The 274,719-nt window shown below is 43.6% G+C and overlaps 2 protein-coding genes, 2 long non-coding RNA genes and 2 pseudogenes across 16 annotated transcripts; 4 read left to right on the plus strand and 2 right to left on the minus strand.

The window, feature by feature from the left end:
• Window positions 1–17,698: 17,698 nt before the first annotated feature.
• LOC112665230 (uncharacterized) lies at window positions 17,699–20,972 on the plus strand. The gene is made up of 3 exons (XR_007402800.1): window positions 17,699–19,133; window positions 19,513–19,668; window positions 19,790–20,972. It is a non-coding gene; the product is annotated as an uncharacterized LOC112665230 (long non-coding RNA).
• Window positions 20,973–38,982: 18,010 nt separating this feature from the next.
• LOC112650285 (uncharacterized) lies at window positions 38,983–67,238 on the minus strand. Of its 2 annotated transcripts, XR_007402673.1 has the most exons (5): window positions 66,957–67,238; window positions 66,799–66,869; window positions 65,954–66,597; window positions 44,869–44,997; window positions 38,983–39,109 (listed from the first exon to the last, which is right to left on the minus strand). It is a non-coding gene; the product is annotated as an uncharacterized LOC112650285 (long non-coding RNA). The 2 variants fall into 2 exon arrangements; XR_003130077.3 differs by lacking the exons at window positions 38,983–39,109; window positions 44,869–44,997 and adding an exon at window positions 63,958–65,868 and having other exon boundaries at window positions 66,957–67,237.
• LOC112650929 (aldo-keto reductase family 1 member D1) lies at window positions 67,025–195,066 on the plus strand. Of its 12 annotated transcripts, none has more exons than XM_049094985.1 (16): window positions 67,056–67,408; window positions 71,341–71,399; window positions 73,277–73,320; window positions 74,297–74,372; window positions 105,756–105,831; window positions 106,372–106,484; window positions 119,888–120,046; window positions 137,487–137,662; window positions 148,651–148,818; window positions 160,291–160,407; window positions 167,267–167,344; window positions 171,997–172,119; window positions 180,376–180,485; window positions 181,203–181,368; window positions 190,793–190,875; window positions 192,831–195,066. In XM_049094985.1, exons 8-16 carry the CDS (start codon window positions 137,570–137,572, stop codon window positions 192,871–192,873), a joined length of 981 nt encoding a protein of 326 aa, XP_048950942.1. In that variant the 5' UTR covers window positions 67,056–67,408; window positions 71,341–71,399; window positions 73,277–73,320; window positions 74,297–74,372; window positions 105,756–105,831; window positions 106,372–106,484; window positions 119,888–120,046; window positions 137,487–137,569; the 3' UTR covers window positions 192,874–195,066. The 12 variants fall into 12 exon arrangements, with proteins under 12 accessions (XP_048950946.1, XP_048950947.1, XP_048950948.1 ...); XM_049094986.1 differs by having other exon boundaries at window positions 67,058–67,408; window positions 137,569–137,662; XM_049094989.1 differs by lacking the exon at window positions 73,277–73,320 and having other exon boundaries at window positions 67,025–67,408.
• LOC112665266 (sal-like protein 4) lies at window positions 96,722–99,707 on the minus strand (annotated as a pseudogene).
• Window positions 140,206–144,154, plus strand: LOC112642377 (synaptotagmin-17-like). Its single transcript, XM_049095034.1, is given in 5 exon segments — window positions 140,206–140,274; window positions 142,421–142,576; window positions 143,003–143,483; window positions 143,486–143,947; window positions 143,950–144,154. Coding segments are annotated over 5 exon segments (1,362 nt in total). The 3' UTR covers window positions 144,144–144,154.
• Window positions 195,067–264,140: 69,074 nt separating the features above from the next.
• LOC112651027 (60S ribosomal protein L7a-like) lies at window positions 264,141–264,939 on the plus strand (annotated as a pseudogene).
• Window positions 264,940–274,719: the final 9,780 nt, after the last annotated feature.

The raw sequence follows: 274,719 nt of genomic DNA on the forward strand, positions 1-274,719 counted from the left end.
AGAATTAGGTTAGTCCTCGCCGGGCCATGCCCCCCGGACGGCCTCCCCCGGGGGCGGGTGACATAGCCCTGTGCCCGAGCACGGGCCTGTCCTCGAGCTCCCTGCTCTGCCCTGGGTCCCCAGGCTCACACCGGCTCCCATGCAGGCCTGCAGGGTTCCCCATTTCCCTCCTCGCCCTTCGCCCCAGGACTCGCACTGGCTCGAAGGAATCAGAGGCTTTCACTCGTCCACTGAGAAACCCCGAAGGCGCCGGCCAGTCCGGCAGATGACCGTGCACTGTGTGTGCCTGCCCGGTGTAGACCGAAGACGAAGAATCCAGATACGAGGATCACCAGGGAAAGGACAGTGTTGTCCCTTCGAATCCTTGCCCCGTTCTTCTACAGGGTTATGGTGTTTCCCCCAAACTAGTTGGTGACAGCTCCATGGGCCACAGACCCCGAGTGTGGCCATGGACAGGAGCACTGCTGGCACCACACGCCAACACTTCCTGTCCATCACCATGATCGATGTCCATCACCATGTTCATCACCCACCACCGCGGTCACCCTCCATCACCGTGGTCACCACACATCACCATGTTCACCATCCATCACTGACCGTGTTCACTGTGGTCACCCTCCATCACCGTGTTCACCCTCCATCACCGTGTCCACCATCCACCACCATGTTTGTCATCCACAACTGTGGTCACCCTCTGTCACCGTGTCCATCATCCATCACCGTGTTCACTGTCCATCACCACGTTCATGTCCTCCACAATCCAGGGAATAAGGGCTATTATCTACACCTTGCAGAAGCTTTTCCCAATCAGCTTTCCTCCCTCTGACCTCAGATCTTTTTAATAACACTACAATTTAACATTTTTGTGCTAAAAATCTAATTTTTCCTCTGCAATTTCTCCATTGCTTCAGAGCTGAGGAAATTGTCTTCCATGATAATATAATTTTATGCTTTCTGCTAGTTCTTAAAATCTTATTTCTTTCATGTAATTCTTTATTCTAAATTTAGCTGAATCTAATTTCAGTGATAGAAGGTACGGATCCAATATGCTCCCTCCCGGGGCTGCAACCACTTGTTCTGAGAACAGTCACTAACGTGTCCTTCCTTGGAAACCCCACCTCAGGGCTTCACCCGGGCCTGCCTCCTTGCCCTGCCTTTGATCCGCGCGCCTCTCCCTGTTTGTACCTATTCTTCTGCACGTTTTAACGTGGCGGCTCCAGCTTACGGACCTTGAGCTCCTGATCGTATCTGTTTTGCCTCAGAAGCTTTGATGGCCTCGCACGTATGTTTTCCCCGTATCTTCAGGCTTTTTCCTTCAATATTTCATTCATTCACAAATGCTTTGAAGACATCGAAAGCGTTAGCTTTGCATTAAACCCACAGATTACTTTGGAGCGCGCCATCACGTCTTGCAGCATCCCGCCTGCTTGTCAGCGAAGCCGCCCCGGGTTCCGTGTCCGCCGACGTGCCCTGAGAGGGGATGGTGGCCAGGACAGCTCCCATTAATCCTGCCATTTCAGGCTTTCTGTGGTTTTTGTTTCTAGTCCCAACCGGATGCCTTTTCTCATCACGCCCTGACAGGTGTTCCTGGGACGTGGGTGCTTCTTATTTAGCATATTTGCCATCAAGCTACTCTTTTCACTAAGCCCTTGTACAGAGCCCGATGGTTTTTGTAGGAACTGTGCTCGGCATGTGCCACATGGCGCCCTGGCACGGAGGAGCTCTGGCGCCCTGGCCATGGCCACACCAGCCCCGGGGGCTGTGCAGCTGGGGAGGGGTGAACCCAGGCCCGGCTTTGCGCCCTCAGCCCCTGCCCCCTGGCAGGCCTAGGAAGGCCCACCTTCTCGGAGGCACCAAGCCATCCCAGCCTGACAAGAGGGCAAGGATCTGAAGCTCAGCCGACCTCATTGTCACACCTTCTATTAGGAGAGTGAGGGCAGGTGCTATGACCCACTCATGCCCCAAGTCCGGGTGGCCGGGCACCCCGTATATACACGACACAGTCATATTTGGTGGCTGGGCCCTACATCCTCAACTGCCTTTCTCAGAGCACCCAAATGCCCCATGTTCCATTTTTTCAATACACTACAGAAATTCTGCAGTTAGAACTATTTTGCCAACACCACACTTGAGTCTTGAATCACGTAAGTGACTCAAAAAGCCAGACCTCCGCCGGTGAGGGTCCAGCCGAGCCTCGGGGCCTGTCCTGTGGGTGGGACCCGGGGGGCCGGGGGCTGAGTGGAAATCACTCGCTGCTCCTATTCCACAGGAAAGGCTGCAGTGTGGCCCAAGCCCCAGGCCCCAGACACGTCGCCACGGACACGCCACCAGGTCTGCCTCCAGCAGGAGCCCCCCTCAGCCCAGTCCTCACTCTCTGACCTGAACCCCTGCCCCAGGCCCCGCTTCTGGAAGCAAGCCGGCCAGCGATGCTGGGCCTCGGGGGGGGGTTGGCACAGAGGATAGCCCCTCACCCTGACCGCCGTGCCGGCCCCGTCCCGCCACCAGTCCCCAGCCCCGGGGCTGCTCCAGGCCACTGGGCCCGCAGCCGTGACGTGATTCCACACGGTCTTGTCCATCCTGGCTGTGCCTCCTGTTGTCTGTAGTTCGCATGTGTATCTGGGCCCCAGGCACCCAAACACAAGTGCAAATACCAAATACCATTTTGACTATTTTTTTTTTGAAAAGCGGACGTTCACTAAGCAGAAAAAAATTCTTTGAAGCTCCTTGTTCAGGACTTGGTGGCCCATCCCCCATGGCAATGGGACCAGTCGGACGTAAGTCATCGCAGGCAGGCAGTTAAGCCCAGCCCTGCATGATTTCCTCAACGGTACTGAAGAGAGGAGTAAAATAACTTTTGGGGGGTTTGTTTGTTTGTTTGTTTAACAGAAATTGACACGAAGAAGACCTAATGCCCCTCAGCTGTTGAGCGTCTGCCTTGGGCCCAGGGTGTGACCCCGGGGTCCCGGGATCGAGTCCCACATCGGGCTCCTGCAGGGCGGCTGCTTCTCCCTCTGCCTGGGTCTCTGCGTCTCTCTCTGTGTGTCTATCATGAATAAATAAATAATTTAAAAAAAGAGTGTCACGGTGGCTCTGGCTCACCCCTAACGGCACAACCGCACACACAGCACATGACAAAGGATTGTCTCCCCTTTGCTTGTGTAGTATTTTCTCTCCCAAAAAACCTTGCTTAAAAAGCTGTTGTGGGGGCAGCCCTGGTGGCACAGCAGTTGGGCACTGCCTGCAGCCTGGGGTGTGATCCTGGGGACCCGGGATCAAGTCCCACATCGGGCTCCCTGCATGGAGCCTGCTTCTCCCTCTGCCTGTGTCTCTGCCTCTCTCTCTCTGTGTCTATGAATAAATAAATAAAATCTTTAAATAAAAAAGCTGTTGTGAGTAAAAGTTCTTTCAGAGGTGACTCAAGAAGTCATAGTGAATTTCTGCAAGTTGTGTCATTGAGTTAGGGGTTCATGGGAAAAATTGCCCTGCTTTTGGTGAAGAGAAGGCAAATACAAGTTTGACAGGAATTCGCATAAAGGTGCAAACAACAGGTGTTTCTGTCGGGACTGTTGGTGGGGTGCGTGGCCGTGCTTCCCGGGTTCCATGGGATCCCGCTCAGGAGGCATCTGCGTGTTTCCCCCCGACACCCACGCCATCGTCATGCAGTGGCCCTCTTTCAACCCAGCTAGGAAAGGACTTCGGTGACCTTGTTGCCATTTCTTGTTCCCTTCTGACCTTCAGAAGTGGCGGGTTGTCCGGATGCAGTTGAAAACACGCTCACTCTATTTGAGGCTCTGAAATCATACTTCCATTTGAAGAAAAATCCCAGAATTCGTGTTGATTTTATAAATAATTTACTGAGTGCAGCCTACTTATTTCTAGTTCAGAGTTTTCAATATCCCTTTAGCAACAGGATTATGCAAATTGACAGAAGCGCCAACAGCACCATTGCAATGCTCCACTGCTTAAAGGGACTCGCTGAATACCTTAGAGAAATAATGGAAGGAATATTTATTCCTTTAAGTGTCAAGGCTGTTCTTTGAAGAAACAACATTAATTATGAGCAGAAAAGGAAATTCTGGCTTGAAATGAATCATTATTACAGCATTCGCCATGACTGTGATTGAAATGAATTTCCCCCCTTTGATGATTCCCCCTTGTGCGGAGGTCGCCAGGTACCCCTCCCCCGCGGGCCGAGGAGAGCGTACTGTAGCAAGAAGGGGAAGGGGAAAGATTGACTGCAGTGCCCACTTTCCTGTGTGTCTGTGAACAGCATTTTAGGATGTCACGGAGGGGTGCCTGTGTGGCTCAGTTTGTTAAGCATCTGCCTTTGGCTCAGGGCATGACCCCACTCAGCGTCCTGGGACCGAGCCCCACATCAGGCTCCCCGCTCACGAGGGAGGCTGCTTCTCCCTCAGGCCCTCCCCTGGCTCACACTCTCTCTCACTCTTAAATAAATAAGTGAAATCTTTGAAAACAAATATAAAGTCACAGAACAGGAGATGCAACGCGATCCTGAAGAACAGAGAAGCGAGTTACTCCGTCGGGGGGACGGCGTGCACCTGCAGAAACCCAACCCGGGGCCAGCGTCAGAGCTGCCCGCGTGACGCCAGGACGTGTGCAGTAGACCAGCTCCAGAGCTGATGCTGAGCGTGTTTCCTCGGCAGCGCCAGGTCATGGGGCACAGGGAGGAAACCAGGGGCGTGTGACCTCGCAGCAGGTGCGCGACCCTGGAAGCGGAAAATACAATGTAGCTGCAAGGAAATCTGTGAGCTCAGAGCAGGAACGAGCGGGCGTGATTAAAAAGGCATGAAACTCAGACGCTCACAATCTGGGTCAGATGAGCAACGAGTAAGCTCGTCTAGGCCCGTCCTTCGCGATGCTGCTCTCTGGTCGCGCCTGGGCGATTAGAGAGCATTCCTGGTGTCACACTGGCAGGTGTCTCCCCGCCCCCGATGGACTCAGCGCCCCCAGCACCTTGGGGAGAAAGCCCAGAACCAGGCAGGACAGGGCCGGGCCAGGTCTCTGCGGCCGCAGGGGCAGGCGGCGTGGCCAGACAGCATGTGGGTGGAAGTCGCCGTCTCTGAAGCTGGCCCCAGGGGCCCCAGGACGGACAGGTGGGTGGGCGAGCACCACAGCCTCCGGATCAGGCCGGGCAGGGCTTTCTTCTTTCTCTTGCTTTCCGCTTGCGCTTTTATCGTGACAAGGACAGTTAGCAGAAGGCCCACCTCTGGACAGATATTTCTGTGTGGGAGTCAGTAGCGCTGGCCGAGATCCCGGCCGCCTCCCTGGCTCTGGCCTGGCCCCCTCGCTCAGCCGCCCTGTGTCTGTGGGTCACACAGAGGTGGGACTGCACGCTCTGTCCCTCGGTGACGGGCTTACACACGAGCATCATGCCCTCCGGGAGCGTCCACGCTGCAGCAGGTGCCAGGAGTCCCTCCCTTTCTAGGGCCGATGACAGTGCACTGTGTGGCTGGACCGTGGTTCCTGGTTCGTGGGGGTGAGCTGAGGCTCCTGGTCGAGGTAAAGGAGGCTCTGACACTCTGTGTAGACAAAGCCACTCTCAGGTAAAGTCTGTGCCGTCTCTTACTTTTTCCCTGATTTTACTCAAAAAAGTAGTCAGATGTTTTCTGTGATCTGTGCATTGTCCATAAGTCCTGGCTTCACTAAAGCCTTAGGAACCTCCCAGAACCTTCCAGACCTTCCCCTTCTCCCTGCCCCAGGTTAGGGATTGCAGGGGCTCATCGCCTGGAGGCCCCGGGTACCGACTACCCAGGGCTTGTGCTCCCTGCTTCTCCCCTGACGCCGTGTGCTCTAGAGGCAGGATGGTCTTGATACGGAAAAAATAAAATAGTAGCTAAACCTCACCTTACACATGACTTGTTGACCAACTTCATAAATTGTGAGCAGAAGTTATTCCTAATGTCTCCAATTTAGGGAAAATGAAAAAAAATTTGACAGATTTTCCCCTGAGATTTTTTCCTTCTCCATTTTTTTCCCTTTAGAGCATTTTAGGATGGTTTTTATATTATATATGCATACATACATATATATATATATATCATTTTTTTCCTAAACAATTAAAAGGTCAAATGGTTCACTGCTTTTTACTAAACTGGCCCCCCTTCCCTGAAGGGTGCTGGGAGGTGAGCAGAGTGCACCCTCCAGGTGCATTCCTGCCTGGAGGGTGACGTGATGGCTGGAGCAAAAGAAGCCACTCTGCGGCTTCAAGGAGCAGGCCAGGCGCTCACTAGGACCACCACGCCAACACGGGTGAGCTGTCGAGCCGAGTTCCAACTTCTTGATTTACCCAGGGCACCGACACCCCAGAGCCTATGAGCTAATGATGGGTGTTACAGGTCCAGGCAACGGCGACACCTGACCGTCCTGCCGGGGGATACAGACCCAGGGCATGAATAAGCAGCCAGAGAGTAAAGACCTCGAGAGCTCAGGCTAAACTCTGCATGGACTGGAGTCCTGGAAAACACACACCATTTTTTTATTTAAAAAAAAAACTATATTTGTCTGAAAAGAAAACAACCATGGTTTAAAATATGCTTGAATCCATTTTGTGTTCAACTTCGGGAACCTTAAACTGACATGAAATAGGAGCTGAGGGGAGGCTGCATGACTGCGTCTGTCGAGGCAAATGTGCAGAGCTCTGCCGGGCCAGGCCCCAGAACACCCACACCCTGATGTGGCTAAATGCAGCCCCCGTGCGCTTTCCGCCCTCCACCTGCCCAAGCAATGGGCATAGTTTGGCGAATGAGGTGAAATGACCAACTTCCTAATCCTCTTTGTGACGCCGTTGCGACCTTTAGCAGGGGACCCGCTGCCCCGGGAGCGCAGGGACTCATGTCCCAGGCGGTGAGAAGAAAGCACGGCCACCAGCTCCCAGCCGCAGGCAGCACGGAGCCACCGGGAGGGCCGCTGACCACAGCGTGCGGGACCCCGCATGCCGCGTGCGTGGCGGACTTCAGTGCGGGTGCTGCCGGTGCATGTCGCAGAAACAGCCCCCTGCATCCTGGGGCCGGGGGACGACCACAGACAGAACTCCCTGCGCAGCGGCCCCCATGGTCCCGCGGGCCCCGGTGCTGCAAGGTGCTCAGAGCGGGTGGCAGGTGCGGGCCCGGGCGTCCTCTCCTGGAAGTGGAGGATGAGGCTCAGGGCTGGGACACGGTGAGTCCCCCGCTGGCACGTCCACTGCCTTCCTGCTCCTGCCTCTTCGCAGTCCCTGTCACATGAGGTCACTGCGACGCTGCACACAGGCAGCCCCGCTTCGGGCCGGTCCCACGGTGGGCCACACACCTAAGCCATTGCTCTCAGGGGACATGAGGGTGACTCTGGCGTGACACACAGGCTTTGAGTCACCCAGACCCCCTCCCTGCAGCTCCTCCTGAGGGCCAGGGGGTGACCATCCAGCCCACAGGGAAATCTTATGCTCCGCGACGCTGAAGGCAAATGGTGCCACGGACCGGTATGGGCGCGTGGACGTGTGTCCTCTCCACGCGTGGGGCTGCCAGCAAGCAGTTTGCTGTGCTTGCCAGGTGCCGCGGGCTGGCAAGTGTGGGGGCTGGGCCTGCGCCCACCCCAGGCCTCTGACACTGCCTCACCGGCCTCAGACGACGGATCAGGTCCGACTGAAATAAATGCAAAGTCTTCACATTTGTTCCCAAAGAATATCTGACATGACAAATCCCACATTAGGATGAAGGATGACGGAGTGAGCTTCACAGGGATCCCACTGAGCAACATGGGGACGGCCAGGGCATCAGCAAGAAAAATGACTAGTTGACTCAGACACATGTCGTCTGTAAAAATCCATGAGTCCCTAATAACTCCCAGAGAGAGAGCACCAGCGAGCGAGTGAAAGCCACCCTAATTGGTCTCTGCTGGAAGCAAGGGCCATAGGAGCCGTTCCCCTGGAAATGAGGGGCTCCCTGCAAACCATGAGGCGCCCCCCCGCCCGCCCAGCAGATCAAAACCCCTTCCTATGGAGGGAGGCCAGATGACAGCCAGAGGCGGCAGTGAGAGGATCCCCCTCGCGCCCCTGGTGGGCACCTGACCCAGGCGAGGCTCATCCAGGGAGGCCGAGGCAGGGGGCACCCCGGCTTCCAGATGCACCCGCATGGCTCAGCTCCCAGTCCCGAGGGCTGCATCGGCGACAGCGTCCCAGGGCCAGAGCCGCCCCAGGGCCGTGGGAGCCTCTCCCAGTCCACGGGGCCAGGACGGTGCGCCCCGGGGGGCCAACCAGCCTGCCAACAAGTCAAGGTGGTGAAGGACGTCAGGAACACGAAATCAAAACTGCCGTCTTCGATTCGCACCAACCGCGTGTTAAACACGCCTTGGCGACAATGGGGGACATTTGATCTTCAACTTGGGATTTGACATAAGATAATAGGGAAAGGCCATTGCTAACTTTCTCTGATGTGACAATGGGATTGGGATCCTAAGGAATGTCTTTAATTCTTAGGGGAGAATGCCAAAGCGACACAGGCTGGCTGCCCCCACGTGTGACGCATGTCCCCGCACAGGAGCAGAGAACCACACACTGACAAAGGAATCCACGTGGTGAGGGTATGAGGAGCCACTTAATATTCAGTCAACATCGATGCACATCTGAGCGATTCCATACTGAAAAGTGAAAACAAAGGTGAGAATAAGGGACACACTTCACAGGAGCCGTCAGCGGAGGCGAGGTAGCTCTGTGTCCTGAAGGTGGGGTGGCTGTGCGCCACGAAGCAGCAGGCCCCCGCACACCCAGAGTAGGTGTCCTCACCTCTGAGATGGAAGGGGCGCAGGGAAGGGCCCATGCGACAATGCCCAGATGGAAGTGGCGGCCCCACCCAGCACCTCCCTGGACGGTGCTCAGGTCAGTGGGAGCACTTGACCTACAGGTGGGTGACCCCTCCTGTGTTCCTCAAATCCGGGTTGGGACAGGTTAGGGAGTTGAGGTTAGTCTCAACCCAGCAGATTTAACAAGAAAGGAGTCCGGGTTTGGAATTGGTGTGGAGTTGATGTGCCCCTGGTGACGTGTGAATACGCATGAGGAGGCCAGGTTGTTCATGAGGCTTCTGCACATCCCGGGCCCAGCCTGGAGGACACAGCCCATCCCTCCAGCTCCGGTGCAACAGAGAAGAGCCTGGTCCTTCCAAACAGAACCTCCACGTGGTGGGAAGGGGAGATGCCAGAGGACCGCAAGGAACCCCAGCTCTTGGAAGGCCAGAGGAGAGCAGGATGTGCAAGGGTCTGTGTGCACACGTGTGTATATGTGGGGTGTGAGTGCTGGTGTCTGTGGGGGGGGTATGGGTTGTGTGTGCATGTGTTGGGGGAGTGGAGGGTGTGGGTATATGCATGTGGGTCTACTGAGGCATGGGTGTGTAGGCATGCATGTGTGAGCATGAGTGGTTGTGGGTGTGCACATGAGTGTGCATATGTGTATGTGGGTGTGGGTGTGCACATGCATGCATGTGGTCGTGTGTGTGCATGTGTGTGGTTGGGGGTGTGCGCATGTGTGTGCACGCATGTGGGTGGGTGTGCCTGCGTGCATGTGGGGGGTGTGCACATGCGTGTATGTGGTTGTGGGTGTGCATTGTGTTTGTGGGGGATGCCTTCCCTGTTGCTTTTATAGTTTTCATTTCACTGATTTCTGTTCTTGTCTTTTCTACCTCCTGCTTGCTCTCGGGTCATTTTGCTCTTCAGTTGTAGGTTCTTGAGCTTAGGTCCTGTGGCTCAGATTATCGATTTAAGACTTCTCTTCTATACGAAAAATCTCCCAGTAAGCACTGTTCTCACTGCTTCCAACAAATTTTCATTTTCATTTGGTTTGAAATATTCTGCAGTTTCTCTGGAGTCTTCTTTGATTTATGGATTATTGAAAGCACGTTCCTTACTCTCCATATATTTGGGGATTTTTCCATCCATCTCCCTGTTATTCACTTCACGTTTAATTTCTCTGTTGTCTGAGCACCTACTTGGTATCATTTCTAGTCTTTTAAATCAGCTAAGGTGTGTTGTATGGCCCAGAATGTGGTCTGTTGTGCTGAGCGCTCCGCATGTTCTGCTGTTGGGTGGAGAACTCCGTAGGTGTAGGTCAGACCCAGGTGGTCACTGCTCTGCAGGCCTCTGCACTGGACACACCCTGGCCCGACTGCTGCATCACTGACTGACAGAGGGCATTGGGTCTCCATCCGCAGGTGTGGGCCTGCACACCTCTCCACATGGTTCTGTTTGCCTTATGTATTTTGATGTACTTTTCACAGATTGTTGGGTGCATGTGTTTAGTGCTACTGTGGCTTCTGGGAGGATCAGCCCCTTTATCCTTATGTTGCTCTTCATCCTTGATCCTTTTTCTTGTTCAAAAGTCAATATGGTCCAAAATTAATAGAGTTCCCCCAGCTTTCTTTCAATCAGTGTCTGATGAGCAGGATGGCAGTTCTTTCTCCATGTCTTTCTTTAAATCAATCTAAATATCTACTTTAATAAGGATCTCCCACAGACAACATACAGTTGGGTTCCGGCATACTGTACATACAGTACAGTTCACTCTGTGAGTCTCTGTCTCCTAATTGTCTCAATCAAAATGATTATCAAAAAAAAAAAAGATTATCAACATGATTGGATCGATATCTACTATCTTCATGACAGTTTTTTATTCATACTATTGCTTATGTCCTGTTTCCCCCCTTCATATTGTGCCTTTTGTGGTTTTGCGAGCATTTTATAGGGTTGGTTGTTATATTTTCTTATCATTGCATTTATACTTCTTTTTATAATTTGAGTTGTTGCCTTAGAGATTACACTGTGCAGTTTTAACTAATCCTAGCTCACCTTCAAAGTGATACCCTACAGCTCCACGGGCACAGAGGCGCTGCCTGTCTCTAAATTGTGCCTTTGCCTTGATATCATTTCTTTCACTTAGTCACCCTACATATTGTTGCTATTGGTTTGAAAAACAATTAGTCTTCAGATCAACTAAGAACAACGCCTTGAGCTACAGCCTGTCCAGCAGCCTTCTGGTCACAACGAGGAGGCGAGGATCTGATGATCTCCTACTTGGAGGATCCCTTCTAACATTGTCCTGCCATGGCTGGTGGCAATGGGTTCCCTCCACTTTGTCTTAGAAATTACCTATTTGTCCTTCCATTTTAGAGGATTACTCCTCCAGGTACGGAATTCTGCGTTTGGTGGTCCAGGCACACACATATCACACATTTGACGCAGTCCAGCGGTTCTGCCTCTTTCTTCCTCCATCGTTTCCCTTTGCAGCTCAGTGAGCTTTCCTTGATGTATTCATCACGGTTCTCCAGAGAAGCAGAACTAACAGGATGTCGGCAGCTAGAGAGAGATTTTCAGGAATTGGCTCCTGTGAGTGTGGCACCACCCAAGTCCGCACAGTGGGTCAGTGAGCTGGAACCTCAGGCAGGGCTTCTTCTGCTGCAGGAGACCTAGGTCTGTGCTCTGAGGGCCTTCACCTCACTGGACCAGGCCCTCCCACATTGAGGACGGCTCTTTGCTCTACTCAGGGGCAGAGTGCATGATGTACGTGTCAGCCACATCTCAAAAATATCTTCACAGCAAATTTTTTTTTTTTTTTTTTACCAAAAACGGCATCATAGCCTAGCCAAGCTACATAAAATTAACCCTCACCACTGGGCACCTGTACACGTCTCCTTAATCCTCAACTTAAGACAGTAGCAGCTGTACTACAGCAATTAGCCCTTGAGTGGGGGCAGGGCTAGAAGTTATCATCCATTAGAGTTTTATGGGACTGGAATGAACATATATGTGGAGAAGAAAACATTTACGGATGGTAGCAGAGGGCAAGAAGCTGGGGTCATTGTTCCTGGGTTCCCGGATGATCCACCGAGATTGACTGCTCCCCTCGTAGCAGAGAAAGGCTGATGACAATTCCCAAGCAAGAAAGTGACCTAAGGTGTTTTTTTTTCTTTTTTTTTTTTTCAATGACCTAAGGTGTTTTAAGAGTAGAATCAGCTGTGCACTAGTAAAAGCTTCACAATCACCTCTAGGAAAAAATAACAGGGATAAAATAATATACATAGCGCCTTTGTAGAGCATGCTCGCCGTACAGATGCAATTGCCGCAGAAATACCCTCAAGAAAATAGTAAGAAGTGATAACGTAATTAGAAAGTGATGAAGTTTGAGGGTCTGTTGACTTTGCTGTTTTTTTTCCAGCTTTATTGAAGTATAATTGACAAAATTGTAATCTATTTAAAGTGTATGCTGTGATGATTTGATAGACTTACATGCTGAAATAATCACAACAAGCAGGGTAATTAACACATCACTTCACAGCGTCACCTTCTTTTTTTCTCTTGGTGAGAACGTCCCTGATCCACTTCCTCTACCCATTTCCAGGGTGTAGCACACACTGCTGGCCGTGGTCACCGTGCTGCACGGTCTCCCCCACATGCTGACTTTGTGACTGGAAGTTTGGCCGACACCCCCCTTCTACCACCCCCAGCCCGAGGCAACCACGATTATACTGCCTCTGTGAGTTCAACCTGTTTATCTAGATTCTACGTGTAAGTGACACGAGGCAGGATTTACCCTTCTCTGGCTTCCTACGCTGAGGATAATACCCCTGGGTTCATCCACGTTGTTGCAAACCGTAGGATTTCCTTCTTTATATGGGTGAATACATCCCATCATATATGTGTTTTCTATCATACTTAGTAGTACATGGACCAGTTTCCTTATCCATTCACCCATCAACGGGCGCTCAGGATGTTTCCATATCTTGGCGATTGTGGACAAACCTACAGCAAACGTGGGGTGTATCACATATAAAAATCAATTCAAAATGGATTAAAGACTTGAACATGAAACCTGAAACCACAAAAATCATAGAAGAACATATCGGGAAAAACTCCTCGACATCGGTCTTGGCAGTGATTTCTTGGATCTGACACCAAAAGCAAAGGCAATGAAAGCAAAAATAAACAAGTGGGACTATATCACACGAGAAAGCTTCTGCACGGCGCAGGCAACAGAACGAAAAGGCAGCCGGTGGAAGGGGAGAAAATATTTGCAAAGCATACATTTAATAACAGGATAATATCTGGAATAAATAAGGAAATTATATAATTTAATAGCAAACAAACAAAAAGCATTTAAAAATGGGCAAGGTACCTAGAAAGAAGACAGCCAATCCAGATGGCCCATGGGCCCGTGAAAAGACGCTCAACATCACTCACCACCAGGGAAACGCAAATCAAACGCACAGATGTCCCTTCACACGTGTCAGGATGGCCGGCCTCTAGAAGGTCGCCAGGTTGGTGCTGGCGGAAATGCAGAGACAGGGGCAGCCCGGTGCTTGCTGGGAGTGCCACCCTGGGACACAGTGTGCAGGGGCCCCAGAGACCAGAGGTAGGACAATCACATGGCTTGCCATCCTGAGCTCAGCCGGCCCGGCCGCCCCCTGCGAGGCACCACATGCTGCTTTTACAGGAGAAACGAGGATCCCTCATTTGCAGGCTCTGGAGACAGACCCTTCTGAAGCCAAGTTCTCCTCACACAGACAACATTCCCTTACGCTGAACAAAATTGGAAAGGAAGGCAACTCATTCACTCAGAAGGAGTTTCCTCAAGGAGTTCAAAACTTTGTCCCCTGAGACAAGTGCCGAGCTCCCAATAGGAAGGGGACCCAAGTAAACTCCCAGTCTCGAGACCCAGCATCACCCCAGACCCCGCTTCTGCCCACCGGGGAGGGGCAGGGCTGGCGCCAAAGCCTCCCTCCTGGGCAGCAAACCCACAAGCCCTCAGAGGTCAGCTTTCCTGTTTTCCTGGTGGGGACCCCAAGGCTCCTGCTGGCAGGGACCCCCCTGAGGTCACACAGCAAGACAACGAGGGGTCGGGGCCAGAATCCTCCCTGGGCCTTGGCATGTTCCGATGCTCGCTGAGGCCAGTGCAGCACGGGGCCGCCACGACAAAGGCAGAGCAGGTGTGCGAGGCTCCGGGAGCCAGAGCCACCGGCCAGGTAAGCCGAGGTCCTGTTCCCTCTAATCGTGTGGGCCAGCAGCATCCCCTCCCACCCCAAGCTGGGGGACATATGTCCTGAGGACCTGACAGGCTCTCAGTTACAAAACTTCATGAGTCACCAGCCTGCTACTGTTTTAGGGAAGATTGGGGAAATCTGCTCCAAGGGGCACCATAGCCCTGTGATGATTCAGCAGCAGCAAATATTGATGCCAAGCGCTCCGGGGGAAGGGGGACCGTGTTGCCAGGTTCTACAGGCCTGGCTCCTGAGCCACAAGCACCCCGACCGCAGCCCTTGCTCTGATGGTCACCAGCTCTGGGGACGGGGACCCGGATACCCTGTGTCCCTTACATCACCCCTTTAGGGACTCTTTCCAGATACCTGCAGACAGGTAGAAGGCACACATTGCACACTAAATCCCAGGAGGCTCCTACACAGGCATGGGGGGCTGGATCGTGTCTCCTCTCTACCTCCCAGGACCTCAGAACAGGTCTCTACGTGGAGAGGGGTCCTTAAAGAGGTGATGAGGCAAACGAGGTCACTAGAGTGGGCCCTGCTCCAGTGTGACTGTGTCCTCATTAGAAGAGGACATCAGGATGCAGACCCGCACCGAGGGACGACCCCGGGAGGACCCGGGAAGGACATGGCTGTCCGCTCACCCAGAGGAGGCCTCAGGAGGGACCCCTCCCACCTGGATCTCGGATGTCCAGCGCCAGGGGAGGACGGATGCTGTTCCAGCTCCTGGCCCCCGGTGCCTGGTCACGGGGCCCGAGCTGCCAGATGCCGGGGCCGCCTCGTTGGATCGGCCCGGTAACTGGGAGGGAGGTGGTGCAAACCCACTTGACACTCAGGATGACAACGCTCGCAGGTGGACTCTTAGGGCAGAAAGCTGACCATCGTGCTGCGGTGACATCGGGAGTACTTTAGGCCGTTGGGCTTTCTGGACATAGTTCTGTTTGCTTGTAGAGAACAACTGAAGGAGTCGGAGCAGCTTTCAAAGCTCCGCTGGGCAGACACGTAGCTGGTTCATGTAGCCGGCCTACATGCAGTCACACAGAAGGCCGTCAAGTGGCTTTCCCGAGAAGCAGGTTGGCTCCACCTGATTCTTACAGATACAAAAACATCAAGTTCAAGTCACAGTAATTCCAGGGAGCACAGGCCATTGTCCCCAGGGAATCTGGACGCCCCCAGGACCGATCTGGCTTCCGTCCTACTCTGTGGAGGTGGGAGGAGGCCAGGTGGGGCTCTCAAAATGGTGTGTGGGAGACGTTCGGGTTAAGTTCAAGGGGATCCGTGAACGGCTTTGGGGTCCTGGCTGAGGCGCAAATAAGGCAGGGACTGGTCAGGACGCAGTTGTCACCACGGGTTTACTCTCCTTCATATTCCTAAGTCACACCACGAACAGCATTGGTGGCAAATAAGGGGAGAGGGGTGAACGGCTTTTTACATGTAAAGAGCTCGTACGAGTCAAGAAAATCACGAAGCCAGAGTGCAAAGCGTCCTATCCCAAGGGGATACAGGTGACCAGCACAGATGGGAAGCAAAGTGAGCCAAGACATGTAAACTGGAGCCCCGAGGAGATGCTGTTTTGTCATCCGTACTCGAGGCAGCAAAGGCCAACATGCCTTCACCTTCATTCCTCTGGGGACGGTGCCACCTCGCCCCCCGGATGCACAGCAAAGAGAACACACCCAGCAAAGAGGGAAGGAAAGGTGCGCCCAGGCGAGTGGGTGACCTGAGGTGAGCTGACGGGTGCGTGTGCACAGGGACAGAGCGAGGCAAGTCACAGCAAGAGCATCTGGAGGTCTGCCCAGGCCACGGAGGTCAAGGTGGGCACGCAGAGGTCAAGGTGAGCACGTGGAGGTCAAGGTGGGAACTCTGAGGTCAAGGTGGGCACGCAGAGGTCAAGGTGAGCACACAGAGGTCAAGGTCAGTGCAAATACTGAGGCCAGGCATGGGGTGGAACAAACACCCAGCAGCGGCACCAGCAACCACGCCTTCAGGCCCCTGAAGCTAGGAAGCTAGGCCTGTGCTCTCATGGACCGAAAGAGGCCACTCAGGGCTCAGGAGAGACCCGGGGGAGAGCCCACAGCAGAGGGTGAGGCCAGGAGAGACCCCCCTCCACGGCTCGGCAACATAAGAGCTCTTCCCAAAGTATCTTTGAGTTTGTGCTTTCAGAGCTATTCAGGAAGAGGAACAGACATAAAAACCAGATACCAGACAAAGGGACACTCGGAGACTGAGAGTGACCTTTTGGGAAAGAAACCAAGTGTTCGGGTAAAAACGGGTCTGAGAGCTGGCCGAGAAAGTATGAGAGGAGAGGCTAAAACCAGACAGAGCGTCGGGGCAGGATGGCCTCCGCTGCACAGGGGGGTTCTGGTCAGTCCCTGGGGTAACATGGAGAAGCTGCTGTCCCGGAGGCCACCAGGAGGTGACGGCACTGATGGGAACAGACCCACAGAGTCCACCTCTTGTGTAACTGCCTGGGAGATGCCAAGGATAAAGGCAGGATTCTAGGAGCTTCCACGAAAACACGCAGGGAGACGTTCGGGTTAAGTTCAAGGGGATCCGTGAATGGCTTTGGGGTCCTGGCTGAGGCGCAAATAAGGCAGGGACTGGTCAGGTCCCTCACCAGCAGAGGGACTAGACCAGCAGAGGGACTAGACCAGTCCCTCACCAGCAGAGGGACTAGACCTGAGTAGACATCTGAAGGGTCCCTGGAAATTCTAGACTCCCAGGGAGGCCCAGGTGGAGCTCTGCACCCAGGCAGGAGCCATACTGCGGGTCCGCCGAGGACCGCCAGACACACAGAAGCTTCCAGAAGCATCTGGGTTTGTACCTTTCTTGGAAGTTATTTGAAAATGTGCTGCAGCAACAGAAGAAAAAGCCAACAGAGAAAGCAAGAACCCGAGGCCCTCGGCTGCCCTTGGCTGGGTCCCCAGGCATCCCGCTGGCTCCAGGCTGGTCTCTCGGGCCTCTCATGGGCCCGTCTCTTCCCTGTGTCCCCACGTGGCTGTCCTCTCTGCTGGTCTGTGTCCTGATGTCCCCTTCCCACGAGGATGCCAGTCCTATGGGATTAGAGCCCACCCCAGTGGCCTCATTGTACCTCCATCACTGACCCCATCTGCAAACCGTCATGCCTGAGGTCCGGGGGTTCGGGCTTCCCGGGTGGGTCCTGGGGGGACACGGTTCAGCCCCTTGCATGTACTAACATGTTACCCCTGGAAAGAACAGAATGCACAACGCAGATTGCAACACGGTCCGATTTTGCACAACCGATGGAGTGTGAGGAAAGAGAGCCCACCTGGCCGCCGCACCCCGCAGGCCTGTGTTTTACAGCACCCGCTGCCGCATTGGTGCGGGTGGGTCCCTTCACATGGCCCAGAGCTTGGGTTTTCAGGCACGGTTGGTGAGGGCGGGTATTTTTCTCTCTCTCCTCCTGTGAACACCTGCCCTCAGCCACCTCCACCAGCCCACGTGGGGATCTCGGGGTTCTGGCCGTCGGTCGGTCCCCTCGGCCCTCGCAACCTGGTGACGTGGTGCAGCCCCTCTTGCCCGGAGCCTGCGCAGGGGGAGGCCGAGGCCCAGCCCGCACGGGCCTGCCCCCTGGCGCCCAGCGACCCCCGGGCCCAGCAGTCACTAGAAATGCCCCCCAGCGGGCTCTCTTCTTGTCCCCAGAGACACACACCTGTCGTGTGGAGGCTTGTTCCATCTCGCTCTCCCTCTTGCACGTCGTAGTTCTTCTGTCCCGGGAACAGAGGATTTTAAAGCACAAATTTGCTTTGCCATGTTGACCTACAGGTCCTCGCTTACTGGTTTTTAAATGTCATGACCTATTAGAAATAAGGCAGCCTGCAACTCAGTTACAGGAACGACTGTGACGTGACCGACCGAGACCCTGTACAGGTGACAGAGCGGCGTTACGTCCCGAGACGCGGGGGGAGGCAGGCACAGGAGGCACCGGGCAGGTTAGCAGCCAGGATCGGATCTGCACTGTTCTCCCGAACTTCAGGAGCAGCCCGGGTGTAGGGTGCGCGATGTGAGTGACCCAAGCCCCAGCGTTACGTCAGCATCACTGGGGTCACGTCACTGTCTACACGGGATGACCTCTCGGACAGAGGGGAGGCGGAGTTTTGGCATTGGGACAGGACCACAGAACAGCTCAGTCCCCAGCTGTCTCTGCAGAGCAGGGTCATGTGCATCCTGTTCTGCGACTCATTTTGGCTCACTCATACACTCCTGCACGCACTCGCATGCACATGCTCACATGCACCCACTCACCACTCATGCCTATGCTCATGTGTATGCACATTCCTGTGCGCACACTCACACACGCAATGTTCTTGCACATGTGCACTCACCTGAACACACATGCACATGCTCACACCCACTCACCACTCATGCATATGCTCACGTGCATGCACATTCCTGTGCACACACACACACAACGTTCTCGCAGATGTGCACTCACCTGTTCACACATGCACATGCTCACATGCACCCACTCACCACTCATGCATATGCTCACATGCATGCATATACCTGTGCACACACTCACACACGCAACATTCTTGCACATGTGCACTCACCTGTACACATGCACATGCTCACATGCACCACTCACCAATCATACATATGCTCACGTGCATGCACATACCTGTGCACACACACAATGCTCTCACACATGGGTACACACTCACCCACATCCACGTGTACATGCTTGCATGCACATGCTTACATGCATGCACACAATGCATGCAGTCACATGCTTGCACACACATGCTTACCTGCATGTGCTCACACGCATATCCTCACACACCCAAATGCACACATGTGCATGCACACTCGTGCACATGCTCATATGTATGCACTTGTGCACATGTTCACACATGCACACACAGATGCACACATGCACAAGCTCTCACATGTGCATGTGCACACACATTCATGAACACAAACTCGCACTCAGGAGCTCACACTCACATACACATGCTTTCACACACGCAGGTGCCGATGTTCAACGCTGGTGATTCAAACCAGAAGAGACCTCCACGCCTGTTTGGAGGAGACACCTGGTATTTCCTTCATGGGAAGCAAGCGCCAAATGGAAAAGAGTTTTGCCCTCAGCTTTGACAGGTAATCCCGCTTCTGGGAGTTTATTTGAGGAGAAAGTGAAAGTGAGAGGAAACGTTTCTGTAGGAGGAAGTTCTCACAAGTGTGAATTGTAGGAATAGAATTCAACGATGTAAATGCCCATCAACAGATGGGTGTGCAAAGACACTGTGTCACACTGGCCATGCATGCTGTGCAGTCAGTGACATTATCCTTTAAAGCAGGCTTTAATATGTGAAAATTCTACATGCTACATAAAATTTTTGAAAAGCAGGAAAAACACAAAACTGGTAACTATGGTTATCTCTGGGTGGAAGTATCATTGGCAACTTAAATGTTCCTTAGATTTTTTTTTTGCTTTATTTTCTATTCTTATAATCAGAAGGATATGTGCATTTTCCAGACGTGCATCCTGCCCCGTGGCTCGTCCAGCCCCAGCCCCAAGACATTCTGGGAGCCCCGAGAACTGCACGGGGCCCGTTGGTGCAGAAACAGCACTCCTCATCTCCCCACGCCGTCCCTCCTGCATGTGGACAGGCTCCCGTCACCCTGGCTCCAGGTACCACCTGTTGCCGTTGCCCTTGGCATAGGACTGACACTCACTAGTCACCCAGTAACAAGCTGGCAGCGTGGCTGCCACTCCCCTGAGACCAGTAACCACGTCTCATTTATCTTTGCAGTTCCCATCAGGCCTGGCAAGTCACCTGGACGCTAATGAAGCTCCACACACATCCACACAGTTTGATTTGATTTCAATTAGTTCAGTATTTATCATCCACCAAGAAAAAGCTGATCAAACTGTCTGAGCTCTGCAGACGTGAGTCTGAGCTGTGTCTCACTTGCCGGTAGAGGCCCGGCCGCAGAAAGCAAATAACTCAGTGCGTCTTGCCGGGCAGCCACCGTTGTCCACACACCCTGGGGTCTGCCCAGGTGTCCACCTGCACAGCGAGGACCCGGAGGGAGCCGGGAGCTGAGGCAGGGCCTTCTGGGGGTGGGGGGGAGCTTGGCGGTTGGCTGCACTTGGCCTGGTTCATCGCACTGGGATTTGATGGGGAAGGACGCGGGCAGGGAGCAAGGACACGGGCCAGCATGGGGGACAGGGAAGGGCCGGAGAGTGGCGGGCCATGGGACGCCCTCAGGGACCCTGCAAGGAGACCCAAACTGTGTCCCGGGTGGGGAGGGTGATGCTGGAGCCCCGCTGCAGCTGGGTGGGCAGGCGAGGGATTTAATGAGCACCAGAGTAGACCCTCGGTGCCTCGAGAAGCCAGGTTTTCCTGCCGCAGTGTGGAGGAAGATTCTAGAACACAAACGCTGTGAGGGCAGAGATGTTTGTGTGCTTCACCAATCTGTGCCCCTAGGGTGGGCAATAGGAGGCACCCATTAAGGTCTGTTGAACGCGAAACAGAGCAAGCACTGGAACGAGATGGCTGGCGGCTCCTTCTGGTGCCGGGGACAGGGGACAGGGGTCATCTGCTTCCGAGGCCCAGTCACTGGCTGCCGCAGCTCTGGGCATCGCTGCAGGAGGAGGGGCCCTGCCTGCCGCCCAGGGGCCTGGGGTCACCTGGGAAGCGGGCCCAGAAGCACCCAATGGGGGCAGACCCTACCGGCTGGCGGGGGAGCATCGCCCTTCTGTCCTGCGTCACGGCTTTCTAAGATCCTGAGAACGTGGAAGCCTGTGTCATCGAGGACTGCTGGCTGGGGGATAGCGGGCCTCTGAGGAGAGGTCAAGAGCCAGGTACACGCCGAGCCCCACAGGAGACGAGGTGGCCCCGGTGTCACTGAGCCCCCAGGCCCCCTGCTTTGCTCCACAGGCTGCACGGCTGCGTCAGGCGCGGCCCAGTGGGGTGTGAGCAGGCTCCTGCGGGGGGCCGGGCCCCCCTCTGACCCCCCTAGAGGTGGGCGGGGGCGGGGGTCAGCGCAGGACAGGCCCGGCCGAGCCCACCACCGTCTTGCCGCGCAGCCCGGGGATGAAGAGCGTCTCCACGGCTTTAGAAGGTTGAAGAGAATCCACAGAGAAGACTGCTTCCTGGAGCGTGAGCACCGCGTGGGATGCGGATCCCGTGAACCTGAACCAAGTTTTATTGGCGCAGAGACGCGGGGGCCTTGGCGCTCGCCGCTGACTTCCGGCTGTGGCGCAGTGGCAAGTGGTGACAGGAGCGTGTGGCTCTCGGAGCAGGAGCCACTCGCCCCCAGCCCTTCGGGGTCTGCAGGCGCTGCCCGCGGCGGGGAGCAAGGGCTGCACACCAGCACCCCCGCTCAGGGCCGAGGCTGGCTGTCCGCGCGCTGGGGACGTCCTCTGAGGCCCCAGAGGTCCTGTCCCGGCGGGAGAACAGCAGGTCGCGGGCCACACGCTCATTAGCCCCGCTGCCCAGGGAGCCTCATGCCCCCAGGCCTCCCGCACCGTGTACCCCGCACGCAGTAAATGCACGTGTACCCGGACCAGTGGACGGTCCCCGTAGGCCCCGTGCTGGGGGTGGTCAGAGGGAGCCAAGCCGGGGTGACCAGGTGGGGGAGCAGGCTGTGGAAGCCAGAAGGAGCTCCCCGAGGTGCCCCAGGGCCCAGGTCGGGTGGCGGCGGGCAGGCTGGCGGGCGGCCCTGGGCAGGTCGGGACAGGGACAGCTCTGAGCTGGGAAGGAACTAGCACATCTGGCCTGGGTTGGCTGCGTGGGGGCAAGGGGCACGGCCCGGTGTCCACAGGCCCGCAATGGGCCGGAGGCCAATAGGCAACATCTCCCAGCGGCCAGATGGGAGGAAGCACATCCAAGCTGGGGCCTGGGCGGCGGCAGGGAGCCCGCGGGGCATCTTGTGTCCGAAGCAGAGCTGCGGGGGGCAGCACCAGCCTGGGCCCGAGGCCCTGGAGGGGTGAGGAGGGGCTGCTGGGCCCTGCAGCCACCACCTCCCCTGCCACCTCCACCACTCCCACCTGCCTCTGGGTTGCACGACCGCCCCGGGAAGTGCCTGAGGTCGGGGGAGCACCTTCCCCACCACCCACGCAGTCCTGGAGCCTCTGGTGTCCTCCAGGAATGAGAACCTGGCCCGTGAGCCCTCCATCTGCAAGGGGGCCCTAGCCGCCCCATCTTCACCCCCGTGAGTCACTCGGGTCGCCTCTGACTATGGGGAACCCCAGGTCCCACCTGACGGGCCTGTGGCCAGTCTGTGGGCAGATCTCAGGGTGGGGGGGGGGGCGTGAAAGCCAGGTGTCTCGAGCCCTGAGGATGTGATCTCTGCAGCCCTGGGTCCCCACCCCAGCCGCTCTTGTGGCAGCGGAGATGGAACTAATGAGCCTGAGGGGTCACCACCCGATCTTCATATTAGCACCCGTCTTTCCTGCGTCTTCAAGGACTCGGGACAGAACGTTTGTCCAGGGCCGTATTATAGTAAAACCCCAGCCGCGTCGATTCTGCTGTTTATCATGATGCTTATCATCACTTGTATTTTATCGGCCAGACGTCTGGGGCAATTTTCTTTTCATTCGCATGAGACTCTATTATTCTGCAATCACAGCAGAGAAAGGGGGATGTTTATTTGAAGGAGATGCAGTTTCTCTTTACAGAATTTATGTAGAATGTCTCCTAATGCATTTTTAAACTGAAATCCGAGAAGCAATTTTCATGCCAGCTACTATCCTGCAGAGACACGAGAATTTGGCGATTGGCATAAAAAGAAAAAACACATGTAACTTTATCAGTTAGGGAAAAAAAAATGTGAATGATAAAATTGTCCTTCTTTTCCAGAAAGCAGCACATGTAAATTTTTTTAAATAAAATCTTTAAAAAGTAGAAAGTCTTACTTAGGTGGCGAATCCTGAAATACATGGGAAAGAGAAAGGAAGGTAAGTCACCTGGAACCCGACCAGCTGGAGAGAAGTGGTCCTGACAGTGCAAACTTGCTCCCCGGCTTTATTCTGTGCAGCAAACACACTTACTAGCTGGGCAACGTCGCTCTCGTGGCTTCCCCCAGCAGGGGGACCAACCCAGGGTGATATATGAACAATGATTTCCCTTTTGTCATTGACCCAGGGGCCATTATTTAATTTATTTATTCCTGAGAGACACGGAGAGAGGCAGAGACCCAGGCAGAGGGAGAAGCAGGCTCCATGCAGGGAGCCCGATGTGGGACTCGATCCCGGGACCCCAGGGTCACGCCGTGGGCTGAAGGCAAGTGCTAAACCACTGAGCCACCTAGGGATCCCCTGTACCGGAATTTAAATAAAAACTTTAAAAGGAAGAAAGAAAAAGAAAGAAAGAAAGAAAGAAAGAAAGAAAGAAAGAAAGAAAGAAAGAAAGAAAGAAAGAAAGAAGAAAGAAAGAAAGAAAGAAAGAAAGAAAGAAAGAAAGAAAGAAAGAAAGAAAGAAAGAAAGAAAGAAAGAAAGAAAGAAAAAGAAGGGAGGAAGGCAGGCAGGCAGGCGATGGCGAGCCTACTTTAGGTACAAGAACCCCACAGAGAGCTGCAGGTGTTGCCCCAACACTCCTGCTACCAGGAGGACGTGGAACCTGCAGTCAGAAGTTGACAAAAGGAGAAAAAATAAGTGGGAAATATCAGAAAGGGAGACAAAACATGAAAGACTCCTTTTTTTATTAATAAATTTATTTTTTATTGGTGTTCAATTTGTCAACATACAGAATAACACCCAGTGCTCATCCCGTCAAGTGCCCCCCTCAGTGCCCGTCACCCAGTCACCCCCACTCCCAGCCCTCCTCCCCTTCCATCACCCCTACTTCATTTCCCAGAGTTGAGAGTCTTTATGTTCTATCTCCCTTTCTGATATTTCCTACCCATTTCTTCTCCCTTCCCTTATATTCCCTTTCACTATTATTTATATTCCCCAAATGAATGAGACCATATAATGTTTGTCCTTCTCCGATTGACTTACTTCACTCAGCATCATACCCTCCAGTTCCATCCACGTTGAACCAGATGGTGGGTATTTGTCATTTCTAACGGCTGAGGAATATTTCATTGTATACAGAGACCACATCTTCTTTATCCATTCATCTGTCGATGGACACCGAGGCTCCTACAGGAGAGACTCCTAACTCTGGGAAATGAACTAGGGGTGGTGGAAGGGGAAGGGACCTGGGGGTGGGGAGGACTGGGTGGTGGGCACTGACGGGGGCACTTGACGGGATGAGCACTGGGTGTTATTCTGTACGTTGACAAATTGAACACCAATAAAAAGTAAATTTATTTATTTTTTTTTAAAAAGAAAAGCTTGGGAAGGAGCCGCCAGGAGATGTATTTGAAAGAAGTAGACAGTTTCTTTTTCTTTTTTTTTTTTAATATTTTATTTATTTATTCATGAGAGATACAGAGAGAGAGAGAAGCAGAGACATAGGCAGAGGGAGAAGCAGGCTCCATGCAGGGAGCCTGATGTGGGACTCGATCCCCGGACTCCAGGATCACGCTCTGGGCCAAAGGCAGGTGCTAAACCGCTGCGCCACCCAGGGATCCCTAGACGGTTTCTCCCACAGAACATGGAGCGTCTATCATTCTGCTGGGACCTACATTTTCTTTACCATCATCCCTTACTGGGAGGCGGATTTCACCACCGTGGCGTCTCTTGTGCGCCCGAACATCGCGCACCCAGGCGTGACATGGAGGCCTGCAGTGCTGTCCCCGCGGAAACCAGAAACGGGAGGACAGGAGCAGACCACGCCTTGGGGACGCCTCGACGGCGCGCCGGGCCCTGCCACCGGGCAGGAGGAGGCTGCGCGCACGCGGCTGTCCCAGGAGCAGGCGGGCCAGGCGTGGGCGCTGGTGGCCCTGTGGCCGGTGCCCTGGACGTGTGGGCTCACGGCCTGCCTCCCCCAGGGGCCTGCATCGGCGGACGAGCCCTGACCCTCAGTCTACACCTTGCGCTTGGTTAAATCACAGATTTGCTTAGGAACTTCCCGTTTGAAACTTGATCATATTTTAAAAACTCTTCATTTAGCATTTGGCCAAAAATAAATAAATAAAGGAAAATTCGTACACGTCCACATTCTTCAGTGTGGCGCTTCCCTGGGACCCAACCCGGGGAATGTGTGGGAAAGGTAAGCGAAGCCGCCCGCGAACAGGCTGCTGTTCCTCGCCCCCGCAGCAGGGAGCGCTCTCACTGACATGCCGCTCCGAGGAACCCTTAAGGACCAAGGAAAGGTGCGGAGCTCATTGGATTCTGTAATTTCTTGAGATATGTTTTTTTGACTGACAGGTCGGCTTCAACATGATGGGCTTGTAAAAGAGTCTCGGCCAGAGTCCCGGAAAACAACAAGATCGTTACCCTCCAGCCACACGTCTGCGTGTTCCGTGTTAGGGACCACCCTGCAGCGTGCAATGCACAGCCGTCCCTACTTCCCGCAGCACACCTTGACTTAACAGCATCCGCCCCGGAAAACCCTCGGGCCTCCTGGCTTCTGTGGGTGCATATTCCACTTTAAAATACCATCATCCCCAAACGCGGTGTTGACAGTTTTGCCTTTAATATTACTTCGACTTTATCTATTTTTAAAGAGTTTTATTTATTTATTCATGAGACCCAGAGAGAGAGGCAGAGACACAAGCGGAGGGAGAAGCAGGCTCCATGCAGGGAGCCCGACGCGGGACTCGATCCCAGGACCCCAGGGTCACGCACCCACACCCTCTGCGAGTCTGTGCTCAGAGACTCGGTTTCCTGGACTGTGGGTCACAGGCTCCCGCATCTTCACATTTCCAGTAAGAACATTCCAGGCTGTGGTCTCTTCAGTCCATACAAGCACTACTCCTCCACGGCCTGCGCTTGGCGAGAGCGTGCTTATGTTAGCACCACAGACAACTCATTTAATCTTCAACATCCACTTTGAGACTAAACTTACGGTAGCGTCCAGATCACGTCAGATATGTCACTGTCCGTGAGACAAACCTCTGAAAGCTTCCTGCTGACCCCAAGAATTGAATGAAGACCTTGACACAATTTTACTTGACTTATTTTCTACTTTAAAGGATCTAATGACTCCCACAAAAACTGATGTTATTCAACTGATCTTGAAGTTCTATTTTTGGGTGTGGAGGCCACATATTAACAGATACGGCTTTCCTTTTTGATACATGCAGAAAATCCAGAAATAAAAGCGAAAAAAAACTAATGAACAATGACAGCCATTTGATCCGAAAAGTCATGCCTCTCAAAGCAATTGCTAAATGCAGCCTCTGACATTGTACATCTTAATTCCTCACCTTTGCGAATTATGTTCTTAAAATAGCTGCTAACTTTTGAAGCACAAGCTGACGGCTTCTCAGCAAACTTTTGCCCCTGGAGATTGGCGGTCTGTGCTGTGTGCCAGGCCAAGCGCCCATCCATGGACTTTATCCTGTGTCCACGGACATGGACTATATCCTGTGTCCTGCAGAGCACGCAGCAAGTCTGGCAGGCGCCCCAGAGTCCCCCGGTCCCCAGCAGGGTGCCCCAGGCCTTTTGCAGGCCACGCGGTTCCGGGACAGGCTGCCCACATTCACCAGTACTGGCCTGGCAACTCTGTGTTTTCGGACCCTCTTGACGGTCTTACGAAGTGAAGATGCCCCCAGAGGACACAAGAACAAGGAGACCCGGCCCCGTTATAAACCCAAGCCACGGATCCCAAGTCAAAAGTAAATTGAGAAAACATATTTGTATTTGGAGTTTTTTTTTAAGACTTTTTATTTTGGAGTATTCTCTCCGCCCAACATGGGGTTCAAGCTTACAGCCCTGAGATCAAGAGTCCCTGGCTCCACAGGCTGAGCTCACCAGGCTCCGGGCTTTGCGTTTAGGGGTGCTCAAAGTGTTCGCAAGTAGCAGGCGGTCTTCAGGACTGAAACCCCAGGCGGGCCCAGCCCTGTCCACGGCTACCTTGGCGGAAAGCTCTGGTCCTCCCACAGGAGGCTTCACCCAGGCCCTGCCGCTGCCTGCGGCGCCCTAGTGAGGCAGGGTCCCATCCCTGCAGGTGCGCCCCACGATGCCAGTGGATGCTCCTTCTAGAACAGCTCACCCAACACGTGCCTTTGGCTTTTCCATGTTTTTTCAATGTATCTCTGCCTCTTCCCTGCAAGATTTCTCTTGTTCTAGAGATGAGATTGTACACCGAGCGGAAAGGGGTGGATCTGGTGGGACCTGAGGGCACCCCACCCCCATGTGCCTCACCCTGCCTTCTGCACACCCCTCTGTGAGCAGGACCAGAGCTGCGGGCGCTGGGGTTCCCAAGTCTGTGCGTCCATCCCGAGACCTATTCTGCAAAAGGGGGATTGTGATCGCCTCCCCCAGCTTCAGGCTGCTGTCCCCTGGCCAGCTAGTGAGGGTAGAGAGCTGAGCGGTCATTCTGAACCAGGGCGGTGGCAGCAGGCAGGTCCCCGTGTGTGACATGCGGGCCGGGGCCTCGTCACCTTTCAGCCAAGTCCCCGGCGGCGGAGGCCTCCAGACGGCTCAGAGGCAGCCGGCCCTGCAGGACAGCCCACCATCTCCCGGGCTCCCTGAGCCCCCGGTCCCTGTGGGGTCCTCCCCACCCACCCTCCCTGCAGGGCATCCCCCACTGCCCTGCAGGGCCCCGGCACTGAGCCAGCCTCACACAACCCTACCGTCTGGGTACAGACCCCTGCCCCAGCCCCATGGGTGGGTGAGGGTGACCCTGGAGTGTGGAGGGGCTAAGTCCTCCTTCACTAGCATTTCCTCAGGATACAGAGCCACCTGGTGACATGTGTGCCTCAGTGCGTTGTCCCGACGAGGCCACATCGCAGACAGACCCGCGCGGTGACAGTGTTTGAAGCATAAGGGATCATCATTCAAATAGTCCCATTTCCGGACCCGTGAGTCATCACGTTGGGAACACGCGGTGGCTGGCCGTGACCACGGGTGGGGACCTGGTTTAAAACCGGGTGACCTCGTTTACTTTCCCAGCCTCTGTTAGTGAAAACAGGTCAGCTGAACCCACTTGTGCACGGAGCTGAGGTGGAGCTGGCCGCCAGGTGCTGGGTCCTCCCGGGGGTGGGGGGAAGCCTGGGAGCCCCCTGGACTTCGGCGCCTGAGGGACTCTGAGCTTGGCTACAGCCACGGACCCCTTCCGCAGTGGGCCCGGGAGGGGCCGGGCGGAGGAGGCCGTCCCGCCGTCTACACTGTCCTGTGGGGACAGTGTAGGCTGAGGACTGGGGGTCAGGCAGACGTGTAGGGATCTCAGGGAGCCCCCCAAGGCAGCAATCCTGGGGTGTGAGCGGGGCTGGGTGGCCCCCACACCTGTCTTCCCAGAGCCTGTAATCCTTAGATCACCTGCCATCGGTGCACCTTGTGAGCAGAAGGCAATGGACGGCCACTGCACCGTGTGTCCCCAGTGAGGGCCGAGCTGGCCACACCCAGACTGGCCCCAGGGCTCTGTCCTTCCTCCTGTCACCTTTAACACAACCCCCCCGAGTCCTTGGAGCCCTGGTGTGGCCTGTCCATCCTCCGCACACTCGGCCATCCGCTCCTGCCCCCGACCCCGAGGCAGAGGTGGCGAGGTGGGCGGCCGAGGCCTGCCCAGCCCTGGAGCCCAGGGGGCCGTCTTGCTTCGGGAACATAGGCTACAGGGACATTGTCCAGCTACACAGCAGACGTGTGGGGTCTTCCCTATTTCTCGGTTCTCAAATGAAGGTGGAAAGTGCTTTCTGGGATCCGGGAGGGCCCGAGGGACCACTCGGGGCGTGCTTGCTGCCCGTAAGTAATTGAAACGCTTGTGAATTAGGCCAGAATGTCTGAAATAGTTCGTGCTTTTAGTAACACGTTCACCGCAGACCCCATGCTGGGACCAGCCTCTCTGCAGACCTGCTCTCGGCTGCGTCCCCCCCCAGCTCTGGGCTGGGCCCCTCTGCACCGCCCGCGGGGGGATCCCTCAGAGCGTCTTTCAAAACAAGGACAGTAATGGGCAATCACAGAGCCGCTGGTCGCAGGCATCACGTGGCCACATGAGGCCTGCGGGCTCCTTGCCTCCGGCTCAGGGCCCCAGGGAGGCCGCCTGCCACCTCCTCCCCACCTGCTTCCTCCCTCCACCTCCCCCAGGCCCCCAGGCAGGGAGAGGAAGCCCAGACGCAGCCTCTCTTGGCCCATCTGCAAAGTGCAAACCATGCTCCTGCCCTGCCCCCAAGAGGCAGCCTGAGCGTGGGGCGGGGGGGGGGGGGGGGGGGGGGGGGGGAGGCGGGGGTCTTAGGGTCCTACAGTGCAGTGGGAGGCAGGACGGCCCAGGGCAGAGCACCTCTGGGCTGGGCCCCCTCACAGGTGGGAGGTGCTGGGGGTCCTGACTTGGCCTGCTCTCAGCCGGTCCGGAGGGTCCTTCTGGTGTCAGGAGGGGACTTGTAACGAGCCCCCTCCCTCGGGCCCGGAAGAGTGACACATGGGTGCTGTCCATTGCCCTCACTAGTGTAGCCTCTGCTCCCTGCCCCGGGCTCTCAGGGACAAGGAGCACCGGGAGGAGGAAGGTGGCCTCACTGTGTGTGTGCTGACCCCCGGCGGCTGCCAGTGACCGCCCGCCCTGACAGCTTCACCCCGCTTGGCTCCCCTGAGGGTGTCCCAGGACCCCCATCCTGGAAGCCAGTCGAGCCAGCAGCCAAGGACCCGCCGGGCTGCATCTCCCCACACAGAGACGAGGACACTCCCCTCTCCCCCATCGTGACCCTGGACACAGGGGTGGGCTCCCCACGGATCCGCCGCCGGCCGTGGTGGCCCTGGCTGGCTGCCAGACTCGGCCGTCTCAGCGTCTCAGCGGGGCGACCAGCCGCAGGAGCCCGGGGTGGAGGGAGCCCTTCCAGGCTCAGGTCAGCCGCAGCGCACTGGTTCTCACGACATTAAAGTGCTCCGAGGAATAACCCAATAAAAAGTTAAGGCACCTACTGGCTGGAGCCGCCCGCTGCCACTGCGGGGAGGCGATGGTGCTTCCCGGGGCCTCCGGTCCCACCCCGGGTGCGTGGCCCCCGCCTCCTCCCAGCCCAGCCACGCATCGGGCGCCAGCTCGGAGCTGCTGGTCCTGACTCCTGCGCACCGAGCGCCTGAGACACGCAGGGGCGCCCCGGGCCTCCTCCTCCCTCCTGGCGGCAGGTGCAAGTCGCGCTGGCCGGGCCTGGGAGACCTCGGCCCCATCCCCTCCCGGGGTGCGCGCCAGGCCGCACCTCAGTTCCTGCCTCCGAGAGCCGCTCTCTCCCTGTCTTCATCAAACACAAATTCCAGGAAAAGTATTTCCCCCGGGATGCTCAGCGGGAGGAGGGAGGTGGCCGCGGGGCACAGCCCCCAGGCCCGGAGCACGGAGAGCGGGTCGCCCGCAACCACCTGCGGAGGAAGGCGGGGTCCCTTCCCTTAGCAGCCCTTCCCTGAGCGGGGCTCCGGGGTGTCGGGGCCAAGCGGGCCGTGGAGCGGCCGCCCCGGAGGCAGCGGACACTGACCCTCGGCTCCCACCCCCCGCGGGCCGAGTCCTCCCTGAGTCCTCAGGGAAAGTCGCAGGAGGCCAGAGGAAAGACACGTGTGCGCGGGGACAGGGCGGCTTGCAGAGTCCGCGTGTCCAGGGCCCCCTGTCTCCTCGGCGACTCACAAGATACCTGAGTCGCCTGCCCCGAGCGGCCCTCCTGTCGTCCCCGGGGCGAGTCGCTGAGGACCGCTCGGAGTCCCACGTGGATCCGGCCGTTCTCTCAGAGGCTGCAGTAGCAAGAACCGGGTGATGTGCAGACATCACCGCCAGCGAAGCCAGGGCCGTCGCGCCCTTTGACACGGGGGAGCTGGGGTCAGTGTCCTCCCCTGCCGTCACGGCGTCAGCTCCCCTGGACAAGACGTGCCTTGGCAAGACCCGTCCACTCATTCTTCACTCATTTGCGCGTTCAGCGCACAGAGCCTCGTGCTGGAAGCAGGGAGCTGGACCCCGCGAGGCCCCACCATCCCGCCCTTCAGTACCCCAAGGACAGTGGGTCTGGGAGGGCTGAGGCGTGACCCTGCAGGCCCAGGCTCTGCAGAAGGGAGGGGTGTGCGAGGAGCTACGAGAGCTGGGGAGGCGGGCCCGGAAGGCTCAGCGGACAGAGGCCAAGCGCCTGAGTGGTCCGTGGATGGGGCTCAGTACGCCCCACGGGGCGCAGGTGCGGCCGCTCACCGAGCGCCCGGAACAAGCCGGGGCACCAGACCTGGAACTAGCACAGGCCTCCCCGGGCTGGCACAGATGCTCGTGGAAACAGCTCCCCCTGGACCACAGCCACGCAGGAGGCGGTCGCTGCTCGGCCCAACAGCGCGCTGTCCATGCGGCGCTGTCCTCCAGAGCGGCCGATCCCCAGACGGAGGACAAGGCCGCAACTGCCGGGCGCAGACAGCGCTGGGCCGCGTATGTCTTTCCAGCGGTGGCTCCTCGTCACCCTGAGCAGCTGTGAGCGACCCACATCCACCTGCATAGGTCATTGCAGAAGGAGCAGCGCGGCGGTGGACAGCGTGTCCACCCTCCCCGTGGGCGCCAGCGGACTCTGCTCCGCCAGCAGCTGGGAGCAAGCCTGGCAGCTAATTGTGTGAACCGTGAGGCTCACCCACGTGTGTGCAACCTGGAGCATGACCTGTGCGTCAGCCCCCCCCCCCTCCCCGCAGGCCCCCCACAGGCTCGGGACGTCCGGAGTCCGTTCCCGCCTCCGTCCCGCTCCGGGAACAGCAGGCGTCCAGAGCGGTGACCAGGGATGAGGCTCCGCCTCTTGGTTAGGTGAGCCGCCGCCTGCACCCCATTCCTCTGACCCACCCCCTGAAGTCAGCGCCCAGCCCTCCCCAGATCCTGACTCTCCCACCTTCAGCCGCAGCAGCCTGTGCGCTGTCTACACTGCAAGTGTGAAACACACCGTGGATGTGGATGCTCATCCGTGTGGATCTCAGCCCTCCACGCCCACCCCCTGCAGACATGCTCACCCCCAAAGGGCAGCTCAGCAGGGGCCTCGGGGTCAGAGCTGCATAGAGGAACGTGGCACCCCGTTTATTCACACCCGACGTGTGATGTGCCAGCAAGCCACGTGTGCCTGCAGTGCACCCGCTGCAGCACTCAAGTGCTCCTGCAGTCCAGCCGCCCACTTGCCAGCTCCCCGGGACCCCGTGGTTCCTGCGCCCCAAACCCTGCAGCGGCTCCAGCTCAGTCTGCAGATCAGCCCCGCCTGACCTGAGCTCCCTGCGCCTGCCCTGTGGCCCCCCCACCCTCCCTGCAGGCCGAGCGGCGGGGATACGGCCTTCTGGGGTTCTGCTGGCCCCGGACCGCCCTCTCTTTCTGCCCCTTCTCCCTCTCCGGCTCCTGCCTGCCGTCATCTTATCCTGCTCTGCCTACTGCCATGTCGGGCACCTGACACCACGTGCCTCTGGCGTCTCCCTCTGCCCTTTAGAACGTGCAATCCGTGGAACAGGGGTCGGCCTGCCCCCATCCAGCACCGTGCCTGCCACACGGCCCTGTGCAATGCAGGCTCACTGAGTGGATGAAGGAATGATGGACGGTGACGCCCCCTGTGTCCAGGAGCCGCAGTGTCCGTGCCGGGGACTGTCTGCCACCAGGGGTGTCTGAGAGTCTGAGACCGATGGGAGGGGGTGCCTGGCCAGCACCAGGCCTCACACCCGCTCCCGTCCTGGGGTCTGAGTCCCCACTTCCAGGTGCACAGGGAAGTCATCCATGGGAGGGTCCTCTGGGAGGACCAGGACTCTGCACCCCCCACCCTCCGACTCGGGGATGGAATCCATGGTGGGAACGGGAAACGTTGTCAGGAGCAGAGGGGACAGCAGCACAGGGACCCCCGTAGACACCCCCATCCCGGGAAGCGGGTCGATAAGGGACCTTCAGGACCGCTGTGAGCTCCACCCGCTGTCTCGCAGACATGCCCAGCCGGCCTTCAAGGGCGCGGCCCTGTGCAGCACACGGCAGCCAAAATGCACGGGGCACGTGCTCTGCACCTGGCGCCTTCCTAAGCACCTGTTGTCCTGATGGCAACAGCGTGGCCCACGTGACGGGGGTCCGGAGACATGGGCGGGGAAGGACATTGCTGCGCCAGCGCCGATGAGTGGCAGGAGGTGTGCACAGCTCGGGGCGTGGGGCTCAGATCTGAGCCTGAACCGCCAGCCCCGTGGACCCCGGCTGCGACCCTACTATCCATCCCCTCTGAAAGGACGGGCCGTGTGGTCGTGCAAGGGTCCAAGGGTCAGCCCTGGAAGCTCAGAACAAGGGAAGTCACAGAGGTCACCCGGGCAGGGAGGCCGGCCTTGGTTACCTGCCCCGCTGGTGAAGCCTGCCCCTCCCGACGGGCAGCACCCTGGCATGGCCCCATCACGGGAGTGCAGACTGTCACACTGATGGCCCCATGGGCCCCTGGTGACCTCCCATTGTCCTGGTGCCCACACGGGTCTGCCCCTGTGAGGACGGCACGAGGTCATGTGGCTGGAACGTTCCAGTCTGCCAAAATGATGCCCATGACCTGACTGCTCTGTACTTCAGGGCAGGTCAGCGAGGTCATCAGCTTCCGGGCCAGGTCAGCGGCGGGTGTGGACGTGACCAGGTCCTGCTTGCAAGGGGCCCGACTCAGGCTGACTGAGTCACTCCTGGTGGCCGGGCGACAACCAGCCTCTGGCTCGCTGCCCTCCGGCTTCCTCCTGCGCACTCTCCACGCCAGCAGGCCCCCGCCCACAGATCCAGATGGTGAGAAGTGGGAGCGTCCACCGGGTCAGCCCGGGGGCTCGATCCTGCCCAGGGGGGTCATCACCCCGCTCCCCGACCTGTCCTTCGGGGCTGGGGTCTTAGCTGCTGGCAGCCGACAGAGACGGTCCCTGTCCCCAGACACCCCCGGACATTTGTTGGGATGGAGAACCCTCCTGGAAGGGAAGGGATTGAATCCTGCTCTGACCCAACCCCGTCCCTGGACCCCAGGGAAACCGTGCGCAGGAGCTTCCATGGCCCCGGCCCGAGCTCTCTGCAGGGCAGCCACTGCGGGCTGGGCGGCCGGGGCGCCTCTCGGCAGCGTGGGCTGGTGAGGCCTACGGGCGGGTCAGAGACGGGGGAGCCCCCAGGTGCTGACCCTGCCCCTTCTCAGCTTCCCGGGACGTGCCTGACCCTCGGGACCTGCCCACAGAGGTGCACCCAGAGCAGCTGGGGCTGGGGGCCGCGGCTCAGCGACCTGGGGTGCTGCAGGCACACAGAGTAGGGGTCTCCGGGGATGGATCCCAGGTGGGAAGAGCCAAAGCACCTGCCCACTGGGATTTCCCCGGTGCACCCCGCACCTGGGCTTAGGAGGGACAAGCCATCGTCCCAGCTTCGCCTGCACCTCAGTTCCCGCCCCCACTCCCCTTGTGCCCATGTCCCGGCCCTAAGCCACTGTTGCCTTACCTCCACGGTGTCTGCCGTGGACACAGTGACCTGGCACGCCACGTGCCCCCCAGCTTGGCCCAGGCCTGCCGTCCTCTGCTTCGGGAGCGGGGGGACTGTCACACGGCCCCGCGCCCACACCACGTGCCGTTCAGAGCCACCAGCTCGAGGCGGAGAAGGGAGGTGGCCCCGCCTCTGCCTGGGCTGTTCATGCGTCCTGCGGCCCAGAGTCCGCGCAGGCCCCTGCAGCAGCTGGAGGCCGGGCCACAGGGCCATGGGTGTATGACGCTGCATCACGGCTCGGGTGTGCTTTCCCCGGGACGGAGAGCAGGACAGGACCGCAGACGTCACCTCGATGCCATCGGGGCAGGCGCAGGCCCCCACCGAGAGAGCCCCGGGAGCCGCGGAGTCTGCGGGACTCCAGGAGGGAAGCACTGGCCGCTGCGCTCCGCTCAGCCACGCTGTCCTCAGGCTCGGTGGGACAGGTCCGAAGGTACCGCGCATCTTTGCGGAACACGTGCCACCGAGTGAGCCACGTGTCAGGGAAGCCGAGGAGACAGCGCGAACTGCATGGTCCCGGATAGAAGCTGGAGGCTTAATTACACGCCTGCGTGAGCTCTGTGATGACTAGGCGGACGCATGGGTGAGGGCGCCCCGGCTTCACAGCCCCCTCGCCGAGAAGACCTGGGGGCAGCTGCACCCCTGCAGCCGGGAGCGAACCCCACACCCAGACCTGGGCCCGGAGGCAGTCTCATTCTGGGACGGGGGCCGGAGTGAGAACGACAGTCCAGCGGATCTCGCACCCTAAAGCACAGGGAATGAGGGTGGTCTCACCCATGTGACACGGGAGCCACCCGGAGGGGCTCCAGAAACCGGACTAGTGCGGTCAGCCCGGTCCATTCCGTAGGATAAGACCTTACACACTGTCCACATAAATATGATGTGAGTGCCCCCAAGTCCTTGCTGGGGTCTGATTGGATGATGAGGGGGCGGGAGAGACAGGACAGGTGTCCCCACGGGGAGCCCGTCCCCCAGGCACTGAAACAGCACCGCCCACCCCGGGAGGCGCGAATGCACCGGTGCCTTCCTTCTCGGAGCACAGGCTGGGCGGGGCGGGCGACAGTCCCTTCTCGGGGAGATGCTGGCAAGCACCACCCCAGCCAGGTGATCATGGCCACAGTCCCACTGGGGAGCCTTGGGGGCAGCTGACACCCTTGGCACCACGTGACGACGGCGACACTTCTCTCGTGCTCCTTCCTCCCCGCGCGTGAAGTTGCAGGACAGACGTGCAATGCAGGACACTGCGGATGTCCAGGTCGCCGCACACGGGCAAGACCTGAGAAACCATCTCACCCAGAGACACAGGAGGAGGAAGAGGCGGCGGCGGGGTGGCTGAGTGTCCTGTGCTTGCCCGGGGCTCAAGCCTGGGACAGAAAAGGGCCACGAGCGAACACCCGGGGATGGAAATGAAGCCCGGGCCTTGCCCGGCGGCGAGGATGGCTCAGCGCTGGCTTCTCGGCTGTAGTGGGGGCAGCGGCGCTGTCGGCCCCGGGGAGGTGGCCGCGGGGACGGGGCCCCCTGCCACCTGCTCCCGGCCTCCCTGTGAATTTACGGCCACCCCAATCAAGGCTCCCCTACACAAAACTAAACCAAACATCCTGACGTCGGCACTCGACCCACCAACCCCGCCAGGAACGAGGGGATGAAAACCGGGCCTCTCAGGGTGCTTCTCACCTGGATTTCCCTGGCAATGGACGGGGTGGGCAGTGTCCTCACAGCCACGTGCCGTCCTTCTGCGGCCGATCCCACACATGTTTTCCCCGGTTTTTATTGAGCTGTTTCTTTTCATATCATGGAATTTGGAGACTTCGTCTATGGGCTGGACGCACTTTCCTCGACAAACACGGGCTTCGGAAACACGTCACCAGTGACTGGCTGGTCTTTTCCCACTGGAAACAACACCTTCCATTGATCCGAAGGCTTCCGTTTAGGCGGAGTCGAGGGGGGGCTTCATGGATCTTTAGGCAAAGTCCTGGGGGGCGGGCATCCCGGATCATATGGCTGAACTGGATTAATACACGGTGTCCGGCTCCCGCTCGGTTTGGGGACGGAGCTCCTCTCCTCAGACCCAAGGCCGGAACCCGCGTGGTGGGTCGTACCCCATCAGGTGACTCTCCTTTATTCTGACAACTGTTCTTGAGCTTCCCGCTGGCACGTGGCAAAATTAATCGGAAACGGTGTGATTATTTTCTGATTCCGCCTTGAGGACTCACACGGCGAGACCAGAGTCCTGTTTGGGCTCAGATGCGTCATCGCTTCCACTGTGTCCGTGATGACTTCTTGATGTGAACTTTTTAAAATGTAAAGCAAATAAGATCAAAACCTATATTTGTTACACATGGACGGTGGCTGTGAGGTGGCGGTTAGGACGTTATTCTCCATGCTTTTCAGTAGGTTGGAAACGTTTCCTTGGAAGGGAGGGAGGGACAGAGGAAGGGCAGTGGGGCGGGCGGGGGCGGGGGCGTCCCTCAAACTGGAAACTCCGGGGAAGCTCACACTGGGCTGAGGGGCCCGGCTCCTATTCCTCCTTAGTTAGGTCCTGGCAGCAGACGAGGACAGGGCGTCATTCCTCCCAAGTGTGCACAGACCACACACGTGCACGGCCCTCTGTCCTCTCCTTGGGGCCGGGAGGGCCTCCATCTCCCAGGAGCTGCCCGCTGTGGGCAGATGCTTCAGGAGTCCAGAGATGGCCAGGACCCTCCTCTCTCCCACTCTGCCGCACCAGGTCCCTGACGTCAGGGGGAGCCTGGCAGCTCTGGTCTCATGGACCGGTGACCTCGGTGACACAGGCTAGAGGAGTGGGAGGCACTGGGGTCAGCTCCCAAGCCTGCCCTGTCCTGACTCTTCAGAAACCCCGGGAGATCCCCCACCTTGCTCAGCACGGCACCCCTCTGTCCTCTTGCAGCTCAGCCGGGCACAGCCCCTATAGCAAAGCCTGCATTGGGGTTCCCTCCTCTTGACGCATCTCAATTTTGCGGTCTGGTCCCAGCACCCGGCCCCAGCACCCCAAAGACCACAGACTCTCCGCCGTCCAGGTCTGTCCTGCCCAGAGGATGGATCCCTGTCTAAGGGGGAGCCCTGGAAGATGGGCAAGCACTGCCCCCACCTGCACAGCAGACAGCAGGTGCTTCCTGCCCCGGCTTGCACCGTGCTGTTCCCTAACACAGCATCCCGGCCCGGGAGGAGTTTGCAGCCCCTCCTCCTCCCCTGGCCTCGACCTCTGTGTCCGCACGAGGCCAGCCATGCACCCACCCGTCCTCACCTGCACACACCACAAAGCCTCCTGATGTTGTCTTCGCAGGACGGGGAGCAAGGCCCCTGCCTCCCCTCCGATGAGCCCCGGGGCACAGCTCGGGGGAAGGACGTGCAGGCAGAGTCAGGTGGCACCACTCCACTGTGCAGTGAAGCCCATGGGCCAAGCAGAGCACTGATGCTTTGCTGGAAAAGCCTCCAGGCTGGAGCCCGGGGCCTGGTAAGAGGCTTTGGCTCCCTTCCTCGTTAGCTGAGACACCAGGCAAAAGACAGGACGCTGGCAGGCAGGTGCCCTGAGACGGGCTGCCCGGAAGGAAAAAGGTGATGCTCCAGGAAAGCAGGAGGGGCCGGGGCACGTGGGGGGATAAGAGGGCGATGGCAGCCTAGACAGAGGACCCAGGGCCAGACACAGGAGGCGGGCCCAGGGGAGGGGAGGCCCGAGGGAGGCTGAGGAGGGCCCCCCAAGGCCAAGCACGGTCTGCAAACCCTCGTGGGGGCAGAGGTCCACACCCCTGGCCAGCTCCTCCAACTCCGGCAAGGCGGGCGCATCGTGGGACACGGCCTAAGGACATCAGTCCTGCCCGTGGCCAGTCCTAGGAAGTGAGTGGACTCTGCCTCCGGAAAAGAAGCCAGCAACACGGGGACCGGGCGGGATCCAGGCAGTGGGGGCGAGGGGGTCCTGGGCAGCAAACAGCCTGTTTCTCCCGGGTTGATTTAATCCAAAGAACCGAGGGGGAAAGACCTTGCAGACGAGGACGTTCACAGGAGCCTGACACGGTGGCGAGAAGCATCAGACGTGGAGATGCCAGGCCCCCCTCTGCTTTGAGGTCTGGGTGCTGTGAACTCGTTCTACAAAAATTACCCCAAACCACGAAGAAGCCCACGACTCGTGACCCCTAGGCAGCGGCACCGGGAATCCTTCAGGTGCCCACGGAGGAGGGCGACGGGCGGCCGTCCAGCCACACGATGGCCAGCGACCCGAGGTGGTGCCCGATGGCTGCGCGGGGGTGTCGAAGGCGTTCACGCCGTGGCCACGGGCGGAGTCCCCACGCTCGCGGACCGTGTCCAATGTGCACCTGCCCCCGGGAGGCTGGAGCGGGACAAAGGGACGCACCACGCACCTGAGCCCGGAGCTCGGCACATGGGCCGCTGCTCATATCGCTGCTCGGCCAGGAATCTGGTCTTCGGAAACCCGAGGGCACGTGGCTGACGCGTCTGTGGCCGCTCGTGGGAGGGTCCCCCACGGAAGGTGGCCCAGGGCGATGGCTCTCGGGGGCGTGTGGAATTCCTTACCTTGTGGCCCCGACTTAATTGACAATGCGAAGTGTTGGTTGTGTAGACATCCGGTTCCATTAGTTGCAGTGGTAATTTGGGTCAACAGTAGCTATTCCAAAGCTCTGCGGTGTGAGATTAAGCGTGTTGGTTAATTAATTGGAAGAATGTAGACACTTCATTCTGCTTAGAGATTGTGCCTTTGAAATTAGTGATCTGTAAAATTACAGAACAGCAGTGTCGGAACAATAGGATAAATAAACCCATCAGCTGAGCAAGCAGTGAGCACGGAGTTTCTTGCAACCCGGTTACCAGAGAATTCACGCACGCCGTATTCCTGAGAGGATGCTCGTGTTTTAATAACCAAGTCCTCACTCATTGCTTCGGGGTCCCCATTTTCCGCCTGGACAATTTATCTTATTTTTGGCGAAACACCGAGCTGGAGAGCTTCCCCCTAATGACCACTCAAAGCAGAGAGCTGCGTTCTCGCCAAGGTTCATGACGTTACATCAATATTTTCTGTTAGCTTGTTAAAAATCCCCCAAATGATAAAATGGAATCCTCTAGAACGAGGACATTTTAAACGGTTGACTCCAGAAGATAATCACCACCATATGTCTGACCTTCAGTTGTGGGCCTGAAACACTACCAATTACAATAATGAGATGCTATTTCTTTCACTATTGAATTGGCGAGGATTAAAAGCGTGGATAATCCCAGTGCGAGAGCAGCTGACACGCGCTTTGAGGAGCGGAAACTGATACAAAATTCATGACAGCAATTTGATATCAAAATTGTGTCAGGAAAGTACCAAGAGTCTTTGTACAGCAGCTCCGAAGAGAGTCCGGATCTGGAAATGTGTCCCTCAGGGGCAATCGTGGGTGTGTTTGGAAGTGTGCACTTGAAGATTTCCGTCAGATAATGAAATATCCCACCTGAAGAATTTCTCATCAATTCTGAACAATACGGTATTGATTAAATGAACTATATGCAACGTCCATTCGACGGGATGATGGTGCAGAAATTGGAAATTATGCGTTTGGAGCCACTCAGAGTGCAGTCCCCGCATTGGGCTGTCCTCTGGCCTGGGACCGACGTGTCCTGGTGGCCTGTCACCGGGGGAGTCCTCATCTTCTGGGGAGCTCCTTTCAGAGGGAGCCTCGGACCCTGTGCCTTAAAATAAGAGGTAGACCAGATGTTGGAGGAGCTGTCTGTGAAAATAGAAACTGATAAATCTTTTACAGAGTTTGACAAAAATGGTTGAATTTATGAAGGAAGCTTTGAACACAAGCAGGCAGAGGAATAAATCTCTCTCTCAGAGAGTGTCCAAGCTAAAAGATTTGCTCTCAATATGTGAAGAAGGAAATCAAAGACGGAAAAATCTGCTGTGTCGGCTGGTGTCACAGAAGGATTCAGTTTAAAGAAGGCCTTTCTGGAAAGCCGGGCCTCCCGCGATGCCACATGAGACGGAGGGGGGGATACGCCAGGCAGAGGTGCTCCCGCCTGGAGGGGCAGGTGGAGGCTTTTTGAGAACAGGCCAAGCAGTGGGGTCAGAGGCAGGCTCAGATCCGCAAGCTAGGGAGCTTCTCAAGCACCAAGTTTGCTGGAAGCTTCTGCCTTCCAGGCAATGACTTCAAAGGGGTGATGTACCCATAAGTACCCACCCAGGAGGGCATGGAAGGGAGCTGAGGTGGAGTGGAGGGTCACCCCACGGAATGAGTTTCAGGATTTACATGAGTTTTAAATAAATACTTTAAAATTAAAAAATATCTGGCATGGGGTCACCATACACCCTGCCCCAAGGGCCAGCCCAGGGGATGACAGGACCCAGGGGACAAACCTCTCGGTGCAGGGCGTTGGGCAGAGACAGTATCCTCTGGACCCCATGCAAGTGCAGGAACTTCGGGCATGGCTTCCCACCCTACCCCCCATTATGTCCACCGCTGACCACCGAGGTGCTGGGGACGGAGGCAGAAGCTCGGGGCAGGGGGAGGGGGGCAGGAGCTCCAGTCGGAGAGGGCAGGAAATGAGTTTCCTTCCAGAGGCTGCACCTGCATTAGGACCAGGCAGTTTCATCACCAACTTGAGACCCAGTGCGTGGCTGGCACAGACCCCGGGGAGGCCCGGCCCTGCCCAGCGGTGCAAGGAAGCGACGCCTGAGTGTGGCAGCTGGAACCAGGCAGGCCCCGTGAGGCCCCCGGCATGAGGACACACTGAGTCTGGGCATTCATAGCCCAGGGGGTGTGAGCCACTGAACTAAGGCACAGAAGCAGATAGAATGCTTTTCCCCTGGGCCTTCTTTTTCACTTGAGGAAAATTAAAATAGGGCTTGTTGACTGCAGCTATTCCACAAAAAGCTTGAATTTAAATGGGTTTGTACAAGAGCAGAGCAGAGAAGAGCCCAGTGAGGGAGGGAGCTTAAGGCAGAGAGGCTGCAGAGCCCCGCACTGGAGCCTGTGGCGCCTGGCCACGCGTTCCCAGGCCCAGGGGTGCTGGGTGTGGCCTGGGGTGACATTCGTCCCCTGCTGACAAGGACAGTCCCGGGAGACCCTGGTTCCTTGGTCCCTAGCTCCGCTGTCTGTGGAGGAGAGAGGAGCGCACGGCCCAGTGCTCCCAGCAGCATCCCGGGGGTGGCTGTGATGGCCCTGCCATGGGTCACGATTCATCCCTCCGCCGGCCGCTGTGGCCAAGGAGCCTGGTACTCTCACTGGCCAGCCCCAAGGCGTGCGCCCAACTCCAGGCTGACATCGGCAAACGGAGCACATGTTGGGGTGGGGAAGGACGGTGACCCCAAAGAAATGATGGCCAGGCAATAAAAGAAGTGACTAATGAAGTCGCTTAGGCCCCCCGGGCCGCAGGGCTGCTGTCTCCCTCCGGAGTCCTTGGTGAAGGAGGACACGATGCAGAGCGATGGGGACAGAGTCCATAAATGCACACCAGTTTCCATGATTTGACGAGAATCAACCATGGCCTAATAAGGAGCCCAGTTCCGGCCGGTCGGATGGGGTGGGCACCGGGATGGCCCAGCCTGCAGCTCGAGAGGGCCCCTCCCGACCAGGTCCACCTTCCTGGCTTCTGAGCGCCCAGGGACGTGGGTGAGACGTTGGGCGCAGTAGACTTGGGGGAGCCCCGCAAAGCGGCCTCAGCGTGGGCCGCACCCCCACAGCCGGGAAAGGCCCGGAGTGGGAACAGCCCGGAGCACCTTGAAGCATGAAGGCTGTGACTCCCCGATGGACACGCAGAGAGGGGCCGCCAACTCCAGCAGGTACAGGCAGTGGGGGCGGAGACCCCGACAGGCCCACGAGGGGGCTGCGCCCGGGTAGGCCCCCGCCGGGTGGGGCTAGGCAGGAGGATAAATCCACACCCAAAGTGGAAGGGAGGGTGGAGGGCCCGGGAGGGATGAGGAGCCGGTGGGGGCCCCAGAGCCGGGGGAAGCCCCCAGGCACAGCCCCCATCTAGTTCTCTGTTCCGAGCCCCTCCTCCTCGGGAAATCTTGAAAATCTTCCAGGACTTTGTCCTCTCCTCTTGGAACCGAGCAAGCCCAGGGAGTGCGGGGCCCGCCTCCCCATCTGCCTGAACCCCCAGTGAAGACCCCCTCGGCCTCCCGCGGCATTCTCAGTCCTTCTGAAAGGCCTGTATTCCCTGAGCCATTAGGACCCTGCGGGCGGAGAGCACCCCATCTGCGCGCCCCCCAGGAGCAGCCCTGCCGCGGCCGGTGAGTCCGCACCGGATACAGGATGGAACACGGGGAAGGGGGGCCTGGATGCCCTGGGGCACCAGCACCGTCCGGGAGTTCTGGCTGTAGGCGGGTGTTCTGTCGCGCAGCTTCTGCACCTGGGGACCACAGGGCACACGTTGTTCATTTACTTGGAGACTTGGACGTGGTGGCTTGTCCTGCCCACTCCCGGTGCCACCGCCCAGACGCTTTTGCTCCTCAAGCGCCATCCGTGTCCCGGTGTGAACCAGAGGACTTCTTGTTTCCCTTCCCGGCCCGATGTCACCTCCGACCCCACAGGCCCTGTCTCCTCGCCCGTCGAGCTCTGCCTTCCACCAGCACAGGCCTGTGGGGACTGTGTTCCCAGAAGCACTTCTGCCCCCACCAAACCTGTTCATTTTACAAAAGCAACCTGTGTTCCCTGGAGAACCTCAGAAGGCCGCCGCCCCCGCCCACCGGGGATCAGTCCCCTCTCTGGGGCAGCCCCCCTCGTAGACTCAAAGACACGCAGGAAACACAGATTCCCAAACCATCAGAGGGCTGTCGCCTGCTGATCTCACCAGGATTGTGCCGGCAAACACTGCCCCCGTCCTCACCCCTAAGGATCACAGGACTTTGGCTTGTTGGCATTTTCATGATTTAACCAGCCTTCCCTTGAGAGCTCATGCTTTCCGAACTGCAGAAAATGCTGCAGTGAACATCCTCACGCGGTCGAGTTCCTCCAGTCTCACTGGGAATCCCCAGGATAATTTCCTAGTGGTGAGATTGCTGCATCCAGGAGAATGCAGTCCTAAGGGATCTGTAGGAACAGCCAAGTAGAGGAGCAGGGGAGGGGGAGAAGAAGGAGAGAGGGGAGGGGAAGAGGTAGAGAGGGGGAGAGGGAGAGAGGGGGAGAGACCAGAGGAGGGGAGGAGGGGAGGGGAGGGAGGAAGAGGGAAGGAAGAGAAGTGGGGAGGAGGGAAGGGGAGGGAGGAAGAGGGAAGGAAGAGAAGTGGGGAGGAGGGAAGGGAGGAGGAGGAGCAAGGAGGAGGAGGATGAGGAGAAGGGGAGGGAGGAAGGAGGAGGGGAGGAAGGAGTGGGGAGGGATGGCAGAAAACAAGAGAAGGGAGGGGGAGGAAAGTCTGGGCAGGTGGTTCATCCAGGCCTTGGGAGGGCTGTGGAGCCTGCCCAGGGGGAGGGTGAAACTGGGCCACTCACAAAAATTAACTTGAAACGGATTAAAGACTTAAACATAACACTTAAACCTGTAAAATTCCTAAAAGAAAAATATAGGGGGAAAGCTCCTTGGCATTGGTCTTGGCAATGATTGTTTGCATATGACACTAAAAACACAAGGAATGAGAGCAAAATTCACTAAGTGGGAGGACATCGAATTAAAGGGCTCCGCCCAGCAGAGAAACCATGGACACAGTGAAAAGGCAAATACAGCAAAGGAAAAAGATTTGCGAACCACAAACATGGTAAGGGGTTGGTATTCAAAATATATAAGGAACTCACACAGCTCAAGAGCAAAAAACTAATAATAATCCAATTAAAAAGTGGATGTTTTTTTAAAAAATGACATTATCCCAAAGTAGACCTACAAATAATTAACAGGTGCATGAAAAGATGCTCCACATCACTAGTCATCGGGGAAATGCAAATCAAAGTCACGATGAGATGTCACCTCACCTGTGTTAGAAAGGCTGTTATCAGAAGGACAGCAGAGAACAAATGTCGGTGAGGACTGGGAGAGAAGGGAGCCCTCGTGCACAGTTGGTGGGACTGTAAGTTGGTGCAACCACTATAGGAAACACTACAGAGGGTTCTCAAAAAATCAGAAGTAGAAATACCATTTTTGCAGCAATCCCACTTCTGGGTGTATATCCAATTTAAGCAGGCTCCTTGCCCAGCATGCAGCCTAATGCAGGGCTCGAACTCATGACCCTGAGATCAAGACCTGAGCTGAGATCAAGAGTCAGACGCTCAACCAACTGAGCCATCCAGACACCCCTGAAATCACTATCTTGAAGAGATATTGACACCTCCATGTTTATTGCAGCATTATTTACAGTAGCCAAGATATGGAAACAGCCCAAGTATCTTTCGGTGGACGAATGGATTAAAAGTGTAATACATACACACTCGGGCTAAAATATTGTTCAGCCATTAAAAAGAAGAGAATCCTACCTTTCTGACAGCATGGATGGACCTTAGGGACATGATGCTCAGTGAGAGAAGTTTACTTCTTCCTTTCCACTTTGGAAGCTGTTTATTTCCTTTTCTTGCCTGATTGCTGTGGCCACGACTTCCAGTACTCTGCTGAACAGAAGCGGCAAGAGTGGGCATCCTTGTCCTGTTCCTGATCTTAGAGGAAAAGCTTTCAGCTTCTCACCATTGAGTATAATATTGACTGTGAGCTTGTCATTATGTCTTTACTAGGTTGAGGAATGTTCCCTCTAAACCCCGTTCACTGAGTTTTTATCATGACTGGAATTACATTTTGTCAAACGCCTCTTCTACATCTACTGAGATCACATTGGCTGATTTGCAGAAGTTGAACCATCTTCGCATCCCTGGAATAGATCTCATTTGATCGTGGTGTATGATTCCTTTAATGTGCCATAAAAATATGTTTGTTTTGATACATGACAGCTGGAAGCATGTTTAACCCGCTGGCATCTTATGTGTGGAGGAAGCAGATACGCTATGATTAGTGCTTCTACAGTGCTGGGCATATGTAAGTGTGCAGACCCCACGGGGGCACACCTGGGTGCCTTTTCCATGTCTGCAAGAGCCATGCCGAGTCTAGGGCTGTGTGAGGATCCAGTGAGCTTGCTTAGGCCAAGCCCCTAGAACAGGCAAGCGCATATCGGGGGCGCGGTTCACATTACCTTGGAGCTCTCAAATATGTGGGACAGTCCAAGTCAACCATTTACAAATTTGAAAACTGGGTAACCTGCCCCTGAGGACAGATGGACTTCCGAACACAACAGGACAAAGCAAGGACAGCCCACACAAGTGATCTTCCAGGAGTCACCAGACAAGCAGAGAGCCTCTTTCACAATCAATTTGGTGAAAACCCTCCCACTGAGGGTGAAAGAGAAGAAAGTGCAAGGAAACCGAGGTAGGACAGAGGCAGAGGGTTAAAGATCACAGAGTGCAGCCACCTTGCTGTCCATGAGTTGGAGAGTCCCTGGGCACTCCCAGGAAACCAAGCAGAGTGAGAAGTGGCTGGCAGAGGGAGACAGCCGTGCACAGAGACACGGGCGCAGTGTTGTCGCAGCTCCGTGCCGCACACACTCGTTTTCAGAGCGCTGAGCTTTCGGGGTTTAATTTTCTAATTAAGAAGGAAAAAAATTGCCAGAATCCTTGGTATTCAAATGGGAAATAAAATGTGTGCAAAATCAATATTTTAAAGATCAATTTGCTTTTTAGCTCTGGCTCTTCCTTCTTTTCTATTTATGTTTATTGTAAAAAAAAAAAAAACCACTCATAAGACAAACCCAAGTCACTTGCACTGATTTATCAGATAGGATGGGGTGAATCTGGAATTACTCAGTAACCTAACAGAAATAGAAGGAATTAAAAACCATCTAGGTGATCAACCACTTTGTGTGTTTTACTAAATTCGAACACAAAATACTTTAGAAAGAGGGGACCCAGAGGTATTAAGCAATGCGATATTAACATTCCCCAAGAGATCATGATAAATATACTTTTATCCAGATGTGAAATTGTGCCAAAATGCCCTGAGTGTTTAGTGGAGACAATGTTTCCTCACATACGCAATATAAATAAGAGGTTGTAACTATTCACAAATAGAAAGCCCCTATTGATTTGGGTCCCCTTTAAACCTTTTTAAACTGCTGAAACCTTAATTCCCACCAATCAAAATAATCCTTAGGGATTCACCATGTTCATTTATAAAACAAGAGCCTAAAATCTCCTCCTCATCAGGTAATCACTGAGTCCTTTGGAGGTTACAAAAAGTGATTTGATTTCAATTTATTAACTAAAAATAGGAAGTCAAAGGAGCAATCTATAACTGTATTGTGGTTTTGTAAACAAACATTCATTTCTCTCCATTCAGTGAAACATGGATTACTAATATTGAATAACAAACAAGACTGATTTGATTAATTTAATAATCTGAGGGGTTTCTATTTTTGGAGACTATTATTACAAAAGGAGATCATTTTTAAAGACTTTTTATTCTAGAATAGTGTTAGATTTACAGAAAAGTGTGAAGATGGCACAGTTCTCATATACCCTACACCACATGCAATACGATTATATTATTTATTGACCTATATGTGGTGTGTATCATTAAATTAGAGCCCACACCTTATCTTAGTATGGTTCCGCTGATCAATCAATATCGACAGATCATTATCAATTAACGTTGATCAAGTTTTGTATTACTGTCCTTTCTGCTCCAGGTCCCCTCTCCCCCCGCCCCCCGACACTATATGACATTCAGTTGCCACGTGTCCCTAGACTCTCCTTGGCTGTAACCATTTCTCAAACTTTCTCTTGTTTTGGATGATTTTTACAGTTCTGAGAAATCTTTTTACAGTTCTGAGAAATCTGCAAACTTGGGAGTGTTTGATGTTCTCCCGCGATTACACTGGGGTTATGGGCTCTCAAGAGGAAGACCACAGAGGAAGAGTGCCCCTGGCCATCAGAGCCAGGGCACGTGCCACCAGCAGGACTCCTTTCCTGGCCACCGGGATCACAGGGCTGAGGTCGTGTCTGCGAGGTTTCTCCCCTTTGCATGCTGGGCGCTCGGAGAGAAGGCGCTGTGCACAGCCCACATTTGAGGGATGGGGAGCTGTGTTCCATCTCCTTGAATTCTTCTGTGTGAGAGATTTGTCTAGTCTTCCATTTATTTATAGCACATTCATGTATATTTATTTTATTCTATGGGTTGTAAACCAATTGCTACCTTATTTCATGTGTTGCCATACCTGCCCCAGCTTTGGCCACGGGCCGTCTTTTGTGCGGCTCCTCTGTCTCCACGGCATCGTCCTGTTTCTTCAGACACCTCCTGTCCTGGTGCCACCAGGTGCTCCACGCTCACCTCCTGTGTTCTCTGATGGGCCCAGAACCAGCCAGTCCTCCCAGCAGCCGTGGGGCCCTTTCCCAGAGGAGGGGAGAATCAAGTGCTGAGCACACGTCGTGATGAGGCCTCCAGGCCCCCGGCTCTCTCTCTTTGGCCTCTTCCAGAATGTCCTATCAATTGAATCAACACCACGTAGCCTCTCACTTCTCAATATCCAGCTCAGACCCATGCCGGTAGGGTCGCTCACTCCTTTTCATCACCGAGTGGCATCCCACCATACTAAGGACCAGTTGGTGGATCCATTCACCTACCAAAGCCCAGCGTCATGGCTTCCCACTGGGGTGACTGTGAATAAGGGTGCTTCATATGCAGCTCTTTGTATGGATATCATTTTTTAAATCTGTTGAAAACTACCCAGAAGCACAATTCCTGGATCATTCAGTAAGGCTGTTTAGTGTTATCCGAGACTTTGAATGGTCTTCCAAGGCGGCTGTGCCATTTCGCATTCCCACCCGCAGTGAATGAGAGCTCCTGCTGCTCCACATCCTCGCCAGAAATTGGTATAAAACCATTTTCCCATTTCAGTCATTCTTTTTTTAAAAAGGATTTTATTTATTTGAAACAGAGAGTATGCACGAGCAAGAGAGAGTATGAGGGGCAGGGGCAGAGGGAGAGGGAGAAGCAGAGTCCCTCTGAACTGGGAGCCCCATGAGGGACTTGATCCAGGACCCTGCCATCATGACCTGAGCCAAAGGCAGATGCTCAACCAACTGAGCCACCCAGGTGCCCCCATTCCAGTCGTTCTGACAAGCTCTGGTCACACCTCAATGCCATGGCCCCGTATAGTGACAGGTGATGTCTGGAATCCGTGCAGCCTCACTCAAGGTCTGTGTATTGCTTTTAGAGCAGCATCCAACCAGATCCATCGTCTATTTTTTAATCAAGCGGCTTGCTCTTTATTATTGAGTTGTAAGAGTTCTTTGTATATTCTGGATGTACGGCCTTTACCAGGAAGGTGATTTACAAATATTTTTTCCACATCTGTGGCTAGAGATTGCTCAATTTTACTGATTTTCCAAGGACCTACTTTTTCATTTTGTTGATTTTATTTATTTATTGTGTACCTGTTTTCAATGTTGTTGGCTTCTGGCCAAATTGTTATGATGTACTCCGTCCCGCTTGCACGAGCCCTAAATTGTTCATCTTACTCCATTTCCCACAGCAGAAGTTCAGATGACCAGCTTTAGATCCTCCTTGTCTTCTCATATGTGCATTTCCATGCCGTACATTCCCCTTCACCAACTGCAATAGCTGCATTTCACAAATTTTGAAAGTTGAATTTTCCAGAGCTTTAGCCCCCAAAAAGGAAGCAGACACACTTCCTAGCACTACTCCAATACCCAATACCAAAGCCAGGTAAGATAAGTTCTTGGGTGGAGGGCAACGCCCCCCAGCACACACACACACACACACACCTGCTGGAATTGGCCCAGAACCTTTTCCACTCGGTGAGCAGAAGTGTGCCGGGTCCCAGGACCACCATTGGATGCGTTCCCCAGGCCCCAGAGCTCTGCGCTGGTCCCAGATGAGGCTGTGGGGTCAGGGTCACAGGCCCCTCCTCGCTCGTTCTGGCCTCAGGCCGCTGTTTGCAGGCCTCAGGGGCCCGGGCTCCCCTCTGCTCCCCCGCCACCGCCCCCCCCCCCCCCCCCCCCCCGCCTCTGCGTGCCCAGAAGCTTCCAGGGAAGAAGCGGGCCCCATCGTCTGGGAAACGGGACCGATTTCCGTGCTGACCTGAGAGCTCCCTGGGGCAGCCCCTGTGTCCCCCGCTAACCTCCCATGGGAACCGCACGTGACACCTCACCCCGACCCCAGAAGGCTGGGTAAACCGAGGCCTCGGTGTCTGTCACGAGGGAAGCCAGGAGTGGCCAGGATGGCGTGAGAGGGGCACGTAGGGTGCAGAGGAGTGCGGCTCGGCCCCCAGCTCGCCCCCTCCAGCCGGAGGCTCACCTTCCTCTAGACTCTCCACGGAAAGAGAGGAGCCCCGCGGGGCTGGTCACCTGTTCCCCAGCCGAGGTCGTCGCGGGGGAATCTGGAGCTTCAGCCACAGCTGCAGGAGCCCACAGGGCCCAGGCCCCCACCCGGTGGCAGGTGGCAGGTGCCCGGAGCCCGCGCGAGCCGCCACCAGGAAGGGCCTGGACACCAGGGGCCCCAGGTTTGCTGCTTCTGCTGCGTGGGGGGTTAGTTCTGGGCGATCCTGTTCTGTGCGATTCCGTGGGTTCCTGCGGTGCCCCCCACGGGCAGGACCAGACCATCCATCCCAGCAGGTCCCGCCCCCTCCCGGCCCCTCGCCCCCCACTGCGGGCACCAACATTCTGCTCCACATTTCCAAGCTTTTGTCACTTCACCAATGTGCTGCAGATGGAACCCCGCAGTGACCCGGCGACAGCGTGAGCCTCGGGGACATCGCCACGTCGTGTGTAGCAAAAACTCGTTCACTTTAGGGGCTGAGAGCTGCTCCCGGGGGATGGGCCCAGCCCGCGGGACCACTGCCCACTGCAGGGCACCCGGGCTGCTCCCAGGTCAGGGGCTCTTACTGATAAAACTGCTTTGACTATTCATGGACAGGTTTCCAGGGAAAATAATTCCATTTCTCTGGGATGCATGCCCAGAGGTGCAGTTTCTAGGTCACACTGTAGCTGCACATTTAGTTTAAAAAAAAAAAAGAAGATTCTATTTAGTCATGAGAGACAGAGAGAGAGACAGAGAGAGACAGAAACCAGGCAGAGGGAGAAGCAGGCTCCATGCAGGGAGCCCGATGCGGGACTCGATCCCGGGACCCCGGGGTCACGCCGTGGGCTGCAGGCAGGTGCTTAACCGCGGAGCCACCCAGGGTTCCCTGTACGTTTAATTTTGAAGAAGCCAGCAGACTGGTCTCCCAGAGCCTGTGCCATCTAACCACGGCCAGCCGTGGAGGAGAGATCCAGGTCCCCCCGATGTTTGGTGGCTGCAGGAGGAGCTCAGAGAGGGGTGATGGCTGCTGGACCCATGAGGCCATCAGCTGGCAGGGGCTGCCCATCCCCTCCCGCCCTTGGGTCGCAGCTCTGCCTGCTGCTCCCACGGGGCGCAGCTGCCAGATGGCGCGTGCAGCTGGGCCACCTGGATGGCGCGTGTGATGGAACTCGTCAGGCTCACTCCTTAACTCGCAAGATTCCAGTGGGCAGGGGCGGAGATGCACTGGTCACACAGCCACCCACGACAAGCCTGGCAAGTACGTTCCTTTGCTTATTCAACCTGCCACCCACCAGGCAGGAGTGGCCTCCTGTGTCTTGGATCTCGCCGCCCTCCGCGAGTGCAGGGGCCCATGTCCAACTGACAGAGAGGTCACTTGTTACCGTTCTGAGAGGTGTGCAGTGAGGTCCCACTGTGGTTTCCATAGCCCGTCCCTGATGGCTGTGTTGCTGGGCATCTCCTCCTGTGCTTCGCTGCCATCCCTACCTCCTTGTCAAGAGACTGACTGCCGTCTCTGCCCATTTTGTGATTGGATCGCTCGTTACTGTTAACTTGTAAGGTTTTATCTATTCTGGATACTAGTTCTCTTTGGAACATATGGTTTGCGAATTTTTTCTCCCAGCCTGTAATCTTTTCAGCCTGGTCACGTGGTCCTGCACAGAGCACGAGTTTGAGTTTTTGATTCCGCTGAGGTCCAATTTATCCATCTTCCTTTTATGGATCGTGCTTTTGGTGTCAAGAATAAGGACTCTGGCCCTAGACCCTGAAGAGCTTCCCTTTTTTCCCAAAAGTTGTTGTTTTACACTTTACACTTAAGTGCAGGACCTACTTAGAGTTATTTCAAGGTGTAAAGTGTAGGTCAGGTTTCGTTTTCCGAGTGTGCCTGTGGATGTCCAACGGCTGCAGCACAACTTGTTGTTAGAGCTGCCTTCCTCCACTTAAGTGCTCTTGCACGTTTGTTGAAAGTTGGTTGGGCTCCTTTGTGTGGGTCCATGTCCAGATTCTCTGTTTTGTTCATCAGTCTGTGTCTATCATCCCCCGATGCCACACTGTCCTGGTTACAGTAGCTACCTAAGGCTTACCACAGCCTACAGAGCAAGACCCACTCCCCAGTGTCGCCGAGACAAGGAAAGGAACCTCAATCCCACCATGACAACATGTGACCCGGGGTAGGACTCTTTCTACCAGAGCCAGCCAGCTGGTCGTTGTCTAGGGTGGGGAAGGAGTCTAGGATCTAGCAGGAAAGGGACGACCTCACCACCAGCCACTCGTCACTGAATGGGGTCCCTGGTCAGTCACTCCCGTGGATGTTTCTTTCCACTGCTTTGATGGAGACTCCCTTGTCTCCTGTTGCCAGCCTCAGGGCCTGGACCACCTCCCTCTGTTGGGTCGGGGAGTGTAAGATCCCCACCACGGATTGCTGTTCATCCCTCGGGTCCCACGGTAGCCTACCCTCCTCCTTCCTCTCGCTGCCTCTTGCTTTATTTCCAGGGCAAAGAGGAATATGGAGAGGCAGGTCTACTCTACTATGTCCGGGCTGGAGGCCTCACTGTATTATTTTTATGTAGCAGATCTTTGGTTCAAACTCACGTCTTTCACCCTCATTCTCCCTCTGCATCTTTTGTGCTATAATGACTCTCAAAGACAAGTTTTAAGCAAATGAACAGCATGACTATTCAGATCGTTAAGGGACTCCAACACCATCAGCCCCGGGTGTTGTTTCAGGGCTTTCAGATGTGATACGTGATACGCGAATGAGCTTCAATCCTCACAACATACCAATTGTCCATGTAGACCAGCCCACATTGTTGCAAAATTCAAAAAACATCAAAAATCTGTCTTCTTTCAAGAAATGATGGAAGCCTAGAAAAGCTGTGACTTGAAACCCTTGACACATATTCATTATGTAAATCTATTGTCACACCAAGTGTAGAAATAAAATAAAAAAAAAGAACTCAAGTAAATCCCACATAGACCAGAATCGTAACCATGACTCCAGTGCTCCAGGCTCCCCCAGAGAGCACTATAATTAGTGTTCTAATCCTGCTACACTCCCACAACCAAATGCTCAGTTTTCATCGTGTGGTTAGAGAGGCAGCACTTTGTAGATGGGACACCAGGAGTATGGAGCTGGTGGCAGCACATCATGAAACCCCTAGTGGTGTGTGAACAGCTATTGAACACCTCAACCCCCAGGTCCCTCCTGCCAGACACATTCCCCAGAAAGTCTGGCACCTCGCTTTCCTCAAAATCTCCTGGAACAGAGTTTCTAAAAGGTCAGAGACTTGGGGTTAGTAGGACCTGAAGCTATGGACGAAATGATAAACTGAAGACTTGAAGAACAGCAGCACACAGCTCATTCACCTGGTCCTTCTCTCACTAATTCAGCAATCCTTGAGTAGTGACTTTGAGCCACACAGAATATCAGAGGCTCTCATGGAGCCTTAGGATCCACAGAAAGACCCAAACTGGAGAAGTACTAAACATAATTAAACAATAGAAAACACTAGAGGGACAACTTCCCAGTGCAAAGGAAACCTATGTGAGGGTCCCATGTAGGCCTGGGGAGTTAGAGAAACCCACACTAAGAAGGGGAATCTGGACAAGACAGAGACTGAGAGTGATAGGCTGCCCTAAAGCACCTGTGACTTCCCTGCTCTCAGCCATGGCATCATCTGAGACAGCCACCCAGAGCCAACCTCCTCAAAGTTCCTCCAGGACTATCCAGAGCAGCCTTCCCAAACCCAGTCCTCCCATAACCATCCAGACTCACTTTCCTAAAAGTTATATTACAAAAGTATAATCTCTTATATTAAAGAGGCTCATTGAACCCCAATCACGAGAATCATGACAAAAACTACATGTTGTACCATTTTGCCCAAAACCACGAACAAAGAGAAAATCTTAAAAGCAGCAGAGAAACAAAACAACTACATAGAGAAGGATGAAGGTAAGGGCGAGTGCTAATTTCTCATGAAGTCTTCTCAATGAAGACAATGAAGAAACTTCTTTACCATTTGAATAAAAATAACTGTAAACCTAGAATTCTTTACCCAAAAAGAATATCTTTCAAAAAATGAAAGTAAAATAAAATATTTTCCATCCATACTATAGCCAGAAGAACTTACTTCCAGCAAACAGAAGAAAAATTACACCAGATGGAAATCTGGACCAACGTAAAGGAATGCAGAGCATCAGAAATGATAACTAGATGGGAAATTATGAAGACTTAAAAATGAATTAACCTTTATAAAACATAGCTGAATGTTTAGAGCAATAATGACAGAACTATATTGTGGAATGTATAACATATGTAAAAGTAAAATACGTTACAATAATAGCACAAAGAACAGAAAGGAAGAAGTAGGAGCATATTGTAAGTTGCATTTACTATATGGGAAGGGGCACGATCTTGCTCAAAGGCAGATCAATTAAAGATGTATATCATAAACTCTAAAAAACTAAATAAACCACTAAAGTATCACATCAAAAAAATAGCCAATAATGTAGCAACATAAATGATATGGAATTATAAAAAAGAAATAGTCAATGAATCCAAGAGAAAGTAGAGAAACAAGAAAAAGAGAACAAACGGGACAGTAGAAAACAAGTAGCAAGTGGATAGAATTAGACTCAACCATGTCCATAATCACACTCAGTGTAAATGGTCCAAAACCCACTTAAAAGTTAGAGATTGTCAAATCCAATGAAAAACCACAGCCGAAGCACATAATACCCACCAGAAAAATGACTTTATTTCTTTTAAGGTTTTATTTATTTATTTGAGAGAGAGATAGAGAGAGAACAAGCAGGGAGAGCAGTGGAGGGAGAAGGAGAAGCTGAGCCGGGAGCCTGACTCGGGACTCCATCCCAGGACTCCAAGACCATGACCCAAGCCAAAGGCAGACACCCATCCCACTGAGCCACCCAGGCGCCCCGAGAAAGTGACTTTAAATGCAAAGACAAATAAGTTAAATGTAAAGGATGCAAAAAGATATTCCATACTAATCAAAAGCAAGTAGTCGCATGTTAATGTCTGACAAGGTTGATTTCAGACCCAGACTGTTACAGGGGAGAAACAGAACTGTCGTGAAGAAATAGATGTCCGATCATCAAGAGGACATGACAAAAGTCCTAAGTGCTTATGTACCTAACAGAGCTTCAGGATACATGAAGCAAACATGATAAAGACAAGGAGGTAGAAACAGAGTCACGGATTTCAATATCCCTCTCAGTAAATGGATGGCGGATGTAGACAGCCCATCAGTTACAACACCGAGGACCTGACGTGAGGGACATTCCAGAAGAACATGATACTTGGCAGCAGCAGAACATACATTTTTTCCAAGTACAAATGGAATATTTGTCAAGATAATCCATAGTCTGGGCTATGAAACAAATCTTAACAAATCGTGAAGGATTTCAGTCATAAAGATATGTTCTCCCATCACAAAATGAAACTAGGTTGTGAATCAATACTAGAAACATGTCTAGAAAATCTTTGAATGTTTAGTAACTAAATAAAATGTTTCCAAATAAGACATTGAACAAAGAAGAAACTTTAAGAAGAAATTAGAAAGGGTTTTGAGCTGAGTGACAATGAAATGCACTGTATCAACACGTGCAGGCTGCTGCTGGAGCAGCGTCTGGAGGGAAACACATACCACTTAGCACCTACCTAGAAAAGTTTGTTTAAAACCAACAATTCCAAGTTCCATCTTAGGAAACTGGGGGAAAAAAAGCTAATAAAAATCAACATAGTACGAGAAGGAAAAAAAAAATCATACAGATGAGAATGGAAATCCATGAAAAAAAAAAAAGCAAAACAACAGCAAAAATCAATGAAACAGAAAGCTGGTTCCTTCAGAAAACTGATGTAATGAATAAGTCTTTGGCTAGATTGACCAAGAAAAGCAAGAGAACAAAAAAGTCACGGACAGCAGGAGTGAGAAGTGGCAGCCCTTCAGGTGATATAGATATTAAGAGCATATTAAGGGACTATTGTGGACAGACGCATGCCAATAATTCTGACAACTAAGACAAAGTGGGCAAGGTCCTTGGATGACAAACTACCGAAGCTCACTCAAGAAAAGAAGACAAACAGCCTTATGTCTGTTAACAAAATTGAATTTGTAGTAAAAACCAAGGTACAGATAAAATTCCAGGCCCAGGGAGCTCCACTGGGGGAATCCACCAAATATTTAAGAAATAAAATGGGGCACCTGGGTACCTCAGTCGGTGATGCAACTGCCATCAGTTCAGGTCATGATCTCAGGGTCGTGGATTGGACCCTCACGTTGGGCTCCCTGCTCAGCGGGGAGTCCGCTTCTCCTTCTGCCCCTGCCCCTCCCCCCATGCATGCACTTACTCGCTCTTGCTCTCTCAACTCACTCAAATAAATAAATAAAATCAAGAAAAAAAAAGAAACAGAAATCAAACCAATTCTAGACAAAGGCAGAGAAGTGGACGAGGGCCTGCCCACAAGTGGCTGGAAGTCTCTGCTACCAAAACCAGACACAGACATTCCTCCAAAATAAAATAAAATAACATATAATATCTATCACAAGCATGGGTGTAAACATTTTCAACATAATGTTAATAAATTGAAGCTAACAATATTTAAAAAGATAAATCACAACCAACTGGGGTTCAATGCAAGGTTGGTTTAAAATTAAACTATTGGGGACACCTGGGCAGCTCAGTAGTTGAGCGTCTGCCTTCAGCTCAGGTCATGATCCCAGAGTTCCAGGATCGAGTCCTGCGTCGTGGTCCCTGCAGGAAGCCTGCTTCTCGCTCTGCCTCTGTCTCTGCCTCTCTCCATGTGTGTCTTTCATGAATAAATGAATAAAATCTTTTTAAAATAATCAAATTAAATTAAAATATCAACTAGTATAATCCACCATATTAATATGCAGAAAGGAAAATGCACATGTCACCTCAATGCAGAAAAAGCAGCATCCATTCCCAGCAAATTAAAAACAGAAGGGAACTTTTTCAAACTGATTAAAGTCGTGTACAAAAACGCCATAGCTAACATCACATTGACAGAAGAGCAGCAGACACTTTCCCTCTGAGATCAGTGACAGGACAAGGCCTCCAGTTTTCACTGTTCTGTGTGACATTCATATGCGGTTCCAGCCACTTCAGTAAGACAAGAAAAAGAAATAAAAGGGAGCAGAGAAAGAAAAGTCTTTCAGCAAATCTGTGCTGAAACAGCTAGAGATAGATAAATACCAAAAAAGGAACGAGAAGAAGAAAGAAAAGAAAGAAAAGGAAAGAAAGAAAGAAAGAAAGAAAGAAAGAAAGAAAGAAAGAAAGAAGAAAGAAATTGATAGATTGCATCATATACAAAAATAAAGCTAACCACGGTCCTAAATGTACAGCCTGAAACATCACACTTCCACAAGAAAATATAAGAAAATGTCTTTTTATTTTATGTTGGACTAAGATTTCTCAGATACAACATAAGTATGATCCATAAACACAAAAAATGATGAATTAATCTTCATGAAAATGTACAAGTTCTGCTCTTATAAAGAATAAAAAGACAAGCCACAGATGGAAAGACAATATTTTCAAAATACGTCTCAGCAAAGCACCAAAACTGAGGAAGCAAACCAAGAAAGAAAGAAAAAGACAGGAGTTCCACCAGTCAGAGAGCAGACAGGAGAGGGGTGAAGAATTTCCCAAGACCTTGAAAGGGGCTTGTCTGTCCGCCGAGCAGGAGAGATGCCTGCGAGACCGGTGTTCGCCACAACAGCTGCTGTGTGGTGAGTGTATTAAGAGGAGATTTTTCCACTCGAGGATGAATTTCTGATGGTGAGATGGTTAATCTGATGTGTCAGGTCGCCTGGAGTGTGGTCTCAGAGAGCCGGTCAAACACTTTTCTGGCTGTTCCTCTGAGGCTGGCTTTGGATGAGATCAACTTTTAAATCAGGCAATTTTGCGCAAAGCAAGTCACCCTCCATAATGTGGGTGGGCCCCGTCCAATCGGGTGAAGGCCTGCCTAGAGCAGAGGCTGAGTCCCCCGAGCAAGGGAGAAGTCTGCTCTTCCTGGGCCTCCAGCTGCCGGCCTCCCCCCGGCAGATTTTGGAGTCACCAAGCCTCCACCATCGTGTGAGCCGACTCCTTAAAGTAGATCTACTTACACACTTACCTCCAGTTGGTTCTGTTTCTCCCTGACTCACACGGCTGGCTTTCCAGACCGCGAGGGGTCTGTTGGCCACCGACACCCGGACTGTTAAGCCAGAGTCAGGCGGGGACCACGTTGATTAGGCCTCATCCTGCTTCACGAACCATAATCGGCAGAAATGAAAACTTGTGCGAGCCTGGAAATGGCAAGAGAGCCTCCCAGGTTCCCGAGCTGCACCTGGTGCTTCCGTGTTAGGAAACACCCTCGCTGGCCATCGGTCGGGTTCTGCGGCAGAGCCGCGTCTGCACCGCGGGTGGGAGGAGGCGTGAGTTTGTGTGTGGGGAGGCATGCGAGGGGGCGCCAATCTGTCCCTTCCACGCAGGAACGCGGACAGCACCCGAGCCTGGAAACCAAGAAGTTGCAGCAGATACTCATTCTTCAGATACAAGGACGCGGAGAACAGACAAGCATCTCAAAGGGTCCAGAGTGGCTGCTTCTGGGGACAAAGAGTTTGGGGTGGGCAGGGACCGAGCAGTGATCACGGCTTCCCTTCAAAGTCCAGAGCTTTTGTCCTACAAATTATAAAGTTACAGCTTATAACCTCTTGGTGTCAGTTTATTAAAAAAAAAAAAAATCAGTCGATCGGATATCTGAAACCGTGCCCCATGGAAGACACTGTGCTGGGCTCAGCGGTAGACAGGCAGAGGCAAGAAGAGAATTAATGTCCTCAAAAAGCTTCAGAAGATTTAGGCATTTTCAACCAGAGCAGTCAAATATCTGAACCATGTAATAAACAGTATCAAACAACTGAAAACAATAAAAGTGATACAAAAAAAAAGAATGTGTAACTGGATTGTCTCTGGTCTTCCCAAGACACCACAAACTTAACAAATGCATTTAGGTTTTACTAAAAAGCAAAGCAAAATCACCTAAGTCCAGAAAACACTTTTCGTTTCATTTCTTTTCTTTTCTGTTGTCTTCATCAATTTATATGAACCAAATCCATTGTGAAATGAGAGTAGCAAGTATCTCAGAGGAAATAGTTGCTTAACTGTTGGAGGTTAATGTGTGTGAAATTAATCTGGACCTGAATTTTGATGTGATATTTGTATGGAAAGGAGAGTTATTTTTTAAGGTGTTGGAGCCTAGAGCTGTACTGGGTAAACTATCATATGAATAAAATGAAAGCATATATATACCTGCTGAAAAAAAAAACAATACAAAAAAACGCAAAAGTGCATTGTTTGTTAGAATTTTAGGCTCATTAGGAGAAAAGATAACAATGCTTCAGACTGGAACGTTGCCCTCCATTTTGCATCCATCCACCGGACTACCTGAACACAGCTACAACCTCGTGTGACACATCTCTGCTAGAGAGGAAAGTGTAGCTTGGTATCTCGATCACACAGATATTAAAACAAGTGTATTTTCCTCTCTTTAAACTGATGATGACCTATGCCTAATCCCCAAGCCTATTTCACTGGGTGACAAAACTAAAACCCTCTCAGTCATGCATGAACAGCTATTTATTTTGTTTAAAGCCAGTCAAGTATTAAAGATATGAAACACAATAATACATCTAGATTTCTTCAGTCTAGAAAGATATATCACTATTTGGATGACAGTTCTAGCATACTCGGTAAGCACAAAGGCTTTCTCTAGAATGGATAAAATTAACAAATAACCATAAGGAAATTAAGATTATTTTCAAAAAGAAAATAACACACAGCAGTAAACAGAAAGAGGAAAACTCACTTAGATAGAAGATGTGCTGCTACTTAAGACCAAAATGACAAGTTGTTTCAGAAAAGCACAGCCTTTCCTGGAATTAAGACCAGGGAGAACCGGCCCCTGGATCTCACAGGAAGATCTGACCTATTTGCCGGAGCGGCAACCTGAGCACTATCTTAATAACACAGATATGCATTTTATAAGGTCACTTCTTTGAACATCCTTAAGTGCACGTCACTACCACAAACACTGGGAAGTCCATTCCGCCTTAGAAAACAAAAGCAAGGCAGAGAGGGCAAGGGGCTCTCCTGCGAGGTGCTAAGGCAAGGGGGAGTGGAAGCACACGAGGAAGGGAAGGCAAGGAACGTGCGCTCAGGCCGGCAGGGCAACCGCTGCACAGAGGCCCAGAGGCCGGAGCCGCCCTGCAGCTCCTGAGCACTGGGCCGCAGGAGGAGCAGGGCCGCCACTGCTCCAGGGAGGCTGTGGAGCCAGAGGCAGGCGGGAGCCGGAGAGAGGGATTTCCATCCCCTTGCGGATGAGCCCCGAGAATGAACTCTAACGAGGTCCAAATCCCTTGCCAAGAAAGTAAGGTGGAAACTTCAGCCAACACACGAGGATCCGAGAACCCGACCTTCTGGACCACTGACACCTCTGTTCACTTCCACCAGGAACATTCATCAAGTCGCAGTTAGAAAACACCCATTTCAGTAAGAAAACACTGGTCAGGAAGCAACCAAAGAACATTGAAATTACCCACTTAATTGAGAAAGATTTCCTAGACACTGACAAGATAGCTTTCGTGGAAGATATATGCTTATCTCTGTAGGCACCTGAATAAGTTGTGAGTTTAAATCAGTAACATATAAAGGGAAATTTTCTAGAAATCATAAATAACCTTGGTTTTAGATGAATTGATGTGACTTCTATCTTTCCACAGAGAAGTGATCACTAAGCAGGGCTATATGTCTGTTCGATCCTACTTGTTCACAATTAAACCGTGGCAAATGATCACAAGATATTAATTCTATTCTACCCTGGATACTGTCTGCAGATGGAGAAATGGGAAAAGACAGAAGAGACAGAGTCCTGAGCTCAGGCAACACTGAGGCAATAACATCGGACAACCTCTCACTCCTTAACATAAGCAAGCCGAGGTGTAAAGAAGATATGTTTTCCTCCATTTTGGCTCAAGAGTTATTTCTGGTATAAATATATATATATATATATTTTGCAACAGAAAAGAGCCTATAAACATGTTTCTTCAAATGGGCCATCATTTAAAAAAAAGATAGAAAGGGAAAAAATACTGCTAACCATTGGGGTAAGAGAAGAAATGAGAGGGGAAGACCAAGAAGCAGTGGGCGAGTCATGGTGACAGGGAGCCTGAGGTCAGCAGGCATAAAGTGACCAAGTTTTACCAAGAACACTCCACAGACATCACACGATGGTCACTCAACACAGAGGAAAATATCTGAATGCATCCATGAGAATAAGGTACCCATTTCAGTGGTAGAACAGAAAACGGTATTTACCCTACAGACATTCATAAGGAATAAACACTGAGGAAGATGACGAACCTTTTTTGTAGATAAGTAGACTCCATGTCCAGCACCCAGCATGGAGCCCAATGTGGGGCTTGAACTCAAGACCCTGAGATCAAGAGCAGAAAGCAAGAGTCTGAGGCTTCATCCAGTGAGCCCCCCAGACACCCTGATGATGATCTTTTAATACAGAAAATGAAAGTAATGATGACAACTTAGCCAAAGGAACACAGTTCTTTCTAACGGACAATCAAGTGACAATTCCAGGAGTTAAGCTCATACTCTTCTGATAGGAAAATTTTGAATCTCTTTAGATAAACGTAATTCAGAATATTTATAAACTGTATTATCCTCTCATTTAAAGGTAACCTAAGGTTTTGGGGGTGCCTGGGTGGCTCAGTCAGTGAAGTGTCTCCCTTCAGCTCAGGTCATGATCCCAGGGTCCTGGGATCCAGCCCCACTTTGAGCTCCCTGCTCAGCGGGGAGCTTGCTTCTCCCTCTCCCTCTCCCTCTGCCCCTCTTCCCTGGTATACTCTCTCTCTCTCTCTGGTAACAAAATATTTCAATAAATAAATGTCAGTGAAGTATCTTTTTTTTTCGTTTTATTTTTTCATTTTATTTATTTATTTTTTAATGATAAATTTATTTTTTATTGGTGTTCAATTTGCCAACATACAGAATAACACCCAGTGCTCATCCCGTCAAGTGCCCCCCTCAGTGCCCGTCACCCAGTCACCCCCCCCCGCCCTCCTCCCCTTCTACCACCCCTAGTTCGTTTCCCAGAGCTAGGAGTCTTTATGTTCTGTCCCCCTTTCTGATATTTCCCACACATTTCTTCTCCCTTCCCCTCTATTCCCTTTCACTATTATTTATATTCCCTGAAATGATGAGACCATATAATGTTTGTCCTTCTCCGATTGACTAACTTCACTCAGCATAAGACCCTCCAGTTCCATCCACGTCAAAGCAGATGGTGGGTATTTGTCGTTTCTAATGGCTGAGGAATATCCCATTGTATACATAGACCACATCTTCTTTATCCATTCATCTTTCGATGGACACCGAGGCTCCTTCCACAGTTTGGCTATTGTGGACATTGTTGCTAGAAACATCGGGGTGCAGGCGTCCCGGCGTTTCATTGCATCCGTAAATTTGGGGAAAATCCCCGACAGTCAGTGAAGTTTCTAATCAACCCAAATTACTGTTAGCAAAGTTGCAAAGACAACTGCATGTGCACATTGGTATGCTTTTTCTCTGGGAATGTTTAGGTTTGGGATACTTTCATGTTTTCAGAAAGAGTTATGTTTCCATCTAAACCAAAAAGCAAGGAACAATGATGCTTTCATAAAATTTTAACATTGCAATACAAGCATTTCTGAAAAAGGAGAAAAAGGAAAGGAGACAAGCAAGACCCCGAAACCTTATAGGGTATCACGTCTTGTCGTCTGGGCCGAACGGTTTACAGTAAACCAGAACCAAGTAGCAGAGCTGCCAGTACTTCTATTGCACAGGGGTCTAGGTAATACCTGGTATGGACAAAAATGGGGGGGGGGGGCAAGATTTTACTTATCAATAAGATCAAAGATACTATGACAAGGAAGATGATGAATCACAAATCCCAAGTGTCCGGTAAAAAGGAGATAGAGCCAGCATCCACGAAAAGAGCTCGGGGATCTGAAACAGGCCTAGGGAAAACCCATTCACCTGAACAAAAGCCCTGACCAATCCTGGGCTCGCCCTGGGGCCTAAAGACTCCCTATGTCAACCACCACACACTCTCTGAGTTTTACAACCTGACTCGATGCCTCCCAAATTGCTTCACTAAGGAAATACTAAGGTTTTTATCGAGGTATTCATTAATTAACAACTTGAAAGAAACAGGTACATTTCCCATGTTATGAAATTATTTAGGTCTTAGACGCTCTGACACGTGGATCCAATTTAAAATCTTCTAGTGGAAAAAGGGGTTGGGGCATAAAAGCCCCCCTGAGACGCTGTCAGGGCAGAGAACTTTGCTGGCCCCTGGACACCACAAACTCGGATTCCCAGTGAGCCTTTTCCCCTCCTGCTATTTACAGTCACTCAGAGCCCAGCTGACCTCCACACAGGGAACTAGGAATGCCATCTCCTTCTATGAGAATATGCACCTGACTCCCACGCGAGAAAAACTTAGCAGGGCTGTTTCAGCGGTGGTCATTGTGCAGAGGCTCATTTTCTCGATTCCTATGAGCAAACTCAGTCATGAAGGTACTTTGGCTTACTATATTACAAACAGAATTACTCCTTGAAAATAAGAAAGACTTTAGAATGAACTTGCAAATTAATCGGAGTCTATTATTTTGGAATGTGAATTGAATGTGTTATGTTTAGTTCTTTATATTTAAGTGTACAAGACTTCAGAAATACAGGAGTGTTCTTAGTACCTTTTAAGTAAGTTCATACAAATTTAGGGACAAAAAAAACCCAAAAACATGTTCTTCCGCGAGCCGTCATTTCAGGTATTCTTGAAGTCAAACATATACATTTGAAATGATCTGACTTTGTGCTTAATGACAGTCATGCAGACAAAATTTACCGGTTCATCAAACTATAGTGCAAGTATATGAATTTATTTGTAATAAATTATCATTTTTGCATATATCAGTCAAAGCACAAGGCCTAAACACTTGCAACCAAAATGAATTATTAATTTAATTGTCACAAAACATGAGAGACACCTAAGTCTGGGAAATGAACAAGGGGTAGTGGAAGGGGAGGTGGGTGGGGGGTTGGGGTGACTGGGTGACGGGCACTGAGGGGGGCACTTGGTGGGATGAGCACTGGGTGTTATGCTATATGTTGGCAAATTGAACTCCAAGAAAAAAATTTAATTGTCACAGCCTATTTGGCGAAGTTCTATTACTATTTGCTATAATATGCAATGCATAAGGGGGAGAATCAAATTGAAAACCTAAAAAAGTAAGCCGATTATTTTGTCCTGGAGAAATTAAAATACAGCAAGCTGACAAAATCAGAGCCAAGGCATTCATGTTTTAAATAGGTAAAAACAAAACAAACAAACAAACAAACAAAAACAATGTTTACCTTAACTTAAAGAACAGTTGTGCCCAAAGGGAAGGTTCAACCTGCTGATAAAGAGTTCTTTTGTTTCCAGAAACCATGAAAAGGCCTCAATTCCCTCTCCAAGGTAGGAAGGAGGGTGGAATGGGAGCTCTTTGGCACTGGCTTTGCTACTTGACTGTGACTCTCCCCAGCTAAGCAGGTCTACTGGGAGAGGACACTGCTGTGGGGCTCCGGGCCTTCTGACTTGGTATTTTTGTGCAGAGAGAGGGAGCACCCCAGAAACAGGTGTCCTAAACCAGAAGGCTTCTGAAACACAGAGGTCTTTGGAATAACAATTCAATGGAAGATGCTCAGTTGAGAGGAACTCAACAGCCTGGACTACATGGGGGTCAGGACCCAGAAGACGGTGTATTTTCCCTCTTGAGGTTCCTTTCTTGATTTAGAAGCAAAACCGGATTAATGCCAGGGAAAAGGCTTAGCACCTCTCAAAGGGTAGAAAGACATGCCATGTTTCTCTTGCCTCAGTGTGGCCTCCCTCTACGTGTCAAGGGAGGAAATGAGCGGACACCAGCAAGTGTCCCTGGAGGATACGGAAAAGGTCATGGGAACCAAACAGTACATGTGGGCTCTTCCCCCTCCTGTCATAATACACAAGAGGTGTCTACTGTATTTAAGTCCTTGGAGGATAAAAATATGTATCAGGTAATGAATTTTTCATTGTACGAAATGATGTGAAAACTTATTTAACGTTTTTAAATTCCTAAATAAAAAGCAAAATGATACATTTGAGTTCAAAACATATACTAGTTACACAGGAGGGGAAGGATTTTCTTTTCAGTAATCATCTGATCTGTTTTCATTCAAAATTTATTTGGGGAACAAAATATACGAAGTACCTATATGTGAAGATTCTCAAGGGGAGATAATTAGTACAAGAAAGGACAATGGGATTAGAGTCAGAAAAGTAACAATTCTAATATTGAGTAATAAAAACAACAACACTGAGTAAGTTACTACACATTCCTCAATCTCAGTCCTTTGATCTAAAAACCTGGAATAATGCTGCGCTGCTAATAACAACTCAGAGTGATTACTGAGATCATGCATGTGGAAGCAACAAAAACACGGCATTACAAATGTTTTGCTTCCACTTCCTTATAGACTCATGAAACAAAACTTTGACAAGTTCCAAATTAGAATTTAAGTGATGAAGAATTTGTAGAATTTGAAGAATAATGCGTTCAGGATATGTTAAATACACAGAGTTTGGCTCAAATTAAATATAATGCTGCAAAGAGAAGTACCAGACATCAAAATACAAGGAGTAGGCATACATTACGCTCAGTACTTTGACAAATAGTCACGTCCAAACTAACGTGCTAAAGAAAATACTAGGCCTGCAATAGAAGAGTCAAGCTAAACTGCTTGTAAACACAGAAAATATTGGTAAGAGCATTTTACATTTTTTAAAAAGGCAGTGGAACATTTGTAAATAAGGAAGAGGTCCTTGGAGGTCCTAAGCTGCAGACTTGTACAACAAACTGCATCATTACTGACAACTTAAAAAAGTACTAAAAACCTAAATTTCCAGGAGTGTCTACAGAGTTTCAGATGCCATCCCAGCGGATCCGGGGGTAAATATCCTCTGTCTTTGAAAGAAAGAGAGAGGGATTTTCACTAGCTCTGGGTTGTACATTTTGCAGATTCAAAAAGTTTAGAAGTAGCCATACTCACCTGAGAGCTGACACTGCTCTATCTCTGCTCAGCTAATGGAATTCAGTCCATGTGGTGAAGCTGCTTATGATACGGTAGCAGGAGAGGAAAGAAAAAAGCCTGGCAGTTGAGGACATAATCACTGTGGTGTTATTTCTCATGACACGGCAACCATAGTATTATTTGGGGGAAGACACAAGATGTATTTCTTTTTTAGTGTCAGCAATGTTTAATTCTACACTGAGAATCTGAAAATACTGTTTAAAAACTCAAAATAAGAATACAGGAAGAAATAGACGAAGTTTACTTTTTCATCATTATTTTAACTCAAACACATGCGCAGAGGTCAATCCCCTCCGAATAAACTTTTCTACTGTTTCAACTTTATTTCACAATTTCACAAATTCAAAGTCCTTCAAATTGTTGCAAATATTTTTAGATCAGAATTTTCAGAATTCAAAGGACATTAAATGTTTGTGGCAGAGTGGTATGAAATGTCCTATTCAAGGACGGAGCACCACAAACGCAAAACATGATGAACCGGGCAGCTCCGGGGGCTCAGTGGTTTAGCGCCACCTGCAGCCCAGGGCCTGATCCTGGAGACCCGGGATGGAGTCCCGCGTGCTTTTCCCTCTGCCTGGGTCTCCGCCTCTCTCTCTCTGGGTCTATCATGAATAAATGAATAAAATAAAAAAACATGATGATCTGATTTGATAAACATTCTAGATGTCACATCATTAAACGAGGCCTAAAATGCAAATATAATTGTTTTTGTTACATTTTTAAAATGAGCGAAAATTCTGTGACTATCATAAATAAATAAAATTCAAAAAAAAAAAGCTATTTAAAAAATGAGCGAAAATTACCTTTCTTTTGGGGTGCCAACTGCATGATTGCCTAGTACAGGTGTAAGTGCTGATTCATTACAAAGGCAACGCTAAAGAAAGAAATAAGCAGTCATAGAACTAAAACATGACTCTCTGCTAAAAACCTGTGCATGAAGTATTTAAAAACAGGCATTTACATGTGGCTTTGACACGAAAATGCACATTGCAGGGGTGCTCCTGGTGAACAAGAAGCTTGTCTATAGATCCAAGGCCCTGTCACACCTAAAAAAGAATGTAGTAGTGACAGCAGTCGCTTCAGCCCGCTCAAGGCCGGACTTCCCTACAGTCCTCTAGTTTCCTGTAATCAAAAAAACCCCACAGCCCAGGGGAGGAGCGGCGGTTAAAGCCCAAAGTGGCCAAGCAGCAGCGCGCGCCCCAGGCTCCCCGGGCCCCGCCGCCCCGCCCAGGCCAGGCCCCCGCGGCGGCGCCTCCGGGCTCCAACGGCCTCAACGGAAGGCGGCGCGGGGGGCAGAGGCGCATCAGTCTGGGGGGGACCCGGGCGGGGGGCGTTGGGGAAGCCGCGGCCTGGACCGGGACCCACAGCGGCGGCTCCACCTGGGGCAGGGCTCTGACCCGCACTCGGCCTGCGGTAAGCAGCGCCCCACTGCGCGATGGGGGCTGAGGGCGGCCCCGGGAGGGACCCGGAGCGGGGAGGGCGGGACCTGAGGCCGGCGGGGTCGCGGGGGGCGGGCAGGGGCCCGGGATGCTGGGGGGTCGGGAGGGACCCCGAGCGGGGAGGGCGGGACCTGAGGCCGGCGGGGTCGCGGGGGGCGGGCAGGGGCCCGGGATGCTGGGGGGTCGGGAGAGGGGAGCGTGGGCCAAGGACCCTGGGGCGTCGGGAGGGACCCCGAGCGGGGAGGGCGGGACCTGAGGCCGGCGGGGTCGCGGGGGGCGGGCAGGGGCCCGGGATGCTGGGGGGTCGGGAGGGACCCCGAGCGGGGAGGGCGGGACCTGAGGCCGGCGGCGTCGCGGGGGGCGGGCAGGGGCCCGGGATGCTGGGGGGTCGGGAGGGACCCCGAGCGGGGAGGGCGGGACCTGAGGCCGGCGGGGGTCGCGGGGGCGGGGCGCGGCGGGGAAGGCCCCGGGTCGCCCCTGGGCTGCATGGGGACTTGGCCAAGCCTGGCTCCCCGCTCGCCCCCCCGCTGCTCTGTGCCCCGCTGTCCAGGTCCCGAGGTACCGCCCTAAGGAACGTGCTAAGGCCCCTGTTTTTACCCGAACCCTCATGGACTCTCTGATTGTGGCCACAAAATTAAAATTCTTTCCATTTTCTAAATTTCTGCAAGTTTAGCAGACAATGGCGAGAATTTTTATAAGACATACGAATTGTAGATTTAAAAAGCTGTGAGTATAACCTGGATTATTTATAGGATAAGTTATAATTTGCGTAATTTCATCTGAATAAGTTCTAAGGAATTAACTTACATAACTTAAAAGACACTTGCTTTAATATTTGTAATATGGAATATGATGGGTTTGAGCTTGTACCTTGTGAAAGATTTAAGAATTAAGCATAAACTCTTATCACTTGAGTATTGTTATTTTCAAAGTGCATTGATCAGCGACTGAACCACAAAACATATAGGTTAAAATAAGTGGTTTTATTCTCCGTAGGTTACCTATCTACACATCATAGTTGATAATGTTTTCTTATTAGCATGGTGTTAGACAAGATAATGATTTGAGGGTCCTTGTAGCTTGAAGAACAGGTAATCTGGTCTGTGTATTCTTACTGTCTATAGTGTAAGGAAGAATTATATTTATTTTTAAGTTATCACTGGTATTAAAATATGTATTTTTTGGACAAACAAATCAAAATAGAATTTAATTTTTTTAAATAATAAATTTATTTTTTATTGGTGTTCAATTTGCCAACATACAGAATACCACCCAGTGCTCATCCCGTCAAGTGCCCCCGTCAGTGCCCGCCACACAGTCACCCCCCCCACCCTCCTCCCCTTCCACCACCCCTAGTTCATTTCCCAGAGTCAGGAGTCTCCCATGTTCCGTCTCCCTTTCTAACATTTCCTACCCACGTCTTCTCCCTTCCCCTCTATTCCCTTTTCACTATTATTTATATTTCCCAAAGGAATGAGACCATACAATGTTTCTCCTTCTCCGATTGACTTACTTCACTCAGCATCATGCCCTCCAGATATTTGTCATTTCTAATGGCTGAGGAATATTCCATTGTATCCATAGACCACAGCTTCTTTATCCATCGTCTTTCGATGGACACCGAGGCCCCTTCCACAGTGTGGCTATTGTGGACATTGCTGCTAGAAACATCGGGGTGCAGGTGTCCCGGCGTTTCGCTGCATGTGTATCTTCGGGGTAAATCCCCAGCAGTGCAATTGCTGGGTCGTAGGGCAGATCTCAAAATAGAATTTTAAGCCTTCCGGTGGAATTTATGTAACATATTCAAATAAAATAAAATCACAGGTTCTGGGGAGTGTTTTTCATCCCTCTAAACCTCAGTCCCCTAACTCTGTTCCTTCACTTCTGGCTTCTGGTTCTGGAACATATAAAGCTAGCATAATTGGTAGGGTGGAGAAAAGAGACAAATACTCTTTTTGTGAATCAGAGGTGGTTCATAAGAAGTATGTCGTCTTTACAACTGGTTATGGGCAGTGACTATTGAAACGGTTTATAGTAATCTCAATCTTAGTTAAAAATTACAAGAGAAAAAGTCTCAACACTGAAATGGCTCTCAAAGCCTTCTCATCTCTTGCATATACAGAGACTAAGAGACTTGTGCACACAGAAATGTCATCTCATAAATTTTCTCAAGTGATATTTTTGCTTCTCATTTTAATCATAAACAACCATTCCCTTTCCTACTACTGATTAGTTATAAAATACTATACTTACACCATGTAGCTCAAATGCTATTATAACTTCTTATCGCCTCCACGATAAATCCAAAATTAATAGCATAGATATCAAGTCCTTGCTGACAAGGACTGTGAGGAATACCAATAAATTGCAACCTTATTTCCTACATAAATTCTAAAAAAAATGGAAAATTGAAAAGATGTTAGTGGCAGCAGGCTAAAGTAGTACTTTTCTTAAAGATAAAGATTAAATTGTAAGACACAGGTTACTCAGTATGAGAACCAAATGGTTAACTGATTGAGAGAATCAAGCAGACCTACCAAATGTGACGTGGGATATTTGGGAAGAGCATATCCCGTATCTATTCAAAATAAATACATAAGGAAATAAATATGTAAATTAATAAGTAAATCTTTTTTTAAGCCTTAGAACACACACAGATCATGTCTTGTGTTTCTTGTCACTCTAAGAAGTCCTGATTTTCACAGGAAATTGCCATGTTACACATATTTTCAAATTAATGATCAGTTATTATTTCAGTGAAGGTTTAAGTGGTGAAGAGCTTCAAAGCATTATATACTAGGCTTTATGGGGAAACTTGGTATAGGTTTTGGTATTCTCCTAAAGCATTTTCCCAAAGTTCAGAAACTAGTGGGCCAGATGAACACATAAACAACACCAAACGATAACACAAAACCTTTGGGATGACACTAAATAAGAGAAATACTGTTATAGGTGAATGATGTGCTATGATGGTAGGAGGGAAGAAAAGTTAATTTTCTATCCAGCAACTGATTCTAGTTAAAGGAAAACTTAATAAATAAATCAGAATTAAGAAAATGCTTGTTTCTGTATTAATCTTGATAAACCTAACATGAAAGATAATGTACACTGTACAGTAACATTATAAAATTACTGAACTATCTCCAGAAATATTCTGATATTTGAGCCTTTAGTACTCATTCCATGAAGACTCTTCCTTCTCACATAATGCAGTACTCCTAGTCTTCATTAAATATGGCTAATGCAATAAGTATTAGGCTCTGAAAATTTCTTCAGAATTACATTTTTGTTAAGAAAAGATTTAAGGATCTTAGCAAAAATAGGTGTTTTTTTTCTTGACATTTATAAGAGAATTGGATAGGATCATAAAAGTCTGTTTGGGTTAGTATAGAGAATCTAGTCAGTACTGTTTTACAAAACTCTTTGCTGTGATGGATATGTTGTAAAATTCTCACTGTCCAATGCAGTGGCCATTAGCCCCATGTGAATCTTGAGTCCTGGAAGTGTGGCTGTTGCAACTGAGGAACTAAATTTTTATTTTATTTCAATGAATTTAAATTAAAACAACCACATCTGGCTAGTGGCTGCCGTATTGTATAACCAGCTCTAGAATGAATATATGAAAATTGGTTGGGGCACTCTTGGTTAATTGATGGGGTAAGGAAACCAGAGCTGACAAACCAAGGTAACCGGTGGAGCCTCTGCTAGTCCCTGAAGCCCACGCATTCCTCATTTTCCTCTTCAGTGCATACAACTAATGTGGCAGGTCTGCCGCTTGATCCTAAAGGAGCAGGTGATCCTGACCATAAAAGTATGATAAATGATGCATCTAAGAGGTGGCAAAGTGTAGCCACCTCCTCCTTCAGGAGAGCTACCTCTAATGAATTTCATCGTTTCCTTTCCAAGGTGTGCACGTCTAGTAGGAGACAATCACTAATTGCCTGCTGACTAGATCGTCAAACAAAGTGAGTAAGCTATACAATTGGAAAGGAGTAGATAAATAGAAAAGATTGTGAATGTGGAATGTATAGTATTTGAGATTTTCATTGCATTTGTTTTGAACTTATAGATCAAGTTGGGAATAATTGGTATTTTACCAGTATTGAGTCTATGAATCCATAAAAATAGAATATTTCCTATTCTTTTACATCCAATTTGTCTCATCCAAGTTTTATAATTTTCCACATATAGGTTTCATACACATTGGTTTTTAGTTTTGTTACATTGTGGTCTGAAAACATACTTGTATGTTTTTTATTATCTTAATTTTTTTATGCTGTGATCTGTGGTGTCTCTGAATATGGTATCTTGTGGAGTCCGCCGAGTGAGCTTGCAAAGGCTGTGTATTTTTCTCTCATTAGGAGTATTCGCCACCTACTGTCAATGTCGGTTAGATCAAGTTGATTCATAGGGTTCTATATTCTACCGATTTCAGGTTCAGCTCATCTATATCCTTACTGATTTTCAGCCTGCTAGGTCAACCAGTTCTTGAAAGAGAGGTGTTGATATTTCTAGTCATACATACAGTTTAAACTAATCTAAGTATACTTTGAAATGATGCTATACCACTTCACATAGAGTACAGGTATCTTTTAATAGAGTATTACCAATTCGTCCATCGTAAGCCTTAGGAAAATTCTTTCATTCATTTCACTTGGCTATATGCTATATCAGCTAGTAACATCATTATTACTGTTTTAGATAAACAGGTATTGGTCAACTGATTTTATTTTTATTTTTTAAAAGATTTTTTGATTTATTTTAATAGAGAGCAGTAGGAGAGAGAATGTACTCAATGTGCTCATAGCTGATTTAACATAGCCAGGGAAAGAAATAGCAAACTTGAACATAGGGTAGCAATAATTACCCAAACGGAAGCGCAAGGATACAAAAGTATAAATCACATTCCTACCATCAATGCCTGACAGACCCAGTTGCTCTCCATCTGTGCACTGCTACATATTGTCATCCATTCTGATTTGGTCCTAAAGATGATATGTAGTAATATCTCATTATAGGCTTTTTTGAAGGATAACAATATTTTATTTAATAGTTTTCTATACATTTATACCTTGTAAATATTTAGACATAGGAGATAGTACCTACCCTTCCCATCTTGATCCCCATCAGACAAATGTTTGGAGGCGAGCCTGTGCTGAGGCATTGTAGGGCAGTAACAGGGAAACAGTTACTTTCAATCCCCGACACCATTCTAGAGTGGACTTTACAGAAACACACCATGGGCTGCCTGGGTGCCTCAGGTCATCATCTCATGGGGTGTGATATGAAGCCAGGGTCGGGCTCCACGCTCAGCACGGAGTCTGCTTGAGGAGTCCCTTCCACTGCCCCCCTCCCCACTGCCTGCTAACGTTCTCTCTCTCACACACACAAATACATCTTTTTTAAAAAAGAAATAAACTCTGTTAACACAGCAGGAATTCCTTCTCTAGGTTGACAGTATAGATGCTGACCTATGTATTTCCATGTGTCAGTTAATCATGCTCCCATTTCTAATCTATTTTTTATCTCAGAAGTTTCTAAGGATGTCCCATCTATTTCTCTTGGTCCTTACTCATAACAACAGATCTTTTCTTGCATTTTTTGTCCGGTACACTTTATTTCTTTATGTAAATCCAAGGTTTTGACATGTTATCTTGCTCCTTTAAAAGAACTTTCAAAATGCCTTATAGTACAGTCTGCAAACAATAAATTTTTCTTAATTTTTAAGAAAATGCTTATTTCATTAATTGAACAGTTTCATCTGATGTAGAATTCTACACAGGTAGTTTTTTTTCTTTTTCATACTTTCATAGTTTGACTGCTCTCTCTTCTCTTTGCATAGATTCTGATGAGCAGCTGGCTCTAATTATTGTCATTCCTTTGCAGGTAAGGTTCCTCCCCTCTGGCTGCCTTAAAGGTTTCTATTTGTCTTTTGTTTTCTGCACTTTCAATATGAATTGCCTAGGTGTGTGCTTTTGATATTTATCCCACTTGTGTTTTCTGAGCTCCTGGGATCTGTGATTTGAGGAAATAAATCATTGTGTCTTCAAATATTTCATCTGCTCATTTCCCATTCTTCTCCTTCTGTTATCCCAATTACTTAAATGTCGTACTTTTTACTTTGTCCCAGTCTTGGGTGTTGTGTTTTGTTTGCCTGTTATTGCCCTACAATGCCTCAGCACAGGCTCGCCTCCAAACATTTGTCAGATGGAGATCAAGATAGGAAGGGTAGGTACTATCCCCTATGTTTAAATAGTTACAAGGTATAAATGTTTAGAAAACTATTAAATAAAATATTGTTATCCTTCAAAAAAGGCTATAATGAGATATTACTACATATCATCTTTAGGACCAAATCAGAATGGATGACAATATCTAGCAGTGCACAGATTGAGAGCAACTGGGTCTGTCAGGCATTGATGATAGGAATGTGATTTAGAGGAAAATTTGCAATCTCTTATGAATTTAAAAATATACTTCCCATACCATCCAGCAATTACTTTCTAGGTATTTACTCAGGAGAAATGACTACTGATATATTCAATAGTATGGATGATGATAATAAACAGTGTGCACCCCGTATACTTGTTATGCAGATTAAATGACTTAATATATGTAACAAATTTAGAACAGTGCATAACACATGAACACAATTTAAGTACTAGTTGTTTGCTTTTTTTATTGTTTTTATTGGACATTAGCACAAGTTTTCATTGGAAACTTTCTAGTAGTACTTATAAGAATGAATAACATGGAAGGAAATGGAAACTTTTGGTGGGCAGAGCAGAACCAGAGAATGTATATTATAAGATGTAAGAAGCACTAGAGTAAGAATGTTTTTCTCTCTTGTTCACTGATATAGGCCAAGTATCCCAAATAGAGTCTGGCATAGAGAAGTCAATAGATGCTTGTGGAATTGAATCAGCATGGACATGAAGGTACAATTCCCGCATGTCCAACACTTATGAAAATTAAACATTCCATTACATGTGAACATCTACAGCTCAACATGTAATGCACATGGGAATAGAATTTGAAATTGTTTCATGAACTACTGTCCCAAACTTGAAAAATGAAATCTGCATGAAGTAGATAATTTGCAGGTAGGAAAAAAGGCTACAAAGGGCCTTGGTGATAAGTCAAAGGCATCTGATAGGACTAAAAGAAGATGGCAATAATTTACATTAGCTGAGGGAAAAAATGGGAGGAAATGGAAAAACTCTAAGGAAACAAGTTTTTGTTGATCAGGGAATTCCTTACTTCTTCTCTATGAGGAACGTATCACACTGAACCTTGCACAGTTAAACTTGACAAAATTTGGTTTCATCTTCCTCCCTTCCTTTTTGCTAGTCTATATGGTTAAGAGATGACCAATATGAATGGAAGTTCACAAAATGATTATCATGAAAACTAAACTTTTAATTCTGCCTTGGACGTCCATATACAGCTTGCTTTAAAGTCTTAGGAACACCTTTTTACATGAGCAGAATGGCTTTACATAATGGCCCCAGATGCTTCATTACAAAAGAGATAATGTACCTTCTTCAACACCTCAAGCTGAGCATCCCTGACTGCTCTTCAGTGAGTGAGCCAATTATGTCAGTTAGTTGGCAAGGGACTAGAGCAAGTTGCTACTATCATGTGATTCTGTTTACTTTCCTGTGATACTTCCTATGAAAAGGAACTTTACAGCATTGTTCTATCTTTTCTATTCTCCCATTAGTCTGTTTTTCCTGAGACACATATTCTTACGCTTTAGGTTATCATGAACTATTGGTGAGACCATGGCTGATTTGCAAGATTGACTTGCACACTGAACTCAACTTGATTTTGTAAACAGCTAATGCAAAGAGAGATACTCTGGGTCTAAGCAATTCTCTATTCAAAGTCTTGTGCATTCAGGCAAAACTGAATTCCCAATCTTGATATGTTGTGAGTCTATAATTTTAGAAGAGATGCAGGGGTGTGGGTCTTGATGAATGCAAGTTAATATGGCCACGCATATTACCTGTCCAGAGTCAGTCTTTTCACCCAACTGATCTCTCATTGGAGAGTGCATGAAATAGGACAGTACATTGGAAAAACGGGGCCAGAGTGAAGAAACGGAGCTGAAGGAAACAATGTCTATGAGTGAAATGTGAAATCTCTAAAAAGTGAAATGCTTTTGCTATGCTGTAATGGAAGATGAACTAAAATTTTATCAATAAGCAGTCTTAAAGGCCACTTCTAAAAGAACACTCCTCTTATATTAGTTCAGTGATACAGAAGAGTAAATATAAAATAACTGTGAAAATATAAGAATATAATGATAGATATTAAATTAGTTGTCCCTTCCCAGTAGCATGAATAAAGAGCTATCAACCATAAATTTCAATGGAATTACCTATTGGATGACAAAACCCCTAATATAAAGAGATTTTAGATCCAGTTCCTAAACTGACTACTAGTAATTATTCCTATAGAAAAACAGATTTATTCCTAAACATTGGCAGTGAACTATGTCAGAGTAAACTACTTTTTTCTTCAGGTTAAAATAAATTTTAAAAAATACCTCAAAGGGTTCATAGTTATCTGGAAAATCAAATTTAAGTGCATAATCTCAATATCAATAAATTTAACCTATTGTGATAGGTTTATGTAGTACACAATTTAAATTAGCAATGCATACTTCATGAAAATTAAACTGTTTCATATGTAGTTATAAAAAGGTGAAGATGAAATCATCAAATACGAAAGAAAATACTAGTATCAATAGATATTTTATTTTTATTTTTTAAAGATATTTTAAATATTCCACAAAAAGTCTATATATTGGCATGTCTACGTGTGTGTTTATACAATTTTTTTGCGTAAGCATAAGCATACATCTGTGTATATATGTGCATATATATACTTATTATATAAACAGGTAGAATGTTAAGGATTTTAAGAGGAAACTGTAAAGAAGAAGAAAGAAAGCATTGCTTATCCTCAGACTCGAGAGACTGTTATTTTACATAGGTTCACACTAATTTAATCTGTAGCTCGTCTAGGTGAGTAAGTATCCACAATATGCCTTTAACCTTATGATGTAACCAAAAGTCCCTTTAAAAAACAAAACAAATAAAAACAAGGCTTAGATAATAAAAGCCAGGGTCTACTTGACAATATTTCATGTAGTTCTGATGAATTTTAAGAAAGATTATGTTCATTTAGACAGGTACCTTGCTAAAAGTTGAGCATCTTGATTTCTATGACTTTTAAATATTAGAATTATCATGTATATTTGGCACAGACGGTAAATGTTTACTAAGTGAGTATTGACTTAGGTCTTGGGTATTTTAAATGGTTGAGTTTCTGAGTTGATAAGCAGGACAACTGAGTTAATAAGTTGTCCTTATTAAAAAGGAAAAAGGTGTGTGTGTATATGGATTTCTGAAATTTTAATGACATTTATACTATTCAGCTAACATTCAATTTATTTTTTGACTATTAATATGAAATCTTCCTTTATTGAAGCACATTATTAATTTCCTGGTTGCTTTTATTATTGCCCAAAGGTAGTAGAAAATTCAAATTCAGTTAAGTTAAAGTTAAGCAATAAAATTTATAATAACTATGAATAAATACAAAGATTAACATACCTTTTTCCATGAAATGTGACAATGTTATGATCACAATGCACATCTACCACTTGAACCTAATCCGTATTTTTGACCTAAGAAATCCTATCCATTAACTTTTCCTTTTTCTTGATATTATACCATTAAGAATAATCAGTAGGAGAGTCAACCCCATGTACAGCACTGTGAGGTGAATACCAAAATGAAGTAGTATCTGTATAACAGCCAATCAACCAACAATGTCAACGAACAACCATTTTTGACAGCAAGAAGAAATGCATGCTATGATTTATTTATTGACAATGGTTTCCAGAATGTACTATATCCACCTCAAGGATGCATAAGTTACATTACTGGGGTAGAATAAGAGAGTATTAGAATTATTTTATTAATCTTTTAGTTTTCTACTTTTGGTTTCCTGTAATACCTTTATTAATCATGAACAGAGAATCATAATATATTACAGATATATCGTCATATATTTTTTAACTGGTTGAAGAATATGACACCAAAAAATGTTGAAGACTTTTAGGGAAGCATGTTAGGGAGTTTAACTGAAAAGTAAAATTGAATATAGAGAAAATGTTGGGTTAAGTGCTTATTAGAGTGGTTTAACTATCAGCTTTATCATGTAAGTGGTTCTGCTATGGTTCTCACTTACATTTCTAAAAATTTGTATCAGCAGGAAACAGATGTACACTTCAGGAGGTAGCCAAGGAAAATATAATACGAGAACTACTTATACAGGAGTCAATAGAGTTTAGATAAAACAAGGAATGGTTGGTTGTACACTGGGCTAGTAATCAGCGGTTAAGTCATCACTATTCCTAAATCTTAAACGGAAAGGGAGAAGGCAATTATATGAGCTCATAAAAAATACCTTTTTGCAGAGGGTCACCTGACAGAGACTGTGGCCTTTGGTTTGGGGACAGATGATGTCTACTCTCCAAGGAAGAACCAAGGGAGTAGATATCTTGACTTTACTTTTTGCCACCCTCCAAACTCTTCCTGGTCCCTCCCCTTGGCCGGATCCAATCTGAAGCCAGAGAAGGACGTGCACAGATGTAGTCCATACAGGACAGCCTCCTTGGGCATAGTTTGAGAAAGAAAGTGGAGTGTGGATATGCAAGAAAAAATTGAAAATTTCCTGCTGCATTCCACTCCTCTTTATTCTTGGCATCTTTTCTTTTCCAGATGAAAAAAAGGTGTCTCTAATACAAGGGATACATGAATCCCATCACCTACCATAACCTTATGACTTGATGTCAGTTTAGTCATATTCCCACATAAAATCTATAATGTTGGCAAACCTCAGTATGCCAGCTTTATGTAAAATAATCTAGGGGGAAAAGTGAGAGAAGAAATTCTCAACATAAAATATAGCTGCCATAGTCCCATAACTTGTGTAACCTCTCATATGACCTTAAATGGCAATTATATATTCTTCTAGCTACATCCACTCAATGTGTATTCCAAGCTCTGTCAGTGACTGGGCTATAGTATTCTTTATCTGGCGATATGATCTTGTGGTATAAGCCTTTGATTGCTTCTGCCTTGATTGGATTGCTTCATTATTCTGTTACCTGACCTTTTATAGAAGTGAGGCAATCCAGAGAAACCTCTAGGTTCTAGAAATGGTTCTTGCTTCCATTGTGCGGCAGCAACCTGATTTCCTATTGTTAAATAACATCAATCACCTCAACCATGGTTGTAGTCCCTTTCTCTGCCAGTAAGTTTAAGAGCTCGAGGAGTGTACAATGGCCCGAGGGCATACTTACTTTCCAATTTAACAGAGATTGTGTTGTCTAGGGGAAGCATTTCTTCTGTGTAAACTAGGGCACTTCTACCTATTTGCTGAAAGAAGCTACTCTCACTACCTTCCTCAGTTTCTGGATTTGTGCATTTTGACAGCAGGAGAGATGGCATGTGTTGGATAATGGTGTAAGGTCTGTAACATCTGGTGGGAGGCCATCCCAAATCCACAAGATTTTGTCTCTCGAAAGATGCTACAGCAGTCTTTAGCAGATTATTCCATTCTATCAGATCTGCTACTTGTAGATGTTGAGACCAGTGGATTTTGGGGTGAGCTCATGGACACATTTCTTTTGTTGCAAACTACTTCCCTTTGTCTGAGGTAAGATTATGTCAGATCCAAAGAAAATAAGGATTTTGTAAGCCTACATACAGGTCATGATGCTGACAGAATTGTGACCAAAGAAGGAAGATTCCATATATGTCTCTTCCTGCAAGAAAACATATTTTCCCATCGTGATAAAAGGAGTCAAGTAGAAACAATGTCATACCAGTTAGACAGAAGGTGCCCTATGAATGGCTTTGTGTTGTCTTCTGCCGTCAGCACACTGGTTGGCCATAACTGTATCAACTGTAAAGAGGATTTTTGGTGTGTGTGTGAAGAGAATTTCATGTTGTCAAACCTGGCCCCCTGTGTTATCCTGGCCTACTAGTAACTTTCCCATTGAGAAACCACTTGGATTAATGAAAATGAAGACTAATAGCTATAGAATAGGTAATTTTGTGCGTCTGATTATTGAGGTCCCTCTGCAGCGTCAGCCTTCTCTGGAAGATTAAATGGGACATGAATATCCATAGTTTATGCTCTTTCGAAGGGGACCACTCCTATACTTCATCAGAACTTCTTGTCATCAACTTTTCAATTGGGTTCTTTTAAGTCCCTTACCAGTGGCCCAACTTGTCAGCTACTGCTCGAGGATTAGTGTAGATCACGACCTCAAGCTCTCTCTCCCTTTATGCTGGTTGGGGCATAGGGGGTGGGTAAAATGGGTATATTTTCACAAACTTGGTGAATCACAGGTGTGATGACAGATCAAATGCTGGGAGTTTATCATTTTGTATCTTAGGAACAATTTATATTAAGTATTAGGCTATGTAAGGGGCTTCTTTAAAATGACCATTGTTATGGAGCCTGGGTGACTCAGCTGATTAAACATCTGGCTTCTGCTCAGGTCATGATCTCAGGGTCCTGGGATAGAGCCCTGTGCCAGGTCACACTCAGTGGGGAGTCTCCTTCTCCCTCTCCTCTCTCTCTCTGCCCCTCCCCCCGCTCATGCTCTGTCTCTCAAATAAGTAAAATCCTAAAATAAAATAAATAAAATGACCATTTTTCTACTTGAAATGTGCCTTTACAGAGGGCTTCCCAAAGCAGCTGGCAGCCTAAATTGTTGCTTTTGCTTCCGAATTTGTTTGTTTGTTTGTTTTTGTTTTTTTGGCAGTGTAGGCAGAGGTTGGAGGTGGGATTTCCTACTTAAAGCTCAAACTAAGGCTATTACTAGAGCTATTGCAAGATGAAGGTCTTTTAAATAGTTTTAATGAGGAAGCTCATTCTTAATGTAGAAGGAAGTAATTTCATATTTCAACATTATTTATTACCTCAGCGAACACTTTAAACGCTGGGTCAATTGTTTCCAGGAAACATTTATGACTCTAGCATGTGCCAAACAACCTCTTACTGAACGTAAGAATAGCCCTAGCTTAATAGATGTGTACCATGTTTTTGAAGGACGATTAATGAAAACAAAGTCAAACATTTTATACTAATATAGGAATTTGCTTTTTCCTAAAAAGAAACCAAGGACTTTGCTACTTGTCTTTGCTCGGCTACTAAATGTTTTCCTTATCTGTAAGCTGTACTGAAGCTCCTGGAAAGAACTTTCCAGCTGGGGGAAAAAAAAAACACCATAATTCTTTATGGGTGATCTACCTGTTTTTCATCTTATGTACAGTGAGAAGCTTTCCTTCCTTCAGGAACTCCACCCTACACTGATCCTTCTTTTTTCATGCCACCAGCATCCTACTGACTTTACTTTGTACCTGTCACTGTCACAGCAAGTTGTGTCTCTCTTCACTGAAGCCACATTTCTGATTAATATGGGCTGAAATCATCTTATGTGGCAAGGGACTGATTGAGAAAATACAGATAATTCTAAAGAAAGGATGTAAAAACTCTTCTAATGAATCGCTACTAATCTTCACTGATGACAAGGGCATGTACATCATGGAACTTAATTTTTTATAGAAATGGGCTATTTTGGAACATTCTTCCATGATCTCTTTTTCTCATTTGATAATAATATGAACATCCTCCATATCATTAAATTCTTTTGTATAGGAAATTTTTAATTATTGTATGGTTTCATTAAATATAATATAGTTTATAGTATTTACTGCATGTGCATATGCGTATATTCAGAGAGAGAGAGAATATATATTTATTTTCACCTACATCTACAGACACATAATACAACTTTAATCAGCTATGTTGGTAAAACTTTGGACATATTGTATTTATAGTTTCTGAGAAGATATTTAAAAAAAAATTCTTGAGTTAAAGGTTATAAGCTGTGTTTCATCTTCTTGTATAGAGCATTATAGGAAGGTGTGATACGGGCACCCACTATAGTACTTATGTGCATTGTCATATAACATTCATTCATTCATTCATTCATTCATTTTGTTTCTAAGTTAACTGCGGTATAATTGAAAAATAAAAATCATTTAGATTGATGATGAATAATGTGGTATTTGGGTTTTTTGTTGTATTTTTTTTTAAGATTTATTTATTCATTCATGAGAGACACACACAGAGAGAGAGAGGCAGAGACCCAGGCAGAGGGAGAAGCAGGCTCCTCCAGGAGCCCAATACAGGATTCGATCTTGGGATCCCGGGGTCATGACCTGAGTCGAAGGCAGCTGCCCACCCAGGCGTCCCTACAATGTGGTATTTTGATATATGTGTCTCCCATCCAAGTACTATAACCAGGCCCGAACCCTGTTTAGCTTCCAAGATCAGATGAGATTGGGCATGTTCAGGGTGGTATGGCTCCCATCGCTCATGCTCTCTCTCTCTCTCTCTGAAATAAATAATAAATAAATAAATCAGATATATAAAAAATAAAATAAATTTTTTCTCACTCAGTTTTTTTCTACCTGTAGATTGTCTAATCTCTCTTTTCTCAAATAAACAATGCTCATTGTAAAGGAGACATTTCTGCAATTGAGAAAACAAGTTCATAATACAGTGTACATAACCAATAATGAAATTAATTTGTAGTATTCCATTGATAGATTGGTCAATTTGTTTGTTTTTACGTAGTTATCCTCCTTATCGATAGGAATTCTAAGATAAAAGTCAATCTCCTTAAAATCTTTGCAGTATGAACCATGATAAAAAAATGAAATATATATATATATATATTCACACGCACATATATGTAAAGATTCTGCTTTTATATTTCTACAAGCTTTCCAATGTCATTTTGAGTGAACTTAATCATTATTTTTTAATGATTTCACCATATAATTAGGAAAAAAAATGACTTACAGCACAGTATATTACTTTTGCAGTTCAATCGAGCTTTGGAATCCGGCATTTCCATTCATATTCAAATTAATAATCATGAAATCATAATGTAGATTTTGTTGCCTTTTGTGTTACATTTGCCTGTTAGAGCAGAAAAGTTAAATAAATATTTTACTGATGCTTCCTTTTTTTTAAGTTTGGCTTTGGGGGACATGATATTGTGTGGATGTAGGTGGTCTTTTTTTCTTTTTTAAGCTATGTAGAGGAGAGAAATGAACAGGTTAGAAAAGAAATAGGAGTTGCTTTTTAAACAAATTACAGACCAGAGATAAACCACATACCCAATCCCTTAATCTGTCCCATTTCTTATTTATATTAATTGAAGAAAAAATACTGGCTTTGTAGCAAGATGCATTCTTCCAAGTAACACTCAGAAAAAGAAAAAGGCTACTTCCACATTGTAATTACTTAGCATTCTTTTTCATTTTTGCTTGAACAAGGTGAAAAATGTCAGTAGGTCTGCTCATGCAAAAGAAAAGAAGTATAAAATATCAAACATGCATTCATTAGAGATTATTATAGAAAAGAGTATTTAACTTTAGGGAGGAAACACTTAACCTGATACACATTAAGTTCTCCTCTCTTCTCCTCTAAGAAAATGAGAATAATTAAGGAGAATGATTACAGGTGCTGCTAATTGGTTCCAACCTTAAGGACACCACTTATGACACTTTTGTTTTTATTGATGATAATTCTATAACATAATCATACTTACTCTTATTACCATTGACAAAACTATAGTCTTGAGAATGCTAAGCACAGCAAATGGCTGTACCTTTGAATATATTACAAAAAACAAGTGCTTTTGTGTGCCTTAGTTGATCTTCATGCCATTAGATGTAGCTGAGTGCCACGTTTTTCCACTTGGAATAAATGTTAACCCTGACTACTTCCTAGACTTGGTAGCATTTGGTGGACTCCGGTGCATTTTTCTGCAATGTGATATGCACTTGTTGGAGTGTATAGAGGGAATTTATTTTTTTATTTTTATTTTTTTAAAGACTTCGTTTATTTATTCATGAGACAGAGAGAGAGGCAGAGACACAGGCAGAGGGATAAGCAGGCTCCCTACAGGGAGGCCCATCCAGAACTCGATCCCAGGTCCTGGGATCACAGGATCATGACCTGAGCCAAAAGCAGATGGTCACCCATGAGCCACTCAGGTGCTCCTATAGAGGGACTCTAAAAGAAATGTAAATGGTGAGTTGATTTCTTAATTTCTAAGAATTCTTGACCTCAAAATCTTTAATCACTTTTGATTTTCTGAAGGACTTTTAAAATTTAAGAAAAATTTTGAACAGCTCTTCTTTTAATGTTATTTTTCCCTTGAACTCTTCACTCTTTTAAAGAACACGTACATATGCATGTGTGTATACATGTATTAACTCATATCACGTTAGTTTTCAAAAACTTTTTCTTCTCTCTTTCCATAACTGCCATCATTTTTATGAGAAAAAAAGCAACTTTAAATAGTGTGTTCCTACTCTCTAGTCAGTTACCTTGCCCAAGTCCTGAAACCTTAACTGAGGGATCCCTGGGTGGCTCAGCGGTTGGGCGGCTGCCTTTGGACCAGGGAGTGATCCTGGGGTCCCGGGATCGAGTCCCGGGATCAAGTTCTGGGTCAGGCTCCCTGAGGAAGCCTGCTTCTCCCTCTGCCTGTGTCTCTGCCTCTCTCTCTCTCTGTCTCTGTGTGTGTCTCTCATGAATAAATAAATAAAATTCTTTAAAAAAAAAGAAAAACAAGGAATTTGGATACATGCGGTGACACAGAGAATGAATAATGTACTGCACACACACACATAAACAAATGCACAAAAAAGAAACTTTCTTGAGAATTTTATGCCATGTCTTCAAAACAGAGATGATAGGCATATGAGGTATAATGCAACAGCTGATGACAAGAATGATATTTAAATATATACATTTTATTACTAAAACAGTAAATTATTAAAGAAATGACAATTGAAACAACACTAATAACACAAATTATTTTGCATATCATATGGAGGGGGAAGATAAATACTACACAATGCTGGCAAGAGTATGGAGAAAGTAGTGCTCTGATTTTCTGCAATAGTGCTAATCGGTAAAACTTTTTGGAAATTACTTTGAAAATACATCTTGAGGGATCCCTGGGTGGCGCAGCGGTTTGGCGCCTGCCTTTGGCCCAGGGCGCGATCCTGGGGACCCGGGATTGAATCCCACATCGGGCTCCTGGTGCATGGAGCCTGCTTCTCCCTCGGCCTGTGTCTCTGCCTCTCTCTCTCTCTCTGTGACTATCATAAATAAATAAAAATTGAAAAAATATATTAAAAAAAGAGAAAATACAGCTTGAGGTTCAAATATTGCATAACCTTTGACTCAGCGATACTATGTTTATAAATGGACCATGTGTGTACTAACACAAGTCATACAAAAATGTATGCACAGAAGTATTTGCTGAGTGAGTGTTGAGCTTTAGCTCTAGAATCAGACAGACCTGAGTTGTAATTACCATTTCGTTACTTTCTTTTTTAAATATATATATATATATATATATATATATATATATATATATATTGGAGTTCGATTTGCCAACATATAGTATGACACCCAGTGCTCCTCCCATCAAGTGCCCCCCTCAGTGCCCATCACCCTGTCACCCCATCTCCCCCACCTACCTCCCCTTCCACTTCCCCTTGTTCCTTTCCGGAGTTAGGAGTCTCTCATGTTCTGTCTCCCTCTCTGATATTTCTCACTCATTTTCTCTCCTTTCCCCTTTATTCCCTTTCACTATTTTTTTATATTCCCCAAATGAATGAGACCATATAATATTTGTCCTTCACCGACTGCCTTATTTCACTCAGCATAATGCCCTCCAGGTCCATCCATGTCGAGGCAAATGGGGGGTATTTGTCGTTTCTAACGGCATTACTTTCTAGATATGTGAGCTTAGGCAAGTTACATAGCATGTCTAGATTTCACTATCCTTTGAGAATTAAATGAAATGATGTCTATAAAGTGTGTAAGAAAGAGTTTGGCACCTCCTAAGTACTTGAGAGATGTTTATTAGTCTTTGTAGTGAAGATAATATTGTTATAAATATTATGCAACATCATTTATAATAGTTAAGGTTTCAAAACAAGCCCCTTATTCAACTGGGATATCAGTTAAATAAACTTAGGTTCATTGAATAGAATACAACAGAGTCACGCAAAAGAAGAAGATCAATCTATGTGGAAGAAAAGGCAAGAAATACTTTGAAAAACATAGTTTTAGTATTAATAGTATTATTCCACGTGTGTGAAAAGACACTAATATATTTTGACTAGTCTATTATCAACAGAAAGAGGGAAAAGAATATGAACCAACATATTAATAGTGGTTATCTCTGGGAAGTGGAATAATGAGCCATTTTTATTTTTCTCTATTATATTTTTTGAGAAATTTAATGTTTTTTAAGGTCATTCTTTATTGTCTGCCAAAGTCAAAAAATGTATCAGGAAAAATTAATCCTGCTTTTCTGGCATTAAGGATATAGACCAGAATATGTCATCTATCTCTATGTATGGAGATATAGATATAGATATAGGTATAGGTATGTAGATATAGATATAGCTGCATACCATATCTATAGATAGAGATAGATGACATATACTGGTCTGTAGATAGATATAGTGTATGAATGTATCTTTATATCTCCATACATAGAGGTAGATGACATATTCTGGTCTGTAACTTTAATAAAAAAAATAAGATGCACATATAAAATATTAAGTAAGTAGGTATCATGTAGCCTGATATGTTCTTTATTTGAAAGTTAGAGAGAACCATGGAAATTCATTAACACTTTTTGTGGTATCAGTACTTAAAAAAGAAACCCTAGAAATGGAAGGAACCTCAATACTTCTCTGAGTCCAGCATCTCACCAAGAGCACAAATTCACTGAAAGCCAACTCCACTAACTTCATCTGATTTGGGGGATAATAAGCTACTAACTCCAAAAGTAAAACATTGCTGTTAGAACGTTATTTCTTAGATTGATTAGAATGTGCTTTCTCATAAAATCCCTGCCATCATTTCTATTTTTGTTTCATAAACTGAATGAGGCTCTTTATAAACTCTCTTTAGATGAGAGCTTTTTAAATAGTTTCAGGTTGGATACACATAGTTTTTTCATTTAAGATTTTCCCCAATTCTTATTACTTTTCTGTGTATCAGAGGATTTCCAGGCTCATTACCTTCTTGGTGCTCATATCTGAACGTCCTCAGAGACACTTATTCTCCTTTAGAGTCTGACTCATGCCATTCCAAAGTCAGGATAACCTTTCAAAGGGAATAGTCAGCTTGGTGATCCAGCTGTTTATTAGTCCTAGCAATATCAGGCTTGATGTTCTCTAACTATAAGTATCAAGGCAGACAAAAGTTTCTTTACTATTTTCTAGTTTCAAGCCTATTTTATTATTTTCGAATTTGTATTTTTATGAAATGTAATAATTTACAAATTATTTTAACAAGCTTTATATATCTTTTATAAATCTTGCAAAATTTTAAGGTAATCCGGATCCAAATATTTGCCCTCTTAAGTAATGTGGGAAGCTCATTTCAGTACAATTAAAGTGTTAGGAACTATGAAATAGCAACACATTGAAAGAGTCAAGACCAGACCACATTCCTTTCATTTTAACTTAATTTAACATCATCATGAAGAGTAAATTAAGGGTTGACTATATTTTTCAAATTACATATTAACATACATACACACATATGCATGCACGCACGCACACACACACACACACACAGACACACATTGAAGCATACTTTGGAGCAAAAAGGGACATTAGTGTAGTGATGACTTGTAGGGCAATCACCAGAACATTAGCCTTATATGGGATTCTAAGCTCTCTTAATAAATAATCAAGCCTAGAATATTGTTGTGAAGTTCCACTTACGAGGCACATAGTGCTCAAATTCAACTTGACATTTGATATTCTATGTCACCACTATGAAAGTTCTTGTATTTTTTGAAAATGCTTTGACAGGGAGTCAATTTGCAATTGAGATGAAGGATTATCGATGTTGCTTGCTTTTATAAAGATGTAGTGGGAGGAGACATGTAAAATATCAAAACATTTAGTTGGATGTGAGAAGAAACTTATCTTGGTGTATTTTCAAAGCTTCTCTTTTATTTTAAAATATTTTTTTAAAATATGACAGAGAAGTTTTAAGATTTGGGATTTGACAAAGGGTGAAGCCGTTAATGCAGGGAGGTGCTGCCAAAACTCAGCTGACAAGCGACCTGGGACACTCACCTTTCTCACTAGGTCCTTGTATTGATCCAAATTTTTTTGAAAATTTATCCTCTAAGATTATTTTATTGGATTGTTTGTTTAACAGACAGGCAGAGAGCAGGGAGCAGGAGAGGGAGACACAGACTCCTCAAGCACACTCGGCCCCAAGCGCAGAGCCTGCCAGGGGCTGGTTCCCAGGATGCTGAGGCCATGACCTGAGCCACAACCAAGAGTCAGATGCTAAGTGACAGAGCCACAGGCGTCAAGCCCCGTGTTCCTGCTGTGGGCACTCCTGCCTTCCCCCTGCCCCCCGCAGCCACTGAGAGCTCGGGCTTTGGTCTGCGCTCCAACTCCCAGGTGGTCTGGAGGCTACAGTGCAGGCTGCACGTCTCCTCTGTCCCACCTCAGGCTGAAAGGGCCTCAGCCCTGAGAAGGAATCAGATCTGCCCAACCACCCCCAGCCGGAGGGAGCTGCTGGAGCAGCAGGTAGAAGAACTGGTGCCTGCCTTGCTGCACATTGACTCCTTGTCCATATTTGAATTCCTAAATGTTTTGGAGGAATATGGCACCCCTGAAGAGGTGCTGGACCTGCTGTTTGCAAAGTGAACACCCTGACTCCACAGCCCAGTGGGATGGGCCACCTACTTGTTGGGAGTCTTGGGGAATGTTCCTGAACTTCCCGGCCCCTGGGGCTGCTCCTCCGACTGGAGTAGAGTCATGCAGGGCCTAATTGGGTCCCGCAGGGCAGCCCCCGGGCCTGGCCTGTGACAGGTCGGCTAGAGGGGCTGTGCTTGTGCTCAGCAGTCGTCGTTCTGTCCCCATGACGAAGCCTGTGCCGCCTCCCCACCGTCACCAGGGTCTTGAGCTGGCCTGTTTTACCATGGAAAGGGAGTTTTGAGTCCATCTGGGGTCTGTATCCTGGGGCATTTGCAGTAGGGGTCCCCGGGGACACCGGGGCGCCCAGGCCCACTTGGATATCGGCCATGGGCCTGGCCGGAGCCCTTTCATTCCTCAAGCATTCAGGAAGTGCCAGCAGGTGCAGGAGCTTCTCCAGGAGCTGCCCATGGCCCCACGCACAGAGCTGACGGCCCCCCAGGGCTCCGGACTAGTCAGAGGTCAGAGGGTGACAGCAGCTATGAGGAGAGATCGGGTCCACAGGACGATTCCTGTGATGCCCCCCGCCCTCCTCTGGATATCGATGCATTGTAGCTTCCTGCAAGAAGGAAGGAATCCTGGACCAGTGGGAAATGTGAGTGAGCCCTGGCTCATGCAGGGGAGCCTTCCCTCTCCAGGAGGGCCGCGAGGGGGCTGTGGGCTGGAGGGGCTGCTGGACCCTCACCCCACAAGTCTGCAATTCCTGTGACAGGGTAAAGGTCTAATGGGTCCTTTGAGAAAAGAGGAAAGGAGAGCTGTGGATGGGATACGGGCTTTGTGGGAGAGCACTGGGACCCCTAATGGAGTCCTTCTCCACATCTGCCCCCTTCAAAGCCCTCTGTCTCCCCGCCACCTGGGACCCAGAGCAGAGGGTGTGGGGAGCATCGCACTCACCAATCTGGTGGCACCTGGACCCGGGTGCACAGCAGGTGCTCAGGAGGGCCAGTGAGGGCTCTTGGACCAGATGGCCCCTACCCTGTCAGATTAGAGTCAGTGGAAGGACACCCCCTGGGTGCCCCTCATGAGTGAAGCAGCGCAGAGCCACAGGAGGGAAGGCGGTGGTACCGGGCGGCTCCTGGCAAGGCCTGGCGAGACACAGAGCCCACACCCTCCCCGCTTGGACATTCCCAGAGTGACAGTGTGTGCAGTGAGGGCAATGACAGGCCAACGCCCCCCTTCCCCGGACATCTGCCAGTGGATTCAAGGGGCAAGTGGGCAGGGAGCCAGGCTGAGGAGTGAGTCCCAGTTCCCCAGGAAAGACAGTGATGGTCACGCTGCTGGTATGGGCTCCCACGAACAGAGGTCTCCCAGTCGCTCATGGTGTACCTGTCTGACTGCATTCTGGGGCCAGGGTGGAGAGGAGACCTACATTTGCTACAGCTTCAGCACAAATCTCTCTCTGCCAGCTTCTCTGACCATTCGCTCTCTTAGAGCTTCCCCCACTTGATGGGTGAGGGACCAAGGAGTACCATTCCTCTCCCTCGCTGGAAGGGGAGGAGAAGAGGACCTTGGGCTGCCTTAGCACAAAGCCAACACACACTCTCCTATGTAATGAAACTCCCTTTCCCGTTTCAAGTCTTTTCATGCAGTCTACCAGTGCATGATGACGGGCGACGATCACAGGACTGCTTTGCGTCTAGCACTCATTGAGCCTCTTCGAGAAAGTGGATACAACAGGGAAAGCCCCAGTCAACATCGTGTTAGGACTGCACCCTGAACGTTGGGAAGATAGAGAATGAGTTGACCATAATCCCACTTCTCTAAAACCAATGGCACCTCTTTTTCGTGTTTTCTCTTCCACTATCTTATCAAGTATTCATTGCATGTGGGTCCTTCTGATTTTAGGGGGCGGATCTATTTCCTGGATCTGAATGCCTGTTTCCCTTCCCAGATTAGGAAAGTTTTCAGCAATGACTTATTCAAATACATATTCTGGCCCTCTGGCCCTTTTGGTGCCCTCGGGAACCCCAATTAAATGTAGGTTTTTCTTCCTCAGGCTTTCGTTTATTTCCCTTAATCTATCCTCATGGTCTTTTAATTGTTTGTCTCTTTTTTCCTCAGTTTCCCTCTTTGCCATCAACTTGTCTTCTATGTCACTCACTCGTTCTTCCACCTCATTAACCCTCGTCGTTAGGACCTCTCCAGTTTGGATTGCATCTCATTTAATTGATTTTTAATTTCTGCCTGATTAGATCTAAATTCTGCAGTCATGAAGTCTCTTGAGTCCTTTATGCTTTTTTCTACAGTTACCAGTAGCTTTTTAATAGTGCTTCTGAATTGGCTTTCTGACACTGAATTGTAGTCCAGATTTTGTCACCCTGTGGGAGAGAGGACTGTTTCTGATTCTTTCTTTTGAAGTGAGTTTTTCCTTCTAGTCATTTTGCTCAGTGCAGAGTGGCCAAAAACAAGTTGTTGGGAAAAGGAGAAAAAGAGAGAAGATAAGGAAGAAAAGAAAAAGAAAAGAAAAAAAAAGGGAAAAAGAAAGAAAAAAAAAGAAGAAAAGCAAAAAAGGGGGAAGAAGCAACAGAAATCAAAACACAAAAAACAAGGGGGAGTATCTTCTGGTTGTGTATACTGTAACTCCCTCGACTTCCCTTGACCTTTCCAGTGCTGCTTGGTCAATTTTTTTTCCCCCTGTCGGTCTAGCTGGTCTTCTGGGGCAGGGGTCTGCTGTGCTGATTCTCAGGTGTGAGCACTTGGGGGAGCTGCTCAGCGTCCTGCCTGGTGCAGGGCTCAGTGAAGGTTGTTTAACCTGTTTGTCCTGTGAGGACACAGTGAGGCTCAGTGGGGGTTGTTTACCCCTGAGGCCCCAGGAGGAACCACCTCAGTGGCGGGGCCAGCTCTCCAGCCCTGGAGTCAGCTCCCACAGTAACTGCGGAGCTCTCAGCCTGCAAGGGCCTGGATGCTCCCGCGGGGGGGGGGGGGGCCGCTGATCTGCTCAGCTCGGGGCCACCGGCTGCAGGAGTGTCCTTGCTGTCCTGGGCCCTCCTGGCCTCTGCCTGTCCCGGGGGGGAGTGCCGGTTCCTGGGCTGTGTCCCCAGCACCCTGTGCTCCTGGGTCCAGCCGTGTGTGCTGCAGCCCTTTAGGGAACTCGGCCGTAGGGTGTGGGCCTGGGGGTGCAGGTCCTGTTGGTGCCCCTGGGAGCCTGAGCGCATCCCCGCCCTCCTGGGGTCCTACTCCACCTCCCTGCAAGCGCCTTTCTGCCCGGGAAGATTGGGGAAGCTCCTGCTCCTCCGGGCCGGGCTCTCCCGTCCTGGGGGCTCTCGCCGCGGCCCTAGCCCAGCTCCTCGCGCCCCCCCCCCCACTCGGAGGCCTTTTTTTTCTTGTTTATTCATGAGAGACACAGAGAGAGGCAGAGACATAAGCAGAGGGAGAAGCAGGGTCCCTGTGGGGAGCCTGATGAGAACTCAATTCCAGGACCCTGGGATCATGACCTGAGCCAAAAGCAGATGCTCAACCACTGAGCCACCCAGGTGCCCCTCTCTTACTGCGTTTAAGGTCTCTTTAATCCTTAATGTTCACAGTTTCTCTCTGTTAGAGCTAGCTGTGGATTTCTTGTTTCTGTGAGATTTCATAATGTGTCCCGATTCTGAGGATTAATGTGTTTTATCATTTCTGGAACAAATTCAGTTATTATCACTTTGAATATTTCCTCTTCCTTATTTTCTCTAGTTTCTGCATCTTATACTTTTATCAGACATATGTTGCACTCTTTTTAAAAATTTTTTTTATTGGAGTTCAATTTGCCAACATACAGCATAACACCCGGTGCTCAGCCCATCAAGTGCCCCCCTCAGATGTTGCAGTCTTAAATTCTATTTTACAGTCTTCTTAACCTTACTTTCATATTAAATGGGTTTGATCACCAAATTCCAATGTGTGCGTTTCTGTGGGGGGGTGGTTTCCCCATACCACCAAGCACTTCTTCAACATCAACTGGGTATGCGACCTTTCAACTCAATTCTGACACTGCTCACCTAGAGATAGCTTCAGATTCCACACGTTAAGGGTTCAGTACCACAAGACTAGCTCCACTTCAGATACCAGTCACAGTCTGGTTGACTTGTCATTCTGACTATGAATCAGAGGTTCCCAGGGCCCCTTCCTTGGGTTGGATTAATTTGATAGAGCCGGTCATAGAACTCAGAGAAACTTAGATTACTGGTTTATTATAAAAGGATATAATTCAAGAACAGCCAGATGGAAGATATGCACAGGGCAAGTTATGTGGTAAGAGACACGGGGCTTCCATGACCTCTCTGGCATGCCACTCTCCCAGCACCGGCCATGTGTCTACCAACCCAGAAGCTTTCTCAATGTTATCCTTTGGGGGTTTTATGGAAGCCTCATTAGGTAAGCATGATTGATTACATCGTCGGCCATTGCTGATTCATTCAAACCTCCAGCCCCTCTCCCTTCCTCAGAGGTCAGGGGGTGGGACTAGAAGTTCCCACCCTTTATTCTTGGTTCAAGCTCAGCATCTCCAGGGATAGAAGATCTCTTTGTCAGGGAGGGAAGCAAAGAGGAAATGAACCAAGTCTTGCAGGCACACGCATCAAGTTTTGCTCTTAACAAGTTGTGTGATCCTGGGTAGATTAGCCAATTTTTCCCTGATCCTCTGTTACCTCACATTTAGAGCAGGATGGGTGTAATGTTATATTTGTACAATTCTGAAAGTCAAGGAGCAGAAAAGTTCTGAAGAAGGTCTCCGAAATTTCACTATTTTTACAGGCACAGAAAAGAACTTCCATTTGACCTCAGTCTCTGTGTTCTTAATGTCTTAATAATGACCTAGTAGAGTTCATGGTGAAGGAAGGGATGGACATGTCAGAGAAATGCCTCATATCTGTCTGGGGCTTCTTGACTTCTTGATTAGTTTGGGATGACCTCTCTCTCTTTTTAAATATTTTATTTATTTATTCATGAGAGACACACACACAGAGCTGCAGAGACACAGGCAGAGGGAGAAGTAGGCTCTATGCAGGGAGCCCAATGCGGGATTCGATCCTGGGTCCCCAGGATCAGGCCCCGGGCTGAAGGCAGTGCTAAACTGCTGAGCCACTTGGGCTGCCCTGAGATGACCTCTTTTTTTAAGATTTATTTATTTATTCATGGGAGACTCAGAGAGAGAGAGAGAGAGAGAGAGAGAGAGAGGCAGAGACCCAGGCAGAGGGAGAAGCAGGCCCCATGCAGGGAGCCTTATGTGGGACTTGATCCAGGCCTCCAGGATCACACCCTGAGCCAAAGGCAGGCGCTAAACCACTGAGCCACCCATGGATGACCTGTCTTAATGCAGCAGGACATCCTCCTTGGTTTTGCTCACATTTGCGAATATAGACAGTGACATGTTTAGTGGTGGTACTTTATTCTTATAGTATCTGTCAACTGCTCTAAGCTTCTGGTGGAACTAAGTGGGAGAGGTGGCATTTTCTCTGGAACTGATGCTCTTCCTTTGAAAACTGTTGAAGGGGAAGGCACCAAGACACTGATCATTACTTCATTTGATTTCAGTTTTCTTTCATATTGCTGCTTTTGTCTGTCATATCCAAATATTTCTAAATGTTAACTTCTGGGGGAATCCCTGGGTGGCTCAGCGGTTTAGCATGGCCTTTGGCCCAGGGCATGATCCTGGAGTCCCGGGATCGAGTACCATGTCCGGCTCCCTACATGGAGCCTGCTTCTCCCTCTGCCTGTGTCTCTGCCTCTCTCTGTGTGTGTCTCTTGTGAATAAATGATTAAAATCTTAAAAAAAGAAATTCTAAATTCTGGTCTGTAGGCCACTATGAATGAAAGATGACTTGCAAAAAAAAAAAGAAAAGAAAGATGACTTGCCTTTTTTTTCCATAATTGTCGGTATGTTACCCCATGGCAGTCCTTCTGAAGCAATTTTTGGCTCCTAGTCTGTAACCTCCATGTTGATGGCAATTCAAATGCTTTCTACTGCCCCCACCTATTCCATTTGGTATGAATATAGGAACAATACAAGCACTAAACAGTACTTGTCAAGCTTATTCATATTTTACTTCATTCATTTCCTATTTTAGTTCAATTAGCCAGCATACAGGACATCATTAGTTTCAGATGTAGTGTTCATTAATTCATCGGTTGCATATAACACAAAATAGTTGACATTGTAGTGATCTGTAATGTAAGGGTAAACCTGCCTGAAGCCATGGCAATTTTCCTCAAGTCCCTTAGGATACATCACAGGCTGTATGTCATATCTCCATTCTGAGCCCCACAGCAGGTGTACTTTATAGACAAGAAAAGAGGCATTCATAGAAAGCCAGAAACAGAGCTCTGCTAATGTATATTGGACACTGGCCATATTCTAGGCTCCATAAGGAATAAACCATACCCTTAATTCAAGAACTTAAGATGTCCTGTCTGAGAGACACAAGTATTTTTAATGTCACAAATCATGTCATCACTCATAATGGAAGCATCAGGAAAAAGCCTCTGAGTACAAAAGTGGGAGACCTTGGTCCCAAGGAATAGACAGGAGAGTGTTGAAGAGAAGGAAAAATGAGTATCTCCCAAAGGGATGTTTGCTGGGTGGAGTTGAGTGAGATGGAATTCCTTCACAGGCGGTGAAGCAGCCTGAGCAGGGGTTTTGAAAGCAACACAGTGTATATATATATACACTATGGAATATTACTCAGACATCAAAAAAGTGGAATCTTAGTATTTGCCACAGTGTTGTTGGAACTAGAAGTTATTATGCTAAGCAAAATAAGTCGGTTAGAGAAAGATGATTATCACATGATTTTGCTCATTTTTTTGTGGGGGAAAGAAAAAAAAACATCCAAAATTTATTCTCCAAGACAGACAGTATCAGCAGGTAAAACCTACAGGGGTTTCTCCACAGGTCATACATTCACACGGGCATGATTTGCTTAACAGGGAGAAAGGCTCTGGTGTGTTCTCTGTAACAATATCCACTTCACAGTGTAAACAGGTACTAGCATTGTGTTCTCAACTCACAATTCCAGAAGGAAAAGCAAAACGTGGCAAAAAAAAAAATTTGGATCCTAAAGTCAGGCACAATAACACAGACCAACATTTGTTAACAGTCTTGATCTACTTTTCCACAAAGAAAGAGATTCTCCACTCGGAAATTAAGGTCTTTCTTTCTCCTTCCTTGTTCAACCATCAGAGCATGCTTCATCATTACATATACAAAAGGTGGGGGGGGGGGCTCGAGTTAAAAAAAAGAATCATGAAAATATCTTCAATGTCCAGCTGCTCCCACCACACATCAACTCAGGTTTAAGCCAGGGTCATAAAATAGGAAAATAGACACTATGGCTACAAAAGTAAAAAATAAATGAGGTAGATAAATTAAAGCTTTCACACCCATGACTTGCCATTCGAACTTCGTAGCCTTCATGCAATACTCAAGAACAATCTTCATACTAACTTGGCATAAGCTGCACCAAGGACATTTTTTTGTACAAAGTAGTATGTGAACCTATAAGAAATATGCCCTTTCCATGAGTTTCTTCAAGAAGGAAAACCCAGGTCTTTGATTGAGTAGGCACTGGCGAACCAAATTAAGTCACCTGAGGGTCCCTGCTTAGGTGTCTAGCCCTCCTGGTGGCTCAGGAAGGAGGCATCTGGAACGCGTCGGGAGTACATTGGCACTCCTGGGGCTCCGAATGAACTCTATTTAAATAAGCAGCAACACACATTGACTCCCTAAGGACTAAACCAGCCCATTTGAGGGTATCCTACCTAAGGTCCCAAGGTTGAAGGAATTTTGTAATTCTACAACCTTAGTTTAAAGAAAAAAAAGTACATTCAGGGAAAAAAAGAAAGGAAGGATGGGTACAGGGATGGGGGGTGTCATGCAAAACAGGTCCCTAAACAACTGCCAGATCTTGTCCACGTACCCGCATACAGTCACCAGGGAAGTACACAACCCCCTCCCCCAATTAGGCTAACAGTTGTCCATTGTAGTTCAGTAAGTTCCAACTTGAAATAGGAGGACAGTCTTTGGAAATAGTTACTCTCAGTTGTACAAAGGTTTTATGTATACAGTTTGTCCCAAGTAACAAAGCTACTTTGCAGGACCCGCTTCTTTCCAAAGTTAAAGAAAAAAATTCTAGTCCGTATATGTTTTAGTATTTTTTGTTCTTTTTCTTTTTCAATTATTTTTTTTTCTTTTTTCAATTTCTTTTCTCTTTTTTAATTGTTTTCGATTTTATAAAAAAAAAAATTTTTTTTTTTGCAAAGCAGCATAACAACATCTGATTGTAGGACTTGCCTGAGGTTGTGATCACAACTGTAAACATTTGCACATCATAGGAAAAACAGGAGGAGATGGGTTCTTTTAATAAGGAAAAAAAGTAGAGTTCTAGAGGTTATTCTGCCTGCATTTCTCCCTCGACAAAGAGCTCAGCTGACTGCAATCTATTTTCTTCGAGGAAGTGAGGGAATTGGTGTTTGGGGACGCCGTGGGCAGCACCTGGTTTTTCCACTTCAGCACTGATGGCAGACTGGAGCCATCCATCCTGGAGCTAGTGGTGGTGTCCACAGTGGAGCTGGCTCCAGGGGCACTGGGAGGTAGGCGTCCCCCCACTCTGCACCACAGAGATCTCATTGGTCTTCATGGCCAGACCTCCACTGAGCACGGTGGTGTACTGGTTCCACACGGCAGGGTCCAAGGTCCCCGAAGGGGCCAGGATTCCCTTTGGACACATCTCAGGGGCTCCCTTGCCATCAGCTCCTAACAGAGCCATGGTGCTTGCTGGCCAGCTCCCTCCCAGGCAGCCGAGCCACTGGTCGCCCCGTGCGCCATAGAGCGGACCTGCAAGTTGCCTTTGGTGGTAACAGCTCGCCCACGTAGGTTGCACACGAAAGGCCTGTCCCCAGGTGAGTCCACTCGTGAATTTGAAGAGCGCTCCGAGGAGAAATCCTTCCCACACCCTGTGCGGCCGCGGGGTTTGGCCTGTCGCCGAGTCCGGGCCGCTAGCGGAGGTGACAGGCCTGGGGACGTGGCCGCGGGCCCAACAAGCGCACCAGGGCCTCCGCCTTGACACAGGTTGGCTGGGCTCGGGCACGTGCTGCGGGCAGCTGTCCCGCCTCCCCCGGGCGGCCGTCCTCGCAGTGTCCGCTGTGCCCCAGCGTCGGGGGACCTGGCCTTGACGCTCTGCTGGCTGCCGGCGGGCCGGGGCCTGGAAGGACGCGGGCTGCAGCGCACCTGGACTCCGGCCCGGTCCTCCTGGACCCCGTCACCGAGGACGACGAGTTGTCGGTCAAGCCTCGCTCCACCGAGCCGTTCTGGGCTCTGCCGCCGCAGGACTAGAGGAGCAGGACCCCCTTCCCCGGGCCCAGGGCGGCCGGCAGGGCGACCCCGAGCGTGGGGGATGCGAGTAGGTGCTGGGAAGCCGCCCGGGGACCTTCAGGGAGCAGCTCGAAGCGTCCTGGGGGCCCCGCTCATCCACGTCAATGCTCTGATGACATCATCGTGACAGGTGGCACCCGTGCTGCCGTGTGGCTGACCGTCGGGGCCTCGGGACCCGGGAAGTCACAGGGGATCTGGGGCAGAGGCGTGTGGGGAATCTGGCTGCCCATGTGCATCTGGACGTGCTGCTGCCGCAGGGCCACGTCTGAGAACCTCTTCTGGCAGATGGGGCACGAGTGCCGCGTCTCTATGGACGTGTTGGTCCGGGGAACCCCGAGGTGCATCTTCAGGTTGCCCTTGGTGGACAAGGCCCAACCCCAGATCTTCCCTGGAGCGGCCTCTTCCCGTTGCATTGTGGGGGCCGTAATGCATCTCCAGGGAGCTTTGGCAGCTCAAGACCCGGTGGCAAATGAGACATTCGTTGGGGTCGGTGGTGGCCTTGTCAATGTTCCCAACCAGCTGCCGTCATTTCAGGGTCTCTGACCCAGCTCGGGGGTCCCACTCCCTTGGAAGCCACCTCCCCTCGGTGAAGTGTGGTTTGCCTCCCCCCTCCAGACAGTAGGGACCCGTCCTCACTTTCCGGGGAAGGCCCGGGCTGCAGGTCATTGGGCAGCGGGCCGCCCAGGAGGTCCTTGGAGTTAGTCCCTGAAGAGAGATTCTGAGGTAGCCCTAGGCCGGGGTCCCTGTTACAAGGACAGGTGGGCTGTCTAAAGAGAGACTCGATTCACCGACGGGACGGCTGCAGAGAGTGCATAGGAAATGCCATGGCCTGCCGATGCTTTGTCCTGGAACTCGGCAAAGAGCTGGGGGTGGGCCTTCACCTGGGGATGTGGGTGCAAGTGCACTTGAGGTTGCCCTGGGTGGTGAACCGGTGGCCACAGACAGAGCCCACGAAGGGTCTCTCTCCGGTATGGGAGCCGCGGGGATCTGCAGGGAGCTATGGGCCCCCCAAGCCCTGCTACAGTACTTAGGCTCGTGCTTGCAGAGGCCGGCCTGTCTGGGTTTGGCCTGCCCCGGGGACACGTTCGGCGGCTTCCCCTTCCCTTTCCTGGACGGGCCTAACGCCTCGGTGGAGGAAGGGCTCTGGAGGAGCACAGAGCCCGGGGCCGACGTAGCAAAGCACCGGGAAGGCGCGACCTGGCGTTGGCAGCACCCTCGTCCGTCGGGCTCCAGGGCAAGGGCGCACCCCGGGAGCTGCGGGGAAGGGGTGTTCGCCTGATGCCTCACCTGGGCTGGTGTCGGGTCCGGAGACAGGGCAGGCCCCGCTGCCGGCTTGGGGGCCGCGGAGAGCTGCGGGGCGTGCGGCGGCCCAGGGTCTGGAGGGGGTCCCCCCCCCCAGCGGAGGGCGCGCAGGCCCACGTGCTGCCCGGCTGCGGAGGCCCCGGGAGCCTGATGTGCTGCAGCTGCGGCTGCTGCGGGCGCAGGATCTGCTCCGGCCGCGGGGCTGCTGGCGCCGGGCGCTGCATGGGTCACCCGCACCCTGTGCCCCGCGGGGCTCGCAGTGACCAGGTGGCGGCCGCTTTGCCTTGGGGTAGTAGCTTCCGTCCTGGGGCGCGCTCGGCAGGCGGTCTCGGCCTTCAGGTCCACGACACACTCGGCCCGCTCGTCCTTGAGCCCCCCGGCCGCCGCCCCCTCCCTGGGACCCTCCGCACCCCCGGGCGGCGGCGGCGGCTGAGCGCGCCCCGGGGACTCTGCCCGGCCCGGCCCCTGCCGGGGTCGTGTGCGCACAGCCGGGGCAGGGCGGTTGTCTCTGTCCTAGGAACCCGAGAAGCTGGAGAGCTCTGCACAGCCCTTCTCACAGCTGCGAGTCTCCTCCCCACCAGTCCTGTGTGCAGTGCTTCCGGCCCTGCTGGCTTCACCGCCGCCCGGGGGTCACTGGGCCCGTCCTCCTCCGCGTTGGCGCGCGGGTTCCGCCTGCCTGCGCCCCGACGCGGTGCGAGCATCGCCCCGGGAGGGCCTCGGTTATTTGCCCACTCCGCTGCAAATTCCTGGAGTTCTTTGCTCATATTTTAATAAACAAAACAGGGTAATGGGGAAGGGAGGGAAAATAAAATAAGAAGAAATCAGAGAGGGAGAAAGAAACATAAGCGACTCTTAACTCTAGGAAACAAACTGAGTCTGCTGGAGGGGAGGTGGGTGGGGGGATGGGGTAACTGGGTGATGGGCATCAAGGAGGGCTCGTGATGTAATGAGCATTGGGTGTTACATGCACCTGATGAGTCACTGATCTCTACCCCTGAAATTAATAGTATGCTATATGTTAATAATTGAATTTAAATAAAATTATAAAGAAGAAAGCAAGCAACATGAGATCCACAATGAGCTGCCGCATGCATGTTTAAGTGACTGATTAGTGACTAGTGGGTCTACCTTCAATGTCATACATTCAAGGTCATGAGCTGAAGTAAGGATCATTTTTTACCTTGGAATTTAGGAGCTTTTTACAACCATGTGAATAAATATTCTAGACGTTTAGAAAATTTAATTTGGTTCTGGGAATTTACATGGTTTGTCTGAGTTTACTTCACCCCGATGAAAATAAGCTGCGTACTCTGTAAACATACTGCACCTTCTCTGGATTCTCTTCTTTGAACCCAACTGCCTCAACCTCTAGTATTAACTGTCTTTGGGGCCTACTTAGAGCCTAAACTCCACCAGAATAATATTGTCTTTATGAGGTCCTTTTGAGGATTAAGAGATAGATTACAGGGATCCCTGGGTGGCGCAGCGGTTTAGCGCCTGCCTTTGGCCCAGGGCGCGATCCTGGAGACCCGGGGTTGAATCCCACATCGGGCTCCCGGTGCATGGAGCCTGCTTCTCCCTCTGCCTATGTCTCTGCCTCTAGCTCTCTCTCTCTCCCTCTCTGTAACTATCATAAATAAATAAAAATTTTAAAAAAGAGATAGATTACAGAAAGCAATGCTATGACAAAATCAAAGTATATGTATAAATCAAAAGCATATTCATGCAAAGGGATCACAATGTTTTTTCAACTAATCACTGTGGTGTGACATTTTGAGCACTATGAAGTAAGTCAATAAAGCTCTCGAGTGAAACATCTTGATATTTTATAAAGCTGCATGCTTATTATAAAGCTCACCCTTTGGTTATTACAAAGAAGAGCAAGTATCTATCTTTGACAATATGCTGATGAACACAAAACTTGAACAAGATGTATACATATGTTTTCCAAATTTGAAATTAAACAAAAGGAAAGGGATCCCTGGGTGGCGCAGCGGTTTGGCGCCTGCCCTTGGCCCAGGGCGCGATCCTGGAGACCCGGGATCGAATCCCACCGTCGGGTGCATGGAGCCTGCTTCTCCCTCTGCCTGTGTCTCTGCCTCTCTCTCTCTCTCTCTCTCTTTATTTATCATAAATAAATAAAAATTTAAAAAATAAAATAAACAAAAGGAAAAAATAAATTGAAAATGTATGAATGCTCAGGTGAGACCTACTAGTATCACCTTTGAAAAGGAATGTACAATTAAAATAGGTTGAATGGGGCTGCCCGGGTGGCTCAGTGGTTTAGCGCTGCCTTCAGCCCAGGGCATGATCCTGGAGACCCGGGATTGAGTCCCACATTGGGTTCCCTGAATGGAGCTTGCTTCTCCCTCTGCCTGTGTCTCTGACCCCCATTTCTCTCTCTCTCTGTCTCTCATAAATAAATAAAATCTTAAAATAAAATAAAATAAAATAAAATAAAATATGTTGAATGATGTCACCTAAAATGCTAGTGTAAGTAACTCCGACACACCATCCCTTCATGAAGGCAATGATCAAGCTGACAAAAACTATTGGAATCAACTTTTTCTGACTTCTAAAAAACACAAAACCTGGGGAAGGGCTTAAAAGAAAAAAAGAAAAAGGTACTGAACTTCAGTAAAACAGTCTTTATGGCATTTTAACTTAACCACCTACCATGCCACACTCCCCAGCTCTGTGGTCACCATGAGGACAGTGGTCTACTTTCCTGGGACAGTGTGCTCATGCCAGCAAGACTGATTATTCTCAGAGAATTGTGGTTGTGTATTCTGACCTCCTTGGGGACTCCAAGAAGCACTGACTCAGGGTCTTTCATTGTTTGAGGCAGTTTCAAACTGCCTCAGAGCTTTTAGGAGCTCCCGGGTGACACTGCCAAGAGCATGTCAGTGAACATACTAGCCACACCTGTCTGGGCAAGGGGCCAACCAGAGAGGCCAGAGGCAGGCAGACCGAAACACCTGGGAAGGAAGATGCTGGGGGTTATCAAGGGACGAAGGACACCGAAAATCTGCTGTGTGCCAGGCAATCCAAGGGCCATGCTGATGCCCGTGGCTGGACATATCCTTAGAAAACCCTTGAGAGGACCACATGAGCTTGCCTTCAGCACCAGGGCAACAGCAAGGGAAGGGAAGACAGAGTTAACTCCCTGCCTGCGCCCTGTGGGGCGGAGCGCAGCGCAGGGGCGTCTGCAGTGACTAGCAGAGTGCTTCGTGGTGGCTTGGCTCCCGGCATTTAAGGGGCTCTCTCTCAAATCACAAGGTGGCCGCTGGGCTAACAGAAGAGACTTCAGGGCACTCATAACAAAGACCCTTTACAAAAAGTTGAGAAAAGCATTAAACACGTAACACCATCCACACAAGTTGTAAACAAACAAACAAAACCCAGAAAAGGCAGAAGAGTGCCGTTTCCAAAATTACCACGCTGTGATGTTCAAAGTGTCAATATTCAACGACAGAAGATGGCAGTCACTCAAAGAAAGGAAGTACCGTTCATGGGAGTGGGCAGAGATTGGTAATGAAACTGAGGACCATGCTCCTAAGGAAGTGGCTTTAAAAGAACTATTTCAGTGATGCTTAAGAAATGAAACCTGGGGTGGCTCAGTTGGTAAATTGTCTGACTCTTGATTTTGGCTCAAGTCATGAGATCGAGCCCTCCATGGGCTCCATGCTCAGTGTGGAGCCTGCTTAAGATTCTCTCTTCCTTTTTTCCTTCTCTCCCTCCTAAAAAATGAAACCAGAAAGGATTCATTTTTACCAAATCAAGACTTTCAATACATCGTGATAGATTTTAAAATGCAGTTACAAATTCTGGAGTTGAAAAGTACAATAGTTGAAATGAAAAAACTCTATATAAGAAGAGGGTTCTAGCATTGGATTTGATCAAGAGGAAAACTAATCCATGACCATGAAGACAAATCATTTGAAATGATCAGTCAAGGTTTATGGATGAGCCAAAGATGATCTTTGCACAGCAGACCTCTGTTTATTTTTTCACAGCAGGCAGAGACCTTTAACTCAAAAAACCACTGTTACCAACCTCAAATTTTTACACACTGAATTGATTTAAACATAGCCCAGATTGGTAGAGGTTAAGCCATTTATAGCTTAGCCATATCTTCTGGGCATATCCTGTGAATCACCACCTGACATCTACTAACAGTAGATAAGGTAAATCATGAATATTAGTGTCTCCAGGATCCTGTCATCCGTTCATAATTCCCTGGCTCAGAGACTCCATATCTCGATGAGAGACTTCATCTCCCTAAGTAAGCCCTTCTTCAATCCCTCTCCTCTGGGGAGCTTCTTTTCTATCCTAGCTTTCTGGGTGGCGGCCCAATACTGTTGCCACTGAAAGATATCCTGTGAGGGACCTCTCCATTCAATTAAGCTGTCAGCGTGCCATCCAAATAAGTCTTATTGTGTGATTATATAATTATACATTATCAGCCCTATGCTGAAGTCCCTTGATCTCAGTACAACTGGCCGACACACATCCATGGGTCAGTGGAGATAATCCTACCAGAACGGGGCCTCCTCTGAGAAGGGAGTGTGTGCATAAAACTTAGGGGTCCCAGCACTAGCAGAGGCCCCAGGACTGGCCCCTTCCTTCCTGGAGACACCCTGTGCGATTCCTGGCTGAGCCACCAGATGGGTCTCTAATAAAGTGGTTTCCCAGAATTACAGTTCAATACAACTAGAGCTTGGGAGTAGGACATGTATTGCCTTAGTCAGACAATAGAATTGGTTGCTCATCATCCTCACACATGACTTGACAGTGTGTTTCTACCCTAAGTGTACCACAGAATCATCGGAGGAGATTTTTTTTAAATGATGTATCAGTTTCAACCAGGGATGTGCTCATTTATTTGGTCTCTAGCCCATGGTTTTAGGAGTTTGCTAGTTTGGCAAGAGCACAGGTCAGCTCAGGACTCCTTGGAGTATTTCCCCTTGGTGTTTAAGTTCAGTACTGGTTTTGGTTGAGGGAAAACATTTCCAAGCCTTGGGACCACAGCACGGGAATCCCTAGGGAAATCCCCTCTGTGAGAATGTGGCTTTCACTCAGGGGGAAAGTACTTTGCACTAATTATTTAAACAAAACAAAACCGCTTAAGTGATGGCTGATAGGTTTAGGTATCTTATCCTACTGGAGCCCTATTTTCTGGTCTGTGGGGGTGGGGTGGTGAACAGCCACGGTGCTATCTAAGGTGACTGGAGGATGCATAACCCAGGAATTACCTTAATAATACTAGATAGACTGTGGTCACAGAATAAACCCTTTCTCCTACTCTTAGCTCAATTCAGAAGTTTGGAGACAAAATACAAAGAGATTTCTGGAGACGGAGAGATAAAAGCTGCCTTTTATCGGAGAGATAAAACCTGGCACCAGGTTGCTTCCAGTAGCAGAGACATGGCCTGAGGGCGACCAAAATCTTTACTGGATATCTTTGACAGTGCCCGTCTGACCCTGTCTGACCAGGGCCATGACCTTCTGAGAAACCTGGCAAGTGGGGCTGAAGGTCACCATTGTGCCACCACCAGGGCATTAAGGCAGACAGACCATGGTGATGGGAAGTTGGACTAAGTGGAGCTGAGTTGTATGGAAGGGGCCGTTGAAGAAAGGGGAGACTCAGAGTCCTGATGAGTCTCTAACCCACATGCCCGGAAGTACAGACCTGGATCTACAAAGAGAAAACTAGAATACCAACATGTAGCTTCTTTAGCAAGACGTTTTATTTTTCAAATATTTTTCCGTGTTGATCTATAGTAAAAGTTAAACTTGTTAAAAAATTTTACTTTTAATATTACCAGATCATTTCACATTCCTATATTTTTGCCACATTTTTCATAATCGAAAGGACCAAAGGTTATCCTCTGCATAAGTGCTAAAAAAGTGCTTTATTTTTTTAAAGGTTTTATTTCTAAGTAATCCCCATACCCTAGGTGGGGCTCGAAGCCACAACCCTGAGATCAAGAATCCCATGCACCACCATAGGAGCCAGCCAGGCACCCCAACAGTTAAATCTTATTTATTTTTAATTAATTTATTTTTTGTTGGAGTTCAATTTGCCAACATATAGCATAACACCCAGTGCTCATCCCATCAAGTGCCCCCCTCAGTGCCTGTCACCCCGTCGTCCTGTCACCGCCTGCCTACCTCCCCTTCCACCACCCCTTGTTCGTTTCCTGGTTAGGTGTCTCTCATGTTCTGTCTCCCTTTCTGATATTTCCCACTCATTTTCTCTTTCCCCTTTATTTCCTTTCACTATCTTTTTTTTTAATTTATTTTTTATTGGTGTTCAATTTACCAACATACAGAATAACCCCCAGTGCCCGTCACCCATTCACTCCCACCCCCCGCCCTCCTCCCCTTCCACCACTTCTAGTTCATTTCCCAGAGCTAGGAGTCTTTATGTTCTGTCTCCCTTTCTGATATTTCGCACACATTTCTTCTCCCTTCCCTTATATTCCGTTTCACTATTATTTATATTCCCCAAATGAATGAGACCGTATAATGTTTGTCCTTCTCCGATTGACTCACTTCACTCAGCATCATACCCTCCAGTTCCATCCACGTTGAAGCAAATGGTGGGTATTTGTCGTTTCTAATGGCTGAGGAATATTCCATTGTATACATAAACCACAGCTTCTTTATCCATCATCTTTCGATGGACACCGAGGCTCCTTCCACAGTTTGGCTCTTGTGGACATTGCTTGTTTTTTCTCTTGCAGATCTGATCAATCACATGGAGTGTTTGCCAAGTGTTGAGCCAGCCTTGCGTCCGGGGATAAATGCCACCTGGTCACGGTGAGTAACTTCTCAATGTACCGTTGGATCCTATTGGCTCGTATTTTGTGGAGAACGTTTGCATCCGTGTTCATTGGGGACATTGGTCTATCACTCTCCTTTTTGGTGGGGTCTTTGTCTGGTTTTGGAATTAAGGTGATGCTGGCCTCATAGAACGAATTTGGAAGTACTCCATCTCTTTCTATCTTTTGGAACAGCTTTAGTAGAATAGGTATGGTTTCTTCTTTCAACGTTTGGTAGCATTTCCCAGGGAAGCCATCTGGCCCTGGACTTTTGTGTCTTGGGAGGATTCTGATGATGACTGCTTCAATTTCCTCCCGGGTTATCGGCCTGCTCCGGTTTTCTATTTCTTCCTGTTCCAGTTTTGGTAGTTTGTGGTTTTCCAGAAATGTGTACGTTTCTTCTAGATTGCCTAATTTATTGGCATATAGCTGCTCATAATATAAATTTTTAAAATCGCTTGTATTTCCTTGGTGTTGGTGGTGATCTCTTTTCTCATTCATGATTTTATTAATTTGAGTCCTTTATGCTTTTTTCTAGAGTCACCAGTAACTTTATAATAGTGCTTCTGTATTGGCTTTCTGACATTGAATTGTAATCCAAATTTTGTAACTTTGTGGGAGAGAGGACTGTTTCTGAATCTTTCTTTTGAGGTGAGTTGTTCCTTCTAGTCATTAGGCTCAGTGCAGAGTGGACAAAAACAAGTTATACTGGAAAAAGGAGCAAAAGAGAAAAAAAAGAAGAAACAAAAAATAAAAAGGGGGTGGGGAAACAACAGAAACAAACAGAAAAGAAAAAACAAGGGGAAAAAAAAGAAAAAACAAGGGGGAGTATCCTCTGATTCTATATACTGTAAATCCCTCGACTTCCCCTAGAACTTTCCAGTGCTGCTTGGTCAATAACTTGCTTTTCCCCTGTCCTTCCAGCTGGTCTTCTGGGGGAGGGGGCTGCTGTGCTGATTCTCAGGTGTGTGCTCCTGGGGGAGCTGCCCTCCCCCCTGCCATGTGCCCGACTCAGTGGGAGCTGTTTATCCTATGAGGCCCCTGCTCAGTCCCAGGTGCAGGGTGACACCAGGAGGAACAGCCACACTGGTGGCGGCCAGCTGTCCAGCCCTGGAGTCAGCTCCCGCAGTAACTACCCCAGCTCCCAGTCTGCAGGGGCCTGGATGCTCCGGGAGTGGGGGGCGCCGATCCGCCCAGCTCAGGGCCGCCCGGTGGTAGGGGCGTCCTTGCTGTCCTGTGCCCTCCCGGCCTCTGCCTGTCCTGGGAGGAGCGCCGGATCCTGGGCAGTGTCCCCCAGCGCCCTGGGCTCCGGGGCCTGTGACACTGTGAATGGACCTAAAGTACCACGATGTATAATTGAAAAGCATCAGAGTCAATTTTGTGCCGTTAACTTATCTTTAATTACAAATAAAATTCATAAGCCATTATAGAGGTTAAAGGAAAACAAAATATAGAAACAGCGCAATGCTGGGGAGGGAAGCCTCCATTGGGCTGCAGCCATCAGGAGCCCCGCGGTAGGAGCTGGGGCGGCTCCCGAGGTGGTTCAGGGGGTTGCTCAGGGGTCAAAGCCAGTTGCTCCAGAGGCAGGTGGCGGCTCTGGCACTTTGGGGACCCCGACTGCAAGTGTCAGGGCCTACTCCTCCGCCGGGTGGCCAAGGGTGCAGGTGGCTCCTCATCGGGGTGGGGAATCATAGGTGCCAAAACCACATTCATTGACTTGGACTCAGCAGCCAGCATCTCAGCTCGGGCCAAGCCCTCACCTCCAGCAGCCGGGACTGGCTCGGTCACCTCAGGCCCTGAAGGTGCAGCAGGCCCCACAGTCGGGGCTGGGGTGGGCTCCTGAGGTGGTCAGCGTGTTGCTCAGTGTCCGAAGCTATAGCCCCAAGAAAACAAAGTATCATCACCAGGACGGACTTTCCACGTCCCTCTCAAATCAAGGACACTCTTCCCACCGTTCGTGTGTAAGTGCAAGAGCCCTGGGAGGTCTCCCCAGACTGCAGCCCATGGGGATGGGATGTGAGCCTACCCTGTGCTCCCGGCCCAGCTGCACGGAGGCTGGGTCTGTGTGGCCCACCCTGTCCCCAGCTCGGCCACCCCAGTCCTCCTCATCCTCATCGTCTAATTCCACGAGCTCCAGGTAGCTGAATCGTTCCAGGTAATGCTGGGCCCGGTTTTCCAGGTCTGAGCCTGGCGTGTTGAGCCCCATGAATGCCAGCAGCTTCCTCAGGGAGAGAAATTCCGGTGGCTGATGAAATCCTCCCGATAGTAGTCCAGCCAGGTGTCCAGGATGCAGGAGATGGAGCTGGAGGTACGGATGGGCAGAGGCATTGGATGACAGGGCTCCCTCACACCAAGGTGTCCTGGGGAAGCCCTGCAGGAACGGGGCCCCCAGCCTCCCGCTTGGGGCTGTCGGAGGCCAGTGCTGCTCCTTGTCCACCTGCCACCTGGCGGTCCTGCCTGCCACAGGCCTGCTCACTGAGGAGGGGCTGGCACGAAGCCTCTGTGCGTGGGAGCTCATGACCAGCGGCGTGACCATCACTGTCTTTCCCGGGGAACCTTCCCTCCCGTGGGTCTGCCCTGCCTCACTCACGAGGGGCCCCCAGGGGGTGTCCTTCCACTGACTCTAATCTCCCACGGGGCGGGGGCCGTCTGGTCCGTGAGCACTCACTGGCCCTCCTGAGCACCTGCCGTGCACCCGGGTCCAGGTGCCACCAATTTGGTGAGTGCGATGCTCCCCACACCCTCTGCTCTGCGTCCCAGGTGTGGGGCAAACAGAGGGTTGGGGGGATGGGCATGGAGGAGGTCTCCCTTTGACGTCCCAGGGCTCTCCCACAAAGCCCGCACCCCACCCACAGCTCTCCTTTGCTCTTTTCCTGAGAGGAAAAGGGGCCTCAGACCTTTGTCCTGTCACAGGAATTGCAGACGTGTGAGGTGAGGGGTCCAGCAGCCCCTCCAGCCCACAGCCCCCTCGCCCTCCTGGAGAGGGAAGGCTCCCCTGCATGAGCCAGGGCTCACTCACATTTCCCACTGGTCCAGGATTCCTTCCTTCTTACAGGAAGCTACAACGCATCGATACCTAGAGGAGGGAGGGGGGCATCACATGAATCGTCCTGTGGACCCAACCTCTCCTCATAGCTGCTGTCACCCTCTGAACCCCAACTAGTCCAGAACCCTGGGGGGCCGTCAGCTCTGTGCGTGGGGCCACGGGCAGCTCCTGGAGAAGCACCTGCACCTGCTGGCGCTTCCTGAATGCTTGAGGAATGAAAGGGCTCCAGCCAGGCCCATGGCCGATATCCAAGTGGGCCAGGGCGCCCCAGTGTCCCCGGGGACCCCTACTCCGACTGCCCCAGGATACAGACCCCAGATGGACCAAAAACTCCCTTTCCATGGCAAAACAGGCCAGCTCAAGACCCTGGTGACGGTGGGGAGGCGGCACAGGCTTCGTCATGGGGACAGAACGACGACTGCTGAGCACAAGCACAGCCCCTCTAGCCGACCTGTCACAGGCCAAGCCCGGGGGCTGCCCTGTGGGACCCAACTAGGCCCTGCGTGACTCTACTCCAGTCGGAGGAGCAGCCCCAGGGGCCGGGAAGGTCAGGAACATTCCCCAAGACTCCCAACCAGTAGGTGGCCCATCCCCCTGGGCTGTGGAGTCAGGGTGCTCACTTTGCAAACAGCAGGTCCAGCACCTCTTCAGGGGTGCCATATTCCTCCAAAACATTTTAGGAATTCAAATAGGAATGGATTGTCCAAGCGCAGCAAGGCAGGCACCAGTTCTTCTACCTGCTGCTCCAGCAGCTCCCTCCGGCTGGGGGTGGTTGGGCAGATCTGATTCCTTCTCAGGGCTGAGGCCCTTTCAGCCTGAGGTGGGACAGAGGAGACGTGCAGCCTGCACTGTAGCCTCCAGACCACCTGGGAGTTGGAGCGCAGACCAAAGCCCGAGCTCTCAGTGGCTGCGGGGGACGGGGGGCAGGGGGGGCAGGAATGCCCACAGCAGGAACACGGGGCTTGACGCCTGCCGCTCAGTCACTAGGTATCTGACTGGGTTGTGGCTCAGGTCATGGTCTCAGCATCCTGAGATCCCACCCCTGGCAGGCTCTGCGCTTGGGGCCGAGTGTGCTTGAGGAGCCTGTGTCTCCCTCTTCCGCTCCCTGCTTCTCTGCCTGTCTCTTAAACAGACAAAGTATCCAATAAAGAAATAATCTTAGGGGATTAATTTTCAAAAAAATATGGATCAATACAAGGATCTCAAGTGGGAGGGGTCAGTCTCCCAGGGCCGCTTGTCAGCTGAGTTTTGACAGCACCTCCCTGCATTAGCGGCTTCACCCCTTGAATTTGACCACACGTCCCTGTCTCAAGGTGCCCACACGGAGACCTTTCCTTGGGTGGGAGGGCCCAGGGCGTGAGGGCCGCAGAATGTGCAGCGCCACCCTGTGATTTGGCAACAGAAGGGAATCGCATCGAAGTCCTGCATCAGTGAAGGGCTCAGTGGCTGTTGGGACCAACTGGCCTTCTGACATGTTGTGCTGCACACGAGGCCCCTGTGCCTGACCCCGGGGGGGGGTGGGGGGCAAGGATGCGCTCCTTCAAAACCTAACTGCAGAGCGATAGACATAATACAGTGAGCTCCGTGTCCCTTTGGGGAAAAGTCTCCCAACTCACAAGGACCATGCTCAAGCCTTGGAGAAGGTGGGGAAGGACGTCAGGCAATGGGGCCTCCTGGGAGCACCAGTTAGGAGAAAGCATAGCACAGTGCAAACTACTAGAGAGCACGTGCGATGAGACACGGTGTGTCTCTTTTTCAAAAGTTTTTATGGGCAGCTGGGGTGGCTCAGTGGTTTAGCACTGCCTTCAGCCCAGGGCGTGATCCTGGGGACCCAGGATCCAGTCCCACATCAGACTCCCTGCATGGAGCCTGCTTCTCCCTCTGCTTGTGTCTCTGCTTCTCTCTCTCGGTCTCTCGTGAATAAATAAACAAAATCTTTAAAAAGATTTAATTATAAAAAAAGTTGTTATTACTTATTCATGAGACACACAGAGAGAGAGAGAGAGAGAGGCAGACACACAGACAGAGGTAGAAGCAGTCCCCATGCAGACAGCCCGAAGCGGGACTCGATCCTGGGTCTCCAGGATCAGGGCCTGGGCGGAAGGCAGACGCTAAACCACTGGGCGACCAGGCATCCCCTGAAGGCTCTATTCTGATATTCCTACAAATCTGTGCACAGGGACTCTGCATGCATCTGGCCCAGGCAGGGGCAGGGCCATGGGGGCAAGTTTGGGGAGGAGGAGAATCCAGACTCCTGTAGCAGCAGAAGTCTAGGGGGGAGCCCAGGGGAGCACAGGCTGGCTTCTGGGACCCGGGGCCCTTCCTGCTGCATCGGGGCCCTGGGTGTCGGGTGGCCCCAGCCCCTGCACTCACCTTGAACCCTTGCAGGCCTCCGTTAGCTGTGCTGGGCTGCTTCCTGATCACCACCGGGGTGTGGGGGATGTCCTCTTCCTCCCGCCTCTGCCGCCACCCATTGTCCCATGTGGAGCTCTGTAAAGACAGTGTATGCCAGCCAGGCAGGAGGCCTCAGCGCCCGGTCTGGCCCCTTTGGCCGGGCCGCACACCCAGCTGACTCCATTGCAGACACGCCACAGCACAGCCGGCACACACCTCCCCCAAGGAGAGCAAAGGGATGCTGCTGCAGGGCCTTGGGTTAACTCTGGGGTGGGTAAGAGGCGCCTCGGGAATCCTGTTTCCACCCTGCCCACCGTGACATCAGGGTGACCCTGAAGGGATCACCGGGGAACCTGCTGCCCTGCAAGGTCCTCCAGCCTGGATGCGACCTGCCCACACATCCCTGGTTCCCTGAAGAGGAGGGGATGGATGGGGCTGCCCAGGATGGCTGGCACAGGTGGCCTGGCCTGGCCTGCTCTGTATTACCCTACGGCGCCTCCTGAAAAACTCCCTGAGGCGTTGGGTTTGACGGTGGCACCAACGTCTCCAGCATTCGAAGCAGCCGCATCCCTGGGGTTCCTGGCGTTGCTCGAAACTGGGAAAGCCGGAAGGGAACATCTTTCAGTAGCAGAAGTCTCCTGAAAGTGAGCCTGAGGTGGGGCTGCACTAGAATGTGGGGGCCTGGGTGCAGGGGTTCCAAGTTCTGTTGGCCTCTGTTGTGAAAGAAGTGACCTCACTGCCTGGGACCCCTTCCCTGACCCACTCCTGGAGGAACCTTCAGGAGCAGCGCTCGGGGCTGCCGATGCCCCCCCTCCCTGCAGGCAATGGCCTGTGTGCACACAGTGACAGAACCGCACCCCTCTCCAACGACTGTGTGCAGCCAGGGCCCCAGCCTGGAAACACACCTGGGTTCAGACACAACTTTCCATTCTTCCCTGGTTTTCACCCCGGAGAAGCCATTGAGCCCGTCGGGGATGGTCCACCTCTTGCCTGTAGGACAGGGATTATCCTAGCAGGTGCTTCCTCCAGACGTCCCTGTGGCATCATATCTATGACATTGGAGGCGGGTGTCACACATGCAGGAAATACCTCCAACCACATGTTCCTCCTTGGTGTGTACGTGTCTCCAGGCCCACAAGGTCCTGTGTGCACACACGTGGGCACCGATACTCTCATTCTGGAGGCCCAGAAGATGACAGTCCTACCGGGGCAGGGATGGGCAATAGCTTCCCACGATCCTAGGCTCCTGAATCCAAGGCAAACCCTACAGAAGGTGTCAGGGTCTTGGCATAGAAGGTGTGAGGCCGTCCTTATCCTGAAACCCTGCCTGTCGTGTGTTACGGGCCATTCCCTCGTTTCCACTGGGTGAGCTGTGGACGACGGTGCACCTGGTGGGTCGCTCTGATCTGGGCTCTTCCTCAGACTGGAACCTGCTGGAATGCCTCCCATCTGGGCTGTCAATGCCCACCCCCAACCCGTCACATCTCCATGCCTGTAGCCAGTTCCATCCATGCAACCTTTTCCCAGCCCCCTTAGGAAGGGAGGGGCTGCCTTGACCCCCAACAGAGGACACAGAGCTGGCTTCATGCCCCCTTCAGCCTCCTTCCCAGGCTGTGATCCTGGCGAGGCAGTGGCCCTGCTGGGGTCTTCACCTCCTCCCCTCAGTGGCCCCCTGGAGCCCCAGCTGCTGCATTTGCCAAAGCCCCCCAGTTTGTCACAGCCTCACCTCCGGAGCTCAGGACCCAGGGAAGCACCAGGCTCTCTTTCTAGGGAGCAATTGCTCTTTCCATTCCTGACGTTGTTCCGTATTTTGTCCATTTTCCCCCCTGAAGCATGAGCTCCGAGAGGGAGGATCTGGCCTGTTTATCAACTCGGGCACTCTCCGTGCTCAGGGCTTAGTGGCTGAAGGAGCAGGTGGGAGACCCATCTCACCACGGGCCAGCTCAGCGGTGGGAGCCTTATTGATTTGGAGCGTTTTTAAATACTTGTGCTTTTCTTTCTTTCTTTCTTTCTTTCTTTCTTTCTTTCTTTCTTTCTTTCTTTCTTTCTTTCTTTTAAGGAAACTCTGTGCCCGATGTGGGACTCAAACTCAGGACCCCGAGATCAATAACCACACACCCTTCAGACTGAGCCAGGCAGGCGTCCATTGGTCATTTGAAAACTAGTAGACTGATAACTACTTCAGTTAATTTGGTGATCCACATTTTGTAGATCTATCCCATTATGCTAAATTACCAAGTGACTCCCCCAGTGTCAGTACCGCGTCAGCACAGACTGCCCCACCTGACAGCACTGAGTGGCTGTTCAGATTGGAGACTGAACTCATTCACGGGGTCTTTCAGGAGCCAGGGTGTCTCCTCCATGGGCCTCCTCCGTCCCCGGGAGGTCATGCACCTCTGCAGCCAGCAACACAAGGGGAAGAAAACAAACACAGGCACGAGGGAGGGGGTCTCCAGCCAGGTCTAGAAGGCCTGCATGTCCACCTTTATGCTCACTCTGTGTGTTATTTATTAGAAGTAGTATTAATTTTTAGGATTTTATTTATTTGTTTAAGAGAGAGAGAGAGAGGGCGAGCATGATCAGTGGAGACAGGCAGAGGGAGAGGGAGAAGCAGGTGTCCCATGAGCAGGGAGGCACAAACCCAGGAATTCTGAATCATATCCCACAAAACAGAAAACACATCACCAGATCTGCTCCACAAAACAAACAAAAGACATCTCCTCAAGCTGAATGAAAATTTTCTACTTGAAGTACAGACTGTATGAGTGAAATGAGAGCAAGAATTGTGTATGTGTGTGAGTGTGTACACACACACACATATATATACACATATATATGGAAATAATGCTGTAAAAAGGGGGAATGAACATTGACTGTTAAAAATAAGAATTAGTGTGGTTGCAGGCATGTAGAATTGAAACATATGACGGTGATCATCAAAAGGCAGCGTGATGAATCAATCTAGTGAACCTTAGGACTGAGCGTTTAGAAGTAGGAAACCTGCTGTCAGCCACAGAACTGTAAGTAGACAGGAGGCACTGACTCTCCAGCTTGACCACCAACTGAACTGAAATCATGTTGTGTATCCACGCGCACTGACAGAGAAACAGAGAAACGGATATAAATGTAGACACATATGCAGAACTAGGAAGTTAGCAGAGGAGAAGTAACATCATTGAAGATAATTAAATAAAAAAGAAATAAAGCTGAATCTTGAATGGAGAAAATGGAGTAATTAAAATAGAATAATGTTTTTTAAATCGTTTGTATTTCCTTGGTGTTGGTAGTGATCTCTCCTTTCTCATTCATGATTTTATTAATTGGAGTCTTTTCTCTCTTCTTTTTAATAAGGCTGGCTGATGGTTTCTCTCTCTTCTTAATTATTTCAAAGAAGCACCTCCTCGTTTTGTTGATCTGTTCCACAGCTCTTCTGCTCTCTATTTCATTGAGTTCTGCTCGAATTTTTATTAACCGTCGTCTTCTGGTGGGTGAAGATTTCCTTTGCTGTTCCTTCTCCAGCTCCTTTAGGTGCAAGGTTAGCTTTTGTATTTCAGTTCTTTCCAGAGTTTGGATGGATGCTTGTATTGCAATGTCTTTCCCCCTTGGGACCGCTTTTGCTGTGTCCCAAAGATTTTAAATGGTTGTATCTTCATTCTCATTGGTTTCTGTGAATCTTTTTAATTCTTCTCTAATTTCCTGGTTGACCCTTTCATCTTTTAGCAGTATGGTCCTTAACCTGCACGTGTTTGAAATCCTTCCAAATTTCTTCTTGTGATTTAGTTCTGATTTCAAATTATTATGGTCTGAAAATATGCAGGGCACGGTCCCAATCTTTTGGTATCAGTTACGACCTGATTTGTGACCCAGTATGTGGCCTATTCTGGAGAAAGTTCCATGTGCGCTTCAGAAGAATGTGTATTCAGTTGCGTTCAGACGTAAAGTTCTGTAAATATCTGTGAAATCCATCTGGTCCAGTGTATCATTTAAAGCTCTTGTTTCTTTGGAGATGTTGTGCTTAGAAGATCTATGGATTTTAGAAAGCTCTATGTTCAAGTCACCAAGTATAAGTGTATTATTATCTAAGTATGCCTTAACTTTGGTTATTAATTGATTGATATCCTTGGCAGCTCCCACATTCGGGGCATAAATATTCATGATTGTTAGGTCCTCTTGTTGGATAGACCCTTTAAGTGTGATATAGTGTCCCTCTTCATCTCTTACTACAGTCTTTGGGATAAACTTATTTATCTGATGATATAAGGATGGCTACCCCTGCTTTGTTTTGAGGACCATTTGAATGGTAAATGGTTCTCCAAAGTTTTATTTTCAGGCTGTAGGTGTCCTTATGAGTCTCCTGTAGACAGCAAATAGATGGGTCTTGCTTTTTTCTCCAGTCTGAAACCCTGCGTCTTTTGATGGGGTCATTTAGCCTATTCACATTCAGGGTTACTATTGAAAGCTATGAATTTAGTGTCATCATGATACCGATTCAGTCCCTGTTTTTCTGGATTATTTCTTTGGGCATCCTCTTTGTCTTACAGAGTCCCCCTTAAAATTTCTTGCAGAGCTGGTTTGGAGGTCACATATTCTTTCAGTTCCTGCCTGTCTTGGAAGCTCTTTATCTCTCCTTCCATTTTGAATGAGAGCCTTGCTGGATAAAGTATTCTTGGTTGCATGTTCTTCTCATTGAGGACCCTGAATATATCCTGCCAGCCCTTTCTGGCCTGCCAGGTCTCTGTGGAGAGGTCTGCTGTTAACCTAATACTTTTTCCCATAAAGTTAGGGATTTCTTGTCTCTTGCTGCTTTAAGGATCTTCTCTTTATCCTTGGAATTTGCAAGTTTCACTATTAAATTTTGGGGTGTTGAGCGGTTTTTACTGATTTTAGGGGGGGATCTCTCTATCTCCTGGATCTGAATGCCTGTTTCCCTCCCCAAGTTAGGGAAGTTCTCAGCTTTGATTTGTTCAAATACACTTTCTGGTCCTCTGTGTCTTCAGCGCCCTCTGGAACTCCAATTAAAGGTAGATTTTTCCTTCTGAGGCTATCATTTATTTCCCTTAACCTTTCCTCATGATCTTTTAATTGTTTCTCTCTTTTTTCCTCAGCTTCCTTCCTTGCCATCAACTTGTCTTCTATGTCATACACTCTTTCTTCTACCTCATTAACCCTCATTGTTAGGACCTCCAGTTTGGATTGCATCTCATTTACTTGATTTTTAATTTCAGCCTGATTAGATCTAAATTCTGCAGTCATGAATTCTCTTGATTCCTTTATGCTTTTTTTCCAGAGTCACCGGTAGCTTTATAATTGTGCTTCTGAACTGGCTCTCTGACATTGAATTGTAATCCAAATTCTGTAACTCTGTGGCAGAAAGTACTGTTTCTGATTCTTTCTTTTGTGGTGAGTTCTTCCTTCTAGTCATTTTGCTCAGTGCAGAGTGGCTAAAAGCAAGTTGTACTGGACAAAGGAAGGAAAAAGGGGAAAGTGGGGGGAAACAAACAAAAAAACAAAAAAAAAAAGGAGGGGTATCCTCTGATTCTATATACTGTAAGTCCCTCGACTTCCCCTGGAGCTTTCCAGCACTGCTTGGTCAAGAACTTACTCTTCCCCTTCCAGCTGGTCTTCTGGGGGAGGGGCCTGCTGTGCCGATTATCAGGTGTGTGTCCCTGGGGAGCTGCCCCGCCCCCACCAGGTGCATGGCTCAGTGGGAGCCGTTTAAGCTGTGAGGCCCCTGCTCAGTCTCAGGTACAAGGTGACACCAGGAGGAGGAACAACAGTGGTGGTGGCCAGCTGTCCAGCCCTGGAGTCAGCTCCCGCAGTAACTACCGAAGCTCCCAGTGCGCAGGGGCCTGGATGCTCTGGGGGCGGGGCACTGATCTGCACAGCTCGGGGTGCCTGGTGGCAGGAGCGTCCTGGCTGCCCTGTGTCCTCCCCACCTCTGCCTGTCCCAGGGGGAGCACGACATCCTGGGCTGTGTCCCCAGCGCCCTGGGCTCCGGGGCCTGCACGGCCCAAGCTGCTCCTGGGGCCGCTCCAGCCCCTTAGGGAGCTCAGCAGGGTGCAGCGTGCTCTCCCCCGGGGTGCCCCTCCCCTGTTAGTGACCCAGGAGCCTGGGGGCATCCCCGCCCCTCCCGGGATCCTGCCCAAGCTCCCTGCAAGTGCCTGTCCATCCAGGAAGGTTGGTAAAGTTCCTGTTTTTCCATGCCTGGGCTCTCCTGTCCCTGGGAGCTCTCGCTGTGGCCTTAGCCCAGCTCCTCGCGGGGGCCCCTCCCCCTTGGAGGCTTTTTTATTTGTTTATTTTTCCACCTTCCTATCTTAATAGAAGCCCGAACTCTTCTCACTGCAGCATTCCAGCTGTTCTCTCTTTAGATCTCAGGCCAAATGCGTAGGTTTTCAGGATGATTTGAAAGTTATCTAGGTGAGTTGGTGGGGCCAGGTGACTTGGGGACCCTACTCCTCCACCATCGTGCCCCCTCCCTAACCTGTGTGTTAATTCTAACAGTTTTTCAATGAAGTCTTCAGGATTGTCTATATAAAATATTGTGTCATCTACAAATGGCAATAATTTTACTTCTTCCTTTCTCACCTGGATGCCTTTTCTTTTTCTTGCCTAATTGCCTGGGATAGAATTTCCAGTACTATTTTGAATATAAGTGGTGAGAGTGGGCATCCTTGTCTTGTTTCTGATTCTAGAGATTTCCCCCACTGAATATGATGTCGGCTATGTTATATATGGACTTTATTACGTTGAGATATGTCCCCTTTATAGCTACTTTGTTAAGACTTTTTCTTATAAATGGGTGTTAAATTTTGTCAAATGCTTTTTCTGATCTATTGAGATGATCATATGATTTTTATCCTTCATTTTGTTAATGTGCCACATCACATTGATTTATGAATGTTAAACCATCCTTGGAATAAATCCCATCTGATTATGGTGTATATCATGCCTTTAAAGTATTGTTGGATTTGGCTTACTAACGTTTTATTGAAGATTTATGCATCTGTGTTTATCAGGGATATTGGCCTGTCATTTTCTTTTCTTTGTGCTGTCCTTATCTGGTTTTGGAATCAGGGTAATGCTGGCTTCATAAAATGAGTTTGGAAGTGTTCCCTCCTCTTCTATTTTTTGGAAAAGTTTGAGAAGGATTGATACTAATTTTTATTTAAATGTTTGATAGAATTCAGCAATGAAGCCATCTGGTCCTGGACTTTTGTTTGTTGGGAGATTTTTGATAATTGATTCAATCTCTGTACTAGTAATTTGTTCGTATTTTTCTTTTTTCATGATTTAGTCTTGGCAGGTTGTATGTGTCTAAGAATTTATCCATTTCTTCTAGGTTGTCCCATTTGTTAGCATATAACTGTTCATAGCAGTCTCTTATGATCTTTTGTATTCCTGTGGTATCAGTTATACTATTTCCTCTTTCATTTCTGATCCTTGCTTCCATTTTCACATGGCATCCTCCCCTCATGTGTCAGTGTCTTCATGTGGAATTCTCCTTCCTAAACATCTCTCTCATCTCTTCTTTTAAGAACACCAATCATACTGGATTAAGGGACCATTCTACATAGTATGAACTTAGCTTAACTAAGTAGATATGCAATGACCATATTTCCAAATAGGATTTTATTTTAAATTATTGGCAGTTAGGAAGGACTTCGACATATATTTTGGGGGGACACATTTCAACCCATAACACCCATCAAGCCATGAACATTAATCCATGAGTTCCTAGTGCAAGCACATCCCTCATCCCTTTCTTGATCATTTTAATACTTGTAAACATGTCTTTGATTCTTTGGTAAAACCACCACAGCCTTAAAAAAAGAAAAAAAAAAGACTTCATTACATTTAGAATTTAGCATCCCTGTTGTTACTCTTCAAAATGTATGCCATGCCCTTGTACCCCTCTTCTGTCTTCTTTTCATACATGTTCATTCAAGAACTTACCCTAGTACTTCCCCAAACAAACACCAAGTTCTCCAAGTACCCTCTTGCTTTCTGTATTGAACCATTTGTGATTACATGATCAGATTTGCATTTTTGATAACTTCTCATTCCTTTGAACAGTTTCCTCTCATTATAACCAACCATGTGATCCCATCTATCCTGTCTCAACATAGTTTTAATAGATTCTAAAGATGCACCTGTCTGTTTTGTTCTATAACAACAAAAATGGCTTTCTGTCATCCGTTGAGAGTTTTCTTTCTATTTTAATGTTTCTTTAATATTTTTTTCATGAGAGACACACAGAGAGAGGTAGAGACATAGGCAGAGGGAGAAGCAGGCTTCATGCAAGGAGCCTGATGCAGGCCTTGATCCCAGGACCCTGGGATCACACCCTGAGCCAAAGGCAGATGCTCAACCACTGAGCCACTCAGATGTCACTTTTTTTTTTTAACATGTTTTATATTCTGATTCTAGTTTGGAATGAAATCAAATCTTTACTATCACTTGACATTCCTTCTTTAATTTTTCTTGTTCTGTCTTTGGTATAACAAAGGAGAGTCCCAGCTTTTTGGCATAACAAAAGACACTCCCAGGAATTTCTTTAAATTATCCTTATTTAGGCAGAAATGGTATCACAGTCATTTTTCTCTCTTTCCTGTAGAGCAAAGGATAGAAGATTTCTGGGAGAATCTGCAATCTCTCTCTAAGAGATCCAGTGTTATAAGGTAGACTTTGGAGTCCTTTCAGCCCTGGGGGATCCTGAAATAAATGGTAATGAAAACTCTGAGCACTGAAATAAAGAATCAAACAAAAGGAGGAGGTAAGCATTACTGTTTCTGACTTCTGAGAAGTGTGCCTTGGCCAGATAGTGAGATGGAAAGGGCTGGAAGTCATAAGAGCCTTGGCTATAGATATGATTGCTTGCTAATAGAGAATAGCCACTGAAGTGGGCCACTCTGCCTAAAGCCAAGGAAACATGTCACTGTCTCTCAATTTCTGAGAAAAGGGACTATAAAGACCTAGAGAGCAAGCTAGTAAAAATAATATTGAAAATATAATAAAAAAAAGATCTGTTAACCTCTTACAATCTTGGGAAGATCAGAGATGGTAGGAGCCTCCATGAACAATAGGGGTCACACAGGTGCGAGCAGCTACAGCCACATGTCACACTGGCCCTGCCCTACCATTGCTATCTCCAGAGATCTTGATCCCTACCCTTCCAGTGCCATAAGGCAGTTTCACAATAATGTTCTGAATCCATACTCAACACTGCTTTGCCACTGAGACTCAGCCTGCCAATACACTACAGCTCCTTTTAGAAAGTTAGAGGATAGGGATGCCTGGGTGGCTCAGAAGTTGGGCGTCTGCTTTCAGCTCAGCTCGTGATCCTGGGATCCAGGATCAAGTTCCACATCAGGCTCCCTCTGAGGAGCCTGCTTCTCCCTCTGCCTATGTCTCTGCCCCTCTCTCTCTCTCTCTATCTCAGGCTGTGTCTCTCATGAATAAACAAATAAATCTTAAAAAAAAAAGTTAGAGGATATCTTCTCAGGCAACTGACTGAGAAAATAAAATTTTATTCAATCCCTACCACACAACTTATATGGAAATAAATTTCAGATGGACTAAGAACAAAAGTATAAAATAAAGCAAAGCTACCCAGAAGAAATAGCAATAAAATACTTTTATAATTTTAGTGTGGGCAAGGTCTAGACATAGTATAAAAGGCAGAAAACATAAGAAAAGCTAGATTTGAGCAGCCCGGGTGGCTCAGCAGTTTAGCGCCACCTTCAGCCCAGGGCATGATCCTAGGGACCCGGGATCGAGTCCCACATCGGGCTCCCTGCATGGAGCCTGCTTCTCCCTCTGCCTGTGTCTCTGCCTGTCTCTCCTCTCTGTATATTCTCATGAATAAATAAAAATAAAATCTTTAAAAAAAAGAAAAGAAAAACTAGATTTATTTATACATAGATTGATGTATATATATGTGTGTACACACACACATCCACACAGAATATATAATTTAAGTAAATAGAATTAAAGTATTATCCATGCTGTTGTTAACCTGAGTCTTTTTGGTAAAGGTCTTTTTAACTGATTTTCCTGGTACTCCCATCTCATCCCAAGTAAACAGTATTAACAGCCTGGTATGTACCTTTCCACACTTTTCTTTTCTTTTTAAGATTTTATTTATTTATTTATTCATAGAGACACAGAGAGAGAGAGAGGCAGAGACACAGGCAGAGGGAGAAGCAGGCTCCACGCAGGGAGCCTAACGTGGGACTCGATCCTGGGTCTCTAGGATCAGGCCCCGGGCTGAAGGCGGGGCTAATCCGCTGAGCCACGGGGGCTGCCCTCCCCACTTTTCTTTATGTCTGTATAATCCTATACAAATACACCTACAGGGGAGTTCAATCATTGTGGTATTATGTACACTTCCCTGCATTTTGCTTTTCTTACGTAACAACAGATCTCGAAAATCCCCCAAGTCCTCCAATAGAGATCTAGTGCATTCTTGTTAATGATGACTGAAAAAGGATCATTAAAAGATAAACTGAGACATATTAAACACTTTAAGACTTTATTTAAGCAAACACTGATTGAATTGGGCAGCATCCAATTTAGCAAATACAAAAGAACTCCAAGTGGCAACAGAAAGTGAAAGATTTGCATAGGCAGAATGGAGCAGGAACAAGGAAGTTGTACAAAGCAAAAAAGCCCATTAATTATGCAAGCATGCTGTCCTTTGGGAGATGGCAGGGGTCTCTCAGACAAATTACCTAACCAGTGCTGGCCAGCTGATTCCTGATTGGTTCCATTTCTGGGAGCCCTAAAACACTACTTACATTACATCTTGGTTTGGGTGATATGGAGCTTAGCATAAGCAGCTCCATTTTGTACCTATTATCCTGGCTTAAACAGAATAAAGCACTTTTTATTCCCAATTGACAAGTATTTAACCCATTTCCAAACTTTACTTCTGGAAACATAAATTACATAACAGGGAGATGATACACCTTTATATTTTGAATTTTCCTGTAAGTGCCCTTTTCCCAGTAAAGGCAAATTAGGCTCAGGTCATTGAATTTGACAGCCTAAGAGCCTCAGGTACCCAAGAAGTAGACCTTAGGAAGGGAGCTGAAGTGGCATGAAGGGCCAGGGAAGGAACACGGGCTATAAGGATATTCTTTGCCATACCACAGCTTTGCCTCTGACCAATGTGAGGTCCTCACCTTAGGATATTGTTCACGCTGTGTCACAAAAGAGGCCATAAATCACTTAAAGGAGAGTGGAAGACAACCTGAAACTAAAGATCTGAACTAGAGAGAACAGGAACTTAAGTTTCAGGGAGAATTTTGGTCAGTTCTACAACACTGCCACCATGTGGCTGTGGAACATTGCAGCTAGCAAACCTGGAAGTGATGGGTTGGAAGCAGTTATTAAATAGAACCGGTTCTCGCATTCTATCTTAATTTGCACCTCCCGCGTCAGGATATAAACATTTCCATCAACCCAAAGAATGTCCTTATACTATTTCCAATCAGTACTTCCCCAACATCATTTTTCCAACTTCCACTAGATTCGCTATTCTTACACATCATATAAATGGAATCCTATAGTACATACCCTTTTGTGTATGGTTCACAGTGTCTATAAGTTTCACCCGTGTTGTTGCATGTAGCTAATCCTTAGTTGTTCCCAGTAATGGTGTTTTGTAAATTCTCCACAAACACTGAATTAGTGAATACTGGGCCATTGCTTCTGGGGGAAATCGCTTATAGGGGAAATACAGCAGTAGATTCCTGTGAGTCTCAGTCTTAACTCACCTCATCGATACATATAAACAAACATACCGATATTTATATATGTATGTCAACTGATGAATACATGTAAACAAGCAAAATCAAAACAAATACTTTGCCTTATGTGTGTTTCTATTTAAAGATGCCTTATTTAATACATATTGTTGATTCATTAGCTTTGAACTCACTGCCAACAGCACTATATGAGCCATGTGCCTGAAAGAAGTTTATCCAACACATGTATTTTCTCTGTAAGGAGCACCAGTCTTGGGTAGCCCTGGTGGTGCAGCGGTTTAGTGCCGCCTGCAGCCCTGGGCATGATCCTGGAGGCCCAGGATCGAGTCCCATGTCAGCCTCCCTGCATGGAGCCTGCTTCTCCCTGTGCCTGTCTCTGCCTCTATCTCTCTGTCTCTCATGAATAAATAAATAAAATATTTAAAAAACAAAAGGAACACCAGTCTTCTTGCACTTAGAAGCACTTAGGAGCCTTCAGCACTACACTTGGGCCATTTTGAACAGTGAAATCATCACCAAAAAGCATAAAATATGACAAACATAGAACTAAATAGACCACAAAAATACTACGTGATTATAGTATGAGGGCTGAGACAGAAAGAGACAGCATGACTTTATTCATCCTCACTGGAAACCTGCATACCAGGCAATTCAAAGTTTTTGCTACTCTGTGCATGTCCATGAATGGTCATGAGCGCCGTATTGCTTTTAGGCTTACACATACATTTCAGCAAATAGGGAAATGCTCAAACATAGAATCCATAGATAATAAGGATCGATTGTATCTATTCTTTGTTCCTTTTAGTGCTAAGTAATATTCCATTGTATGTATATAGCACTATTTGTTTATCCATTCACCCATAGATGGAATTTGGAGTTGTTTCCTGTTGAGGGCTACTATGAAGTAAGGCTCTATAAACATTCCCGTACAAGCTATTTTGTGAAAATGCACACATTTCTCTTGGAGGAGTGAAATTACTGTACATGTTCAGCTTGATTAGAAACTCTTAAACAGTTTTCCAAGGTAATTTACCATTTTATACTCTCATCAGCAATATGAGAGTTTCAGGCATTCCACGTCTTCACACCTGCCACTGATAGTCTTCTGAATTGTATTTGTTCTGGTGGGTGTGCACTGGTGGTTTTCATTTGTATTTCCCAATGATTAGTGATGCCGCACACCTTTTTATACATTTACTGACCATCTGGATATTTCTTTATGAAGTTCCTTTTCAAGTTTTTGTCCATTTTTAATTGGGATGTTTATCTTTCTTATTACTGATATATGGGAATCCTTATACTCTGCATATAAATCCTTTGTCAAATACATGAAATGTATTGTAACAAGTAATGTTTCTATTTTCTCCTACTGTGCGGTTTCCCTTTTCATGTACTTAATGGTGACTTGTGATGAGTAGAAATTTTACGTTTCGGGCAGCCCCGGTGGCGCAGTGGTTTAGCGCCGCCTGCAGCCCAGAGCGTGATCCTGGAGACCCGGAATCGAGTCCCACGTCAGGCTCTTTGTATGATGCCTGCTTCTCCCTCTGCCTGTGTCTCTGCCTCTCTCTCTCTCTCTGTGTGTCTATCATGAATAAATAAAATCTTTTAAAAAAAAAGAAATTTTACGTTTCAATTAAGTCCATTCTGTAAATGTTTTATTTAGGGTTAGTGCTTTTTGTGTCCTATTATTCCTAAAAGCTTTATAATTCTACCTTCTACCTATAGGTCTATAATCCATCTCAAAATAAATTTTTCTGTATGATGTGAGGCAAAGATCAAGGTTGTCTTTGTCCATACAGTCATCCAATTGCTCTAATACTGAAAACCCTCCTTCTTGAGAAGAAACTTGCATCATTAATTTGAGATCTTTCTTCTTTTCAATAAATGTCTTAGAGTTATACATTCTCCTATTAATACTGCTTTAACAGCATCCTATATATTTTGATGTTTTGTGTTCACTGTTTAGTTCAAATATCATCTAAGATCCATTGTAAATTTTCCTTGTACCTACAGATTACTCTTCATTTCCAAATATGTTGGAAATTTCTGGGTATCTTTTAGTTGTTGATTTTTAGTTTAATTCCATTGCAGTCAGAGAACGTATTGTGTAGTTTTTCAATCTTTTGAGATTTTTTGAGACATGGCTTATTTTGGTGAATGTTCCCTGTACACACGGAAAGCATGTGTTCTGCAATAGTTGGATGTTGTATTCTATAAATGTCAGCTAGAGTTTATAATCAAATATTAAATGCCCTTCATGATTTTTGTCTACTTGGTTTCCTCCTCTTTCATCATATGTGTCTCTCTATGTGTCTTCTCTTCTCTATGAACACCGGTCATAATGGATTAAGGATCCACTCTACATAGTATGACCTCATCTCCACTTAATGAATGGCATCTTGGTGAATGTTCCATGTGTATTTGAGAAGCATGTACATTCTTTTTTGTTGTAAACGTTAATTAGGTCAAGTTGGTTGATTGATAGTGTTGTTCAAGTCTGCCATTATCCTTGGCAATTTTCTAAGTGTTCTGTCGATTACTGAGTGAAGGGTTTTGAGACCAAGACTGTAACTGTGGATTTGTCAGTTTATCTTTGCTGACAGTCAGTTTTTTGCCTCATGTATTTTGAAGCTCTCTTAGTAGATGCACAAATATTTAGGGTTGTTATGTCCTCCCAGTTAATACTTTCTTTCATTATCATTGTGCTTAGAGTTTGTTAAACTTCTTGGATATATAGATTCACAGTTTTATTTAAATTTGGAACATCTTGGCCATTATTTCTTCAACTATTTATTGTTTCATGTATCTCCCCTCCATCAACAAATCCAGTTACCCATATATTAGGGTGACTGATGTCCCACAGCTCACCGGTCTTATTTTTATTTTTAAAATTCCTTTTTTTTTTTTTTTTTCTGTTTCACATTCAACAGTTTCTTCCTCTATGGCTTTGAATTTGCTAACTTTTTCTTCTGAAATGTCTAATCTATTATTAACTTCATCCAGTGAATTCTTCATCTCAGACATCTGGAAGGCTGATTTGCGTCTTTTGTATATCTCCCAAGCCTCTATTTAATCTTAATGTAACATTGAGAAAAATTAAATTTTAAAATTATTTAACAGCCAAGGCATTGGGTAAATTAATTAATTTAGATTATTGCCATTATCTCATTGATCTAGAGATTTTGTTTAGCTTATATAATAAAATTTTATACTTTTCTAGAAAATACATCATTTTCCCTTCTCTTTTTTCTCCTCCCTCACTAACATCACCTTCTCTTGCCTTTCAGGTATCCTTATTAACAACCTGTGTGTAAATTTCTTTATTCAGGTTCACACTCGCTTATCCAAACACAATCACATGCACACAAACACACATACCCCACACACACATGCTCATATTTGTAAACATGTATATATGGGGTATTTTTTTATGAAAAGATGGGATTATATTATACAACTTCTCCCTTATCCTTGCTTAACAATGAGAGGGGCACCTGGGTGGCTTAGCCAGTTAAGAGTCTGCCTTCGGCTGGGGTCATAATCTGGGAGTCCTAGGATGGAGCCCTGCATTGGGCTCCCTGCTCAATGGGGAGTCTGCTTCTCCATCTCCCTTTCCCCCAGCTTGTGCTCTCTCTATATATAAAATAAAAAATTAAACAAAACAAAACATGTATTAGTACATGCAAAGTTTGATTATTTCATTAAGATGGTAGGTAGTTCCTAGGGGTGCCTGGGTGGCTCAGTCAGTTAAGCATCTGACTCTTGATTTTGGCTCAGGTCATGATCTCAGCGTCTTGAGATCAAGCCCCACGTCGGGCTCTGTGCTCAGTGCAGAGTCTACTTGTCTCTCTCCCTCCCCCTCTGCCCTTCACACACTTGTGCTCTCTCTCCTATGTCTCTAAAATAAATAAATAAAATATTTTTTTAAAAAATGATAGTTCCTAGATCACATTGATATAAACTTCTCCCTGGGGTGATATTTTGGTACAGTGCAAATTATCTTGTTGCCCAATATATTTGGAAGTAGAGGTTTCACAAGCACGGTGATATTCACCCAAATTGATTATTTAATGGGAGTTTCAAAATAGTTATATTGTAATTCTTACATGAATCGCCTGCATCCTCCATCAAGAAGAGTCATCTCTCATCAAGTGGACATAAACTGTCGTTCCTTGCCAAAGGCAGAATGAGAATTTAATTATCTTTCTTTACCAATTTCTGTTGTATCTTATATAATAATTGTCTGCAATGGTCATCTGTAAATCTTTTCTGCTCTTTTTTTCTTTTTTCTTTTTTTTGTTTTTTTTATTTTTTATATAAATTTATTTTTTATTGGTGTTCAATTTATCAACATATAGAATAACACCCAGTGCTCATCCCATCAAGTTCCCCTCTCAGTGCCCATCACCCAGTCACCCCCACCCACCCCCGCCCTCTACTCCTTTTTTCTAATAACTTTGTAACTTTGGACTTGTAAAGTTGTATTTCTTTCAAGTTTTTATAATCACTAATCTTTTTGATAATCAAATTGCCCCAAATTTTACCAGTGGCAGCTTGAGCAAGCTGACTTCTGTGTCTTTTTTTTGTTTTAAGATTTTATTTTTTTATTCATGAGAGAGAGAGAGAGGCAGAGACACAGGCAGAGGGAGAAGCAGGCTCCATGCAGGGAGCCCAATGTGGGACTCGATCCCAGGTCTCCAGGATCACGCCCTGGACCGAAGGCGGTGCTAAACCGCTGGGCCACCCGGGCTGCCCCCTCTGTGTCTTTGATATCACCCCAGTAGTCTTTGATGCTTGCTTCTCTTTGGTACATCCAGAAATGATGAGCCCACCTTATCCTTTCCCAGACCCAGTCCATATTCAACCATTTCTCCGAAGAGCCCTAATTCCCTAGAGTGGAGAAAAGTACATAAATACATAAATCTGAGCTCCAGCAAGGTTCACTGCTGGAATGTCTTGCTTTTAAATTCTTTCAGTGTGCAGAATATATGTATATATTTTTAACTTGAATTTATATTGGTAATATCCAACTAAGATTTAACATGATTTGGCATGATTTTGTATTTATAGCTCTTCAACACTAAAAATCTTGGTTCCTAATAACTTGAAGATATTTACTGATTTGTTTTATCTTAAAATAAACATAAAATACTTTCAAAATTACAATACCAGTATCACTCCTAAAAATAAAACTATTAACAGAGGAAAAAGTTTCATTTGTAGTTCCCAAATTTATTCTTTTTTAAAAATCCTTAATCTATATCTCACTAAAGATGAACAGAGTTCTGTGTTCAAAGCTCACTTGGAATAATTCTTTTTTTCTCTGAGATTATGTTATCAAGTGGACATATGTTCAAGTTCATTTGTTTCCTTTTTTCTATTTTTAAGGATTCCCTTTTTCCTATTATGATCTATTTTTTTTCAAACATGAAAAACACGTACTTTCAAGGTGGCAATTATGTAAAAAATATATCCTCATGGATTTGCTTTTATTCCAAAACCTTTCACCAGGATTCCAAGCTACCACCATCTCCACTAGAGGGAACTATTTTTATTCATTTCTGATTTGTCATTCCAGTGTTTCCCCTTCAAAAAATTTTCCTCAGCTTGCATTTTACAATCCATGAAATGTAGAATATCTGTGCCAAGCAATATACATTTTAGTTCTGATGGCTTTTGAACTTCATAGAAAAGATATCTTACTATTTGTTTTTTTTTTAAGATTTTATTTATTTATGAGAGAGAGAGAGAGAAGCAGAGACAGGCAGAAGGAGAAGCAGGATCCACGCAGGGAGCCTGATGTGGGACTTGATTCCAGGTCTCTAGGATCATGCCCTGGGCCGAAGGCAGGTGCTAAACCACTGAGTCACCCAGGGATCCCTATTTGTTGTTTTCTAGGACTGTTTTGGTCAGTCAATATTCTATTATGAGATTTGTGCAAGTTTTGTGTAGCTGTTATTCATTTTCATTTAGGTGTACTGTTCCATTGTGTAAATACACTACAAATCATTTATCCTTCTGTCAATGGCATTTGGTTGTTTCTGGATTTTTTTTCTAATATGTATATACTCTCACAAATATTCTATATCAGACAAAGTGGACTTCAGAGCAAAGAAAGAATTTTATAATGGTAGAAGGGTCAATTTTTTAAGAAAACTTAATTCCTGATATGTGTGTACCTAACAACAGTTAGACTAAAGTTTTTAACCAAAAAAGCCACAAAATACATGATGTAAAAGCTGATAGAGCTGCAAGGAGAAATAGATGAATCCATTATTATATTTGGAGACTTCAACATCCTTTTATCAGAGGTGAGCAGATGGAGAAGATAGAAAATCAGTAAGGATATAATTAATCTGAACAGCATCACCAAACACCTGGATCTAATTAATGTCTATAGACTATGTAATCTAAAAATAAAAGAGTACACATACTTTACAAGCTCACATGGAATATTCACCCAGAGAAATCACATTCTAGGGGCACCTGGGCGGCTCAGTTGGTTAAGCATCTGCCTTCAGCTCAGGTCAGGATTCTAGGGTCCTCGGATTGAGTTCTGTGTTGGGATCCCTGCCCAGTAGTGAATTTACTTCTCTCTCCCATTCTGCCCCTCTCTCTGCTCATACTCTCTCTTTTGTGCACTCACACTCTCTCTCTCTCAAATAAATAAATAAAATCTAAAAAAAAATCACATTCTGGGCCATAAAACATACCTTAACAATCTTAAATGAATAGAAATTACACAAAGTATGCTCTCTGACCACAATGGAATTAAACTAGAAACTAATAAAAGAAAGATAGCTGGAAAACCTCTCAAGTACTTGGAGATTAAACAATACATTTCTAAATAACACATAAATCAAAGAAATCTTAAGAGAAATTTTTAGATACTTCAAAGTAAATGAAAAGGAAAATACAGCTTATTGAAACTTGTGAGATGTAGCAAAAGCAGTGTTTCAAGGGAAATTTATAGCATTGAACACAAATATTAGAAAAGAAGAATGACCTGAAATCAATAATCTAAGCTTCCACTTTAGGAAACTAGAGAATAAGGAACAAATTAGATTTGGGGCACCTGGGTGGCACAGTTGGTGGAGGATGCAGCTCTTGATCTTGGGGTCATGAGTTTGAGGCTCATGTTGGGGAGTGGAGATTATATTAACTACTACTACTAATAATAATAGAATAAATAAATTTTAAGAAGAGCAAACTAAATTCAAAATCAATAGAATAAAAGAAATAATAAAAATTACAGCAGAAATCAATGAAATTGAAGACAAGAAATCAGTAGAGAAAAACAATGAAACCAAATGCTGATTCTTTAAAATAAAGTCAGTGAGGGGATCCCTGGGTGGCGCAGTGGCTTAGCGCCTGCCTTTGGCCCAGGGCGCGATCCTGGAGACCCGGGATTGAATCCCATGTAGGGCTCCCGGTGCATGGAGCCTGCTTCTCCCTCTGCCTGTGTCTCTGCCTCTCTCTCTCTCTCTGTGACTATCATAAATAAATAAAATTTAAAAAATAAATAAATAAATAAATAAAATAAAATAAAATAAAATAAAGTCAGTGAAAGTGATAAACCCCTAGCCTGGTTTACTCAGACAAAAAAGAGAGAAGACACAAATTGCCAATCTCAGAAGAGGGACCATCACTGCTGATGCCATTGGAGTAGGTACACTAGACCTAGATGATTTCAGTTGTGAATTCTACCAAACATTTATTGAAGAAATTGTACTGATTCTCTACAATCTCTTACAGAAGATAGAAGCAGAACAAATACTTCCTAATATATTCTATGAGGTCAGCATTACCGTAATACCAAAACCAAAGCCATTACAAGAAAGAAAAAATACAGGGACGCCTGGGGGGGAGGCTCAGCAGTTGAGGGACAGCCTTTGGCTCAGATTGTGATCCCAAGGTCCTGGGATTGAGGCCCTCAACAGGCTTCTTGTATGGAGCCTACTTCTCCCTCTGCCTATGTCTCTGCCTCTCTCTCTGTGTCTCTCATGAATAAATAAAATCTATTAAAAAAAATAAAGGAAAGGAAAAATACAGATCAATATATCTCACAAATTTTAATGCAAAAATATTAACAGTTTGAATTCAATGATGTGTAAGAAATTATATATGATGACCAAGTGGAATTTATTCCAGGTTTGTGAGACTTGTTCAAAATTCAAAAATCAATTAATGTAATTTATCACATAAACAGGCCAGAGAGGAAAAAGTATAATATAGATACAGAGAAAGCATTTATGACACCCATTAATGGTAAAAACCCTCAGCAAAGTAGGAGTAGAGGAAGCTCCTCTTCAAAAGCCTACAGCTAACAAACACTTAATGGTAAGAAACTAGAGGCTTCCCTAATTCAATCCAGAATCAGGCAAGAATGTCTTTTATGACTCCTATTCAACATCTTACTGGAACTCCTTGGTCATACAATAAGAACAAGAAAAGGAAATAATAGATATACAATTGTGAAGGAAACTTTGTTTGCAAATGACATAACTATTTATGTAGAAAATCCCAAAGAATCAAATAAAAGCATCCCAGAACTAATAAGCAATTATGGCAAGGTTGTAGGACAGAATGTTAAGACACAGAGGTCAAATGCTTTCCTATATACCAGCAATGAACACTTGGAATTTGATTTTTTAAAACAGTAATATTTACATTAGCACATAAAATTGAAATGTTTAAATATACACATATATAAAAATAATATGTACAAGATCTATATAAGGAAAATTACAAAACTGATGAATGAAGTCAAAGATATAAATAAATGAAGAGTATTCCATGTACATAGACAGGAAAACTCAAAATTATCAAGATATCAATTCTTCCCAACTTGATCTGTAGATTCAACACAATCCTAATCAAAATCCCAGCAAGTTATGTTGTGGATATGAACAAACTAATTATAAAGTTTATATGCTAAGCAAAAGACCCAGAATAGCCAACATAATATTGAAGAAAAGCAAAGTCAGAAGATTGATACTACCTGACTTCAAAAGTTATTCTAAAGGGACAATAATCATGATGGTGAGATAATTACAAAAGAATAAACAAATAGATCAATGGAACTAATCTCTGACCTTTGATAAGGAACAAAGGCAATCAATAAAGGATACTTTTGTCAACAAATGGTGCTGGAACTAGACAGCTATAAATAAATAAATAAATAAATAAATAAATAAATAAATAAATACACAGGTCTTATGCCATTCACAAAAATCAACTCAGAATGGGTCATAGACCTAAATGTAACTGCACAACTATAAGATTTCTAGGTTACGGCATAGGAGAAAGCTTAGATGGCCCTGGGTTTGGTGATGAGTTTTTTCAAACAACACCAAAAGTACGACCCATGAATGAAAAAATGGATTCAGGGGGACTTCATGAAAATTTAAAAACTTCTGCTGCAAGAAAGAGACACAGACACAGAAGAGAAAGACAAGACAAGCCACAGACTGGGAGAAAATTTTTGCACAATGCATATCTGATAAAGAACTGGTATCCAATCTAAAATAATACAAAGAACTCAAATTCATCAATAAACTAACGCAATTTAAAACTGAGCAAAATATCTGAACAGACACCTTATCAAAGAAAGTACACAGATGGCACATAAACATGCACAAAGATGCCCAATGCCCTTAGGGAATTTCACATTAACAGGGCCGTAGGGGCAGAGGGAAAAGAATATAATTCACCACTAAAATCAAACAAGCTACCAATCCATGAAAAGACATGGAGCAAGCCTATGTGCATATTACTAAGTGAAAGAAGCCAATTTGGAGATCTGTATGGCATTCTGAAAAAAACACTTTGGAGACAGTAATAAGATCCGTGGCTGCCAGGGATTAGGAAGGAGAGAGGGATGAATAAAGCAGAACACAGAGGATTTTTAAGGCAATCAAACTATTCTGTATGATACTAGTACGGTAGATACCTGACATTATACATCTTTCAAAATCCATAGATGTACAATGTTAACAGTGAATCCTAAAGTAAACTATGGACTTTGGTGGATAGTAATATGTCAAACAACTACCTCAGTTGTAACTAATGTACCACTCTGGTGGGGGATATTGGTAGTGGGAGAAATCAGAGCCTGTGTGAGGGCAGCAGATGGGAACCCTCTCTACTTACTATTCAAATTTGCTGTGAATCTAAAACTTCCCTAAAAAATAAGGTCTAAGAAAAAAGAACTCATTGGATGGTCTCAGTAGCAGAATGGAGGAAAGAAGACAGAGGAAAGAGTTAGTAAACCTGAATAGATGTCAGTAGTAAGTAATCCAATCTCAAAACAGAAATTAAACATATTTTTTTAAAAATTAGAAGGGGCACCTGGGAGGCACAGTGGGCTAAGTAAGTGTCCGATTCTTGGTTTCAACTCAGGTGGTGATCTCAAGGTCATGAGATGGAGCCCCCTGTTGGACTACATGCTGGGAGTGGAGTCTGCTTAAGATTTTCTCTCTCTCCCTGCCCCTCCCCCACTTCTTAAATAAATAAATCTTTTTAACTAACTGCTTTTTAACTTGGGTCTTTGTGGCTCACTGACAAACCCCATTTTTCAGTTTTTGCATTCCTTCACCTACAAGATGACTCAGACTATAAATAAACATTGATGGGGAGACTTTTATAATATTGCAGGAACAGTGTACCAGCAGTCAGGTCATAATCTTGTATTCTATAATTCTTGAAAAGCTATTTTTGTTCCCACAAGCCTCAGACCTCCTTCTTCTGAACCCTGTTGTGAAAATTAAATAAGAAATTACATGTAAGAGACATAGTAGATACTCAAAAATAATCTCCATTATAATTAAAATCATTTGTGAATTTAGAGCAGAAAAGAGAATAATAATCTACAAGCAATTCTTTTATTGAATAAAAATAGGTTAAGTCAATTTATTTTGACAATATCAATATATAAAGAGTAATTTCAGCCATTTCTCACACTCAAAAAACAATCCAATATTTAAATTCACCTCAATTTAATCAAGATGTGTAATAAATTAAAAATTATTTTAAGGGGACACATGGGTGGCTCAATGGTTGAGCATCTGCCTTCAGCTCAGGGTGTGATCCTGGGATTCCAGGATCAAGCCTCACATGGAGCTCCCCGCAGGGAGCCTGCTTCTGCCTCTGCCTATGTCTCTGCCTCTCTCTCTGTGTCATGAATAAATAAATAAAATCTTTTTTAAAAATTATTTTAAGAAATATGTGAGGGTTCTAGTTCCAGGTAAGATGGCTCTCCCACTGAATACAGTGACAAAATGTGAAATATATATGTGAAAGTTATTTCAGGAATCTGAAAAATAAATAGTAGCAGGTAGATGTGGAAAGAGACAGCAGAACTCATGTACCACTGGAGTGTCTCAGTATCCCTCCCACCAATCTGAAAGTGAGCAAGAGGGTGGCGGAAGAGAGAAATGTGGTACATCCAGACAATAGAATATAATTCTAAGATTTAAATCTTTTTAAAAAGGAAAAGAGGAAAGTAGCAGAGTAGGGAGCTCTAGGGCTCTGTCCTTTTATTAAAAAAAAAAAAAACAACTAATGAGTTGGTAAAGCTGTCAGCCTCATTTTTTGCAGAACTTTGGAGTATAGTCAAGACTCTAAAACAACCAGTAATAAGCATAGTGAAGAAAGAAGCTGCTGCTTTGCATTAAGAGAGAGGGCTGTGGTGGTTCCAATGACCTGCTGGCCATCCCCCATAAGCCTGATCTGTGGCAGCCATGAGGACTAAGCCCATACTCCTGGTACAGGATGCTAGGGCCATAGGAACCAATGGAGATGTTACTCTCAAAGAATCATTATTGTAGGTCCCAGCCTGTCTGGTGGCACCGTGAAGGAACACGAAAGGGCTTGCTTTTATTTTGCCTAACTCAAGCATTCCTATGGGACAAAGGCAGCTGCCTAGGAGGCTTTTGCTCTGTGTACTTAAAGACAGAAAATGTAGGGGTACCTGGCTGGCTCAGTCAGTGGAGCATGCGGATCTTGATCTTGGTCATGAGTTTGAGCTCTGTGTTGGGCATAGAGAGTATTTAAATATATAAACTTGAAGAAAAAAGATAGAAATTTTGGCTCTGGCAGCCTTAAGTTAGTTGTAACGACCAAAAGACTGAAAAGCCTGAGAAAGAAAAAATTGGGAAAGGGGATATGTGACGGTGGGGGTGGGGGCACTTTAATCATGAAAGCCACACATATTCTCAGGGCTGGTGAAAAAGGTCAGAAAGGCCTGAGAACACCCTCAGCTTTCATCTCTGACTGGCCTTCAGGCTCTATGCAAGCTGGAAGCAAAGACTAAGGCAACATGGTAAGCAGCGTGGGAAAGCAAAGTGATGCCCCCAAAGGAGCCAATCTGCAACACTAAGAGAATTTGTAGGGTTTTTTGAGGCAAGCATTAAAGGAAACTGTCAAAACACCAAGTGACCATGATCACTAAGATAGCCAAACACAGCTTTCACATGACAAACAGTATAGACTTGCCAAAAATAGAGAAGTCAAAAAAAAAGCAAATAATAACAACTCACAAACAAGCAGCAGAAACAAACCCCAAGGAAGAGGAAATATCTGATTTCTAGAACAGTCACACTGCAATATTCAAAATCTCCAATTTTCAATCAAAAAATTACAGAATGTGCAAAGAAACAAGAAAATATGGCTCATTCACAGGGAGGAAAAAAGGAAATTATGAATGTCCATGAGGACACCAGGGCATTGGACTTACTAGACAAAGACATGAAATCAACTCTCTTAAATATGCTCAAAGAGCTAAATAAAGTCACAGGGAAAGAACTAAAGGAACCAGGAAAACACCATCTCACCAGATACAGAACATTACTAAAGAGACAAATTATAAAAATGAATCACACAGAAATTCTGGAGATTAAAAATATAATCATTTAAATGAAAAAATAACTGGAGGGTTTCAACTGTAGATTTGAGCCTGCAGAAGAATCCAGGAACTTGAATATAGATCCATTGAGATCATCCAGTTCAAGAAAAGAATGAAAATAAATAATAAATAAATAAATAAATAAATAAATAAATAACCAAACTTGAGACACCTATGAGAGACACCATTGATACACCAACATATATAAAACAAGAGTCCCAGAAGGAGAGGAGAGGAAGAAACTAAAAGAATGTTTGAAGAAATAATACCCCAAACTTCCCAAATTGGATGAAAATCATGAATCTAAATATCCAAGAAGTTCATTTAGCTACACACCAAAAAAGTCAAAAGTAATAAAAATAGAGAAACATATACTAGCCAGCATCTTAGCACACAAAGGTGTACAATAAGTATTTGTTGGATCAATTTGCAATGTTGAAGACCACTATGGCCCATGTTCCATGCTCCCCAACCTACTTGAAATCGTTATATCCCCCGGCTGCTTATGTATCTGTAAGCAAGAATGATGGCCCCAGAGAGCAAGTGAATTATAAGCAAACTTCAGCACATTCTCACCATCCTGAACATGGTTATCTTTGAGGTCACAGAGTCCAAAGCTCACGTTTTACACACAGCACAATCTTTTGGAGAAAAGGCATAATAAACATTGGTTAGTTGTTTCTCTACTTGCTACTTCTTTCCTTTTCCTTAACAATCTCCAAATTCTGCCCAGATAAGATTAACCCTAACTCTAAACTTAGAAATGGCTTCTAATTATCTGCAGGTGATTAATCTTTTATTTCCTTTGACCATCATGATTGGCAGTGCAGACCAAAAAAACCATGCCTAGGTTGCTGTGTGAGCAATGAGGTAAATAAAAATCTCTTTTTTCTGGAGTCTGTATCTGGAATCACATCACTCCATGGGCCAGGCATCATCTTAACAATAAGGGGGAAGTCGGCTGAGGGGGAAGGAAACAGAGACATGGACTGGAGGATGAGAAACTGGTTCCTGGCCATATTACTTATTTCTCTGGCCCAGTGTTTCCCAAACTTAACTAGGTAATAAAATCCTAAACCCCTTCCTAGTCCTGCTGCATTAGAATCCCCAGGCTCATTCACTGGGCGGGGGTGGGGGGTGGGAGGATTATGGCAAAAAAGGCAAATCCTGGGAAACTGTTGTAGTCTCACCTGAAGCTAGCCCTAAGATTGAAGCTTTCAAAAATATGAACCAATAAATGTCCTTTATGATTTAAGAGAATTTGAGACCGGCATGTTATTTGGCAATGAAAGCATCTTCACTGGTAGAAACCAACTAGACTTTTTTTTGTTTTGTTTTGTTTTCCCTCTTTTCTTTGTAGAGAAGTAAGAATCAACTGTCAATGGGTTATGTTATTTACATGCCTCTGATAAAGTTCAAAGGACAAGCTCAGGATTTTCAAAACAACCTAAAAAAAAAAAAACAGATTGAGAAATACATCTGCTAATCTCTCTTCCCTCCCACTTCTCCTCCCTCTGGCTCTCCTTTCTTTAATTAACTAGGCCCTAGAACATCTTTTCTAAAAGACTTCTCTAGAGGCATCCAGAATCACTCCTAAAAACTTGAAACCCAAACTCCCTCCAGGATGTACCTCAGTGCTGCAAATCACCGCATACCCTTAAGTGATGGAAACAGCATTCCTATCATCGGTCTTGGGACCTACTCAGAACCTAAACTGGTAAATTTCTCTGTCTCTTTTTTTTAACTTTCCTAGAGCATAATGTTTAATTAATTGTGTTGATCTCATTGATTTACTTTTCATAATAATGAAAGTAATCTTCAAGGAGTACTATTTGGCATCCCTGAGTATTGAACCAGAGGTTAAAACTATACCAGTTTATAATTTAAAATTATCTTGAATTAGAAAATAAGACCTTTCTTCTTCCTTTGCTGAAATTTAGCTGAATGCTGATCATTAGAACCAACTGAGGCACATGAAATTTCTGAATTTATTACTTGTGGGGTTTTAGAAACTTATATTTGAGACTTTCTACTTTAGTCTAAGAAATACTTGGTAAAAACCTACCAGGTGTAAAGACCTAGTCTTTAGGAGCTTCAAATGTAAGGAGAACAGTGTCTGTGCTGCCTAGGGATTAAAAATCAAATAGAGGAAGCAGACTCTAATAGCTAATTGTAGAACAATGAAAATAACAGTAAATGCTATCCTAGAACTATAAACTATCTCTCTGAAAATACAGAAAAGAAAATCGTTAATTTGACCTTCACCCCCTTGACAGTAGAGTCAAGTCAAAGGGGCTATGTGAACACCGCCACCCCCCACCCACCTCCCCTTCCACTCCCCCCCCCACCCAGTTTGTTTCCCAGACTTAGGAGTCTCTCATGTTCTGTCTCCCTCCCTGATATTTCCCACTCATTTTCTCTCCTTTCCCCTTTATTCCCTTTCACTATTTTTTATATTCCCCAAATGAATGAGACCATACAATGTTTGTCCTCCGATTGACTTATTTCACTCAGCATAATACCCTCCAGTTCCATCCACGTCGAAGCAAATGGTGGGTATTTGTCGTTTCTAATGGCTGAGGAATATTCTATTGTATACAGAGACCACATCTTCTTTATCCATTCATCTTTGGATGGACACTGAGTGAACCCAAATTTCTTGTAAAAGTGTTTCATGCCTATGGACTCAGGGAATTTGAGATGGAACCAACTCCTAGTATCACTAAGCACTCTGTGCATTATCCCACCTCATGATGACTAATGAAAAGTAACACCTACAAATTATCCATGTGACTTTCTCCTTTTGAAAGCTTCTCAGAATGTTTTCATACAGGGATGCAATAATCTATAATAACCTCCCTACAGCTCCATCTGGGAAGGCCCCAACAGATGAGAGTTTGGGTCTTACTCCTTTTTTTCAGTTTTGATAGAAATTAATCCTGTTTTTATGAACATCAGCCCATGGGGTTAATAATCCTTATTTATCAAAAACTTTAAGAAAAACTCAAGAATGTTACCAGATGTGCAAATGACACAAATTCAGGACCAATGGTAAATATTTTGGAAAATGGACAATAATTTAGTTTGACAGATATTTATTGTGTGCCTACCAAATGCAGGGCATTTTTCTAGGTAGCATAGGGATTGAAACAATGGTTTAGAAACAAGGGATTTAAGTGGAGTGACTGAGGATAAACACACACACACACACACACACACACACATATAACTAAAATGTAAGGAAAAGCTGAAGTGCTTTAAGAGAGAGAACACTGGTTCAATGTTAAAGTAGCAATGAGCAAATCCAGTTATGAGGTAGATCAAGAAACATCAAGTTATGGGGAAGGAGTGGTGATCTGGGAAGTAGATTGGGAGTCATAAATGATCCTGTATTCTTTCCTGGGTGGCCCTTGTTGGTAGCTAAAAGCAGGTTTCACAGTCTGAAGAGTGAGCCAAGGGCTTTGTATCTGGGACAAAGGAAAGGTGAAGTCCAAACCCTTGATGAGTAGTAAGGGAGAGCCTGAAAAATCAAGTCTGTTCTGCCCCTGAGCTGGAAGGGGATGGGGGGGAGGGGATATGCTTAGGACTCCTTCTCAGGTTTTTGCCATCCTTTAAGTATTCCTCACTTTCTCTTCAATGCCCATCAAATCCCCTCCTCTCAACCCAGGAAAACTTATTTCACATTATACCAGGCATTTTTATTATATCCTGGGTGCAACATGCTAAAGGAAAAGAATAATGCAATGACACTTGTGAAAGCACGGTAAAAGAACTTGATTCAAGGGCAGGTGCTGTTGTGATAGGTCTAAGAACCACGGCAATGGGATTTTGCAGGAGTGGGGGAGCAGAGAGGTTGAGCTCCCACTTCAAATACAGCATGGGAATTTACAGCAAAGGAGCAGGGTGGGGGTCAGTGGCTGGAAAAATGCTGAGAGAAAACATCAGGGATAAGGGCTAAATTGGTTGATTAACAGGATTCTTGCTATGACATTGCCTGGGCGATGGTGGCAGTTGAGGGTTCCTGATTAGACAGGGAGAGAGATCATACATAGAGGGCAAGGAGTTGTTCCTAAACTGACTTATCAGGATTCTTGCTGAAGTCGGTTGATGCAAAAACAAAAGAATCTTTGTCAGCAGTCGGAGTGGTTCCATATCCTCCACCTAAAGAGACCAGGAACCAGACAGCAAGCACAAATAAGTGTCCTGAGGAGGTAAGTCTATTTCTGTGTTTTGTTCTGCTTTCCCATTCTGATAGCAGGCATGAGTGCAAGAATCAGCAAAACTGGAGACCCCACTGACCAGTCCAAGGATAGCACCTTCTCCACTACAGTCAGTTGTATGCACAAGCAAGGGTGCAGCATGGTCTGACTTTCTAACAATTTTCAGAAAACATTATAAAGTAATTATGAATTTTTAGGTAATGGCAACTCATTTATGGTTTTGTAAAATGTTCTGTGGGCTGATATTCTGAGGGTCAAGAATTCAGTTGGTGTTTGTTTTTACTTTAGTACAGTGTATATCCTGAGTTCTTTCCAATACCTGTGATCCCCTCATACTCACACACCTGCCACAGAAGCCTTGGCTTTTAAAAATCAAACACCAAGAAATGACCTCTGCATTTTGTTTTATACACACACACACATATCATTCCTCTCCAGAGGCAATTAGTGCTACACATCAAGCTGCAAAAAATAGTTTGGGCCGGGTAACAACAACAACAAAATACCAGGGAGCAAAGAATGGGTTTCTTTTTCAAAAATATTAACCTGTCCAAATTACAATGAATTAAAATGAGAAGAGACAGAACACATAGAGATCAGGTGAGAAGGCTTCTATAATAAATCGGGCAAAAAAGAACAAAGACTTGAACGTGGTTGGTAGCTCTGAGGAAACTAATTTGGCTGGAGCCTAGGAAGGAAGGAACTTGGCCGAAGACCACACATCATTGAGGGAAGCTCTACAAAGCTTGGCAACCAATTGGATCTAGGCTAAGGAGAGCAGATGGTAGATCTAAGGCTAAAAATGATGTTTTAGGCCCAAATCTAAGGCTTTGAAACTTATTGAGTCAAATCTAAGGCTTTGAAACTTACTGAGTCACTTACTCCCTTATTTTTTTATCTACCTCCTTTTCTTTTTTTAACATTTAAAATTTTGAAGTACAATGGACTTAAGGCGGGACAAATGCTTTTTGTCGCTCCTTAGCTATAAGATCCAAAATTAGAACATACCAGACCCCAGAAACTCTGTGTGTGCCCTTCCCAACCTGAAAGCCTTCCTCCCTCAAGAGGGGATTGCTCTTCTAAGTCTTACGGTGATGACTTTTCTTGCTTTTTTTTGTAAGAATTTTCTAAGAGTTACACAACTGTAACATACATTTCTATACAATTTTTGAACTTCACATGAATAGAAACACTGGTTGCCCCATTTTTTTCTGCTTCTTTTTCTAAATATAATCTTGTAAAACTCACCCATGTAATTAATCACGGTCTTTGGCCATTTTTATTGCTGTATGACTGCTTAATCATAAGAATATGTCAGTATCCATTTCACTGTTGATGGGCATTTGAATTGCTTCCAGTTTGGGGCTTTGCAGACACTATTTCTAGAAAGAGTCCTACACAGGTCTTATTGCACACATGTATGAATTTAGCTAAGATATACATGTAAGAGTGGAACTGCTGTCCCGTGGAGTACAGTATCTTCAATTTTAGGAGATGATGTCAATATAAATAATTTCCAAGGTATTCGTATAATTTGCACTTCTTCCAACAATGTATGAGGGTGGCTCTGCTCCTCATTCTCATCAACATTTGGTGTCTTTTTAATTAATGTCATTTTATAAGTGTAGAATAAACTCTTATTGTGGTTTAATTTCCCTTTCCTTTACTCTAGATGAAATTGGCCAGTTTTTCCTATTTTTATTAAACATTTTTGATATCTTTCACGAAGTGTGCCTTCTGTGCATTTTTCTTTTTTGGATTTCTCTTTTCTTCTTGATAGTGGATTTGTAAAATATATAGTATGAGACCTTTGTCAGTTACATCTATGCGAAAATACCCCTTCCTATTTGTCTTTTTACGCTTTTAATGGTGTCTCGATGAACAGAGTCTATTTTCATAGTCCCGTTTATCGCTTAATGTATGTATCATTAGTACTCTCTGTAGCTCAAGAAATCCTTCTTTACCCTAGTGTCTTCTTGGGTTGGGTCCTCTGGAGAACAGCCTCTGAGAAGGAGACTTGCATGCGGGCGGCTCAGCGGAGAACACTCTCAGGACTCAGGCCTGTAGAAGGGAGAATAGCAGTTCCTACAGTGGGAAGAGTGCACTGTGATCCGGTCGCTCCTTGGTCCCACAGGGTGCTCTGGAGGGGGCCACGGGGTTGTGCTGGGTTGGGGTGCGAGAGCCAGCCTGTTCTACCCTGGATCGCGCGTGCAGGGAATCAGACGGGAGTAAGCAGCGGCCCACACTGCTGGCAGCTAAGCCAAGGAGGGCGTCTGCCCTGCGGCACCCGCCACCGCCACTACGGCTACCGGAGGTCTCCTGAGCCTGCGGGCTTCGTATGCGAAGTCCACCCCCTGGGAGAAGCGCTCCCAGAGTGGTTTGGTCTCTCCCCTGGAAAGGTCTTTAACGAGGTAGGTTAAGAGGAACTAGCTCTTGCTCGGCAGGTGCCGCCGCCGGGCGCCGCCCCGCTCCCCCCGCCCCGGCCCGCCCCGCCCCCGCCGCCTCCAGCCCCGCGGCCGCCCCGGCTCCAGCGCCCGAACCCGGGAGCCGGAGCGCGGGGAAGGGGAAGGGGGAGGGGAAGGGCCAGGACCGCGCGGCCGGCGGAGGGGCGGGCGCCGCTCCTGAGCCCGCCGCTCCGGTCTGGGGCCGCCCGGCTGCCTCCTCCTTCCTCCCCCCTGGGCTCCCGCCCCCGGCCCCTGCGGGGAGGGCACGCCCCGGCGGCTGAGCGCGAGGGGGAGGTGGCGGACCTCCAGGACGGCCCGCCGGAGCGTGACCAGGACGGGGACTCGTCCACACAGCCGGGAAAGCCCCTCTGACCGCTCGGACCAACTCCCCAGATCGCACGCGGAGGCTCGTCCTCAGACACATCTCAGGCTGCGCAGCCTGACCCGGAGGGGTCCAAGTCTCGAGTCCAGACGACCCGGCTCCCCACCTCCTGGCATGAAAGCCGTGGAGTTTGGTGTTCTCAGTGCCAAAAAGGAGCCATCCGGCCGCGGGGCTCAGGCGGACCCGGCCCAGGCACTGCTCCAGAGCGCTCGGCCCCAGCTGCGCGCCCCACTCCAGCGCGACCACGCGGGCTGCCTAACAGTCCGGGAGGCCCCGCCGGGGGCCAGCGGGGCGTGCTGCGCTCAGCTCCCGGTGCCACCTGCCACCGCCGCCTGACGCCGGGGGACGGAGGCCAGGGACCCGCCCCGCCCGTGCCCAGGACGGCTGGCGCCGGGACGGGACAGGGCCCATGGAACCCCTGTGTCCAGATCCGTCTCCTGCCAGACCAGAGCAACTCTAAGCAGACGGGGGCCAAACGCAAGACCCAGAAGCCTGTGAGGAGCCTTACACCTTCGAGATCCCCCTCCTCCAAGCTCAGAGGAGGACCCTGCTGCCAACCGTGGTGGATTTTGAGAAGTTTTCCCGCCATCGTGTTATTGGGAAGGTGTCGGTGCCTCTGTGCGAGGTTGACCTGCTGAAAGGCGGGCATTGGTGGAAGGCGCTGGTCCCCGGCTCTCAGAATGAAGTGGAGCTGGGGGAGCTGCTTCTGTCACTGAATTATCTCCCCAGTGCTGGGACGCTGAATGTGGATGTCATTCGAGCCAAGCAGCTTCTTCAAACCGATGTGACCCAAGGTTCAGACCCCTTTGTGACAATCCAGCTGGTACATGGACTCAAGCTTGTGAAAACAAAGAAGACATCCTTCTTAAGAGGCACACTCGATCCCTTTTACAATGAATCCTTCAGCTTCAAAGTTCCCCAAGAAGAACTTGAAAATGCCAGCTTAGTGTGTACAGTGTTGGCCACAACATGCCAAGCAGCAGTGACTTCATTGGAAGAATTGTCATCGGCCAGTACTCCTCGGGCCCCTCTGAATCCAACCACTGGCAGCGGGTGCTCAACACTCACCGCACGGCAGTGGAGCAGTGGCACAGCCCGAGGTCCCCGGCTGAGTGTGACCGCGTGTCTCCCGCCTCGCTGGAGGTGACCTGAGGGCTGCAGGGAAAGCAGCTTTCATTTGTTGGAGGGAAAAAAAAAAAAAGGAAGAAAATTTAAGACAGAAAAAATGTGTCACGTGCCTATTATATCCACAACGCAAACACACATACACAAATCCTCTGAGAACTGAGAGGAGGCTGACTATTGAACACAAAACGGTTGCCCTCAATGAGCAAAGCCTGAGAACTTTCTGGAAACCCCATCTGTATGTCACAAGCGGAGTGGACTCTGCTGTGAGACTTACTGGCAGTGCTTGCTCCTGTTGATACCCCTACCCCCAAATGCACTTTCAACCCTCAGGCCAGAGAAAGGGCCTCCCCAAGGGTGCCAGCCTCCATTGAGATGAAATTCTCTAAGAGCTTGGCCAGTGTGCGGGAGGCCCGACCCCCACACCCAGCATGCACAGCTGCTGACTGGGTGGCTTCTGAACAGCCTGCTGTTCCCTGGGGTTCTTCAAACCTGATACCTTTCTCCCAAAATGTAAGTACTTTGTCTTCTCTTTAGTAGACGTGATAGATTAGACTCTGAAGAAACCAAGTGGCTTCCAAAAATATGCCGGTGTAAGAAACTCCCCTGGCTTAACTGAACTTGTCCTCATGTCATCCTACTCCTAAGGACCCCCTGTGGGTAGTATGTGAACGCTCTCATGTGTGTGCCCTCGCAGGTGAACACGTGTGTGTCCCTGTGTGTCCTCCTGGTGAGCAAGGCGCTCGGCGGGACCTCAGCCCTCCGCCCTCCCTTCTCTCTGCCTCTCCCAGTGAAATCTCACCCAGTGTCCTCCTGTCTGTCAAGACCCCACCTTCAGTAACAGCATGCGCGTATATCAAGTAATCAGAATATGACAGAGCAAAAGTAACCTTATTTGACCGATTCGTGGTGATTGTGGCACCCAGAAGACCTGCAAAGGACAGCTACGTGGATTAAAATGGCCACCACACTCCCATCCAAGATGACTCCTTCCTTTGTCATACTCTGAGCATCTCTCTGTGTTTGTGTGTGACCCAAAGTCATTTTTCTCGTGCTAAGGAATTAGTGTAGTTAGAATAGATCTTTCCCTGTTGGATGCTTCTGTATCGTTCCCACAGCCTGTTGTCTGGCGTAATGGGGAGCTATTTATTGAAATTAAAGATTATTTATTTGTGCCATGCAAAAAAGGGGGGGGGAGGGAATAACTCCTGCCATGAAAGCTGTCTTCAAGTTACAACTTAATCTCCTTCCTGAACTACCCATTCTAGGTTTCTTGCATCCTTATCCAACATCTCTTCTGGGCTAGGTGGCTTATGAAGCTAGATGCTCATCTCTGAGTTGTAAGAGTTCCTGGTCAACCAGTCCTTCTCAGATTATGGTGCTGCTCTTAGCTGTTAACTATCAAAATTGGGAAAGGGTGTATCATTGGATGCCCTAGGTACCCAACATTCTCCTCCTTGGCTCATCATGTAACAGCGGAGAAGCCCTATCTCCTCCTGTGAGAAGGTCACTTACCCCTGCCGGCCTGGCAACATCTTTCCTCAAATACTGAACTCTTGAAATAAGCACCCTGGGTTCCCCTGGGAACTAGGACCTAGAATCCACAGAGCCTCAAATTCAGGGATGAGAAGCACACATTTTCTAAGTGAGTCAAAGGGAATAATGCTAAGCTGAACCACTCCTGCTGCATTTTCAGATTTGTGTATTCCACTTAATGGAGACACAGGACTATATAATGGATGATGACCTAGGATATATGTTACCTCCTGGAAGGTGGCACTGTATCCTTATAGGACTCTCCCCTTTCTTGAGTGAAGGAAGGGTGCTGTTGACCATTTTAGGAAACTGAATTCTGTATTTCACTGATACCATCCTTAATGTGTGGAGTCAAAATTTTGCATTTAAGATTTTACTGTCGTGTCATTTATTTGAGTCTCCAAATATAGTATTCTATTTGATCTTCCTGAGTTTTCCTTAAAGTGAATTTTCTTAAAGAATCTGTCAGAATCTACATACAAGTTCTCTTATGCTACATTTAAGAATTAAAAAGAAGCATTTTTCTCACATCCACATTTCCAACTAGTTCTTCCATATTGATTAAAATCAAGTCCAAAATAGTAATTCACCTCATTACTGCTTCTGCCATCTGAAGGAAAATATTTTTAGCAAGCAAAGACTGTACCAGATATTCAGCTTTTAGAAAAGGCTCTTTAATGGTAGCTGAATAATGGAAGACTCTAACTACTATAACTTGCTTCTGTGCCCTCGTGAAGTAAAGCATCTTTCGTATATTGCTTCAGTACTGCACTCCTAACTTAGCCTTTGTCTTTCTTGTTTTCTTTATCCTAAATTCTCTCCCCTGTGCCTCTTGTCTTGGGTTGATCTTTGAAAAAATAAGCATATACTTTAATATGCATTGTTAGAGGGTTTTCCCCTTGTATTAAATCTATTTTGAGTTCTGTACTTCCATTTATCAGTTCCAGCCACAAAATCTCAGTGCTATTTCTGAGATTGTATTTACCATCTCATATGAAGCTTTATTCTTTTCATTAATACTATGTATATACCTGATAATGGAAGTAGTATTTTTATTTTGACCGTTGAATATTTGGAATCTACCCCAAGTCTCCTCTTCCAGTGTGTTTTGTTATCACGCTTGCTGTCATCCATAACATCTCATTTTTCCAGGGTGTTTGGGGGGAGGGGGTGTTGCCTCAATTTCTATTCAAGCTCTATTAATCGTGTTGTCAATTAATAAAGCAAAGAGATATTTCTGACATTCCTGGGAAGTGTGTCTCTTTTCCCAGCTATTTGATATTTGCGACTATGAATCCTATTTCCTAATACCATCTGTGTAGCCAATTTTTTCATTTTTCATATCCTCTTATCTTCTCAGTAGTGATGACTTTCAGCTGAAGTAGGGAAAGAAGATACAATTTATGCTTCCAGTGCTTTTTATTTCCAGGCCAGGACTACAAAGTCACTAGAAATGCAAGAGATTTCTTTTCTCACTCATTCTCAATAAATCAACTTCTGTGGGCCAGAATTCACAGGTCTGTTGAGATTTGTCAAGAATTTGGTCAGAACACTGAAGATATAGAAGCAAGCACAAGGAGTTCTCAGTATTTGTAAACAAGATTAGAATGATCACCATCTGAATATGAGGTCATTAAAAATCTATAAATAGGATTAACCCTCTCCTCCACACACAACCTAAAAGATGATTTGAATATTTTATTCAGTGAGACTAGATGCTTATCTTTGATGGAAATATCCATCACGGCTTCCATTTCTCCTTAAGAAAAAATGTAACTAATATGAGACATACTCATGTATATTTAAAATGTCATCAGACCTAAAGAACAGCAATTTATGTGCAATCTGAAGAATGGATAACTTATGTTTCCAGTGTCAAGAGTTTGTCAGGTCTTTAGGTTCTCTCAATGTTCAGAGGAGAGAATATTCTTATGCTTCATGCAGGTTAATAAAATGAACAAAGATTTGGATACCAAATTTGAAAAATCTAACACCCCCCAACACTCTTCTTTCCCAGTTTTATTGAGGAAGAATTGACATACAATAAACTATACATATTTGAAGTATTCAATTTGATGCGTTTGACTCCTATGTACACCCATGAAGCCATCACTATAATCAAGATGGTAAACATATCCAGCATTGTAAAAGTTTCCTTGTGTTCTTTTTTTAAAAAGATTTATTTATTTATTTATGATAGACACACACAGAGAGAGAGAGAGAGAGAGAGGGAGAGAGGGAGAGAGGCAGAGACACAGGCAGAGGGAGAAGCAGGCTCCATGCTGGGAGCCCGACGCGAGATTCGATCCCGGGACTCCAGGATCGCGCCCTGGGCCAAAGGCAGGCGCCAAACCACTGAGCCACCCAGGGATCCCCAGTTTCCTTGTGTTCTTTCATAATTCCTCCCTGTCACCTATGGAGGGATTCACCCCTTGTCTCCCACCCCAGATAATCACAGATCTGCGTCTGAACTATACATTAGTTTTCATTTTCTGGTATTTTACACAAATGGAATCATTATTTATTTTTCGTCTGGCTTCTTTCACTTAGTATAATTGTCTTCATATTCACTCATGTTGCTATTATCAGTATTTCACTCCTTTTTATTACTGAATGATATTCCCTTCTGTGGATATATCTGTTTGTTTATCCCAAACTTTAATTTATAATGGAGACTTCTTCAATGAACTTGTGCCCTTTAATAACTTGGCTGTCGTGAAATCTCTCGTCCCTGGTAAAACTGATCAAATTCCATCTCTGAGGCCACAAAGCTAGGGCAGACTTGGGAAAGATAGAGGGATGGGGGGTGGGAAGGGAGTTTCCTGTGAGGTCAGTGTCCTTAGCCTCCAGACACCCATCTTTCAATCACAACATGTAATTGGGAATTTGTCATTTTTGTTGTAAAAAAAATGTCTGTGTGCTGAGTGTCCTGATGAAGAATCATGAAAAGAAAGATCCATTTCTCTTCTTCCCCACCATAACCCCCTTGCCATTTCAGACCCCTAAGGGGACCTGTACAAAGTCAGTGAAGATTGCCATTGACACAGGATACCGGCACATTGATGGGGCCTACATCTACCAAAATGAGCATGAAGTGGGGGAGGCCATCAGGGAGAAGATAGCCGAAGGAAAGGTGCGGAGGGAGGATATTTTCTACTGTGGAAAGGTAAGATCTTCCCTTCAATCTCTAATTCCTTATATTAATAGTGGATCTGGTGTCACTTTTCTCCCAAAAGAACTCCAAAAAAAGGTGAGTTCTCAACTCCCAAATTTCTCATTCTTGCCCAGAATTTAGGGACTGATTAATTAGCCATTGAAGGTTAAGGCAAATCTCCTTCTTCATACATGGGTATTGATTTAAAACAATATGGGGGGCAGGGCGGGGCAAGGTGGCAGAAGAGTAGGGTCCCCAAATCACCTGTCCCCACCAAATTACCTAGAAAGCCTTCAAATCATCCTGAAAATCTATGAATTCGGCCTGAGATTTAAAGAGAGACCAGCTGGAACACTACAGTGAGAAGAGTTCGCACTTCTACCAAGGTAGGAAGACGGGGGGACGGGGGGAGATAAAGAAACAAAAGGCCTCCAAGGGGGAGGGGCCCCGCGAGGAGCCGAGCTGAGGCCGGGGCGAGTGTCCCCAGGACAGGAGAGCCCCGTCCTGGAGGAGCAGGAGCTGCACCAACCTTCCCGGCGGAAAGGGGCTCGCGGGGAGGTGGCGCAGGACCCAGGAGGGCGGGGATGCCCTCGGGCTCCCGGGGACACTAACAGACACCTGCGCCCCGGGGAGTGCGCCGAGCTCCCTAAGGGCTGCAGCGGCGCACGGGGGACCCGGAGCAGCTCGGGGGGCTCGGGGGCGGCTCCGCGGAGGGGGCTGCGGGGCGGGAGCAGCTCGGGGGGCTCGGGGGCGGCTCCACGGAGGGGGCTGCGGGGCGGGAGCAGCTCGGGAGGCTCGGGGGTGGCTCCGCGGAGGGGGCTGCGGGGCGGGAGCAGCTCGGGGGGGCTCGGGGGGGGGCTCCACGGAGGGGGCTGCGGGGCGGGAGCAGCTCGGGGGGCTCGGGGGCGGCTCCGCGGAGAGGGCTGCGGGGAGGGAGCGCGAATCCACCAGGGCAGGCTCCGGAGCACAGGGCGCCGGGACACAGCCCAGGATCCGGCCTCCCCCGGGACAGGCAGAGGCCGGGAGGGCCCAGGACAGCGAGGACGCTCCTGCCCCAGCTGAGCAGATCAGCGGCCCCGCCCCGGAGCCTCCAGGCCCTGCAGACCGAGTTCCTGCCGGAGCTACTGCGGGGGCTGACTCCAGGTTTCCAGAGCTGCCGCAGCCACTGCGGGTGTTCCTCCTGGGGCCTCACGGGGTAAACAACCCCCACTGAGCCCTGCACCAGGCAGGGGCAGAGCAGCTCCCCCAAGTGCTAACACCTGAAAATCAGCACAACAGGCGCCTCCCCCAGAAGACCAGCTAGACTGACTGACAACTTCCAGGGGAAGCCAAGGGACTTAAAGTACACAGAATCAGAGGATACTCCCCCGTGGTTCTTTTTTTTTTCTTTTTGATTTCTGTTTGCTTCCCCCACCCTTTTTTCCCTTTCATTCTTTTTCTTTCTCTTTCTCTGTTTCTTCTCTTTTTTTCTTTTTTTCTTCCTTTTTTCTTTTTTCTTTTTCTCTTTTCTTTCCTTCTTTCTCTTTTTCTCCTTTTCCCAATACAACTTGTTTTTGGCCACTCTGCACTGAGCAAAATGACTAGAGGGAAAACCTCACCTCAAAAGAAAGAACCAGAAACAGTCCTCTCTCCCACAGAGTTACAAAATCTGGATTACAATTCAATGTCAGAAAGCCAATTCAGAAGCACTATTATACAGCTACTAGTGGCTCTAGAAAAAAGCATAAAGGACTCAAGAGACTTCATGACTGCAGAATTTAGATCCAATCAGGCAGAAATTAAAAATCAATTGAATGAGATGCAATCCAAACTAGAAGTCCTAACGACGAGGGTTAACGAGGTGGAAGAACGAGTGAGTGACATAGAAGACAAGTTGATGGCAAAGAGGGAAACTGAGGAAAAAAGAGACACAATTAAAAGACCATGAGGTTAGATTAAGGGAAATAAACGACAGCCTGAGGAAGAAAAACCTACATTTAATTGGGGTTCCCGAGGGCGCCGAAAGGGCCAGAGGGCCAGAATATGTATTTGAACAAATCATAGCTGAAAACTTTCCTAATCTGGGAAGGGAAACAGGCATTCAGATCCAGAAAATAGAGAGATCCCCCCCTAAAATCAGTAAAAACCGTTCAACACCTCGACATCTAATAGTGAAGCTTGTGAATTCCAAAGATAAAGAGAAGATCCTTAAAGCAGCAAGAGACAAGAAATCCCGGACTTTTATGGGGAGGAGTATTAGGGTAACAGCAGACCTCTCCACAGAGACCTGGCAGGCCAGAAAGGGCTGGCAGGATATATTCAGGGTCCTAAATGAGAAGAACATGAAACCAAGAATACTTTATCCAGCAAGGCTCTCATTCAAAATGGAAGGAGAGATAAAGAGCTTCCAAGACAGGCAGGAACTGAAAGAATATGTGACATCCAAACCAGCTCTGCAAGAAATTTTAAGGGGGACTCTTAAAATTCCCCTTTAAGAAGAAATTCAGTGGAACAATCCACAAAAACAGGGACTGAATAGATATCATGATGACACTAAACTCATATCTCTCAATAGTAACTCTGAACGTGAATGGGCTTAATGACCCCATCCAAAGGCGCAGGGGTTCAGACTGGATAAAAAAGCAGGACCCAAGAGACTCATTTTAGACAGAAGGACACCTACAGCCTGAAAATAAAAGGTTGGAGAACCATTTACCATTCAAATGGTCCTCAAAAGAATGCAGGGGTAGCCATCCTTATATCAGATAAACTAAAATTTACCCCGAAGACTGTAGTGAGAGATGAAGAGGGACACTATCTCATACTTAAAGGATCTATTCAACAAGAGGACTTAACAATCATCAATATATATGCCCTGAATGTGGGAGCTGCCAAATATTTAAACCAATTAATAACCAAAGTGAAGAAATACTTAGATAATAATACACTTATACTTGGTGACTTCAATCTAGCTCTTTCTACCCTCGATAGGTCCTCTAAGCACAACATCTCCAAAGAAACGAGAGCTTTAAATGATACACTGGACCAGATGGATTTCACAGATATCTACGGAACTTTACATCCAAACTCAACTGAATACACATTCTTCTCAAGCGCGCATGGAACTTTCTCCAAAATAGACCACATACTGGGTCACAAATCAGGTCTGAACCGATACCAAAAGATTGGGATCGTCCCCTGCATATTCTCAGACCATAATGCCTTGAAATTAGAACTAAATCACAACAAGAAGTATGGAAGGACCTCAAACACGTGGAGGTTAAGGACCATTCTGCTAAAAGATGAAAGGGTCAACCAGGAAATTAAGGAAGAATGAAAAAGATTCATGGAAACTAATGAGAATGAAGATACAACCGTTCAAAATCTTTGGGATGCAGCAAAAGCAGGCCTAAGGGGGAAATACATCGCAATACAAGCATCCATTCAAAAACTGGAAAGAACTCAAATACAAAAGCTAACCTTACACATAAAGGAGCTAGAGAATAAACAGCAGATTGACCCCACGCCCAGCAGAAGAAGAGAGTTAATTAAAATTCGAGCAGAACTCAACAAAATCGAGACCAGAAGAACTGTGGAACAGATCAACAGAACCAGGAGTTGGTTATTTGAAAGAATTAAGAAGATAGATAAACCATTAGCCAGCCTTATTAAAAAGAAGAGAGAGAAGACTCAAATTAATAAAATCATGAATTAGAAAGGAGAGATCACTACCAACACCAAGGAAATACAAGCGATTTTAAAAACATATTATGAACAGCTATACGCCAATAAATTAGGCAATCTAGAAAAAATGGACGCATTCCTGGAAAGCCACAAACTACCAAAAGTGGAACAGAAAGAAATAGAAAACCTGAACAGGCCAATAACCAGGGAGGAAATTGAAGCAGTCATCAAAAACCTCCCAAGACACAAGAGTCCAGGGCCAGATGGCTTCCCAGGGGAATTCTATCAAACGTTTAAAGAAGAAACCATACCTATTCTACTAAAGCTGTTTGGAAAGATAGAAAGAGATGGAGTACTTCCAAATTCGTTCAATGAGGCCAGCATCACCTTAATTCCAAAACCAGACAAAGACCCCACCAAAAAGGGGAATTACAGAGCAATATCCCTGATGAACATGGATGCAAAAATTCTCAACAAGATACTAGCCAATAGGATCCAACAGCACATTAAGAAAATTATTCACCATGACCAAGTAGGATTTATCCCCGGGACACAAGGCTGGTTCAACACTCGTAAAACAATCAATGTGATTCATCACATCAGCAAGAGAAAAACCAAGAACCATATGATCCTCTCATTAGATGCAGAGAAAGCATTTGACAAAATACAGCATCCATTCCTGATCAAAACTCTTCAGAGTGTAGGGATAGAGGTTACTTTCCTTGACATCTTAAAAGCCATCTACGAAAAGCCCACAGCAAATATCATTCTCAATGGGGAAGCAGTGGGAGCCTTTCCCCTAAGATCAGGAACAAGACAGGGATGTCCACTCTCACCACTGCTATTCAACATAGTACTGGAAGTCCTAGCCTCAGCAATCAGACAACAAAAAGACATTAAAGGCATTCAAATTGGCAAAGAAGAAGTCAAACTCTCCCTCTTCGCTGATGACATGATACTCTACATAGAAAACCCAAAAGCCTCCACCCCAATATTGCTAGAACTCATACAGCAATTCGGTAGTGTGGCAGGATACAAAATCAATGCCCAGAAATCAGTGGCATTTCTATACACTAACAATGAGGCTGAAGAAAGAGAAATTAAGGAGTCAATCCCATTTACAATTGCACCCAAAAGCATAAGATACCTAGGAATAAACCTCACCAAAGAGGTAAAAGATCTATACCCTAAAAACTATAGAACACTTCTGAAAGAAATTGAGGAAGACACAAAGAGATGGAAAAATATTCCATGCTCATGGATTGGCAGAATTAATATTGTGAAAATGTCAATGTTACCCAGGGCAATGTATACGTTTAATGCAATCCCTATCAAAATACCATGGACTTTCTTCAGAGAGTTAGAACAAATTATTTTAAGATTTGTGTGGAAGCAGAAAAGACCCCGAATAGCCAGGAGAATTTTAAAAAAGAAAACCATAGCTGGGGGCATCACAATGCCAGATTTCAGGTTGTACTACAAAGCTGTGGTCATCAAGACAGTGTGGTACTGGCACAAAAACAGACACATAGATCAGTGGAACAGAATAGAGAATCCAGAAGTGGACCCTGAACTTTATGGGCAACTAATATTCGATAAAGGAGGAAAGACTATCCATTGGAAGAAAGACAGTCTCTTCAATAAATGGTGCTGGGAAAATTGGACATCCACATGCAGAAGAATGAAACTAGACCACTCTCTTTCACCATACACAAAGCTAAACTCAAAATGGATGAAAGATCTAAATGTGAGACAAGATTCCATCAAAATCCTAGAGAAGAACACAGGCAACACCCTTTTTGAACTCGGCCATAGTAACTTCTTGCAAGATACATCCACAAAGGCAAAAGAAACAAAAGCAAAAATGAACTATTGGGACTTCATCAAGATAAGAAGCTTTTGCACAGCAAAGGATACAGTCAACAAAACTCAAAGACAACCTACAGAATGGGAGAAGATATTTGCAAATGACATATCAGATAAAGGGCTAGTTTCCAAGATCTATAAAGAACTTATTAAACTCAACACCAAAGAAACAAACAATCCAATCATGAAATGGGCAAAAGACATGAACAGAAATCTCACAGAGGAAGACATAGACATGGCCAACATGCATATGAGAAAATGCTCTGCATCACTTGCCATCAGGGAAATACAAATCAAAACTACAATGAGATACCACCTCACACCAGTGAGAATGGGGAAAATTAACAAGGCAGGAAACAACAAATGTTGGAGAGGATGCGGAGAAAAGGGAACCCTCTTACACTGTTGGTGGGAATGTGAAATGGTGCAGCCACTCTGGAAAACTGTGTGGAGGTTCCTCAAACAGTTAAAAATATACCTGCCCTACGACCCAGCAATTGCACTGTTGGGGATTTACCCCAAAGATACAAATGCAATGAAACGCCGGGACACCTGCACCCCGATGTTTCTAGCAGCAATGGCCACTATAGCCAAACTGTGGAAGGAGCCTCGGTGTCCAACGAAAGATGAATGGATAAAGAAGATGTGGTTTATGTATACAATGGAATATTACTCAGCTATTAGAAATGACAAATACCCACCATTTGCTTCAACGTGGATGGAACTGGAGGGTATTATGCTGAGTGAAGTAAGTCAGTCGGAGAAGGACAAACATTATATGTTCTCATTCATTTGGGGAATATAAATAATAGTGAAAGGGAAAATAAGGGAAGGGAGAAGAAATGTGTGGGAAATATCAGAAAGGGAGACAGAACGTAAAGACTGCTAACTCTGGGAAACGAACTAGGGGTGGTAGAAGGGGAGGAGGGCGGGGGGTGGGAGTGAATGGGTGACGGGCACTGGGTGTTATTCTGTATGTTAGTAAATTGAACACCAATAAAAAAAAAAAAAAAAAAAAAAAAAGAAAACCATAGCTGGGGGCATCACAATGCCAGATTTCAGGTTGTACTACAAAGCTGTGGTCATCAAGACAGTGTGGTACTGGCACAAAAACAGACACATAGATCAGTGGAACAGAATAGAGAACCCAGAAGTGGACCCTGAACTTCATGGTCAACTAATACTCGATAAAGGAGGAAAGACTATCCACTGGAAGAAAGACAGTCTCTTCAATAAATGGTGCTGGGAAAATTGGACATCCACATGCAGAAGAATGAAACTAGACCACTCTCTCACACCATACACAAAGATAAACTCAAAATGGATGAAAGATCTAAATGTGAGACAAGATTCCATCAAAATCCTAGAGAAGAACACAGGCAACAGTAACTTCTTGCAAGATACATCCACGAAGGCAAAAAAAGCAAAAGCAAAAATGAACTATTGGGACTTCATCAAGATAAGAAGCTTTTGCACAGCAAAGGATACAGTCCACAAAACTAAAAGACAACCTACAGAATGGGAGAAGATATTTGCAAATGACGTATCAGATAAAGGGCTAGTTTCCAAGATCTATAAAGAACTTCTTAAACTCAACACCAAAGAAACAAACAATCCAATCATGAAATGGGCAAAAGACATGAAGAGAAATCTCACAGAGGAAGACATAGACAAGGCCAACATGCACATGAGAAAATGCTCCGCATCACTTGCCATCAGGGAAATACAAATCAAAACCACAATGAGATACCACCTCACACCAGTGAGAATGGGGCAAATTAACAAGACAGGAAACCACAAATGTTGGAGGGGATGCGGAGAAAAGGGAAGACTCTTACACTGTTGGTGGGAATGTGAACTGGTGCAGCCACTCTGGAAAACTGTGTGGAGCTTCCTCAAAGAGTTAAAAATAGACCTGCCCTACGACCCAGCAATTGCACTGTTGGGGATTTACCCCAATGATTCGGATGCAATGAAACGCCGGGACACCTGCACCCCAATGTTTCTAGCAGCAATGTCCACAATAGCCAAACTGTGGAAGGAGCCTCGGTGTCCATCGAAAGATGATGGATAAAGAAGATGTGGTTTATGTATACAATGGAATATTCCTCAGCCATTAGAAACGACAAATACCCACCATTTGCTTCAACGTGGATGGAACTGGAGGGTATGATGCTGAGTGAAATGCGTCAATCGGAGAAGGACAAACAGTGTATGTTCTCATTCATGTGGGGAATATAAATAATAGTGAAAGGGAATATAAGGGAAGGGAGAAGAAATGTGTGGGAAATATCAGAAAAGGAGACAGAACATGAGAGACTCCTAACTCTGGGAAACGAACTAGGGGTGGTGGAAGGGGAGGAGGGCGGGGGGTGGGGGTGAATGGGTGACGGGCACTGAGGGGGGCACTTGACGGGATGAGCACTGGGTGTTATTCTGTATGTTGGTAAATTGAGCACGAATAAAAATTATTTTATTAAAAATAAATAAATAAATAAATAAATAAATAAATAAAACAATATGGGGGGCAGCCCGGGTGGCTCAGCGGTTTAGCTCCACCTTCAGCCCAGGGCGTGATCCTGGAGACCCAGGATCAAGTCCCATGTTGGGCTCCCTACATGGAGCCTGCTTCTCCCTCTGCCTGTGTCTCTGCCTCTCTGTGTGTGTGTGTCTCTCATGAATAAATAAAATAAGTAAAATCTTAAAAAAAAAATGTTAAGACAATATGGGAAGAACAAATCTACAGAGCAGAAAAATTGAGGAGCAGAGGCAAGACAGAAGTTGGTTCATATTACATAAGCATTTGCCAAAGCTTTCTTTAAGAGGGCAGATTTCTGGGATCCCGGTTTGGTGCCTGCCTTTGGCCCAGGGCGGGATCCTGGAGATCCGGGATCGATTCCCACGTCAGGCTCCCGGTACATGGAGCCTGTTTCTCCCTCTGCCTGTGTCTCTGCCTCTCTCTCTCTCTCTCTCTCTCTCTGTGTGTGACTATCATAAATAAATAAAAATGTAAAAAAATTTAAAAAAAATAAAAGGGCAGACTTCTTTTTCTTTTCTCTATGCCTATTTGTCCATAGATTGCTATTTTTTTAAATTGAGCTCCAATTCACGTGCCATAAAGTTCACCAACTTAAACCAGTGGCTTTTTTGTGTATTCACAAGGTTATGTAACCATCTCAACTCCTTTATTCCAGAATGTTTTCATCACTCCAAAAGGAGCCCCATACCCACCAGTAGTCACTCCCCATTTTTCCTTCTCCCCCCAGTCACTGACAACCACTGATCTACTTTCTGTTTTATAGTTTTCCTATTTTGGACATTTCATATGAATTGAATCATACAATATGTGGCCTTTTGTGTCTAGCTTCTTTTACTTAGTATAACATTTTTTTAGGTTTATTCATGTTATAGCATGTATGAGAATTTCATTTTCTTTCTATGGCCAAATAATGCTCTATTGCATGGATATACGATGTTTATATCACTACATTTTGAGCATTTGAGATTTCCAATATTAGAAATCACTATCCACTGAAGTGCAATGAGAAGGATAAAGCATCATGATTAAAATGCAAGCCAGTGGGAATATAGGATGTATATTTACAGGCAGCTTTGCAGAAATAAAGCTGTACAACTTTGGAGAACATGTAATACAATTCTCCTGAGTGTTCTAAAAGAAAACAAGATACTGCTTCTAACTTCATCCATTTCCCATACACCGCCCCCTTCCTCCCAGCTCCCCATCCAGGCTCCTTGCCAAGCTCCCTAGGTGTTTGTAGTTCCCCAACTCCCCAGCCACTTATGGATTATGATTCCAAGGGGCCACATATCACCACTATCCCAAAATATCAGCCTGAAGCTTTTTCCTTTATTATAGCTTTATAATTCTGATTCCTTAAGATTTTATTATTACACAGTCTCTCCTTAGAGCAAACACCAAATCTTAACCTGCTGCTCCCAAAATATTTCTGGGGAAGAAAAATATTGAACTCAGATCCTGAGAACTTAGGCCAAAGCAGCCTGCCCAAAGTTAGAAGTATTTTTGAAGACTTATGTCTTGTCCTAAAATTTTTTTTAGACTTTTATATTTTTCCCCATAATATAAACTCATTTGTTTCATTTTGTTTCAGTGTAAAAATTAGATTCTAAGTTACCACCAAGGAAACTAAACCGAAAACCTTTTCTTCTCATCTACTCTGGTAAACAGTTGAAGCTATTGCGATATCTATCATGTTGGAAAATTTGAACCAAATTAAGTCATCTAGGGATCCCTGGGTGGCACAGCGGTTTGGCGCCTGCCTTTGGTCCAGGGCTTGATCCTGGAGATCCGGGATCGAATCCCATGTCGGGCTCCCGGTGCATGGAGCCTGCTTATCCCTCTGCCTGTGTCTCTGCCTCTCTCTCTCTCTCTCTCTGTGTGTGTGACTATCATAAATAAATAAATAAATTTTTTTAAAACAAATTAAGTCATCTAGTTCATAAAGTTGCTATGAGTTAACATTTACAAAGCACTTAAACATAGTACCTGGCACAGAGCTAGGACGATATGTGTTTGTTGAATAAAAATAAATTAAAATGTGTAAAACAATTTTCAGCTAGATGGGATGGCAGCAATAACTCACCAAGAGGGCCTACAGTAATGATAAAAACATATTTTTCCACTACTCTTTTCACTGTGTTTTCTCTTCTTTATGCATTGAAGGCAAGAAAAAATTATTGTCCAATGTACAGAAAAATCTAATTTTATCAATTTTACTTTCCCTAACTTGTGACAAAAAGGGTACAGAAATTCAAGATTTTTTCCCAAAAACACTTTGAACAAATTTGATGCTCCAAGGAGTTGTATTACTTTATCCCAAGGCTCTGAGGATCCCTCAGTACCCTGTGCTTAAAAGACTTTAAGGGTACACTTGCTTCAGTTTGACAATGTAAACCTTAATCTTTCATTACCTAACACTTTAGAGATTGTCTAATTTCATTTTTTTCATTAAGCTAAATTTCTTATTTTTTCCAGCTTTATTGAGATATCATCAACATATGACATTTTGCAAGCTTAAGGTGTACACCATGTTGACTTGATACACTAATGTATTACAAAATGATTACAACACCATAGTATTAGCTAACATCTCTATCATATCAAAAAATTGCCATTTCCTTTTGGTGGTGAGGACATTTAAGATCTATTCCCTCAGCAACTTTTAATTATAATCACTATGCTTCATATTAGATCCCCATAATTTATTCATCTTATAACTGGAATTTGGTACTGTTTGACGAATATCTCCCCATTTTCATCTGTGGATAGCTAATTATTGGAAGATGAAGCTGGGGTCTCCCACACCACCATTTTGGTGACATTATCAGTTTAGCCAGAGAGCCAGTAATTTCTTGGTAGGAATTGGCAGAGTTTCCCTGGGGTCTCAGTAGGACCAAATGAGAACAAAGCAGCAAAAAAAGGAAATCTAAACATTTGCAATAATTAAAGTTTTCCCAGCTCTGCACCACCTGTCACAAGGTGAAGGATCCAGTGAAGTCACTCACCTAACCATATTTCTTGTCCCGCTAAAGCACACCTTTTATCAGACTGTCATGAAAATGCAATGCTGAAGCCAGCTAGTCAGATAATGTTCCCACCTACACAATAAGGAAAAGTGAAAGTGCTGAGGGTCAATTCAGAAATTAGCAGGGAGCAGGGCAAGACTTTGTCACCAAACTAGGTACTCTATACTTCAGATGGATCTTCCAGTCTCTGGTACTGTATTTGGATAAAGTATACTCTGGGTGTCAGGAGTTGTTTGAGCTCATCCTATACTCAGATGATACTGCAGCGTAAGCATATTTTTGTAAAATGAAATGAATGAATAATGTATATGAGTGCTTTGTTAAGGGTTGTATTATTGTAAAAAAAAAAAAGTGCAGATGTTAGTTAACTATCACCTTTTATTCTTTCAGCTGTGGGCTACAAAGCATGACCCAGAGATGGTCCGCCCAACCCTGGAGAAGACACTTAGCGTCCTCCAGCTAGATTATGTGGATCTTTACATCATTGAAATACCCATGGCTTTCAAGGTGAGCTCAGATGCCTAAAGTTAGGTCTCTGCTCTTAGGCAACCATGAGCCAGCAGCTGTGTGTGAAGCTATGAAGCTAGTTCATTATTTATCACCGTAGAGTGGTAAGGTGTTCTGTTATTATAAATCAGATAGTACTGACCAATTCCAATGCCTATAGAGATTATATATAACAGACTCAGACCTGGAACCCTAGTTTTTGATTCATAATCCAATGTACTTGCTATTATATCTTGTCTTTAACTATAGTTTAAACTCTCCCCACCAAACCAACGTGTAGTCCCCCAACTATACTCTACATTTTAGTTACCTGGCATTCAGACACATCCTTCTTCCTGTTTACAAAGTCATGAAAATGTCACTGCAGAACATAATGCAACATAATATATGCAACTGAAAACTTACTCATCCTCCATCCCCTCCAAAAAAGAAATAACCCAAAGAATAGTCAGGTTCTTGGAGCTAGATCAAGGGCAGGGGATCTATGTAATATCTATTCCTCTAGTTCAAATTCACTACCTTTTTGAACTTTCTCAATCTATGGACTTGTTTATTTAACCAGCAACAAACAACACACCTATATGTATATATACACTGCTAAAGAGCAGTCACTGCTTTAAAATTTCATTGAGGGAAGGAGAAATTGAACAATGAAATTGGCTACTTGTTCACAAGGTAAATCAGATTCTGCTGCTAGTCATAAAGAACAAAGACTCTACCATTACAGTGGCCAGAATTCCTTTATGTGACCAACCTGGCTGCCCCTATTCTTTTCTCTGGAAATACTTTCCTTGTTGGCTTTCCTCTGTAGTTACATCCAAGATGGGCTTTGGGAAAGATTTCCCTTTTGCATCCTACTTCATGAAGATAGAAGTTTGGAGACTTCACAATGGCCTTGGTAATCATAGGCTTTTACTGGTCAGGTTGAGATTTAATGGACAAGGCAATATCCCTTAAAATGTAATAAGCTTTCAGTAAATTTACATTCAGTCAGGTCCATGAATGAGTAATTAAAACTAAAAATCTAATAGGGTCACATTTCTTATATCTAATCCGTGGCCTATGGTTTCTGTCTCTTAGTAAAGAAGCTTCTTGTTTCATTCATCTGCCTCACGTTTAGCTTACTGACCTCCATCTGATTGGAAATACTATAAAACGGGGGCACCTGGTAGCTCAGTCCGTTAAGCATCTGCCTTTGGCTCAGGTCATGATCCCAGTGTCCTGGTATCAAGCCCCACATTAGGCTCTCTGCTCAGCAAGGAGTCTGCTCCTTCCTCTCCCTCTGCCTACAGCACCCCCTGCTTGTTCTCTTTCTCTCTTTGTCAAATACATAAATAAAATCTTAAGAAAGAAAGAAAGAAAGAAAGAAAGAAAGAAAGAAAGAAAGAAAGAAAGAAAGAAAGAAAGAAAGAAAAAGGAAGGAAGGAAGGAAAGAAAGAAAAGAAAAGAAAAGAAAAGAAAAGAAAAGAAAAGAAAAGAAAAGAAAAGAAAAGAAAAAAATACTATAAAACAGGCAGGCACAGTTAATGTGTTCCTTATACCCAGTCTGCAATTCATTGGATGCCCCTTTGTCTAGTAGGGCATCTGTGGCCTGAGATCTTATCTTTAAAGACAACCAGCATTCTCATAAAGTCCAATACTACTTCCCTCTAGGATTCTTACCTTCCTTTCTTGGCTGTCACTAATTTATCTATCTCCAGAAGGCTCAGATATGAACTTCTGTCATTTTGGATGACATCCAGAAGTACGAAGTACCCATTTTAATAAAATGTCATGGGCAGCCCTGGTGGTGCAGTGGTTAAGCACCACCTGCAGCCCAGGGTGTGATCCTGGAGACCCGGGATCGAGTCCCACGTTGGTCTCCTGCATGGAGCCTGCTTCTCCTTCTGCCTGTGTCTCTGCCTCTCTCTCTCTCTGTCTCTTGTGAATAAATAAATCAAATCTTTTAAAAAATAAATAAAATAAAATAAAATAAAATAAAATGTCATCTTACCTCTTGTTTTACAAGCCCAGTAGCAACAAACCTCTTTCAACACATGCCTGAAGACTACAAAATGGCCAGAAAATTCTAATACCTAGTGGTTTTCTACTATGTTCCCTAAAGCTCCACCATTAGTAGGCCTATTTGTCTGACACTCAAGACAACAATTTAACAGATCCTATGCTCTTGCAGAGCAAGGATTGCCAATTCTCAGCTGGAGGGGGGATACTTCTCACTGTCCACTATCCCATGTTGACCTAACCAACTTCTCATTACTTGCCATACCCCAAAATCTTTGAATTAGTCAGAACTTGTTTTTATAAATGGCAGAAATCCAACTCAAGTTGATGTTAGCTAAAAAGGGAGCCAGGAATTCCAAGGGATATCTAATTCAGGCACAGCTGGATCCAGAAATTCAAACTATGTATCTGGCCCTCTATCTCTGGTTTGGTTGGCTTCGTCCTCAAAAATCCTTTTCTGTTTGATGGCAAAATGGCCATTTACATGCATGCCAAGCCTACATTGTCAACACAACATGACAATTCAGAGAAAGAGAGAACACACATTAAACCTCACAGAGAAATATTGACTAGCCTTCCTTAGGTCATGTACCTGTTACTGACTAACCTTTGCAAAAGGCCAAATTGGGGACTGACTGACATCTTTGACCAAGAATAAGAGCTGGGTCAACCCACCCAAAAAACATGGAAAGGGCTCCTTCAGAGGAGACAGCACAAGTATGATAGAAAACAAAATAACAGATTTCTACTGTAATTAATTAGAGGCCACTTAGCATAGTGATAAAGATCATGGGTTCCAGAAGCAGGCTGCCTAGTTTGAATCCCAGCTCTGTCACATACAAGCCAGATGACTTGGTCAGGTTATTATCTGATCTTTTCCATATAGTCTTAACATAGTAGAGTGGACAAAGTCTGCATGGGCTTTGGAGTCACACAGATGAGGGACTTATTTTCAGCTTTACTACTTACTAGCAATAATCACTTTGATCTTTTTTTGTTGTTGTTCTTTCTGAACTTCAATTTCATTATCAGTAAAATGGAGACAATAGCAACTAACTTGACAAATGTTGCGAGGAGTCATTAAGATTATATATGTGAAATTACAGGCACAATATCTGACATTTTATAGATAATATTCTGAAATGTTTAGGTAGAAGGGAACCTTAGTATAAGATATCCCAATAACCTAATTTCACAGAAGAGAAAGTTGAGGCCCCAAACAAGGAAGTAACTCACTCAGGTTTAAAGTCCATTAGAACAGGACCACAAGGTGGGCTCCCTGATGCCAACCCCATAACACTGCCCCTCTGTTTTGTCCTCATGAACCTAGCAATCCCAATACCCTGTGGACTACAGTGATTTTTTAATTTCAGGTTCTTGGGTGTTATAACCTCAGCCCTCATCCTCACACAACTAACTTCACTCATATTCAAAGAGTAGATTTCTACACTTAACTCTTAAAGATTTGGAAGAAAGCCTATGTCTAAAAGTGAGAAAATGAAATTTACTTTTCTGTGGCTGACCGATGATGTGTAAAATCTTTTCGGGAAAGGTAAACAGAAAATTTCCACTCCTATTCTTAGATGGGGCCAAGGCTCAAGGATACAGAGAGAAGGTAAAATTTTTAACAGTGAAAAATGACACAGTATAAAGACATTGCTTCCCAAATGAACCTGTAATTCCTATAATTGAGAAATCAATCTTCAAAGCCAAAATATCGCATGCTTTTTTAAAATATTTTATTTATTTATTCATGAGAGACACACAGAAAGAGAGAGACAGAGACACAGGCAGAGGGAGAAGCAGGCTCCATGCAGGGAGCCCGACATGGGACTCAACCTGGGGTCTTCAGGATCACAACCTGGCCTGAAGGTGGCACTCAACTGCTGAGCCACCCAGGCTGCCCTCTCCTGATTTTTTTTTAACAAGAAACCTTTCTTGCTAAAACATTTTAGCACTTTATTATTTTTTGAATGTCAATTTAACAAGCAGACACAATTTCAGAACAACAAAATACCAAAAAATCACAAGACATTTTTAAGGATTTTTTAAGAGATTTTATTTTAGAGAAGAAAGCACAAGCGTTGGGGGGCAGAGGGAGAAGGAAAGAAAATTTCAAGCTGACTCCATGCTGAGCACAGAGACAGATGCAGGCCTCCATTCCAGACTCCTATGATCATGACCTGAGCTGAAAATTAGCATGACGCTTGACTGATTCCACCACCCAGGCACCCCACAATAAAACATTTTTGAAAGATGAAGTTACTGCTGAGCAGGAATGAGAGTCAATATCATGGGTTTTTAGAGGGTTGGATTATTCCAGCAATGGCCTACACTAAAGAGAAAGAACAGAGGATAAAGACAATGGTTTTATCAGGATGAATGGACTAGTAAAGTAGACACAGCAGAAGCCTAAGGGAGGCATCATGGAAATATTTAACATGGGTGCAGGCTTGATAAGGACTTAATTAAAATATGTAGAGGTAAAAATTATTTAGCAGAGTTCAGAATTGAGGCATAAAGCCATTTCTGAACAGAGGTAAAACTAGGATATGCAAAAGGCAAGAAATATGGAGGAAGACTGGAGTGAAAATGTGGGTCATAAGTGTTGAGAGGTTAAAAAGCTTAGAAATCAGAGATAGAAAGGGCAATTAACATGAGTGATTATGGGACATCAAGGGGAGAGGAGCCCTTTTCCCGCTCTCACTCATTGAGACAGGCAGAATTGAGAAGAAATTATTTTCACTAAAGAGGACAATGAAGAAAATGTTATCACCAGGGGAAGTTTCATTCAGGTGAAATGGCAGAAGGAAAATTTTTTAAATATTTAAGAATATAATTGACTTTGTCCAAATGCTTGATTTTCAACAAAAAAAATTATCACGGTCTACAGACTTCCATGCTATCATCCACATCTAAAAGACACTTTGTCCCCATGTTATTTGATCTGTTTCAATACAGATGACTACTACCTTTTTCTTTAAACATTTTCAGCTTATGGTTCTATTGTATCACCCTCTCCAGATGCTTTGACAGCATCTTCCCTGCCAACGTCCAAACGCCATTATGCCCAGTACTCTATCCTCAATATTGTCTTACTGAGCCACACTTTGTCTACAAGTGATCCCATGGATTGAATACCACTTTATGTGCTGATCCCTCCCAAATTTGTCTGCAACCAAGACTTCTCTCTGAGCCTCTCTCAGACTTCTCTGTTCAATTACCTCCTCAAATACCCACTGAATGTGGAAATTGCCATTTCAAACTCAAAATATCCAAAATAAAACTCTTGATTGCTAGCCTAAACTCAGGGAATGATCACCACTAGCCAACCAAGCAGCCTAGAAATCATCTTTTATTTCTCTCTATCCTATTTCCAAGCCCATAAGAGATGTTTTCCATTTTTAGATATAGCGAAAGAGGAAAAATATGAAAGCCAACAGTCAGTCTTAGTTGGAAAAGGATCACCAAAAACCTAGGTTTGATACTGAGATAATTTGTGAAGTAGAAAACAGATGCTAAACTCCTGGAGGTCCCAGAAAGGGAAAGAAAGAGCCACTGGGCAGATTATTCAGAACCAAGAAGTAATGTGCTAAGTTTTCCGTATGTTTAGGGAGTGTTCCATTCATTAGCTACACTTTTCTTAGCTGAAAAACTTCTTTTCACCCTTAAGGATGATCCTTGTTTTCTTATTAGAGTGAAAAATTTGCTATTCTCAGGATGCGTGGGTGGCTCACTGGTTGAGTTTCTGCCTTTGGCTCAGGGCATGATCCCCAGTCTGGGGATCGAGTCCAGTATCAGGCTCCCTCCAAGGAGCTGCTTCTCCCTCTGCCTATGTCTCTGCCTCTCTCTGTGTGTCTCTCATGAATAAATACAATCTTTAAAAAAAATTGCTGTTCTCAACTTTGGGCTTAGGGTTAGATCAAAACGCTGAGCCTAAATATCCTAATTCTCAACTTCTACTCTTTATTTATGAATAATTTTGTTATTAAGTGTTAGAGTGGCTGGTAATGAGGGTGGCAAAGAATTGCACAAAGAGTGGAGCAATAAAGAGGAGAGTTTATTCACTCTCCAAGGGAGGAGAGGAACCCGACATCTAGAAAAGTGTTGGCCCCAAGTTTATGTCAAGCTGGGCCTTTTAAGGAGTTTTGAAGGATGTGAGAGGATTGTAGCTGTACCCATGCGGGAATTGGTGTGTAGAGAGGGGATGAACTCTTAGCCAGGTAGAGCAAGAAATGGCAGGTATATTGGCTCTGTCCAGGGGTTGTCTGAGATGTGGATCGTGGTCAGGCTAGAGAAGAATATATTTTGTGGTTGAAGTTTATTTCTCAAGAATGTAGGGCACCATGCCCTAGAAAAACAGAGTTAGGGCCAAATGCAGACACCTGTTAGTTTTGTCTGTGTCATTGGGGGGAGGTGGGAGGGGGTAGTTGAACAGATTCCTTTTATTATTATCTTAACATGGTTTAAGAACAATAATAAGGGGGCAGCCCAGGTGGCTCAGTGGTTTAGCGCCACCTTCAGCCCCGGGTGTGATCCTGGAGACCCGGGAAAGAGTCCCACGCTTGGCTCCCTGCATGGAGCCTGCTTCTCCCTCTGCCTGTGTTTCTGCCTCTCTCTCTCTCATGAATAAATAAATAAAATCTTTTTAAAAAAATAAAGAACAATAATAATCTGTCAATAAATAAAGGAAAATGAATGCCAGAGTGAGATGAGACTAACATGCCATATTTATTATACATAATTAAAATTGAATTGCTTTCCCAGGCCCAGGGTATATGGTATAATGACAACTCAAATGCCATAATTTTAATTCCCAGATATAAATGAAATAAGTTATACTCATTCTTTTTTATAGCCTGGAGATGAAATCTACCCTAAAGATGAGAATGGCAAATGGTTATATCACAAGTCAAATCTGTGTGCCACTTGGGAGGTAAGTTCAAATGGGCCTCTTTTCTTGAAGACTACATTTTTAAACTGATCTGATTATTTCTGTTCAATTTATAGAGAGATGCAGCCTTTACTCCTAATGTATAGTAATAATTGGAACAGGTATTTCTAATCATAAGCAAAGATGTGTAAAATCCCCATTTCTGTACACTGAAAAATTCTTGATTTTGTTTTGATGGAAAAGAAGAATGCCAAAGAAGAGAGAAGTGTAGAAGGAAAAAGAAAGTAAAGGAAATAAGTTCTAATGTAACCATAAATAGGACTATATCAATGAGATAAAATCACAAATTTTTGAAATTTCTCAAATTGAATTTATGAAAATCAATAATATGATGTTTAAAAGAAACAAACGTAAAGTGATACATGAAAAACTGAAAAATAATTCTGGTTCCAGTTCTGAACAAGCTGATGGCTCCTTCCCCAAAATCATAAGAGTAGGAAAACTGGGGAAAGTAATTAAGGAAACCTATATGGATTCATGTTGGGGGTGAGGGGTGCAGATCTTTCAACTGGTTTGTTTATGAGGTAATATGGCAGCTTTTACCTAGAGTAGAAGGCAACCCAACAAGCTGCAAGAGGATAACATAGGAAAGGACCTTAGAGTTCTTTTTGCTCTTCCTTCTCTCCTCCTGTAGCCTTGGAACAAATATTATCTGCTCCACACATATAGAAACTTAAGACTCATGTTCAGATGTCTTCAGGAATCAAATAAGAATAGCACTGAAATCCCACACTTGTGAGAGACTGAGAAAAAACATAAGTTACTATCTGACCTCTGGCCACCATTTCCCTCCTTCTCCCATTCAAAACTCCAAAGGCTGGGAAATTACACTCTAACAAGTACCTCTTTCTTTCTTTCTTTCTTTCTTTCTTTCTTTCTTTCTTTCTTTCTTTCTTTCTTTCTTTCCTTCTTTCTTTTTAAAGATTTTATTTATTCATTTGAGAGAGACAGAGAGAGCAAGGAGAGCACACCAGCACAAACAAGGGGGAGAGGGAGAAGCAGGCTCCCCAGTGAGCTGGGAGCCCAACATGGGGCTTGATCCCAGGACCCCGGGATCATGACCTGAGCCAAAGGCAGAAGTTCAACTGACTGTGCCACCCAGGCGCCCCTAACATGTACCTCTTTCTAATGGACTTCCCCTCCACCCTCCGTAGGTAATAGATGATTATCTGAATTGCAGAGTTATTTTGAGGGGTGAGAAGCCATTGATTGGGTTTTCTGATGCCTGGGGATCTCCACCCAAGAGACCATACACTCATTCCTGACCTCATTGTAGACGACTAGGTTTGGAGTCACGTGTTCCCTTCCAAAGGACAGTATCCTCAGAAAAAAAATGTGTTAAAACTCCCAATTACAAGGCATTTATTTTATAAAGAACCCGCACATCTCAATTAGAGATCCAAACATAAACAGATGACCAAGAACTTTTAGCTTTTTTAGCCAATTAATATAACAAAGGAGATAAGAAAAGATGCTAGCAATATGAAACAAGAACAAGAATATACTTTTTTTAAAAAGTGAAAATAATACTTAGTAAAGTGTAAAACAATGCAATAAATGGGATTAAAAATAGAATGGATATAAACAAAGAAAAAATTATCAGATTGAAAGATCAGAATGAGGAAACTATCCTCCCCCAAAAAGTGAAGAAGGAAAGGACAAGAAAATGTTTTAAGTATGAAAGAAAGGCTAAGAGTTGTAAAGGATAAAATTAGAATTTCTAGCATCCATACAATAGGAGTCTCAGGAAAAAAAGAAAGAAAAAAAGAAAAGGAGGTAATATTTGAAGAAAAAAAAAGATAAGGTGTGGATCACCAAAGAGAAAAGAGAAGAAAAACCTTACCTAGGTACATTACAGTGAAATTTCAGAATATCAAATATACAGAGAAAATGATAAAACTTCCCAAGTATAGCAAACAAGCCAATAAAGAAAAAAGATGGAAGAAACAATAATAAATCAAGAAGACAGGAAAAGAAGAGGAAAAATGAATAGATGGGAAAAATAGAAAGCAAAGAGCAAGATGAGAGATTTAAACTCACTTATAAAAAAATAAATTAAATAAACTCACTTATATTAATAATCACAATATATGTAAATGGTCTAAACAACTCAGTTAAAAGGCAGAGGTTATCAGAATAGATAGAAAGCAAAACCCCACTGTATATATTATTTATAAGAAACCCATTTTATTTTTTTATAATAAATTTATTTTTTATTGGTGTTCAATTTACCAACATACAGAATAACACCCAGTGCTCATCCTGTCAAGTGCCCCCCTCAGTGCCCATCACCCATTCATCCCCACCCCCCACCCTCCTCCCCTTCCACCACCCTTAGTTCATTTCCCAGAGTTAGGAGTCTTTATGTTCTGTCTCCCTTTCTGATATTTCCCACACATTTCTTCTCCCTTCCCTTATATTCCCTTTCACTATTATTTATATTCCCCAAATGAATGAGAACATATAATGTTTGTCCTTCTCCGATTGACTTACTTCACTCAGCATAATACCCTCCAGTTCCATCCACGTTGAAGCAAATGGTGGGTATTTGTCGAAGAAACCTGTTTTAAATAAAAAGACACAAATAGGTTAGAAGTAAAAGATTAAGAAAAAAAAGTAAAAGGATAGAAAAAGATATACTAGGCTTTTTATTTCCTTCAAAAGAAAGTTGGAGCTATTTTAATGTTAGCAAAGGTTTCAGAACAAAAAGTATTACCAACGATAAAGAAGTGTGTTTATCCTAATAACAGAACTTAGTGACAGCACCTCATAACAGAACTCCAAAATACATGAATCTTAAATGAAGAGAACTGAAGAGGAGAATAATCTACAATTATACTCAAAGTTTTCAAAACCTCTATCTCAATAATTGAGATAATAAGTAGACATAAAATCTATAGAAGAGATTTAAACATTATCAACCGGGGATCCCTGGGTGGTTCAGTGGTTTGACACCTGCCTTTGGCCCAGGGCGTGATCCTGGAGTCCCAGAATCAAGTCCCTCATTGGGCTCCCTGCATGGAGCCTGCTTCTCCCTCTGCCTGTGTCTCTGCCTCTCTCTATCATGAATAAATAAATAAATAAATATTTTTAAAAATTTAAAAATAAACATTATCAACCAGCTTAACCTAATTGACATTTATTGAATATTTCACCAAAATATGGCAAAATGCTATTTTTCAAGTACACATAGAACATTTAACAAAATAGTCCACTGAGACATGAAACAAATCTCAACACATTTAATTATATTCTTTATGCAAAGTAGGCTGTCTGATAAAATTATAATTAAATTTGAAGTCATGAACAACAATATATCTGAAAAACCATCAGATATTTGGAAACTGAAAACATACATGTAAATAACCCATAGGACGAGAAATAAGATCTGTATTTATACATAATGTATATGTTAGCAACACATAATTGGAAATTAAATCTTTTTAAATGATATTAAGTTTTAGAGATAAATCCAACAAAATCAGTGCAAGAGTTAAACAGTAAAAACTAAAATATATTACTAAGAGCAATTTATTTTTAAGTAACCTACTATGCCCAATGTGGGCTTGAACTCACAACCTCAAGATGAAGAGTTACATGCTCTACCAATTCAGCCAGCCATGCACCACTACTGAGAGCAATTTTTGAAACTCTAAGGTGAGAGATACATCGTCTTCTTTGATAGAAAGACCGAATATATTAAGATGTTAATTTTCCACAAACTGATAGATTCAATGCAATCCCAGTCAAAATACCAAAAGAAATTGAAAAGCTGATTCTAAAATTTATAGGGGGGATGCCTGGGTGGCTTAGCGGTTGAGCTTCTGCCTTTGGCTGAGGTTGTGATCTCAGAGACCCAGGATCAAGTCCCACATCGGGCTCCCTGCATGGATCCTGCTTCTCCCTCTGCCTCTCTCTCTCTCTCTCTCTTTCTCTCTCTCTTTCTCTCTCTGTCTCTCATGAATAAATAAATAAATCTTTAAAAAAATTTATAGGGAAGTGCAAATAGCATAATGATAAAAGAGTCAATTTGCCAAGAAAATATGCCAATTTTAAACACATGCGTATCATATAAAATATCTTCAAAATATATAAAGCAAAAGTCAATAAACTATAAGAAGACACTGATAAATTCTTCTAATATAGTGGGAAATTTCTAACATATTCCTTTAAATTATTGAGAAGCCAGGAAAAGCTAGACTCAGCTTTGTATATAATGTGTGTGTGTGTGTGTGTGTGTGTGTGTGTGTGTGTGTATGAGACACAGAGCAAGAGGAGAGAGAAATTTGTATCTAATAAAAGGAGAATATACCTTTTCACACACACCAGACATTTATAAAAATGGATCAGATACCATGCTATAAAGCAAACCTCAACAGATTTCAAGAAATAAGATCATTTTTAATGTACTGGTATATATTGTGAAAATGCAAGGGGAAGATATGCTGTACAATGTTTCCCAAACTAATTCAAATACAGAATTCCTGTCTATCTCTCCCACTTTTTTAAAATCTTCACAGAATGTCTGTTAACATACCCAGGGACTTTCCTTTTAAAGAATTCATTGTCACCCCCGTAGACATTCTCATTTGTTTTAAGGCTTTTGTCTTAACCCTTTGGCCTTTACTCAACAGGCTTTGGAAGCTTGCAAAGATGCTGGCTTGGTGAAATCCCTTGGAGTTTCCAATTTTAACCGCAGGCAGCTGGAGCTCATCTTGAACAAACCAGGACTCAAACATAAGCCAGTCAGCAACCAGGTACAGTTTGACAGGAGGTGGGAGGGGAGAGGGGAATGTGAGGAGTAGAGGGAGATTCCAATATTTACTTAACAGGAGAATGCTGGAGTAGGAGTTGGAAATCTTGTGGTCATTACACATATCTCATCATAGGACCATAAGAGCAAGTCTTTTGACTTCTCTCAATTTATGTCTCTTAAAAAAAGATTTGCAAGTTCAAATCCAGGCAAAAATAATCCAAAGAATTTTTTTGAAGAAAAATCATGAGGAGGAACTAGATCTGCCAGACATTAGGATATACAGAGTTTAAATTAACAGAAAATAAGAAATATCTTAGAAACAGGCCCAAGTATGATAAAAACTTAATATAGAGACAATAACACAAACGAGTGGCAAAGAGGTGAATTTTTCAGTAAATAGTGTGGAGGAAATAGTTAGTTATGTAGAAGCCAATACAGATCTTTGCCTCATGTCCTACTCCTAGTATCTCTTTGATCAGAAGTTAAAGGAGAAAGAGGAAATCATTTGTGAGTGCTACAAAACAATTTTAGTTTTCTAGATCTGTAGATAGAAAATGAAGCCATGGGAAAATTATTTAAAAATTGGACATATTTATAGTATAAAAACATCAAACTCTAAAAATATTAGAAACAGGGGCACCTGGGTGGCTCAGTTAGATAAGCATCTGCCTTCGGCTCAGATCATGATCCCAGGATCCTGAGATAGAGCCCAGATGGGGTAGGAGGTGGGGGACTAGGCTCTGCTCAGCAGGGGGTCTGCATCTACCTCCCCCCCCCCACGCTCTTGCTTGCTCCCTCTCAAATAAATAAATAAATAAATAAATAGATAGATAGATAGATAAATTAGAAACAAAGAGCAAGTAAAATGGAAAATTATATTTTTGAATATAATAGAAAAGGGGATCATATCCTTATGAATTAAGAGCCTAATAAAAATTAATGAAAAAAATCAAAGATAAAACACTAAAGCTCAACAGAAAAGTGAGTAAAAGAACTATGAACAGAAATTCAAGACAAATTGCAAGACTAGTAAACATATGAAAAATGTTCAACTGCACTGATAATTACAGAAATTTAAAGTATTATTTTATATTGTGTCAAAACAGCAAGGCTTTTGCTTTGTTTTTTAACATAACGTTCCATATAAGCAAGTGATGAATTGCTAGCAAGTGCAAATTTGTTCAGCCTTACTGGGAAGCAATTTGGCAATAATTGTCAAGAGCCTTAAAAATTGTTCACAGTCTTATATTCCTAAGAATTTATCCTTGTGGGAATGCCTGGGTAGCTCAGCGGTTGAGCCTCTGCATTAGGCTCAGGACATGATCCCTGGTGGGGAGGGTGGGGATCCCTGTGGGGGGTCTGCTTCTCTGTCTTCCTGTGTCTCTGCCTCTCTCTGTGTGTCTCTCATGAATGAATAAATAAATAAATAAATCTTAAAAAAAAGAATTTATCCTTGTGAAAAAAATCTGAAAGCTTTCAAGTGTGTTTGTCACAGCACTGTTGATAAAGGCCAAGAGGGGAAAAAAAAGGAAACAACACAAATATGAAAAATTAGGGGGATATTTAAATAAATTATAAATCTCATATAATATAAAATCTTAATAAAAGAAGTTCTCGAATCATTTTTGAGCAAAAGAGCAGTGGCGATAATATTAAAGGGAAAAACCAGGATACAAAATGTAATAGAGTATTGATGTGAAGACATTATTTAAAAACATGCACAGGGGGGGATCCCTGGGTGGCGTAGTGGTTTGGCGCCTGCCTTTGGCCCAGGGCGCGATCCTGGAGACCCGGGATTGAATCCCACATCGGGCTCACAGGGTGCATGGAGCCTGCTTCTCCCTTTGCCTGTGTCTCTGCCTCTCTCTCTCTCACTGTGTGCCTATCATAAATAAATAAAATTTAAAAAAAAAATTATAAAAAAAAAAAAAAAACATGCACAGGGGACAGCCCTGGTGGTGCAGCGGTTTAGCGCTGCCTGCAGCCCAGGGCGTGATCCTGGAGACCCAGGATCAAGTCCCACGTCAGGCTTCCTGCATGGAGCCTGCTTCTCCTTCTGCCTGTGTTTCTGTCTCTCTCTCTCTCTGAATAAATAAATAAATCTTAAAAAAAATAAAAATAAATAAAGATAAAATAAAAACATGCATAGGAAAAATATTGGAAAGAAATATATCAAAATACTAAATGTGGTTAACTCTGCCTGTGAATTTTACAAGTGAATTTTGTTTTCTTCTTTATGCTTTTCTATATTTTCCAAATTTTCTGTAAGGAGTATATGTTATTTTTATAATCACAACAAAATATTGTTAAATGGGGATAATGATACTCTCTTCACTCTACTTCATAAAACACTAAGAGGCTACATTTAAAAATGCCCTTAGGGTAAAGATTCATGTATTGGAGTTATGGTTGAGTTGTTTGCTTGATTCATCATATTTAGTAACTCAAAACAGTCTTGTTTGAGTTCATAACAGAAAGAATGAATTATTACCTATCATGACAATAGCCCACAGCTAAAATAGAAGTGTTGCTATATTTAGAAGGATCACTTCCTAATTGACACCTAAGCCAACACTATACCATATGCTCTAAGGAGCAGAGAGCAACAACCCTTGACTTCCTAATTGATCTCAATCTCTCCCTTTATTCCTACCCTAACTCTCACCAGCTCATCTCCCTCCTGCACCCCCAAGGACAATATTTTGTTATAAAAGGCCAAAATGACACACTTTTTCTTACAAATGTACAAAGAAAGATGATGCTTTTTGACCTCAGAAGGAAAAATGGAGTAAGAATTTGACAGTGTGTCTTCTCATGCCAAGGAAGAAATACCCTGATATGTTGGCACAAGAATCATGAACAGCTTCACAAATGTACCCTGCAAAGGAAACAAGACATGTGGGAAGATCATATCCCAGGCTTGTTTGTTTGCTTCATGATATGGAAAGCAGAGTATATCAATACTCTTGAGATGGTGCAGATCAAAGTGCAGGTCTACTGGCCACCTGCCATTACCCTATGCCTGGGGTATGACCACCTACACTCCAGAAACACACGTTTAGTTCAAACAGCTTTCAGCCCAGGAACATGATGACATATTGTGGGCATTATACAGGGTGGTCACAACTTATATATAAGGGATACATACCTGAAGACCTTGTGTAATTCATAATTCACATATTTAAAAACTAATTTTCCCATTAGAATAAATCAAAAGCATAATTTGCAAAATGTTTATGTTCCTTTTTTTTAATTTTTTATTTATTTATGACAGTCACACAGAGAGAGAGAGAGAGAGAGAGGCAGAGACACAGGCAGAGGGAGAAGCAGGCTCCATGCACCAGGAGCCCGATGTGGGATTCGATCCCGGGTCTCCAGATCGCGCCCTGGGCCAAAGGCAGGCGCCAAACCGCTGCGCCACCCAGGGATCCCGATGTTTATGTTTCTTCAAAGACTTTATGAACAAGGGCACATAAAATATTATCACTCTGTACTCATTCTCAGAGCCTGAGTATTCCTTTTTTTTAAATAAATTAATTTTTTATTGGTGTTCAATTTACCAACATACAGAATAACACCCAGTGCTCATCCCGTCAAGTGCCCCCATCACCCATTCACCCCCACCCCCTCCTCCCCTTCCACCACCCCTAGTTTGTTTCCCAGAGCTAGGAGTCTTTATGTTCTGTCTCCCTTTCTGATATTTCCCACACATTTCTTCTCCCTTCCCTTATATTCCCTTTCACTATTATTTATATTCCCCAAATGAATGAGAACATACAATGTTTGTCCTTCTCCGATTGACTCATTTCACTCAGCATAATACCCTCCAGTTCCATCCATGCTGAAGCAAATGGTGGGTATTTGTCGTTTCTAATGGCTGAGGAATATTCCATTGTATACAGAGACCACATCTTCTTTATCCATTCATCTTTTGATGGACACAAGGCTCCTTCCACAGTTTGGCTATTGTGGACATTGCTGCTAGAAACATCGGGGTGCAGGCGTCCCGGCGTTTCATTGCATCTGAATCTTTGGGGTAAATCCCCAACAGTGCAATTGCTGGGTCGTAGGGCAGGTCTATTTTTAACTCTTTGAGGAAGCTCCACACAGTTTTCCAGAGTGGCTGCACCAGTTCACATTCCCACCAACAGTGTAAGAGGGTTCCCTTTTCTCCGCATCCTCTCCAACATTTGTGGTTTCCTGCCTTGTTAATTTTCCCTATTCTCACTGGTGTGAGGTGGTATCTCACTGTGGTTTTGATTTGTATTTCCCTGATGGCAAGTGATGCAGAGCATTTTCTCATGTGCATGTTGGCCATGTCTATGTCTTCCTCTGTGAGATTTCTCTTCATGTCTTTTGCCCATTGGTAGCATGGCAGGATACAAAATCAATGCCCAGAAATCAGTGGCATTTCTATACACTAACAATGAGGCTGAAGAAAGAGAAATTAAGGAGTCAATCCCATTTACAATTGCACCCAAAAGCATAAGATACCTAGGAATAAGCCTAACCAAAGAGGTAAAGGATCTATACCCTCAAAACTAGAGAACACTTCTGAAAGAAATGGAGGAAGACACAAAGAGATGGAAAAATATTCCATGCTCATGGATTGGCAGAATTAATATTGTGAAAATGTCAATGTTACCCAGGGCAATGTACACGTTTAATGCAATCCCTATCAAAATACCATGAACTTTCTTCAGAGAGTTAGAACAAATTATTTTAAGATTTGTGTGGAAGCAGAAAAGACCCCAAATAGCCAGGGGAATTTTAAGAAAGAAAACCATAGCTGGGGGCATCACAATGCCAGATTTCAGGTTGTACTACAAAGCTGTGGTCATCAAGACAGTGTGGTACTGGCACAAAAACAGACACATAGATCAGTGGAACAGAACAGAGAATCCAGAAGTGGACCCTGAACTTTATGGTCAACTAATATTCGATAAAGGAGGAAAGACTATCCATTGGAAGAAAGACAGTTTCTTCATTAAATGGTGCTGGGAAAACTGGACATCCACATGCAGCAGAATGAAACAAGACCACTCTCTTGCACCAGACACAAAGATAAACTCAAAATGGATGAAAGATCTAAATGTGAGACAAGAGTCCATCAAAATCGTAGAGGAGAACACAGGCAACACCCTATTTGAACTTGGCCACAGTAACTTCTGGCAAGATACATCCACGAAGGCAAAAGAAACAAAAGCAAAAATGAACTATTGGGACTTCATCAAGATAAGAAGCTTTTGCACAGCAAAGGATACAGTCCACAAAACTAAAAGACAACCTACAGAATGGGAGAAGATATTTGCAAATGACGTATCAGATAAAGGGCTAGTTTCCAAGATCTATAAAGAACTTCTTAAACTCAACACCAAAGAAACAAACAATCCAATCATGAACTGAGCATTCCTTAGTACTACCTCTGATGCCTGTCTACACAAAGGTGTCTCCAGGCTCCGTCCCTCACTTAATCTCTCTGAATGCCTTCCTAGTGGGTCATTTGTCATGCAGTGTTTTCCCAGCCTAATTCAAAGGAGACTGTGGCTCTACCTCAGGCCATTTAATCTCACAAACCTAACTCTAGTAACAAACGAAGGGAGAGAGGTGGGGAGAAAGGCAAGATCTCCAAATTCTTCAGTTTTTCCTAACCCTATTCACTATGCCTAAATCACAGGTGTCCTGACTTCGGAATCTATATATATTTTTTGAGTAACTTAAATGAAAATTCAACACACTTCTTCTAAGAAAGACACAGAATGAGGTTACTGTCTTCCTTCACAGAGTCTGTCTAAGAGAGAAGGGTAGGAGGAACAGGTCATAACCATCATTCATTTTCAGCAGTTCCAATTTTCAGAAAGTAAGCTATAAAGGGGGAAATAGTAATGCAAATTAATAGTCCACTTTCTGGCACCACCATCTTTAAGAAAGTAAAGTAAAAAAAAAAAAAAGTCAAGTCAAAGAACTCACCTGTCGTAAGAGCCAGCTTAACTTCACCTTGTGAGATTCTTGATATCTGAAGTTCTGCACTATCAAATAGTGTTGTAAAAGCCCCAGACATATCAAGACACTGACAAGTGACCTCAATTTTACAGAATAAACAAGAAAAAGTAAAGACTGAATCTCCACTAGCCCATCCACAAAGGGCTATAACCAGCTCCTAAGAAAGACAGAAGCAAGTGTGCTTAGATATGCTTCACCTTGGAAATGAGCTAGTTCAGGGCAATGATGACATCAAGTGACAACAGAAACTATCACTACCCTCTACCTGAAACTGAGCATCCAGTGCCAGCATACCAAACAAGGATCATCCACTGGCCTGAAATGACCCACCAAGCTGCAGCCCTGATGAAGCCCCTTCCTAAGATGCTGACTTGGTTCTCTCTGTATTGTTACTGTTTTCATTCAACAGTCATTGAGCACCTGCTTTATGCCAGTCACTTTGCTATGCTTTAGGCATGCATAAGAGACCAATGACAGATACAGCCCTTCCTCTTGGGGCACTAGCTGCCTAGTGGGGAGCAGATATGAATCAATCACAAAAGTTATTGGTAATTAGAAACTTAGATAAATGCTCTGAAAAGAAGGAATATGGTTCTCTGTGAGTTCGTATGCACTTGGATCTTATTAACTTATCTACTCCCACCCCCAGAATTTCCCTCACTGGGTGTCTCTTTAGTGATATGCCCTAGGATTTTTACCTAACAACTCTCTATGCAAAGATTTATATTATATTGTTATGCTGTTATTTGAGTTTATATATTAACTCAAAAGTTCCCATTGAGCAGATGTTTCTAGTATGTTGCCTAATGCAACTCTCTCTAATCTCTCAGATTTCAGTTCACAGATTGTTCAGTCATAGATTCAACATGCACTTATCTATTTGTTCTATTTCTAATTGTGATAGCCTTATTATGCACACATGTTGGTATAAGCCATATGAAGTCCTTTTTCAAAGAGTAGATTATAAAACGTTCAATGTGTTTATGAACACACACATACACATATACATATGGATGTATACCTACATACTTCTACATATTTAATAAGGCCAGAGACATGCAACAGCACACCAGTCTGATTAGAAAGGAGTCCTTAAATTTTGTATTTGGAATGAGCAGGTGGGCATTAAATTAAGGAATTCATACTTAGTTTCTAAGCAGTGAAGTGATGTGATAAAACACATGTCTTGGAGAGACTAGTCTACCAATAATAGACAAGATTGGAAATGAAAAAGTAGAAAGCGATGTTGGAAGTCAGAGAGATAAAGGAAGGAAACACTAAAGAGTGTGATTCCTGCCTTTTTTTAGTCTGTGTTACTTTCTAGAATTATTTAAGAAATGTTCCAAGGGGTGGAAAGCCCACAAGTGTTTCTTAGGATAAAGGAACAAGATTATGTCAGAAAAAAAAAAAGTGTATCAAATTAGAGAACAGAAAGAAGAAAGAAGACCCACTACAAAGAGGCCCAGTTTACCTTTGCCATTTCATCAGTAGCATCTCCTTGTACCTTCTAGAAATAAAACTCACCAAATACTATTCCAGACAATCAAGATAAGTATATACTTCAATTATTTTAATTCAGCGTTGGTTGATTTTAAACCAAAAAGGAAAGAAAAGCATAGGTCAAATATTACCATAGTGGTTAAGAAGACATGTTGAGAAGAACTTTATGACACAAGCACTTTTTAATGCAGGAATCTTGCCAGTAAGATACTGAAGATGAATGCAGGCCTGCACTGGACAGTGTAAAGAACTCTTGGCCAAGACGACACAATTCATCTTTAAATTTCATTTTATACATATTCTACCTCTTGTGAAAATATTCTTAGATGCCTGATAGCTGCAGAGAAAGGGCTTTTGCAACATGTCACTTCTACTTACCAGGCTGTAATCTGAACCTTGAGACTGCTTTTTTGTTACAGAAAATTGTATTTGAAAAAAAAAATGTGCTTGCTAGAATGGTGACTAGATAGGTCTGTTCCTTCAAAGTTTTAAACTATGCTAACTTGACAAAACTGAATTTGCTTCCCACTGATCTTAGGATTATTCTACAGATGGTGACCTCAGTAACCATGTTTTAATTAATCTCACCAATAAACAATGCCAACTTCCTTGTTAGGAATAATATTTAGCATTTGCCTCATTATCCATAATACTTTTAAATGGGTTTTATTGAAGAAATTTTTAAAAACTGTGTAAAACTGCATTCACTCCAAGGCTTTAATTTTGTGCTCTGCTCTCTAATGCAACCATGTAGGTTGAGTGCCATCCGTATTTCACCCAGCCAAAACTCTTGAAATTTTGCCAACAGCATGACATCATCATTATTGCATACAGCCCTTTGGGGACTTCTAGGAATCCAACCTGGTAAGCAATGCTGTATATCTCTTCAGCAGTGTTTCCTTTGGTGTAGAGTATGAAACTGATGTGAATTACTTGGTTGGCAAGATTATATGGCTCTGTGATTTTAAGAAAGTAACAAAGTCTTTGAGTCATTCTCTATATACACAAATTGGAGCTAATAAAACCTTCCTCACAAAGGTGGTATAAGAATTTATTACACTGTATGTATGAAATTACCTAACAATGCCTGAAACATGGGATATACCCCCACAAATGTTTAGGTATTATCTGACAGTCTCCATGACCATATACTGAAATTTTAGAGTTTTTGGATTTCTGTATTCCAGTATAGCACTTCTGCTGTGATGTGTTCCATAGGCTTAAGTAGAAATATTTCTACGTGAAGATGACTCTAATAGTTGTGCCTCTATTTCTTCCACTTTGGTCTTCCTGCCTTCCCCATATGCCTACTTCCAACCCAGTTCTCTCTGTAAGACCCATCAAAGAAATACCATTTACCCTCCAAAAGAGGCAGCTCTATAAATTTGCCTCTCTTGATCTTTTCATGTTAAAAGCAACTCTTCACTGAGTGCTCTGCTCTCTGAGAAATTGGTTACAGGTGACCTGAAGTGGTAGGTGGCCAGGGGGATAGGGAGCCAGAGGAGGGAGGTGATTGACTAACCATCTGTTCTCATTACTTGAGCTAAATATGATGCAGGTTTTGATTTTTTCTTTTTTAAGGGTGAACATATCTTCCCCACCTTTGCTAAAGGATGAACTTCTTAACGCACTGGGAAAAAAGTACAAGAAGACAGCAGCTCAAATCGTTTTGCGTTTCAACATCCAGAGAGGAGTGGTTGTTATTCCTAAAAGCTTTAACCCTGAAAGGATCAAGGAAAACTTTCAAGTAAGATAACTGCTTCTGGAAATGTAGAAAGTAGAGTTGTTTTGTTTTGTTTGTTTATTTTTTGGAGAATTTTCTGTTCAGATTAATAAGAAACTCGTAATGCCTTCATATTTTATTGTACACCTGCTCTCTAACCCACATTTTTTATATCTGAACTTAACTTTAGGTGAATTTGAGACAGTTCCCAGCACTTTGGGGATTGCTTTGCTGTTTGTACTTTACCTAGCTCCCTTATTTTCTTCCGTTTCCTTAACCTATTGACTCTTGGCACTACCTACTCACTTCACCAGCACAGCAGAAATAGAAGATATAAAATTTGAAATTCGTAATAGGAAACTTTCCATCTTCTTTTTTTATTTGCTGGGGACAAATTTGGACATTATTGAAGAGGATCATTAGACTTCATGAATGCTAATTGCCTTTATCTCCTCTATAAATAATTTGGAATCAGCCTCATAACTTACAGGTGAGAAGAGGCCGCTAGACAAAGGCATGATTAGTTTACTACTACTCAAGACTAAACTGCTAGGTAAATACAGCCATAGAAAAATATCATGCAAAATTAATTAATGACTGATCAGTTAATAATCTCAAAAGCTAAGTTGTTTTTGTTTCAATAAGTAGTTTATAAATTTAATAATCTCAGTAGTTTAATAAGTTTTTACTAAATAAAATAAGTAGTTTAATAAGTTTAATAATCTCAAAAAGTAAGTTGATAAAAATAAGACCAGATTTATCCCCTGAGTTAGGAAAATAATCAGAATATTGAATATGTAGGAAAACAGGCACCTTCATATACTCCTGTTAGAAACATTAATTTATATAAGATTTGAAGGAGCAGGATGTCACCTTTCCAACCCACATATCTATTTGACCCAAACAATCTTGGTCCTATATTTAACCACACATATATGGATGTTTACTACAGCATGATTTATCACTTTAAAAAACTGAAAACAATCTTCAGTAGAATCTTATAAAACAAATTATAATTAAACAATGAAATATTATATACCCTTTTTTTTAAAATAATAGAGTGAAAACATAAGTGCTGCCATGGGAAGATATTCATGATATTAGACAATTTATCTTCAGAGCTTTTTTGCTACTGTATGACAGAAAGCAACTCAAACTTACCAAAGAAAGAGAGAGACATGATTTATTGGGTCACATAACTGGAAAGTCCATGGATAAATCGGGCATGACCAGGAACAGGTATTCAAATGATTTATAAAAGGACTGAGCTCTTTTCCTCCCTCCACACTCCCCACGCCTCTCCCAACCTTCTCTGTATCTACATGATGGCACCAACAGTCCCTGACAGCTCCAGGCTAATAATCTATTACTCATACTCAGTGAAGATGATCACAGATAAAGGCTTCTGTGAGGATCTCTATCAACCCCTGATTGTCCTTTTCTGGGTCATGCACCACTCCCATATTAATGACTATATCCAGTGAATAAGATACTTTGACTGGCCCCCTGGGCTACACCTCTATTCCTGTGCTGGAAATGAATTCATGACAAATAGCCCTACTAGGTGATGGAGGAGAAATTCATAAAAGGAAAAGGGGGATACTGTTATTAGCAAAAAGAGGAAAGAATGATAAACAGTTATGCCACTACTGGCAGTATTTTAACACTTAACAAAATCCTTCTTGCTAAAAGTAGTTGACACTGTTTTCAGTCATCTTAAAAAAAATAAGCTAACTAGATGGCTAATGTGTTAGTTCATCAAAAATTAAAACAAACAAGTTTAATGCACCTGCAACAAATGTTTTCATGGACTCAAAATTTTACTGTTCAGAAACTGAGAGTGGTGGGATGCCTGGGTGGCTCAGAGGTTGAGCGTCTGCTTTTGGCGCAGGGCATGATCCTGGAGACCCGGGACACGTCGTGCTCCCTGCATGCAGTCTGCTTCTCCCTCTGCCTGTGTCTCTGCCTCTCTCTTTCTCTGTGTCTCTCATGAATAAATAAATAAAATAATCAATCAATAAATAAATAAAATGAGAGTGGTTACTAGTGGTCTGTGCAATGGAAGTCTAAAGCCTTTGCACTTTATGTCATTTAGTGAATCACAATTTTGTACTAGAGATACTATCATTCTCCTTAAAAATGTTTTGCAACTATTTGTTTTATTCCGTATATTTCCATAGCCCTGATAATACGGAAATTGAGTCCAGAGGTTCACATACCACAAAAAAAATATGAAGGAGATACCAATCTACAAGGAAAATGACAGTGGAAATCACAGCCAATACCACTCTATAGGGTTTATACTTGTCCTGTAACCACAGATTTTGATGGTTATTAAAACCAAAAATTGACAAAATAGAAATTTATTCTCTTTTAGAACTGAGGTAAACCTTTAAAAATATTTTAAAATAATGAGAAATTTAAAAATAAAATAAATAAAATAAAATAATGGGAAATAACCACAAAATGTAAAGGATAAAGAGAAAATTAAATATGTTTACAATGAGAAGAAAAAGTCATACAAATAAAAATTATATAATAAAAAGTTAAAAACAAAAAACTATATTAAATTAAAAGAATGAAGAAAATTAAAAAGTGGTATATTGTTAACATTAAAATAACAAAAAATCAAATTTTAACACCCACTATCTGCCTTGTTGCCATCATCCACTGACCCCCATTCCTTGAAGGTTTTATCTCTCTTTAAAAAAAAAAAAAAAGATTTTATTTTATTTACCCATTCATGATAGAGAGAGGGGCAGAGACAGGCAGAGGGAGAAGCAGGCTCCACGCAGGTAGCCCGATGCGGGACTCAATCCCGGGACTCCAGGATAACGCCCCGGGCCAAAGGCAGGCATTAAACCACTGAGCCACCCAGGGATCTCCGAAGGTTTTATCTCTTGACTCACTTTCCTTCTCTCCAAAACTACTCCTGTCACAATTCTTAGTAAATTCAACATAAATATGGATGATCCTTCCAATAACCTGGCCTAATAGTTCTTTAACCTCCTCCCCCACAATGATCTTGTCCTATATATTTCAGCCACTAATTCCCACTGTTATTCCTTGGAAACTTGCCTTACTAATACCTAATAACTCCTCTATACCCCTCAAAAATCCCCCTCTCTCCTGCATTATCTCTCTACTGCATAACTCCTATCAACATACAAACATGCTGTGACCTCCAGTCTTAAAAGGTAGAATCCAATCTAGACTCTTTCCCGCGCCCCACCCCCCCACCCCCGCCCCAGCTATTATCCATTTCTTTCTGTTTACGGCAAACCCCTTAAAAAGAGAATTCTATCCTCACTGTCTCCAAGTCCCTTTCCCCTACTTTTTGTTAAACCCATTGAAACCTGACAAAGCTCTTGTCAAGGTCACCAATGGCCTCCACCTTGCTAGATCCAATAATCACTTCTCTGTCCTTGTCCTGGTAGATTTTTCAACAGCATTTAATATAGTTAATACTTTTTGTTTCTAGAAATCTTTACTATAAGAGAAGTAGATTGGGGTCGTGAAAGAATATCAGGTATTCAGTTATATATAATCTTAAATAAGTGAATAATTTAGGATAATTTGTGTCATTAAAAAAATTAAAATTCATATAAAATGAATTCATATAAAATAAAATGATGCCTGGGTGGCTCAGCAGTTGAGCGTCTGCTTTTGGCTCAGGGTGTGATCCCAGGATCCTGGGATTGAGTCCCACATTGGGCTCCCTGCATGGAGCCTGCTTCTCCTTCTACCTGCGTCTCTGCCTCTCTCTGTGTCTCTCATGAATAAGTAAATAAAATCTTTTTTTTTTTTAAAGAAAATTCATATAAAATAAAGAAAAACATTGCATAGAAAGAATGGAGAGGAAGAATTTGGAAATTTACCTTAAAATTAAAACTAAAGGGTGCCTGATTGTCTTGTAACTTGAGCGTCCAACTCTTGATCTCAGCTCAGGTCTTGATCTCAGGGCAAGGATTTTAAGCCCCACATTGGGCTCTATGCTGGGTGTAGAGCCTACTTAAAAAAAATTAAAATTGAAAATCATGGAATCATTTTATTTTAGATTCAACAAAATTTAGGTTACAATTGTATATGTGTCCTAAATCTTAGAAGAACCTGAATGAATCAGTATTCATTCTTAAAAACATGCTAGATGAAATTACATAATAACAATGTGATGTTCTCTATTTCACAAAGGTTTTTGCTAAGTGATCATAAAAAGAATAATTCTGGTAAAATTTCACAGGGCTTCATCTGAATATTGTAAATCCTTTGATTTTTTTTTCAAGTCACACTCTTCTGATACATCTACTAAAGTAGATTTTAACTGCATCAGATTCTTATTTGAAAATATTTTACCTGTAATTAAAGCAAACCAAGATCTTTTTTTTTTTTTAAGATTTTCTATATTTATTCATGAGAGACAGAGAGAGGTAGAGACATAGGCAGAGGGAGAAGCAGGTTCTTCACAGGGAGCCTGATGCTGGACTCGATACTGGACCCTCGGATCACACCCTCAGCCAAAGACAGATGCTCAACCGCTGAGCCACCCAGGCATCCCTAAACCAAGATCACTTTCATTGACTTCATGAAATCTTGCATCTTTGGCAAGATTTTCAACTTCATTCTACATTATATATTCATTGAAATCAGAAAATGACTCACCAACACTGAAAAAGAAGGTTTGAGTAAGGATTTATTTTATAAGTGATTAGTTCATTCATGACTGTTTCTATGTAATGCAAACTTTTGATTCCCTATATAATCTCATAAACTCAATATTTGGATAATAATCAAAGAAAGGGATCCCTGGGTGGTGCAGCCGTTTGGCGCCTGCCTTTGGCCCAGGGCGCGATCCTGGAGACCCGGGATCAAATCCCACATCAGGCTCCCGGTGCCTGGAGCCTGCTTCTCCCTCTGCATATGTCTCTGCCTCTCTCTCTCTGTGTGTGTGACTATCATAAATAAATAAAAAATTTAAAAAAATTCCTTTATAAAAAAAAAAATAATAATAATAATCAAAGAAAATCATTCCCTGAAAAGAGCACTTGGAAGCAATCCATGGGGGATTAGGTAAATTGTGTTAGGATGCAGTGATTAAATTTAAATCAGTCTATTTTGACAGAAAAGGTCACCAAGATATATTATATGCATGAAAAAAAGTTGCGGAATAAATTATTGCATCTTACTTATATGTTGAATGTTTGGAAGGAATTTTTAGGAAGAATAGGACTAGGGTTGGTGGGTAACAAGAGGACCTTTCATTTATTATTCCATGCATGCCAATATACTTCTGTAGTAATTTCTCATTAAAAAAGCATATATTTATGTATTACTTATATAATTAAAATTTATCAATATAAATTACTAAAATAAAAATGAAGGGATAACAAGATAAGGCAATAAAGAGGAGATAATTATTAACAAAGCAAATATTAAAAACAAATAAGCTAAAATAAAATATTAAAATGTTAATAAAGAACAAGAGTATAAAATTTACAAGCTAAGAAAAAATAAATCAATGAAAATGTAATAGATTTAAAAAGTAGAAAACCTATTAAAAATGATAGGGAAAATGATTAAGAAGATAAAGCAAGGGGGATCCCTGGGTGGCTCAGCAGTTTAGTGCCTGCTTTTGGCCCAGGGTGTGATCCTGGAGCCCCGGGATTGAGTCCCACGTCGGGCTCCCGGCATGGAGCCTGCTTCTCCTTCTGCCTGTGTCTCTGCCCCCGTCTCTCTCTTTCTATGTCTATAATGAATAAATAAATAAAATCTTAAAAAAAAGAAGATAAAGCAAATTAAAAGTTAAAAATACATAAGCAAATTTAGAGACTAGGGAATATTTTTAAATACAAGTGCACAAAAGCCATAGTCCAGAATCAGAAGTTCAGCATCTCATCCAGAAATAATAAAAAATTCTTCACTCTTGAAATTTTAGGTGTCCTGAATATATGTTATTGCAGAGTATTTGGAATGTCCTGCAAGATGGACCCAGCAGAAGTGTCTCAAAGACAAAGACCATCCCCAGCTCTGCATGGGGATGTGGCCCCCCAGCACCAGCCCAACTTCTTTCACATTTGCAGATATTCATAAATTTTTTTAATATTTTTTATTTATTTATTTATGATAGTCACACACAGAGAGAGAGAGAGAGAGAGGCAGAGGGAGAAGCAGGCTCCATGCACTGGGAGCCTGACGTGGGATTCGATCCCGGGTCTCCAGGATCGCGCCCTGGGCCAAAGGCAGGCGCCAAACCGCTGCGCCACCCAGGGATCCCGATATTCATAAATTTTTGATGTAAATTTTTGACATAAATTTTTTGACATAATCTTTTATGTGTATGTCACTAATAACAGAGCTTCAACATATATGAAGGACTAAAAGGAAATACCTGACAGAACTGAAACAAAGATATTAACAATTATTTTTGTATCAATTTTATTTACATTCCAGTTAGTTAATACATACTGTAATTTTGGTTTCAAGAGTAGAATTTAGAGATTCATATAACACCCAGTGTTCATTACAACAGGTGCCCTCCTTAATGCCCATCACCCATTTAGCCCATTTTCCACCCACCTCCCCTCCAGCAACCCTCAGTTCTCTATTGTTAAGAGTCTCTCTTTTTTTTTTAAGATTTTATTTATATTTTATTCATGAGACACACAGAGAGAGAGAGGCAGAGACAGGTAGAGGAAGAAGCAGCCTCCAGGCAGGGAGCCCAACGTGGGACTCGATCCCGTGTCTCCAGGATCATGCCCTGGCCTGAAGGCGGCGCTAAACCACTAGCCACCCAGGCTGCCCTGGTTAAGAGTTTCTTATGGTTCACTGTCTCCCTCTTTTTCTTTTCCATGCCCTTGTTCATTTAGTTTCTTAAATTCCACATATGAATAAAATCGTATGGTATTTGTATTTCTCTGACTGACTTGTTTCACTTAGCATAATGCGCTCTAGCTCTATCCACGTTATTGCAAATGGAGAGATTTTATTCTTTTTATGGTTGAGTAATATTCCAATATATAGATACCACATCTTCTTTTTCCATTCGTCACTTATGAGTATTTGGGCACTTTCCATAATTTGGCTATTGTTGATAATGCTGCAGTAAATATCAAAGTGCATGTATCCCTTCAAGTCAGTATGTTTTTATCCTTTGGGTAAACATCCAGCAATGCTGGATCATAGGGTAATTCTATTTTTAACTTTGTGAGGAACCTCCATACTGCCTTCCAGTGGCTGGGTTGAGTGGCTGCACCAGTTTGCATTCCCACCAACAATGTAACAAGGTTCCTTCTTCTCCACATTTTCACCTACATCTGTTGTTTCCTGTGTCGTTAATTTTAGCCGTTCTGACAGGTATGAAGTAGTATCTCATCGTGGTTTTGATTTGTATTTCCCTGATGATAAGTGATGTTGAGCATCTTTTCATGTGTCTGTTGGCCGTCTGTATGTCTTCTTTGGAAAAATGTCTACTCACGTCTTCTGCCCACTTTTTAACTGGATTTTTTTTTTTTTTTTTTTTTTTTAGGTGTCAGGTCTTACATGTTCTTTATATATTTTAAATACTAACCCTTTACCAGACACGTCATTTGAAAATACCTTCTCCCATTTCATAGGCTGCCTTTTAGTTTTAATGATTGTTTCCTTTGATGTGCAGAAGCTTTTTATCTTGATAAAGTCGCAATAGTTCATCTTTTGCTTTTGTTTCCCTTGCCTCTGGCAATGTGTCTAGTAAGAAGTTGCTATGGCCAATATCAGAAAGGTTACTGCCTGTGTTCTATGGTTTTGATGGTTTCCTGTCTCACACTTAGGTCTTTCATCCATTTTTTATAAAGATTTTATTTATTCATGAGAGACACATAGAAAGAGGCAGAGACATAGGCAGAGGGAGAAGCAGGCCTCCTACAGGGAGCCTGATGCAGGACTTGATCCCAGGACCCCAGGATCACAACCTGAGCCAAAGGTGGATGCTTAACCACTGAGCCACCCAGGTGCCCCAGGTCTTTCCCCCATTTTGAATTTATTTTTATGTATGGTGTAAGAAAGTAATCCAACAAAATACCATTTGTTGAAGAGACAAATTTTTTTTCATTGGATATTCTTTCCTGCTTTGTTGAAGAATAATTGACCGTATAGTTTTGGGTTTATTTATGGGTTTTTCTCTTATGTTCCATTGATCTATGTGCTTGTTTTTGTGCCAGTACCATATTGTCTTGATGAGTACAGCTTTGTAATATAGCTTGAAGTCTGGAATTATGATGCCCCCAGCTCTAATTTGCTTTTTCAAGATTGCTTTGGTTACTCAGGGTCTTTCTTTTAATTTGGGGTCTTTTGTGGTTCCATACAAATTTAAGGATTATTTGTTCTAGCTCTGTGGAAAATCTTTTGCTGATAGGGATTACATTGAATGTATAGATTGCTTTGGGTGGATCAAACATTTTGACAATACTTTTCTTCCAATCTATGAGCATGGAATGTTTTCCCATTTCTTTGTGTCATCTTTAATTTCTTTCCTAAGTGTTCTCTGGTTCTCAAAATATAAATTGCCCCTCACTTTGGTTAGGTTTATTCCTAGGTATCTGACAGTTTTTGGTGCAATTGTAAATGGGATCGGTTCCTTTATTTCTCTTTCTACTGCTTCATTATTGGTGTATAGAAATGCAACAGATTTCTGGGGCGCCTGGATGGCTCAATTGGTTAAGTGTCTAATTCTTGGTTTTAGCTCAGGTTGTGACCTGAGGGTTCTGAGACTGAGCCCTGCATTGGGCTCCTCACCCAATGCAGAGTTTGCTTGTCTCTCTTCCTCTGCTCCTCCTCCCACTTTTTTCATGTATCAATTCTAACAATTTTTTAGTGGAGTCTTTTGGTTTTTCTACAGAGTATAATGTTGTCTGCAAACAGTGAAAGTTTAACATCTTCCTTGCCAGTTTGGATGCCTTCTATTTCTTTTTATTGACTGATTGCTGAAGCTGAAACTTCCACTACTAGTTAAATAACAATAGTGAGAGTGGACATACATTTTGTTCCTGACTATAGAGGGAAAGCTCTCAGTTTTTCCCCATTGAGGATGATATTAGCTGTGGGTTTTTGTTTATGGCCTTTATGATATCGATGTATGTTCTCTCAATCCCTACTTTGTTGAGGGTTTTTATCCAGAATGGATGCTGTACTTTGTCAAATGCTTTTTCTGCATCTATTGAGAAGTTAATAAGGTTCTTATCCTTTCTTTTATCAATGTGGTGTATCACATCGATTGACTTGCGAATATTGAATTACTCTTGTAGCCTAAGAATAAATCCTCACTTGGTCATGGTGAATAATTATTTTAAACATGTTCATAAGAAAAAAAAGATGCTCATAAATTTTTGAAGGGATCTTCCTACTGGCCTCATTCCCTGATCCCAAGCTTGACCCATTTCCTACCTTCAAAAATGTCTTATTTCTGTTATTTCAGATCTTTGACTTTTCTCTCACTGAAGAAGAAATGAAGGACATTGAGGCCTTGAATAAAAATGTTCGCTTTGTGGAGATGCTCATGTGAGTTCAGGGGACCATTCATCAAATACTACCCAGTGGTACTGGATAGGCCCATAGAAATCACAAGGGTAAAGCCAGTGGGCAGCATGTTTTGAATATTAAACAGGTCTGGGTAAATTACTTTTACTCTAGGAATTTCCTACATGCCACAGTTTTATTTAAAAGATTTCTGGTATTAAAAAAAAAAGATTTCTGGTATTCATGACATCCCTTGACTTAGGTTAAGGCATGGCAGGCTAAATATCTTGATGAGAATTAAGTCATAGTGTATATATGTTAATATAACAGCAACACGTATACTCGAACCTATTTATTTTTTCCTAAAAATCAAAGTGATGCACAATTTAGAGAAAAGTTATCAACAAAAATGAAAGAGACATGGGAGTAGAGTAGAAAGAGTGCCACATTAGAAGTGAAGAACCTAGGGTTTTAGGCAAATGCCTGCCTATAAGATGTGGAGCTTCTAATTCCACCTATTAGCTGACTTCCCACAAGCAAAATTCCTTACACTCCTTCAAAATGTTGTAAATTCAGCTAATCAACTGAATTAGCCCTTTATTCTCTAAATAGTATAGGGTCTTTAAAATAATACGGTTCTCATAGATATATATAGATAGATACATACATACATACATACATATATTGGTGTATACACTTTTCTTTCTCTTTATTCATTAGTATATCCAATTTTTTAAATCACCTGGACAGTAATCTGTTTGTAATCTCCTCTTTAAGTGAGCATTTGGAAAATGCTCATTAGGTTAATTCATACAGCTTGAACACTTACCTTATTGGTCCCACTATTTCTCATGAGTCAGAAAGCACACTGACAATGCTAATACCAAATTTCTGAATCAATTTCCGAATTAATACAACAGCCTCCTAATGTTAATTTTCTAGAGTAAAACATTATTCAACATTAAAAGGTACCACTAAGCCTCGGGAACAGAAAGGTAAACACAAACACACCAACACTTAATGGTTAATTAATAGCTCTTGAAGATAAATTATTTCAATTGAATAAATATCATTAAATTCAAAAGAGATAGTAAGAGACAAGCTACCAATGTACTGATTTTTTTATGGTTAATTGGTGAAATTATTTAGTTTGACATTTGACATATTTAATACCTAATTCCCACAACAATGGGAAAATAACTCATAAGAAATAACTAGATAAATCCGCAAGGAGAAACAAACATTAGGCCTCATTGATCAAAAAAAAATGTACCACTTAGGGATGTTAGGCTATGATTCTTCTGTTTTTCATCCAGTTGATCTCTAACATTGAAGAACCTTAATTTGTTTTCTATTTTAATTAAAGCTCATAGTACTTGCAGAGAACTGAATTTAAACATGGTCCATGGAAGGCACAACACACACTAGTCCTTTTTTATTGGCTATTCCATCACTGTTATTTGATAGGTTCATGATCATCATCATTATCATGGAAACTTAAATTCACGCTTCTAGATTTCAAACTTTCAATTCTGAAGAGGTCCAGTGAGAAGGACAGGTAAAAACTCTGGAAAGAAAGTGATACTGATGGGTAATAGAATTTTGAAGAGAAACACATATGTGGATCATTGACATGGAAGGCAGCCTGTGTCAAAACAGCAGAGGGAAGGAAGGAATTGAGAAGGGGCACAAAAAAAAATGAGCAGTCATTTCTCACTTCCTGTGCTTTTGTTCTGAGCAAAATGTTGATGTGGAGGCAGCCAGCCTTCCATCACACACACACACACACTTACTCAAGTACACACACACTACTGTCCAGAGCTTCAGTAAAACATGTTGGCTTGCAGGAAAACAGAGGAGACTGGGTGAGAAACAGAGAGGGAGGACTAGGGGAGAAAGGGAAGGGTCAGTGAAATTGTCAAAGGAGGCTAGTAACGCATACAGCTGTGCAATGTTTGCAAGTGAACTTTTTCCCTTTCGGGAATTTGTTTTGACAGGTGGTGTGATCATCCTGAGTACCCATTTCATGATGAATACTGACTTCAGAATGCTCCTGAATTGATTTTTCCCTCCCATGCATGCCAGAACCTTGGGTTGGGTGGTTCCTCCTGATGGAGAAATTTAAAAAGTTTTACTCTCTTTAGATAAAGTGATGACGTTAACATGCTTAAGTTTTGTGCCACGTAAATGACTTTGGCTTACGTATGTGAAGAAAAACATATGTTTAAATCTGTTGAATAATTATTTGGAAATTATAAGCTTGGATCAAGGCCTTCTGGGTCCCAGATAGAAAAATATTAGGCTTTAGAAAAGACTTCAGAGGCAATGTGTGAAGATAAATAACTCTTGAATGTGAGCACTGCCATTCGTAGTCTGAGTTCCTTACTTTAAGCAGTAAACTGGGCAACAAAGAGGGTGGTGAAGTAGTGCATGCCTGTGCTAGCAGTGACCTTGATGATTTGGACCATTGACTGTAACACAGACACAGCCAAGATAAGATCCACACTTGCATTATTAACAAGGACATGATTTCCTGCACCTTGTGTAATGAGAAAGAGCTAAGCATAGAAAAGTCTTAAAATAGAGCTAATTCAACAATCACAGTGGTCATCAAGGACATAATGACTTGGTTGTTGTTTGTTTCCATCCCATGTGTGTTCATTTAGCTTTTACCCACTCTAAGGGATGGTTAATGGCTGGCTCTCTCTTGCATGCTTTCAAGGGCCTGAGCATAAACATAACTGATGATCCATACTTACACTGCCTATCACTCTTGCCTTACTCATCATACAACCACTATTATATGAAGTAGCTTGAGACAGTCAACATACACAAATAAAACTCTGAATCATAAAATAATCCAAAGATGACTATTTTTTAAAGTAGGCTCCATGGTCAGTGTGGAGCCCAATACAGGGCTTGAACTCACAACTCAAAGGTCAAGACCTGAGCTGACATCAAGAGTCAGACATTTAACTGACTGAGGCACCCAGGTGACCCCAAAGATAACTATTTTTTTTTAATGGATATGAAATCCCAGTTTTCTTTTTTTTTTAATTTTTATTTATTTATGATAGTCACACAGAGAGAGAGAGAGAGAGGCAGAGACACAGGCAGAGGGAGAAGCAGGCTCCATGCACTGGGACCCCGACGTGGGATTCGATCCAGGGTCTCCAGGATCGTGCCCTGGGCCAAAGGCAGGTGCTAAACCGCTGCTCCACCCAGGGATCCCCAAAGATAACTATTTTAAAGGAAGGAATTTTAAAAGGAGGCATTAGGGGTGTCTGGCTGGCTCACTTGGTGGAGCATGTGACTTTTAATCTCAGGGTTGTGAGTTTAAGCCCCATGCTGGGTACATAGATTACTTAAAAATAAAATCTTTTAAAAAAATAAAATAAAAATAAAAAGGAGGCTTCATAAGATATTATACTTAGGGGATGCCTGAGTGGCTCAGCGGTTGGGCCACTGCCTTCGGCCCAGGGCATGATCCTGGAGTCCTGGGATCAAGTCCCACATTGGGCTCCCTGTGAAGAGCCTGCTTCTCCCTCTGCCTATATCTCCACAGCTCTCTCTCTCTCTGCGTCTCTCATGAACAAATAAATAAATCTTAAAAAAAAAAGATATTATACTTAGGACTTTGAAAGTGTTATTAGAATAACTATGTGAATTTAAAGAAGTAGCAAGTTCTCAAAAGAACATTGGTAATTTTTTTTAAAGATTATTTATTTATTCATTCATAGAGACACAGAGAGAGAGAGAGGCAGAGACACAGGCAGAGGGAGAAGCAGGCACCATGCAGGGAGCCCAACATGGGACTCAATCCAGGGTCTCCAGGATCATGCCCTAGGCTGCAGGCGGCACTAAACTGCTGCGCCACCGGGGCTGCCCAAACATTGGTTAATTTTACTGCATGTAAATTTTTAATTTTTGAGTATGAAGATTATTAGAATTCTATAATAGAGATGTACCAATTTTCAATTCAACTAGAGCAATGTATTTTTTCATTCATATTAAGTCACTCTCATAGGGTAAGAGGGTTTTTCAAAAATTATGTTTTTTCAAGACCAATTGCTTACAGATGATCTTCAGTGACCTGAAAACACACATTTCTGAAAAATCAGCACTTGAAGAAAATTTGATCTCTACTCTCTGTATCTACTGATTCTAATGTAATGCTGTTCTCTGGAAAATATTTTCCTTACAACAAATAATAAAATGTGATGATTTATTGAACCACACAAATCTCCATTTTGCTGCTAATGACAGAGGGAGGGGAGAAATCATCTGAATTCAATTCAATTGAAAGACTTTGAAGTTCTTACTCTACATTTAGCACTGGGAAATGGGAGGAAAAAAGAGTATCATAGTGCAAGAACAGAAACTTAAGCCCTGTTCCCTGTTATCAAATGTCTTCAAAATATTTGGGGGGAGGCTGGTGTGAAGGAGAGTTCATATTGTTGAAACCACATTTAAAAGACAGGTATTGGGATAGAGTTTTACCATTTCACAGGGGGAAAAATATTTCCAAAGGTTAGAGGAGGGGAACTCTACCTTAGTTACACAGAGATGAGGAGAAAGGGTTGAAGACAGAAAATGGAAGGTCAGGAAATAGTGACAATCTGATATGAGCTTCTGCATGTCACCTCTCCCTCCACTCTCACCCCTCACAAGCTTCCCATCTATTTTGGGATACATTGTGTTCCCGCCTCCCCAAATTCAAAACTTAGAGTCCTAGCCCCTAGCACCTCAGAATGTGACCTTATTTGGAAATATGGTCATTGCATATGTAATTCGTTAAGATGAGGCCATAATGGAAAAGGGCGACCCCTGATGCAATAAGACTGGTACCTTATAACAAGGGGAAATTTGGACACAGATAACATACAGGGAGAACACCATGTACATAACAAGACAGAGATCAGAGTGATGCTTTAAATTATTTGTTCCTGGGGTACCTGGGTGGCTTACTAGTTGAGCATCTGCCTTTGGCTCAGGTCATGATCCCGAAGTCCTGGGATCAAGTCTCACATTGGGCTCCATGCAGGGAACCTGCTTCTCTCTCTGCCTATGTCTCTGCCTATGTATGTGTGTATGTATGCGTGTCTGATGAATAAATAAATAAAATCTTTTAAAAATATAAATAAATTATTTGTTCCTTATATAAAACAATAACAAACAGAAAGGAACTCTTTGATAATAATACAATGATAGTAGATCTACACATGCATTATTGAACAGATCATCTAAGCAGACAATCAACCTACATCAATGGACAGATCATCTAAGCAGACAATCAACAAGGAAACAAGGGCTTTGAATGACATACTGGACCAGATGGACTTAACAGATATGTTGAGAGCATTCCATCCTAAAGGAGCAAAATACACATACTTTCAAAGTGCCCATAGTACATTCTCCAGAATAGATCACATACTAGGCCACAAATCAGGTCTCAACAAGTACAAAAAGATTGAGATCATACCATGCATATTTTCTGACCGCAACACTATCAAACTTGAAGTCAATCACAGAAAAAATCTGTAAAGACCACAAATATATGGAGGTTAAAGAACATCCTACTAAAGAATGAATGCATCAACTGGGAAATTAAAAAAGAAATTAAAAAAAAATACATGGGGTATCCCTGGGTGGCGCAGCGGTTTAGTGCCTGCCTTTGGCCCAGGGCGCGATCCTGGAGACCCGGGATCGAATCCCACGTCGGGCTCCCGGTGCATGGAGCCTGCTTCTCCCTCTGCCTGTGTCTCTGCGTCTCTCTCTCTCTCTCTCTGTGTGTGTGACTATCATAAATAAATAAAAATTTAAAAAAAATACATGGAAGCAAACAAAAACGGGAACATCATGGTCCAAAAACTTTGGGATGCAGCAAAAGATGTCCTAAGAGGGAAGTGCATAGCAATACAGGCCTACCTCAAAAAGCAAGAAAAACCTCAGATAAACAACCTAACTTTACACCTAAAGGATCTAGAAAAAGAACAACCAACCAGCAGAAGGGAAATAATAAAGTTTTGAGCATAAATAAATGATATAGAAACAAACAAAAGTAGAACAGATCAATGAAATCAAGAGCTGGTTCCTTGAAAAAATTAGTAAAATTTGTAAACTCCTAGCCAGACTAATCAATAAGAAAAGAGAAAGGACCTAAATAAATAAAATCACAAATGAGAAAGGAGAAGTAACAACCAACACCACAGAAGTACAAACAATAACAAGAAAATATTATGAAAACTATCTGCTAACAAATTAGACAACCTGGAAAAAAATGGATAAATTCCTAGAAACATATAAACTACCAAAACTGAAACAGGAGCAAATAGAAAACTTGAACAGACTGATAACCAGCAAAGAAACTGAATCAGTAATCAAACATCTCCCAAAAAAAGTCCAGGACCAGATGGCTTCACAGGAGGATTCTACTAAACATTTAAAGAGTAGGGACTGAGGGAACATACCTCAATATCATAAAGGCCATATTTATTGCAGCATTATCAATAGCCAATCCCCCTCTCCCAAAAAAGCAATAACCAAATTACAGAAAGAGCCCAAACATCCATCAACTGATGAATGAAAGAAGATGTGGGGTGTGTGTGTGTGTGTGTGTGCGCACAGCCATTAAAGAAGAATGAAATCTTGCCATTTTCAAAAACACAGATTGAGCTAGAAAGCATTCTAAGTGAAATAAGTCAGTCAGAATAAGGAAAATATATATGATTTCACTCATTTGTGGAATTTAAGAAACAAAACAGCTGGATGTGGCAGGTTAGGGGGAAGAAAGGCAAACCAGGAAACACAACTATAGAGAACAAACAGGGTTAATGGAGGGAGGGAATGGATTAAATCAGTGATGGGTATTAAGGAAGGTACTTGTTGTGATGAGCACTGAGTGTTATATGTAAGTGATGAATCACTAAACACCTAAAATAATGTTACATAGTATGTTAACTAATTGGAATTTAAATAAAAACTTGGAAAAAAAAAAGAGAGAGAAGATACACAGATTGCCAAGGGACACAGAAAAAGATGCTCAGCATCACTTTCCATGAGGGAAATGCAAATCAAGAATACATTGAGATATCACCTGACACCTATCAGAATGGCTAAACTCAAAAACTTAAAAATAACAGGTGTTGGGAAGGATGTGGAAAAAAAGGAACACTTGCACACTGTTAGTGGGAATGCAAATTGGTGAAGCCACTGTGGAAAACAGTATGGACATTCCCCAGAAAGTTAGAAATAAAACTATCCTACAATCCAGCAATTGCACTACTGGGTATTTATCCAAAGAACACAGAAATACTAATTCAATGGGATGCATGCACCTCTATGTTTATAGCAGCATTATTTACAATAGCCAAGATATAGAAGCAGCTGTAGTGTCCATCAATTGATGAGCAAAGATGTGGTATATGAATACGATGGACTATATTTGGCCATGACAAAGAATGAAATCTTATCATTTGCAAAAACATAGATGGAGCTATAGAGGATTATGCTAAGCAAAAATAAGTCAGTCTGAGAAAGACAAATATCATGTGATTTCACTCATTTGGAATTTAAGAAGCAAAACAAATGAGCAAAGGGATAAAGAGAGAGAGAGAGAGAGAGAGAGGGAAACCAAGAAATAGACTCTTAACCACACAGAACAACCCGATGGTTACCAGAGGGGAGGTGGTGGGGGGAAGGGTGAAATAGATGAGGATGAAGGAGCGCACTTGGTGTGATGAGCACTGGGTGTTGTAAGGAAGTGTTGAATCACTCTATTGTACAACTGAAACTAAGATAACACTATGTTAACTAACCAGAATTTAAATAAAACGTTTTTTAATAAATAAAAAATAAAAATACAAAAATTATTTGTTCCTCAAGTGTTGATGTAATTTACTTAAGAATTTCAGCTCTGTCTATAGGGAGCCTGTCCATTTTCTACTTCTTCTAGGATCCATTTTGCAAATTCATCCAGTCAAAATTTATCAATGTCACATAATTTAGTAAATGTAAATATATTTGTTCATTCAGTTAACAAAGGTTTTTGTGTGCCACTCTGCTGGGCTCTATCCCAGGCAGTTGGGATACATCAGCAAACAAAACAAAAGTCCCTGAACTCTGCTCTTACACTCTTGGACTCTTCTGATCCCTTTAATTTTCTGAAGCCTGTGCTTACTTCCCCCTTTCCATTCTTATTTTGTGTGTCTTTGATTTTTCCTACTACCTAATTAGTAGTCTATCAAGTTATTCCTTTCTTCTGGATTTCACTTAAAGCAAATTCCCCAAAAGGAAAAAAGAAATGTAATTAGTTCTGCTGTTTTTCTGCTTCCTAATTCATTAATCTCTTACTTTCTTTTACTGAGCTCTTGTCTGTTTTTCTTACTTTTTTTTTAATTTTTATTTATTTATGATAGTCACACAGAGAGAGAGAGAGAGGTGGAGACATAGGCAGAGAGAGAAGCAGGCTCCATGCACCAGGAGCCCGATATGGGATTCGATCCCGGGTCTCCAGGATCACGCCCTGGGCCAAAGGCAGGCACTAAACCGCTGCACCACCCAGGGATCCCTGTTTTGCTTACTTCTTACATAGACTTCTAATTTCTTAGGTTGAATACCTACTTCACTGATTTTGTTAATTTTTTTTAGTTCATCTTTTAGTAATATAAACATTAAATGTAATAGATTTTACTCTTAGCAACTGCCTTAGTTAAGCTTTCATAAATCAATTTGCTATTTTTCTAGACATTCTGAATTTTGGTTTTGCTTTCTTCTTTGATTTATCATTGTTTATAAGAGTTCCTATCTTATTTTAATTTCTAGTTTTAGAGGGGTTTTTCCCTAGCTTTTATATTTCACGTTTAATCATGCTGAACTCAGATATCATCAATCAATGTTTTAAATATTTAATGGAATTGTGAAAAGATACATTCTATTTTAAAGTACTGAGTTGGACTTAATTGACACACAATCCTGTGTTACACATTTTTATCATCCAGTATTAGAAAAGCCATTTCAAGTAGTGGTTCTTTCTTTTAACATAGCAGTTCATAACTGGAGACAGTTTCATCCCATCCTACCCCAAGGAAACATCTGGAGACATTTATGGTTGTCACAACCAGTAAGAGGTGAGGAGAGGTGATAACTGTTTAGTAGGTGGAAGCTAAGGATGCTGCTAAGTAAGCATCCTACAGTGCATAGGACAGCCCCCCCCCCACAACAAAGAGTTACCTGGGCTAAAATGTCAGTAGCACCAAAGTTGAGGAACCCCGCTAATACAAGAGTTTTTCTTGCTAGACGTTAAGATATGCTTCTTCCTAATGCCATAATTTCAGCTCATTGTACAGAAATTAAAACTAATCTAGTTAGGTTCATTTTTTACAGCACTTAAAGTAAACCACCTATCCTTTACAGTTTATCCATATTTTTTTCTTTTGCATTTTACCTTTCCTCTGATTGTTAAACTACAACAGTTTTCGTGCTTTTAGTATTTGATTTTAAAACACATGGGGAAATTAGTCCCAATGAAAATGAGTTAATGCAGGAAACAGAAATTTTAAATTATTTCCACAGCAGAAGTCAAGAGAAATTTGCTCTGATAAATAACAGACTGCTATTAAGAAATAGAAGCAATCTGTAAGATTATATTAAGCCAGTAATCTAATTTCCTTCCTGCCCCACATTTCTTGAAATAACCAAGCAGAGAGCCAGTTAGGCAGACCAAATCCACAGCATCTCTAAAGACAGCGTACCATCAGTGAATTAAAAATCCTTAAGGATAGAAAACAAAAGTGTTGGATTGACAAAGAAATAAGAATAGAAAACTGAAAAAAAAAAAAGAATAGAAAACTGTAGCCCAAAGTACTTGCACAAAGCAACTTCTCCAAAAAATAACAATTTCAGATATGCTTCAAACATAAAAAGTCAATAAGTATATATTTTATATAAATATTATATTTATTATAATATTAATTATATTATTATATTATATAAAATATAATATATTTATTATATATATATTGGTTCCAATGACCTCACATTCCATCACAGCCTTTCCTTCCATACACATGGTTCTGAGGGGGCTGACAATAGCTATGTTTGTTCTTCAAGCTGATACCCACTTCTTTCTCTTTTTTTTTTTATTTTTTTTAAAGATTTTATTTATTTATTCATGATAGTCACACAGAGAGAGACAGAGAGGCAGAGACACAGGCAGAGGGAGAAGCAGGCTCCATGCAGGGAGCCCAACGTGGGATTCTATCCCGGGTCTCCAGGATCACGCCCTGGGCCAAAGGCAGGTGCCAAACCGCTGCACCACCCAGGGATCCCTACCCACTTCTTTCTAATCAAAGTGAATACTATTCCAGAAAATGGCAGGTAGAAACACAATATTGAGACTGGAGAGAGATACAGATCACAGCCTGGAATAACTTCAAAGAAACACACAACAGATGGGATAAAAGAAAGAAGAAAGAAAGAAAGAAAGAGAGAGAGAGAGAGAGAGAGAGAGAGAGAAAGAAAGAAAGAAAGAAAGAAAGAAAGAAAGAAAGAAAGAAAGAAAGAAAGAAGAAAGGAAAAGCATAAATCTGATTCTGGCATTTACTTCCAGGATAAAACAATGGAGTGAGGCAGGGGAGAAGAGACAGTAGGAGAAAACAGGAGAACATATCAAGATTAAAGGGGTCCCATGGTTTTATAAGGACCAGGATATTATGCCTGAAGAACACCAGAATTCGTTACTCCAAAATTTGACAATTTGACTAATAATTTTTTTGAGCTGAAGGCAACTGAGAAGAAACAGATACAAGGAAAACTCTCTGCCCTCCCTCTCCCTAAAGGGTGACATAAACTTACAAAGATGTCCTCCCTTTCTACCAAGAAAGACCAAAGTTAATCACTGGAGACAACTTTAGATCATTGTCACCCTGGAGATGGCACCAGAGGAATCCACATAACACCTTACTAGCCACCCTTTACCTTCCACTAATCTCCCATATATTTGCCATTCCACAACTTGCTGCCCCAAGAGACTCAAGATTCTTGTCCTTGTCATTTCTCTCAAAATTTATTTTTTCCTTTGTTGCAAGGAAGCAATATAAGTCCAAATTCTAACCAAGCCTTTTTGTTACTTATCTCTGCATAGTCCCATGTGTTACCACATGTGCACAATACACATGAATCAACTTTTGTTCATTTTTTCTTGTTATTCTGTCCTTCGCCAGTCCAATTTAGATGCCCTGGCCAGAGAATCTAAGATGGGTAGAGGAAGAGATTTTTCTTCCCATACATGACTATGTCATGTATAAACTACTATTATCCTCTAACATCTCCCTGGAGAAGCAAAGAAGCAAATACATGAATATCATCATCGAAACCATAAACCATATCTCTTGCCAACTCTGAACTATCTGGGCAAGGAGCCTCCGAAAGGAAATTTAAACACCAGGACTGACTATAAAAGGCTAAAAAAAACAAGAACAGAACATAGATTATACCAGCCAACTGCAAGGAAGACAGCAACAGGGTTTTGCCTACAATGGCCTTGGGTGGTTAAGAGTCTAGGAGGTAGAACCAAATGAATAGAGGCTCCAAATGCACAGATGACATTGAGAATTCTTTTTTTTTAAGATTTTATTTATTTACTCATGAGAGACACAGACAAAGGCAGAGACACAGGCAGAGGGAGAAGCAGGCGCCATGCAGGGAGCCAGACATGGGACTCGATCCCAGGACTCCAGGATCTGACCCTGGGCTGAAGGCGACTCTAAACCGCTGAGCCACCTGGGCTGCCTGACATCCAGCATTCTAGGAGCATTCTTCAGAGGTGTGTGGCATGAAAAGGTCTGCCTTTATGCATAAGTAACACAGCTGCATCCAACTATTATTAGCACTATCAATTTCCACCCCTATGCCCAGGCTTTTTTAACAGGAAACTGCTTGTGGACCTGTTAGAAGATCCCTTTGGAATACTTCATATATCCCTCTGGATAAATCCCTGAAGACAGATTTTTTTACGTAATATAAAAGAACAGCTCTATACTGATACCTATTGACCTTGCGTGGATCCACATGGGCCACAGAGACAAAGCTTGAACCACAGCTGATCCGAGTCTTGGATGAACATCCTGGATCCTCCCAAAACATTCGTGCATAGAGGCTTGTGAGGAATAAGACCACTTGTCAATCACTCCCGTATCTACCAAAGAGGCTGAAATGCTTTTTTCAACTCTTCCCAGGTTCTGATGAAGCATGAGGCTTTCTGTCTTCTCTTGTGGAGCAGCTGCAGGGTAAAGAGTGGCTTAGACAAAGCAGAGTGGTGACTCCATAGCAGCAGGAGGGACCATCATTCATGTTGCAATTATCTGGACCCTTTGGTCTTGGTGTTGTCTTACATGAGATAATTAAGAAATGAGATTATCCTTGTAAGAGATATAGAGACTGAAAAAATGAGAGTTTATGTCATTATATTCAGAAGAAACTCATAAAATAACTTAGATTTCAGTAATAATTTTTCCCTGAGGGTCCTACTGATATATAATTATATGTCACTGTTTCTTTAACAGATCAATATTCTTATAAATACCAATGTCTCTGTTTCCATTCTGCTGTTTTATCATACTCGCAATTCTAACTTACACAAGAGTTGATAAAATTTCCCATTTTATAAATGTAATTTTTTTTTCAGGCAAACACATATCTCATCTACCTCTAGGAAAAATAAATAAAAAATAAAACTTAAAAATTTTAAAATCTGACACATAGTTATATAGGGGAATGTTTTATATAATAATCAAGAATGATTCCTTGGGTAAATCAGACTGGTGTAACACTCTTGGCTCAGAAATACCTCTTCTCTCTGACTTTACTAGTATAAAATTATTTTGTGTATTTTCTTGCATTTATTTTCTAATAAAAAGGCTAATGAATTTGAGTTATCTAAATTTCCTCTACTGATTTTATGGTCAAATAAGCTAACTCATACAAGATTATAAAATATTAAAATTATGTGTCAAACTAGATTAAATTACAATAGGTAATTCTTTACAAGAGAGATCCTTACAATGCTATAAATCTTACAGACTTAATATGCCAGCATAAATTATAATACCCAACTCTACGTAAAAATTTAAGCTAATATTAAATTGAGTTAATTATTGAATTATCTTTGAATACCTAGAAATTTTCTAAGTGAAACCACAACAGGCCCAAAACCACAACACAACAACAGGCCCAAAATGGAGTCTCTGATGTCAAGCCTCACCTCAACAAACCAAGACTTAATTACAGTTTCAGCTTTCTCAGAAGTGAAATCTTAAACCAGTCAATCAGGAATCCTCTGATTAGCAGTAGTTAGGTAATCTGCCTCACAAACATCCCCCAACCATCCCCATCCCATCTACTTTTTTCCCTAGTACAAATTCCCTTTTCTTGTTCCCTTCTGCCTATAAAAGTTTTTCATCTTGCACAACTACTTGGTGCTCCTTTCCACCTACTAGATTGGATGCTGCTTGATCCATGAATAGTTTAATAAAGCCAATAAAATCTTTAAAATTTAGTCAGTTGAATTTTGTTTCTTAACCTAAGATAAAATACAGCTAATTGGTCACTAAACATCATTTTAATAGGCCCATCTTATTTTACAAAAACTATAGAATGGTCATCAATTAACAAATTAAAAGATGAAAATGCCTTTCAATGATAATGAGGTCTATTTTTGCCAAGATAAATTTGATAAGATGACAGATAATTAGTATTCATGGACAAACATAACTAGATAGTTCTTATTTTTCTGCCTTTTAATCTTCTCTGTCAGAAGGATACAATAGTTGGTTGCTATAGATGAAGATTTCAAAATCTTTCTCCTGGAAACCAGATCCTCAGTAGGTCTTTTCCTTCCTTAAACAGATACTGCCGCAACTCCCAATCTCTGGCAATTTCTAATGATGCTAAACCTCTTTCAGTAGGGATCCCTGGGTGGCTCAGCAGTTTAGCCCCTGCCTTCAGCCCAGGGGTGTGATCCTGGAGTCCTGGGATCGAGTCCCACGTTGGGCTCCCTGCATGGAGCCTGCCTTCTCCCTCTGCCTGTGTCTCTGCCTCTCTCTTTCTGTGTGTGTGTGTGTGTGTGTGTTTCATGAATGAATAAATAAAATCTTTAAAAATAAATAAATAAATAAACCTCTTTCACTATGCATAAACACTTCTGTTCAGAAAGTTATCTGATACCCAATCATGCCACATTATCAGAGGCTTAAAATTAACATCTATACTTAATAGTAGATATTGTGTCTTCAAAGTTGTATATGAAGTTGCCATGCTATGAAAATCAGGGATTTTTCCCAATTTCTCTGTGAAGTTCAATAAAAATTATTGGAGATAATCCACCATCACCAAAAAATGTCATTTTTAAGCTTAAAACCAGTGAAGAAAATGCATTGATTCCTACTAGTTTGTACCAAACACAGATTAAAGCTTTATAGCCAATAGAAAGACAGTTACTTAATCTAGATTCTGGAAGAAAAAAAAATCTCATTCAATTATTGTCAGAATCTTGCCTTATTCATAATTTTTAGAGACCCCTAAAAAATTGAAACTGTAAGCAAGAACTGAAGCCTACCCAAAAAATAGTTTGAACATTCATAAATGAATATCATATTATTGTTTCAAGCTTTGATATCTAACTTAATCATTATTTATAAGTGAATATCCTTTTTTTTAAGATTTTATTTATTTATTCATGAGAGACACACAGAGAGAGGCAGAGACACACGAGAGGAGGGAGAAGCAGGCTCCCTGCAAGGAGCCTGATGTGGGACTCAATCCCAGACCCCAGGATCAAGTCCTGAGCAGATGCTCAACTGCTGAGCCACCAAGGCATCCCTATTAAATGAATATTCTGGTTGAATTAAAGTAGTCTCTTGCCAAAAGACTTACATGCTATTATAAAATTTAATATATTTTGTTTTCCTGCCTGGAAATATCTTCAATAATCAAGAAGGATGAAAACTGACTTTACAGATAAAATCTTTTTTTAATGTATGCAAAGTACTCACGCTAAACTGAAACATCCACATCATCCCTGAAGCTCCAAGAAGAAAAAGGCACCTTGTGATATTTTGACCTCATAGAGTATTATTATTTAACTTATTTACGTGGTTCATTATATACAGCAGGTGCCAGCCACATATCCAAAAGGGACACCAACAATACACCTCTACAGATGAGCTATCTAGAAGTACTACAGCTTGGATGAACCTTGAAGACATTCTGCTAAGTGAAATAAGCTAGTCACAAAAGACAAATACTGCATGATTTCACTTACAGGAGGTTCCTAGAGTGGTCAAATTCACAGAAGCAGGAAATAGAATGGTGGTTACAAGGTACTGAGGGAATGAGGAGTTAGCATTTAATGGGTATGGAGTTTCAGTATGGAAAGATGAAAACGTTTTGGAGATGGATGGTGGAGATGATTGCCTAACAATGTGACTGCGTTTACTGTCACTGAACTGTACACATAAAAGTGGTTAAAATGATAAATTTTGTGTTATATGTACATCAGAAAGGAGAAGGGGAGAGAACAACTTAAGATTTTACAACCTGGCCATACAAACTGGCTAGAGACGTGATCCAGAGGCCAACTAAAAGGCCCCAGAAACAGACCACCAGCAAAGAAAACTTCCTGTGAATTCTAGAATTCAAGAATATGTGAATCGGGATGGAAGCATTCCACCACAGCCCTCAAAACACAATTCATAATCAGAATACAAGATTTACATTTGAGTTTAGGTTTTATTTGTTATCCCAACTCCCTTTTCTTCCTTCCTTTCCTTTTTAGCATGGGCACCATCACAATTTCCAATTGTTGAATTTATTTTTGGCCTTCCCAAGTACTGAAAACAAAGCCTAACATTGAAAGTTACCAAAAAGGATCTAAGACACTAGATTTCACTGATTTCTACCAAGATTTTACTCTGATGAGAAGTTTCAAAATCCAAAATGTGTGATCCATAAGTTAGCTCTGATGGTGAATCAGGTAAGCAATTCCATTAAGGCACACAAAAAATGGCTCATTTAAAGGTAGGGAAGTTACTTATCTTGCCAAACCATAGGCCCCTGATTTTCTCTTAATATTTATGGTAGTCCTCATACTTTTGTGTCCACTGCCTAATAGCCAGACCCTAAAATGTTACTCCACAGCCATTCCATTATCCCAAGCTAATATCCATAAGAATGTGTCAAGAAGAGACTAACCCCTTCCAGCCAAATCTGCTCCTTTTGGAATTTGGCCAAAATCGGAAGTTGAGAAATTCCTCTGAGCAAAGTGGTACATCCCTGGCCTAACTAAGGGTAGGGCTAACAGGATGACCCAAGCAGACATTACGCATACACAAGGGTTGTACCTAAACTCCCAAATTCTTCTGAAGAATCCACAAACCAGTGAAGTTATTAGATACCCAGAGTTGGCCTTCTCAAGGATGAAACACCCAGACTGACCCCTAGCTAGAGCAAAAACAAAACAAGTTCACTTTATATCTGTTAATTTAGAAAAATTGGGGAAAATTGGTCTTTATGAACTGCTGATACAAGTGTATTGTGCCAATGCAGTCATTCTGGAGAGCAACCTGGAACTTAACCAGATTAAGTCTGTGCACACCCTGTGATCCAGCTATTCCACATCTGAGCATTTATCCAAAAGAAATTTCCACCCATGTCCATAAGGTCATATGCACAAGAATATTCATGGAAGCATTATTTGTTGTTAGTTGGATATTGTAGGTAATCTGAATGACCTTGGCAAGAGACGATGAGTAAAATATGGTAAATACACACCGTGGAGTAACTAGAAAAAGCAACAGGCAACTAGAAAAAGCAACAGACAAATTGGAAACATAGCAATATATGGATCCTTAAAACACAGCACTAAGTGAGAGAAAAAAAGGAAGAAAGAGAATGAGATCCAAAATGTGATAGAGTTTGCATGGGGCCACCCATCCTAAACAACATTACCCATTTACAGCAATGCAAACAAAAGAACATGCATTTAAAATATGTGAGTAGTGGCTTATCTATGTGAGAGAGTCAGAAGATACAAAAAGGGATAAATGACAATACATAAATATAAATATAGTTTTTTAAAAAGGAAAGCCTCATCCACACTAACAATAATGAGCCATAAACTGAAGCATGATTAACTCAATCTCCTATACATGAAGTCCAACTTATTTTATAATAATATATATAATAAAAATATATATATATATATATAATAAAATGTTATATAGTCAAAACTATCAGTATTTTCCTTTAGATATACTGACATTTTTACCCTATCCTAAAATTACGTTAAAAAACTCTAATTTTTAAATCATCTCTAGTTGTTTTTTTCTTTTCTTTTCTTTTCTTTTCTTTTTTTTTTTTTTTTTTGCTCTTACACTTAGATTTTTATCTCATATGGAAATACTCTTCTATTTGCTATGCAGTACAGTTATAACTTTATTTGTTTAATGGAAATCCAGTTGTCCCAATGCCATTTATTCAAGAAGCCATCTTCTCCTCCCTGATTTTAAATGCCTCATTTATCATATGCTTAACTTCCATATGTACATAAGTCTATTTCTGGGTTCTTTTTTATTCCTCTGATCTACTTGTTTATTTCTCTAACAAAGCTACCAATTACTGTGGCCTTATAATGAATTTTAGTATGTTAGGTCCTCCCTCACTATTACTCTTTTTTTTTTTTTTTTTAGCAATTTTTTGGTTATTATTCTGTTTGGGATTACATGAAATATATATATTATTTATATGTGAGAAATACTGTCAGATTTATTATATTAAATCTTCCCATCTAGAAACATAGTATGTCTCTGTGTTCAGCTTTTATGTCCTTCAGTAAAATTGTGTAGTTCTCCTCAAGAAAGTGTTTCACAAAAAAAAAAAAAAAAAAAGAAAGAAAGAAAAGAAAAGAAAGTGTTTTACTGGGAGGTGGGCGGGGGGTTGGGGTGACTGGGTGATGGGCACTGAGGGGGGCACTTGGCAGGATGAGCACTGGGTGTTATGCTATATGTTGGCAAATTGAACTCCAATTAAAAAATTAAAAATTAAAATTAAAAAAAGAGAGTGTTTCACCTTTCTTGTTTAATTTATTCATGATTAATTTATAGATTTGTTGCTACTATAAATTTTCTTCTTAATTTCCATTTCTAACTGGGATACTATTATAAAGAAAAGTCATGATTTTTTACTGCTTTGTATCTAGAGATCATTCTAAATTATCTTTTCATACATAATAGTGTTTTTAAAATTTTGAATATCTTGACATTTCAATTACCAGAAAGTATAGGGTAATTGCGTTGTTTTTTTTTTTTTTTCAGAGTAGGCAGGAAAAAAAAGATTTCAGAGTGATGCTTTTCTATTTCACACATACACAGGTGAGCAGAATGCTTACAATATTGCTTAAAATTGGAAAATTTTAAAACATTTAGTTCACCGATGCATAAAGTAAATGCTGTATCCAGAAGTAAATATAAACAAATATAAACATAATGAAATGAGGTATTCAGGAAAAAGAAATAATCTATATATAAAACTAAGCAACTTCTATGAGCCAGACACAACAGAAGGTGGAAGTTTAAGGTAGAAAACCAATGACGACATTAAATTCACTTCAATAAAATAAATGCACATAAATGTATACCAAGAAACAACATTATATCAACTATAGGCAATCTTCCCTTTGCATGTGGGAGTTTAGAAAAAAGGCTATGCGGGATCCCTGGGTGGCACAGCGGTTTGGCGCCTGCCTTTGGACCAGGGCGCGATCCTGGAGACCCGGGATCGAATCCCACATCGGGCTCCCGGTGCATGGAGCCTGCTTCTCCCTCTGCCTATGTCTCTGCCTCTCTCTCTCTCTCTCTATCATAAATAAATAAAAATTTAAAAAAAAAAGAAAAAAGGCTATGCAAAGTGAAACTGCACAGCAATCTTAGTAATCAAGAGAAAACTGATATTCAGTTGTTTGTCAAAACACTTAAAACTATCATACTCTTGATTAAAAATGTATTGTGAAATTTTAAAAAGGAAAACTAATATTTATTCACTAGGCTGTAATTTAAAATTTTTGAAACTTTGAGAATTAAAGTGTTTTCATTTCTTTGTGAAAACCTTATCAAGAATACTTTGAACAGGTTCTACCTAATTTATTAACCAACAGTTTTCACACCTACTTATTATACAAAGCAAACATCTTTTCTGTTCTTTGGAAAACTGTCATATTTCTTTTAAGTTTGTAACAGATACCAACATTCTATTCTTTGTGATTTCAATACCATAAGATATCTCTAAAAGTTCATTCAATGTGAAGTTTTCTGCTAGCGTCACTTCCTCTGGGATATCTTCAGACTTTTCCTCACAACCACTTTCCAGATTTATGTCAATAAATTTATCTTCACTGAGTTCCTCTGGCTGCATGTCTAGAAGCTCTCATATGGTGACAGTAGCAACAATCCCACTGTCTGATCTCTTTTATAACTCCATTTATGTTTGATTCAAACTTCACTTCGGCATTATCACTTTCGTTTGGTTGTTGGTTTATTTTCTCCATTCATCTTTGTTGGCCGGTTCCCTATTTTAATTTTCCAATTTTGTAAAATGTTGCATGGGTTTATCAGTGGGAAGCAAGGAGGCAATATAATTATGTTTTGCAGTCTGTGTATGATGGGGAAGAAAAAGATGCACAATAACCCATCACTGACTGGCTGATAATAATTATTGATTATGATACACATCTGCTATCAATGTAATGATTTGTGGACTGAAGAACTAGCAGTGAAGTTTATACTTTATGTAATCATTCACGGTTTATTGTATTACCTGAAATTTGGGCCATGTTGTTGGGTGCTGGTGCTGGCTAACCTGTAGTAAATGAAATTTGTACATTTCAGAACCAAACAAAGAAAAGACTGCCAGGATATCTATATCCATTCATGTTTTTCTATCAAAGTACATTCCCAGAGTGTTAAACAGAGTCAGGGAAGTTCAGATCCATGGAGCCTCAGTAAATCTGTTTAAAAATCTTATTGTAGGGGATCCCTGGGTGGCTCAGCAGTTTGGTGTCTGCCTTTGGCCCAGGGTGCAGTCCTGGAGTCCCGGGATCGAGTCCCACATCAGGCTCCCAGCATGGAGTCTTCTTCTCCCTCCTATGTCTCTGTCTCTCTCTCTCTCTCTATGTCTATCATAAATAAATACATCTTTTTAAAAAAATATTATTGTAGGGGATCCCTGGGTGGCTCAGAGTTTAGGGCCTGCCTTAGGCCCAGGGCATGATCCTGGAGTCCCGGGTTCGAGTCCCACATCGGGCTCACTGTATGGAACCTGCTTCTCCCTCTGCCTGTGTCTCTGCCTCTCTCTGTGTGTGTCTCTTGTGAATAAATAAATAAAATCTTTAAAAAAAATCTTATTATAATTTCTTTGAAGAAATTGACAAGCTGATTTTAAAATTCATATGGAAATACAAAGGACTCAGAATAGCCAAAACAATCAAAAAAGAAGAACAAAGTTGGAGGGCTTATAATTCCTGATTTCAAAACTTACTGCAAAGCTACAATAATCATGTGTGTGGTACTGGCCTAAAGACTGACAAGCAGGGCAGCCTGGGTGGCTCAGCGGTTTAGCGCCACCTTCGGCCCAGGGCCTGATCCTGAAGACTCAGGCTTCCTGCATGGAGCCTGCTTCTCCCTCTGCCTGTGTCTCTGGCTCTTTCTCTCTCTCTCTCTCTCTGTATCTCTCGTGAATAAATAAATAAAATCTTAAAAAAAAAAAAAAAGACTGACAAGCAGATCAGTGGGATAGAATTGAGAGTTGAGAAGGAAACCTATACATTTATGGCCAGTTGATCTTCAACAAAATGTCAAGTCAATTAAATGGAAGAGGAACATTTTCAACACAGTGATAATACAACTAAAAATCCACATGCAAAAGAATGAATCTGGACCCTACTCCATATTAGCCACAAAAATTAACTCAAAATGGATCAAAGACTTAAATGAAATGGCAAAATCTATTAAACACATGGAAGAAAACACAGGCATAAATCTTCATTATCTTGTGTTCAGGGGTTGGCTTGGATTATGGGGATTGGTTGGCTATACAAGTCCAAAATCCATAGAGCAGGAAGTCAGAAAAGGCAATAGTTTTTTGACATGAAACCTAAGGCATAAGCAATAAAAGATTAATCATTTGGACATCATCAAAATTCACAATTATTGTGCTTCAAAAGACATCATCAAGAAAGTGAAAAGTTACAGAAATGGGGAAAAGCCTTTGCCCATCACATCCAATAAGGGACTTGTATCTCGAATGTAGAAAACTATTATAAGCCAATGAAAAAAAGACAAATAATCCAATTTTTAATGGGTGAATCATCTGAATAAACAATCCCCCCAAAAAAGATATACAAATTGCCAAGAAGTTCATGAAAAGATTCTCAACATCAATAGTGATCAGGGAAATGTAAATCAAAACTACAAGATATCACTTCATACCCACCAAAATGGCTTTCTCCAAAAGATAGAAAATAATAATTGTTGACAAAGATATGAAGAAAATAAACCCCTCATACACTGCTAATGAGAATTAAAATGTAATTATTTTGGAAACAGTTTAGCAGTTCCTCAAAATGTCATAGACTTACTATAGGACCCAGCAATTTTATTCCTAACTATTTAGATAAGACAAATGAAAACAAGTATCTACAGAAAAACTCATACATGAATGTTCATAACAACCATTACAAAAGCCAAAAAGTGGGGAGAAATCTGTGTAGGTCAGAATTCCACTAGAGAAACAACTAGTATGTATACATGTATGTTTATGAAAAGATTTATAGCAAGGAACTGGCTTACTCAATAGTGGGGCTGCCTGGGAAAGTACAAAGTCACTGGGGAGGCTGTGAGGAAGGATAGGCTAGAAACTCTCAGGCAGAAGCTAGCATTGGAGTACCAGAAGAACTTCTTCCTCAGAGAAACCTCACATAACTGACCATCACACAACCTGACTATCCATCAACAGATGAATTGATAAATGTATCAATGGAATATTATGTGGCCATGAGAAGGAATGAAGTATTGATTCATGCTATAACATGGAAAATGGTATGCTAATAATCTAGGCATTGGAGTACCTGGGTTGGCTCAGTTGGTTGAGCACCCGACTCTTGGTTTTGGCTCAGGGTTGTAAGATCAAGAGTATGACAGGCTCCATGCTCAGCAGGAAGTCTCTTTGAGATTCTCTCTCTGTTCCTTTGCCCCTCCCCCCCAACTCACATGTCCTCTCTCTTAGAAATAAATAAATCTTTAAAAAAATAATAATTAAAAATAAATAAATAAATAAAAATTAAAAACTAATAATCTAGGTACCAAAAATCATATATAATTCCATTTATATGAAAAGTTCCAAGTAAGCAAATCCATAAAAACATAAAGTAGATTAGTGGTTGCCTAGAGTTGGGAGATTTAGGAGGGAAAAAAGGAGTGACTACTAACAGAGTTTCTTTTAGGGGTGATTAAAATGACTCCTACTTCTATCTGGACCAGAATAGAAGCAAGATTCCCTGAAATTCCCTCAAATGGTTTGTCTACTGAGACTGGGTCAAATTGCCTCAAAAAAGGTAATTTATGGTCCTTATGTCAATTCTAGTGATTTTCAGACTTCTTTTTAACAGTATTCCATTTTGGGAAAAAAAGATTATATTTTGGGACTCCAATATATAAGAGAAATAAAACCTATTTTCAGTTGGCATAATGCAGTTTACAAATTCAAATTTAGAAATATTATAAATTCAAAACTTATTATAATAAAGACAATTAATTAAAACAATGTGGCTGTTTTGATAAACACCAAAATTTAAAAGGATACTAAATGTTATCCTTACTGTTGCATAACAACAACCTGACTGTGAACATTCTCAAGGAATCCCAAGACAAGTGCCCAAAATCTCTATCTTCCATTGTGAAACAATATAAAAATTTATATATAAATATATAAAATATTTCTATACTTAAATATATATAAATTTTAAATTGTATATAATTTATGTATAATTTATATTTAAATATTAAAATATGTTATATGAAATAACTATATAAAATTCTATATTTTACATAAATAAAATTTGGACACAATTCAACTTAAAATAAAGCCAAAGAGCTATTCTTTGCCATACAGTACTTCTAGAAGGATATAAGAGTACTAAAGATTCTGGATGCCTGAGAATTGATATACTCTAATATTTGGCAATCATTGTACCCAACATTTTGAGTTTGTTGCTATTGCAATATTATATGACCTAGCAGATTTGGGTAGAAAATTTGCTCTGAAAAGAGGACAAAGATTAATCTTTGAGAATGAATGTACATATAGCAGTGTTTCCATGTGAGAATAATTCTTCTTAAAGGGCATATGTTTGTGTTTTCCCCAACTGAACCCCCGCCTTAAATGATAATTCTTAAGCCCCAAAATCTCCTGTCGATGAATAAAATAACACAAACACAGGCCAGTACTGTTTCTCTCAAGAACTATGGCCATCCTAGCTCCATCTCCAATCAAGGACACCACAGACCTGCTTTTTCAGGCTAAGAACACCAGGTGGCATATGGTGGCTGAATCAGAGCCTTGGTAACCATGGTAACCAGCTACCATTCCAGCTCTGCAGCTGCCATCTTTTATCCAAAGCAGTGTTTTGTGCACACTGGGGGTTTTGCTTTGAAATGGCTGTACTGTGTGCTTTTCATTCTTCATACAGTCAGGGTTTCCACTTCTAAGATGGGAATTCCGGTGTCAGAGATAGATAAAATACCTCGGGGCAGTTGCATTAATTTTATTGTCTGCACATTATTTATTTCCTCTACATAAAACAGTCTATGTAAGTGATATTTGAGAAGACCACGCCTTCCACAGCAGGCTTTCTCTAGGAAGGCTAGACTTCATTGGAGGGAAATGCATAATGGAGTGAGTGTCTCCTCACTGGACCAAGGTTAAGAACAAATGTAAATTCCAGCTTAATCCTGGAGGCAGTAGTAGGTACAATGACCCTCAGAGCTGCCTGTACCTCAGGGATGTCTGCTATAACTATCACTGACCTGTAGACGGAAGATGTCTGTCTGCCAACCTATTGGAAGAATATATATATTTTTTTTGGGGGGGAAGAATATATTTGACACACACAGTGTCTTTTTACAAAATGTGTTTTGTGTTTGCCATGCAATAATAAACCAAATATTTATAGATTGGAAACCATCCTTTCCTTTTCTATCAGTCAAAAGCAATAAGATTCTCTAAGTTAATTGTCAGGCATTGCCTCTGGTGATTGGCAGTATATCACAAGCTGAGCTGCCAAAATCCATTCTCTTTGCCATTGGGAAGAAAGCTGAAATGAGTGATGTTATCCAAGTATCTTCCGTAAATTCCAAAAAGGTTCTGGATAGAACAGAGACTCACTTATGGACACATCTATTTTAGCATGGTGTTCTTTCTGGCTGTTAGATAGAAGGGTCGTATCTCAAATATGCACTATTTGGATAAAAGATACTTTTCATAGAACTAAAGTTCTGTTAAAAATGTATGATATCAGAGATCCCTGGGTGGCGCAGTGGTTGGCGCCTGCCTTTGGCCCAGGACATGATCCTGGAGACCTGGGATCGAATCCCATGTCGGGCTCCCGGTGCATGAAGCCTGCTTCTCCCTCTGCCTGTGTCTCTGCCTCTCTCTCTCTCTCTGTGACTATCATAAATAAATTAATTAATTTAAAAAATGTATGATATCACATGAAAAATGAATTCACATTGTACAAGTAATGTAATAATATTCATGGAGGATAAAGGAGAAGGACCTCTGCTTAGAAAATGAAAAGAAATAGAATAAATATTACCACTTGTGAGACTTTGAATGGATTTTTTCCCTCTTTTCCACATTTATGTTTTTTTGCCTTTTAATCAGGAGAATTTACTTTTTTTTTAATTTTTATTTATTTATGATAGTCACACAGAGAGAGAGAGAGAGAGAGGCAGAGACACAGGCAGAGGGAGAAGCAGGCTCCATGCACCGGGAGCCCGACGTGGGATTCGATCCCGGGTCTCCAGGATCGCGCCCGAGCCAAAGGCAGGCACTAAACTGCTGCGCCACCCAGGGATCCCGAGAATTTACTTTAATCAGGAGAATTCATTACTATGTCATCAATTTATAAAAACATTAAAATTCTGTATTTTAGAATGCATTTTGGGATCCCTGGGTGGCGCAGCGGTTTGGCGCCTGCCTTTGGCCCAGGGCACGATCCTGGAGACCCGGGATCGAATCCCACGTCGGGCTCCCGGTGCATGGAGCCTGCTTCTCCCTCTGCCTGTGTCTCTGCCTCTCTCTCTCTCTGTGTGTGACTATCATAAATAAATAAAAAATTAAAAAAAAAAAAAAAGAATGCATTTTAATTTCAGTAAAGCAACCTCACTGCTTTATTTCACTTGTTACATGAATATAACATGTCAAATGCAAAGCTTTTAACATTTTGAAAAAATCATTTGAAAAATCATTTGAATTTCCCAAATAAAATTTTAATTCATTTTAATTAAATTAATTTTTTTATTTTTTTTCATTTTAATTAAATTATTATAAATTTTAAATTATGTTTGCTGTAAAAGAAAAACAATGCTTACAAAAATCTATCAATAAAACTATTCTTAAAATGAGTCTTATCTGAGATCTCTCTGAATTAAAGGATTATTTAAGGGTATCAGGAGAAAGGAGTTATTATATTTGTATGTAAAACTCAGTTTCTTGTTATTTTATGAAAATATCTCTTGACAAGAAGGATGATATCTGCATTTATTGAGAAAGCTGGTTATAATTTGAGAAAATTTATCATGGAGTTTTCACACATTTACTGGTTTCACACTATTTTGTGTTTTTTCACCTTCTGCTTAAAAGGAAAAAAAGAAGAAAGGATTTATTGAATCTGAACCATGGGAAGTAGGCAATACTAGATCATGAGACACAGGCACACCATGCAGCCTCAATATTTGTCTAGCATTTATCTAAAGAAGCCTGTGTGTATCTCTGACTGGGAGAAGGATAGAGGAGGGTCTTTGATGACAGCTCAACTTAGTCTTCTCCCAGAGCAGTGCTATTGCAGTAGCTGCAAATTCTATACCACACACAGCACAGTGGAATTCTGATGGGCTGTTAACAATTATGTTCTAGGAGCATACTTAATAATATGGAAATATATTCAAATTATGTCATTAAATGAGGAAAAATTACAATATTGAAATAGATGACAGATAGACCCACCCTCCAAGTGATTAAGAACCATCATCTCTGTCATCATTTAATTAGTACAATTGCAAGTAATTAATTATTTTCTGATTTTTTTTACATGTTGCAAATATTTTCTGCCAGATTGTTGCTTTTTAACATTTTTCCTAATACCTTTTGTCATACCTCAGTGTTTTGCTTTTATCTAATCAAGTCTCTCAATCTTCTGTTTTTATTTTTTTTTATCCTGGGTTTTATGTCATATTTCAGAAGGCTTTCCTGCCCCCAAGATTATTATAATACTACTAGTTTCCTTTATGACTTTTTAAATTATTTATGTCTATTCCTTCAATACATGGAGAATGTATTTTTGTATATGCTAAGAAGTAGAATTAATTTTGCAATAAGGAAAAAGCTATTATTACTGATGAAGAGGTACAGAACATGCCACCCCAAAATATGCAACTTTGGCAAGTGAATTATTTTGAGCTAAAAGCAATCAAGAAGCAGCATGACAAAAGAAGCTCTTACCCACCCTTTAATTGCCTAAAAATATTTCCCATTTGTAGAGGAAATCTACATTAATAAAGGAAATTTCCATTTGAAAAAGAACCTGTACCAGAAAAAGAGCTACCATCAGAAATACCTTTTTTTCACCTGGGACACTGAAATGCATGACAGGGTAACCTTTGTTTACCATATATTCCCTCCTCTCACCCTTCCATGAATTTTACACTCCCTCCAGCCTCCAACTCTTATCCCTTTCCTTACTTGGCTAAGGAAGGTATAAAAATCCTCTGGCCACTTTTGTAGTTTCTTATCTTTGTATGGCTTTTATACATACATATGTAATTAGATTTTTTTTTCTCCTGGTAATCTGTTTTATGTCAATCCCCTATGCCATTATTATAATAATAATTATTATTGTATTAGTCCTTCTCTGGATTTTCTTTTTCTTTTTTTTTTCTTTTTCTTCTCTGGATTTTGATCTTTCTCTAATTCTATCAGATTCCATGAATCAGATACATATATTTATTTTTTTAAAGATTTTATTTATTTCCCTATGCCATCATTATAATAATAATTATTATTGTATTAGTCCTTCTCTGGATTTTTATCTTTCTCTAATTCTATCAGATTTCATGAATCAGATACATATATTTATTTACTTATTTTAAAAGATTTTATTTATTTATTCATAGAGACACAGCTAAAGGGAGAGAGGCAGAGACACAGGCAGAGGGAGAAGCAGGCACCATGCAGGGAGCCCGATGCAGGACTTGATCCCTGGTCTCCAGGATCACGCCCTGGGCTGCAGGCGGCGCTAAACCGCTGCGACACTGGGGCTGCCTAGCTACATATATTTAAATTCTAGTTGATGCCATGAAGGAATAATACGAGAAAGAAGAAATTACCTTTAAAACAAATGCAAATATTGTAGATATTAATCTAGTTATCTGCATGCATTTGTGGCCAAACACCATAAACTATATAATGAAGGAGCTGCGGTGCTGTTTCAAATCACTCAAGCCAGTTTGGTCATGCACAGCGATCAGGTGCCTTTTGATAGGTATCCATGACTTCCAATAATTAAAGGCAGGTGACAAATACAGGGTCCTCATTTTCAGATAGTATGTTATAATGAAAGCAGTTTCAAATCTCACTCTGACACATGTATAAATATTTAATAATCAGGCCCCCAAACAATCAAATGGTTTAGTAAGTTTGATGAAGTCTTGGCTTTTCAGCTTTAAGATGCTCCAACTGTACCCTAAAGGCATTAGAGGCAGGAAGAACAATGTTCCAGCTTTGGGGCAGGAGTGAGCTAATTTTCAAGTCAGAATAAAAAATCCTCTCATTACAGCCTTAGATACATTATAGCATTTCAAGCATAGAGAGATAATCCAAAGTGTATAAACTGTTAGTCTGGCTCAATTTTTCTTTACCTCCATTATACAGGGGCAAGAGTATCTGTAAAACATTTTTTTTTCCAATCCACATAAATTAAAACTCATTTCACCAATGAGAAATTCTTTCTAATCTCATTATGCTAATTGCCAAAGCCTTTGGGATAGATATAAAATAAAGATGGCTGAAGCCATGACATAACCCCTTTGGAATGTGGCTTCTGAAATAAAAATTTCAAATACTAACCTGCAGTGCCTGCAATGTGTTATCCCAATTAGGGATCTTCAAATATCAAGTAACCATTCCTAAGAAGAGAATAAAACTGAATGAGATGCATCATACCAGTGTTGGGAAGGAAAAATTTTCCTGTTACCCTTTGAGGTTCTTCTGGCTGTTTTAAAAATTAAATTGACAGGTGAAAAGTTAAAAGGAGAGACCCAAACATAAGCTTAATTACATACTATGGCTAATCGACAGAAACATGAAAGATTCCAGAGAGAGGCAAAGTGAAATTTACGAAGAGGTGTAGAAGTCTAGGGATACAAAGGGAAGGGAGACCATTCATAGGAAGGAGAGATGTTTAAAATATGAAGACTACACTGTTATACAGAGAAGTTTCTTAGGTTTAAAGGAAGCTCTGGTAATAGCTCTCATCGTGGTACAGACCCTGCTTTCAATGTAAATTTAGGCAGCTAAGGGAGAGGTAAAGTTTCCCCTCAACCTGTTGGATTTTTGTTTTTAACTCAAAATAACCTTTGCCAAAATGGCATATTCTGGGAAGACCCATCCTGAACCCCTTCAGCCCTTTCTTTAAATGTAAAGATAATCTAATCACGAATGCTCATTTTTCTCTCTTTCGTTTTATATTTCCCAGTCTGACTTAAGCAACACAGTATTTTGGGTCACTACAGAAGATGAGACACATCACCTGCTCTTAAGAAGGACATCTATTTAAGGGCTGGGGATCAATAGGGAGTCCAAGTCCTTTTTTGTCTTATAAACAACACCCTCTTCTCAATATAGTCCACGATTCTCAAAAGGAGGTAGGATATTGGGGAAGGATCCCTGCCAAGTTTGGTTTGTCTGAAATCCTAAAGAAAAGATCTCTCAATCCAGGTAATCACCGCAGGAGGGAAAACAGTTATCATTTTCCCAAGCTCCACCCTCTTAGACTACACATCCATGGGATTACTCTCTGCATTCTATATTTTATCATCCCCTTGACCTTAATAACAAAGGCCTTTGCAGTCCTACCATCACATTGCCCTCAACCCAGGTTTAGAAACTCCTTAGCTCCCTTGCCTCTGGGCAGGTCTGCCTATAGCGTCTCACAAAAGAAAAAAAGAGTTGAAAAAGAATGTCTAGCCCTAAACTTTCTTTTGCATCTGTATGCTTGCTGGCCTCAGAATCCCTGAAGCAGTGAAAGGTAAATAAGCCTCTGGTCTATTCTTCCTTTGTTCTTTGAACTGGGACTTCACTCCCAAAGAGATTTTCTTCTCAGATTAAACTTGAAGAGGTCTTTTTTCTTTGCTTAGATGATTTGAACTGACAATTTGCATCTACAAAGGGAACTAAGAAACACTGAATGGCTACTAGTCCTATAGAAGACGCTGAGGAGGTGCTCTTTATGATAATCTCATCTCTACTTTTAGAATGAAGAGATCTCAAAAGTGAATGGAAACCCAAAAGTAAAATTTTCAATGCCAAATTTTTTCTAATATTGTCTCTGGATGACTCTATGTCAAACAAACTTTAAGTTACCAGCCTTAAACCAGCACTCCCTCTTCCCTGGAAAAAGAATCCAGATAATTTCAATAAAAATAAACAAATAAAAGCATAGGATGAAAAACAAATTAATCTAATATTACAAAATTAGCACAGTAGTACAAGTAATAGAAGAGCAAGATAACAAACGCTTAGTGAAAATCTCTTGCGATTCCACCTCCAATAGAGTTCCTACAAACAGCACAAGATTTCTTAATAAAATAGATGCAGTTTATTCTCAGTGCGGTAAAGGAAAGCAATGCCTTCCTTTATTAGGCCAGAATAGACTTTCATAAGAGAAATAATATAACAAAACACACAGGAGCTGAAATAAAAAGGTAAAATAAAGAATTGATAAAAGTGAAAGAAAAGCAGGCAGTTACCAACGAAATCAGAATAGAGCAGTAGCAAAATCAAAGTAATAACACACACACACACACACACACACACACACACACACATACGCACACACCATTCTATCAAAAGCAAATAGATAATGGATTGGAGAGATCACCATGTTATGGGGGAGGGGTTGTGAACAGAGAGCAATGCTCACACATACCTTGGGAATAGTTTTAAATTCCAAACAAAGGCAGCAGGGACTCAGCCTGCAGGTTTCTATGGAAGAATTTATGAGGTTCTTTAGCCCCTTCATCTAGCACCTAATAACAGAGCCAACTTTACCTGGAAACTCTCCTGTTTCCCTCACATGCAACCATCAGATATATTATAAAAGAAGAGCTTTAGGCTTCAGGAAACACTAGATAATGACAGAGGTCTGCAGAAATCAGAAAGTATTAGCTTTGATTTCCTTAGACTGACAATAATAATAGGTATAAGTTACAGTTATATTTAATAAGCATAGTGAAATCTGAAATGCTGGGTTGGTAGTACAGTGTAAATGAAAAGGAGTTGGCTAAATAATATTGACCTGCCAGTGATAAACATTAAAAAGAAGAAGGAGAAGAAGAAGGAGGAGAGTATGGAGGCTGAGAACAATTAAGGCCATTCCACCTCAAGTTTAGCATTAGCACAAGTACAGCCATCTTAGGCCCCTGTGACTAAGAGCTGAACTTTAAAGGGAAAAACTGCAGAATGTCCTCAGCAGGGAATCCCATATTAGAATGAGAATAGATCTCAATGCCCTTGAAAGCCCCATATCAGAATGTAAACAGAACTTGAGAAATTCCTCCACCCCTTCTGAAAATTGTTGTGCCCAAGACTGCTAATCCAAGAAACCACCAAGGAGCTGACACTGATGCAAACACACAAGGGTTTATTCACAAGCTCAAGCTTGGGTCCAAGTGTACCCGACACAGCAGAGCAGGGACTTGGACCCCGAAGTGGGTTACAGATGGGTTTTTTATAGGCTGGTCTAGGGGATTTCCAGAAGGGATGGAAGAATTAGGCTGGTCTAGGGGATTTTCTACCATGGACATGGGCTCTGTTGTCTTTCTGATATGGGATTCTCTGCTGAGGGCAATTCTGAGCTCTGTTGTCTTTCTTTTTCTTTTTTTTTTTTTTTGAACTTTTTTTTTTAATAATAAATTTAATTTTTATTGGTGTTCAATTTACCAACTTACAGAATAACAGCCAGTGCTCATCCCATCAAGTGCCCCCCTCAGTGCCTGTCACCCATCCACCCCCACCCCCTGCCCTCCTCCCCTTCCACCACCCCTAGTTCGTTTCCCAGAGTTATGAGTCTTTATGTTCTGTCTCCCTTTCTGATATTTCCCACACATTTCTTCTCCCTTCCCTTATATTCCCTTTCTCTATTATTTATATTCCCCAAATGAATGAGAACATACACTGTTTGTCCTTCTCCGATTGACTCATTTCACTCAGCATCATACCCTCCAGTTCCATCCACGTTGAAGCAAATGGTGGGTATTTGTCGTTTCTAATGGGTAATATTCCATTGTATACATAAACCACATCTTCTTTATCCATTCATCTTTCGATGGACACCAATGCTCCTTCCACAGTTTGGCTATTGTGGACATTGCTGCTAGAAACATCGGGGTGCAGGTGTCCCGGTGTTTCATTGCATCTGAATCTTTGGGGTAAATCCTCAACAGTGCAATTGCTGGGTCGTAGGGCAGGTCTATTTTTAACTCTTTGAGGAACCTCCACACAGTTTTCCAGAGTGGCTGCACCAGTTCACATTCCCACCAACAGTGTAAGAGGGTTCCCCTTTCTCCGCATCCTCTCCAACATTTGTGGTTTCCTGCCTTGTTAATTTTCCCCATTCTCACTGGTGTGAGGTGGGTTCTCATTGTGGTTTTGATTTGTATTTCCCTGATGGCAAGTGATGCAGAGCATGTTTTCATGTGCATGTTGGCCATGTCTATGTCTTCCTCTGTGAGATTTCTCTTCATGTCTTTTGCCCATTTCATGATTGGATTGTTTGTTTCTTTGGTGTTGAGTTTAAGAAGTTCTTTATAGATCTTGGAAACTAGCCCTTTATCTGATAGGTCATTTGCAAATATCTTCTCCCATTCTGTAGGTTGTCTTTTAGTTTTGTTGACTGTATCCTTTGCTGTGCAAAAGCTTCTTATCTTGATGAAGTCCCAATAGTTCATTTTTGCTTTTGTTTCTTTTGCCTTCATGGATGTATCTTGCAAGAAGTTACTGTGGCCAAGTTCAAATAGGGTGTTGCCTGTGTTCTCCTCTAGGATTTTGATGGACTCTTGTCTCACATTTAGATCTTTCATCCATTTTGAGTTTACCTTTGTGTATGGTGCAAGAGAGTGGTCTAGTTTCATTCTTCTGCATGTGGATGTCCAATTTTCCCATCACCATTTATTGAAGAAACTGTCTTTCTTCCAATGGATAGTCTTTCCTCCTTTATCGAATATTAGTTGCCTATAAAGTTCAGGGTCCACTTCTGGGTTCTCTATTCTGTTCCATTGATCTATGTGTCTGTTTTTGTGCCAGTACCACACTGTCTTGATGACCACAGCTTTGTAGTACGACCTGAAATCTGGCATTGTGATGCCCCCAGCTATGGTTTTTTTTCTTAAAATTCCCCTGGCTATTTGGGGTCTTTTCTGATTCCACACAAATCTTAAAATAATTTGTTCTAACTCTCTGAAGAAAGTCCATGGTATTTTGATAGGGATTGCATTAAACGTGTACATTGCCCTGGGTAACATTGACATTTTCACAATATTAATTCTGCCAATCCATGAGCATGGAATATTTTTCCATCTCTTTGTGTCTTCCTCAATTTCTTTCAGAAGTGTTCTATAGTTTTTAGTGTATAGATCCTTTACCTCTTTGGTGAGGTTTATTCCTAGGTATCTTATGCTTTTGGGTGCAATTGTAAATGGGATTGACTCCTTAATTTCTCTTTCTTCAGTCTCATTGTTAGTGTATAGAAATGCCATTGATTTCTGGGCATTGATTTTGTATCCTGCCACGCTGCCAAATTGCTGTATGAGTTCTAGCAATCTTGGGGTGGAGGCTTTTGGGTTTTCTATGTAGAGTATCATGTCATCTGCGAAGAGGGAGAGTTTGACTTCTTCTTTGCCAATTTGAATGCCTTTAATGTCTTCTTGTTGTCTGATTGCTGAGGCTAGGACTTCCAGTACTATGTTGAATAGCAGTGGTGAGAGTGGACATCCCTATCTTGTTCCTGATCTTAGGGGAAAGGCTCCCAGTGCTTCCCCATTGACAATGATATTTGCTGTGGGCTTTTCGTAGATGGCTTTTAAGATGTCGAGGAATGTTCCCTCTATCTCTACGCTCTGAAGAGTTTTGATCAGGAATGGATGCTGTATTGTGTCAAATGCTTTCTCTGCATCTAATGAGAGGATCATATGGTTCTTGGTTTTTCTCTTGCTGATCTGTTGTCTTTCTGATATGGGATTACCTGCTGAGGACATTGAGGACATTCTGCAGTTTTTCCCATAAAGTTCAGCTCTTATTCACAGGGGCCTAAGATGGCTGTACTTGTGCTAATACTAAACTTTAGGTGGGATGGCCTTAATTTTTCTCGGCCTCCATATTTCCCCCTCTCAGAGGAACCTAAGGAAGGACCCAATCATGGGTCCAGGTTGGTCTCAGACTGAGCCAGTGGGAATGATTAAATCATGATTCAAACCAACCTTGTTGCTGTTCTCGCTCCCATTTACATCTAGCCAAACCTTTTCTGACTTTTGCCATAGATTCCCAGACTATTCCTGAATGGTCAGTAAAGAAGCAACACTCCTCATTTGGGGCAAAACATAACCCCCCCCCGCCCTTGCTTGCAAAAGCCTCTCTATAGTTAAGATGCTCCTATCTTTTTAAACCTTAAAAGACTTTAAAAGCAAGGGTGAATTGGGTGCACATTTTTAAATGGCTAATGGGGATTGGTTCTGACACGAAGAGGACAGAGCATAAGGGCGCAGTCTTAACAAGTCCTTGCAGCTGGCCCGGCGTGGGTGTAGTGGACCCAGGGAGTAATCCTGTGACCTTGAGAGCAGTGGGAGTGGTCAGGATCACGAGGTAGGGTCTCTTCCAGCGAGGTTGAAGTGTCTGGTGTCGGTATCTCTGCACGTACACCTAGTCACCCGGCCAGTATCAATGGGGGCCCCGGGGGTGGCCCAGTCTCTAGAGGGCCCTCAGCTTAGGCCACACCTGCTCATGGGTTCCTTTTAACATTTGGAGAGAGAAAAGGAGTTGGTGATCAAACTCAGCAAGCACCTCAGGTTTAGATATGGGTATGGCCCAGCGCGAGACTTACACCCTGTCCCCCGGATTCTCAAGGGCCAGCAAGAGCTCCCCGGGCGCCGCCGAACAGCGACGCTTCCAAGGCACGGTCCCCTCTCTCGGGGGAGCCCATTCCAGGGCGCCCTGCCCTTCACAAAGGAAACAGCTCTCCCGGGGCTCCCGCCGGCTTCCCCGGGATCGGTGCGTTACTGCACTGGACGCCTCGGTGCCCATCTCCGCCACTCCGGATTCGGGGATCTGAACCCGACTCCCTTTCGATGGGTTCCAACATGCCAGAGGCTGTTCACCTTGGAAACCTGCTGCTAAACTGGGGATAACAGGTGGAGGAATACGGAACATGGCCTCACAGGGAGTCAGTCCCATCTTATATGGGGAGTTCCTCACCCTATATAGGGCGAAGGGGAGGAGAGTCACCCAGTCCCCGCCGGTCTCCAGGGCTGATTTAGTTAAGGTCTCCTTTAATGTTGTGTTCATCCTCTCTACCTGTCCTGAGCTAGAGAGGGCCAATGTGCACGATGTCATTTCCAATCTGCCCCAAGTACTAGGGCCATTCCCTGTGTTACCTTAGAGACGAATCCTAGGCCGCTGTCTGATCCAGTCTTAACAGGAAAACCATCCCTCGGTGAGATGTCTTCCAGCAGTTTCTTGGTCACGGTCTGTGCTGTCCTCTGTCTGCAGATCTGGGCTTTTTTAGCTGAGGCCCAGTATCTTAGAGCCACTATGGTTTGTAGCAAGTCCCTGGTGCTTCGCAGGCATGTGTCCTGTTCCTCCACGCCAACAGGACATCAAATGAGGGTGCTGGGAACGGAACTCACCCAAGTAATCATTAGAGTGCGGTTTCCGAACCGGCAGCAAGGGAGTGTTCCATGCCGATTGGCAGGGCCTCAATATGCCCGAGTCCAGTAGTTGCCGTATGTGGGGTGTGATTCCCCTACATGCTACGAGAGGCATGGGGTATTGGCGGACCCTGACAGGGTCTGCCCCTGGCTTTAGTTCTATGTATATGGCCGGTCGATGCTGGGTCAGCCCAATTCCCCCAGTTTCTGCCCATGCTTGGGGAAATTCCCACAGCCAACGGTCAATGTCAGTCATTGGGGCTGAGGGCATTTGGTGGAGACAATATCCATCTTCTAAACTCAGGAGAAGCACCTGAATAGGGTGCCCCTCCTTGTTTAGGATTTTTGCCCCTTCGGGTGGAAACAAATTTGTACCCCCATCTTGGTGAGCAAATCCCAACCTGACCATGAAGGAATGGGATACCCAGCCCATGCTGAGATCCACAGTTCTTCGGGTAGTCCATGAGTACTGTTTGGTGCCCGTGGCCCCTTGCGCCCATGAAGTCTTGTTTGCCAATTTCCCTTGGGGTTGTAATAAAACCGAATGTTGTGCCCCAGTGTCCACTAGGAATTCAACAGGCTGCCCCTCCACTCTGAGAGTTACCCTGGGCTCGGGAAGGGGTGCTGAACCCCGGCTCCCCTAGTCGTCCAGGTCCTCCATCTCCCAAGATCTTGGCAGGGGCCTTAGGTCTTTTGTTAAGACAGTCTTTCACCCAGTGGCCCTCTTCTTTGTAGTAAGCACATTGGTTTTTGTTCGGCTTAGGGCACTCCCGACAGGGACCAGGGCCATCCTCCTTACCTGTCCCTGAAGCCAGCTTCTTGAGGTGCCTCCGTCTTTTATGTGGGTCATCTATGGTTGTGGCCAGCAGGATCTTGGCTAGGATTCAGGTCTGCTGGTCACTTAGTTTGGTTTGTTGCTCTTCCGGACTTTATTATTATTGACTCTTTCTGCTACTATAAGTCCTGCAAGCTCTTCTCTCCTAGTATTCTCTCCAAGAAGGTTGTGAGACTCTCGTCCTTACCCTGTCTTACATAACCATACCTCGGCCAGATTGGTAGGCTTGCGTGGCAGCCTGGAGACCTGCCCCTAGAGTCTGGCGGTGGACCCAGAGTCTCTCCTTACCTTCAGCCGAGTTGTGAGCTTTGGGGAGTAAAAATGGTTTTAGCCAAGGAGGGGAATTCTTGATCATGTCCTGCCAGACCAGGATGTAGGGCACCTGGTCAGGGTGGCCGTCTGGTTTGTCCCTGAAGATCATGGCCTTAACCTGTAAGATAATAGGTAGGTGAAAAGTTCCTTCTCGGGGCCATCCCACGTCAAAGGTTGGCCATTCTGATATGCAATAAATTTGGAATCTCTCTCTCTGTATGTCTATACTCAGAATACGAGCTCTTTCCCTAACATCCGAGAAGTGGGAGAGCGTAAGAGACAAGGGTGTGGTTTGCGTCTACCCCATTATGTCCCCCGTCCACACCAAGGCACAGACAGTTATGACAGTTAAGAAATAACACAGTCAGGGGATCCCTGGGTGGCGCAGCGGTTTGGCGCCTGCCTTTGGCCCAGGGCGCGATCCTGGAGACCCGGGATCGAATCCCACATCGGGCTCCCGGTGCATGGAGCCTGCTTCTCCCTCTGCCTGTGTCTCTGCCTCTCTCTCTCTGTGACTATCATAAATAAATAAAAAATTAAAAAAAAAAAAGAAATAACACAGTCAAATGCACAGTTAACAAGAACACAGTAACACAGACCAGCACACAAACAGTCAACACAGATCAGTGTGCAAACAGGTAACAAGAACACAGTAACAGACAAACATTCCATTGCGGCTCCAGTGACAAGACAGAAATCCGAAGGGCTGGCAGCCGGCCCTCCTTACAGATGAGGACCCCCGTCCTCCATACAGACGAGGACCCCCATCCTCCTTACAGACGAGGACCCCAATCCTCCTTACAGACAAGGACCCCCATCCTCCTTACAGACGAGGACCCCGTCCTCCATACAGACGAGGACCCTCGTCCTCCATACAGATGAGGACCCCCGTCCTCCATACAGATGAGGACCCCTGGGTTTTTTATAGGCTGGTCTAGGGGATTTCCAGAAGGGATGGAAGAATTAGGCTGGTCTAGGGGATTTTCTACCATGGACATGGGCTCTGTTGTCTTTCTGATATGGGATTACCTGCCAAGGACATTGAGGACATTCTGCAGTTTTTCCCTTTAAAGTTCAGCTCTTATTCACAGGGGCCTAAGATGGCTGTACTTGTGCTAATGCTAAACTTTAGATGGGATGGCCTTAATTTTTCTCGGCCTCCACAAAAATCCCCTAGACTAGCCCATAAAAAAACCTAGCTGTAACCCACTTCGGGGTCCAAGTCCCTGTTCTGCTGTGTCAGGTATACTTGGACCCAAGCTTGAGCTTGCTAATAAACCCTCGTGCGCTTGCATCGGTGTCGGCTCCTTGGTGGTTTCTCAGATTTGCAATCCTGGGCACAACAGAGACCAAGATTCTCTCCTTGACTGAACTTGGGTGAGGCTTCTCTGAATCCTCCATAGTTATACCTGCAGACCTTGGATTGATTTGTCTGTCTTTGAATTGCCTAATTTTAGCAAGAATCCTGTGAAGTCAGTTTGGGCAAAATCTCCCACCATTGATATCTAATCACTCTATATCTGATCAAATTCCTCATTCCCCTCAACCCCACCACACCCCCACTCCACCCCTCCACCTACCCCCCCCAATCCTTTCAGGGTATATTTTATTACCCTAGCCTGCCTTCAGTAAGAATCCTGTTAGGTCAGTTTAGGGGTAAATTACCTTCTCTGTTGTAGTTTTCCATCTATCATTTATTATCTATAAATCCCCTCATCCTCACTTCATCCATTTCTTGTCTATAAATCCCCATTCTTCCTGGTTGTCTCTCCCTATTGCAAAACCCTATTGCAGTAGCACCTGTACCTATCATGATAGTTCTGAATAAAATCTGCCTTGGTGTCTGTAACAAGTGTCAAATTAGATCAACAAGGAGGCCATTAGACTGAGGTGGTTTTGTCTGTCACCAGCTAGATCCCACATTTTTCCTTAAACTCTTCTTTCCAGTTTATCTCTTAATTCAAGCAAAAGACCTAGCAACCTGTGATGAGAACCAAAACTACCCTCAAGCAATAATGACCAACCTGATGAAATGCTCTGGCACTCCAGAAAAGTTGGAACTTAATTCCAAACTCATACTTATGCAAATAGACCATGGAATGGCAGGTAGTTACCTTTACCTCATTATAATACAAAAATCTCTATCAAGGAGGAGCACAATCTTCATTAACATAACATACAATGTATGTACAGGAAAGTTTCCTTAAGGTTCATGCACCACCTTAAGCCCCCCTCACACGATGACAAGGCTTCCCTTTCTAAATATTCATCCTAACCCTAAATTCACTCTTGCTCAAGGAGTCAAGGCTTTGGAAATTATTCCCCGTAATCTCCTTATTTGCTGCAAATTAAGTTTATTTATTTATTTATTTTTGTATGACATCTCCACCTGGTGTAGTTTCTATTTCTATCTGTAACTCACATTAGTTTGATTACAGTTTTAATGGCTTTGTAGCTTACGTAAGTAATAGAAGGCAGAAGAGAGTCAGTAATGTTTCCTCCAGACTGAGAAGGCACTTAAGACAGGTAGAGGAAGCAAGCCCCTCCACACTACTCACACCAAGTTTTATTCAGGGTAACTTACTGAGAGATGGACAGAGGATCCAAAGCTAAACAGCTATTCTAAATCACTCTTCTCCACCCAGACCAGACCCCAAGCCACAGTTTTATAGATGGAGGGGCTTTGTGATGAGGTCAGATAGTTATCTAAAGTAGCACTACCTGTGTGCCAGTCATTTTCACTAGTTACCTAAAGCGGGGCCTTCTGTGCACCTGTAAACACTACTAGTTATCTAAAGTGGAGCCTTCAGTGCACCACATTATGGAAGACCAAGCTTTCTCACATTCTGGTCAGGACATACATTAAGCTCCACAGAGCCTGGAACACATAGCTCCAAGGGAGGTCATTGGGTAGGCATGAACAAGATGGAGGACCAAAAATGGAGTCAGTATTGTTAATACTCCTACAATAAGCAAACCAAAACCTAAGCCTAAAATGCCTGAAGGTTAAGAAATCAAAACTTAAGGACAAACAACCAACTAGGCTTTTCCAAATAAAATAAACACTTAAGCTACAACCAATCAGATAATTTCCTTGCTTTGCTTCCACCTCCTCCCTATAAAAATTTTTCCCCAAATCTTGTTGCTCAAGGGCTTCTGACCACTTCTGGTTTTGGCATTGCCTGAATCTAGTTGATTTTTGTTCAAATAAACTGTAAAAAAAAATTCAATATACCTCAGATTATCTTTCAATATAAAAATTCAATATACCTTAGTTTATCATGTACCATGAATCATTTTTTTCTTTGATACTAGGTAGGGGAAAAACATTTCCAATTGAATACATATTTGTCTTTGCTTATCCAGAAATTTTACTGAGGATAACAGTAAAGGAGTACAAGTCATAAACTGAAAAGGGCAAAGGGAATAGGAAAGTTGGGAGTGGGGAGGAAGATGCCAACCAAGCTTTGGGAGGTGGAATGAAGATGAAAGATTGGTAACTGGCTTACTAGACCAAGAGAACTGAAATCAAAGTGTCAAAAGGAATACAGGTAGGTATATGGATATGGAAAGGAAGCTAATAAGCAAGATGATTCATGATACTGAAACCCAGAGTCACAGGTATTTGTGGCAACAGGACTTCCTCCCCTTTTAGGTGGGTCTAAAAACAAGAGGATTAGTTGAAAGTCTGTTTTAAAAGAGGTTGGAGGAGGGACAACTGGGTGGCTTTCATATTTTTAAATAATTTACCAAGTCTCTTTAAAAAGGGTGAGGGAGGGATCCCTGAGTGGCTCAGTGCATGTAGCACCTGCCTTCAGGGCGGGGCATGATCCTGGGGTCCCAGGATCGAGTCCCAGGATCGAGTCCCACGTCTGGCTCCCTGCATGGAGCCTGCTTCTCCCTCTGCCTGTGTCTCTGCCTCTCTCTCTGTGTGTCTCTCATGAATAAATAAAATCTTTTAAAAAAAAAAATAATAAATAAATAAATAAAAGTAGTTGCAAGAAAACACATTTTTTTAAATTAATAAATAAATAAATGTAATTGGGTAAAATCAAGAGAGCCCAAAGTGAACTAGCAGCCTACATAGGTAGGCTACTACTTGTGGAGTTTGCCTCAGTTGTAAGCTGTAATACAATCATGGCTCAGAGCCAGCTAGAAGATGCCTACTATATGGCAGAGAGCTACCTGGAAATGGAAAGAGCCCTAAACTCCTACTTTGAGCTACCTATGAATGATAGAGTCTTGGAAAACCACCTGCAGATGCTCTCAGAACCCAAGCCATGTAAAAGGTGACCTCAAAAGGAAATTGATAGTAAGATTTTAAGACTGAAAAAATACAAACCTTTTTGGTTTTTGTTCCAATATGTAAGGAGCTTGGAAGTCATCACTCTCATTCTCAGAACAAGAAAAAGTCTGCAGGGCAGCCCCGGTGGCTCAGCAGCTTAGCACCACCTTCAGTCCAGGGTGAGATCCTGGAGACTGGGGATCTGAGTCCCACATCAGGATCCCTGCATGAAACCTGCTTCTCCCTCTGCCTATGTCTCTGCCATGCTCTCTCTCTCTCTCTCTCTCTCTCTGTATCTCTCATAAATAAATAAAATCTTAAAAAGAAAGAAAAGAAAAAGTCTGCAGAAATCAACAATTCTTCTTAGAATCATCACAAAATTGAGGCCATAAGGCAAATTCCCACTCTAAAAAGAGAACAGGTGGATCACGGCTTACACAGAGCAGAAGCCATTGGTGATGAAGCCTATAAGAACACTTAAAATGTTATTCCCTAGTTCTTAGAAATTGAACAAAGACTAGTGTGAGAGTTAAAAATTCCTTGGGGGCCCAGTCCTAGGATGGAGCCTGATACTTTCATAACTTTACTTCCAAGAACTACATCAGGTTCTGAAGATGAAAATCATAGAAAAACCTTTTCATGCTTAGGGCAGGAGAAAACTAACCACTATGAAATGCACCCAGAGAGTTCTGTCCTCCCTAAAAAAAAGTCTACGCTCAGAGAAAATACTTAATCAGAAACTAATTTGAGTTAGGAGAAGGGAAGTTAGACAAAACAGCCCTCTCTAGCCTTCTTGTCTCACATGAAAGGAGATAGAAAGGCTAAAATAAAATTTCTGAAGGTCATAACCCAGGGACACCATCCCATTTTTTAAAACCTGAGATTTAATTATAAGATTATAGAATGCTTCCCTTCTACAATACTTTACCACCACATCAACACAATTCCAGTATAACAATAGTGAATTACAAATGACAGAGATGCAAAAAGCAGCCTCTATTTAAGAAGGAGCTTCCAAGGAAGCTCAAATGCAACAGGGTAGACAGAAATAAGGACACTAGAGAAAATTGAAGTCTCTGGCACCTCCAGCAACAGCAGACACTAAACACAACCTAAGTCCTAGCCAGATAACATAAAAAATCATATTAACGACAATTTATCTTACTTCCTATTATCCAATACATCATATCCAGTTCAACAAAAAATTACAAAGCATGGTAAAGGCAAGAAAATACATAAAGAGACAAAGCAAGCATTAGAATCAGATTCACATATGGTAAATATTTTGGAATTGTGAGGCAGACATTTTAAATAATTATGACTCATATGCTGTAATGGAAAAAGTAAACAACATGCATGAAGGATAATGTAAGCAGAGAAATGAAACCTCTAAAAAATAACCAACAAGCCATGTTAGAATTTTTTTTAATGTAACAGAAATGGGAGCCCCTGGGTGGTTCAGTCAATTAAGCATCTGTTTTTGGCTCAAGTTATGATCCCAGGGTCCAGAGATCAAGCCCCATGTAGGAAGTCACTTATCAGGAAGTCTGCTCCTCTCTCTCTCTCTCCTGCTCCTCATGCTCTCTCTCTCTCTCTCAAATAAATAAATAAAATCTTTAAAAAAGACCCTCACAGAACTGAAGATTGCCTTTGATGAGGTCACTGGAGGCACAACCAAGGAAAGTGAGCTTGAAGATGTCAATAAAATTTCCAAAACTAAAAATGCAAAAAGAAAAAAATATAACAGAAAATCCAAGAAATATAGAAAATTTACAAAAGGTGTTGCATATGTAAAATGGAAATATCAGAAGGAGAAGAAAGAAAAGAGCAGAAAAAAATACTTGTAATAATATCTGAAATTTTTCAAAAATTAATGACAATCACAAAACCACAGGTCCAGAAGTCTCAGTGAACATCAAACAGGATAAATACCAAAAATCTACAATGAGGCATATCATTTAAGCTACAGAAAACAAGACAAAGGAAAAAAATCTTGAAAGAAACCAGAAAACAAGGTACCTTTCCTATAGGGAAACAAGGATAAGAATTGGATCAACTTCTCTCCAGAAACCATGCAAGTGAGAGGAGGGTAGATGAATATTTAAAATGTTGAAAGAACAAAAAAACCAATAGCCTACAGTTCTGTTTCCAGAAAAAAAAAACCTTCAAAAGTGAAGGAGAGGGGCACCTGAGTGGCACAGCAGCTGAGCATCTTTCTTTGGCTCAGGTTGTGATCCTGGGGTCCTGAGATTGAGCCTCACATCAGGCTCCTCACAGGGAGCCTGCTTCTTTCTGCCTATGTCTCTGCCTCTCTCTGTGTCTCTCATGAATAAATAAATAAAATCCTAAAAAAAAGTGAAGGAGAAATAAAGATTTTCTCAGGCAAACAAAAACAGGGAATTTGTTGCCTGTAGACCTGCCTTTCAAAAAATGTTAAAAGGAGTTCTTGAGAGAAAAGGACATATTATTTATGTCATAAACTCAGATTTACATAAAGAAAGGAAGGTAAAGAAGAAATAAATGAGAAAATAAAATCTTATTCTTATTGGTCTGATAGATCACTGTTCATTTAAAATTATAATAGCAACAATGTATTAAGTGATCATAGTGTATGGATAAGTGAAAAAGAATAACAGCAATGTTATAAGAGAAAGGAGGGAGAAAATGGTACATATATCACTTATGAAGTGGCATAATGTTATCCAAAAGTGGACTTAGACGAATTGCAGATGTACTGTGTAAATTCCGGGCAAGCCCCAAAAAGTTTTTGAAAAGAAAAAGCATAATTGATTTTCTGAGGAAGAAGAGAAAATGGAATCCTATAAGAAAAATTGTATAAAGCAGAAAAGACAGAAAAACAGGGGAAGACAAAGAAACAAGGAAAAAGTACAATGAATATAAAACAGTCATAAATATGGTAGATATCAATCCAACCTAAACAATAACTCCTTTAAATGTGAGTAGTCTAAAATATACCAATTAAAAGACAGACTGACAGAGTAGATTAAAAATCAGACCCAACTATATATTGCATACAAAAAACCCACTTTAAAGAGAGACACAAAGAGATTAACGAAGGAAAAGGAAAAGATACATCTTGCTAACACCAATCAAAATAAAAACTGGAGTAGACATATTAATTTCAGACAAAGCAGATTTCAGAATAAGAAAAATTATCAGGGATAAGGAAAGGCATTACCTAATGATAGAGGGATTAGTTCTCCAAGAAGACATGGCAATCCTTTATGTGTATGTAGCTAATAACAGAGCATCAAAATATGTGAGACAAAACCTGATAGAGCTACAAGGAGAAATAGACAAATCCACTATTATAGTTGGAGACTTCAACACCCCTTTATCAGGAATTGACAGAAAATCAGTAAGAATATAGTTGAAGTGAATAGCACCATCAATCAACTGGATCTAACTGACAGTTATAGACTACTTCATCCAACAACAGCAAGATGATACATTCTTCTCAAGCTTACATGGAATATTCACCAAGATGACTACATTCTGGGCCATTAAACATAATTCAACAAATTTAAAAGAATAGAAATCATACAAAATATGCTCTCAGATCACAATGAAACTAAAAATCGGTAACAGTAAAGTAACTACAAAATCTCAAAATATTTAGACATTAAACAACACACCTCTGAATAATAAATGGGTTGGGCAGCCCAGGTGGCTCAGTGGTTTGGCGCCTCCTTCAGCCCAGAGCCTGATCCTGGAGACCTGGGATTGGGTCCCACGTCGGGTTCCCTGCATGGAGCCTGCTTCTCCCTCTGCCTGGGTCTCTGCCTCTCTCTCTCTCTCTCTCTCTCTCTCTCTCTCTCTCAGTGTTCTCTCATGAATAAATAAATAAAATCTAAAAAATAAATAAGTGGGATCCCTGGGTGGCGCAGCGTTTTAGCGCCTGCCTTTGGCCCAGGGCGTGATCCTGGAGACCCAGGATCGAATCCCACGTCGGGCTCCCGGTGCATGGAGCCTGCTTCTTCCTCTGCCTGTGTCTCTGCCTGTCTCTCTCACTGTATGCCTATCATAAATAATAAATAAAATAAATAAATAAAAATTTAAAAAATAAATAAGTAAATGGGTCAAAGAAGAAGTCTCAAAAATTTTTTTCAGTATTTTGAACTAGATGAAAGTGAAAAAATATTTGAGTCTCTACATGTCCTCCCACCACCCCTCATTCACACAAAGGTGGGACATCATAATTCCTCCACCCTGTCAGAAGACTGGAAATGTACTCTGGATGTTGCCTTGAACTCTGGACTTAGGATAACAAGCATAGCTAAGGGTGCTATAGAATAAAGATAACTAATATGCTACACACCACTTTTCTGCTCCACTTCCAAAACCCCTTCTCCTATATTCTACAGAATTATAGTAACCAGAAATATGTCCCTGTAGCAGTGGAAAAATGCCTCCCCGCCCCAAAGATGTCTGTATCCTAATCCACAGAACCTGTGAATATGTTATGTTACATGATAAGAAAAAACTAAGGTTGCTAATAAACCTGGATTATTTGGGTGGGACCAATGTAATGAGAAGGATCCTAGTAAGTGAGTGAGGGTGGCAGGAGCATCAAGATAAGATGCAATATCAAAAAAACTCAACTGACCTTTGTGTCTTTGTAGATGGAAGGGGACCACAGCCAAGGAATGTGGGACAACCTTTAGAAGACACTAGAAAGGGGTGCCTAGGTGGCACAGTTGGTTAAGTGACCAACTCTTGGTTTCAGTTCAGGTCATGATCTCAGGGTCCTGGGATCAAGTCCCACGTTGCGCTCTGCACTCAGTGCAAAGTCTGTCTCTCATTCTCTCTCCCTCTGCCCCTCCTACTCATGCTCTCTCTCTCTCTCTCTCTTTATCTCTCTCTAAAACAAACAAATAAAGCTTTGAAAATTTTTTGAAAAGAAGCTACAGAAAGCCAGAAAATAGATTCTTCCCTTGAGCCTCCAGAAAGGAGCACAACCTTGCTGACACCTTGATTTTAGCCCAGTGAGACTTGTCAGACACCTGACCTCCAGAATTATAAGATATAAGTATATATTGTTTTAAGACAGACATTTGAGGTAATTTGTTACAACAGTAATAGAAAACCAATACAGGGATCCCTGGGTGGCGCAGCAGTTTGGCGCCTGCCTTTGGCCCAGGGCGTGATCCTGGAGACCCGGGATCGAATCCCACATCGGGCTCCCGGTGCATGGAGCCTGCTTCTCCCTCTGCCTGTGTCTCTGCCTCTCTCTCTCTCTCTCTGTGTGTGTGACTATCATAAATAAATTTAAAAAATTAAAAAAAAAAAAAGAAAAGAAAACCAATACAGTCCCCTTTTCAGAAAGTGTAGACTTTTTCTCTTGAAAAACTGACCAGTCCAAGGGGAAATTTTTATACTTACTGACATTTTGAAGTCTCCTGAAAAATAGCCAAGGGCCTTGGTGATTACCCTATAGTGAAACTTCCCTCTTAAAAGCCACACTCAGCCAGGCAGTACCTAAATCTGAATATAAATGGACAGGTTAGGATCACTAGAACCTTGGGAAAAGCTTTTAACATGAAAAAGATTCTAACAAATACACAGAAAGAAGGAATTTGAGGGAAATAGAGACTGTGTGGAGATAAAATTCATATCAAAACAAACAAAATTGGGATCCCTGGGTGGCGCAGCGGTTTGGCGCCTGCCTTTGGCCCAGGGCGCGATCCTGGAGACCCGGGATCGAATCCCACATCGGGCTCCCGGTGCATGGAGCCTGCTTCTCCCTCTGCCTATGTCTCTGCCTCTCTCTCTCTCTCTCTGTGACTATCATAAATAAATAAAAATTTAAAAAAAAAAAAAAAAAAAAAAAAAAAAAAAAAAAAACAAACAAAATTGATATCCTCCAAGAGATAAATTATCAAATTTATGAATTAGGATGCTGAACTAGCACAAAGGATAAGCTCATCAAATCAGACATCTTAAAATTTCAAAAGAATCACAGATTTTAGCCACTATCAAGGTTTATTAATGATTGAAAGGATGCAGATAATTATGACATGCAGGCAAAGCATGGAAAAGTTTGAAATGGACAGTGCAGGTCCTCAGGTTCCTCTTGCCACTTCAGGGCACGCTTCAACAAGATTTAACATATAAATTTTGAGATTGTATATACAAAGCATCAGTTACCACAAAAGCTATTTTATTCCCCCCAAAATCTCTGTTTTATATGCTGACAATTTCATAGCAGACGCTGACATTTTCAAGCAGGCCATGCCCCCATAAATCCACATATCCATATTCCATTTACCAAAAGCAATCCAGCCAGACCAGGTATATCCTGGTAAAAAGCATTCCAAAAATGATCGTTCTTTCTGCTTGTTGATACCATCCCATTGGCTTGTTCACAAGAAGATTTGACATGGTCATTTTCCCCCTTTCTTCTGGCATGTCTGAGGAAGGTTGGATAAGTAACAGACCAGCTGCTAACCCTTTTTCTTCCCAGATGGTATAAAAAGAAACATTCAGAAAATCTTGGAAATTAAGAATGTGATAGAGTGGAAATCCTATTTCAACAGAAAGATTGAAATATAATTCCAAGGAGGGCAGCCAGGGTGGCTCAGCAGTTTAGTGCCACCTTCAATACAAGGCCTGATCCTGGAGACCCAGGATCAAGTCCCATGTCAGGCTCCCTACATGGCGCCTGCTTCTCCCTCTGCCTGCATCTCTGTCTCTCTCTCTGTGTATCTCATGAATAAAAAAAATAAAATCTTTAAAAAATAAAAAATAAAATAAAATAATAAAAAAGAAAGAAATATAATGCCAAGAAAATCACCCCTAAGACAGAGCAAGAAGTAGAGATGAAAAATAGAACAACAAGAAATTAAATGATTGACCTAGGAGGCAAGCCAAGTAATAGGAAATCCAGAGAAAGGAAACTAAGCATTAATATGAGGAGGTGATATTGAAATGACAGCAAGTTTTCTTCTAACTAAGGACAGTAAGTTTCTAGCTTGAAAGGGACCTCCAAGAGACCTGCACAATGAATTGGAGGGAGAGATTTTTAAAAATCACATCAGGAATCCCTGGGTGGCGCAGCGGTTTGGCGCCTGCCTTTGGCCCAGGGCGCGATCCCGGAGACCCGGGATCGAATCCCACATTGGGCTCCCGGTGCATGGAGCCTGCTTCTCCCTCTGCCTGTGTCTCTGCCTCTCTCTCTCTCTGTAACTATCATAAATAAAAATTTAAAAAAATTTAAAAAAATAAAAATAAAAATCACATCAAGGGTCATTGTTATGAAATTTCAGAATACCAGAGATAAAGGGAAGATCCTAAAGCTTTCAGAGAAAGTGGGGGGAGGAGGAGAGGATTTGAAAGTGGGAGGAAGGAGAGGATTTCAAATACAAAGGATCAGGAATCCTGATGGCACCAAACTTCCACAAGAACACTGAAAGTCAGAAAACAATGAATCGATGACTTCAGAAATTCTTAGGAGAAATGATTTGCAACTCACAGGCACAAAAAATATTAAATATGAAGGTAGAATGAAAATTATCTCTATGGGACGCCTGGGTGGGTCAGTGGTTGAGCATCTGCCTTTGGCTCGGGGTGTGATCCTGGGGTCCCGGGATCGAGTTCTGCATTGGGCTTCCTGTAAAGAGCCTGCTTCTCTCTCTGCCTGTATCTCTCTCTCTCTCTCTCTCTCTCTCTCTGTCTTTCATGAATAAATACATAAAATCTTTAAAAAAAAAGAAAAAGAAAACTTTCTTTATATGCCAAATCTTGAAGTGACTAGAAAAAATCCATCTAAACAGAGAATACTACTGAAAAAAAGACTTAGGGCTTCATAAACTGTGGAGGCCGAGAAAATTAAAGCTATTCCACCTTAAGTTCAGCGTTAGCACAAGTACAGCCATCCCAGGCCCCTGTGAATAAGAGCTGAAATTTACCTTACTTCAGTTACAGGAAGAAAACAGCTTACAGCTTAATGCCCTAGAAAGCCCCATATTAGAATGAGAACAGAGCTCAATGCCCTTGAAAGCCCCATATCAGAATGTAAACAGAACTTGAGAAATTCCTCCAGCCCTTCTGGAGGTCCCCTTGACCAGCCCATAAAACTAAGCTGGAACCCACCTCAGGGTCCTAGTCCCTGCTCCGCTGTGTCGGGTATACATGGACCCAAGCTCGAGCTTATAAATAAACCCTCGTGTGTTTGCATCTGCGTCGGCTCCTTGGTAGTTTCTCGGATACATTAACTTGGGCACAACAAAACAGAGAATCCGGCCCAGAAGAGAGACAATGAAAATTCTGAAAATGATGATGTTGAGACCTTCTAAAATAACTATGAAACAAGTGAGAGAATAAGTCACACAGAATGGAAAAGGAGGAAAGAAAATGTTGGTTTCAGGAGAAACATCTGCAATATATATCTCCAACTGGATATACAGAGAAATGATGGATGGATGGGTGGATAGATGGGTGGTTAGAGACAGAGCAAGGGCAAGAGAAAGAGAAAGGCTGGTAAACTAATCAATATTTATCAAGTTTTATTTTATAGGATAAGTTCTGCATTTGTGTATGTATTATTATGAATTATAATAGGTAGCACATTCATATGATTAAAAAAAAAGCAGGTGAATTCATCAACCCTGACCACCCCCTCCCTCCATATATAAAACTATTTTTATTAGTTTCTTGCATGTCCTCCTAATATTCCTTCATGTAATGAGTAATTTTATATATTTCCCACTATATATCTCTAGGATAAGTTCTTAAGAGTAGGAGTTCCAGGTCAGAGAATAAATGCATCTGTAATGTTGATATTGCCAAATTACCCTGCAGAGATTTTAACATTTTGCAATCAGACTAACAATGTCTGAAAGTGCCTATTTCCCCACAGCTTTGCCAACATCATGCATTGTAAAACTTTTGGATTTTTGCTGATCTCAGAAGTGAAAATGGTATATTCAGCTTTAATTTGCATTTATTGGGACGCCGGGGTGGCTCGGTGGTTGAGTGTCTGCCTTTGTCTCCTCAGGTTGTGATCCTGGGGTCCTGGGATCGAGTCCCATATTGGGCTCCCCACAGGGACCTGCCTCTCCCCCTGCCTATGTCTCTGCCTCTCTGTGGGTCTCTCATGAATAAATTTAAATTTTTTTTACTTTTCATTTATCTAACTATAAATGATATTTACCATCTTTTCATAAATCTTTTCACATTTATATTTCTTTTCTGTGAAGTAACTTTTCATGCCCTTTGCCCTTATTTCTATTGTGTCACTTTTTTTCTCATTGGCTTTTGTGTGTGTGAATGTATTGAGAGAAGATCTATTCTTCTGCAGTGTTCGGACATTAAATAATATTATTTGGGATAGAAAAATAAAATAAAGTGGGGTGGAGGTGGAAGGGTTCCCAGGGCTCTTCCACAATAAGAGGTCAATAAATAATACCTAAAAATCCTAAGTCATTAACTAGAATTATTCCCTGCTATTTTAAAAAGTAGGGAAAAAACATTACACAACAATTGAATGAGTTGAATATGTCTTCCTCTAAAGAATTTGGAAATCAGAGAGAGTGCAAAAATGAAGCTGAAAATGACCATATTCCATTAAGAGATTTAAAAATGAAATGATTTTTAAAAAATCCTTTTTAAAGTTTAATATTTGCATGTTCTCTTTCCTTAGATACAAAATCCTCTTCCTGGGGATCCCTAAGTGGCTCAGCGGTTTGGTGCCTGCCTTTGGCCCAGGCAGTGATCCTGGAGTCCTGGGATCGAATCCCACATCGGGCTCCCGGCTTGGAGCCTGCTTCTCTCTCCTCCTGTGTCTGCCTCTCTCTCTCTCTCTGTCTATCATAAATAACTAAATAACTAACTAAATAAATAAATAATAACTAAATAAATATTTTTTTAAAATCCTCTTCCTATGTTTACTGATAGTTATTGAGAACTGATGAATGTGGTTTGCAAAATATAAATCAGTAAAGAAATGTATCTGCAGGGGGAGGTGGAGAGGGATGGGAGAAATGCATGTTGATAGTCAAAGGGTATAAATTTCCAGTTATAGATGAATAAGTTCTGGGGATCTGATGTACAGCATGGTGACTATAGTTCTCAATGCTGTTTTATATGCTTGAGAATGGCTAAGAGAGTAGATCTTGAAAGTTCTTACCATACACAAAAAACTGGTAACTATGTGAGGTAATGGATGTGTTAACTAATATGCACTTTTAACTCAATAAAGCTAGGAAAAAGAAAGAACTGCATATGACAGGTCCAAATACAAACATGGTGCAAACTCTCATTTTTCACAGTCTAAATCATGTCATCCAACCCCCTCTCATGGACTTCTCTTCATTCTATTCTAACCCACTGTACTAGTTTCCTAGAGCTGCTGTAACTAAGTACTACAAACTGGGTAGCTTAAAACAATAGAAATGTGTTGTCTCACAGACAAGGAGGCTATAAGCTCCAAAGAAATCAAGGTGTCAACAAGGCTCTAGGGAAGGACCTTTCCTCCCTCTTACTAGTTTCTGGTGGTTGGTGGTACTCCTTGACTTGTAATACATCAATCCAATCTCTGCCTTCATCAGCACATGGTGTTCTGTGGGTCTGTATGCCTAAATTCCCTCTCATTATAAGGACACCAGTCACTGAACTGGGCCCATGCTAATTCACTATGACCTCATTTCATCTTAATTACATCTGCAGACTTTATTTCCAAAGAAGATGACATTCAAAGGTACCAGAGTTAGGACTCGAACATGTTGTTTCAATCCACAATACTGTCCTAGCTAATCATGCTGTTGATTCTGAAGTTTTTTCTTTCTCTTTTCCCACAGACCTACCCCAGCCCCTGCTTCTCTGAAGCCAAACTAGGCTTCTCTCAGTACTACAACTGCTTCAGGAAATACCACTTCTGAATATGCTCCAATCCATCTGTCCCAGGAAATTGTTCACTCCATTAGACTGACCTAGTTCCTCCAAGTGGGCGCCCCACAGTACTCAGTAATTGCCTATTGGATTTGACATGCAAACGATACAAAGATCACAACATAGAAATAGAAGAAATAGTAGTGTAATTGAAAGAATACAGGGTATTAAATCAGAAAACCTGAGCTCCAATTCAGATACAGATACTTAAAAAAAAAAACAAAAACAAAACAAAAAAGGAGCAACCCAGACCTTCTAAATTTTAGTATAATAGTATAATGTCCGTCCCATGATTTAACAGCTAGACAGCCTTGATTGCACTCAATGCAGCAACATCACTGAACTGGAAACATCTGAGGGGAAAACAGAGAGGAAAAGGAGGAGAAAGAAAGAAAAGGAACAGGAAAAAGAGGAAGAGGAAAATAGCAAAATATAGTGTCCACAATGTCTGCTTGAATGATTGTTAAACAAATACACAGAGAAAAATCCCAAAGTCCGACTGCCTCTGAGAGCTTGCCTAAAGATGAATGTAAAGATCTTGACTGCAACCAGTATATGCTTCATGCTATTTTGGTTTGTGGGTGAGTCATACGTGCTGGGGAGCAAATTTCTTAGGCTTTCAAATTTATTTATTTATTTATTTATTTATTTAGGCTTTCAAATTTAAATGGCAGTAAATAGTTCAAGGCATTCACGTCAGCATGGAGTGTTTTCTCCTAATGTTCACAAAAAGAATCCATTGTGTTGTGATTAGGTCATGCTTGATCCACCTTAGAAATGTTTTCAGAGCCACAGAATATTTACTTCTCAGAGACTCCACCAAGGTTCAAGAAGATCTGGTCAGCATATTTACAAAGCTCCTGTGATCCTAAAAAGGCTAAGGCGAATCCTCCCCCTCCTTTGTCCGCCCACTGTTACTGTTATTCCATCTGCACTTGGGTAATGATGCCCACCTTTCCATTTTAAACATAAAAGGAAAGAGTAATTAATAGAGCCTAATTGCACTGAAAGAAACTCTTGCTTTATAAATCTTGCTTCAGAATAATTGTGCCTCACATGTGTTTTGAACAAAAATTTCAGAACTAGAATTAAGCCTATTATTAATGACAAATTGCTATTTTTCTCAACCTATCATAATTCCTCAATAAATACATAAATTTTAACTTTAAATTACATCTAGGGTAATAAATGTACAATAAATGGATTGTACTGCTGGACAGAACCACCACATGTGGTACTATCACAAATTTTGTTGCCAAAACTTTCAAGGATTTATCTCCTAAAAACCAGCAAATCCAGGGCAAAATCAGAAAACCAGCAAATCAAGCACTGAGCTTGACCCAGTGGCTCTGCAGTCACAGTTTGGATTTACACGCAAAAATCAATTATTTCTTCCTAGATTTATTGCCTCGAAGGGGCCTCAAGTCAAAGATTTTTAGATGTGAGTGTGGCAATCAAGTATCTATTAGGGATTAACTTGAATAAGGTGAACAGGATGTTAAAATATCAAACCACAAAAATTGACATATTTCTTGAAACAGAAAACAAAACAACCTTAAGGAAAATTTAAGTTTAATACCATCAATTCATATTTTCATTGTTTCTGTATAAGAATTTTTTTAGATAAGAAGTGTAATTAAGTAACACCCACAATTGACCTAAAGAGAAATGTATGTAGGGTTCCTTTCTTTCACAATAATCTCCTTTAGAGGCAGATCCCTTGGCATAGAGCAACTAAATACAAAAAAAAAAAATTAATAACATTGTCCTTGGTTTTATAGTAATCAATAAAAAATATTTAGGGGTGCCTGGGTGGGTCAGTTGGTTTAGTGCTCAACTCTTGGTTTCAGCTCAGGTCCTGATCTCAGGGCCATGGGATAGAGCCCTGAGTCAGGTTCCATGCTCAGTAGGCAGTCTGCTTCTCTCCCTGTCTTTCAGTCCCTCCCCACCATTCTCTCTCTCTCTCTCAAATAAATAAATAAATCTTTTAAAAATATATTTAAATTTTCCAATCAAACAAGTTTTGCAAGGATTATTGCTAGCATTATTTTGTTAAACAGTGATTACAAAATAGCTCAGGGGAAATATAAAGGAGAAAAGTGAGTACCACTAATGGACAAAGCAGGGTATTGGGGGTATTTTGGTTTTAGAGTCTTGTGTTTTCCTACCCATCTCCATTTGGTCAAAATACAACATTGGGCATTTAATTTTAAAAGGGGATTGGGAATGGAGGAGGAGACACCACATCTGCATCCGTATACCAGTTTCTCTCTGTATATTAAAGGAATGGGAGTGGGAGGATGAACGACTAAAGAAAGTTAGTCTGGAGTAGTCAGGATCTCACAGGAAGTTGAGTACATGTCCTTTGAGGGAGCACAGCCTAAAGATATTAAGCCTTCTTTGCAGCACACATCTCCTGTCTGTTGTGGGACATAGCTTCCTAATATCCAGGGTTTTCAAGGGGACAAGTGATCCTTTACATGGATTGTTCCTATCAATCGGTCTCAGTGACAACCTGTGGCATTCTCAATACCTGTTAACTAGTTAATGATTCTGCCTTCAGTTCCTGTGTGTGTGTGTGTGTGTGTGTGCGCGCGCGCGCACGCGCGCATGGTTTTGAGGAGAGGTCTGGGAGGTTTCTATACCACTGAGCAGTTCTCTGTCCTGTAATTCAACTCGATTCTCATACTACATACCTAGATGTGGCTTCAGATCCCACAAGATCCCCACAAGATGCCGCCGCTCATTTCAGTTGCCAACTGCAAGTCCAGGCTGTTCAGAGGTTTCAAGGACCCCCTCCTTAGATTCAGTTAATGTGCTAGGGTGGCTCATGGAGCTCAGGAACAGTAAGCCCAGTTTACTTACTAGATTATTGGTTTTTTTTATAAAACGATATAACTCAAGAACAGCCAGATGAAAAAGGTGCATAGGGCATGGTATGCAGAAAGGGCACAGAGCTTCCACGCCCTATGAGTGCACCAATCTCCCCTAATTTCCATGTGTTCACCAACCCAGAAGCTCCCTGAACCCCATGCTCTTGGGTTTTTGTGAAGGCTCCATTACACAAGCATGATTGATTAAGTCACTGTCCAATGGTAATTAAACTCAATATCTAGCCCCTCTTCCCTCTGCAGATGTCAGGTGAGTGGGCTGAAAGTTCCAAACATCTGATCACATGGTTGGTTCCCCTGGCAACCAGCCCTCATCCCTCAGTGACCTAGGAGCTCCCCTCCCCCCCCCCAGAGTCGCCTCATTAACATAACAAAGACACTTTAATAGGGCTCTTGTAGAAAATCTGAGTTTTAGTCTGTTTCTGGCAGAAATGGGGACAAAGATCAAATATATGTTTCTTATTCTAAATCACAGTATCACACTAGTTCACTTCATGTTATATACCCTCTGATTTTGGATGGTACCACAAAATCGTCTTGTCCTGTGTTGGCTCACAAACTGCCCTGCACATAGAGAACGAGGACAGACCCAAGAGCTTGAGAGCACCCCACGGTAACTTACTTTTGAGGCTTGTCTTGGGCTCCGCAAAAGGAGTAGGTCTTCATACCCACTCAACAAAATCTTAAAAGTTCATATAGGGATCCCTGGGTGATGCAGCGGTTTGGTGCCTGCCTTTGGCCCAGGGGCGATCCTGGAGACCCGGGATCGAATCCCACGTCGGGCTTCCAGTGCATGGAGCCTGCTTCTCCCTCTGCCTATGTCTCTGCCTCTCTCTCTCTCTCTCTCTGTGTGACTATCATAAATAAATACAAATTAAAAAAAAAAAAGTTCACATAGAGGCCTTAACGGGGCTCAGTCACATATTCAGGATATGTGCTCTCAAGGTGACCTAAGTCCTAGAAAAAACAGCTCCCACTGTGGAAACTGTGGGTGAACGCACACTCCAAGGACAGGGGATGGTGACAATCCTCGGATTCTCTGGGTCCAGCTTGCAGGTCGCCCAGGGGTCCTGTCCTTTCAATGACTTCCTGCAACACCCTACCACTTTTGAATTAATATGATCTCTGCTCTTCTCCTTTGTTGGGTTTTTCCTGGGCTGTGACAAGTGCCAGACCTCCCAATCATTTCACAAAATGGGAACCAGGATCACACCCAAGGAACACACATAAGCTGCACCCATGGCAAGCATTTTAAAATACTAATGAGAACAATTGTTATCATATGTTTAGAATAAGATTTAAAGGGATCTCTGGGTGGCTCAGTGGTTGAGCACCTGCTTTCGGCCCAGGGCGTGATCCTGGAGTCCCTGGATCGAGTCCCGCATCGGGCTCTCTGCATGAAGCCTGCTTCTCCCTCTGCCTGTATCTCTCCCTCTCTCTCTCTCTCTGTCTCTCATGAATAAATAAATAAAATCTTAAAAAAGAATAAGATTTAAGGAGATAAAAATTACTCTTAGTTACCTTGCTCTCAATCATAGGATGTTTAACTTGGAAGGGTGCTTGGTGATGAGAGAACAGAGAGATGGGGTGGCATGTCCTGGGTCACACTGGGTGGGTTATGGCATCAAGTGAGCACCCAGGCTTCTAGCCTACTTACCCATTGTTCGCCACCACTTACCTTCTGTCCCATCCACTGCCCCGGATCTTAATCCTCCTCTTGTGTCTTCATGACTTTAAAGAAGAAAATAACCTTCTTCTAATTTAATTCAAGATTAAAAGCCCACCAAAGTCATGCTCAGGTCTTCATATTTAACCATTAGAGTAAAAGGAGAAAAGAAAAAAAAAATGAAGACCCACATAGTGACCTAAGTCCATGCCTGGATATATAGTCCCTGGAGAAAATTGCTCTCATCTGTACCAGGATACCTCAGGAGCTTTTTATGTCTTTTGGCAGGAGTCACACACAGCCGATGCCTCCTTGGCCTCTGCTTCCTCGAGAGGAGACCACAGGTGTGTGCCCAGGCCCGAATCCCAGCTGGAGTCTCACGACTGATCCACAGGTGGATCCTATGGCCTAGAGTGGCTACTACCCTGCTGCAGGACACAGCAGCCTGCTAGTTCCAGCTCTTGGTTTGGTAGCAGCCCTTATGTTCATGATTCCTGAATTGGACAACATCCCATCTAGAAGTAAAAGGGAGCTCCAAAGAGCTACAGAAAGGGAAAAGGCTTTAAAGGCAGAACAAGGAAGCCATAAACAAACCCCAAAAAACATTATTTTGGGTGAGGTCACCTTCCCATGAGGACACAAGGGTCTTACTAGGTAGATGACTTCATCTGGCTTTGGGGGATAGAGAGAGAACCCACGTGACAGATTACCTTACTGGCGCTGACCAGAAAATTCCTGACTGACCAGCTAAAACTACATTGCTGAGAGAGGTTGCAACTGTACTTATGTTAGGTGTTAAGCCCCAGTTTGGTGACATGGCCTAGCATAAGTGACTTCATTTTGGGTCTGTGGTTTTCTTTCCGACAAGGGAAACACATAATCTGGTGGCATATCTGTGGGGATTGGTAGGGTTCCAGAAGTGCCCCAGGTTTCTGGAAAATATGGTAAATCATGTTCTACTGGCCAGTAATTATAATTGGTTGCTTTGTATTAACTTTATGAGAAGAGGTCTTTTGTTTTTCCAATCTTTAAAGTGGCCATGAGATTGAAAATGCCAATATGAGTGAAATCCTTTGCAGATATTTGATTCCACATACACTGTCTTGGTGATTCTCATAATTATTGGATTATCGACCCCATTTGACATATGCAGACACAAAGCTTTGGAGAAATTAAGCGGTCCACTGATTGCCTCTGGTCCCTTAAATAGGCCACCCAGAAAGAGAACCAAAGTCTTTTACTTACCATCCTGAGTGTGTTTGCTTTCTCCCTTTGTCACTTAATCTATGTTTCAGTGCAGCCAGGGCAGCAGGGGTGCCCGAGCACCTGGCTCTGGGCGTCCCAAACAGATCAGGTTCCTCCAGGCAACACTGACAAAATACAAAAGCAGAGAGACAGTGGTGGTGGTGAAACAAGAAAAGAATTTATTTCAGCAAGGCCACCATCAGGAAGATGGCACACTAACATCTCAAAGATTGTCTCCAAAGTGCTGAAAAAACGTACAGGTTTGTATAAGAAAAATGAGGGACAAAGATTGGTGGGCACCTGCAGCTGGGCAGTATAGGTCAGGTCAATGACTGTCTCGGGGTCAATCATGCAGGATCTCGTTGGCTCTGGACAGTCCTTATTGCTTGATGGGGCAGTTTCAGTTCTCAGCAGGATATGTTTTGCCCACAGGGTCTTTTGCCTGAGTTAAGAGATAAGTTGAAATGAACTTAATTAGTAAGTACAGAATGAGGCCATGATGGAGGTCATGTAAGTCCACTTTCATCAACACCGTTATGTTTATAGTTTACACTAAATAGGACTTAGATCTAGTAAGACTTCCCCAGCCACTCTCTAGGCTTCAGCCAATAGCTCAGCTCAAAAGAAGGATCTCTCATCTCACACTGGCTCCTGGTATACATACCAGACATTGTCCAAACTAAAAAGACTCCAACTAGGGGATGCCTGGTGGCTCAGTGGTTGAGCATCTGCCTTTGGCTCAGGTCGTGATCCCCAGGTCCTGGGATCAAGTTCCACATCAGGCTCCCCATGGGAAGCCTGCTTCTCCCTCTGCCTGTGTCTGTCTTTCATGAATTAAAAAAAAAAAAAAAAAAAAAAAAAGATTACGACTAGACCAGGATGATTTTTTTTTTTAAGTGAAGAGGACATAGAGCCTCCCCTTTTTAACATTCATTTATTCATTCCTTGGCTGATTCCTTTTCATTCATTCATTGACTCAAATAACTCAAATGATTGACTTAAATACTTATTTGAAAGTCAGATAAGTATAATATTTAATGCCTGTCCCCAAGAAGTTGGCAATCCACCCAGGGAGTTTATGTACATACAAAATTTATTAGTAGTATTGTAACCAGGGCCCAAAGGTGTAAGAGCACCTTCATCCCGAAGTCGGAACAGACCAGGTTCAGCCACTCACCATTGACAGAACCAAAGGTCAGAGACATGAGTGGTGGTTGAAACAAGAAAGGAATTTACCTCAATGAAACCGCCACCCAGTAGACAGTGGACTAGTGTTCCAAAGGCAGTCTTCAAAGGGCTGAAAATACTGCCAGGTTTATATAAGAATGCAGGACAAAGGTTGGCAGGTATGAGCATCTGGGCAGTAAAGGTCAGGTGGTTCACTGTCTTGAGGTCAATCAAGTGGAGTATTTCTGGTTCAGGGCAGCCCTTATTGCTTGAGAGGGTAGTTTTGTTCCCCATCATGGGACTCTTTGCCCGCAGGGTCTTTTGCCTGAGTTAAGAGATGAGCTAGAGAGAACTTAATTATTTAGAAAAGTATGGGGGGAGACTATAGACAGGGGTCAAAATGAAGGTAAAAGTGACAACTGTGTCCTATTTCAGTATCTTGTATTTCAGAGTGTGTAATGTGGGATTTTATTAAACATGTGGATTATATATTTTTTTAAGAGTCTTGGGGCACCTGGGTGGCTCAACTGGTTAAGTGTAGACTCCTGATTTCATTTTTTAAAAAGATTTTTATGTATTTATTCATGAGAGACACAGAGACACGGGCAGAGGGAGAAGCAGGCTCCATGCAAGGAGCCCGGTGTGGGACTCGATCCCGGGACTCCAGGATCATGCCCTGGGCTGAAGGCAGGCACTAAACCACTGAACCACCCAGGCGTCCCAGACTCTTGATTTCAGCTCAGACCATGATCTCAGGGTGATGAGATTGAGTCCGTATTAGGCTCCCGTGCTGGGTGTGGAGGTTGCTGGAAATTCTCTCTCTCCCTCTTACTCTGCTCTTCCCTCCAACCATCCCTCCAACCACTCATGAGTGCACACACATGCTCTCTCTCCAAAAGAAGATAAAAGAATCTTCTCAATGCTATATACTGAGTAATCTTGTAATGCTGTCTTAATCTTAAATTAAATTTCCCTCTGCCTGAAGTTCATTCATTTTCATTCATATATGGTATTTCATTGTATGTATGTATTATAAATACATCAGTGTCTACACTGTATTCAGGAGAGATATTTGTGTTATTTCCAGTTTGAGGTGATTAGGACATAACTCAGTGCTTCCTCTTCCATTGCAGCTCTCATGTTAGGGTACACTCTCCTCAGAGCTCTCTCATGCTTGCTCTGAAATACCTGAGTGTTGATATTTCACACTCTTTTTGCCAGGAATAGCGTCAGCCCCTTAGAAACAGAACCCATTGAATTGTCTGGTTTCCCGGATGACACTCCCACATCCACCAGCTGCCCAACAACACTGGCCACACTGGAAAGAAGTGTGTCACTGGTGAAAAGCTGTAACCCAGGGGACCTTGAATCCACAGTGTAGTTAGCAAGTGTGAGGAAGAGCAAACCCATCTGAGCTGCTTTTGCACAAGGAGATAGAAGACCTTTGGCAGTTGTCAGGGAAATCCCTGCCATAAACCTCTCAGAGCTGCTCTGAAGACAGACTTTCCAGTATCATTAACCTTTAACCTTGGTGCCCAACACATCCCGATAATCTTTTATGTAATTGCCACATGTCCTCAGAGATCATACCTCAATGTCCCAACCTAGTCTGTCACCAAATCCAGGCTGCCTCACCAAAGAACTCTCTGGATCTAGGGCCCCCAGGTACTGAAAAGTTAGTTTAAAGGACCAGTTTGCCCTTAGACTACGTTAGACCCACTAACTGAAAAACAATAGTTTGAAAGTGATGGCAGGGCACCTGGGTGGTGCAGACTGTTCAGTATCCAACTCTTGGTTTCAGCTCAGGTGGTGATCTCAGGGTAATGGGATCAAGCCCTGGGTCTGGCTCTGTGTTTAGCGTGGATCTGCTTAAGACTCTTTCCTTCTCAAAAAAAAAAAAAGACTTTCCCTCTCTTTGCCCCTTCTCACTGCTCTCTCTCTCTCTCTCTCAAATAAATAAATAGATGTTTCGAAAAGAAAGAAAGAAAGAAAAGAAAGAGAGATGGCTTAAATTTACCATGGCAGGAATATAATATTCAGATATAATGATCATAATTGATTATAGGACATTTCTTTGATCTTTGTTTGCTGTTTGCCATGCAGGCTTGCAACAAATTTTAAAGGATAAAATTGTGTCAATTGATTGTTACAGAGCACAGTTTTAATACACTTTGCCAACTAATACATCGATTGGGAAGTATCATAAAATTCAGACCACAATTCCCTATTGGTGCTATGACCCTGGCTAAAGTTGACATTTGGTATCGTTCATATCATCAGCTATTTGCGTATTGTATAGAAAGGCATTGTTGAGTTTCTAATACAGATCTTGTTTAAAAAAAAGAAAATAACAGGTCCCAAATAGAGTCACTTGTGCTAAGGCACACATCACCTAATCAAGATTTACTACCTAACCTAATTATAGTTTCAGCCTCTCCCAGGAATGTAATCTTAACCAGTCAATCTGGAATTTCCTGGTCAGCACTATTGAGGTAATCCATTTGATAGATCCCTGTTGTCCCCTAAAGGAAGGTGACCTTGCCTGAAACAATCCATCTTCACTGGTAACTTGCTTGTCCTCCCTCCTCCTGCCTATAAGTCTTCCATTTCATACAGCTCCTGGGAGCTTCTTTCTATCTGCTAAATGGAATGTTGCCTGATTCATAAATCATTGAATAAAGCCAACAAGCTCTTTAAATTTATTCAGTTGAATTTTGTTTTTTCAACAATGTCTAAGTTCTTTCACTATGATATAAATCATTATGTAATAACTAGTATTCACACGCCATGAAAAATTCACAAAGCAGTACTTCATAGACATAAATTCGAGGTCACTAAATGATCATCCACTATATATTTTATAGGAAGTGTTTATGATGGAAATTCGTCATTATAAAAATAGCTGCGATTAAAATTTAGAGTGTAAACAAGTATATTATTTTGAACTTATTTCTATTTTTAAATAAATTATATTTAAACTATTATAGATGGTATAAAAGTTTTCCGCATACTCTTCACCACCTTTCCCTGATGTTAATAACTTACATAACTGTCATAAATGATCAAAAATAGGAAACTAACATTCTATTAGCCAATCAAAGACCTTATTCAAATATTACCAATTGTCCTAGTAATGTGCTTTCCTGGTCTAGAAAAAAAAGATCCAATCCAGGGTCCCACATTGCATTTGTTTATTATGACCCCTGAGTCTCTTCCAATACAGAACAGTTTCATTTTGCTTTGTTTTATTGATTTTTTTTTAATGACTTTGACAATTCTTAAAAGCACAGGCCAGGGACATCTGGGTGGCTCAGTCAGTGAAGTGTCTGCCTTCAGCTCAGGTCATGATCTCAGGGTCCTGGGATTGAGCCCCACATCAGGCTTTCTGATCAGCAGGGAGTCTGCTTCTCCCTCTCCCTTTATGTTCTCTCTCTCTCAAATAAACAAATTAAATAAATAAAAAATATATTTTTAAAAAAATAAGCAAATACTCCACTTTGTGGAATGTCACATAATTTGGGGTTGTGCTATATTTAAAAAATATGTTTGGTCTTTGTTCCCTGTTCCTGCCACAGAGCTCTTAAACCCAACCCCACCTCTCCATCCCCAACCCACCCCGGGATTTCTTGAGTGGTAGCAATGTCTTTGTTATATTAATGTGGTTACTCCTAACCCTAGGATGAGGCCAGTTGCCAAAGAAAACAAAAACAAAAATCAGGGCAGCCTCGGGGGCTCAGCGGTTTAGCACCGCTTTCAGCCAAGGGCATGATCCCAGAGTCCCAGGATGGAGTCCCAGGTTGGGCTCCCTGCGTGGAGCCTGCGTCTCCCTCTGCCTATGTCTCTGCCTCTCTCTGTGTGTGTCTCTCATGAATAAATAAATAAATAAAATCTTTAAAAAAAAATCACCAGTAGCCAATGATTTAACTAATCATGCCTATATAATGAAGCCTTGACAAAGAAATTTTTGAATAATGAGGTTCTGGGAATTTCTGGGATGGTGAACAACACATCAATGTGCCAGACAGTGGCATACCTGGAGAGGGCATAGAAGCTCTGCATTCCTCACACCCAATCACCCCTCACTACTTGCACTATATATCTTTTCCATTTGGCTCATCTTGAGTTGTATCCTGTATATAAAACTGTAATTGTGAAGTACAGCACTTTCCTGAGTTCCATAAGCTGTTCTAGACTGAGCCTCCTAACCTATGGGGTCTATGTTAACTCCAGGTACTTAGTATCAGAACTGAATTGAATTGTAAGATACACACCTGGTGTCACAAAATTGGTCTTGGAAGATGACATGCAGGGTGATCTGATGTCTCCTCATGATAAATTTAGGTTATGATATTTTTGTAAGATTTTCAGAGAAGTGATGTTGAGCCCTTCTCAGGACATCATGTCAGGAGGCACATGACGCTGACATCTCATTACTGAGATGTTAACTTTGATCACTACCTCAGTTGAGGTAGTGTCTTCCAGGTTTCTACAATGTAAAGTTATATTTTCCCCAAACCTATTATTTTTAAGTGTTTCACACTGTAAGATAAAATATTAAACTACTCATAACTTCTTTTCAGATGTCAAAAATAATTTTTTTTTCAATTACCAATGATAAGAAAACAAATCCATTAGAGAAAATAAAGGAAACTTCTCTGTATAATTGACTTTTTGGAGAAAATAGATGAAAAGCAGGAGGAAAAAAGAAAAAGATCCAGAATTTAATAGTTTCAGCAGAATGTAGCATTGAATTGTCACTGGTTGGACAGAACACGAATTTACCTTCTTTCTCCACATCAATCATAAGAGATGAATTGCCATTTAAACTCGAAGAGAAAATAAATAAAAATAAATAAATAAATAAATAAATAAATAAATAAATAAACTTGCAGAGAAAAGAAGCCAACACTCCATTAAACCTAACGTACTTTCTATGAATGCAAGTACACATCCATAAAACTTTAATATTTAGACGACTGGTTGATAATTATCCATCTCAAGTCACAGATAAGTTTTGAGGAACATTACATACAAATTCTTCCAAATGACAAAGAAATAATGCTAAACCTCTTTACTTAAAAGGAGTTTGTATTTTGTCTCTATGTCAATGTCTTAGGGAGTGGAAAAAAATCAACTGGAGCTTGACAATAGTAAAAGATAGGCAGCATTTATCACATGCTCTTAGTTAAGATGAAGAAAATTAAAAATGCATATCAAAAAACAGTGTTAGGCATTTAAAATTGAACTGTGGGATCCCTAGGTGGCACAGCGGTTTGGCGCCTGCCTTTGGCCCAGGGCGCGATCCTGAAGACCAGGGATCGAGTCCCACGTCGGGCTCCCGGTGCATGGAGCCTGCTTCCCCCTCTGCCTGTGTCTCTGCCTCTCTCTCTCTCTCTCTGTGACTATCATAAATAAATAAAAATTTATTAAAAAAAATAAAATTGAACTGTGATTTTATTTTTTTGAACTGTGATTTTAAAAATATAACCATAATTATTAACACTACAAAACAGAAACTACTCCAAAGCAAGATCAAATATCATGTTCAATTTTTATTTTATTTTATTATTTTATTTCTTTAAAGATTTTATTTATTTATTCATAAGAGACACAGGCAGAGGGAGAGGCAGGCTCCATGCAGGGAGCCTGACGTGACTCCATCCCAGGTCTCCAAGATCACAGCCTGGGCTGAAAGCAGTGCTAAACCACTAAGGCACCCAGGCTGCCCCTTGCGCAATTTTTAAACACAATATAGATGATTTTTTTTTATGGTGAAGAAATTCATATTTTTAACCAGCTGGATTCAGTTTAGATGATTCCAATTTTGTTGGCAACATCCAAAGAATCAGTCAGGAACCATTTAAACATATGCATTCTTCTCTCCTTTGGGCTTGATCCAGGTGTTGACCTTGGCCACATCAATGTTGTAGCACTTCTTCACAGCCTGTTTGAGCTGGTGCTTATTGATGTTGACATCCACAACAAACACAAGTGTGTTGTCTTCTGTTTTCTTCATGACTGACTCAGGAATCAGGGGGATCCTGATGATGGCATAGTGGTCAAGTTTGTCTCTTCTGGGGATGCTCTTTCAGAGATAATCTGAGCTGCCTTTGAAAACAATGTCGTGGGTCCAAGTCCCTGCTCCACTCTGTCGGGTATACTTGGACCCAAGCTCGAGCTTGTAAATAAACCCTTGTGTGTTTGCATCAAAAAAAAAAAAAAAAAGGAAAAGAAAAGAAAGAAAACAAATAGTGTCTTGGGCCATTGGAAGGTACGTGACTTGTGAATCTTCTTTATTTTTATGACACACCTTTCAGTACAGCCATCTTGGCCTTCAAAGACTTTGCTTTAGTTTTGGCTTTGGGAGGAGCAGGGGCTTCTTTCTATTCCTTCAGCACCATCTTTGTAAAGAGAGATGATTCACTTTTGGTGTGGCAATGCTAGTATTCAGAGCATCCAAGAACTTCATGAGCATAATAATGGGAATTTTCTTCATCTGGAAGGAACTGAAAGAAATAATAACATTGAAGACAGAGCATTTTCTTAGAATATAAACATCAGCAGCAAATGATGTGTTGTTTGAATTAGGTAAAAAGTGCTAAATATTTTGCACCTATTTTAGATACGACTCCTGATGCAAGCTGTGTAGAACAGATTAGAATTATTACCAGATTTTTGGATTCCAAAAAAGGCAAACATGTCTGTAGGTGAATATTTTGTGGTAGTTTGTTCAGTAATGACATGAGTAGAAAAGACTATATGTATTTTTAATAATGTTGACTGCTGACTCTCTCAAAAAATTTCCAGAAAAAACTGTTGGTCAAGCAAAATCAAGTGTATTAGGCTTAAGGCAGCAAGGGAGAGCACCATCTTTTTTTTTTTTTTTTTTTTTTAATGTAGACACATAAAATGTGAGATTTATTATAGGAATTGGCATGAGGGCACTGCTGGGGTTGGGAAGACCTCTTTCTTTCTTTCTTTCTTTCTTTCTTTCTTTCTTTCTTTTTACAGCAAATGTTTAATAAATATTTATGGTACAGTATACAAATTCAGCAATTCATATTTTGTATACCATATGTATTACAGACACACACTGTTGTGCATGTTTTATGTATGTTTTCTTGCACTGGCTTTCTTAAACTAACATTTTAACTAACTCATGAAATCTTCCCTCTATGTATCTTTCTTGCTTTAGTTTTTTTTTTTTTTTAGTTTTTTAAAAAAAATTTTTATTGGAGTTCAATTTGCCAACATATAGCATAACACCCAGTGCTCATCTCGCCAAGTGCCCCCCTCAGTGCCCATCACCCAGTCACCCCAACCCCCTGCCCACCTCCCTTTCCACTACCCCTTGTTCATTTCCCAGAGTTAGGTGTCTCTCATGTTTTGTCACCCTCATTGATATTTTCACTCATTTTCTCTCCTTTCCCCTTTATTCCCTTTCACTAATTTTTATATTCCCCAAATGAATGAGACCATATAATGTTTGTCATTCTCCGATTGACTTATTTCACTCAGCATAATACCCTCCAGTTCCATCCACGTTGAAGCAAACAGTGGGTATTTGTCATTTCTAATGGCTGAGTATTATTCCATTGTATACATAAACCACATATTCTTTATCCATTCATCTTTCAGTGGACACCAAGGCTCCTTCCAGTTTGGCTATTGTGGACATGGCTGCTATAAATATGGGAGAGCACCATCTTAACAGAGTTTTAGTGTCTCAGCAGGGGAATGATGTAGGGTCTGGACTCACGTAATTTAAGGCAAGTCCTTCAAGGTAGGAAAATGGCGAAGATTGGCCAAAGTTTATGATGTAAACATTAGGATTGGTGGACACAGCAGGTCTTAAAACAAGTCTGGATAAACAAATTCTTGTCCTGATAAGCAAGCTGTTTGTGCCGGTGAACACACAGGTTTTTTTTTTTTTATAAGACTAGCTGTTTGCCACAGTGAGGCAACTATTCACCTGAATAAATTGGTTTGCAAGAATTTCCTGAAACAAATGATGACGTTAGTTATTTATTGGTTTTCAATCTAATCTTCATGGGCTAGAATCTCTTGGAGAAAAACAATCACATTATGTTGACACAGATAATATCAATTCTCAGCAGAATGTCTACAAAAACTGAATCTAGACAAAACAATTTGAGTGACTAGGAGACATGATGATGCCACAAATATACATGGGAAACAAGGGATTGCAGGAGCAAATCATGAAAAATTTTATAAAACATTCTATATTCCTTGTTTTGTTTCATCCTGATAAAAAACATGCAACATCTTTTTTGGCTTCTGTGTTGGGGTTGATTAAAAATGATTCTAGGAAAGAGAAATTTGAAGCCATTTTTGAAAAAATGATGAGAAAGTCAAGCTGAATCCATCATGACACTAGAAACTCACTGAAGGTGGGTGCCTGGGTGGCTCAGTGGAGTAAGTGTCCAACTTGATTTCAGCTCAGGTCATGATCTCAGGGCCCTGGATCAGGCCCTGCATCTGGCTCCCCCTTTGTGGGGAGTTGTCTTGAGGATTTCCCTTCCTCTTCTTCTGCCCTTCCTCCTCCTCTCTCTCTCAAAAAATAAATAAATCTTCAAAAAAAAAAAAAAAAGGAGAAACTCACTGAAGAGAAGGCAATGCTCTGTTAGAAATTATTGTGACATTAATTGTTACATATTTCTGCAACACAAGTAAAAGCTTGGTCTTAAAAATAACCAGTTTTGGGATCCCTGTGTGGCGCAGCGGTTTGGCGCCTGCCCTTGGCCCAGGGCGCGATCCTGGAGACCCGGGATCAAATCCCACATCGGGCTCCCGGTGCATGGAGCCTGCTTCTCACTCTGCCTATGTCTCTGCCTCTCTCTCTCTCTCTCTCTGTGACTATCATAAATAAATAAAAATTAAAAAAAAATAAAAATAACCAGTTTTACATTTATTTGCTCAGTACTCATTTGGCATAATAGCTGGGTAAAATTTGATGTTAAATGCAAAATGACGCAGGAAAAAAGTTCAGTGTACACGATGCACTTGAAAGCATCAAAGGAATTATACATTTAAAAAAAAGATTTTATTTATTTATTCATGAGAAACAGAGAGAGAGAGAAAGAGGCAGAGACACAGGCAGAGGGAGAAGCAGGCTCCATGCAGGGAGCCCGACATGGGACTCGATCCCAGGTCTTCAGGATCACACCCTGGGCTGAAGGCGGCGCTAAACTGCTGAGCCACCAGGGCTGCCCAGAATTATACATTTTTTGAAGACAAAGCAATAATGTTTATGAAAAACATATTGATACTGAACAAATAGCAGACTATCTTGACATAGACGGCAAGTCTCCCAGTATAGACAGTATCAAGGAAGGAATAAGAAGTGTCAACTTAGAATCCCATCTACAATCCAAAACTCAATTCCAAATTCAATTTTCTTTTTTCTAAGCTAGCTATAACAATACCATCTTCAAAAGAAAGTCTGAAAGAACATAATGGCCTCTCAGTGTTACAGATGGCCAGTGTAACCTAAAGAATTCCAATGAATAGGAGCTATTGACGAATAGTTGAAATTTCTTGGTGAACAAAGTAAGGGAAATGATACTGATGGGAATTCAATGTATAGGCAACTAAATACTAAGTTGATTTCTAAAATCTACACTTAGAATACTCCAGGTGAAGAATCTCAATATATTTGCAACAATGATTTACATGACACATTTCCAATAACGCTTTGTAGCTCCCAGGATAAATTTCACCTTGTAGTTGCAATTGCCAATGGACAATTTTATAGCTTTGTGAAAATAAAATTTATTAAAGGTATACAATGTCATGAGAAAAACTGTTAATTTCTTTAGAAAACAAGACACTAAAGCCAAATAGGCACTGAAACTGTCATAAAGAATTTTATCTCTGTAAAAGCAAGATGTAAAGCTATTTTATAACTAATAATGAAATCTTACTGGTTTCTTAAGTATTCTACTGAGTTATTATTGCGATCAAAAATTTGTATTTCCTTTATTGTGTATTCAGTAATTTAATTTGTAGAATTTATATAGAATGACCTCAGGCTTGCTGTAAATTTTATTATTAAAAAATAAATAATACTCTATCTTCTAAAAATTGCACTTGAACATAAGAAAACTAACTGTATTCAAAGAAGGAACACTTTTTCCTAATTCACACAAAGGCTGCATATGGGTACCAAAGCATCATCTCAAGATGTTGAAAATATAATTCTTTTTTTTTTGAAAATATAATTCTTATATAGATAGTAAGTTCATACCAAAGATTAATTAAACCTATTAATAAGGTAACCAGCAGAATGATAAAAACAATTCAAAGGGGAATGTAAGAAACTGAGATGTTTACAATAAAGGAGGAGAAAAGTCATGCTGAAATAAAATTGCTGATTTAGACAAAGGTATACAGTGGTTAAAATCCTACAGGGTAATAAAACCATAGCCTTCAGGTTTATCCTTCCTACTAAACAAAAAAGAATAACATGGCCCCAAATCAGCTTTCAGAATTTTAAAATCTCTGAGTTCTAATGAATTATGCAAACAATTCTAAGTTACCAGAGTCTGATGATCCTTAGGTAGGTTTGTTTGAAACTGTTCTTAGCATGACATTAATCACCCTTTGACTTATTTCCAAGTTTGAGATCATTTTTCTTCACGTGGGCTAATAATACCCCTATATAGTCACACTGAAGCAGGAATCAGCACTAGTGATATTAAAAACTAAACAAACAAATTCTCACCCACAAGTCACAAAGGAGTAACGAAGACTTTACTGATATTTGGTGGTGACATGGAGGAGAGGGGCACACTGCATATCCCAAAGCAAATCATCTCTGAGATCTTGGTAAATACCTGCACCCTGCACTTCTATCCAGCCTTCCCACTGGCCCTCCCCACACATTTTCCCTATCTTCTTTTTCCTAAGGCAAAGAAATATAGCCTTCTGCAGTGTTGCAGCCTCACACCCAGCAGCCTCTAAGCAAAAAATTATATTTCGTACTGATGGGGTCCAAGACATGTCACCCCAAAAAATGGTACCTTGGCACGTCATGTATCTTAAACTGAGTAAGTCTGAGAAAGCAACAGAAAAAGGTCACTGTGACCTCCCCCCTTTTCCCTTCTCGTATGAAACAGGTCATAAATTTCCCAAGTGAAAGGTCCCCTCCCTGTACCAGGATGGAGGAAGCCATTCTTCTCATGAGAGACAGGGAATTGGGGGCTGAGAAATCTGATAAATAAACCTTGTTAAACTAACCCTTATCTCCCTCGTTACTTCTTCACCATTGAACACCCCTAGCCCAAACCTCTCTGTCTTGTCATTTCCTCAGATTCATTATTTCTTTGCCTGAAAGGTTTAAAGCTCTCTACTCTGGTCACTGCTTTGGGTCTTCATTCTCTTGCGAAGGCTCCCATGTACATGTAAAAATTCAATGAAATGTATATGTGTTTCTTCTGTTAATTTGTTTTATGTCCATTTTTAAACCCAGCCAGGGACCCTAAGAGGGTTGAAGAAAGCGTTTTCCTCCCCTACAATATGTGAAGATCCAAAATAAATAATGAATTTTAAATAATTTTTCTTCTTTTTGTCACCATTGGTCAAAACTGACTCACCTTGCTTCAATATAAAATTAAATTTAAAGTCAATAGTTTTTATTTTATTTTATTTTTTATTATTATTATTATTTTTAAGATTTATTTATTCATGATAGACAGAGAGAGAGAGAAGCAGAGACACAGGCAGAGGGAGAAGCAGGCTCCAGGCCGGGACCCCAACGCGGGACTCGATCCCAGGACCCCAGGATCGCACCCTGGGCCAAAGGCAGGTGCCAAACCGCTGAGCCACCCAGGGATCCCCTAAAGTCAATAGTTTTTAAAATAAAGACAAGACACTTTGGCTTGTTTCCAGTCATTATTTCTTGAACACTGACTGTATTCTGTGATTTCACACGGGTCAGCTCACTCAGTTCAAAGTTGGCTGATTCTACTATAACAAATTAAGCAAGTGAGCCTCAAAGGGGCTGCCGTGTTATAGGTAATAATAAATAGTGAGGCTTAGATGGAGATCCAGGGCCTCAAATTCCAAGTCCAGAGCTGATTACTTATTGCTCTGCTCAGAAGATATAGTCCTTTTGTTCTGTTCATGTAAATCCTTGAATTGATGAGCCACCTAAGGGGCTGCTTAGAATCTTAACTATTTCTTCTACTGCAGGATTTCTTAACCTCAGCACTTTTGACTTTTTTTTTTCCCCAGGAGGCTGTTCTGTGCACCGTAGGATGCTCAGCAGCATCTCTGGCGTCCACTCACTAGATGCCAGTAGCTCTCCCTCCCAGCCTTCCCTACCCCCAGTCATGACACAGTCAGCTCCAATTGAGAACCACTGTTTCACCCTATGCTAAATTCCTTTGCAATTTGCATCTGCCCCATCAGCCTTTCAGTCTGTGAGAACACATGGATTCTCAGACCCAGCATGCCATTGTGAAAAACCTCCCTGCCTGCGCTCTCTACTGGGTCCCTCTGGGCTTCCTGTAGGCCCCATGCCTATGGTACCTGACATCCTTACTGTGAGCCTTTATCCGTTCTTGGAGAGTGTCCAAAATCTACTTACATCAGCTTGATTCTCTGTGCTAGCGCATCCAATCTCCTTGATGCAGTGGCTATCCAAAACCAGGGGTTAAAATAGAATTGGTTGCCCAAGAATGATTTACTGGAGGCTTCTGAAAATGTCTCCTACAACTGGATTAACTATTTTGATTAATTTGACCCATCAGTTTGTTGAGAAGAAAGGGATACTCATTTAATTTATTTATTCACTTAATATTTTCTTTTTTTTTTTTTTAACTTTTATTTATTCATGATAGGCACACAGTGAGAGAGAGAGGCAGAGACACAGGCAGAGGGAGAAGCAGGCTCCATGCACCGGGAGCCCGACGTGGGATTCGATCCCGGATCTCCAGGATCGCGCCCTGGGCCAAAGGCAGGCGCCAAACCGCCGCGCCACCCAGGGATCCCTGTCAGGCTTTTATCTTAAATGCAATTGTAAAACCTATGTCATGGACTTTTTAATTTGGAAGAAATGTTAGGGACTATTTTGTATGTGGTGAAACTGTTAGGCTGAGGCTGACAAAACTGCAGTGTAAGTTAGTAACAAATCAGATCCTTCTGGAAATCTTTCCATTCTACTATTCTGTTTTTCTTGTTCTAGGGGGTGGAAAGGCATGGGGGTGGAAAGGCATGTACATGATCTTTCTCATTTAGTACAAAAATATTATTTGGTGCATATTATTAACCTGATGGAAGCAATAAGGAAACTGAGACTCTAAGAAGTTACATAATTTTTCCAAGGTCACACAGCTACTAAAAGAAGTGGAATTTGAACCTCAAATTGTAACCTAATGAATTCTGTGAACAGCTCTGTCCCTTTCACAACCAAGTTCAAACTATTGATGAAAGACATTGAAGAAAAGGAATATTTTCCTGAAGATTGAGGGAAATCCATTAAGGAAGTCACATCACATATCACATTAGACAAAAAACTGATAAAATTCCTCAGATATTTCTGTTATTTCCCCCCAAAGTTTCTTACCCTCAGAAGTAACTGGTTTCTTTCCTCTGATGTTACAGAGAGAAAAAATTATAACTGTTTAATCAATATAAAAGGCAAGGTTTATGTGGAAAGATTGCCTATCACCAAAGCTGCATACATAAAAAAGCCGCAAAAATTTTACTTAAAAAAAATAGGGAGAGAGGAAAAACATAGCCAAGCTAAAAGCAAAAACTGAAGATGTCAAAAAAAAGAGAGTGAACTTTAACTCTAAGCAGCACAAGGACTCTGAAGTGAAAATGGAGTTTTTGAAGCTAGGAGAACCTTAAATGCTGGGCCTAGAGAGAGGACACCTGTTCGGGAAGGAAAGGGCAGCCCACACCCTGCACACAGGGAGCCGGATCAGAGCCACATGCATTAAGCTAGGAGATCAGGAGGGCTGTTCCAACTCTGCAATAAAGATTTAGAAATATTATCCAATGAAGCTGAGACAAGAATAGACAAGAAAGGAGAGTATCTTTGTGACCTGAGGTGGAGAGCAATTTCATAAACAATTAAAAAATATAAGCCATGGAGGAAAATTTGTTGAACACAATTATATCAAGACAAAGGACTTTCTTTCTTTCTTTCTTTCTTTCTTTCTTTCTTTCTTTCTTTCTTTCTTTCTTCCTTTCTTAAAAAGATTTTATTTATTTACTCATGAGAGACACATACACACACACACACAGAGAGAGAGAGAGAGAGAGAGAAGCACAGACACAGGGAGAAACAGGCTCCATGCAGAGAGCCTGACTTGATCCCAAGTCTCCAGGATCACACCCTAGGCTTGAAAGCAGTGCTAAACTGCTGAGCCACCCAGGCTGCCCAAGACAAAGGATTTCCATTCAATGAAGGGCACCAGGAATAAAACTATAGAGGAGAGTCCTCCAGCAAGCCAAGATGCCGAAAGGAAAGAAGGCAAAGGGGAAGAAGGTGGCCCCCGCCCCTGCTGTTGTGAAGAAGCAGGAGGCCAGGAAGGTGGTCAATGCCCTGTTCAATAAAAGACCCAAGAATTTTGGCATTGGACAGGACATCCAGGCCAAAAAGTACTTCACCCTCTCAAATGGCCCCATTACATCTGGCTGTAGTGGCAAAGGGTTATTCTCTATAAATGTTTAAAAGTGCCTTCCGCGATCAACCAGTTCACCCAGGCCTTGGATCACCAAACAGCTACTCAACTGCTTAAGATGGCCCACAGGTACAGACCAGAGATGAAGCAAAAGAAGAAGTAGAGATTGTTGGCTCAGGCTGAGAAGAAAACTATGTGCAAAGGGAATGTCCCCACTAAGAGGCCACTTGTCCCTTGAGCTGGGGTTAACACTGTCACCACCTTGGTGGAAAACAGGAAGGCTCAGCTGGTAGTGATCACATGTGATGTGGATCCCACTGAGCTCATTGTCTTCCCGCCTGCCTTGTGTCATAAGATGGGGGTTCCTTACTGCATTATGAAGGGAAGGCCAGGCTGGGGAGTCTGGTCCACAGGAAGACCTGCACCACTGTTGCCTTTACACGGTAACTTGGAAGACAAGCGGCTCTGACTTATCTGGTAGATGCCATCAAGACCAATTACAATGACAGATATGATGAGATCTGGTGTCACTGGGGAGGCAATGTCCTGTGTCCAAAGTCAGTGGCTTGCATCGCCAAGCTGCAAAAAGCAAACGCTAAAGAACTGGCCACCAAACTGGGCTGAATGGACGCTGTTGAATTTTCTGTACATAAAGGTAATAAAAGGTTCTCTTTCCAAAAACAAAACAAAACAAAAAAACAAAAAACAACTACAGAGGAGAATATGCATATATTTGTGTTGTTTATGGCAAGAAAAGGGTTAAGCAGTAAGTCTACAGTTTTTTCCTTTCCATTTATTGGAGGGGAGGGGGAGAGAGTGGGGGCAGAAACCAGGCAGATGTCTAGGCCTAATCTCCTCATGAAAATGTTAATGACTACCTCCTAGCAAAAGAGTTAAAAGTATTTGCTAACAGGGGAGGGCTTATCTTTGGAATGCTTTTAACTGGATGAACCCTGTTGGTTGGATTGCTTATGGTAAATACACCAGGAATCTATACATTTATGGGCATAGCCCATGGGAAAATATCATGTAATGGATACAACCATCTAAGTATAAATTGGAGATGTTTCATGACCTAGATGACAAAATGTTGATTTGTCCCATATCTAATGAACTAAACTTGATCATATAGTCAAGATGGTGTCTGTCAAGTTTCTCCACTATGAAGTTACTATGTTCCCTTTGTAATTAATACATACTTATAGGGAGGTATACTTTGAGATTATACAAATATCCTGTTTGTCATCAAAATCACTCATTCACTTTAGCCTTCCTTGATAATTCTTCCTTAATGTAATTGTTCTATCATGGCTGCCAAATGACGATTTTCTAACTGAATCATTTGCTCTACATTTATTAGTTGACATTTTAATGTGAAGATGACCTTTCCCCTCCTATTTGTTATTTCATTATTTATCTGTATCAGCAGGGACTCATAGATTCTTACTTTATTCCTTAAGTTATGACCTATTATTACCATTATTGACTTTGTTATGTAGCTTATCCGAGATTTGGCAAGTGGGTGTGCCTTGTTTTTTGTTTGTTTTTATAGTAGGTGAAATTATATAAAAGTTAAAAAGAGGGACGCCTATGTGGCTCAGCAGTTTAGTGCCTGCCTTCAGCCCAGGATGTGATCCTAGAGTCCCAGGATTGAGTCCCACATCAGGCTCCCTGCATGGAGCCTGCTTCTCCTTCTGCCTGTGTCTCTGCCTCTCTCTCTGTCTCTCGTGAATAAATAAATAAAATATTTTTATAAAAGGTTAAAAATAAACGAAGAAACAATAATATTCCTAGCAATACATTTTCAAAATGTATAAAGCAAACCACGTAGGAACTCAAATAATATAAAGCTATTGGGATTTTTTTTAACTCTCTGAATCTGATGGATGAAGTAGACCACCCAAACAGATGGATGAAGAGGGCCATTATTAAGGGTATAGGAGATGTGAATAACATAGCTAAAAAGACTCATCTACTACATATAAAATACTGCACCTAACAGAAAATGCACACTCTTTTTGAGGAACCATAAAACACTTTTTACACTTTTTATTTGGAAATAATTTTAAATATACAGAAAGTTAAATCTGGAAAAATATAAATAACAAAAAGAACACCTGTATAGCCTTTACTCTGATTCACCTACTCTAAACATTTTACCGATTTGTATTATCATTTTCTGTGTGTATGAGTGTATAAATTTTTTCCTGAATTATTTGAGTGTAAGTTACACACATTGTCATCATTAACTCTTAAATGCCTCAATGTGTATGTCCTAAAAATAAGAATATTCTCTCATAATACCACTATATAGTTACCAACTTTATAAATTCTTATATTGATACTTTACCATCTAATTTCAAATTTTGTCAGTTGAAATAAAAATAGCCTTTATGGCATTTTCCCCCCTGCAGCACAGATCCAGTTTAGGGGTAACTATTGTATTTAGTTGTTATTATCTTTAGCCTGTAATGAAATACTTGTAAAAATCGACCAAATTCATCCACAGTGTGGTACAATTCAACCTCAAACAAACAAATAAAAAAAGATAATTTCATACATATTTTTAAACAAAGAAATAAAACACATAAGCCATGATTTGAAAAGAAAATCAAAGTGGAAATTAGAAATATTTTATACTGAAATATAAAAATCAACCACACTAACTAGCTAAAATAAAGTGGGGAATAAGAGAATGAAAATAAGCAAGAAAATTAATTAAATCGATAACAACAATGGAGAGATCATCAATGCAGCCCAAAGCAGAGTCATTAAAAAGATGAATATGAAAGATAATACTCTAAATAATCTGAGCAAGAATAAAAGGAAGAAGGTATAAATAAATAATTGAACTAAAATCATGACATTTTTGCACTGCCTGGGTGGCGTACTTGGTGGTACATCAACTCTTGGTTTCAGCTCAGGTCTCTATCTCAGGGTCATGAGATCAGGCCCAACCTTGGTGTGGAGCTCAGCTGGGAGTCTGCTTAAGATTTTCCCTCCCCTTTTACCCCCTCCCCCATGTGAGTGCTCTCTTTTTCCAAAATAAATAAATAAATCTTTAAAATCATGGCATATTTATAGATACTTTAGAGATATGAAAGAAAATAACTTTAAAAAAATTTAAACAATACATTTTAAACCTTAGATGCAGGTAAATTTTCTAAAAAACAAACAAAAATTACAAGTTAACAAATTTGATTGAAAACAAAAGCTGAATGAACTAATAAACATTCAGAAGTTGAAAAGTTGTCAAAATTTCCCCTCCCTATTCCAAAAAACAATTTTTAAGATGAAAATATATGTTTTTATCAAGAAAAATACATAATCTGTATTTCATATAACATGTTTCAAAGAATATAGAGGAAAAGTCACAAAATTCAATTTACCTTGATGTCAAAAAGAACAGGGACTGTATAATTATAATCTTATGGACACAGATGCAAAAATCCTAATTTTCAAAAACAGCAAATCAAATTCTATAGTATACTCAACCTTCTCATTATCTGCAGATTCCTATTTATGAATTCGTCTACTTGTCAAATGTATTTGTAACCCCCAAATCAATACTTAAAATGCTTTCGCGGTCATTTACGGAAATGTGCAGAGTTGCAAAAAATTTGAGTTGCAGGACTCACATGTACCCAGCTAAGGTTAAACAAGATAACATTCTGCCTTCTGTTTTAGTAATTTTGTTGTAAACAAGTATACTTTTTGTGATCTATTTAGTGCCACATTTTTCATATTTTTGTACTTTTTCTTGGTGATTTTGCTGCTTAAAATAGCCTAGCACTAAAGTACTATCTAGTGTTCTTGGCACAAAAGGTTGTGATGTGCCTTACAGAGAAAATACATGTACTAGATAAGCATTATTTGGGCATGAGTTATAGTATTATTGGCCACAAGTTCAATGTTAATGAATCAAGAATATATATTAAATAAGGTATCTTTAGACAAAAACACTTAAAACAAGATTATATATTGATCAGTTGACTAACATGTCTCCAGAGTCCTAGAGGAACCTAATTGTGTATTTCCTCTAGGAACAATGATTCAATATTTATTTATTCAGTGTTTATAGCAAGTTTATAGACCATAACTGTAATGAGTAATGAGAATTAACTGTATGTATAATATAAATACGGTATGTGTAAGTACAAAACAACATATCACCACCAGATAAAGTTTCATCAATGCAAGGATGGTCAACATGAAACTCTCAATATAATTTACCATGTTAGATTTAAAAACAAACAAATCAATATAATCTTTTCAACAGATTGAGATGAAAGCACTCAGTAAAACTCAGTATTCATTCATGATAAAAACTCAGCAAAATAGTAATAGAAGGCAATATCAATGGATTGGTAAATTCATATACAAGAAATAAGAGTCTAGGGATCCCAGGGTGGTGCAGCGGTTTGGCGCCTGCCTTTGGCCCAGGGCGCGATCCTGGAGACCCGGGATCGAATCCCAAGTCGGGCTCCCGGTGCGTGGAGCCTGCTTCTCCCTCTGCCTGTGTCTCTGCCTCTCTCTCTCTCTCTCTCTCTCTCTCTCTCCCTCCCTTTCTGTCGATCATAAATAAATAAAATTAAAAAAAAAAAAAGAAATAAGAGTCTAAAATAATCCTGGAAACTAAAAGGTAAAATACCTAAATTTACTCAGAGTCATATAAATAAAGACAGTATGATATAGGGACCAGTAAATGTATAAAAGACTTTAGGAACAAGCCCAATCAGGGATGAGACCTTCAAATGTTAAAGAGATGTCAATACAATTAACTAGAAAAATAATGGACATGTCGACAAATGGTCCTGAGTCAACTAGATTTCCAAGTGGGAAACATTAAAAGATTTCCCTCTCATACCATAGGTAGGATAAAAACTCCAAAAGAATTATGGACTTAATTGTAAAAATAATTATTTAATAATTTCAGAAGAAAAAATAGGAGAATATGTTTATAGCTTTGGAGTAATAAAGGATTTCTTAACAACAAAATACGTTTTTTAAAAAGAGATCATAGGGCAGCCCGGGTGGCTCAGTGGTTTAGCGCTGCCTTCAGCCCAAGGTGTGATCCTGGAGACCCAGGATGGGGTCCTACATCAGGCTCCCAGCATGGAGCCTGCTTCTCCCTCTCCTTGTGTCTCTGTCTCTCTCTCTCTCTCTCTCTCTCTCTGTGTCTCTCATGAATAAATAAATAAAATCTTTTAAAAAAAGAGATCATAAAAGAAAAAAATGTATGAATTTTGGTACATCAATATTGAAACTTCCAAACAAAATCAATGTCATAAGCATTGTTACAAGACAAGCCACAAAGGATTAGTATTCAGAATATATAAAGGACAAATCAATGAAAAAAGACAAAGAGATCATGGACATTTTTTTTTTTAAGACAAAGAATTGAGCAGGCATTTTACAAGTGAAGAAATATACAAAGATCTTCAGCCTTGTTAGTAACCAAGGAAGTACAAAATGAAACATACTGAAATATTTTATATCTATCAGTGATAAAATTTAAAAAGTTTTAGAATATCATCCTTTACAAGGATGCAAGGAAGGGGAAACTTATAAATTGCTAGGACCTGTTTAAAAAATTACTGTAGCAATAGCTATTAAATTGAAATTAGCATACCCCATGACCCAGAAATTTCACTTTTTTAGTATCTCTGGCACATGTGTACATGGAGACTTAAATATGCTCTATTATTTGTAACAAGGAAAACAATTTTCAAACAACTCATTATTTATCAGTTGGCAGATGGATAAATTGTGGCATATTTATAGAGTGGAATTCTATATGGATTACCATTTCAATGAAACTATGTGCTATCAGCAGATCTCAAAAGATAATGCAGAGCAATAGATGCAGGTTACAGAATCATATGCATAATATGACACCTTTACGTGATTTTTAAGTCAGAAAATATATATTTACAGAAAGTGTAAAAAGATGGATTGGGTTTGCATCAAACTTATAATGAGAAGATGTGGGGGAAAACAAAGTAGAATTCAACTATCTCTGTAGCAACCCATTTCTTTTAGTACAATTTTTGGAGAAAAATGACAAAACATAAGCATTGGTTAATTTTGAGTAATGGATAAAAAGATATTAGTTATATGGTTCTCTGTAGTTGTGTCTATTTTTAAAAAATTAATAAAAGAATTTAAACTAAAGTCATAGGTGTTTAACTGAAATTAGACCAAATAAACATGTATCATTGTCAAACTCTGTGTTCCTTACTTATTCCAATTAAGTCCTTAATGATGTCCAGAAATATCCCTTACTCTTGTTCACTTTGGGCTGTAAAAATCTCTTGCCTTGCGCAGCACTTGGAGCTAGCTTCTCTCTGCTAGACTGGATGCAGCCCAATTAATGAAATGCTGAATAAAAGCCTACTATATCAGTACATTGTGGGGAATTTTCTTTTAACACTTAATACCTTGATTTTTTTTAAAGTGGTATATCCATATGATAAACAGTAAAGCTGTACTCAAAAACAGTTCAATGAAGTTATTAGTCATATGAAAAATGCTAATGATTCATAATATTCAGGGAAATGAAGCAAAAATAAAAATGAATATTTAGTAAGTTCTAATTTATTTATTTATTATTTTTTAAAGATTTTATTTATTTATTGACAGACAGAGAGGCAGAGACACAGGCAGAGGAAGAGGGAGAGAAGCAGGCTCCATGTAGGGAGCCCGATGTGGGACTCGAACCCGGGTCTCCAGGATCACACCCCAGGCTGCAGGCAGCGCCAAACTGCTGCACCACTGGGGCTGCCCAGTAAGTTCTAATTTAATACAAATACAAGTGCAAAGACAAGAAGAAAGGTGAAAGAGTTCTAAATTTATATAAGACCACATGGGACCAATGAAAGGAGGGTTTTGAGTAGAGAAATAATGGAACTTGACTCAATGGTTGAATAAATTATCCTAGTTAGAGGGCCCAGCAAGAAGAGAAGCAGATACAGTGGCCATCAGGCAAGAAATGGTATGGTCTAGACCAGAGAAGTAGCAGATTTGGCACACCTACTCCATCCTCGGGGCTCAAATCCATCACCAGCCTTCTCTGCTGAGTGGCAAGTCCCATACTTGCACAAAATGAAAAGCAAGCTCCAATAGTATACTTTCAACATTTCATTCACAACTGTATAGCCACTGCCTAGTGCCTAATGTGTATGAAATATTCAATAAATATTTGTTGAATGAATAAACTAGGAAAAAACTAAATAAATAGCCAGAAAATCATCACCACTGAGGAAAAGACCATGTTTAACCAATTATCTGACCCTGATAATGATATAAATTCTTCTGGCAACATCTCTATTGTTGCCTTTAGATTCCTATAATATGCTCCTAGCTTCTCCTAATAACCAGTATGTCCTAGTGGTTAGTGTTATGGTGTGGACACTTTGATTTCTAACCTGATGCCCAGACTTTGTACCTGCATCCTGCAGTCTCCTTCAGCTAGCCAACAGAATCAAAACAGATACCCAAATGGCCCATAATCCTTCTTAGATTACTGACTTGACAAGCTATCTCTTTGCCTGAAACAACCTCTTCCCTACTAAGCTTTCTTACTAAACCCACAGACTTTTTTTTTAAGATTTTATTTATTTATTCTGACACACACACACACACAGAGAGAGAGAGAGAGAGAGAGAGAGAGGCAGAGACACAGGCAGAGGGAGAAGCAGGCCCCATGCAGGGAGCCCAATACGGGACCCGATCCTGGGACTCCAGGATCATGCCCTGGGCTGAAGGCAGGCACTAAACTGCTGAGCCACCTAGGGATCCCCCACACTGACTCTTTAATTCCATTTATCCCCTACAGGAAGGTGGTTATTTTTTTAATTTAAATTCAATTTGCCAACATATAGTGTAACACTCAGTGCTCATCCCATCAAGTGCTCTTCTTAGTGCCCATCATCCAGTCACCCCATCCCCCCATCCACCTCCCCTTCTGCAAGCCTTTGTTTCTTTCCCAGGAGTCTCTCATGGTTTGTCTCCCTCTCTTAATTTTTCCCTCTTAGTTCGACTCCTTTCCATTATAGCTCCTTTCACCATTTCTTATATTCCACATATGAATGAAACCATATGATGATTGTCCTTCTCCAATTGACTTATTTCACTTAGCATAATACCCTCCAGTTCCATCCATGTTATATGTAAATGGTAGGTACTCATCCTTCCTGATGGCTGAGTAATATTCCATTGTATATATAGACATCTTCTTTATCCATTCATCTGTCAATGGACATCAAGGCTCCTTCCACAGTTTGGCTATTGTGGACATTGGTGCTATGAACATTGGGATGCAAGTGTCACAGCGTTTCACTACATCAGTATCTTTGGAGTAAATACCCAGAAGTGCAATTGCTGGGTCATAGGGTAGCTCTATTTTTAACTTCTTGAGGAACCTCCACACTGTTTTCCACAGTGGCTGTACCAGCTTGCATCCCCACCCACAGTACATGAGGGTTCCCCTTTCTCCGCATCCTGTCCAACATGTGTTGTTTCCTGTCTTGTTAATTTTAGCCATCCTCACTGATGTGAGGTGATATCTCATTGTGTTTTTTTATAATAAATTTATTTTTTATTGGTGTTCAATTTGCCAACATACAGAATAACACCCAGTGCTCATCCCGTCAAGTGCCCCCCTCAGTGCCCGTCAGCCATTCACCCCCACCCCTCGCTCTCCTCCCCTTCTACCACCCCTAGTTCGTTTCCCAGAGTTAGGAGTCTTTATGTTCTGTCTCTTTTTTTTTTTTTAATTTTTTTAAAATTTATGATAGTCACAGAGAGAGGGAGAGAAAGAGAGACAGGCAGAGGGAGAAGCAGGCTCCATGCACCGGGAGCCCGATGTGGGATTCGATCCCGGGTCTCCAGGATCGCGCCCTGGGCCAAAGGCAGGCGCCAAACCGCTGCGCCACCCAGAGATCCCTGTTCTGTCTCTTTTCTGATATTTCCTACCCACTTCTTCTCCCTTCCCCTCTATTCCCTTTCACTATTATTTATATTCCCCAAATGAATGAGAACATACACTGTCCTTCTCCGATTGACTTAATTCACTCAGCATCATACCCTCCAGTTCCATCCACGTTGAAGCAAATGGTGGGTATTTGTCGTTTCTTTTTTTTTTTTTTTTTTTATGATAGTCATACAGAGAGAGAGAGAGGCAGAGACACAGGCAGAGGGAGAAGCAGGCTCCATTCACCGGGAGCCCGACGTGGGATTCGATCCCGGGTCTCCAGGATCGCGCCCTGGGCCAAAGGCAGGCGCCAAACCGCTGCGCCACCCAGGGATCCCCGTATTTGTCGTTTCTAATGGCTGAGGAATATTCCATTGTATACATAAACCACATCTTCTTTATCCATCATCTTTCGATGGACACCGAGGCCCCTTCCACAGTGTGGCTATCGTGGCCATTGCTGCTAGAAACATCGGGTGCAGGTGTCCCGGCGTTTCATTGCATCTGTATCTTTGAGGTAAATCCCCAACAGTGCAATTGCTGGGTCGTAGGGCAGGTCTATTTTTAACTCTTTGAGGAACCTCCACACAGTTTTCCAGAGTGGCTGCACCAGGTCACATTCCCACCAACAGTGTAAGAGGGTTGGTTCCCTTTTCTCCGCATCCTCTCCAACATTTGTGGTTTCCTGCCTTGTTAATTTTCCCCATTCTCACTGGTGTGAGGTGGTATCTCATTGTGGTTTTGATTTGTATTTCCCTGATGGCAAGTGATGCAGAGCATTTTCTCACGTGCTTGTTGGCCATGTCTATGTCTTCCTCTGTGAGATTTGTTCATGTCTTTTGCCCATTTCATGATTGGATTGTTTGTTTCTTTGGTGTTGAGTTTAAGAAGTTCTTTATAGATCTTGGAAAGTAGCCCTTTATCTGATAGGTCATTTGCAAATATCTTCTCCCATTCTGTAGGTTGTCTTTGAGTTTTGTTGAGTGTTTCTTTTGCTGTGCTAAAGCTTCTTTTTTTTTTTTAAATTTTATTTATTTATGATAGTCACAGAGAGAGAGAGAGAGAGAGGCAGAGACACAGGCAGAGGGAGAAGCAGGCTCCATGCACCGGGAGCCTGATGTGGGATTCGATCCCGGGTCTCCAGGATCGCGCCCTGGGCCAAAGGCAGGCGCCAAACCACTGCCCCACCCAGGGATCCCCAAAAGCTTCTTATCTTAAAAAAAAAAAGCTTATTATCTTGATGAAGTACCAATAGTTCATTTTTGCTCTTGTTTCTTTCGCCTTCGTGGATGTATCTTGTAAGAAGTTACTATGGCCGAATCATAGAGTGTTGCCTGCGTTCTCCTCTGGGATTTCTTTTTTTTTTTTATTTATGATAGGCACACAGTGAGGGAGAGAGAGAGAGAGAGAGAGAGAGAGAGGCAGAAGGA

This window comes from Canis lupus, chromosome 16, assembly GCF_003254725.2.
Source record: "Canis lupus dingo isolate Sandy chromosome 16, ASM325472v2, whole genome shotgun sequence".
Taxonomy (NCBI): domain Eukaryota; kingdom Metazoa; phylum Chordata; class Mammalia; order Carnivora; family Canidae; genus Canis; species Canis lupus.

Coding starts and splice junctions, on each gene's coding strand:
- LOC112650929 (XM_025433838.3), top strand. CDS start 144,492: ATGAAATTCTCTAAGAGCTTGGCCAGTGTGCGGGAGGCCCGACCCCCA. Junction 160,408..167,266: donor AAATACCCATGGCTTTCAAG/GTGAGCTCAGAT, acceptor TCTTTTTTATAG/CCTGGAGATGAAATCTACCC. Junction 167,345..171,996: donor ATCTGTGTGCCACTTGGGAG/GTAAGTTCAAAT, acceptor TTTACTCAACAG/GCTTTGGAAGCTTGCAAAGA.